Source organism: Oncorhynchus mykiss, chromosome 5, assembly GCF_013265735.2.
Source record: "Oncorhynchus mykiss isolate Arlee chromosome 5, USDA_OmykA_1.1, whole genome shotgun sequence".
NCBI classification, from domain to species: Eukaryota; Metazoa; Chordata; class Actinopteri; order Salmoniformes; family Salmonidae; genus Oncorhynchus; species Oncorhynchus mykiss.
The window spans coordinates 9855114-10108031 of NC_048569.1; the positions used below are offsets into that span (position 1 = coordinate 9855114).

The 252918-nt window shown below is 43.0% G+C and overlaps 5 protein-coding genes across 26 annotated transcripts; 1 reads left to right on the forward strand and 4 right to left on the reverse strand.

Moving 5' to 3' along the window:
* Positions 1 to 2453: 2453 nt before the first annotated feature.
* On the reverse strand, positions 2454 to 14098 carry zgc:114200 (Aph-1 domain-containing protein). Its single transcript, XM_021601607.2, has 7 exons — positions 13560 to 14098; positions 13095 to 13265; positions 10704 to 10777; positions 8461 to 8583; positions 6653 to 6780; positions 4912 to 5035; positions 2454 to 3965 (listed from the first exon to the last, which is right to left on the reverse strand). The coding sequence occupies exons 1-7, from the start codon at positions 13670 to 13672 to the stop codon at positions 3934 to 3936; spliced, it is 765 nt and encodes a 254-aa protein (XP_021457282.1). The 5' UTR covers positions 13673 to 14098; the 3' UTR covers positions 2454 to 3933.
* A 1415-nt stretch (positions 14099 to 15513) lies between these two features.
* Positions 15514 to 19116, forward strand: LOC110523166 (tripartite motif-containing protein 35). 3 transcript variants are annotated; one of them, XM_036976730.1, is made up of 8 exons: positions 15514 to 15653; positions 16658 to 17100; positions 17377 to 17472; positions 17717 to 17971; positions 18087 to 18109; positions 18194 to 18312; positions 18428 to 18465; positions 18941 to 19116. In XM_036976730.1, the coding sequence occupies exons 1-8, from the start codon at positions 15611 to 15613 to the stop codon at positions 18953 to 18955; spliced, it is 1032 nt and encodes a 343-aa protein (XP_036832625.1). In that variant the 5' UTR covers positions 15514 to 15610; the 3' UTR covers positions 18956 to 19116. The 3 variants fall into 3 exon arrangements, with proteins under 3 accessions (XP_036832625.1, XP_036832624.1, XP_021457283.2); XM_036976729.1 differs by having other exon boundaries at positions 15515 to 15653; positions 18428 to 19116; XM_021601608.2 differs by having other exon boundaries at positions 15518 to 15653; positions 17741 to 17971; positions 18428 to 19116.
* A 5019-nt stretch (positions 19117 to 24135) lies between these two features.
* Positions 24136 to 56107, reverse strand: tpm2 (tropomyosin 2 (beta)). 10 transcript variants are annotated; one of them, XM_021601612.2, is made up of 9 exons: positions 55735 to 56107; positions 51649 to 51774; positions 40587 to 40720; positions 39931 to 40048; positions 37538 to 37608; positions 35195 to 35270; positions 34261 to 34323; positions 34002 to 34071; positions 24136 to 26083 (listed from the first exon to the last, which is right to left on the reverse strand). In XM_021601612.2, the coding sequence occupies exons 1-9, from the start codon at positions 55846 to 55848 to the stop codon at positions 26001 to 26003; spliced, it is 855 nt and encodes a 284-aa protein (XP_021457287.1). In that variant the 5' UTR covers positions 55849 to 56107; the 3' UTR covers positions 24136 to 26000. The 10 variants fall into 10 exon arrangements, with proteins under 10 accessions (XP_021457287.1, XP_021457290.1, XP_036832627.1 ...); XM_021601615.2 differs by lacking the exon at positions 35195 to 35270 and adding an exon at positions 35907 to 35982; XM_021601611.2 differs by lacking the exon at positions 24136 to 26083 and adding an exon at positions 30202 to 30849.
* A 791-nt stretch (positions 56108 to 56898) lies between these two features.
* On the reverse strand, positions 56899 to 204036 carry tln1 (talin 1). Of its 6 annotated transcripts, none has more exons than XM_036976734.1 (59): positions 203730 to 204036; positions 171369 to 171438; positions 158523 to 158685; positions 151471 to 151568; positions 150230 to 150359; positions 149238 to 149393; positions 148654 to 148796; positions 147296 to 147423; positions 146946 to 147006; positions 146382 to 146486; positions 145612 to 145767; positions 144085 to 144186; positions 143376 to 143452; positions 140728 to 140908; positions 140286 to 140399; positions 139921 to 140029; positions 135780 to 135988; positions 135364 to 135462; positions 134934 to 134996; positions 131277 to 131444; positions 126727 to 127021; positions 125780 to 125946; positions 123005 to 123133; positions 119341 to 119454; positions 118702 to 118815; positions 118324 to 118458; positions 117836 to 117964; positions 115005 to 115107; positions 113968 to 114176; positions 113669 to 113788; positions 113332 to 113529; positions 112868 to 113007; positions 106679 to 106772; positions 103374 to 103463; positions 102832 to 102954; positions 99324 to 99467; positions 98634 to 98795; positions 98303 to 98443; positions 97863 to 98044; positions 97298 to 97430; positions 94451 to 94552; positions 93739 to 93909; positions 92909 to 93157; positions 92403 to 92522; positions 91863 to 92009; positions 91190 to 91356; positions 90167 to 90350; positions 87401 to 87526; positions 79214 to 79330; positions 78571 to 78756; positions 78048 to 78155; positions 76361 to 76363; positions 71118 to 71223; positions 67937 to 68061; positions 65605 to 65730; positions 65066 to 65128; positions 63370 to 63552; positions 59969 to 60094; positions 56899 to 58762 (listed from the first exon to the last, which is right to left on the reverse strand). In XM_036976734.1, exons 3-59 carry the CDS (start codon positions 158650 to 158652, stop codon positions 58628 to 58630), a joined length of 7695 nt encoding a protein of 2564 aa, XP_036832629.1. In that variant the 5' UTR covers positions 158653 to 158685; positions 171369 to 171438; positions 203730 to 204036; the 3' UTR covers positions 56899 to 58627. The 6 variants fall into 6 exon arrangements, with proteins under 6 accessions (XP_036832629.1, XP_036832631.1, XP_036832630.1 ...); XM_036976736.1 differs by having other exon boundaries at positions 203713 to 203921; XM_036976735.1 differs by lacking the exon at positions 203730 to 204036 and adding an exon at positions 177165 to 177238.
* Positions 204037 to 213763: 9727 nt separating this feature from the next.
* On the reverse strand, positions 213764 to 228268 carry hmgcs1 (3-hydroxy-3-methylglutaryl-CoA synthase 1 (soluble)). Of its 6 annotated transcripts, none has more exons than XM_036976744.1 (11): positions 228059 to 228182; positions 225766 to 225831; positions 224413 to 224870; positions 223977 to 224102; positions 222600 to 222764; positions 221342 to 221510; positions 218285 to 218455; positions 217804 to 217910; positions 217361 to 217486; positions 216744 to 216901; positions 213764 to 216435 (listed from the first exon to the last, which is right to left on the reverse strand). In XM_036976744.1, the coding sequence occupies exons 3-11, from the start codon at positions 224858 to 224860 to the stop codon at positions 216343 to 216345; spliced, it is 1563 nt and encodes a 520-aa protein (XP_036832639.1). In that variant the 5' UTR covers positions 224861 to 224870; positions 225766 to 225831; positions 228059 to 228182; the 3' UTR covers positions 213764 to 216342. The 6 variants fall into 6 exon arrangements, with proteins under 6 accessions (XP_036832639.1, XP_036832636.1, XP_036832635.1 ...); XM_036976741.1 differs by lacking the exon at positions 228059 to 228182 and adding an exon at positions 227363 to 227491 and having other exon boundaries at positions 213764 to 216432; XM_036976740.1 differs by lacking the exon at positions 228059 to 228182 and adding an exon at positions 227363 to 227490.
* Positions 228269 to 252918: the final 24650 nt, after the last annotated feature.

Sequence of the window (252918 nt, forward strand, 5' to 3'; positions counted from 1 at the left end):
CCGCTCGGTGTGACTTAGCAATTGTTGGGGACCCATGGTCCACTAACACTCCTACACAGACGTGAGTAAGACCACCGTATACAACACAAATAAAACATACATGGAAACATCATTGGAAAGATTGTGGCGGCGTATGCCACGTGTCAGGGATTTTAAAAACCGTTGTAGATGTGCACAATCTTAGGAGTGCTGGATCGCCCAGTGGGATTTGTCCACAATGTGAGTGCTGGTGTGTGTGTGGTCACTTCAGTGTGACTTCACAACGAGGTAGCGCTGCCATCTCTCAGCGTAGTCAGGAACACGGTTCTTGATTTACACTACGTCCCAAACGTCACCCTATTCCCTTTGTAGTGCACTACTTATGACCAGGGCCCATAAGGATCTAGCCATAAGTAGTGCACTACCTGGGAACAGGGTGATGTTTGGGGCACAAACTGTATTGCAGGCTTGTTTGAGCTGGTGCCTGGCGGTTGGCAATGGTTTCTGGCTGAACAATGGTTCACCAACCAAACTACGCAAAGAAAATAAAAAAGACCTTGGCACCTCTCCATTGCTCGACTGATAAACAAGTCTACCAAACCATTAACCTTTTGCCCCCCCCCCCTCCCCCCAGTATTAAGAGAGCACCCGTCAATCACACTTACAACACGGGTACATATGCAGAAAGCAAGCCATCAAAAAATACATTTTAAAAAAAGAAGAAAACTACAATAATGAAATCAATGGAGGACCTGCATTGACGTGGCTGTATATGTCAGAAAACCCTGCCGTCCATCAATAGTTCTTGAAATGATATATTAGAAAACCCTGTCGTCCATCAACTGTGGAGACTTTAATGTATTGGGGTGAGCCGAGCCCATCTCAACTCTTTCATTAGGAAAGCTGGTGAAATTATGGGTTTAAATGGAGTAACTGGCCAATTGGGGATCCTAACTAACTCGAGCCATTCAAAATGGCAACATCGAGACTAATTCCCTTTGGAACCGTGCTTGAAAAGACAGTTAGTGTGAAAAGAAAATACCAGAGCGAAGGCTTTTTTTTAGTACAATTTTTTATTTTATTTTTTTACCCCTTTTTCTCCCCAATTTCGTGGTATCCAATTGTTTAGTAGCTACTATCTTGTCTCATCACTACAACTCCCGTGCGGGCTCGGGAGAGACGAAGGTTGAAAGTCATGCGTCCTCCGATACACAACCCAACCACTGCTTAACACAGCGCAATCCAACCCGGAAGCCAGCCGCACCAATGTGTCGGAAGAAACACAGTGCACCTGGCAACCTTGGTTTAGCGCGCACTGCGCCCAGCCCGCCACAGGAGTCGCTGGTGCGCGATGAGACAAGGATTTCCTTACCGGCCAAACCCTCCCTAACCCGGGCGACGCTAGGCCAATTGTGCGTCGCCCCACGGACCTCCCGGTCGCGGCCGGTTACGACAGAGCCTGGGCGCGAACCCAGAGTCTCTGGTGGCACATTTGGTATCTGTACTGCAGCGCAATTAACCACTGCGCCACCCGGGAGGCCCTGAAAGGCTATTTTTAAGCAAAAAGGCACAAGGGGGGTGTGGTATATGGCCAATATATGGTATATGGCCAATATATGGTGTATGGCCAATATATGGTATATGGCCAATATACCACAGCTAAGGGGTGTTCTTAGGCACCACGCAAAGCAGAGCCCATATACCACAAACCCCCGAGGTGCTTTATTGCTATTATAAACTGGTAATCAAAGTAATTAGAGGAGTAAAAATACATGTTTTGTCATACCCGTGGCTGTCGGCCAATCAGCATTCATGCCTCGAACCACCCAGTTTATAAAACGCTGTATGCAACAAGCTGTCGTCTTAACAAGTATTGTCCAAGACACTTGGCCAAGCAGCTTTTGTGGTAAAATACAAAAAAAGGTCAATTTACAAGGGTCAATCAAATCGCAGGTTTTAGACAACTCAGCTTTTAAAGGCAACGTTCCCGCTGTTCGCAGAGATCGCATTCATGGTAAACACTGCATGTTGGCTCAAACAGAAATTGCCTTTAAAAGCCACCAGGGCCTATATGGTGCTGATCTGAGATCAGGTCTTCCCTGTCCATATAATCCTATTCATTATGATCCAAAAGACAAAACTGATCCTAGATCAGCAGAAGTCCTACTCTGAGACACTTTGTGATGACCCAGAGGTTTAAAAAAAAAAAGAAGATACAAAACTCTATGGTATTGCTGCCGATGGTAGTAATAATTATTTTTACTCTATAACCACTCAGTTGTAGAGTAAAAAAGGCCACCGTTTAGTGACTGACCATAACACTATTAGAGTACGGTCATATTCATTAGTGCACACCGTAGAAAAACGTTTTGCAACAAAAACGAGTTTCTTATTGGTTCAGGTAGTCCCGCATCGTTTAGTGTCTAGTGAATATGATTCCGTCGTCTTTTTCACCTGTATTTGGTGGATCAAGGTCAAGAACATTAGCATTTTATTTGCATAATAAAAACATAAAAATACCTTACATAATATGTACCAGTGGGGGCTGCTGAGGGGAGGATGGCTCATATTGTCTGGAATGGAGCTAAATGGAACGGCATCAAACATTTAGTTTGATGTATCTGAAAACATTCCACTGATTCAGCGTTAGCCATTACCACTAGCCCGTCCTCCCCAAATAAGGTGCCACCAACCTCCTGTGATGTGTACATGTGTCCTACACATGGCAGTGTCTGCCAGGGCAGATAATGCATAATATAGTGATGTTGCATACCGTTGTATGTGTGTATAATAGGGTTTTCCAAACTAGGGGATTTGAAAATGGGAGTCACGATCGATAATTGGTGATTGGTTCATAGAACCTGGCTTAAAATCAGTTTTCTTCCAAGGTTCTTTTCTACACAGATCATCATACATTATTGCCTGATGATCTTCTGCATTTCCTAATACATTTCAGTCAATTCAAACCATATGGTTTTCAGATTAAAATACAGTCAAAAATACTGTCAGACTGATTTGTAAGACTGTCATTGACCAAATAAAAAAAGTTAACATTGTCCATTGATTACATAATTATATATATATATATATATATATATATATATATATATATAAAAAAAAAAGTAATTTAAATGGTGGCTCGTAATTTTAATTTAAAAAAAACAAAACATTGAAATGAGGTTGAGGGTACAAAAAAAGTCCTGGTGAAGAATCTTCATTTGACCAGAGCCAACAGTCTGTTGCACTTTAACTCTACCTACCTGTACAGATTACCTTGACTAACCGGTGCCCCAGCACATTGACTCTGTAACGGTACCCCCTGTATATAGCCTTGCGACTGTTATTTTTACTGCTGATCTTTTATTATTTGTTACTTTTATTTCTTATTGTTTTACTTAGCTATTTTTTTTTTAAACTTATTTTTCTTCAAACTGGATTGTTGGTTAAGGGCTTGTAAGTCAGCATTTCACTGTTGTATTCGGCACATGACAAATAACATTCGATTTGTGCAGCTCTGCCCTTCACATTACATTAACTAACAAATGATCATTCTTTAAAAAATTATTATAATAATTCAGTAAACCAAAGATCAATAATTGACGCAAGGGAGTGGATTGATTAAAAGTCCATACAAAAGCCAAATCTGCGAAGAGACAAAGAACGAAAAAAAAAAAGGTTGTTTCCTTGCATTGAAAAAAAGCTTACACATGCCTAAGTGTGTGTAAACTAGTGTCATTCAGGCTATATACAGTATGAAGGATTTCCCTTGGTCAGCTCTATTGGTCAGTGAAGTGCTGATTTCTGGGCTCTGATTCAGCCCATCCATATTATGTGGAGATTGGTTGATGTGGAGACTGTGTCGTCTCTTGATTGGCTGCTTTGGTTTGTACACAGCACTGCAGCGACAGAAGCTCCTATTGCCCTTCGACCTCAGAGATCAACATGGAATGTGAATTATGACGACGTCTCCGTATTACTTTTCCTACCTGCAAAACAGACAAGACAAAAATAACTTCAGTATGGTAGGGGTCAAGAAGTACTTTCTAATTAAGATGACATTGACCTGATACAGTTATGCTGTTTAGGTAGTAAGTCACAAGCTTGGCATGTTTGATGACTGATTAACATGTGGTCTTAACGCCACCTGAATATACAACTTGTGACCAACCACGACCAAATTGAACTGGGTTTGATTTGCTACAGACCAGTTGAGAGGATCCACCACACTATGCTGTGTCGGTGCCACTTTATAGCTCTACTTAATAAAAAGGTTTCAGCTGCTGTGGACTTATATGGTTCATATACTGCACCAATCACCTATCTGTCAAATATTACCATGGTGATAGTGGACATTCAATTCAGTAGAAAGGGCATTTTAATGACGTTATGTTGAGGTCAGAAGACCTCTTTTACAAGGGAGACCTGCGTGTATTATGCACATATAAAAGTGGTGTCATCAGGCACACTCTTACGGACCAATAGAGGTACATTCTAAATTACAAGAAGAGTGCCAGTCCACATGAACATAACCTCAATGGTTTCATTGTTTATTTCAGCCAAGTGGCTCATTTATATTTGAATGAATCCTTATTTTACAAAGGCAAGTTGACTGAGAACAATGACTTGGGGAGGAGCAGCAGCAGAGAGGAGATGGAACTAATCTGTTTAACGACAGATCCTCTACCAATGCTCCAATGGAGTGACATTCAGCAAACAAAGTGGGCCTTTAGACCGATAACCACAGAGCCGTGTTCATTGGGGAACACCGCTACAAAACATATTGCAATCAAAAACGAGGGGTTTCTTAACAGACAACTAAAAAAAGGTAGTTGCCTCCCTGTTTCAGGAAGTTGTCTTCAGTTTGGTGCCTAATGAACAGGACCCAGGGCTTAGTACAGCTGCTGTATCAGATAGGCTTGAGGCGGGTCTTACACGTCCAGAGAAGAGTGATGTTGTGCAGGGAGCCACCGGAGGAGAAGAAGGCCCAGACGGCCATCAGCAGCATGATGGCGTAGACCGGGAGAATGCTGCCCACGTAGAACGGGTTCAACAGAGACTGGCACCGAGAGAGAGAGAGATACCATGAGAGATTGAAAACCAGATTCAAGAAAAATCAGGGCTGTGTTCACTTACGGCACCACGTAGCAAAACATTTTGCAATGGAAAATGAAAACAAATTCGTAATTGAGAGTTCACTCGGTTTAAAAAAAACATTTATCCTCTACTGAACATGAAAGATTATTAGCTAAACACCAAATGCATGTCTACTACGAACAGAGACTTCAAACATATTCTGGGAAATTATTCATAAAAGCAATACAAATATACTGCTTTTTTATTTTAATGAATGCAGATGCCACTCAGGATGATCAAACAGAGAATCATAAGTCACAATTTATTCAGAAGTTATTCATTAACCATTTTTCTCAGTCTTTGACAAAAAAAAAAGTATCCTAAGCATAACATGAGAACACTTTTGATTGGAGCCCCAGACCACACATCACATTGGTAGTAGTAGCAGCATTAATATAATGAGCTCTGTAACCCTTGGTAAACGAGAGCCTTCGGTGCCTGCAGTAGAATCAGTGTAGGGTGAAGTTGCCCCTAGGACACTGATCTTCAGGATTTCCCCCCACTAAGGTTAGGATTGGGGGAGGGGAAGCGCATCCTAAAACTTCCCCCTGAATGAGTACAATCCCTTATAGAGGGAGAACAGAACATTCCTGTGCAGTGTTCTAGAAAGATGTCCAGGCTCAGGTTCTCTGGTCAAGCCCCCCCCATTGCCCAACACACAGTGTCTACGTTCCAAATGGCACGCTGTTCCCCACCTATATAGTATACTACTTTTCATCAGGGCCCCCTTGTAAAAAGTAGTGCACTATATAGGGAATAGGGTGTCATTTGAAACTCTACAAAATCATTAGCATGTATATAATGAATTACTATATTTCTGTGACACCGTGGTCTGAATACAGTGCTGTTTTTTTTTGTGAGACTGGAGGAGATGGTTCATCTACAACATGGTCCTCTAAAATGGTGTGTCAATCTCTAGAAAAATTAATTGCCAGTCTCATTTATGCATGACTTATCATATAAAAGATTTAATACAAACATAATTAGGATTTGAGGAATCCATTCAACAAATTCTGAAATTAATAAGACAAACTTTAACTCATTCAGTCTTTAGCTGGATTTTTTTGTCAAATTGCTTCAAAAAAAGGGACAATACAGTCAGGTATAGAGTTGTTAAACACAAGCTAACAACCCCCTCCTGTGACTGATTCATGCTAGTGCAACTCATGATGGCATGGGTGACAGACAGGTTGGTTGACAACGTCACGATTCTGAGCGGTCAGACAGCTAGCAATAACGACAAGCTACCGCAATGTGGGGAATCGTAAGGGGCTCGTTTCAGCTAGTTGTATCTTGCTATTGATACCCATGTCTTGTTTTGATGTGTTTTCACTGATTTCATGTGAAATGTTAATATGGATAAAATTAGCCAGCTAGCTAACCAACAACTGTAACAATGTATTTGAGAGAACAAGTGCAAATGCATTTATGTTTGGAGACGAAATATAATTGACATGTTGTCAACAATCTAAGCCAACAGTTGCGCACGCGTCGTTTTCGCTAAACAACCAACCCTGTGTGTGTCTGTGTGTACACTCACCAGGCTGAAGACCATCAGGTGGACACAGAGCACCACAGCGATCACCCACCATCTCTTCCTCTCACAGCCCTCAAAGAACACCACCCCCCAGAAGGTGTGGAGCATCGTCAGCGCCAGGGTCATCAGGGCTACAGGGGGGCAAAGGTCAAAGAGGTCATCGGTCACAGAAGTGGCGCACTTCATTTGTTTTGTTGCTAGTGCACAAAGTGTGTACTCAAGTCCTTTTCCTTTCTCATAAGTCCTGTGCTAAAGAAGTTAGGTGTGCAAAAGCTATTCTATACTTGTCTATTCATGACAAGCACACAATGATTGCAAAGTAATACAAGGCTCGGGTGTAGACAGTATACAACAAGTACAGATTATGAGGAACTTCCACAGGAATATAAAGGCTGCCAGATCGTACAGACAGTAGTGGCAAGTCAAATTAATGGACTTAAGTACTTTTTCAAGCACTAATATTTATTTTCCAGGACTATCAATTTCTAATAGTTCCTATTATGCAATTGTTTCTAGTAACACAACCTCATGAAAAAAAAGGTAACCTTGTAAGTTCTACTTAATAATACGTGTTTCACTATATACATGAGTAGTAAGTCAGTACTGATGGCGTAATGATGAGCACAGTTTTGGCTACCCAGACTATTTGCATTGCTGCACCCCCGCACCTACGTGTTTCCTCAATTACCTCGACACCGGTGCTCTCGCACATTGACTCTGTACCAGTACCCCCTGTATTTTTTATTTTTTTTAAAAAAACTTTATTTAACTAGGCAAGTCAGTTAAGAACAAATTCTTATTTTCAATGAAAATTGATTCAGTGGGTTAACTCGGGGGTTTGAACTCGCAACCTTCCGGTTACTAGTCCAACGCTCTAACCACTAGGCTACCTTGCCACCCCAGTATATAGACTCACTATTGTTATTTTCCAGCTGCTCTCTCTTATTTTTCTCTCTTACTTTTTTTGAAGGTATTTTCTTAAAACTGCATTGTTGGTTTAGGGCTTTGTAAAGTAAGCATTTCACTGTCTACACCTGTAGACAGTCGGCGCATGTGACATAACATTTGATTTGCCTACTGGTAAAAACACTTATTCACATTAACACACAATTACAGCTTCATGACTATTGTATTTTTAAAAATCAGGCAGTCGGGAATTTACTACTTAAGAGCTACGAAAAAACATCTTGCTTCCGACTGGCAGCTTTAGTGGTGTCGCCGGACGGGAGAAGGGCGGGTGAGCTGTGAGGAAAAGTGGATGTGAATGTCTACCAGAACGGCAGGATCAAGGCTGCCGCTTGATAAAGCGCAATATCGCGGGCACAGTGATGTAGCAGTAAAAATGGTAGGTTAACCAGACTGAACAAAAATATAAAAAAAACACCATGTTAAAGTGTTGGTGCCGTGTTTCATGAGCTGACAAATCATCCCGAGAAACTTTCCACACGCACAAAAGGCAAGGTTGAATCTATATTTGCCTGGCATTTTAGCAGTCAGTACCTAATTAGTCAGTTCTGTACCTGCCTGGCTGAGTGGCAGTCTGAGTGGAATGAGCATGCTTGCCTGACAAGCAGAATGCAAAACACGTGAGGAAATAAAACTCGGTAGAAATGAATTCGTACGACCAATACATTTTTTTTTTAGATTACCATATTTGATCATTTTCTGTTCGCCTCACATTTTAATTCAAGTACTTTTCAAGTACCAACTTGAGAAAATGTCTGATTTATAAGTTATTCCAGTACTTTTTCAGAGTGCCAAATTCAAGTACTTTAAGCACCTTGTGCAAACCCTGACAGACAGACACATACCTGAGGTGATGAAGTAGTACTGGGAGTCTCCAAACATGCCCACTGTCCCTGGGCCCAGAGAGTCAGAGAGAGTGTTGATCATGGAGAAGGCTCCGCTCATGATGCCAAAGCCCAGTCCAGCCACTTTAGAGATAGACAAACAGTCAACTGCTAGATCTACATAGTCAACATCAGCACAGTCAACTGCTAGGCCTACATAGTCAACATCAGCACAGTCAACTGCTAGGCCTACATAGTCAACATCACAGTCAACTGCTAGACCTACATAGTCAACATCACAGTCAACTGCTAGGCCTACATAGTCAACATCACAGTCAACTGCTAGGCCTACATAGTCAACATCACAGTCAATGACTAGACATGTAGCATATAATTAACATTATTTGAGTATTTTTTGTGACATTTTGATCAAGTTGTCAATGTGGAGCTTTTAGAGAGTTTCTTGTAGCATTAAATCTTATCAATAAATAGATTCTCAATGTTGATTACAAAAATAATTAAAATCATATCAAAAACCGACAATAATGTTCACTACAGTGAGCTTCCACTTACATTTTACCTCTGCGGTGTGTTATTTAGACAAGCAGGTCTCAAGAGTGTTTGCACATCAACGGAGAATTATGCAGGGTTGGGTACATTTTATTGTGCTAACAACACAAAGATCTGATTAGAGAAGAGACATTTGAAATCTTGCTCCGACTCACTTTATGCCTCAATGCCAAGGTACATGATCATAAATACTGACCTTTGCCATTTCTTTAGAAAGACTTGCCCTAGAAGTAATCATATTAGCTGTCCAGATCAAAAGAACCATACAGATAGATACACATGGGTGTATGAAATGACAAATACTTAATATTGAGGTTTAACTTCTTTGGGGTAGGGGGCAGTATTGGGTAGCTTGGATGTAAAGCGTGCCCAAATTAAGTTGCCTGCTACTCAGCCGTAAAAGCTAGAATATGCATATAATTAGTAAATTTGGATAGAAAACAAAAAAAAGTTTCTAAAAACTGTTTGAATGATGTCTGTGAGTATAACATAACTCATATGGCAGGCAAAAACATTAGAAAATAATCCAACCAGGAAGTGGGAAATCTGATGTTTGTAGTTTTTCAACTAAGCCCCCATTGAAGATACAGTGGGATATTAGCTGTTTCACTTCCCAAGGCTTCCACTAGATGTCAACAGTATTTATAACCTGTTTTGAGGATTCTACTCTAAAAGGGGGGGCTCATAAGAGCTCATTGAATGAGTGTGTGCCACAGCCTAGGTCTGGCGCACTCACGTGAAAGGTAGCTACGTTCTACTTCATTTGTACAGACAAAGGAATTGTCCGGGTTGGAACATTAATGAAGTGTTATGTTAAAAACATCCTAAAGATTGATTCCATACTTAGTTTGGCATGTTTCTACGGGCTGTAACGGAACTTTTTGAACTTTTCGTACGAGGTTTGGCGCGACCTGAACTCGCTTTTGGATTTGTTTACCAAACGCCCTAACAAAAGAAGATATTTGGACATAATCTAACAAATCAAACATTTATGGTGGAACTGGGATTCCTGGGAGCGCATTCTGATGAAGATCAAAGGTAAGTGAATATTTAAAATGCTATTTCTGAGTAATGTTGACTACCCAATATTGCGGGTATCTTTTTTGCTGCTTTGTTGTCTAAAGGCTGCACTCAGATTATTGCATGGTTTGCTTTCTCCGTAAAGTTTTTTTGAAATCTGACACAGCGGCTGGATTAACGAGAAATGTATCTTTAAAATGGTGTGAAATACTTGTATGCTTGAGGAATTCTAATTATGAGATTTCTGTTGCTTTGAATTTGGCGCCCTGCACTTTCACTGGCTGTTGCGGGGGGGTTACAGTCCTAGACAGGTTAATGGGAGTTTAGTACGGTCATGAATCTTTGCCTGGGTTCACCTGTCAACAATCACAGCGGTAGAGGGTAAGATTAGTTCAGTGTTGAGCACCAGCCAGCGGATTAGTCAAACTCATATCACCTAGCATTCCGCTGACAATGATAGGCTACATGCACTTCCAAAATCATACACGATTGGCCCACAGTGGTAATACCAAGCTGAATGGTCAACATAAAGAGGTGTCCTTAAAGCCAAGTAAGATGATAGTTGTCTGTCATGTGACTATATACACACACACAAACGGTCACATATTTAAATCAGTTAATTAAGTATTTAATTAATATGTTAAAGTAAATCAAACGTAAAGATAATGGTATACCATAGGCCATTTCCCGGACTGAAAGGGGGGGGCCGTCTTCTTCACTGATGGCTGCCAGACCTTCATTTGCCTTCCTGATGATACAGTGGAAAGAAGATGTTAATAGCAGTAACACAGTGGAAACGTTATCACAAAAATATCCGTGTTTTTGTGTTCTGAAAAAAGTAACAATGTAGCCCACAGACCACAAATAGTACTGATGAGTATTTACTTTGTAGTCAGATATAGCTAAGAATGGCGCCGGCAGATGGTGACCCGCCTTGGGCTCCGATAAAACATTGCAGATTTTCAAGCACAAGATTTTCACTGTATCCTGCAATCACACCTGCAACCCTGTACGTGTGACTATTAAAACACTTGAGTCTGAGAATTCTCCATTTAGAAGTCACACTAACAGGATTTATGACAACCCCATAACTTTGGACACTGTAAAACGGCTAAGATGTTGTATATGTATACTATGTTGTATATGTATACTATGTTGTATATGTATACTATACGACAGCTTCCTCATCCCTGGTCATTCAAAGTGTAGGAAAACCAATTTGCAAAGAAATCAAAACAAAAATAAGTGTTTCTTATTGGACAAATTCAGGTAAGTCCCTCACCTATTGAGCCTGTTTACTTCCTAGTGAATACTCCCCTGGTTGTACATTGATGCCTGGGCAGGCCTGTTAAGTCATAGTGAAGGGGGGGAAAAAATCTATACTGTTACACATTGCAATATTATTATTTTTATTTTGGGGGAGGGGTGATATATATCAATATTTGACTTCCAGTAGCTAACGCTGCTGTAGGTAGCATTAGTTAGCACTAGTCAGTTGCACCGGCACCACAATGTCAGTATTTTTCATCCTATAGCTTGTTCTCCATCTTTTTAAATAACTAGCCAACATGTTCAACACTTATTTCCATGAGAAATCAAAACTAATTTGCTCAAGCTCTTTCGTCTCTCTGCAGCAGACATAGTGAGCAGCTGAATGACAGAGGGACTTATTGTTGGAGCCAAAGCACAGGGAGAATCTGGGAGCATATTTTCATTCATGGGCAATAATGACAAAACACCAGGTAAAAAACAAGCTGTTATTTTAGATTCTGAACTCAATTTTGAATCACACATTAGGAATGTGAACAAAATAGCTTTTTAACTAACTGAGGGACATAGAGAGACTCATCCGTGCTTTTATTACAAGCAGGCTTGACTACTGCAATGCTCTCCTGTCTGGTCTACCCAAGAAAGCCATTGGTCAACTGCAAAACAGGTACTGACCAAGACCAGACGACGAGCACACATTACACCGGTTTTAAGGTCTCTGCACTGGCTGCCTCTGAGTTTTAGAATACATGTTTAAGATTTTTTAAGATTCCACGATTGTGCAGCCCAATACATGTCAGACATGCTTTTAAGTTATGTACCCAGTAGATTCCTCAGGCACTGGCCTTTTAACCATCCCAAAGCCTAGGACCAAGAGGCATGGAGAAGCAGCCTTTAGTTACTATGCCTCCAGCCTCTGGAACAGCCTGCCAGAGAACCTGGGGGGGGGGGGGACAAAACTGTAGACATATCTAAAATAAATTTGCTTTTTAGTCTTTCATTTTTTATTATTATTTTGTTTTTTTGTCCTCTTACGTTTGTTGTGTAGTAAATATTTCAGTATTTATTTTTCATTGTTTTTATTCGTTTTTTTTCCTGTGAAGAACATTATGCATTATGCATTCCATGTTTGAAATGTGCTGTATAAAGAAATCACATTTTATTTGTCACATGCACCAAATACAACAGGTGAAAAGCCCTTAACCAACAATGCAGCTAAGAAAAATAAGTGTTAAGAAAGTATTTACTAAAATAAACTGAAGTAAGTGAGGCTGTATACAGGGGGTACCGGTTACAGAGTCAATGTGCGGTGGCACAGGTTAGTCGAGGCAATATGTACAGGTTGATTTGAGGTGGTTTATAATGGATTTAACAGACTAGGACTCACATTCACACAGAGTATGGATCAGGGCCATCCTGTTTATGTAATCTTATTTACTATAATCTAAAAGGCAAAACTGATCCTAGATGTGCTTCTATGACTTCAGTAAGCAAGACACACAGACAAAGACACACAGACAGAGACAATGAGAGACATGGCAAGAAAGAGACACAGCAAGACAGACAAGACATAAAGCCCTCAAACCCAACTCTGGACCAGTTCCAGTGCTCGTCTTCATTGTTCCCCTCTAATCAGGGACTGATTTAGACCTGGCACACCAGGTGGGTGCAATTAATGATCAGGTAGAACATAAAACCAGCAGGCTCCACACCTCTTAGGGTAAGAGTTGAGGACCCCTGCCAGAGTGAGATAGCATGATAAAGACAGCAAGAGAATGAGATGTGTGTATGCTGACCTGAGCAGCCTGTAGTATGCAAAGCGGAACACCTCCTGCAGTATGACTGAGAAAATACTGCCAAATATGAGCAGGTTTTTCTGCAGGGTCAGGTCCTGGGCATTGGTGGCCTTCGTGGCTATGAACCACACCAGAGAGGACAGCAGTAAGGACACCAGCCAGAAGAAGGCCCTGAAGAGAGAGAGAAACAGTTGTCATTGTTGATGCAATGAAGCACACCAGTGAACATTTCACTATCTTACTAGCTTCCAAAAACGTATCATGGCATATTTAACATACATAAACTCTTTTGAAAAATGTACTTATGGATGTAATTATAGGGTTAATAATTAATAATTAATCCACTACAACTTAAAATTAAAAAAAAAGATAAGTTAGGAACCACTGATCTAGGTCTATTATCATTTGTCAAACCAACTTGAAATAACAAATCCACAAGTTACCAACAATAACATAATAGCTTACCCTGCAATTAGAATGATGACTCGCAATGGGTCTTTGGCGATAGTGAAAATAAATAGGGAAAACGCTGGCCCAAATGCAATGAACGCACACCCAAAAAACACTGCAGCAGTCATTGCCACTATCTAAACTTGTTCTTCTTGGCTAGCCCGTTAAAAAAAAAAAAAAATCAGCACGCTAACGTTAGAGGATTAATAACGAGGTGAAATGATAATTATCATAAGATAAACGCCCACTGGTTTGCTAGTTAGTCTCTAGAAATTGAAAAAGCAAGTCTGTTTCAAAATAGCGGGCTATGTTTCTCTAGCTAAAATTAACGTTAGCTATCAGTGCAGAAGATAAACTTCATACCGATATCCATTGCTATCTAGCAATACATTTACAATAATTTAATTATTTTCTTTAGCATAAATCTTTAAGTAGCTATATTTCCTTTTCGTTCAGCGATTTTATTGATCGATATTTTAATATTTAGATCCCTCCATGCTCTCATTTCCTAGCTAAGCTTTTTGTTTGTCGAATTTTGTACTTCCGTGTTTGACAATTTGCAACCACGTGACCTTTTTGGCCAGTGCGCGCGTTGAATACGAAAAATAAAATATATTTTTTATTTTCTTTTAACTGTTCTTCGACGAGGCATTGTAGAAGTGGCAGCAACAAGTTGAAATGGGAGTTCAACTTACATTTTAAATGTAAAATTTGGAACACTAACTAAATCATAATAACAAAACACAGTCAATAAAATACATAAATACAATACATGTTCATCATCAGCTAATCAGCAGGCTGGGATGGTGCTGAAAAGGAAACGCGCAGTCCTGCAGTGATCAGGTCCAATTTAGGTGAGTGGGTCTGGCGTAGACTAACATACGATAATTGAGGCGGGAGCATATGGCAGTAGGGGTCAGTTTGTAGTTAGAGAACTTGTAAAGGACCTTGTGAGACATTCCCTGTTTAGAGTGATAAGAGATCCATGGATCTAAGGAGGTGTAGTCCGTGCCCACGATGGTGTCTGATTGAATGATGGTTAGTGCCGCATACCACACTGCGAAAGAGGTGGAACTAGGCATTGGTTGGCCTTTTCATATTTCTCTATCTGTGTTGAACATCTTAGATTTCCCTAGATGTATATTCCTAGGATCTTGGTAGCCTGTAGGATACCTTCTGGAGTTATGTATTGTTATTTGACATGCGTCGTAGTACACGTGGAGTACTTTAGACTTCCTTACCCCTCCTATTATGGTGCGGGTCAATTTGACCAATTTCCACTTTTGAGTTGTCTAAAAATACTAGTTAACCTCTTTTTTTCTCGTTGAAATTAAATAAATTTTCCTCATTTAGGGTCATGAACATAACTTCAAAATGTGGACACACTGATGTGTTGTGTAATGTCTGTGTAGATTTTGTATAGAAACATGATGTTGTGGGTCATTTTGACCTGGAGGCTTTCATGCGTATAGATATTTGCAGGGTCAGATTGACCCTCACACTTTAAACACACTCTAGACAGTCAAAGAACCAAGTAAAAACAGCCAAAACTTGATTTTGTCTTGTCAGACCTTTCAGAAAGAAAAAATACAAAAACATTTGATTTCAAAAACTCTATATTTAAGAACTATTTGTTTAAAATATTTCCATTCTCACAAACAAGCATTTTCTGTTTGGAGCTCATTATGAGTGTCTGTGTCAGAGATCTGCTGCTCTCACACTGAGAAAGGGAAGTTTGGGAAAGCTCCTTTTCACCCAAACATAATGTGCAAGTTGCACATTTATAATTATGTTTGGGTGAAAAGGAGCTTTCCCAAACTTCCCCTTCTCAGTGTGAGAGCAGCAGATCTCTGACACAGACACTCATAATGAACTCATAATCAGATCTCATTAGTCAGCGGGTCGGTTGACAAATGACCAATAAACTTATAAGGAGGGGGAGGAAAGAAATCAGTGGCAGCTAGTAGACCGGCGACGACAACCGCCGAGCGCCACCCGAACGGGAAGGGGAGCCACCTTTGGTCGGACTCGTGACAATAGGGAAAGTGGGAAAGTCAACACTGACCATGATCCACTCGAAATTCATCACCAAACCGGGAGGTGGCAGAGGTAAGCATTGCGTTTTGGGACGGATTCTCTGAATCAATGGACGACCAGCCCCAGCATAACAGCGAATGGCCGTTTTATCTCAAAACCACTGTTTGTATAACGATACCATCCACTCAGTAATGAGTGGTGAGAAATACATTTGACACCCACAGAAACGGAAACTCTCCTCTCAACAGTTACAACAGTAATTGCATTAAAAACATTGTATTTCTGGTCGGTTGTATTTTGGAAATGTTGCACAACCGTGTGCTTGAGTTTCAGAACGCATCCATGCTTGGCCTATATCTCGAAGAAAACTAACTACAAAGGTCAAGGTGATGGTGGAAGCGGAACCACTGAGTTGGATGGTGCGTTGAGGAAAGTTAAGGGAAATTAGTGGAAAACTAACATGGGAGAATGGATCAAAACGGGCTAAGGGTGTTAATGAAGATATGCCTCGATCTTGTAATGCCTTGCTCCGGTGTTGGAGTATGTTTCATGGATAAGGATGTGTTTTGGGGGAGATCCATTTGTGGCCAAGGAGATGTTGGAGGACGCACTGGGAAAAGTGTCAATCAAAGTGACCAGAGCCCGGTTTCCCAAAAGTATCTTCAGGTTAAATTCATCTTAAGAACCTTTGTAGTTGCATCGCTAAATCTCCAAGCTGTTTCCCTGCATGTTTTCTGCATTAAATGCCTGTTTTCACCCCACACAGTAGGTGGCAGTATGCACCTCTAACGTATGTTCTGTGGACCGCCATAATATCATAGAAGAACAACTGCAAATGTTCTCCCATCATACACGTGATACAGGAAGTAAAAGTCAGTGAAGCCATTTAAAATGTAGCTAATGTTCAGCTCTCTGCTGTTCAAACAGGACAACGTACACGACAGGATCTATTTCTCATTACTAGATTAATGTCAACATTTCAGAGCAGACACTGAAGGAGATAAGGAAAGCACACCAAATGTCTTTAGTGTGTCATTAATAAGGGGTTAAGTACATTGCTTCTTATGCTATTACAGACCATTATAGAGAAACAAGTTTGACGGATTCAGATAAAATGGCTTGCGAATCGACTCTCCCAGAGGAGGATCTATCCTGTCCTGTGTGCTGTGACATCTTCAAGGATCCTGTTCTCCTGTCTTGTAGCCACAGCTTCTGTAAAGCCTGTCTGCAGGAATTCTGGAAAGAGAAGGAATGGCAGGAGTGTCCAGTTTGCAGGAGAAGATCGTCAAGGTCTGAGCCTCCCAATAACCGGGCTCTTAAGAACCTATGTGAGGCCTTCTTACAGGAGAGGCGTCAGAGAGCTTCAGCAGGGTCTGCGGTGCTCTGCAGTCTGCATGGAGAGAAACTCAAGCTCTTCTGTCTGGAGCATAAACAGCCTATCTGTGTGGTGTGTCGTGATTCAAGGAAACATAAAAAGCATGACTGCATTCCCATAGATGAAGCTGTACAGGATCTTAAGGTAGAGTAAACCAATGATTTTGTTAAGTCAGGGCGTTATGCAGAAAGTTAACAATAATTTCAACTTCACTGTGAAAGTGAAAAACACAATAGGCCTACAAGTAAATTTTTTTGCTGACAATATGCATTTATGAACTTCCTTTTCGTGAGCGTAGGTATGTGATCTGGAGTTTTAATTTTTGTAACAAAGTGACTATCCCTCAGCATTTTTTATTCCGTCTTAACTGGAATAAGTGTGTGGTATGGTATTGGACAACAACCTAGTGTTTAATTCCAGGAGGAACTCGAGCCTACCCTGAAGTCCTTACAGGAGAAATTGGAAGTCTTTAAGAAAGTCAAACTCACTTGTGATAAAACAGCACAGCATATCAAGGTAAGAATGCTGAGTGATGTGACACAAACAGCACAGCATATCAAGGTAAGAATGCTGAGTGATGTGACACAAACAGCACTGCATATCAAGGTAAGAATGCTGAGTGATGTGACACAAACAGCACCGCATATCAAGGTAAGAATGCTGAGTGATGTGACACAAACAGCACAGCATATCAAGGTAAGAATGCTGAGTGATGTAACAACTGTACAGAGTTGACTGTTCATCCTTGTTACCAAGGTAGAGTTCAAGTGCTCTCTGTCTCCAGAGCCAGGCTAAGGACACAGAGAAAACGATTAAGGAGGACTTTGAGCGGGTTCACCAGTTTCTACGAGAGGAGGAGGAGGCCAAGATAGCTGCCCTGAGGGAGGAAGAGGAGCAGAAGAGTCAGACAATGAAGGTGAAGATTGAAGAGATGAGTGGACAGATATCATCACTTTCAGACAAAATCAAAGCCATAGAGAAAGAGCTGGAAGCTGAAGACATCTCATTCCTGCAGGTACAGATGTCTGTCCCCATAATCATTCAATAATATTAAAGATGGATGCCACAATGAATACTGATTGATCATTAATAACATTGATAGCTAAGCTGCTCTTTTTGTTACTTTGCAGAACTACAATGCCACAATGAAAAGGTAAGTGATCTGCCTCCTGCCTCTCTCTACTCTGTGGTTCTGAACCTAACCCCACAGCAGCAATGACTCCTAAATGTTCTCCAGAACCCAATGCCCACTGCCTGATCCTGTGAGGGTTTCAGGAGCGCTGATAGATGTGGCAAAACACCTGGGCAACCTCATGTTCAGAATCTGGGAGAAAATGAAGGAGATTGTTCAATACAGTGAGTCATTTATTCCAAATAGATTTAATGATCGCTTGACATGTAGGCCGAACGGATGGTTTATTTTGTTCTGTGTTTAGTTTTAACGTGGCGTGTCTCTGTTCTCTCTGTTCAGCGCCGGTGGTTCTGGACCCTAATACTGTGCACTCAAAGGTACTCTGCTCCATGACCTGGATGGGGTATGATGATTGCTTTGTATGGGGTGGTGAGTTCCAGGAGCGTCCTGACAACCCAGAGAGGTTAGCCCAGGGATGGGCCATGGGCTCTGAGGGCTTTACCTCAGGGACACACAGTTGGGACATTGAGATTGATGACGAGTATTGGTTTGCAGGTGTGGCCACTGAGTCTGTCAATAGGTCTGATCCTAGAGATGAAGTCTGGGGTGTTAGCCATGTTGATAGTTTTAATACAGATTATAAGGAAGACTTTGATTATGTATATAAAGTAAGTTGCCCAAATACTGAAACCATTTACCTCCCTGTGAGACACAACTCCAGAGTTAAGGACAGGATCAGAGTTCAGCTGGACAGGGACAGAGGAGAGCTATCATTCTACGACATTGATAATGACACACATATACACACACGCACACACGCATTCACTGGGAGAATATTTCCATTTTTTTCAGTGCGTGACGGTCTGAGGATTTTACCAGCGAGGGCCTCTATAACAGTGGAACAGCACATTTAGGGCTGCTGGAAAACGTGTGGTGAGCTGGCATTTACCCCAGTCAGTTTCATCGGGTTTTGCAACACCCTACTACTGTTAATTTGAAATAATAAAAATATTGACAAAGTGTGGAAACTACTGTTTTTTTGGGGGGGGCAGATTTGTCTTGTGATTAGTCATCTTGCACACTGTTCATCTGTGCTGCGGTTGTGTGCATCTTAACCAATCACATTCAAGCTCTACTCTTTCTTCTTAAATTTGAAAACATATCACTCCCAATAGAAATAAGTAACTCAAATGCAATGTAAATGTAATAAGTCATTTAGCAGGCGCTCTTATCCGGAGAGACTTAAATGAGCAAGGCACTTAAGCTCATTTGAGGGCACAGACAGATTTTGAAAGTCATGAAAACTAAACCAACTGACGTCAGGAAAATGTGAACGTGTTCAAATTTGATTCAAGATTCAGCTTGACTACTTAATCTTTAATACTTTTCTATCCAAATGATTTACTGAAATGAACCTCTGAACACTGATAATACAATGCCTTCAGAAAGTATTCAGACCCCTTGACTGTTTCCAAATTTTCTTACCTTAGTCTTATTCTAAAAGTGATTAAATTGTTTTTTTCCCCCCCATTCTTCAATCTACACACAATACCCCATAATGACATCACAGGTTTAGACATTTTTGCAAATGTGTTAAAAATAGAAAATAAAAAAACCTTTATTTACATAAGTATTCAGACCCTTTGCTATGAGACTTGAAATTTAGCTCAGGTGCATCCTGTTTCCATTTATCATTCTTAATATTTCTACAACTTGATTGAAGTCCACTCGTGGTAAATTCAATTGATTGGACATTACTTGGAAAGGTACACACCTGTCTATATAAGGTCCCACAGTTGTCAGAGCAAAAACCAAGCAATCCCAACAGCATGGGGATTGTCCGTAGAGCCCCGAGACAGGAATGTGTCAAGACACAGATCTGGGGAATGTTCCAAAACATTTCGGTAGCATTGAAGGTCCCGATGAACACAGCGGCCTTCATTCTTAATTGGAAGAAGTTTGGAAACACCAAGACTTCCTTGAGCTGGCCGCCCGGCCAAATTGAGCAATCAGGGGAGAAGGGCTTTGGTCAGGGAGGTGACCAAGAACCTGCTGGTCACTCTGACAGAGCTCCAGAGTTCTTCTGTGGAAATGGGAGAACCTTCCAGAAGGACAACCATCTCTGCAGCACTCCAAGGTCTTTATGGTAGAGTGGCCAGACGGAAGCCACTCCTCAGTAAAAGGCACATGACAGCCCGCTTGGAGTTTGCCAAAAGGCACCTAAAGGAATCAGACCATGGGAAACAAGATTCTCTGGTCTGATGTAACCAAGATTGAACTCAGCCTGAATGCCTAGCGTCACGTCTGGAGGAAACCTGGCACCAACCCTACTGTGAAGGATGGTGGTGGCAGAATCATGCTGTGGGGATGTTTTTCAGCGGTAGCGACTGGGAGACTAGTCCGAATCAAGGGAAAGATGAATTGAGCAAAGTAGAAAGCGATGCTTGATGAAACCTGCTCAATACCTCAGACTGGGGTGAAGGTTCACCTTCTAACAACCCGAGGCGTACATCCAAGACGATGCAGGACTGGCCTCAGGACAAGTCACTGAATATCCTTGAGCGGCCCAGCCAGAGCCCGGACTTGAACCCGATCAAACATATCTTGAGAGAGCTGAAAATAGCTGTGCAGAGACGCTCCCCATCCAACCTGACAGAGCTTGAGAGGATCTGCAGAGAAGAATGGCAGAAACTCCCCAAATACAGGTGAGCCAAGCTTGCAGCGTCATACCCAAGAAGACCTGTGGCTGTAATCACTGCCAAAGGTGCTTCAACAAAGTACTGAGTAAAGGGTCTGAATACTTATGTAAATGTGATATTTCGTTTTTTATAATTAGCAAAAATGTCAACCTGTTTTTGCCTTCTCATTATGGGGTATGGGGTTCAACAATTTACAGCCTTATTCTAAAATGTATTAAAGTGACAATGTGGAAAAAGTCAAGGGGTCTGAATACTTTCCAAATGCACTGTATAGATATATTGAACACTATTATATATATTGAACACAATATTATATAGATATTTAACAATGTATGTATATAGAAATATTGAACACAATATTATATACAGTGGGGAGAACAAGTATTTGATAACCTGCAAAATCGTCAGTGTTTCCTACTCACAAAGCATGTAGAGGTCTGTCATTTTTTTTAATCATAGGTACACTTCAACTGTGAGAGACGGAACCTAAAACAAAAATCCAGAAAATGATTTTTAAGTAATTCATTTGCATTTTATTGCATGACATAAAAAATTACAGACCTCTCTCTACATGCTTTGTAAGTAGGAAACACTGCCGATTTCGCAGGTTATCAAGTTGTTCTCCCCACTGTATACACACTACCGGTCAAAAGTTGACACACCTACTAGGGTTTCTTTATTTTTACTATTTTCTACATTGTATAATAATAGTGAAGACATCAAAACTATGAAATAACACATGGAATCATGTAGCAACCAAAAAAAGTGTTACACAACTTCTTCAAAGTAGCCACCCTTTGCCTTGATGACAGCTTTGCACACTCTTGGCATTCTCTCAACCAGCTTCATGAGGTAGTCACCTGGAATGCATTTCAAATAACAGGTGTGCTTTGTTAAAAGTTAATTTGTGGAATTTCTTTCCTTCTTAATGCATTTGAGTCAATCAGTTGTGTTGTGACAAGGTAGGGGTGGTATACAGAAGACAGCCCTATTTGGTAAAAGACCAAGTCCATATTATGGCAAGAACAGCTCAAATAAGAAAGGAAAACGACAGTTCATCATTACTTAGACCTGAAAGTCTGTCAATACGGAAAATGTCTAGAACTTTGAAAGTTTCTTCAAGTGCAGTCGCAAAAACCATCAAGTGCTGAAGAAACTTGTTCTCATGAGGAACGTCACAAAAAAGAAAGACCCAGAGTTACCTCTGCTGCAGAGGATAAGTTCATTAGAGTTACCAGCCTCAGAAATTGCATCACAAATGAATGCTTTACAGAGTTCATGTAACAGACATCTCAACATCAACTGTTCAGAGGAGACTGCGTGAATCAGGCCTTCATGGTCGAACTGCTGCAAAGAAACCACTACTAAAGGGCAACAATAAGAAGAAGATACTTGCTTGGGCCTAGAAACATGAGCGATGGACATTAGACTGGTGGAAATCTGTCGTTTGGTCTGATGAGTCCAACTTTGAGATTTTTGGTTCCAACCGCTGTGTCTTTGTGAGACACAGAGTAGGTGAACAGATGATCTCTGCATGTGTGGTTCTCACCGTGATGCATGGAGGAGGAGGGGGGCTTTGCTGGTGACGATTTATTTAGAATTCAAGGCACACGTAACCAGCATGGCTACCAAAGCATTCTGCAGCAATATGCCATCCCATCTGGTTTGTGTTTTGTGGGACTATAATTTGATTTTCAACAGAACAATGACCCAGAACACACCTCCAGGCTGTGTAAGGGCTATTTGATCAAGGAGAGTGATGGAGTGCTGCATAAGATGACCTGGCTTCCACAATCACCCAACCTCAACCCAATTGATATGGTTTGGGGTGAGTTGGACCACAGAGTGAAGGAAAAGGAGCCAACAAGTACTCAGCATATGTGGGAAGTCCTTCAAGACTGTTGGAAAAGCACTCCAGGTGAAGCTGGTTGAGAGAATGCCAAGGGTGTGCAAAGCTGTCATTTAGGCAAATGGTGGCTACTTTGAAGAATCTAAAATGTTTTGATTTGTTTAACACTTTTTTGGTTACTACATGATTCCATGTGTTATTCCATAATTCTGATGTCTTCACTATTATTCTACAATGTAAAAATAAAGAAAAACCCTTGAATGGTACTGTAAGTCAATGGGGCGACATGTCAATGATTTAAGAGGGTTTTGATGATTTAAATTGTTTTACTGTCCAGATCCGTCTACACTTGTAATAATATCCAGACACCGTGTGGGCATGGTCAGGAAGATCTGATCACAATGAGTGTTTTAATCATCTTAAAAATGTGGGCACAATCAGAATGTGGACAAGATCAGAACAAAGGACGCATTTTAGCACCAGGTATAAACGGGGCTTATGTCATACCATATGGGCAACTGGCAACCCTCTGAAGTCGGTTACAATGCAAAACCGCAGTCAGGTCAAGATGACGCGTACGCAGATTAGTTTCCCGGAGATGGTTTCTAACAGTTTGTGCAGAAATTCTTCGGTTGTGCAAACCCACAGTTTCATCAGCTGTGGCTGGTCTCAGACAATCCCGCAGGTGAAGGAGCCGGATGTGGAGGTCCTGGGCTGGCATGCTTACACGTGGTCTGCGGTTGTGAGGCCAGATGGACGTACTGCCAAATTCTCTAAAATGACATTGGAGGTGGCTTATGGTAGAGAAATTAACATTACATTCTCTGGTGGATATTCCTGCATGCCAATTGCACACTACCTCAAAACATCTGTGGCATTGTGTTGTGTAACAAAACTGAACATTTTAGAGTGGCCTTTTGTCCCCAGCACAAGGTGCACCTGTGTAATGACCATGCTGTTTAATCAGCTTCTTGTCAGGTGGATGGATTGTTTTGGCAACGGAGAAATGCTCACAAACAGGGATGTAAACACATTTGTGAAGTAAGTCTTTTGTGAGAACGCATTTTTTTTTTTTGGGGGGGGGGGGGGGGGGGGGGATTTTTTATTTCAGCTCATGAAACATGGGACCAACACTTTACATGTTGCATTTAGTTCAGCGTCGATGTGACAAAGGTTAAATGTACAACCTTGTTAGACATTTCTGCCATGATTGTTTGCGCATCATGCTTTGGCAATATCATGGGTCAAACTTGATCTGAAGCTGCCATCCTGTTGCTGCGGAAACATGACACAAAAGCAGTTACACCAGAATTGTTAGGACAAAACGTCAATGGGTCACTTCTACTAAATGGTAAAGTGGTAGCCAGCATCATTCAAAGAAACCCAAAAAAGTTGTCTTGATCAGTTCACCATACCATTGTAAACAAACTAAAGTGTAAGCATTATGAGACTTTGTTGCACTGTAAATCTGGTTTAAGGAAATACTAGAAGAAATGTACAAAACAACCATTTATTTTGCTGGCCATTTTTAATCATCTTAAGAGCTTATACAGTTGATTCATTGCATAGGATACATACATGAGTAATAAACCTTAATACAATTATTTTAATACCTCCAGAATATTGAATAATTCCATCCAATTAAAACCTTCAGACCGATAAGCATTCTGACTAGACTGAAGTATTGACACAGGTGCATTAAGATATTACATGAGCTTGAAATCAACCAAACAAGTTAACAGCTGTAGGGTAGTTCCACAAAATGAGTCCCTTTGATATTTGAAGTAGAAATGTTGCACCAATATTGGATTTTAAAAGCCTGCCATATTAAATGAAGTGCCATTTAATATAGACATGGACAATTCAATACATGATATTTTTTTTTAAATATATCAATAAAAGAGTTAGTGCCAACATTCAGCATTTTGACATGTCCCTCTGCAATCAGACTTCTCAGATTTGAACTCACTTAACCTCAAAAGTAAATTTGGCTGTTTTGACAATGTCAATTTGGAAGATTATCTATTTCATGTGATTTGTGAGTCATTGCAAGGTAACACTTAAACATGTCCCTCATTTTAAGGTCAATCCTGTAACCTGAACTGAACTTTTGTTTTAATATGGCAAATATTTAATATCCCCCACCCAAAAAAGAAAAATTTAACATCTAATAATCAAATCAGTGTAAAAAGCAAGTGAGCTGGTTCTACTCTTTCTGGCCATTTTGTGGTGTTTTGTGGGGGGAAACATTGGGTTGAGCACAGGGCCAGCCCTGGTTGAGCAAGTAGTTACACTACTCAAAAAGAGACTCGTTTCGTGGAACAACCATGTAACAGTTAAACCCGGACAATTATTGAGAGGGTGTTTCAAAAAATTAAGAGATGTTTCAGATTCTAACAACTATGGGCATTCTCAAATCTTTGTCAAGGAAAAAAAAAAAGGCAAGTGATTAGAATACATGAGGTACCACATCATCATGATTAGAATACATGAGGTACCACATCATCATGATTAGAATACATGAGGTACCACATCATCATGATTAGAATACCAAAATCTCTAATATTAAAGACTACTTTCCAAACCCCCAAAAGGTCACTACAACAATTTAGAAAATTCAAAAACTTTGTCAAAAGAATCCTGTGGCGAAATTAAATGTCCCTATTGTATTTAGTTTGTATTACATTATTTGATACCTTTGCTAGTCATTTTGAACCATAGAAAACTAACCTAGACGTAGATTTAACAAACTGCTATCCTAAATAGTCCAAATATTAAAATGTGAACGCTAGTCTTTTTCCCTGTTTGGGTCAGTTCTACTCAAATACTATACTCTATTAATTAAAACAATGAGTGGCACATCTTACCAAACAGTACGTAAAGAATATGTTTACCATTTATTTGTTTTGAAGGTTTACAAAAACTTTATATTTTGGATTAAAAAAAATAAGAGTTTGAGGTAACAGAGCTTAAAGAGTAAAGCAAATGCAATTTCACTTCAAGGAGGCCTCAGAGGTCAGATTAGAAAAGAGATGTCAACTTTAAGACTTGAATCACATGCTAAATACAAACAGCAACCTCGATAGCATTCAACTCTATGCTGTTCTGCTGTTATACTGAACCATGTTAACTTCTGTAGCCAGCATGCGTTTGCCATTAACTAGCATGTGTGCAAGAGACCCTCATTAACTAAACGGAATGCCTTGTTCGTAAGCCTTTACTACTATTAAAGCCAAGTGAAGACTGTCCTGTTCCCAAAGGGGCAAGTCAACTAAAGGATTTGGTCAAGTGTGTATCAATGAGCATTATGAAAGCTTTGTGTTTTAGGCCTCTTGTTCATGGGCCACGACAGACAGAGCTCTCTTTATAGATTGTTGAGCTCCAGGAGGGTTTGGTCCAGCGTTTGGTGCATGTCTAGGTTCTCTTCTTTAGCCGTAGCCAGTTTCTCTGAAGACGGGAAAACACAAAGAACAGGTGAGCACCCCAACAAGCTCTGTTGGCTCAGGAATAGGACAAATGATATCAAAAAATAAAAATAAACAGTACTATCTAACAACGTGATTCAAAAGCATACTGTATTTTACACATTTATATACCAAGTGTGTTCGCGTAAAATTGCAGTAATATGTTTGTGCCAGTTAAAACAGCGAAAGTGGTCACTAAGAATCACAGGTGGACAATACAAACAGAGCTAGGCTGTTAAAGATCCATGTTATATATAATTGAAGCAAGAATTAAAAACTTTCCTGGACAGCCAATCTAGATGAAAACTAAAAAAATATGAACTTTTGTTTTTAATTCTTCGTTCAGACGTCTTCTACATGTTGGTGAGCTACCATAGCAAGTGCCTTCCCAGACCCATGTCAGGTGAGGTTTCAATTTCAGTGTGTACAAAGGAGCGTTTCCAGAGGACAGCAGATGCTTTCTGCTTGTCACACCACTCAATGGGCCAGGTGGTGAGGGAAGCTAAAACGTGAAGATAATTGGTGCAATGAAAGTAATGCTAGTCAATACAAGGAGGCTAAAGATTTTATATTTAGCCCAGCTAACTTGTGGAAAGTCATGAGGTAAATGTAGCACAACTTGGAATTAGCCAAGATCACTATAGCACACCATGCAAAATAGTGAAGTTACTTAGGGAATCTTAACAGGGGAAACACCCAAAGAAATCCATGTAAACGAATGGGTGTGGATATAATATGGGGTAACCTTTAGCAAAGCCAAGTGTAGAGAGATTTTAAACCCAGAAATGTAATAGTGCACCAAGAGTGTATACTTAGTATGTATAAGTACTATAATACTTCATGATAAAACAAAATATGTTTCATCACACTAAACTACAAACTCTACATTCAAAGAAATATGTGAGCCTGTGTAGTTTCAAGCCCGTGTGTAATGCTTAACAAAGTTTACATATCGTTGACTTTGGATAGATACATGTAAGAGAGTCTGAGCAATAGCAAAACATTTGTGAAATCAAAAAATGTATAACATTCACCAGATACGAGGCAGATTTCATGGCATATATATATATATTTTTTTTGTGGCTATACCATTAATCTATAGATGTCAGTCTACAGGCTTTAGAGTATATAGGCAGGACGGCATACAAACGATCTGAAGTTTTACAGCAAACTGTCCTATATGCAAACTTGGGTATTTCTTTTGAATAAATAATCCTGAAAACCATTATTCCAGATAAATGCTAATTATTCCACATTCTGTGAAAGCTTTGAAAACTTCAGGTGTGGGATGGTGTCCAGTCTAAAGTGCTCCATTAAACTCCCTCGTGTCTTAGCAGTGGAACTCTACAATCAAGTTTGTGGAAAACTAACTTTCCTAATTCTGAAAAACTTAGAACCAAATTTCATACAAAAAAGGTTACATTATTTTGTTGTTGTTTGTTTGTTTGTTTGTTTGTTTGTGTGTGTGTGTGGGGGGGGGGGGATTACTGTACCTGTACCCTACCAGTACCCAAATTACACACACAACATTCCAAGTTTGGGGCAAATTCATTCACACTCAATTCCCTTGATGAATTTTAACCGATTTTCAATGTATTAAATGTAAATGTTTTATATGATTGGTCAATTACCTGAATGTCATGTTTACAAATTACTTCAATGTTATGACTTGAATTTTCATGAATTGACTCTACCTTAATGACAGCATACTGAACAATGTACAACCAGTGCCTTCTAGAAGGGGGTATGAGAAATCAGTTCCAAGTTTACTCAGAGACAAGTGCATATTGGAAGAGTGGGATAGTGGAAGGAAGTTTGCCGAAGCTTCCGTCTCAGACTCAGCTGTTAAATTGGTTCAGAACAACCCTCAGTTCGTTACTGAGGATACGGTTGTTCTCCACCTCCTTGTGATAACGTTCTGTGGTGCCAGAAGAGTCAATGAAAGCCAGTGTGAAGATACAGAGAGAGAAAGAGGGAGAGAAAGAGGGAAGGGTTAAAAGGTCACAGGTTAGTGCAATAAAGGTCACAGGGCAATGAAAGAAGAAAAAATAACTTCCGAAAGTTACTTTTTTCATCTGACAGAGGTAAAATCAGCACCTATAGCAATTACAGCTCACTTGACAATGCTTGAAATGTCTTGAATTGAACACAATCATTGCAAGACATTAAAAGGAAAGTTTGTTTCATTAGTCCATTGTTGACAAAGTCCCAAAATGTTTTGCTTGTCAGCAATTATCAAAATACAATGCAAAACGCAGCATAATACAGGGATGACTTCTGTACTTAGTCATTTTTTCTATGAATTGTTGTTGAAAGTTATATATCTTAACTTGATTGCTGACAAGCAAAACATGTTGGGACTCAATAATGGACTAATGAAACAAATACCAAAATGTTTTTTGGGGTGTAATTTTCCTTTAAGCAACTATAGCAGGAAGCAATACATATTCATATTGCTGGGGTCAGGGGTCAGGGGATAAGAAAGATAGGTAAAAGAGACACAGCAAATCCCTTTAAGATTCTCCAAAGTACTGAGCCGCAGGTTTCTTTAGACAGGATAATTCTCACTTTAAACTAAATATCCTGTTCCCTTAATCATTAAAGAGATTGGTTCAACTGGGAGTGGTTGGAAATCAGAGGGATTGTTCAGAACTGCACCTCTTTTGGTCAGATTTATTTTGATGCCTTGTGTCAGGGTTGGTCAGATTTATTTTGATGCCTTGTGTCAGGGTTGGTCAGATTTATTTTGATGCCTTGTCAGGGTTGGTCAGATTTATTTTGATGCCTTGTGTCAGGGTTGGTCAGATTTATTTTGATGCCTTGTGTCAGGGTTGGTCAGATTTATTTTGATGCCTTGTGTCAGGGTTGGTCAGATTTATTTTGATGCCTTGTGTCAGGGTTGGTCAGATTTATTTTGATGCCTTGTGTCAGGGTTGGTCAGATTTATTTTGATGCCTTGTGTCAGGGTTGGTCAGATTTATTTTGATGCCTTGTGTCAGGGTTGGTCAGATTTATTTTGATGCCTTGTGTCAGGGTTGGTCAGATTTATTATGATGCCTTGTGTCAGGGTTGGTCAGATTTATTTTGATGCCTTGTGTCAGGGTTGGTCAGATTTATTTTGATGCCTTGTGTCAGGGTTGGTCAGATTTATGTTGATGCCTTGTGTCAGGGTTGGTCAGATTTATGTTGATGCCTTGTGTCAGGGTTGGTCAGATTTATTTTGATGCCTTGTGTCAGGGTTGGTCAGATTTATTTTGATGCCTTGTGTCAGGGTTGGTCAGATTTATTTTGATGCCTTGTGTCAGGGTTGGTCAGATTTATTTTGATGCCTTGTGTCAGGGTTGGTCAGATTTATTTTGATGCCTTGTGTCAGGGTTGGTCAGATTTATTTTGATGCCTTGTGTCAGGGTTGGTCAGATTTATTTTGATGCCTTGTGTCAGGGTTGGTCAGATTTATTTTGATGCCTTGTGTCAGGGTTGGTCAGATTTATTTTGATGCCTTGTGTCAGGGTTGGTCAGATTTATTTTGATGCCTTGTGTCAGGGTTGGTCAGATTTATTTTGATGCCTTGTGTCAGGGTTGGTCAGATTTATTTTGATGCCTTGTGTCAGGGTTGGTCAGATTTATTTTGATGCCTTGTGTCAGGGTTGGTCAGATTTATTTTGATGCCTTGTGTCAGGGTTGGTCAGATTTATTTTGATGCCTTGTGTCAGGGTTGGTCAGATAATTACAGAAATGTTAAAAACTGTTAATACAGTGTGATGGGAACAGTACTGAATTGAGATTCACTCACACCGATTCCCTTGTATCGTAAAATAAGTAATTCACCGAATGACTTGTGTATCTCCATCATAACATTTTATGATTCAATTGAATATGAATCCTGAATATTAAAAATTGTCAATAAAAACGGTAAAGGTAGTCGGTAAAGGTAAATGTAGGCTATATTAAATGTAGTTAATAAACACCATGTACCCCGAGTATATTCAAGTATATTGGTATGGCAAATTGTGGATTCTAATCGTCGGCACCAACCTCCTAAACTTTATTAGGTGATTATGATGAGAAACCAAATGCTGATAATGACAGTAGAAAACAGGAGCGGTTTCAGGACATTTATTACAGAGAAAGGGAAAACAGGGGACAAGTATATATCTCAATACAGAAGACCAAACCTAACCCAGATCTTTGGAGAGGTATGGACACTGTGCCAGACAACACGACTGGGTGTGGGTTTTCCTATATACATCTATAGAAATGTAAGAGGATCACTGAACAATGCTGACACCTGACACAACAGTAGGGAGCGGAACTAAAAGGGGGAATGGGTTTGACGGGGGTGGGGGGGGGGCAATCTGCCTGGGGCCACATTTATATCCCTTGGTATTTTGAATCGGCAAGTCTTGTAAACTTAGATACGACCACATTTTTTTTCAAATTCGCCATACAAATTTCGGAACCAAGGGTATTGAGAGATAGATCACAGTTCTGTCTGAAAAGTTGTGGAATGAAAAAAAGGACAGAAAGGAAGTGAAGGAAGTCTGAACCCCAGGGGTGCCAGATGAAGGTGGAGTGTCAGAGGAGGAGGAGGATGTCTGAACCCCAGGGGTGCCAGATGAAGGTGGAGAGTGTCAGAGGAGGAGGAGGAGGAAGAGTGAGGGAGTGTCTAGAGAGTAGTCATGTCGTTGAGAGCCAGGTCAAGCTCCTCACTGAGGGCTTTACCCTTCAGCTTCTGAGCGTACACCTCGTCTGGAGGGAGGGATGGACACAGAGGACAGAAAGATGGACAGACACACAAGATGGAAACAGAACAAGAAAAAAAGTTGAAGAAAAGAAAAGTCAGATAACTGAAATCTTAACTTCAAAAAGGATTATGCAAATCTAAAGAAATTATAATAAAATGTAAAATCCAAAATAACTTCTCCACCAAATTCCTTCAGCAGTAGCAATCTGACAATCAAATACTTTACAAAAATTCTAGATTTGTAAAAAATGAACCAAAATCCAAAAATGTTAGAATATTAATAAAGCTGCGTATCTTTAACACAGAATCAAAGTTAACACAACGCACTCTAGTTTAAAAATCAACTAAAACTCATCCTTCAGGAAAAGACAAATCCACTCAAGGTTATCAGGGTCATGCAGCATCAAAAGCCATGTTCCAATTCAAATTCCTCAAACAAAACACCAGATAACACCAACTGAACAGCCATGCTCCACTTCAAACTAGGGATGTGACAAATTGATTTAATTTTTTAAATCTTAACTTTTAAACTGCTATTTATTTTAAAGTAAGTTTTACGTTAAAACAATATGAAAAAATGTCTAAAATTCCAGGTGAGTTTACAATGCAGCAACGGGTCTCACGGCGGTGTGTCTCTTTCCGATGGTGAAGCACCTGTACCACCATTACTGAGCCTCAATTCCACCTGGCAAAGTTCGCATTTCCTTCTCATTTAACTTCTAAAATTATTGCCATACAGGACTTCACTGCTGTCACTTGCCTTTCTCTGATTGTTCCAACTGTTAACGACGATGACGTAGTGTTGGAGAGTCGACTCCAAAATAATTGATTCCTCGACTCCTTGCAAGTCGAGTGTCAAGGTTAGATTCCAATAGGAATCAACTCCTAAGATTCAGTATTCTTGGAACGGACGAGATTGCTTAGTTGCCGTACTTCTGAGAACACAAAAACACATCTTTCATAGCGCGCTAAGGAGGAACGTAGGGCCACAGTAGCGGCCAGTCGGCCACCAGGCAGGTCGGCCACCAGGCAGTCAGAACTGTGCACTAGGCCAGGGTTTCCCGCACTGTGTTCTGGGGCCACACCCACCTGGGTGCACCTTTTGTTTTTTGACCTAGCACTACACAGCAAATAAAAATAACCATCATCATCATCATCAAGACTTGATTATTTGAATCAGCTGTGTAGTGCTAGGGAAAAACCAAAACGTGCACTCGGGGGGCCCCAGGACCGAGTTGGGGAAACCATGCACTAGGCTTATCTATCGGCAATCAGAAGATGTCTCGCAATGGAATAATGCAAATCGTAATTTCTTGGCTTGCAATGTCTCGCAACTTCCAAGCAGGGCCTATCATCAAAGAATAGGCTAGGATATGCTACACGCAACAGACCGAAGACTGAACACACACTGGCATCATTAGCGACGAGATAGAGCAGGGGTGTAATCACTAGTCCAAACAGTAACTAAAACCAGAGTTTCTACTGGACAAGTAGGTCCATCACTATTTTGTTTGCTTCCATTTAAGAAACATTTTGCAACATAAATGGGTGTAATGAATACGCCCCAGGCAGGCCAGCTCGAGGGAGAGAGAGCTGAGGGGGAAGGCACAAGAAGACAATCCATGGTGAGGATATCTCTTGGTAACTTGTCGTGCATGCCTCGCAAATTCACCAAAGTAGCCTAAAGTTCACTTCTTCCTCTGGTTCTCTTTAAATTCCACAACTTCCCCCAGGCTGAGATTCTAACGTTGGGGGGGGGGTCCTCTTAAAGTTAAGGATCCCAATTTTGTTTAAAAGTTAAGTCACATCAATAATTCAAACTCCTTGAACAACATACCAGATTACACCTATTCACACATGACATTTCCAAAGTCTGCCAAAACGCAACAAGACATTAAGCTCTCCACAACAAGCCCATTCTCATTGCTAAATAACCACCAATTTGATTGAGTAACTGTGGATGATTCGACAACACCCTTACGTAAATAAGAAATAAGGCAAAGCCTCGGAAGAAACCAACTTAGTCCAAGTACTACAACTGAAATCTAACCTTTCTTATAGGATCTAATCAATCACTCAAACTGATCAATATGAGATAAGGCAACACCAAGGGCTCCCGAGTGGCGCAGCGGTCTAAAACATTGCATCTCAGTGCTAGAGGCGTCACTACAGACCCTGGTTCAATTCCAGGCTGTATCACAACTGGCCGTGATTGGGAGTCCCATAGGGCGGCGCACAATTGGCCCAGCGTGAGGCCGTCATTGTAAATAAGAATTTGTTCTTAACCTACTTGTCTAGTTAAATAAAGGTTAAATAATTATAATAATAACCAGACAGGATAAACAATCAAAAGTGAAGCTGTGGCTCCACAGTTCGGCTGCAATCAAACAGGCAGCCAAACTCTGATCCCAATTATTGGCAAAGGAGCTGATCTGATTGGTCAAAAGACCGGCTACTGGAAAAAGTTCCGAATTATAGGCTGCCTGTGTAAACGCAGCCTTACAACAGGCAGACTATTATTCTTCAGAGCTAAAGACTCAGAATCTACACATTTGTCTATCTGGCACAATCATACGGAATGCCCATCGTTGATTTCAACTGCAATCTGTTCTAATCAGATCCCTGGACAACAGAGCCAGGTTAATGGGGGTTAATCTACCAATTCATTGGTTAATCTATTAAACCCATATTAAAAAAATCCATTCACGTCGGCGCTCCTCTGTTTCTAACGGTACTCAAAGTTGGAAGGTAAATTGTAAATGACTATCTACAATGCTGCTCAACTATTAAGAGTCTTTATTAATGATTGAAACATACAGGTATGTTACCTAATGCTATAATACACTACTAACAAGTCATGCGAGGGTACCCAACAGGCTTCAGTGTTACAACTCATGGTTATAGGGGCAAACCTTTCTGTTAGTGAAACGTCTGTGACGCTATCACAAAGGAAACATAAGAGTGAGTCCAAATGGCACAGGGCATAGGGCGCTGGTCAAACGAAGTGCACTATACAGGGATTAGGGTGCCAAATTAGGGTGCCATTTGGGATTCAGGTAAAGTGAATGGGTCACTGAAAATGCAGTTAGTGACGTCAGCTCCTGGGAACTCCAAGAGGTGTTAATGGTTGTGAATGAAAGGAGCGTTGAAAACGTACCTTCCAAATCATCAATGGTTTTCTCCAGCTTAGCCACAGACCTCTCTGCAAACTCAGCACGGGTCTCAGCCTGGGGGTGGGGGAAGCATCTGAGCACAATGCTTTTCAAATAAATTTTTTCCAAGCACCAAATGACATACGTAATATCTTGGTTAACATTAGGTTGCATAAGAGTGGGAGGAAGATAAGAGGCTTTAAGATACCATTTGAACAACCATTCATACTAAAATATTAGATATGGTGACCCTACAGTACCCACCTCTTTAAGCTTGTCGGTAAGAACTTTGATTTCCTCTTCATATTTGTCCTCCTTTTGTGAGTACTAGAAGTGAAATAATGGGGATTCATATTAGCACAAGAGCTATGACGAGAGCTTCTCCTTAAACATTCACAACTTAAAATATATGGCAGTATTCTAGTTGAAATATAGACAGTCAATATACATTTATGTATTTATTCTATGACAACGTCTACAGTGTAGCATTCAATTAATAGCCTACTGTTCACATCCACTAAAGTAAACGCTATTGGATAAAGATTCCATTAATGAAAATGAGGAGGGCTACAACAAGAGCTGAGCTGACAGGTTGGCTAGGGAAAGAAGACTAACGACACAAGAGCTGAAAGGTTGGCTAGGGAGAAGAGGAGACTACGACACAAGAGCTGAAAGGTTGGCTAGGGAGGAGAGGAGACTGCAACACGAGAGCTGAAAGGTTGGCTAGGGAGAGGAGGGCTAAAACGCAAGAGCTGAAAGGTTGGCTAGGAAAACAAAGCTAAGAGGGCTAGCTAAAGTCTCAGCGTAGGCTTGTCATAATGCAAGCGGGTCCTAAGAACAAACCATCAAACTCTCCTCAATCATAATCTTCTGCTTTCGAATGTATTTTACACCCATCTAACGTAATGCCTGGACTACAGTTCAATTCCTACACTTTTTAAAATCAATGTTATGGATTTAAAAAAGTATATAGATAACTTTATAGATGCTGCACTGCTTGAGAGGATGGCTTGTGTGTAACTATTTAATTTGACACTATGCTGTATTCTGTGCATATGACAAATAAACATGGATTATAGCTAGATATCCTACACTAAGACTGTGTGTTGAGGGGCATCTGTGTGTGTTTTATCCAGCTGGACTATCCTGCATCGTATCTGACCTTCGGGCCCAGCTTACTTCCCCTCTCCTACAGTACCTTCTCAGCCTGGGCCTCCAGAGACTTCAAGTTGTTGGTGACATTTTTCAACTCTTCCTCAAGATCACCAGATTTACTGTGCAACAGCAGGAGGGAGGGAGGAAAATGAGGGAAAAGAAAGGAGAGAGAGAGCGTTTTGAGAGGGAGGAGAGGACACGACCAAGGAGACCCTGGTCTGGATACTCCAACCCAGTGCCTATTAGGGAGAGTGCGTTGGCTGGATAATAAAACCTACCTGAAGGGGTTAATGACACACTTACCTGAAGGGGTTAATGTCACCTACCCATCAGATGGGAGGGTTAAATCAGGATCCTTGATGGATAATATCTGATAGATAAAATCATATACTCTAAGTATAGGAAATATACAAACACATGTATAAAATCCATACTTGTATAATCTGTATGCCTCAATCTCAAGTATCACATCAAGGATCCCATTGGCTTCAGGTTGAAGATATGGCAAGGGACAGTATGGCTTGTAGGACATTGGTCCTTTTGTACCACAGCAATACTGTCACGTCAACCACCAGGGGAGGCCTCCATGGAGCACAGCTGCTAGGCAGAGAGGCTTGGAGGGACGAGTCAAGGGCATAAGCCAGAGGAGCGGAGGAGAGGAGCGGAGGAGAGGAGAAAGGAAGCAGGTAGTAAAGCAGTTTGGAACCGGGACGTTTGTCCTGGTATGGGGGGGGGGGGGGGGGGGCAGACAGTACCTCATCCTCTCCGCACATCATGGACTTCAAATTCTGGTCCATGAGTCTAAGCTCTTCCTCCAGCTCCCTGACTCGACTGGGTTAGTCCACAGTCAGGTAGGTAGAGCGGGGTGTAGGAAGTGGGGGCAGGAGGGGTCAGGGAACCCACACACACAAGGTGATCCCAGGTGGAGGGGTGTTGGTGGTGTTGGATTCAGGCATGCATTACATAAAACACAGGGGAGAGAACACACACATCCAGGTGCCTGTTGTGGTTAGTGTATCCCATCGTCTCGTCTCCCACGTGGGTTAGTTTCCCACATATTCTTTTTTTTATTTTTATTTTTTCTCCCCAATTGTTAGTAGCTACTATCTTGTCTCATCGCTACAACTCCCGTACGGGCTCGGGAGAGACGAAGGTTGAAAGTTGTGCGTCCTCCAATACACAACCCAACCAAGCCGCACTGCTCCTTAACACAGCGCGCATCCAATCCGGAAGCCAGCCGCACCAATGTGTCGGAGGAAACACCGTGCACCTGGCAACCTTGGTTAGCGTGCACTGCGCCCGGCCTGCCACAGGAGTTGCTGGTGCGCGATGAGACAAGGATATCCCTATGGACATAGATCAGCCAACTAAAACCAGAGTAAAAAAACAACAAAGAATCCACTTCTGCCATAGACATCCAGTCAAGTCCCGTTCTGAGGCGCTGTGAGAACAGACGACAGAAAGAGAGACTGCTGGTGGACGAGGTTAGGACATTAGTGTCATGGTGTACAATGGGACTACCTGGGAATAAATATATGTTTTGTTGTCAGCTAAAGGGACGGCCACTGGTTAAAGGGACGGCCACTGGTTAAAGGGACGGCCACTGGTTAAAGGGACGGCCACTGGTTAAAGGGACGGCCACTGGTTAAAGGGACGGCCACTGGTTAAAGGGACGGCCACTGGTTAAAGGGACGGCCACTGGTTAAAGGGACGGCCATCAATACACCCACGGGAGGTCATTAGCTTGTTTCAGTTGCCATCCAATCATGGGTAATTTTATTAACAGGAAGGTGGGTCCATGCAACAAGTCAAATTAATATTAACCATTTTTCAGGAGAGGCCTCATCATCAATGTATATTTCAAAATGCATTAGATGGTTAGGTGCGAAACGCCTTGATAAAAATTAATGCATGAATTCCCAAATGTGCTCAAGTAAATAAGTGATGGGGCTAGTAAAGTCTACTGATGAACCATCAACATGTCATTCACATTAAAACACCACATTTCAATGGAACTGAAATACGAGGAATTTGTTGGTTTTAACAAAGTTTTTAAGTGCGATGTCCAGCACTGCGTTTTGATTCGCCACCCTTCTCCCTAGGCGTACACTTGATTGGATGAACTTTAAAATGGTGAAAACTCACTCCAGCCAATGCTTACATCAATCATTTGCTGTTAAATCCCTGACGGGAAGGAAGTGTGCAAGTTCACACTTCTAGAAAAGGGTGGCGAATAGGGACTAAAAGACATGGATACTGGCACCCTATTCCCTATATAGTGCACTACTTTTGACCAGAGCCCTATGGGACTGGGTCAAAAGTAGTGCACTATAAAAAGGGAATATCGTGCCATTTGTGTGTCAGCAATGAAGGAGGGTAAACTTACGCCTCAGCCACCTCAGCACGCTCCTCAGAGCGCTCAAGGTCACCCTCAAGGATCACCAGCTTACGGGCCACCTGTAGTCATACAAAACACACATTAAAGTACTCAGGCCAAACACTTCCAATAACTTCCAACACACACAAAACTATTCCCATGCAACATCTGAACAGAGATGGTGGCACGAAGAACGTGCAGAAACAGACCTTCAAGCTGACACAAGCATCAAAACACATCAAACTAAATTCTGTATTGACCAGTACACTCAATAGTCAAAAACAAAATGAAGAGGGAGGGGAAAAAACCCAAGAGATTTCATTTAAGAATTTAAGAGAAATCATTAAATAAAAATTTAATAAAAAGATCTTACGATGAGGGGCGGTAGCGGTGGGTTTAAAAAAAGAGCAAAAAAAATAAAATCAGATATAAAATGCCTATAACCCCCATAGGATGAACCAACATACCGTAGGCCTATAACCCCCATAAGATGAACCAACATACCGTAGTCCTATAACCCCCATCAGTCCTATAACCCCCATAGGATGAACCAACATACCGTAGTCCGATAACCCCCATAGGATGAACCAACATACCGTAGCCCTTATAACCCCCATAGGATGAACCAACATACCGTAGTCCTATAACCCCCATAGGATGAACCAACATACCGTAGTCCTATAACCCCCATAGGATGAACCAACATACCGTAGTCCGATAACCCCCATAGGATGAACCAACATACCGTAGTCCTATAACCCCCATAGGATGAACCAACATACCGTAGCCCTTATAACCCCCATAGGATGAGCCAACATACCGTAGCCCTTATAACCCCCATAGGATGAACCAACATACCGTAGCCCTTATAACCCCCATAGGATGAACCAACATACCGTAGTCCTATAACCCCCATAGGATGAACCAACATACCGTAGCCCTTATAACCCCCATAGGATGAACCAACATACCGTAGCCCTTATAACCCCCATAGGATGAGCCAACATACCGTAATCCTATAACCCCCATAGGATGAACCAACATACCGTAGCCCTTATAACCCCCATAGGATGAACCAACATACCGTAGTCCTATAACCCCCATCAGTCCTATAACCCCCATAGGATGAACCAACATACCGTAATCCTATAACCCCCATAGGATGAACCAACATACCGTAATCCTATAACCCCCATAGGATGAACCAACATACCGTAGGCCTATATACTGTGTACCAGAAGTGGCAGGTCTACAACCCCCATGATCAAATGTGTAGCCAGCTCCCAGGGTGCAGCTGGTGCCCTCAGTGGGGAAGTGCACTAGACTGGCCGAGTGTTAGTGAGAGAGATCGAGGGAGAGCGGTCAATGACAGGTCTCATTCTGTATAAATCCATTAGACAGCTACTTTGTCTGTCAATGTAATCCTCTGGGATGTGGGCTCATGTGACCTCCAGGTCTAAGCCACAGGCCATGAGCAATCAACATATGCTACAGGCTAAACTGCTAATCGGTTCCCCCTAGGTACAGATTTAGGATCAGCTTCCCCTTCCCCAATCCTAACATTAACCATTAGTGAGGAAAATGCTGAACTGGCCCAGGATCAGCATCTAGGGTAAACATCACCCTATACCACGGTACCTGTGTATGACCTTAGCTAAGCAAGCTAAATTTAGCTCTACACTACGTGGCCGGATTCCAGGAGCCAGATTAAGCCTAATCCTGGACAAAAATCACATTCAACAGAGATCGATCTTGCTTTTTAGTTAAAGAGCCTGGGAAACAGCCAAAGAGCGTGGGGTTATGCTGAAATCTACAAATTTACTGTAGAAATGATGAGTTTTCCACAGAACACATACAGGCATTGAAAATAAAATATATTGGGGGGAAACAAAAGACCAAACGGTTTGTTCAAGACCTGATAGAATACTTAGAAAAGCATCTTGTCATGTTAGGATAATGAAGCCTAGGCAGAGGTACGGATGGGGGGCTTCCACAGAGAGGCCTCCTTTGATCTGACATGTTGCAGGCTAAACTGATGCTACAGAGGAGAAAGGGGTATGCAGTGTGGGTGTATGTCTGTACTGTTATAGAGAAACACCACAGGTCTCAACGCTACCATCAAGGGAACACAACAGCTTCCATTTTCCAAACAATCTTAAATCAAATCAAGTGTTGATATGCTTGTTAAAGGGGCTACAAAATTATGAAAAGTGGTGGATTCCAGCGTATGACATGGCTCTACAGTAGTCTGGCTTTAGTCAATGGGCACGTTCCAGATCGCACTGTGTGTCAAAGGTAACGTCTCAGAAACTATAGTAAACATGATATGGCAACCTTTAAAAAAAATATTTAAAAAAGACGACCTGGAACGCAACGATACTTTAGGGCAGAAGGACACCCACCTCCTCGTACTTCCTGTCGGCCTCCTCAGCAATGTGCTTGGCCTCCTTTAGCTGCATCTCCTGGATCTCCATCTTCTCCTCGTCCTTTGACGCCCTGTTCTCTATCACCTTCATTCCTCTGGAAAAACACCACAGGGTTAGCTACAGTATGGACCTTCATATCCAACCCTGTTCTCCATCACCATTCCTCTGGGGGACACCACAGGCAACAGGACAGAGAGAAGTCATGGGTGATTGGGGGGGGGGTTGGAACATACTTTCGATGTGTACTTTCTTTAATATCAAAAATACTTTGACCTGTCCACTCTGTTATGTTTCAATGCTAATAGTAACTGCTGAAGGAAATTCTGAAAAACTATTGGGGCTTGTTGAATGTCTTGGCTAGCGTTTCTTCCTACTTCCTTCCATAATTCCTATTCTGAAAGAACTGGGGAACCCTGCTCTAGAGCAGAATGGCTGAACTATGGTGGTGCTCCCCTGCTCAGACGTTGCATGCATCAACCAATGGTGGCATGCCACTTCATTAACTGTGCAGTCGGGCATCAGATTGCTAAAACATATGATGTGGTTAGCGGACACGTAAAATACCTATCCAGGTGTTGTAACATTTGGCATGCATCGGATACACAACCTAAAACAGGAGACGGAAATCCCACCTCTCGCTCTCGTCTGCAGCCTTCTCGGCCTCCTCCAGCTTCTGCAGCGCAGTGGCCAGTCTCTCCTGGGCCCTGTCCAACTCCTCCTCTACCAGCTGGATACGTCTGTTTAGGGAAGCCACCTCTGCCTCTGCCTGGTGGGGGAGAGAAAACACTCAGTCAGCCACAATAAATGTGCTGGGTTGCCAACTGCCCCGATTTATTCCACATTGGATAATTTTCTTAGCCTGGTTGGTGTATCACCCAAACTGAGCTGCCAGGGAGGAAGGAAACTCATCTGGGATATGGTTACTAGGTTACATGTGGTAGGCTTACAGATTTCTCAAATCATTGCAGTGCAAGCAACCATATCCAAGTTCCATACCATAAAGAATAACCACCTTCAATATGCCCTTGGGTTCATCCATCTAGCATACACTTTTCTCAGGTGTCCCTAGTTTTCACCATTGAAATACCATGGATACCGATCAACACCTTTGTTGAATGTCTATACATATTTTTTTCTTTAGAACCTTCTTTTCAAAACATTGAAAGCATTTAGAAAAGAACCTTCTTGACACAGAATGACCATGGTTCATTGGATTAGCAGAGGCCTTCTCATTGCTCTATGGGGAAGTGAAGTGGCATCATACCACAGTTAATGACAAACGCAAACAATCCCAGCATTGAGGCAGTGGGAGGAGGAATGTGTTCCCTTATGTCACAAGGGACAGTAATGACAGTGCCAAAGGTTTATTTGTCCAGTTAGGGGCCCTTTGAGCTTCTATTTACCCCTGAACCAACGTTTGTTGGTACTGTCACATTGGCCTTCCTGAGAATTTTTTTTTGCACCTTTTGATACATCAAGTGGGTCCTTTTGGGCTCTACCTTTTGTCTTGTGGTAAAAAATGTGTAACACTAAGATTGTAGGCTTTCTAATAACAGACTGTTGGCCTAACAAAGGGTAGCTGTAAACGTAGAAAACAAGCAGCTGCATGTGAACTACATTAGACTCGTGGATATCAGTAGAACAGTCCATTTCCACAAGGCAGCAACTCTCCATAGACTTGCTGAAGCAGGTGGGGGGCTGATCAAGCAGTGAGTCCATGAGTAGATGATGATGACAGATGATTGGATGGAGAGAGCACCGCATTCCAGCATTCTTAAAGTTCCCGCTGGGGGATACAGGCGGAGTTAACGGCAAAACAAAAGAGCCATTGTCTGTCGTCGTCCCTCCCCAGCAGCAGAAGACAGCTAATTAGACCCCCCCCCCCCCCCTCTCAGCCAAATCCCAGAAATCTGTTCCCATTCTGCCGGGCCTTCGTCAGGGAAGCTGTGGAATGCCATCTGTGACATTGAAAACATTCCAGAGCCTTTCACTTAGACCGGTTAATACCACACTTCTTTTGGCTCGGTTTAGTCAAATAATTGATATGTGGCACTCGTGCCAGGCAAATTGTTAAGGGATTACCATTTCAGAGAGAACCAACACGTTCTCAGTGTAGATTGTTTGGCAATGGGACAGAACAGGAACAATAAGCTTGCTCTTTTGTTGGGCAATTTTTATATTTCTGGCCTGGGCCCAAAGCCATATTGTAGTATGATTGACAGTCAGTGTTCCTCCCCTTGGGTGAACCTGGCCCCTTACTGAAATATTTCCTAAATTCCCGGTGTGTATGATTGCACTTCAAAGCTGTTTACATTAATGATAGTCATATTCCCATCATGGCAAGCAGAAAGGTTGAGGTCCAGTTGCTCTGTTAAAGGAGTAGTTTACTATTTTAAAACATGACTACTTTCAAGGTAAGGAACTAATATATATATATATATATATTTTTAAGTTAGCTGAAAACTGTAATGGCCGTTTAAAGATAACCGAACTTTGGATTACTCATAGCCTACTTTCAGGGTGAGGCACCACCAAACAAGATATTGTAAAATAGTGAACTGCTCCTTTAATGGTAGAGTGACTTTGGGCTGACTGAATGGACCCAAGGCCATTCTCTCTCAGCTAAAACTCTGGTCAGAAAATGATTAACCTGCTCAACTGCCAGAGATGAGACAGCGAGAAATACAGACAGCGACTCTGGCTAGACAGGGAGTGGAGTCAGGAAGAGAGAGAGACCTGCTCAATAAAAGCTGCCCTCATCCCTTCTGCTCCCTACGGTACACTGGCTCATTTGATTTGTACAATTTAACAACCAGTCATCAATTAGTGTTTAAGTGAGGTTTATATCTAATTATGTGGAAACAGTTGAATGAACACTGGATGTCTTTCATGTACAAACTAGAAAGAGAAAATAATACATTGAGGACTACGCTATTTTGTTAAGGGCTCATTACAGCCAAACATTATCAGCTAACGTGCAGCCACTTCTCTGTATGTATGCATGCTCTGCACAACTTAATTCCCTTGACAGCCCAATACCCTTGTGAAAGGTGGGCGATAAACAAATTAGCCTACTGAGGTGCGCTCATGCAAGGGCAGCAAGCTCAACAGCCAGCTTATGCTCTAGTGTAGGCATTACAATGCATGTCCATTAGCATCATGGCTCACCAGAAACTAACTCTGTACAGCATCTGATGGAATAAAGACCATATCAAGGTCAAGCCTGTTTGCTATGGGAAAACAGCACATCAATAATTCTGCTTGGTAGGCCATCAAGAGAGCAACTTCCATGCATACATAATGGCCAACACCCACCCTCCATTTTGAGGGACTGCCACTGTCCACATCCAAACTGAATAGAAGATGAATAATAGAGTATGATAAGTAGTAACTTAAGTCAGCAGGCTATACAGGGACAGATCTATCAAGTTACATTCTCCTTTATAGGGCATCTTTAAATTCAATGTAATGTGTTTAAATCCAGTTTTAGTGAAGTATTGAGTTCATATGGGAGTCTACTCTGGCATATCAAACGTTTTGAAGTAACAATTTGCCAAGAGCCAGTCTGCTTTAACTGGTATTAACCTTACGTGGCTCTCTCCGGGACTGTGACCATGAGTAAGCTAAAACATGGAGTAATTTACTAGAGTATGCTGACCGGGCTGCACCTACGGCTGTAAGCTTGCCAAATGCACAAACCGTAAAACACTCCACATTTTCAGCTCCCTCTGTACCAGCAAAGAGAGACTTTGCGATATTAGGTAATTATATTCCGTGTGTAAGCAATTACTTTGTGGACTGCATCCATGCTCCCCTATAAATGGTGATCATAGGCTCCAACTCGGATTAATCGGTTTATTCTAGGCGTCTCTTACCCGCTCTCTGGCCTGTCTCTCCGCATCAACCTCTCTCTGGAGCGTTTCGGCACGGTCCTCCGCATCATCAGCTTGTTGCTGCAATGTCTGAATTTTCCTTTTCACGGCTTCAATAGATGTTATTCCAGCCATTGCAACTATCTATGTAACACTTATATTCAATAGACAGAGCTGCTATAAACACGACGTTGCCTAGAGTGCTACAGGGCACCTTGATTGATGAGTCACGCAGCTTGTAGTAGCGACGGCCAAGTGATAGTCTACAATATAGTTATTTTGTGCCACTTGTATCCATATGCAAGCCTAAACGATCTTGTTAATTCAGCGACATGCTTGCAGTCTCCTGCCTGCTAATTCGTTATCACAATTCAGTAGCTAGGGTACAAAGTTACTACATTATTTTCTCCGCCTCCTCTCTTATCTTTCAGATGATGTCACAGGTCCGCGGCAGTTTAAAGGAATAGCAGCATAAAAATAAACAGTTTTGAAGAGCAGCATTTTATTTTGCTGTGCATCTCTTTGTGTTCTATTGAAATAAAGCACGTGTGTCTCAATGCTGTATGTCAATGCATATGTCATTTAGGCCATATGTCATTTAGACCAACGGCTTGTAAGTAAGAATGTCACGGTAAGGTTTACACCTGTTGTATTCGGCGCATGCGACAAATACGATTTGATTTGGTTCCCAACCTTTTTCGGTTACTGTACCACCAACTGAATTTTGCTCTGCCTGGAGTAACCCTGAAGAACCCCCTAATGTACCCTGATCTCATAGACTAGACGTAATATAGTAAACCCAGGACACTCAAATTAGTATGATACGTTACATTTGGTATGGTTACAGACAGTTACTTAAGTCAAAAACGAAGGTATAACGCAAACGTCTTGCAACCCAATGGTTGCGAGTTCAAATCAGCTAATTAGCAACTTTTCACCTACTTATGTAATAACATATTAAAACATGTAATGAACTAATCATTAACACTTACTACTTTTTATCTACTTTGTAACTACTTAGCATGCTAGCTAGCCCTTCCCCAAACCATTACCTTAAGACTTTTAGCTAACCCTTCCCCTAGCCCTAACCTTAACCCTTTTAGCTAACCCTAACCTTAACCATTTAACCTACCTCCTAAACTTAACCCTAACCGTAACTCTAACCCCTAGCCTAGCTAACGTTAGCCAGCTAAGCCTGGTCAATAAGGGTAAAAAGATAACGTCTCAAACAGATACTCAACTTTGTGAGAGATCTGTGTGTAGAGCTGAGCATACGGTGTAGGACGCACAGGAGAAAACAGGTGTAGCAAGTAAACTTGCTGAAGAGAGACGTTGATGAATGAGCTTCTACTTATTTATTGTAACCTAGGTGGCATGGCATACACATATACATTTCTAATCAGCTGGCTCAATGCACTTAAAAAAAATAATAAAGCTAAATAATAACATTAAGATTATATTATTCAAAATAAAGAAAAGGTTTGCCAATCCTACATCAATATTATTGGCGCTCACATTTCTGAGCTTCTGTAAATCTATTCACTGTATGAATATATACAAAAAAGTTATTTTTTAACATGTTTCATTTAACTAGGCAAGTCAGTTAAGAACAAATTCTTATTCACAATGACGGCCTACCCCCGGCCAAACCCGGGGCAATTGTACACCACTCTATAGGACTCCCAATCATGGCCGGTTGTGATACAGCCTGGAATCGAACCAGGGTGTCTAGTGACACCTTTAGATGCAGTGCCTTAGGCCACTCGGGAGCAGTGGGCTTTAGATTTACTTGTGACTGGGGGTCAGTTAATATTCTTAAAAAGTGCTTAACTGTAGCCTACTAACCATTATTTAAACATATTAATCTAGAATAACAGTATATGAATGAACAGGATTTATTTGTTTCACGGTTTGAGACCTAAACTGTGTACTTTAGTAGCTACCTACTGTTTTGTCTTCAAGTATTTTCAGATTATGTATCTGTTTTTCCTCCATGAAAGGGCTTTAATAGGACAAGCTACTTAATGGTGATCTTGTAATTATTTACTTGTGTGTGGTAGACTATTGCATAATTATCCTAATTCAAAGCAATACTGCTGTTGATGGTAGCCTCAGAAAAGTACATATGGTCTTTAGTTTTATGCATTTATCATGAGTTGAATCTGTAATTTATCATGTTATAAGTTATTTGAGTGTAACCATTGTGTGTTTATGTAATACCATTTAGTTGACAAGAGGTCTGACTCTTTAAACTTGTCCAGACAGACAGAGAGAGAGAGAGAGAGAGAGAGAGAGAGAGAGAGAGAGAGAGAGAGAGAGAGAGAGAGAGAGAGAGAGAGAGAGAGATAAAGAGAGAGAGAGACAGAGAGAGAGACAGAGAGAAAGAGAGGGAGACAGAGACAGAGAGAGAGAGAGAGAGAGAGAGAGAGAGAGAGAGAGATATAAAGAGAGAGAGACAGAGAGAGAGACAGAGAGAAAGAGAGGGAGACAGAGACAGAGAGAGAGAGAGAGAGAGAAAGAGAGAGAGAGAGGCAGAGGGAGGGAGAGAGAGAGAGCGAGAGGGAGCTTTGTCCAAACACAGTCTGAAAAATAGACTAATTGTGAAGCTGTGAGCATGAACTGGAAAGCATGACTTCACTTCACTATAAACAAGACTGCATTCTTTCAATTCTTTTCCTTCTTTGGTAACATTATAATGTTACAAGTTAAAGGTTTTGAATATGAGATGTCTAATGTCACGCATGCTTAAGATTTTCACGAGTATCATAATTACTAAGTTGTAATTTCTGTGTGTTTAAATATGTGGCATAATCAGCGGGATATACCAATAGGCTACATGCGTCATTGGGTTTGCCATTGAAAAAACGTCCCGACTCAATTATTGAAAATAATTATGTATAAATAACTAAACTTAACATATTTAAAACCGGTAGTGTCTATCAGGTTTCTATCATGAGTAAGCCTGACAATTAACTAATCATCTCTCTCATCAGGTATAGCCACAGTCTTTAAATAGATCAGTGTGACAACTATTGGTGACTGTCCTCTATTGGCACGGTTACAACTCTGGTGACATCATCACGGTGGCGTGATGATGGAGCGGGAAGACGCGGCGGTCGGGAGGGGTGGAACATCAGCGGGAGGAGGAGGTGGTCAGGAGGGGTGGAACATCAGTGGGAAGAGGAGGTGGTCAGGAGGGGTGGAACATCAGCGGGAGGAGGTGGTCAGGAGGGGCTGAACATCAGCGGGAGGAGGAGGTGGTCAGGAGGGGTGGAACATCAGCGGGAGGAGGAGGTGGTCAGGAGGGGTGGAACATCAGTGGGAAGAGGAGGTGGTCAGGAGGGGTGGAACATCAGTGGGAAGAGGAGGTGGTCAGGAGGGGTGGAACATCAGTGGGAAGAGGAGGTGGTCAGGCGGGGTGGAACATCAGCGGGAGGAGGAGGTGGTCAGGAGGGGTGGAACATCAGTGGGAAGAGGAGGTGGTCAGGAGGGGTGGAACATCAGTGGGAAGAGGAGGTGGTCAGGAGGGGTGGAACATCAGCGGGAGGAGGTGGTCAGGAGGGGTGGAACATCAGCGGGAAGAGGAGGTGGTCAGGCGGGGTGGAACATCAGCGGGAGGAGGTGGTCAGGAGGGGTGGAACATCAGTGGGAAGAGGAGGTGGTCAGGAGGGGTGGAACATCAGCGGGAGGAGGAGGTGGTCAGGAGGGGTGGAACATCAGTGGGAAGAGGAGGTGGTCAGGAGGGGTGGAACATCAGCGGGAAGAGGAGGTGGTCAGGAGGGGCTGAACATCAGCGGGAGGAGGAGGTGGTCAGGAGGGGTGGAACATCAGCGGGAGGAGGAGGTGGTCAGGAGGGGTGGAACATCAGGAAATTATAAACTGTGTTTTTAGGAAGGATTTTGAGAACAGGTAGTCTAGAATGCTGACAGCCACAGTCCTTATATGGACATGGTGAAACGGAATTGGAACTCTGAAGCATAACTGTACAGAGTTGAAATTAGCCTGGTCCCAGCTATTGCTTAGACGCCACTCTCTCAATTGAGTATCTTACCTAGTTATTTTTTAGATGATCTCATTTGCTATTTTGTAGCTTTAGCAACTATGTGTGTGTTTGTCTATCCCATTTCGTTCCTCTCCCATAGGCTCTACAGATGCTCCCCACCCCTTGGCTGCAACCATTCTAAAAGCAGTTTACCCTGCACGCACAACCCACGTGGAATTCCTGGTCTCTTTTTGGCCCTTCCGGAAACATGGATCACCCCAGAGAACACTGCTACCCCAGCTGCTGTCTCTTCATCTGATAAAATTTTCTCTCATACTCCGAGAGGATTTGGTCGTCGCGGTGGTGGCATAGGGCTGGCTGCTCATTTCTCCTAAATGGAGATAATCTCTTTTCTCCCTCACACACCTGTCCATCTCCTCATTTGAACTCACTGCTGTCACTGTCACTGTCACTTGTTCACTGAAGCTCAACATTGTTGTCATCTATAGCTCACCAGGTGCCCTTAGAGAGTTCCTTAATGAGCTTGACACATGCTGGGTGTACTAGGTGACTTCAACCTCCCGACATCTGCCTTTGATTCATTTCTTTCCAACTCTTTCTTTCCCCTCCTTGCCTCTTTTGACCTCTTCCTTTCCCAGTTCCCTCCCACTCACAAGGCAGGCAATACGCTTGACCTAATCTTTACTAGAGGCTGTTTGTCTACTAATCTCACGGCAACCCACCTCCAGGTCTCTGATCACTACTTTGTTTCCTTTTCTGTCCCTTTCCTCCAACCCTAACCACTCAGGCCCTACCCAGATGGTAATGCGCCATCACAATCGTTGCTCTCTCCCACTACTCTCTCCTCCTCTATCCTATCATCTCTAAATCCTTCTCCCTCCCGTCTACTGATTCCTCTTTGACCCTACTATCCTCCATTTCCGCATCCTATGACTCGCACTGTCCTCTTTCCTTCCGACCTGCTCAGCCTGCTTCTTCCCTCTTTCCAATCGAAGCTCGCATCCGCTACAAGACCATGGTACTTGCCTACGGAGCAGCAAGAGGAATTGCCCCTACTTTCAGGCTCTGCTCAAACTCTACACCCCAACCCAACCCAAGTACTCCGTTCTTCCACCTCTGGTCTCTTGAGCTCCCGCTCAACCCAGTCCAAGCTCTTCTCTGTCCTGGCACCCCAATGGTGGAACCGAGTCCCTGCCCATCTTCCGAAAACCCTACTCTTCAAAGATGATAAAATATATATATATATTTAACTTGGCAAGTCAGTTAAGAACAAATTCTTATTTACAATGACAGCCTACCCCGGCCAAACTCAGATGAGTGGGACTCCCCCACGGGGCTCCCAATCACAGCCGGTTGTGATGCAGCCTGGATACGAACCAGGGACTGCAGTGACACTCCTTGCACTGAAATGCAGTGCCTTAGACCGTTGCGCCACTTGGGAGCCCATAGTCTTAAATAATTCCAAAGCGCACCCCCTCCTCATGAGATTATTTGACTGTGTTTACACAGGCAGCCTAATTCAGATCTTTTGACAATTATTTGGCGTATCCGATACCCATCTGATCTTTTCCCTAATGTGTAAACAGCAATAACAAAAAAACATGGAATCTGATCTTTTGAGTTCCAATTTACACCATTTCCATATGTTCATCTCAATCCTGATACAATTCAGTCTGGATGCTCAGATCTGATTATTTTGCTCTGAAATGTTTTATTTTTGCACATGCCATGCCGTTACCATGTCAACTACCCCAAAATGTAAAGGATCAGTGACAAGAAATGAGCATCGCATCTGTGTATCTACTACTACTAGATGCTACATCAATGTGAATACACACATCTGATATGGGTCACATATAAAACTGAGTGTGGACAGTCAGAAAAAAAGATTGGATATGAATAAAACAAATTTGGAATTGGGTTGTTAGGGTGGCTGCCTTTTCTGGGTTACAGGTTGTCTTGCTACACTCTTAGGATAACCTTTGGAAGAACCCTATTTGGTTCCAGGTAGAATCATTTTGGTTCCATGTAGAACCCTTTCCACAGGGTTCTACCTGGAACCAAAAATGGTTCTACGTGGAGCCAAAAATGATACTCCTATGGGGACAGCCAAAGAACCCTTTTGGATCCCTTTTTTCCCCTACTCAATGGGGAAAGGCCTATGATGACATATAAAACAACAATATATAAGGTAACTTGAATGCGTATACCAGATCATATAATCATAAGAAAGGCTATGAGACATCATTTAGAAAAAACATTGTCCTGTCTTAAGGTACAGTACGAATGATGACAAAAAAGTTATACCAGCAACTGAAGGTTTACTTATAGTTTTACTACCACTGCTAGTCCGGCCTAAAGGTGTAGCGTACTGTATTATACGGTCTCTGTGAACCGTTCTGACAACATGTTGACCTGTATTTGACCGGAGTCAGACAAAGTGCAGACCAGAGACCACGACAATCAAAGAAAGTCAAACCAAATCATTCCCTGCATTCACTCCAAGGTGCTGACAAGCTTTATGCTGTGTTTGCAAAATGTGATACAGGTCGAGGTTCGGCACTTACTCCACCGCAGCTGTCAACAAGCAAGGTCGCTTGATCAGTGGGGTTCCAACTGGCCCATATCAGATGTGTGCATTCACATTGATGTAGCATTTGAAGTAGTACACAGATACAATGCTCATTTCCTGTCACTGTTCCCTTAAATTTTGGGGTAGTTGACATGGTAACGGCATGGCATGTGCAAAAATAAAACATTTCAGAGCAAAATAAATCAGATCTGAGCATCCAGACTGAATTGTATCAGGATTGAGATCCACATATGGAGGTGGTGTAAATTGGAAGTCAAAAGATCAGATTCCATGTTTTTTCGTTATTGCTGTTTACACATTAGGGAAAAGATCAGATGGGTATCATATACGCCAAATATTTGTCAAATGATCTGAATTGGACTGCGTACACCAGCCAAATATTCTCGTGAGGAGGGAGGGGGGCGCTGTGGGATTATGTAAGATTCTCTTTGAACAGTAGGGTTTTCAGATGATGATGGGCATGGCCGGAGAGGATGGAACTTGAGGTGCGTCCCAAAAATATTTCCTCTGGTGGAGGCATGTGGGCTGGTAGGAGTTTACACCGTATTTCTCATATTAGTCATTTCCATTCAAATCGGCAAGGGCAAGTGAACAAGCGCTCACATTGGGAGGAAGGTGAGATAATTGGGACAAAACCTGGGAGGTTTGACAGAAGCATACTGCCCACACTGTGCAGTGCAGGTTTGTCCCACCAGGGGGAGACAACGGGACCTGGAGCCTGACAGCCTGCTTAATTGATGACCTGACGACACATTTAGCTGTGTATACTTTTACATAGTATAACATTACAAGTGTGCTTTAATGACAGGCAGCAATGGTGAAATTGTGAAAACTATATGGCTGGAGGATCTTGGCATCCTTGATGAAATACAATCCTAAATGAAATTTAATCCCAATTAAGTGTTTGATTTTATAGGTGAATTTATGACAATAACTTAGTAGGGGAAATGCATTAGCCATAACATATTCTGACATATTATTATCTAAATGACCAGTGAAAATCAACAAAGAGGAGGGAATTATGCAGTAGTCTCTGGAGTCAGTTGCTCGTCTGTGTACTGCAGTGATACATTGCCTAAAAGCACGACCATGTCACCCATACCTGTAACTGGGGTGTGTGTATGTACATGCCTCAATGGGGTGTGTCTGTGTGCGCGTGTGTGTGTGCCGTGCTTTGGCGTCACCATGGTCATAGTGACCCCCTAGTGGTACCCAGTATCACTCACGTCTGTGGCCTTCTTCTCAGCCTGCTCCAGCTTCTCCTGGGCATCCTTCAGTGACTCTGAGTATTTATCCAACTCATCCTCCACTCCCTTCAGCTTCTTCTGCAGGGCCAGCAACTCTTCTTCCAGCTAGAAGACACACACACACACACACACACACACACACACACACACTAATGTCAGGGGACCAATCCATTTTGTTTGTTTGTTAGAGTCATATACAATAAGATACATAACCGATTCAATAAGATACATAACCGATTCAATAAGATACATAACCGATTCAATAAGATACATAACCGATTCAATAAGATACATAACCGATTCAATAAGATACATAACTGATTCATATCAAACCTACTCTAAAGAGCATTCACAAAGTCTCCATAAGCACTATATAGATGCTTCACAAATCATTCATAAGCAAAGTCCTAAAGAGTGATATAACAGCTCCTTATATATATGACGCTTAATATGGCGTGGTCCTTGATGCCGCCTTTACCATATCATTTACTTGTGAAGGGCTTATGTAGGGTTTATGAAGGGCTTATGTAGGTTTTATTAAGGGTTTATGAAGGATTTACATAGGGTTTAGAAGGGTTTGTGAACGGTTTATAAAGAGTTTATAAAGGGTTTATGAAGGGTTTATGAAGGCGTCAGTATGCCTTAAAAGCTAAATCCTTTTAAGTTTGAAGTGGGACCCATACTGCATATAGATTGAGTTAGCGGTACAAGAACTGTCCTGTTGAAGGTTATACTCTATCCTCTAGTCGATGTGTCTGGGTATAACAGAGCACTGCCCGAGGCTGACTGTCAGGGCAGGTTGGGCCAGGCATGAGGACAGACTTATAAAGGGAAAGCTGTCATAGTGTCCCTCCAGAGTCATAGGTTGTTTTCCAAATGCCACCATTTTCCCTACATAGTGCACTTCCTTTCACCAGTGCCCGCCAAAAGTAGTGCACTATGTAGGGAATAGGGTGGAATTTGTGACCAGACAGTCTCAGAGTGACTGGGGCTGCAGCTGGTGATGTTCCCTCAGTCTCCCCTTTCAACGGGCATCAAATAAACCCCTGTGCATTATCCACAAGCCTGGCAGCCGGGACATAGCTCCCTCCGCAGCCTCGTAAAAGCAGACACCTATTAATTGTATTCTTGTGACGATAGCAACTCTCTGCTACTACTGTTTATGGTAAAGGTCATGTAAAGTAAATAGAGAGGAATGGTGCCCTGGTCATAGACTGAAGCTGTTGAGAGATGAATATATCTGTAGGAGGGTTGCTTGTTTTGGCAGGTCCCTGTTCACCGCATCATATCAAAGTTCTTGCTATCTTTCCCAATGCAATTAAAAAAAAAATCTTCCTGACGAGTGTTAAAAATGTCTAGGCTACAACCAAAGAAGCGTCATGTCGTTAGGATCGTCGCAAGAAAAGATCCCCTCTAACCGAGAAAAGCCCATTGTGAATGTGAATGACAGCGGCAGCGTGTGAACCGTGAACACTATGTCCTTGTGATGAATGTCATTCTTTTATTACATCTGACAGATTACAGCGGTCTTTTGGGCTCCAGCTATGTGAGGGGGGGCATTCTGATCCCAGGCCTGCTGCTCTTTCATGTTATTTTGGGTCCAGCCTTGATCCTCTTTTTCTTTGTCGAACAACAATTCCAATAGACATGCCACCGTCAAGGCTGCTCCAGAGAGAAATGTGGGCGCTGGAATCAGAATAGCCCAAGGTGTGGTCTTCTGCGATCACATACTTGTGAGGGAAGACTACTCCTATTTATAGAGAGGCTCCATTTGGTTCTAGCTGACCACGTCAATTAAACATGACAGATGAGTAGAATGGAAAATTTAGACGCCAACAAAAGCTGAAGCGATTAGACCATTAGTTATTATTCACCGCCACGGAAGCAAATGTTCTCCATGGTATCACAAATACACACTGGGGGGGGGGGGGGGGGGGGGGGGTAGACAAATGTTCAAGGACAAATGGGGGGGTTCCATTTTCCATTCCAAGCCACTGGTGGCTTTCATTACTTGGGAACTGAAAGAGAGGACTCACATAACATAATGAGTAATATTAGTCAAGTCTAAAGTGACCAGAAGCAATTTGGTTCAGTACTGTACATGTCCATATAAGCTCAAGCTATTTTCTGTTCAGGAAGAGGATCCATTCCAAATCTCCATCATAAATCTGGGTTCTTGAGGCAGCTAAGGTAGGAAGTAGCTTCATAACAGTAAAAATGAGGTACACTAGAATGAGATGGTGCATCGTCTGTTGTCCAGATCCAGGTACAGCTACACATTGTTGTTGCCAAATCTGACAAGTTGTGAAGGTAGGGATGATTTTTTTTAAATGCCGTGGCTCTGAAGGTGCATATGCGTTCGATAATTTACTTCCAAATGCTCAAAGCAAAGCAGAAAGATGGTTTTCTTGTTCCCATGGGGGATGGTAGGGAGTAGCCTACGTCCAAAGGCAGAAAATAGAATGAAACTGGGAGAAGGGCTAAGCTGCTATGGAGCCATAATGTCAACATTATGAGAAGTGGTCATCATAGACAGACTGAGAGGGAGACCATGAAAAGCTCGGGCCATGATGTAACTGATTCTCAGATGGGGTTGGATCCAAAATGACGACTGGAGAGTCTTGTCTTCTGTCATTCCATCCCGGTCTTGATTTTCCAACAGAAAAGTGGCAGAAGTGGATTGCAGGATGTGAGAGGGTTAAAACTCAAAACGCCTCAAATTGTGTCTATTTGTTGAAGGTCTAGCTAACACTTGTATAATACAGAATCTGACCATTTTCAATGGTTAAATTATAACAAATGAGAGATGACACTGGACATATGATCATTGGGAAGACTGGTATTCTCAAGCTCCCTGATTGGGTCAATACTGACTATTTGGGTTTGATACTTAAGCAATAAGGCCTGAGGGGGTGTGGTATATGGCCAATATACCACGGCTAAGGGCTGTTCTTATGTATGACGCAATTTGTAGTGCTAGGACACAGCCCTTAGCCGTGGTATATTGGCCATATACCACAAACCCCCGAAGTGCCTTATTGCTATTTTAAACTGGTTACCAACGTAATTAGAGCAGTAAAAATAAATGTTTTGTCATACCTGTAGTATACGGTCTGTTTGGCTGACAGCCGTGTAATATCAGACCGTATACTACAGGTATGACAAAACATTTATTTTTACTGCTCTAATTACGTTGGTAACCAGTTTAAAATAGCAATGAGGCACTTTGGGGGTTTGTGGTATATGGCCACTATACCACGGCTAAGGGCTGTATCCTAGCACTACGAATTGCGTCATACATAAGAACAGCCCTTAGCCGTGGTATATTGGCCATATACCACACACCCCCTCGGGCCTTATTGCTTAAATATACCACGGCTGTCAGCTAATCAGCATTCATGGCTCGAACCACCCAGTTTATACTTAAAAATGAAACACTAATTCACACTGTACTCCTTAAGTCAGCTTGTGCCCCCTTCATCAATGTGCTTTGACTCAGGGAATTTAACACTGCCCATAATAACCTCAAACTGGCTGGGCCGTTCGGTGGGATCTGTTCATCTATCTAATCAACTTCACTCCGATCGGCCTGCTGTACCCATGAAACACCATTGAAGAGACTATAAGGACATTTATTATTTGTAGTTGCAAAAGTCTGTAGTAGCTTCATGGAAAACTTCACAAGAGGATAATTAGAACAAACACTTACCTATCTTCCACATAGACATTGGACATCTGTCTTACCATGTGTTGCAGGGTAGAAACTTAATATTTGAAATATAGTAAATATTTGATGTGCTCACCCAAGTAATAAAATCACTGACTGAGTTTTTACATTATGTTTATTGTATATTGTAGAATAGATTGTACATGGATTACCATATGTGGATGACATAAGACCAAACCACTTCATGGTTGACAGCTAGAGGGGATCAGTATAATCATTCAATTGAATAAATGAGTGTAAAATCTATTTCTATTGGCATTAGATACAGTTGCCCCTCTCCCTTCAAGCAATGAAAAGGCAGGAAATGCCCTCTTGTTCAGTTAGTTATATTCCCATACCTGTTTGCATTTGTCCTCTGCCCCCTTTTTGTCTCCTTCTGCTTGCTCTGCCCGATCAATAGCATTCTCCTTATCCAGTTTCAACATTTGCATTTTCTTCTTGATGGCTTCCATGGTTACTGTTGTTTTCTCTCTCCTAATAACAGGCGAAAAGGGTTCAGAGTTGGTTCTCTCGACGGACGCGCACGAGCCACACAGAGGACAGAGGACTGAAGTTCACAGAAGCAGCACCTCGAGCCGAGTGATGAGACAAAGCTAGTCTGGATTAGGTAAGGGAGGATGGGAGGATGTAATTCTGTCCAGAGCCCAATACTTTTTTTGGAAAGTTCAGATAAATCACGCCCGAGCTAGAGTGACGTCGCGCGCCTGTGATTCGTTCAAAGCGTTGGGTAGGAATTAAGCGCACAGATTTTGTCCATTTTTGGGAGGCTCCGATTTCATATAATGTTCGAATGTCTGTGGTATGATATTGGACCTAAATATATCTGTAGACACAGGGATATAGGTGCCCACACCATGAAATGAAAAGGTTGGCCATATTTAATAGGTATACTTGGATGTTTTTAGTTTCCCCTGTATTTGCCGTTTTCTAACCGAGCGCACTGGGGGAAGCAATTAGGCATGGTTTTAACCAGCTCATGTAAAAGTTATAGCCTTCATGCGCTCTTCCTCTTCATGGGTTCATTTATGTCCACATTTAATACAATTTGCACCCTTGACGACACTACAGCCAGTGTCGTCTTAGTTTGGTCTCCTGAACTAGGCTTGTTCATTGATAAAAGTCTGCCAGGGCATGGGTTGTTTCTAATGGTATTTCAAAGAGGGGGAAATAACAATAACAAGTTGTAACAACAGTCAAAAGTTATGTTTCCAAGACTGAGGGTAGTCGGTGCCGGTTAGCAGCAGCCACCTGGGGACGAAGTTGGTCTTTGGTGAAGAATGACCGGTCACACACGACAAGGTACAGTATGGAACCAAGGGGAAATGTATTTGTGACTGACTAGGCTACTGTAGACTTGATGCGACTAGAATTCGTTCACAATGGCGAGTCTATTTTACTCATGTTAATTTGTCTGAATATCAGCATAGCAGGTCATATTATGATATGAATCATTGATAAAGTAGTGACTTCAACATTTTAAGGTTTAATAAAGAGAAATAAAATAACTTCTCAGGGAAAACCAGCTTTATTGACCATAAATCTCTTTTACAATACTATTGAGATGGTGATCCCATAGCACTGTTAATACATGTATATAGTATCAAAATCAGAAAGGTCAACAAAACAATTAGAAAATGAAAAGAAAAAAAAAAACACTCAAGTTAGGCTTTCCCTATGTTTGTCATCAACACATAGGCAACTTAACAGTTGTTTTCTATCCAACTATTTTGATTAAGAGAAAAGAGAAAACAAATGTTTGTATAAGAGTGGATTTATATGATGTGTTAAGTTAAACAAATGGATAAGTGCACTTGAAGATGGGAAAATGTTAACAGTTAAATACAATTATTTGTAAAATACATATAGCAGGCACTTTTTGACTCAATGATATGTTGAAAGAACGTTAGGTTACAAGGAGGCCTCTGACAATGTGAAATAGGCTGGCAATTCAGGGTACATGGTGGTTAATAACAACATTGGACACATTATCCTTTGCATACAATGGCCATCATAGGATTGTACTGCGACAAGAGAAATTACCCCAAAAATACATATCTAAATTTGTTTCTAAAGATCTACTGGTTACAGTTGGCTATTAGATGCATATTACACAGTCAACATCTGATAAAGATTTTAACCACTCAATAGCATCCGAAGGAACAGCCATTCATGATTCAAAACAATGTCCTGAAGAAAGCAAAGTATGGCTTTATGAGCTTCAAACACAGTTAATATCAGGTCCAAAAGTTCATATGATGACACAAACAAATACTCACATATACTTTATTAACATATAAATGTAATAGAAGATACCATTTGTAACACATTTCATAGCATTATTTCTCTTAAAAAAAAAAGAAAAAAAAAAAAGATATGTTTTCTCTCTATGAATTGTTTAATCGCAAAGTAAATCATTGCACCTCTGGTTCCAAATTGCAACAAAATACAGATACATTTCATTGGTTGAAATAAAAAGACAACACACATTCTTGTTAAACGATGTCTTCTTTGGGATCTGACCAAAGCCACAGTTGTTTATGGTAAACACCTAGCCGAGCTCTGTGTTGTACGGTGACCGACCGACCGTCTCTTACCATTCACCCTGGCCAGTTAAAATCATTGGTCAGTCAAGTAAGGTCTCAACATTTACCCGCTGTAAGCCCACCTTTTGGTGACTGCATTTTTCTAATCCCCCCCCCCCCCAAAAAACAGAAAAACGGACACCGCCTAACAGATGGTTATTGTGCTCACTAAAATAATAGCATGCTAGCGTTAAAGGCAAATATCAGTTATTGGCAGGAGGATGTGAATTTAATCAAAACGGTGAAGCGGCAGTGAACACATGCAATCTAGGACCTAAACGCTCAATTAAATCACAAACTATCATGGACTACCTCAAAGACTTGGATGCATATATATATATATTTTTTTAGCATGATCCAAAAAACAAAACCAGTGGCACTGTAACGCTCTTGAAGGTGAGAAATAAATCTAAGAAAAGAAATACACTTAAAATAAACATCCTAATACAGCTTTCACTTTTTACCCCTTTAATTATCTCACCCTAATATTGCTCCTCTTCAAGCATAACACCTCTTAGTTTTCCTCTTTTCTCTAATATAGCCTGGGGATGTAGCCCCTGAACATCGGATTTGTCTTCGCTGTATATATATATGTGTGTGTGTGTGTGTGTGTGTGTGTGTGTGTGTGTGTGTGTGTGTACACGTTTCATCACTGCTCCTGCCCGTCCTCCCTGAGCTCGGAGGGCAGGAACTTGTACTGCTGCTGTCGGATGGTGGCCAGCTTCTTTCTGGCCTCGTCCAACTCCCTCTCCTTCCTCAGCATTTCCTCCTGGGCAGCAATGATCTAACAGACAGAACACCACTGGTTAACACCCTGATCTAACAGGCAGAACACGACTGGTTAACACCCTGATCTAACAGGCAGAACACGACTGGTTAACACCCTGATCTAATAGACAGAACACGACTGGTTAACACCCTGATCTAACAGGCAGAACACGACTGGTTAACACCCTGATCTAATAGACAGAACACCACTGGTTAACACCCTGATCTAACAGGCAGAACACGACTGGTTAACACCCTGATCTAATAGACAGAACACCACTGGTTAACACCCTGATCTAATAGACAGAACACCACTGGTTAACACCCTGATCTAACAGGCAGAACACGACTGGTTAACACCCTGATCTAACAGGCAGAACACGACTGGTTAACACCCTGATCTAATAGACAGAACACCACTGGTTAACACCCTGATCTAACAGGCAGAACACCACTGGTTAACACCCTGATCTAATAGACAGAACACCACTGGTTAACACCCTGATCTAACAGGCAGAATACGACTGGTTAACACCCTGATCTAATAGACAGAACACCACTGGTTAACACCCTGATCTAACAGGCAGAACACCACTGGTTAACACCCTGATCTAACAGGCAGAACACCACTGGTTAACACCCTGATCTAACAGGCAGAACACAACTGGTTAACACCCTGATCTAACAGGCAGAACACAACTGGTTAACACCCTGATCTAATAGACAGAACACCACTGGTTAACACCCTGATCTAATAGACAGAACACCACTGGTTAACACCCTGATCTAACAGGCAGAACACAACTGGTTAACACCCTGATCTAACAGGCAGAACACAACTGGTTAACACCCTGATCTAACAGGCAGAACACCACTGGTTAACACCCTGATCTAATAGACAGAACACCTCTGGTTAACACCCTGCTCTAACAGGCAGAACACGACTGGTTAACACCCTGATCTAATTGACAGAACACAACTGGTTAACACCCAGAACACACCTCCTCTCATACATAGATGAACAGAACAGGCATATGGAAACACAGGTACACACATCAACAGAAATACAAAACATACCTCGTGATCTTTAAGAAAATAATTCTGAATGTGAATTTGGGTGTCATAGAATGACACTGTCTTCCTCTATTGCACTGAAATAATCCTTACATCGATAGGAAGTTTGTGTGAAAATTCAAGCAGGCTCTCATGGCCCTCTGCTTACCTGAGCAATGCCGCCCACCATCCTGCTCTTAACAACCACGGCCTGCTCGTCTTGGGCGTCAAAGGCTGCTTTCTGTGCCGCCTTTACCAGGCTATCGGAGGCCCTCTTAACAGCATTTCCGGCAGCCTGTGGAAGTTCAGAATGGACAGTAGGGACAAGGTGACACAATCTCTAAGCCAAAACCCAAAGCATTGTCACTTTAAGATGCTTACAGACACATACTTTTCTGTGATATTCAGCACATTGTGTGCAGGCCTTTAAAGACGAGTGTAATCACATTTCAATACTGTAGCTCTGTAAGTAAAAAACAAAATTCCAGACAGGATTTTAAAAATGAATTGGGTTCCCAAAAGGGGTGTGGAACACTGGCGACTGACTGACACATAGCTTTCGGTTAAGACCATTACTTCTCCACTTCTACTGTTCATAAACAGTGCCCCTGGAAAGGGAATGTCTGCCTCCGCCAGAGCTAATGCCTCTCTCTTCACGCTTGGGGATTGCTTTAAAAGGCAATAAGGAGCTGTTCGCCGTAGTTCACTTGAAGCAAAACATACTTGTTACCGAGACTCACTTGGCAGCCCATTACAAACAAGGAGACGCGTTTTTTTTTTCTCCTTTTGAGGCTTCGCTGAGAGAAAATAGGTACCGTGCTGGCAAGGCTAGAGCTGCTTTCCTGTCCAATTCTCCCTCCCCTTATACTATCTCTATGGTCGGAATGTCACTGTTAGCTTAGACCTGACATAAAACACAATGCTAGACAACCCCGTCGGATCCCCAACAGCTGCTAGTCAGTAATAGACGCCAGGTTTGTTTTCCTGGTACTGACCAAAATAGGGTACAGGTGGGGGAGGTTGAAATGGATAAAACCAACTGTCAAATTTAAAAACTCCTTTCACACTATTGTGCAAATCTGAACCATCTTGTGCTGGCTTGGTTATTCTTCTTTCAGTCATTTTCAGCACCCTTCCAGCAACTATGGAGGGATCGTCACCAGGCAGGGGCAGCACAGTTTGGTTTGGCTTGGCTCGGTAGTGGGAAGTGGGTTCATTGTTTTATTTTTTATGCCCAAGGCAAAATATCTCGTACAAACCCCAAGTGGTTTTGTTTCATACATTTGATATACACAGTTGTAAAAATAGATTGCTATCCTTTCCTGAGGTGTATTTCCATACCACTTTGATCCGACAGCATTTGTCGAGTATGTCAGGGATGTGCAGTATATGGCTTCATTTAGCAATTTGCCTCATGGCTATCACCACAAACATGTCATAACATTATTGATTTTATACAAAGGGTTAACAGCATTAAAAACCCAGATGATTTCCAAACCATACATTTTTCAAAAAAACGTGATACTACATTCACCAACACTGGTTGTCAAGTGTTATTCATTGCCGTGTAAAGCAAAACTACCCAAGCACTGGTCGATTGTTCTAGAACTTTGCAGGTTGCTATGGCAAACAAAAATGGTTGCTATGGAGTCTATACCTCCCTTGCTAGCTAGCCAACTACACAGCTAACAATTCACTTCAAACTGGAGCTGTTAAGACTGGAAACTAGCTGCATTTTGTTTCTTTTTTTCGTGTTTATCAATTGTCGAGGCTTTTTACAATGGAAATCAGATGTATAAGTTGCATGGCTGGGCAGACGAGACAGTGGATCTGTAGTTGTAGTAGTAGCAGTGCGTTGCTAAGCAACAACGTAACCTATGGCACTTTTTTATGAATGTGGCCATGTGTATGTTGTCTAGTATATCATAGGCCGGATAGACCAACAATGGCAATTCCAATCCAACCATTGTATAATGACTATTTAACCCCCTCTGGTCTGATACCCCCTGTTGCCTTCACTTCATGTCAGGGCCAGTCAGAATACCCATACACCCTGCGGCCACTTACCTACCACACAAGCCTTACACATAGCACTACAATCGACTCTTAATCTTAACAGGTTTAATAACCAGGCAACGTTGACTAACTACATGGCCTTTCCAAAGGGATTGGAAACAAACGTGGAGTCGTCAACTTCTCCAGTGTGGCAGTAATCAAAGGCCGCAGCTAGGGTTACGACATTTTCAAAGGCAATGTATGTTGTTTTGAGAGACACTGTATACACAACTATATGGGAATGACCCAGCAGCAGCTGCAAGCCCGGAACAGCAGGAGATAAGCCGCTGCTGATTGGGATGAGAGAATATGAGCCGGTTGGCTGGTAGGTGTGCATAGAGCTGGGGGGAGATCCTGTAACTACACAGGATCGACTATTTCCAGAGAGCGGACTGACTGTGGATGGCCCACGTCAGTAATGGTGGGACAGTTTTGATAGGCTGGACTTCTGATTTTCACACACAGTTCTGAAACAGAATACCCTCCATATATGGATTCTGGAAATTATGAGTTTCCATGACGACACACCTCTAAAAGATAGTTTGCTAAACAGGAAGTTAAATTTATCTTCTGCTGTGTCACCAGAGAATACTGACAGATACGTTTCTACTGAGGTCTGAATGAGTTGGCACCTCGCAGTACTTATCATATGGAGAAAAAGATTGGGGCCTTTGGAGACAATAGACAAGAGGGGGGGGGGGGGGGGGGGGGGGTCTCCTCACCCGTCCTTTTCTTTATGGAACAGACACTTCTAGAAATACTGTAGCAATGGGATGTTAATAGATAGAGCCATTGATTTAGACCGTGACACGTCTCCCTCCCTTGGAAACCATTTCTCAGCTCCGGCCTCCTTCAAATGAGCCCCAAATGTGGTCTTTGACAAAAAAAAATGTTTCTAAGAAATAAAAACTGCAGAACCCCAGAAGGACTGGTCTAAGCTGGTCTAAACGTTATTGTTGAAGAGGCAGTAGAGAGAAAAGCCACAATTAAAATCAAATGGCAGGGACGTAGTTTAGGCAAGAAAAGGTACAGTGGGTATTGACAGTGTCTGTAGCCATTAAAGACTAATAGCATACAAAACGGAAATCACTGTGACCAAATCAGGAATTGCTTCACTGCGAGGGTTAAGGCTGTGCTAAAAACAACAAAGACACACGTCACCCACCCTATGGGATACTCAGTCTTTATGACACTATGGGATACTCAGTCTTAATGACACTATGGGATACTCAGTCTTTATGACACTATGGGATACTCAGTCTTAATGACACTATGGGATACTCAGTCTTTATGACACTATGGGATACTCAGTCTTAATGACAGAGTCATAGCAAGTTTACTACTGTTTCACCATCGAAAAACCTTTTGACTGACTGTTTATCATCAACTGACCCCCCCCCCCCCCCCCCCCGTCACATTAGTTTTTATGTACAGACTGAGCAGACAGAGCAGCTGCCGGGCGGTGGGGGGGGGGGACACAATGGGAGAAGTTCTATAAGTACATAGCACTCTGACCTGTAGCCTCTTCATGGTCTGGGAGTCCTGGTCAGCCTTGACCTTGCAGGCCACCAGGAGCTGGGCAGTGGAGGCAGACACCTGCTTGGCTGAGCTGACAAGCTTCTCCTCACTGGCGTGGCCCTGCACCGCCGAGTTGGCCGCCTCGCACAGGTTGCTGGTCGCTGCAGCAACCATTCGGGCCTAGTGGAATAGAGAGTTGGAGAAGAGGGTTGTGAATGTATTCGGTTTGTCATCAAATCGGTGAGATACATGAATGCCTCTATTGTTAATTCACATGTGTAGACAAGAAATGATGCCACCATAAATATGAATAAGTTATATTCCTTAGTAATGGTGCTACTTTAGGTAGATTTTGATCATCTATTGGTTAAGGAATATTCAAATACCTCATCTACTGCTTAAGGAATATTCAAATACCTCATCTACTGGTTAAGGAATGTTCTAATACCTCATCTACTGGTTAAGGAATATTCAAATACCTCATCTACTGGTTAAGGAACGCTCTAATACCTCATCTACTGGTTAAGGAATGCTCTAATACCTCATCTACTGGTTAAGGAACGCTCTAATACCTCATCTACTGGTTAAGGAATATTCAAATACCTCATCTACTGGTTAAGGAATATTCAAATACCTCATCTACTGGTTAAGGAATATTCAAATGCCTCATCTACTGGTTAAGGAATATTCAAATGCCTCATCTACTGGTTAAGGAATATTCAAATGCCTCATCTACTGGTTAAGGAATATTCAAATGCCTCATCTACTGGTTAAGGAATATTCAAATGTATCATCTACTGGTTAAGGAATATTCAAATGCCTCATCTACTGGTTAAGGAATGCGCTAATACCTCATCTACTGGTTAAGGAATGCTCTAATACCTCATCTACTGGTTAAGGAATGCTCTAATACCTCATCTACTGGTTAAGGAATGCTCTAATACCTCATCTACTGGTTAAGGAATGCTCTAATACCTCATCTACTGGTTAAGGAATGCTCTAATACCTCATCTACTGGTTAAGGAATGCTCTAATACCTCATCTACTGGTTAAGGAATGCTCTAATACCTCATCTACTGGTTAAGGAATGTTCTAATACCTCATCTACTGGTTAAGGAATGCTCTAATACCTCATCTACTGGTTAAGGAATGCTCTAATACCTCATCTACTGGTTAAGGAACGCTCTAATACCTCATCTACTGGTTAAGGAATATTCAAATACCTCATCTACTGGTTAAGGAATATTCAAATGCCTCATCTATTGGTTAAGGAATATTCAAATGCCTCATCTACTGGTTAAGGAATATTCAAATGCCTCATCTACTGGTTAAGGAATATTCAAATGCCTCATCTACTGGTTAAGGAATATTCAAATGTATCATCTACTGGTTAAGGAATATTCAAATGCCTCATCTACTGGTTAAGGAATGCTCTAATACCTCATCTACTGGTTAAGGAATGCTCTAATACCTCATCTACTGGTTAAGGAATGCTCTAATACCTCATCTACTGGTTAAGGAATGCTCTAATACCTCATCTACTGGTTAAGGAATGCTCTAATACCTCATCTACTGGTTAAGGAATGTTCTAATACCTCATCTACTGGTTAAGGAATGTTCAAATACCTCATCTACTGGTTAAGGAACGCTCTAATACCTCATCTACTGGTTAAGGAATTACAGTGACACTTACGGCTGAAATGAGACCTTGAGACCACTGTCCATCATCCACTGCATTCGCTGGGCAGGCACCGACCTGAGAGAGCACAACAAAAGAGAGAGGGAGAGTTAGTCTGAGCACACAGGTCTGGGGAGAGAGTTAGTCTGGTCTGTGGAGAGAGTTAGTCTGGGCACACGGGCCCGGGGAGAGTGTAAATCAGGCCCGGGGAGAGTGTAAATCAGGCCCGGAGAGAGTGTAAATCAGGCCCGGGGAGAGTGTAAAGCCGGCCCGGGGAGAGTGTAAATCAGGCCCGGAGAGAGTGTAAATCAGGCCCGGAGAGAGTGTAAATCAGGCCCGGAGAGAATGTAAATCAGGCCCGGAGAGAGTGTAAATCCGGCCTGGGCCACTCAGACGGTGTTGAATGACTACAGCATGAGTTAAGTTAGACGTTAATTCCCAGCAGACACAGCTGGGCAAAACTGGTTGAAAAGACGTCAAAATTACATTATTTCAATCAGTGAATTGCCCCCTGGGTAGGCCCCATACCGTACTGATAACTCTGGTGCGCTTACCTTCCCTTGGGCCACCAGTTCCCTCTGGGCGGCTGAGGCAGCTTTGACCAGAGCACTGGTGGCGGCTGCGATCGATTTGGCCGCCTCCAGGATCTGCTCCTCGAAGTTCAGGCTCTCGTCCGCTTCCTGTTAACAAAACACAGAGAATGTTGGAGTCACGAAACACGTTAAACACGCCATAACCTACTTTATGGCGCGACAAGTTGAGGACGCGTTTACAATACACATCCTGAGTGGTGTTAATAGGCCTGTTCTACTCTACACCACTATGATGAGTACAGAGGGTGTCAACTACAGTATGTAACTCAAGCCCCCAACTCAAACATGAACATCTAAATGGATATCTAGTAGAGGTCGACCGATTTATCGGAATGGCCGATTAATTGGGTCCGATTTCAAGTTATAACAATCGGAAACCGATTTTTTAAAATTTGTATTATTATAATATGTATTTTTTACACCTTTATTTAATCTTTATTTAACTAGGCAAGTCAGTTAAGAACACATTCTTATTTACAATGACGGCCTAGGAACGGTGGGTTAACTTCCTTGTTCAGGGGCAGAACGACAGATTTTCACCTTGTCAGCTTGGGGGATCCAATCTTGCAACCTTACAGTTAACTAGTCCAACGCTCTAACCACCTGCCTCATTGCACTCCACGAGGAGCCTGCCTGTTACGCAAATGCAGTAAGCCAAGGTAAGTTGCTAGCTAGCATTAAACTTATCTTGTAAAAAACAAATCAATCTTATCATAATCACTAGTTAACTACACATGGTTGATGATATTACTAGTTTATCTAGCGTGTTGCATATTAACGATGCAGTGCGTATTCGCAAAAAAAGACTGTCCTTATTCCAATGTGTACCTAACCATAAACATCAATGCCTATCTTAAAATCAATACACAGAAGTATATATTTTTAAACCTGAATATTTAGCTAAAAGAAATCCAGGTTAGCAGGAAATATTAACCAGGTGAAATTGTGTGACTTCTCTTGCGTTCATTGCACGCAGAGTCAGTGTATATGCAACAGTTTGGGCAGCCTAATTTGCCAGAATATTACATAATTATGACATAACATTGAAGGTTGTGCAATGTAACAGCAATATTTAGACTTATGGATGCCACCCATTAAATAAAATACGGAACGGTTCCGTATTTTACTGAAAGAATAAACGTCTTATTTTCGAGATCATAGTTTCCGGGTTCGGCCATATTAATGACCTAAGGCTCGTATTTCTGTGTGTTATCAAGTTATAACTAAGTCTATGATTTGATAGAGCAGTCTGACTGAGCGGTGGTAGGCACCAGCAGGCTTGTAAGCATTGATTCAAACAGCACTTTCGTGCATTTGCCAGCAGCTGTTTATGACTTCAAGCCTATCAACTCCCGAGATTAAGCTGGTGTAACCAATGTGAAATGGCTAGCTAGTTAGTGGGGTGCACGCTAATAGCGTTTCAAACATCACTCGCTCTGAGCCTTGGAGTGGTTGTTTCCCTTGCTCTGCATGGGTAACACTGCTTCGAGGGTGGCTGTTGTCGTTGTGTTCCTGGTTCGAGCCCAGGGAGGAGCGAGGAGAGGGACGGCAGCTATACTGTTACACTGGCAATACTAAAGTGCCTATAAGAACATCCAATAGTCAAAGGTTAATGAAATACAAATGGTATAGAGCGAAATAGTCCTATAATTCCTATAATAACTACAACCTAAAACTTCTTACCGGGAAATATTGAAGACTCATGTTAAAAGGAACCACCAGCTTTCATATGTTCTAATGTTCTGAGCAAGGAACTTAAATGTTAGCTTTCTTACATGGCACATATTGCACTTTTACTTTCTTCTCCAACACTTTGTTTTTGCATCATTTAAACCAAATTGAACATGTTTCATTATTTATTTGGGCTAAATTGATTTTATTGATGTATTATATTAAGTTAAAATAAGTGTTCATTCAGTATTGTTGTAATTGTCATTATTACAAAAAAATAAATAATAATTGGCCGATTAATCGGTATCAGCTTTTTTGGTCCTCCAATAATCGGTATCGAAAAATCATAAATTAGTCAACCTCTAATATCTAGACATTTTAAGTGGACGGTATCATTACTCTAGGGGTGTTCAAAGTGGACAGCGGACAGCTAACTAGTCTAGGAGGCCTCTATCCTTGAGGTCAAGGCTGCGTAACCCTTTGAACGAGGAGTGGAGCACCAATACATGGTCTCTTATCCATAGGTGGAGGGTTAGTGTGTGACTTTGTCCCCTGCAGAGAGGCTTAGCTGGCTGGGCGAGGCATGGGGACCTCCTGACGCGGGCAGAAAAAGCCTCCTCACCTTGGGTTTGGTGCGGGGCCTCAGCAGCTCCAGTTTCCTGGCGGCTGCTTCAATGGCAGCAGCAGCTCCCAGAAGCTCGTTCTCAGCGATGACCGTGGGGTCCTCGGGGTCCACCCATTCCGTTCCTGTTGACACACACAAACGACATGTTAGTGCTAAACAACAGTACTCTTATTTATGGTCACTATGAGGCATTACTGAATGCTCCTGTACAGTACATCACATGGTTATCTTCATAACAGTTTTTGTCACACAGAACAATATGCCTCAAAGTTGTACTCTCAAAATGGAATGGTAATAAACATTAATTTTGCAGGTATATACAGTGTGTTGGTAGCCCATTGGTCCAGTGCATCACATTCAACATCACATGGTTACCATATACACACTGTTATAGTTCTCTTCCAAAGGAATATAGATTTCCTTTCCACCAGTGAAAAAAGTGAATATTTAAGTTATCCTTTTTAGATAAAACGAATAAATCTATTCACACCACCAAATAACTGATTAAAACACACTGTTTTGCAATGAAGGTCTACAGTAGCCTCAACAGCACTCTGTAGGGTAGCACCATGGTGTAGCCGGAGGACAGCTATTTTCCATCCTCCTCTGGGTATATTTACTTCAATACAAAACCTAGGAGGCCCATTGTTCTCACCCCTTCCATAGACTTACACAGTAATGATGACAACTTCTGGAGGACATCCTCCAACCTATCAGAGCTCTTGCAGTATGAACTGATATGTTGTCCACCCAATCAATGGATAAGAGTATTAATCTAGTACTGAAAGAATAAGCTACAGCTAGCTAGCACTGCAGTGCATAAAATGTGGTGAGTGGTTGACTCAAAGAGAAAGACAATAGTTGAACAGTTTAGAACAAATTAGCTATATATATTTGATTGTATTTTTTTTCCACTTTCACTTAGCTAATGCAGCTAGCTAATTTAGCCTACTCAAACACTTGGTTCAAACAGAAAATAATTACATTTATGTTAGCTAGCTGGCTAAGGCTAAGTGATGATGCGGTTTGTATGTGGCAGATACAAAAGTGAACTGTTTGTGCGGGTGATCAGGGGTGTATTTATTCCGCAGATTCTGTTGAAAAACGTTTCTTAAACTAAAGCAAATGGAACGAAATCGGGCTAAACCTACCTGAGTTTGTACTAATGATTACACCTTAGATCAGCTTAGATGCAGGCAAGAGTGTGCAAGGCGGTATTGAATGTGTCACTGTCTGTCACCTTGATTACTCAAACTTGTCTCTTGACCTGTGCACCTATGTTATAAACTTTCATTCGTAGCCTAGGTTGTAGCAACCTCATGATGGGTATGGGGAAAATTTGAGTATCGTGTAGTAGCCTAAACCTATTGACGTTACATTGAGCTGGGTGAATGGATTATGAATGAGAGTCATCCAATATGCTGTAACACAAATAAGGACATGGTCATAAATCTCACTGATTTTAAACAGCACTGACCGCCACTGCTTTCCACATCCTCTGTCCTACTCATGTCTTTAGGTTGGTAATGTATTCATACTGCCGATATGATGGACAGCCTTTCAGTGGGCTGTTACCACGTACTGCTCACCACATCAATCTCTACGTCTTTTACCAGAGAGCAGATATAGACGTTCCTGTCTCATCGTCTGTTAAATCAAGACGTGGCATTATCACCAAGCCAGCGGCGAGGATTCCCTTTCAGGCTAAAGCATCTCTATCGGGGACTGCAGAAGATTGCTCTTTGGGGGGGCTCTAGTATTTCCCCTCTAAATCGGTGGGCGATGTGCTCATGGTGCTGGCTTGAGGACGACGCGCGGCTTGTTCTTGACACCTCCAGGATGGGGACTGGAGACGGCCGTGTGAAAGAGAAGGGCCTGTCGGGGCAGCAGCTGGGGGGGGGGGGGGGGGCTGTAAATTGAGTAAACGTTATGCGGGGCCCCCCTCTCTCTGACAGACTTGGGCTGAGTCTCATTCCAGAGAGGTGCTACCCTTCCTTTCTTTCTGCCCTCGTTCGATGTGCTTAACAAATCTGACATGACTAGGTATAGGTGTAAGCAATATCTCCGCCGGGTTTCAGTCATGCTGCTAACACCTATCCTGCCCTATTAGATCTGTGACGTAATAGCAAGCTAGGCCGGAGGGGGAGGGGACAACTTTCAGAAATAAACTACAACCATGGGAAGCTGCCATACTGCCTACTAAATCAACTACAGCCATGGAAAGCTGCCATGGGAAGCTGCCATACTGCCTACTAAATCAACTACAGCCATGGAAAGCTGCCATGGGAAGCTGCCACGCTTCCTCCTAAATAAACGACAGCCATGGGAAGCTGCCATGCTTCCTCCTAAATAAACAACAGCCATGGGAAGCTGCCATACTGCCTACTAAATAAACGACAGCCATGGGAAGCTGCCATACTGCCTACTAAATCAACTACAGCCATGAAAAGCTGCCATGGGAAGCTGCCACGCTTCCTCCTAAATAAACTACAGCCATGGAAAGCTGCCACGCTGCCTACTAAATCAACTACAGCCATGGAAAGCTGCCATGCTGCCTTTTGGATAAAGGCGTCCTCATGCTTCCCAGCCAAAACAGTTCGGAAGAGTTCATGCATATATTATGACAACATTTTGTGATGTTTTTGTTGGTTTTTGGTCATCGGTAAGGGTTTTTCAGCTGTTCAGGCGCACAACATAGTTTCTAGAGGCAAGCCGAAGTTCGGAGCCGAAAGTCTACGCCCCTTCGTCGGTGATTGGTTAACAGTAGAGATTCTTCAATAAAGTCTACACCCCTTCGTCGGTGATTGGTTAACAGTAGAGATTCTTCAATAAAGTCTCTCGTCACGCAACGAGAGACTAATCGTTTTCATGCACATTTTTTAAATTGAGAAATACTGCACCAAACAACTTAGTTAGATGTAGTTTGCTGAAAATATATGACAGATTTCTTGAGTTATCTTAGATTAATTCAGACTATTTTGAGGAAGTGAATACTCGCTATGGCTATGCCGCTTCTTTCTTGTTTTTCAAGCAAAGGTATTTTAAGGGAGTTCATTTCGTCTAGCTGAATTCAGCTAGGCGCCAGCCAAACGGAAGCCTGCTGACGCCTTAAGGAGGGGAGAGGTGGAAGAGCGATACGTGGGGAATGTAGTTCTGTAATAATAAGAGGTCAAGGTACCCTTCATGGCCTCGGCGGCCTGGATGAGCTCGGTGACGGAGCCTGCCACGCGCTTGGAGTAGTTAGCCAACTGCTGCTTGAGCTCGTGGCTGGGCTTCTGGATGATCTGTGGGAAGGGGACAAAGGAGAGACAACAACAGTTAGTTAGTCTCTCTCTCTCTCTCTACTAGGGTCTTTGTAAAACTAACACTGCAGCCAAAGACAGGGGATCTTTCGCAATGAATCTTTCCTCGAATCCTCTCTCCTCAAAAGACATTGGACCTTCTCCTCTAATACAGTTAAGGAGGAGGAGATAGGAGGAATCTTAGAAAGACTACTTGAGAGAGTGAGCCACAGCCTCCATTGACGTCTTCAAGACATTGCAATTCAATCTGGGCTTCTGGATGTCACCTGCTATACCTACTAACACAATGGAGTCTTCCATTTGGGAACATGAAAATGTAACACTGCTGGGTCTTCCATTTAGGACCATGAAAATGTAACACTGCTGGGTCTTCCATTTAGGACCATGAAAATGTAACACTGCTGGGTCTTCCATTTAGGACCATGAAAATGTAACACTGCTGGGTCTTCCATTTAGGACCATGAAAATGTAACACTGCTGGGTCTTCCATTTAGGACCATGAAAATGTAACACTGCTGGGTCTTCCATTTAGGACCATGAGACTATTTTGAACTCACAGTTAAAGGTCTTTAAAAAGAATTGGGTGACAAATTTAAGATAAAGATATCAGGCTATTTACATTAAGCAATAAATAAAAGGTGCTACAAAGACACCTTGTTAACAAACATAAACCATTCAGCCTCCACATGCCAAAGCACATTAGCAGTTTAGTCCAATTGGATATGGACATGGGTGATCATGTGGGAAGAGCTTGCTAGTTGGTAGTGGCAGGGTGGTAGTGGGAGAGGGTGGGTTATCCCAGAGCCATAGGCAGTGTCTGAATATGTTACCAGACATCAAATCTTTGCTTACCCCTGTACTGGTTTCTGCAATTCCTCTCAAAGCTCATTGGATGAGAGGATCCAAAGTACCTCCCTCGGTCCTCCTGCAATGAGCTTTGACAGGAATTCAGGAAACAAGATTTGACAGCTAGTAATGCTTTCAGACTCAGCCATAGATAGAGTTCAGCTAACTAGTTCAGAGTTCAGCCATTACAATGCATTCTCACCAGAAAGGACCAGCCTTGGAACATTTGGTGCCAACATGGCATGGTCTATAGACGTCTAGCCTCAAACAGTCAAACTCAGTATAACATATACAGTACATGGCTCCAACCAGCCCCAGGCAGTGCCCCACTCATTATGTGTGTGTGTGTCAGTGTCCTCAGAGTGTCCTCCAGTGAGATGGACCTGGCCAGTTGGGCCTGGCAGATGACAGGTGCAGGGCATTAACAGTGCTCTGTGCCTGTGGGACACACTGCGCCGAGGCACGCTGCGCTCCAGTTCATTCAGATGCGCTACTAGGAAAAGACAAGAGGAGCAGCGTGGCTGCACAGGAATGGGTGGCATGGCCGCTAGCTACACGCAAATACATACTGTACGTAGGTCTACACAGGGACGTAACACACACAGGAAAGTCACATTTACACACGGGAGTAACACACACACACACGTAATGAGTTGACCTGAGCCCCAAGGTCATGGAGAACTAGAATAAGGAACTTACACTTTTGAAACAATACAGGGCATGGGAAAGTAATGAGTTGTGTGTATTGTGCACTCAGGCAAAGAACTCCAACACACTCGGGCACAAACACATTATGTACATATACCTTGTACACACATTATGACAAACGCAAATCTCCATGCAGCGAGATAACATTAGTTGCATATGTGTTGTTAAGAACAATCTCTGTATTTCTCGATGCATTGATGTGTCAACTTGCTAAAAATCTAACATTATTTATAGTATTAGGATACTACCGCTTCTAGAATTAGGATACTACCATATTAGGATACTACCATATTAGGATACTACCATATTAGGATACTACCATATTAGGATACTACCATATTAGGATACTACCATATTAGGATACTACCATATTAGGATACTACCGCTTCCAGTATTAGGATACTACCATATTAGGACACTACCTCTTCTAGAATTAGGATACTACCGCTTCTAGTATTGGGATACTACCACTTCTAGTATTGGGATACTATCGCTTCTAGTATTGGGATACTACCATATTAGGATAATACCGCTTCTAGAATTAGGATACTACCGCTTCTAGAAATGGGATACTACCATATTAGGATACTACCGCTTCTAGAATTAGGATACTACCACTTCTAGAATTGGGATAATACCATATTAGGATACTACCACTTCTAGTATTAGGATGCTACCATATTAGGATACTACCGCTTCTAGAAATGGGATACTACCATATTAGGATACTACCGCTTCTAGAATTAGGATACTACCACTTCTAGAATTGGGATAATACCATATTAGGATACTACCACTTCTAGTATTAGGATGCTACCATATTAGGATACTACCGCTTCTAGTATTGGGATACTACCACTTCTAGTATTAGGATACTACCGCTTCTCGTATTAGGATACTACCGCTTCTATTATTAGGATACTACCGCTTCTATTATTAGGATACTACCATATTAGGATACTACCATATTAGGACACTACCGCTTCTAGAATTAGGGTACTATCGCTTCAGAGTATTAGGATACTACCATATTAGGATACTACCACTTTGAGTATTAGGATACTACCATATTAGGATACTACCATATTAGGATACTACCACTTCTAGTATTAGGATACTACCATATTAGGATACTACCGCTTCTAGTATTAGGATACTACCATATTAGGATACTACCGCTTCTGGTATTGGGATACTACCACTTCTAGAATTAGGATACTACCATATTAGGATAATACCACTTCTAGTATTGGGATACTACCATATTAGGATACTACCGCCTCTAGTATTAGGATACTACCGCTTCTAGAATTAGGATACTACCGCTTCTATTATTAGGATACTACCATATTAGGATACTACCATATTAGGATACTACCGCTTCTCGTATTAGGATACTACCATATTAGGAAACTACCGCTTCTAGTATTAGGATACTACCGCTTCTAGTATTAGGATACTACCGCTTCTAGTATTAGGATACTACCATATTAGGATACTACCGCTTCGATTATTAGGATACTACCACTTCTAATATTAGGATACTACCGCTTCTCGTATTAGGATACTACCGCTTCTATTATTAGGATACTACCGCTTCTAGAAATGGGATACTACCATATTAGGATACTACCATATTAGGATACTACCGCTTCTAGAATTAGGATACTACCGCTTCGAGTATTAGGATACTACCATATTAGGATACTACCACTTCTAGTATTAGGATACTATCGCTTCTAGTATTGGGATACTACCATATTAGGATACTACCGCTTCTAGAATTAGGATACTACCATATTAGGATACTACCGCTTCTAGTATTAGGATACTCCCACTTCTAGTATTAGGATACTATCGCTTCTAGTATTAGGATACTACCATATTAGGATACTACCGCTTCTAGAATTAGGATACTACCGCTTCTAGTATTGGGATACTACCATATTAGGATCCTACCGCTTCTAGTATTAGGATACTACCGCTTCTAGAATTAGGATACTACCGCTTCTATTATTAGGATACTACCATATTAGGATACTACCGCTTCTCGTATTAGGATACTACCGCTTCTAGTATTAGGATACTACCATATTAGGATACTACCGCTTCTAGTATTAGGATACTACCATATTAGGATACTACCGCTTCTAGTATTAGGATACTACCATATTAGGATACTACCGCTTCTAGAATTAGGATACTATCGCTTCTAGTATTGTGATACAACCATATTAGGATAATACCGCTTCTAGTATTGGGATACTACCATATTAGGATACCTCCGCTTCTAGTATTGGGATACTACCATATTAGGATACTACCATATTAGGATACTACCGCTTCTAGAATTAGGATACTACCGCTTCTAGAATTAGGATACTATCGCTTCTAGTATTGGGATACTACCATATTAGGATACTACCGCTTCTAGTATTAGGATACTATCGCTTCTAGTATTGGGATACTACCATATTAGGATACTATCGCTTCTAGTATTGGGATACTACCATATTAGGATACTACCGCTTCTAGTATTAGGATACTACCGCTTCTAGAATTAGGATACTACCGCTTCTAGTATTGGGATACTACCATATTAGGATACTACCGCTTCTAGTATTGGGATACTACCATATTAGGATACTACCGCTTCTAGTATTGGGATACTACCGCTTCTAGTATTAGGATACTACCATATTAGGATACTATCGCTTCTAGTATTGGGATACTACCATATTAGGATACTACCGCTTCTAGTATTGGGATACTACCATATTAGGATACTACCGCTTCTAGTATTGGGATACTACCGCTTCTAGTATTAGGATACTACCATATTAGGATACTACCGCTTCTAGTATTGGGATACTACCGCTTCTAGTATTAGGATACTACCATATTAGGATACTACCGCTTCTAGTATTGGGATACTAGCATATTAGGATACTACCATATTAGGATACTACCACTTTTAGTATTGGGATCCTACCGCTTCTAGAATTGGGATACTACCGCTTCTAGTATTAGGATACTACCACTTCTAGTATTAGGATACTACCACTTCTAGTATTAGGATACTACCACTTCTAGTATTAGGATACTACCACTTCTAGTAGCTATTATATTACATTTTGTGTGAAATTATCTTGCGGATAAAGTTCGGAACGACACAATTTTATGTTTACAACTTTTAAAGACCCACATCACTATGCTGAGAGTGTTTCCGTTTGAAAGAATACATATGTGTTTTTTGAGCTTCCATACTACACAATGAGGATGAGGAAGTGAATCTCTGGTTTCTCAAAAACAAGTGAAACGAAAACATTTTACATTTTATAAAAGCTAACCTTTTCTTTAAAACCAGCTTGAGAGCCAGGTAAGTGTAGATCTGAGGTAATATAATTGTATTAACAATTTTAGAGCCAGATAAGGAGAGATGTGTGGATCTGATCTAGGATCTGCTGAGGACAGTGTTTTCAGGGCGGTGAAAGTATGTCCCCAGAACTGAGTCAATGTAGCTCCACACTCGTGCAGTCAATCACATAGCCTTACTAATACTCACCGGCTACATCATCACAGTCAACAGTGAGACCCAGAACATTCACAGGAAATTGGGGGGAAATTGGGGGGAGGGTGGAGAGAAAATTCATCAGGACCTTTCGGTTACATTTTAATGGACATTTCATTTCACGGTGGAGAAAGTATAAGAAAATACCAGGTGAGAAAATGTGCATGGAAATGGTTCGTAATGTGATATCATCTTAACATCGTTTGATTTTCATGTAAATCTACAGTAATGAATAACTTAATCATGGCAGAATTATATCTTGAGATCTGTGCATGTGACAAAAAAATGTCTGAAATCTCCCATTGACATCAATGCATGATTTATGTGAAAGTCTGAGTCAGTCAACGTCCAAGTAAGCACACAGATTTCAAGTTACGATTTGTCCCTTTTGATTTATCTTTTTGCAACCAAACAAGCAATTTAACAGCTCCCAAATATAGTTCCAATATCCCTGCACCCTGAGGAAGTCCCTTGCTGATTAGTTCCTGAGTGGAATCCAAGAGCTCTAGTGGTCCCCATGTTAACCGATATCCCTTCCTTCTTAGAGGAGTGAGATTGCTACACACCATCTCTATAATAGACATGACTGTGGCTTAACACATTGCGCTCCCCGCCCACCAATTAGACCCGTCTTAGACAGGGGGTGTTGAGGAGGAAAAAGGACGTTGACATTATATGTGACCTCTGACATTGGGAGTGGGGGCGGGGCAATGGGTTGGTTTTAATGATAGATAAGGCTTTTTATGTCCCATGGCAACAGATATGTCATAAATCACATGGTAAATTAATCTCTTTGTGTGGTGGTGGGGGGAGGGTTTGGTGGTTGTGTGTCTTGGCAACACCTCTTGGGACAATATTGACACGCTTTGCTCAGTTATGGGGGCAGAGGGGCAGGTCTAGTATTTTGGGAGCTATAGGAATTGCTGTTTGAAACGGTCTCATATCCAGAGCCCTCTGAAAGATGTGGGGTGAAGGAACGGAGGGAGGGGGTGAAGGGAGGGAGATGATTTATTTTTATTTTAACCTTTATTTAACTAGGCAGGTCAGTTAAGAACAAAGTCTTATTTATAATGACGACCTACGCCGGCCAAACCTGGACGACACTGGGCCAATTGTGCTATAGGACTCCCAATCATAGCCAGTTGTGATACAGTCTGGATTCGAACCAGGGTGTCTGTAGTGACGCCTCATGCACTGAGATGCAGTGCCTTAGACCGCTGCACCACTCGGGAGGAGGGGGATGTGGGGTGAAGGTTGGGAGAGGGTGTGTGGGGTGGAGGGGGATGTGGGGTATGTGGGAGGTGTTGGTCTTGAGATGAACTCCCATGTAAGAATATACCCTCCCTAGTCCCCACAACCCTGACAGCAGTGGTGGTCACCACTAACTCTGGTCTTGGACATCTACTGTGTGTGGAGCCTGTTGTTCCAGCTCAGCACTAATGCACCTGATTCAACTAATCATGATCCAGTGATTCATGTTGTTCCAGCTCAGCACTAATGCACCTGATTCAACTAATCATCACCTTGATTCAGTGATTCATGTTGTTTAGTGCTAGTGGGCTTGAACCAACACCTACACATCAAAACATCCCCAGCAAAAAAATCAGCACTTTGACAAACAGCGGCATTTCTTACCGCTTAAATAAAATAATATTAAAATAAGAGATACATGTAATCTTACCACTAGCACATGCTCCAGCAGACCCAGGTAGCCCAAGGCACACTCGTTGCCATAGCGCAGGGCCCGGTTCTGAACTTCCTTGCTGACCTCTGGGTGGTAGGCGGCTTGCTGTGGAGACCACACAGACACACACATTAGTATGGGACATGTATGACTGGTGCACGAATAGATAACATTGGGTTTTTCTTTGCTGTATTCATAAATATTCACTTCGATAATTACAAAAAGGTATTAGAGAGCTCGTCATTCCAACTGGCATGCTAGCTGCTCCCATAGACTTCCAGTCATTGCGCTAATGCTAGTTATCAATGGCTCCAGAAACCACCTTCAACTTCCTTCAAACAGAGACATACAAATGGCATCCATGAGTTCATCGGACTCCGGGTAAGTAGAAAAAAATGCCTTAATTGCCAAAATCTTGAAGTATCCCTTTAAGGTTGTCGAGGGCGATTAGCTCCAAGGAGTTAGAGAAGATAAAGGTTATCTGAAAGTTATCTAAGGGTTGTCTTGACCCCTTTCTGACCTTGCACGAGTGCAGCATGTCGGCGATGGCCCTCCTGCTCAGGTTGGCCGTAGCGATTACGTCCTCCTGGCGACACGAGTTCCCAGCAGCCACTGCTTTGGCTGTTGCCTGGGTGATGCCTTTGGTCATGCGGATGAAATCCTCTGGAGTGGACGTCTTGGGGGGAGGATCGCCATTGCTGAACACCTGAGAGAGAACAAAACAGTAACTATTTACTTAGCCTGTTGGTAGCTATAATACTTGACTTTTTGTTATAATAGGACATTATATAAAAGGCCCATATGTGTATATAGGATTATAATATGTAATATCTTTCTTCAAAATAATTTTTCAACTTAACAATATAGCTTACTGTGATGATAAATACACTATTGTGTATTTGATGTACAGAATTTTCGAATACGGTATTACAGCATTGTATGACGTGTGTATGATGAGTGATTATGTTAAATTTCCATCTCAAACTGGACACGTGTCTTCTATTCTCAAATGAAAGCTGGTTGATTTTGAGTTGAAACTTCTGCTCTCCAGTGACACTTCAAGACAACTGTCCTCTGGTGTGACAGCATATAAATAGAATGACAGAACAGTCACTTGAATGGGAATTCTAGTTATTCTATTTCTGTGTGCCAGTGCCACTCACAGCCAGTTCCTGTTTGATGTGTTCAATGGTGGCCTCCAGTCCCCGTGTGCCCTTGGTGGCCTCGTCCTCCACTGCCTTCACTGTCTTCAGGAGTGACGTCACGTTGGTCACCATCACCTGGGGGGGACAAGGGGACAGACATACAGTAGAGGTGTTATTATTATGTGAAAGAGTTGGGGGACAGACATAGGGGAACTGGTATATTCTCAGTCAGGTATGGTAGAGAGAAGGGAACTGGTGTATTCTCAGTCAGGTATGGTAGAGAGAAGGGAACTGGTATATTCTCAGGTATGGTAGAAAGAAGGGAACTGGTGTATTCTCAGTCAGGTATGGTAGAAAGAAGGGAACTGGTATATTCTCAGGTATGGTAGAGAGAAGGGAACTGGTGCATTCTCAGTCAGGTATGGTAGAAAGAAGGGAACTGGTATATTCTCAGTCAGGTATGGTAGAAAGAAGGGAACTGGTGTATTCTCAGTCAGGTATGGTAGAGAGAAGGGAACTGGTGTATTCTCAGGTATGGTAGAAAGAAGGGAACTGGTGTATTCTCAGGTATGGTAGAGAGAAGGGAACTGGTGTATTCTCAGGTATGGTAGAGAGAAGGGAACTGGTGTATTCTCAGGTATGGTAGAAAGAAGGGAACTGGTGTATTCTCAGTCAGGTATGGTAGAGAGAAGGGAACTGGTGTATTCTCGGTCAGGTATGGTAGAGAGAAGGGAACTGGTGTATTCTCAGTCAGGTATGGTAGAGAGAAGGGAACTGGTGTATTCTCAGGTATGGTAGAGGGAAGGGAACTGGTGTATTCTCAGGTATGGTAGAGAGAAGGGAACTGGTGTATTCTCAGGTATGGTAGAGAGAAGGGTTGTGAAAAGTGAGAGGAAAAGAGATCAAAATGAGAAAGAAAAGGGTGAAACAGAGACAGACGAGAGAGAGAGAGAGAGAGAGACAGACGAGAGAGAGAGAGAGAGAGAGAGAGAGAGAGACAGACAAGAGAGAGAGAGAGAGAGAGAGAGAGAGAGAGACAGACAAGAGAGAGAGAGAGAGAGAGAGAGAGAGAGAGAGACAGACAAGAGAGAGAGAGAGAGACAGAGACAGAGAGAGAGAGAGAGAGAGAGAGAGAATGGGAGTGACTGGGAAGAGAGAGAGAGAGAAAGGGAGAAACTACTGTGACTTTGGTTCCATTTAAAGCACTGTATAAAACCCATGTATTATTATTATTATGAAGAGAAAATGGAGTGGAGGGACAGGGGAGAGTTCTAAGGTTGCCAGGGAGGCTGGCCACACACTTCTCCCAGCGAGTGGCAATGTACTGTCAGACTGCCACAGTGTGATGGCCTTGCCCTATGCTCCATTCCGGGTCAGCAGGGGGAGGAGGGGGAGATCAGTGCAGAGTTACACCCTCAGCTGTCAACAGACACTTCAGTTCTGAATCAGATGATTTATGACTGAGGGACTTAAAGAAGGGATAAAGTACAGGGTGTGGTTGAGGTCAGTGTTTTGGCTATAAAGTACCTTAGGAAAACTTTACTGACAGCTGTGTGTGTGTGTGTGTGAGAGAGAGGGAGGGATACCTGCCCCCCCGACTCATAAAAAAGTACTACACTGAACAAAAGTATAAACGCAACAAGAAAAATGAGACCAACACTTTACATGAGCTGAAATAAAAGACTGCAGAAATGTTCCACACGCTCAAAAAAAGCTTATTTCTCTCAGATGTTGTGCACAAATTTGTTTACATCCCTGTTAGTGAGCATTTCTCCTTTGCCAAGATAATCCATCCATCTGACAGGTGTGGCATATCAGGAAGCTGATTAAACAGCATGATCATTACACAGGTGCAACTTGTGCTGGGGACAATAAAAGGCCACTTTAAAATGTGCAGTTTTGTCACAATGCCACAGATGTAATTTCTCTATCATAAGCTGCCTCCAACGTTGTTCTAGAGAATTTGGGGGTGCTGAAGAGTATTGCTGTCTGTATTAAAGCCCTTTTGCGGGGAAAAATGTATTCTGATTGGCTGGGCCTGGCTCCCAAGTGGGTAGGCCTATGCCTTCCCAGGCGCCCCTGCCCAATCATGTGTAATCCATTGATAAGGGCAAAAACTATTTTTTTTCAATTTACTTTCTTATATGATTTTCTTATATGAACTGTAACTCAGTAAAATCTCTGAAATTGTTGCATGCTGTGTTTATATTTTTGTTCTATACAGTGCCTTGCGAAAGTAGCCCCCTTGAACTTTGCGACCTTTTGCCACATTTCAGGCTTCAAACATAAAGATATAAAACTGTATTTTTTTGTGAAGAATCAACAACAAGTGGGACACAATCATGAAGTGGAACGACATTTATTGGATATTTCAAACTTTTTTAACAAATCAAAAACTGAAAAATTGGGCGTGCAAAATTATTCAGCCCCTTTACTTTCAGTGCAGCAAACTCTCTCCAGAAGTTCAGTGAGGATCTCTGAATGATCCAATGTTGACCTAAATTACTAATGATGATAAATACAATCCACCTGTGTGTAATCAAGTCTCCGTATAAATGCACCTGCACTGTGATAGTCTCAGAGGTCCGTTAAAAGCGCAGAGAGCATCATGAAGAACAAGGAACACACCAGGCAGGTCCGATATACTGTTGTGAAGAAGTTTAAAGCCGGATTTGGATACAAAAATATTTCCCAAGCTTTAAACATCCCAAGGAGCACTGTGCAAGCGATAATATTGAAATGGAAGGAGTATCAGACCACTGCAAATCTACCAAGACCTGGCCGTCCCTCTAAACTTTCAGCTCATACAAGGAGAAGACTGATCAGAGATGCAGCCAAGAGGCCCATGATCACTCTGGATGAACTGCAGAGATCTACAGCTGAGGTGGGAGACTCTGTCCATAGGACAACAATCAGTCGTATATTGCACAAATCTGGCCTTTATGGAAGAGTGGCAAGAAGAAAGCCATTTCTTAAAGATATCCATAAAAAGTGTTGTTTAAAGTTTGCCACAAGCCACCTGAGAGACACACCAAACATGTGGAAGAAGGTGCTCTGGTCAGATGAAACCAAAATGTAACTTTTTGGCAACAATGCAAAACGTTATGCTTGGCGTAAAAGCAACACAGCTCATCACCCTGAACACACCATCCCCACTGTCAAACATGGTGGTGGCAGCATCATGGTTTGGGCCTGCTTTTCTTCAGCAGGGACAGGGAAGATGGTTAAAATTGATGGGAAGATGGATGGAGCCAAATACAGGACCATTCTGGAAGAAAACCTGATGGAGTCTGCAAAAGACCTGAGACTGGGACGGAGATTTGTCTTCCAACAAGACAATGATCCAAAACATAAAGCAAAATCTACAATGGAATGGTTCAAAAATAAACATATCCAGGTGTTAGAATGGCCAAGTCAAAGTCCAGACCTGAATCCAATCGAGAATCTGTGGAAAGAACTGAAAACTGCTGTTCACAAATGCTCTCCATCCAACCTCACTGAGCTCGAGCTGTTTTGCAAGGAGGAATGGGAAAAAATGTCAGTCTCTCGATGTGCAAAACTGATAGAGACATACCCCAAGCGACTTACAGCTGTAATCGCAGCAAAAGGTGGCGCTACAAAGTATTAACTTAAGGGGGCTGAATAATTTTGCACGCCCAATTTTTAAGTTTTTGATTTGTTAAAAAAGTTTGAAATATCCAATAAATGTCGTTCCACTTCATGATTGTGTCCCACTTGTTGTTGATTCTTCACAAAAAAATACAGTTTTATATCTTTATGTTTGAAGCCTGAAATGTGGCAAAAGGTCGCAAAGTTCAAGGGGGCCGAATACTTTCGCAAGGCACTGTATATAAAGTACCAGTCAAACGTTTGGACACACCTACTCATTCAAGGGTTTTTCATTATTTTTTATTATTTTCTACATAGTAGAATAATAGTGAAGACATCCAAACTATGAAATAACACACGGAATCATGTAGTAACCAAAAAAAAAGTGTTACAAAAATCAAAATAAGTATAATATTTGAGATTCCTCAAATAGCCACCCTTTGCCTTGATGACAGCTTTGCACACTCTTGGCATTCTCTCAACCAGCCTCATGAGGAGTACACCACATCAGTCACTAGCTTCATCAATAAGTGCATCGATGACGTCGTCCCCACTGTGACCGTACGTACATACCCCAACCAGAAGCCATGAATTACAGGCAACATCCGCAATGAGCTAAAGGGTAGAGCTGCCGCTCTCAACCCGGGAGCTTATAAGAATTCCCGCTATTCCCTCCGAAGAACCATTAAAAAGGCAAAGCGTCAATACAGGACTAAGATTGAATCGTGTAACACCGGCTCTGACGCTCATCGGATGTAGCAGGGCTTGCAAACTATTACAGACTACAAACGGGAAGCACAGCCGCGAGCTGCCCAGTGACATGAGCCTACCAGATGAGCTTAATTATTTTATGCTCGCTTTGAGGCAAGTAACACTGAAGCATGCATGAGAGCACAGTTGTTCTGGACGACTGTGTGATCACACTCTCCGTAGCCGATGTGAGTAAGACCTTTAAACAGCTCAACATTCACAAGGTCGCCTGGCCAGACGGATTACCAGGACGTGTACTCAGAGAATGCGCTGACCAACTGGCAAGTGTCTTCACTGACATTTTCAATCTGTCTGTAATACCAAACAAAATACCAAACATGTTTCAAACAGACCATAGTCCCCCTACCTTGACTTGGTTGTCCTTAAGCCATTTTGCCACAACTTTGGAAGTATGATTGGGGTCATTGTCCATTTGGAAGACCCATTTGCAACCAAGACTGATGTCTTGAGATGTTGCTTCAATATATCCACATCATTTTCCTACCTCATGATGCCATCTATTTCGTGAAGTGCACCAGTCTCTCCTGCAGCAAAGCACCCCACAACATGATGCTGCCACCCCCGTGCTTCACGGTTGGGATGGTGTTCTTCGGCTTGCAAGCCTTTGATACAGTGAATGATAAGTGAAATAATCTGTCTGTAAACAATTGTTGGAAAAATTACTTGTGTTATGCACAAAGTAGATGTCCTAACCAACTTGCCAAAACTATAGTCTGTTAACAAGAAATTTGTGAAGTGGTTGAAAAATGAGTTTTAATGACACCAACCTAAGTGTATGTAAACTTCTGACTTCAACTGTATGTACAGTCGTGGCCAAAAGTTTTGAGAATGACAAATATGAATTTCCACAAAGTCTGCTGCTTCAGTGTCTTTAGATATTTTTGTCAGATGTTACTATGGAATACTGAAGTATAATTACAAGCATTTCATAAGTGTCAAAGGCTTTTATTGACGTTGATGCATAGAGTCAATATTTGCAGTGTTGACCCTTGTTTTTCAAGACCTCTGCAATCCGCCCTGGCATGTTGTCAATTAACTTCTGGGCCACATCCTGACTGAGGGCAGCCCATTCTTGCATAATCAATGCTTGGAGTTTGTCAGAATTTGTGGGGTTTTGTTTGTCCACCCGCCTCTTGAGGATTGATCACAAGTTCTCAATGGGATTAAGGTCTGGGGAGTTTCCTGGCCATGGACCCAAAATATCAATGTTTTGTTCCCCGAGCCACTTAGTTATCACTTTTGCCTTATGGCAAGGTGCTCCATCATGCTGGATAAGGCATTGTTTGTCACCAAACTGTTCCTGGATGTTTGGGAGAAGTTGCTCTCGGAGGATGTGTTTGTACCATTCTTTATTCATGGCTGTGTTCTTAGGCAAAATTGTGAGTGAGCCCACTCCCTTGGCTGAGAAGCAACCACACACATGAATGGTCTCAGGATGCTTTACTGTTGGCATGACCTTGGACTGATTGGTAGCGCTCACCTTGTCTTCTCTGGCCAAGCTTTTTTCCGGATGCCCCAAACGAAAGGGGATTCATCAGAGAAAATGACTTTACCCCAGTCCTCAGCAGTCCAATCCCTGTACCTTTTGTAGAATATCAGTCGGTCCCTGATGTTTTTCCTGGAGAAAAGTGGCTTCTTTGCTACCCTTGTTGACACCAGGCCATCCTCCAAAAGTCTTCACCTCACTGTGCGTGTAGATGCACTCACACCTGCCTGCTGCCATTCCTGAGCAAGCTCTGTACTGGTGGTTCCCCGATCCCGCAGCTGAATCGACTTTAGGAGACGGTCCTGGTGCTTGCTGGACTTTCTCGGGCACCCTGAAGCCTTCTTCACAACAATTGAACTGCTCTCCTTGAAGTTCTTGATGATCCGATAAATGGTTGATTTAGGTGCAATCTTTCTGGCTGAAATATCATTGCCTGTGAAGCCCTTTTTGTGCAAAGCAATGATGACGGCAGGTGTTTCCTTGCAGGTAACCATGTTTGACAGAGGAAGAACAATGATTCCAAGCACCACCCTCCCTTTGAAGCTTCCAGTCTGTTATTTGAACTCAATCAGCATGACAGAGTGATCTCCAGCCTTGTCCTCATCAACACTCACACCTGTGTTAACAAGAGAATCACTGACATGATGTCAGCTGGTCCTTTTGAGGCAGGGCTGAAATGCAGTGGAAATGTTTTCTGGGGATTCAGTTCATTTGCATGGCAAAGAGGGACTTTGCAATTCATCTGATCACTCTTCATAACATTCTGGAGTATATGCAAATTGCCATCATACAAACTGAGGCAGCAGACTTTGTGAAAATTAATATTTGTGTCATTCTCAAAAAATTTGACCACGACTGCATGTATGTATGCATGTATGTATGTATGTATGTATGTATGTATGTATGTATGTATGTATGTATGTATGTATGTATGTATGTACAGGCGCACACACACACACACACTAGTTCAAACGTTTGTGGTCACTTAGAACTGTCAATTTTTGTCCATTAAAATAACATCAAATTTAGTGACATCACAGCCTTAGCAGCAGTCCTCAACTGGCAGCTTCATTAAATAGTACCCACAAAACACCAGTCTCAACATCAATAGTGAAGAGGCAACTCCGGGATGCTGGCCTTCTAGGCAGAGTTGCAAAGAAAACGGCATATCTCAGACTGACCCCCCCCCCCCCCCAAAAAAGATTAAGATAGACAAAAGAACAGACACTGGACAGAGGACCTCTGCCTCGAAGGACAGCATCCCGGAGACGCCTCTTCGCTGTTGACGTTGAGACTGGTGTTTTGCGGGTACTATTTAATGACGCTGCCAGTTGAGGACTTGGTGAGAAGTCAGTTTCTCAAACTAGACACACTAATGTACTTGTCCTCTTGCTCAGTTGTGCACCAGGGCCTCCCACTCCTCTTTCTATTCTGGTTAGAGCCAGTTTGTGCTTTTCTGTGAAGGGAGTAGCACACAGTGTTGTACCAGATCAATTTCTCACATGAAATAGCCTTCATTTCACAGAACAAGAATAGACGACTTTCAGAAGAAAGTTCTTTGTTTCTGGCCATTTTGAGCCTGTAATCAAACCCACAAATGCTGATGCTCCAGATACTCAACTAGTCTAAAGAAGGCCAGTTTTATTGCTTCTTTAATCAGAACAGTTTTCGGCTGTGCTAACATAATTGCAAAAGGGTTTTCTAATGATCAATTAGCCTTTTAAAATGATACACTTAGATTAGCTAACACAATGTGCCATTGGAACACAGGAGTAATGGTTGCTGATAATGGGCCTCTGTACACCTATGTAGATATTCCATAATATATATATATTTTTTTAATCTGCCGTTTCCAGCTACAATAGTCATTTACAACATTAACAATGTCTACACTGTATTTCTGATCAATTTGATGTTATTTGTATGGACACAAAATGTGCTTTTCTTTCAAAAACAAGGACATTTCTTAGTGACCCCAAACTTTTGAACAGTAGTGTATATATAAATAAATAAATATATATAAAAGTGCAATTAATTTACTGTATATAAGAGGGAGACTGGTGTTAGAGGCCCAACACGTGTTAGTGACATCACAACCTTAGCAGCAGTCCAGAGCTACAGAGAAACTGGGGACTGTTTCATAAATATATTTGAAAGTATTTTTCCAGTTTTATTGAAAGGGATAGAGAGAAATGAAGACGAGACAGAAAGCTGGAACATAGTGTGAAGACCGGTACATGTCAGGATTCGATCCCACGCAGGCAAAGGATGGCATATGTGCCGAGGGCAGCAGGCTTATCCCCTGGATCAACCTCAGGCCCAGAAGAGGACTATTTTACCTTGGCAGAGTTCTTCAGCTGCAGCATGGCAGGGTCGTCGTGAGGCTTGCCTGCAGCGGCCTTGGTAGCGCTGATGAGGTCACTCAGAGCCTTGGCAACGTCTTTGACAGCGTTGATCAGGACCACCTATAGAGGGCCCACCAGAGAAGGAAACAAGTGACTGGAGGTTTACAATGGTAAAACAATGACATCTACTGGCTGGTAACAAACGCACACACACACACAGTGGGAACGTCCTCGTGAAGTATGATGGAATGGGATGGTAAGAGACTCACAGGTAATAGAGAATCTGACCAAAAACCTCAGTGTCTAATCGTACCAATAACAGTGTCTCATCATACCAATAACAGTGTCTCATCATTCCAATAACAGTGTCTCATCATACCAATAACAGTGTCTCATCATACCAATAACAGTGTTTCATCATACCAATAACAGTGTCTCATCATACCAATAACAGTGTCTCATCATTCCAATAACAGTGTCTCATCATACCAATAACAGTTATTCCTACCCATAACAGACTTGATGAGACAGCAGATAAAAGCAGTTAGGTTTTGGATGACTAAAGTCATAAAGGTGGGACCACTAGACTCGACAATGTATTGAAAGAACTCAGTAGAGCCATTCTTCCTAAATTTCCACTTTCCATTTCTGACATTGTAAATCAAAAGTACTCCAGACAAAGTAGTAATTACTGGGAATAAGCAGGTTGAACAAAAACAGCCTGTTGTTCAAATTAGCGCATTCACCAATGCATTGTGGGGCATGATTACCAATAGGATGGTTAGGGAGGAGCCAAGCAGAGTGGGGAGCAGCAGCTAGAAGAAAATGGAATACCATTGGACAGATCGGAAAATGGACCAATCAATGAGCCAAATCCAACCCATCAAATATGAGACAATCAAACCCAATCGAATCGAAGCTGTACAAAGTGAGGGTGGCTAGTTTGTCAGAGCCCGGCAGCAAATAAACATTAAAAACGTTAAAAAAACGTTTCAAATCAACCCGTATGCCGTAAGTATGAGAGATGAGAACACACCCTTGAAAACCATCAGAATGAATAAAGACCGCACAAATGCCTTGCCTTTTTTTGGGGGGGGGGGTTGTCTGACTAGCCGACCTTGTAAACAGGAAGCTTGTATATGCTGATGCTTTTGGAAACTTTAATGCACATTGGTGGTTTCTTAAGGCTATTTGTGCTTAAGCATAGAAACCATGTCAGCAATTCAGTAGAGAACCTTTAAATTACATTAGCTGAAGAATGAACGTCCACCACAGTTAAAAACTCAATACGTCTGTAGCAGGTTTGAGGCATGTGGTTGGCTAATGTAGCTATTGAAGGGAGGGGCAACTCAAAACATCTGGCTACACTTGGCTCCTCCTGTAGCTCTCTTAACTCTAGTCATGAAGAATTACTGTATCTGCAGGCTTTTAATACAGCCCTGAAGATGATGATTGGTTGATTATTTAAATCTTGGCCCGTATCCACAAAGTCTCTCAGTGTAAGAGTGCTGATCTAGGATCGGTTTTGCCTCATAATAAATACGATTTTATGGACAGATGGGACCTGATCCTAGATCATAATGGACAGATTCTAGATCAGCACTCCAACTCTGAGACACTTTGTGGATACAGGCCCAGGTGTGTTCGAAATGGTCTGGAATAAAACCCTGAACACCCAGTAACTCTCCAGGACCGAAGTTGGATAACAGAATGAACGGACATCAGTGGGTCACCCAGTGTGTCTTTGTTCATCCTAATCTCAACCACAGAGACTAAAGTCTTTATAGTCTGTGGTAGTATATCACTATAACTGATGGCCACTCCAAAGAGCACAGACAAAGGACATTTTGAGTCAGTTCATATTCAGACAAAAGGGAAGAGAGTACCCACATTTGTACAGAGATCTGTCCCATGCGAAGAAAAAAGAGCCTTTTGAAGTGAAGAGAGGAAGAGTGAAGAGAGGAAGAGTGAAGAGAGGAAGGCAAGCACAGAGAGAGAGCATTCGATTAAACACTAGTATAAGAAACATTGCAAGGTCCTACTACTGCTACTATAAAACGACTACTACTACTGCTACTATAAAACGACTACTTACTACTGCTACTATAAAACGACTACTTACTACTGCTACTATAAAACAACTACTTACTACTGCTACTATAAAACAACATCTTACTACTACTAGTACCACAAAACAACGACTTACTACTACTACAAAACCACTACTTACTACTACTACAAAACCACTACTTACTACTACTAGTACTACAAAACTACTACTGCTACTATAAAACGATTACTTACTACTACTACAAAACCACTACTTACTACTACTACAAAACCACTACTTACTACTACTACAAAACTACTTACTACTACTACAAAACTACTTACTACTGCTACTATAAAACGACTACTTACCTCTACTGTTACTACAACAACAAAACAACTACTTACTACTACTACTACAAAATTACTACTTACTATAAAACTAGCCGATTATTACTACTACTCACATATCTGCTTTGACAAAAGTGGATAGACCCAGATATTGGCTTTTGAAATGAAAAGGTAAAAGTTTCAAAGCAAGAATAGTGTAGGGAAATGCTTTCTTTTGAATCAAATTTTAAACTCCAATGTATGTGAGAGTCTCCTTTTTTTTTAAGTGACACTAACATTAACTAGAGATAATACTGGCACCCTGAATACAAATGTCAGTGCTTTTTGGGTGGGAACAATATGGGGACGAACATGTCGTACCTGTGTCTCGGGGTCCTCGGCGCCCAGGCTGGCGGCGCCCAGTTTTACCACGTCGGCCAGTTTGGTGATGGTGATGACGGAGGACTGGGCAGCCTGGGCCAGTCTCTCCTGGCTGGCCCCTGCACCAGAGACCAGCAGCTTGGTGTCCTCCACCAGCGCCTTGGCTGTCTTTAGGATGTGCTCTCTGGGAGGGGCACCATGAGACATACGCATTCACAGTTATTTATGTAATATCAATCACTGTTTATGTACAGTGATGTGCATGATAGGTGTGGGACGACACCAGTATCACCATACTCCTTAGTATCGTGGCAAGGAAACAAAACACGAAGCGGATGCAACTTCTTTAGGAAAACAGTCCTGACGTTGGAAACAAACATCATTGTGTTGTCATCCTGAGTCACATGTATTTATTTTCCAAGCTATAACACACAATATTTTACATACAGCAGGTTAAAGGACCAAAAGAGCTGGATCTGTTTCATGTTAAAAAAAAAATGATATGGAAAAAATATTGCGATGCTGGTATCGTCCCGGCCCTGGAGTTAATATTGTGTTCTGGATAATGATGACGCATTCTATGGGTGAGTACGCAAATAACTGAAATAAAGTTCCATCAAATATTGTATAAAATAAGTATCTACTTTCTACTCTGTATATTCACACATATAATGAAAAGACAGACCTTTAAAAATGACGATTAACCCCCTTTACCCTCCCAAGCCCAACAGTTAATAACCCCAGCATCAAATATTACACCAGGCTACCATAGTTAATAACCCCAGCATCAAATATTACACCAGGCTACCATAGTTAATAACCCCAGCATCAAATATTACACCAGGCTACCATAGTTAATAACCCCAGCATCAAATATTACACCAGGCTACCATAGTTAATAACCCCAGCATCAAATATTACACCAGACTACCATAGTTAATAACCCCAGCATCAAATATTACACCAGACTACCATAGTTAATAACCCCAGCATCAAATATTACACCAGACTACTGGACAGTACCTGTGGTCGGCGAAGGTTTCCGAGTTCTCACGGTTTAGCGTGCCGGCGGTGGCGAACATGATGGTGGTGTCCAGGTCGGCGATGATGCCCGACACGGTACTGGCTGCTGTGATGCAGGCCTGGGTGCCACGGTTACCAGCCTGAAGGGCCGCCAGCACATGAGACACCTGACAGAGAGAAGAGATGTTATGAATATGTTATGAATATGGTGACCTATGGTGGCCATATGGCTGCATCAACCAAGGTTTAATGTCTGCAACTCTGACATGGTCCAACTGTGATTTATTAAGATACAGAACCAAACAGACAACATTTCAATCCCAATCTGAGTATTGTCAATCCCGGGAACCGGGAACCAGTCTATTTCAAAATTTGTCCTGACAAGGTCACGATGTAACGTTGTTGAAGGCATCACCAGTCAAAACAGACAGATACCCAGGCTTCCTTTGGGTTCTCAGGGGCTACAACGGTCTCTCCTATGTTAACTCAAATTCACATTCAAATAACTTTATTGTTCCTGTGAGGGAAATTCTTATCTGAAGGGGTTTATAAAACATAAAACACAGTAGGCTTAAATAACAAACAGAGGACAGGACAGATATAAAATGTTTTAAAAAACAGGGGCTAGCTGCATGTCGGCAGGAAGAAATACAGATAGGTCATTATGGCTCACCTTCTCGGAGACCTTGCGTGCGCTGTCGATCAGCTCCTTCTTGGTGAAGGAGTCGTTGGGACTACACTGCAGAGCTCCGGCCTTAGTCACCAGCCCAGTACAGTTGAAGCCGAGCTCCCCAACCTGCTTCTTGATGTGGGAACCAATCTGGACAAGGACAGAGGAGTTGGGACTCTTTAGAAAGCCCTTTTAGAAAGCCCTTTTAGAAAGCCCTTGATACTCTGGAGTATCATTCAGTACTGTACTTTTGAAAAAGAAAAAAGGGTCATTAAGCAGACCCTCTTATCCAACTGTCAGTCAGCGCATTTTCAACAAAGGTAGGCGAGACGACCACATATCAGTCACTACAAGTAAAACACTTTCCTCCATAAAGCATCAGCCAAACCAATGCTCTTGTATTTGTACATAGAACTACATATTGAATCTCCTTCTGTTTCCCCAAGCCAAGGACTGGGAGGAGAATTATCATGCTAATAAAACTGCATTTTTTCCACTGCATTATCACACTGGCATTGAGAATATGTATTAGTCATCAGATACCTCGTCGTTCTCTGCAGTGATGGCAGCGTATTTGGCCTCGGTGGCTAGCTCTCCAAACTCATTAGTAAGCTCGCTGGCCAGACCTCCCAAGTCATCTGGGTTGGTGTTGGACTTAGTCACCTGAAAACAAGACACAGCCTTTTATCTAATGATCTTTCATTATATTTTATCCTGAGGGAAGAGAATGTCCTGTATGGAAAACAAGATTTCCCTACCAGACATATAACCATTACACAACTATCATTCCACAGGAAGTGTATGTCATTCATGGTTTGATGATGACATCCAACTACTACAACCCCCGCAGTTCTACACACAACTTACTACCCCCCCACATAACCACATCCAACTACTACAACCCCCGCAGTTCTACACACAACTTACTACCCCCCCACATAACCACATCCAACTACTACAACCCCCGCAGTTCTACACACAAACTTACTACCCCCCCACAACCACTCACCCACATACAAACTCACGACCCCCCCTCCACCCTTCCTCACCATCTCCTGCACGGTGACGGCGATGGCTTTGGCAGTCTTCACCATGGTAGTCTGGTAATCCACAAAGGAGCCATCGGGCTCGCCGGCAGGGCTCTCCTCCATCTTGTTGATGGCAGCGGTGATGGAGTCCACCATGCCGCCCAGGGCGCCCGCAGCGCTGGCTGTCTCCGACAGGGTGGCGCCTAAGTCGTCTACCGCCTCCTTCATCATCTGAACGGACTCCTCCAGAGCCTCCTGGGTGTGGGCCGCCTGGACAGACAGACACAGACAGAGAGAGACAAGATCAGTGGACGGTCGTACGCATCAAACCATAGCTGGGCCGCTGGTAGATACATTTCTATTGAGTGTTAGTTACCATGTCGTGTTTTCGACTCAGTGCCACTTACATTAGGAATAGACCTAGACAGTACTATGTCACGGCATTAATAACCATAATACTGCCATTAACATTGATGATATGGACGCTGCACTGCTGTCCCTGGTTAGACCGGAGTTAAATGTATAGGATATGTCATTTAGAAGATGCTTTAATCCAAAGCGACTCATTGTCATGCGTGCATACATTATTATTTTTAACGTACGGGTGGTCCCAGGAATCGAACCCACTATCCTGCCGTTGAAAGCGCCATGCTCTACCAACTGAGCTACAGAGGACCACATAACACACAACGTCAAATATTTTCAAATACATTAAAGCTGGAATAGATGATTTTACCATGAGTGTCATATAGCAGACCTCCGGCCTCCTTGGCCGTGTAGAGCATCTGCAGGGCTGACTCGTTCAGTATAGCATATAGTATAGTAAAATACAGTTTTGTGAGAAATCAGACCTTGGGGTTTCCTCCGGCCTCCTTGGCCGTGTAGAGCATCTGCAGGGCTGACTCTGTCAGCGTCTTGGTCTGGTCCAACACCGCCATCTGCTGTTGGCTGCTCTGAATCTTACTGGCCGTGCCGATGGCTGCCATGATGAGGGGCTCGAAATAGCTCACCATCTGAGACACCTGAAGAAGAAGAAAAAGAAAGAAAGAGAGAAAGAAAGAAAGAGAGAAAGAAAGAAAGAGAGAAAGAAAGAAAGAGAGAAAGAAAGAAAGAGAGAAAGAAAGAGACAGAGAGAGAGACAGAGAGACAGAGACAGAGACAGAGAGAGAGAGAGAGAGAGAGAGAGACAGAGAGAGATACAGAGAGAGAGACAGAGAGAGAGACAGAGACAGAGAGAGAGAGAGAGAGAACCAAATTGTTGTTGAGATATGTTCTATTTTATCACATTGCTGTATGTTTTTGTCAGACTTCAGCCAGCTGCATCAAGTCTTTGAACCAAAGTAAAGTAGTTAAATTCACTAGATACGACGGTATAAATACAACCTTTGAAGGCTTTTAATGATAGAAAAAAAGCTTAGCACGTTGGGATACTAAATATGTAATTTCCTTAATATTAGTATTAATTTCCTTACTACTAAATATGTAATTTCCTATTAGACTGTAAGGTATAAAGCCAGACAGATGTGGATAATGTAAATAGGCCAAGAGGATGGGGTCTCTTACCTTGTGTCCCAGATGGGAAGCCTCAGAGCGAGCTGCGATGGCCACCGGCTCTATCAGATTGCTGATCTCCTGGACCGAAGCTGCCAGCTGCTCATGCAGAGCCTGAAACACACACACACACACCATGGTAGAAGCAAATACACAAACACAGATGTACTGGAAAAAGCTACATATGGTATAGTATATTATAAATCGGGTGGTTCGAGCCCTGAATGCTGATTGGCTGACAGCAGTGGTATATCAGACTGTATACCACACCTCCCCGGGTCTTATTGCTTAATGGTATAGTATGGTATGTCAAAGTATACTATAGTATGGTATAGTATAGTATGGTATAGTGTAGTATGGTATGGTATAGTATGGTATAGTGTAGTATGGTATGGTATAGTATGGTATAGTAGAGTACAGTATAGTGTAGTATAGCACAGTATGGTATAGTGTGGTACGGTATGGGATAGTATGGTATAGTATGGAATAGAATGGTATAGTATGGTACGGTATAGTACAGTATAGTCTAGTATGGTATAGTACAGTATGCTATAGTAAGGTAGTAGTGTAGTATGGAATGGTACGGTATAGTATAGTATGGTATAGTATGGAATAGAATGGTATGGTATAGTATGGTACGGTATAGTACAGTATAGTGTAGTACAGTATGCTATAGTATGGTATAGTACGGTAGAGTACAGTATAGTATGGTATAGTACAGTATGCTATAGTATGGTACAGTATAGCATGGTATAGTATAGTATAGTACAGTATGGAATGGTACGGTATAGTATAGTGTAGTATGGTATAGTTTAGTATGGTATAGTACAGTATGCTATAGTATGGTATAGTAAGGTAGAGTACAGTATAGTATGGAATGGTACGGTATAGTATAGTGTAGTATGGTATAGTTTAGTCATGTACACATCTACAGTGCCTTTGGAAAGTATTCAGAGCCCTTTCCACATTTTGTTAGGTTACAGCCTTACTCTAAAATGTATTACATAGTCGTCGTCCCCCATCAAGCTACACACAATACCGCATAATGACAAAGCAAAGGCAGGTTTTTAGAAATTTTAGCAAATTCCTAAAAAATTACAACATAAAATATGACATTTACATTCAGTATTCAGACCCTTTACTCAGTACTTTGTTGAAGCACCTTTGGCAGCGATTACAGCCTCAAGTCTTATTGGGTATGACGCTACAAGCTTGGCACACCTGTATTCGGGGAGTTTCTCCCATTCTTCTCTGCAGATCCTCTCAAGCTCTGTCAGGTTGGATGGGGAGTGTTGCTGCACAGCTATTTTCAGCTCTCTCCAGAGATGTTCGATCGGGTTTAAGTCCGGGCTCTGGCTGAGCCACTCAAGGACATTAAGAGACTTGTCCCAAAGCCATTGCTGGGTTGTCTTGGCTGTGTGCTTAGGGTCGTTGTCCTGTTGGAAGGTGAACCTTCACCCCAGTCTGAGGTCCTGAGTGCTCTGGAGCAGGTTTTCATCAAGGATCTCTCTGTACTTTGATCTGTTCATATTTGCCTGACTAGTCTCCCAGTCCCTGCCACTGAAAAACATCACCACAGCATGAAGCTGCCACCACCATGCTTCACCGTAAGGATGGTGCCAGGTTTCCTCCAGATGTGAAACTTGGCATTCAGGCCAAAGATGGTCTGAGAGTCTTTAGGTGCTTTTTGGAAAACTCCAAGCTGGCTGTCATGTGCCTTTACCAAGGAGTGGTTACCATCTGGCCACTCCACCATAAAGGCCTGATTGGTGGAGTGCTGCAGAGATGGATGTTCTTCTGGAAGGTTCTCCCATCTCCACAGAAGAAGTCTAGAACTCTGTCAGCATGACCATCGGGATCTTGGTCACCTCCCTGACCAAGTCCTTTCTCCACCGATTGCTCAGTTTGGCTGGGCGGCCATCTCTAGGAAGAGTCTTGGTGGTTCAAAACTTATTCCATTGAAGAACGAGGGAGGCCACTGTGTTCTTGGGGACTGTCAATGCTGCAGAAATGTTTTGGTACCCTTCCCCAGATCTGTGCCTCAACACAATCCTGTCTTGGCGCTCTTTACAGGCAATTCCTTTGACCTCATGGCTTGGTTTTTGCTCTGACATGCACTGTCAACTGTGGGACCTTATATAGACAAGTGTGTGCCTTTCCAAATCATCCAAGAAACATCTCAAGGACGATCAATGGAAACAGGATGCACCTGAGCTCAATTTCGTGTCTCATGGCAAAGAGTCTGAATAGTTACACTACCAGTCAAAAGTTTGGACACTCCTAGTCATTCAAGGGTTTTTCTTTATTTGTATTATTTTCTACATTGTAGAATAATAGTGAAGACAACTTATGGAATAACACATATGGAATCATGTAGTAACCAGAAAAGTGTTAAACAAATCAAAAAACAAATCAAAATCATTTTCTATTTGAGATTCTTCAAAGTAGTCATCCTTTGTCTTGATGACAGCTTGCAGAAAATAGTAAAAATAAAGAAAAACCCTTGAATGAGTGGGTGTGTCCAAACTTTTGACTGGTACTGTATGTAAATAAGCTATCAGTTTTTAAAAAACCTGTCTTTATGGGATATTGTGTGTAGATCGCTGAGTATTTTTTTTAATATACATTTTTGAATAAGGCTGTAACGTAACAAAAGGTGGAAAAAGTCAAGGGGTCTGAATACTTTCCGAATGCACTGTAAATGCTCTTGGTCTTATGACCAGCCAGCCAGCCAGCCAGCCAGCCAGCCAGAGGGACAGCCAGAGGGACAGCCAGAGGGACAACCAGAGGGACAGCCAGAGGGACAGCCAGAGGGACAGCCAGAGGGACAGCCAGAGGGACACAGACAGAAACACACACCTCCTGGGAGATGTCCTCTCTTGGGGTGAGCTGCTGGCTGATGGCTGCCAGGGAGGCCTGGTCCACCTCCCGAATACAGTTGTTCAGCACCTCGATGGCCTCGTCACACTCCCTCTGGCCTGGGGCTTTGTCTCTGTACACACGCATAGACACACAGTACTTGAGAAACGGTTTTGGAGAAGCCGAAATGACCAGACTTCCTAACGATTTGTGTTTTTAACCTTGATAACTTGGAATGAAGATACTTTTTTTCCTCTCTCACAGAGATATGTCTCAATGGCTGGCTGCATGAATATATCTAACAATTAAACACCAACCCAGTGAGGAGCTTTACGGAAGTACATTTTTCAAAAGTTTCCGTAATTTCGCTGATGTGGCAACTGACCATGTTAGCGGTTACATGTTGACACAGTATTTATCTCTGCTGTGGTAACTGACCATGTTAGCAGTTACCTCATGTTGACACAGTATTTATCTCTGCTGTGGTAACTGACCATGTTAGCGGTTACCTCATGTTGACACAGTATTTATCTCTGCTGTGGTAACTGACCATGTTAGCGGTTACCTCATGTTGGTGATAAGTTTCTTGATGGAGTCGGAAACGGTCCTGGAGTGTCCGGCCAGCACTGACCACTTGGGGGGGTCTTTGGGGTTGACGGCCAGGGAGCGAGCGGTCTGGATCAGACCTGTGGAGCTCTCCAGCATGGTCTTAGCTGCAACCACGATGGGCTCCATCGCTGCCAGGCCCTGGGAGTTGAAACAATAATACAACATTCTGGTTGACTGTGTAACATCTGACGTATCCGTTGTCTCCACAGAGACGGTAGGGAAGGGACAGCGTAACCACAGAGACGGTAGGGAAGGGACAGCGTAACCACAGAGACAGTAGGGAAGGGACAACGTAACCACAGAGACAATATGGAAGGGACAGCGCAACCACAGAGACAGTAGGGAAGGGACAGCGTAACCACAGAGACGGTAGGGAAGGCCAGTGTACTGTATTACCTCAGCGCTGATCTGAGCGGGCACGCTGGCGAATTCTGGGTTGGAGGCGAAGGCGGTGAGGTTATCCACAGCTTCTATCAGGGGCCCTGTGGCGACCCTACACTTCTCTCTGTTCTGCTGGTTAAACGCTCCATCCAGAGCCTACACACACAACGCACAAACAGGGTTACATTCATTAGTGATGGAATGCCATTCTAAAATGTATTTCTTATTGCATATGGGTTGTTGTTAGATAATTGTCAATGAACTTGGGGCATGGAGTCACCCTGCAAGTGTCTGTCCCTAACCTGTACTGTACATATGAATTCAAAAAGTAGTGACTATTACTCACTTTGATGGACTTGACCAGATTGGCTGTGCTGTTGGCCACCTCCTTAGCAGACTGGACAAACTGTCGCTTGGCAACAGGGTTGGCTGTTTTGGAGGAGGCCAGGCGACAGGCGTTGCACAGCGCCGACGTGTGCTTGGCCACGATGGTGGCGGCAGAGAGGACCTTGGGAAACAAGAGGAGGTGTCTGAAGTAGGCAGCTAAAAGATGGAAAACACGGCTTCTGTTCAGAAATACTGATCATCTTTATTCACCTTGATTCTGTATACAGGGGACATTTAGAAAACAGTACGCAGAGCAAGTTTAGGTTGGTTACATGTTGGGTCTGTGTGGTATGACGTGTGAGTGAGGGAGTCAGTGAATGTATGAGAGTTTGTATGTGTTTATTTGTGTGTGTGCATGCGTGTGTTTATCCATGGACCTTGAGTAAGCGGGTGAGTGTATGAATGCATGAGTGTTCATTCGTACGATCATATATATGTGTGTGTGTGTGTGTGTGTGTGTGTGTGTGTGTGTGTGTGTGTGTGTTGCTCGTTTATATTGGAACACACAAAGCCTAACCAAAGTCATCCTTGACTGCGAGAGAACGCTGACGACGTGTGTGTTTGTGCGCAGGCACCTGTGTGTGTGTGTGTGTGTGTGTGTGTGTGTGTGTGTGTGTGTGTGTGTGTGTGTGTGTGTGTGTGTGTCTACCTGGGACTGGGTGCAGGCCGGGTCCACCAGGTTCTGGCATGCCATCTGGATGGACTGGTTGGCACGGGCAAACTGGCCAGGGTCCACCAACCCCTTCTGGCCCGCGTGGCTTTTAGGGTCTGACACTCCAACCAGGTAGGCACCCTGTAACATTTTTCAGACAAATTAAATGTTGTATGGATGGTTTTGATGAACTAAACAAGATAAATGTAACTAGTGCTGACAGGAGTTAGATTTTTTTTACAACGAAAAAAAAAAACTACAGCTAAAAATCTACGATGATCGCTGCTTTTATTAGACGATCGCTAACGATCGCTAACGTAGCAGTTCTGTCTATGACAACGTTAACATCGGCAGCACCACACGTGTAATTGTCTATGACAACGTTAACATCGGCAGCACTACACGTGTAATTGTTTATGACAACGTTAACATCGGCAGCACTACACGTGTAATTGTTTATGACAACGTTAACATCGGCAGCACTACACGTGTTATTGTCTATGACAACGTTAACATCGGCAGCACTACACGTGTAATTGTCTATGACAACGTTAACATCGGCAGCACTACACGTGTAATTGTTTATGACAACGTTAACATCGGCAGCACTACACGTGTTATTGTCTATGACAACGTTAACATCGGCAGCACTACACGTGTTATTGTCTATGACAACGTTAACATCGGCAGCACTACAGGTGTTATTGTCTATGACAACGTTAACATCGGCAGCACTACACGTGTAATTGTTTATGACAACGTTAACATCGGCAGCACTACACGTGTTATTGTCTATGACAACGTTAACATCGGCAGCACTACACGTGTTATTGTCTATGACAACGTTAACATCGGCAGCACCACACGTGGGTAGAGCCACCGTAGAGAGTTGATCAAACGGTGTTCCAACAAAACATGTTACATGTCAACTGACAAAGGTTTTCCAAGATCTTCCACATCTCTCACGTTACGCTTGTCTTGCCAATCTTTGCCATGGCAACATGCATTCACACACAGAAACAGAAGAAAACATTCAGACACAGATGCACTCAAATGCACACAGATGCACTCAAATGCACACAGATGCACTCAAACAAACACAGTCAACTCTTCAATGGGCAGTAGCGCAGAGCCATTGTGAATGTGACAACATAATGTACTGTAATGTACTGTAATGTACTGAACTGTAATGAACTGAACTGAACTGAACTGTACTGTAATGAACTGAACTGAACTGTACTGTAATGAACTGAACTGAACTGTAATGAACTGAACTTTACTGTAATGAACTGAACTGTACTGTAATGAACTGAACTGTACTGTAATGAACTGAACTGAACTGAACTGTACTGAACTGTACTGTAATGAACTGAACTGAACTGTACTGTAATGAACTGAACTGTAATGAACGAAACTGTACTGTACTGTAATGAACGAAACTGTAATGTAATGAACTGAACTGTACTGTAATGAACTGAACTGTAATGAACTGAACTGAACTGTAATGAACTGAACTGTAATGAACTGTACTGTAATGAACGAAACTGTACTGTACTGTACTGAACGAAACTGTAATGTAATGAACTGAACTGTACTGTAATGAACTGAACTGAACTGTAATGAACTGAACTGAACTGTAATGAACTGAACTGTAATGAACTGTACTGTAATGAACGAAACTGTACTGTACTGTAATGAACTGAACTGAACTGTAATGAACTGAACTGAACTGTAATGAACTGAACTGTAATGAACTGTACTGTAATGAACGAAACTGTACTGTACTGTACTGTAATGAACGAAACTGTACTGTAATGAACTAAACTGTAATGAACTGTACTGTAATGTACTGAACTGAACTGAACTGTAATGAACTGTAATGAACTGAACTGTAATGAACTGAACTGAACTGAACTGTAATGAACGAAACTGTAATGTACTGTACTGTAATGAACGAAACTGTAATGTAATGTACTGTAATGAACTGAACTGTAATGTCCTATAATGCACTGTAATGTACTGAACTGTAATGTACTGAACTGTAATGAGCAGATGGAGCATTCAGAGACACACATACTGACAGACCCACATGACCAGGCCTTACTCACAGTCATTAGGCGCCTGTGTGTGTACACGCGCGCGAGCACGTGCGGGCATTTGTTTGTGTGGTTATATGAGAGTATTGAATTGAGAGAGGAACTGACTATTGACAGTGGCTACCACTCCTTCCCTCCATTTGAGAGAGGAACTGACTGTTGACAGTGACTACCACTCCTTCCCTCCATTAGAGAGAGGAACTGACTGTTGAAAGTGACTACCACTCCTTCCCTCCATTTGAGAGAGGAACTGACTGTTGACAGTGACTACCACTCCACTCCCAGGTCCAGATGTTCCTAAGCTAGCATCGAATTGCCTCATTGGCTGAGAGAATAATTAGGCCGATGTATTAGAGCATGGGACCATTCAACTATGCAAGGCAACGCATCCCTGTGGGCGTTATGCTGCTTGCTTGCATCCCAAATAGCACTCTATTCTCCATGTAGTACACAACTTTGGACCAGGACCCATAGGGTATACTGGGCCCATAGGGTATACAGGGCACATAGGGTATACAGAAAATGGGGTACACAGGGCCCATAGGGTATACAGGGTATTGGGTATACAGGGCCAATAGGGTATTGGGTATACAGGGCCAATAGGGTACTGGGTATACAGGGCCAATAGGGTACTGGGTATACAGGGCCAATAGGGTATTGGGTACACAGGGCCCATAGGGTATACAGGGCACATAGGGTATACAGGGCACATAGGGTATACAGGGCACATAGGGTATACAGGGCACATAGGGTATACAGGGCACATAGGGTATACAGGGCACATAGGGTATACAGGGCACATAGGGTATACAGGGCACATAGGGTATACAGGGCACATAGGGTATACAGGGCACATAGGGTATACAGGGCACATAGGGTATACAGGGCACATAGGGTATGCAGGGCACATAGGGTATGCAGGGCACATAGGGTATGCAGGGCACATAGGGTATGCAGGGCACATAGGGTATGCAGGGCACATAGGGTATGCAGGGCACATAGGGTATGCAGGGCACATAGGGTATGCAGGGCACATAGGGTATGCAGGGCACATAGGGTATGCAGGGCACATAGGGTATGCAGGGCACATAGGGTATGCAGGGCACATAGGGTATGCAGGGCACATAGGGTATGCAGGGCACATAGGGTATGCAGGGCACATAGGGTATGCAGGGCACATAGGGTATGCAGGGCACATAGGGTATGCAGGGCACATAGGGTATGCAGGGCACATAGGGTATGCAGGGCACATAGGCTATGCAGGGCCCATAGGGTATGCAGGGCCCATAGGGTATGCAGGGCCCATAGGGTATGCAGGGCCCATAGGGTATACAGGGCCCATAGGGTATACAGGGAATAGAGGGCCATTTGGGACACCCCTTGGTCTGCTGGACTGGAAGGTGGTTTACCTGGGCAGCTGCTTCAGTAAGGCCACACAGGGCTTTAGAGCCAGAGCTGACAGAGTCCCCAAACTCAGGCAGATTGCTGTTCTTAGCGTTGTGGGAGATTCCAGCCATGGCTTCCCCCAGGACCTGCAGGACACAAGGCAAATAGATTTAAAATACTTATATTTCTTAATATCTCTATATATTTAAACATATATTTATTTCACAAAATACCTATACAACATTATAAGGTATAAAGGTGATCGAAAATCTTATTTTAAAAACAAAACACCATTTCCCTGGATATATTCTAGGACATAGTAGGGAGGAAGTATGTGGGAAGTAGGGAGGAAGTATGTGGGAGGTAGGGAGGAAGTATGTGGGAGGTAGGGAGGAAGTATGTGGGAAGTAGGGAGGAAGTATGTGGGAAGTAGGGAGGAAGTATGTGGGAAGTAGGGGGGAAGTATAGAAGGAAAGGATGAGAAAGGGAGAGAGGAAAAGAAAGAAATGAAATGTAGAAGGAATGAAAATATATTTATCAAGGAGGTGTCTAGTTTGTTGTTTACCTTGGAGTTCTCCATGACACTGTCGATGCAGTCAAAGTAGGAGAGGTCACTGACCGCCTCGGTGGGGTTCTCAAGCATACCCCGAACAGTCTGGAGAGACATGGTACACATGTTAGGAACATAATCACCCACACAGTCACAACCACAGAGAGAACACAGACTACTATACATGGACACACCCCACATATACATATGTCCACGCACAAGGCACACGCACAAACGAGCTGTCAATTATGCACCCTTCAGGTGACATGTTAATGAACCAGACAAAAAAGACAACTTGAAACTGTGTAACTAGACTCTGGAGCACAACAACTTGAAGCTGTGTAACTAGACTCTGGAGCACAACAACTTGAAGCTGTGTAACTAGACCCTGGAGCACAACAACTTGAAGCTGTGTAACTAGACTCTGGAGCACAACAACTTGAAGCTGTGTAACTAGACTGGAGCACAACAACTTGAAGCTGTGTAACTAGACCCTGGAGCACAACAACTTGAAGCTGTGTAACTAGACCCTGGAGCACAACAACTTGAAGCTGTGTAACTAGACCCTGGAGCACAACAACTTGAAGCTGTGTAACTAGACCCTGGAGCACAACAACTTGAAGCTGTGTAACTAGACCCTGGAGCACAACAACTTGAAGCTGTGTAACTAGACCCTGGAGCACAACAACTTGAAGCTGTGTAACTAGACTGGAGCACAACAACTTGAAGCTGTGTAACTAGACTCTGGAGCACAACAACTTGAAGCTGTGTAACTAGACTGGAGCACAACAACTTGAAGCTGTGTAACTAGACTGGAGCACAACAACTTGAAGCTGTGTAACTAGACTGGAGCACAACAACTTGAAGCTGTGTAACTAGACTGGAGCACAACAACTTGAAGCTGTGTAACTAGACTAGAGCACAACAACTTGAAGCTGTGTAACTAGACTGGAGCACAACAACTTGAAGCTGTGTAACTAGACTGGAGCACAACAACTTGAAGCTGTGTAACTAGACTGGAGCACAACAACGTGAAGCTGTGTAACTAGACTGGAGCACAACAATGTGAAGCTGTGTAACTAGACCCTGGAGCACAACAACGTGAAGCTGTGTAACTAGACTGGAGCACAACAACTTGAAGCTGTGTAACTAGACTAGAGCACAACAACTTGAAGCTGTGTAACTAGACCCTGGAGCACAACAACTTGAAGCTGTGTAACTAGACCCTGGAGCACAACAACTTGAAGCTGTGTAACTAGACTCTGGAGCACAACAACTTGAAGCTGTGTATCTAGACTCTGGAGCACAACAACTTGAAGCTGTGTAACTAGACCCTGGAGCACAACAACTTGAAGCTGTGTAACTAGACCCTGGAGCACAACACCTTGAAGCTGTGTAACTAGACTGGAGCACAACAACTTGAAGCTGTGTAACTAGACTCTGGAGCACAACAACTTGAAGCTGTGTAACTAGACTGGAGCACAACAACAAATGTTGATCTCACACTCAAATCATACCTTCACTGTGTAATAGAAGAAATCATTAGGTAGCAAAACATTATTTTCCAAGGATAAACCATGCCAATATTCAGATTATTTCCAAGGATAAACCATGCCAATATTCAGATTATTTCCAAGGATAAACCATGCCAATATTCAGATTATTTCCAAGGATAAACCATGCCAATATTCAGATTATTTCCAAGGATAAACCATGCCAATATTCAGATTATTTTCAAGGATAAACCATGCCAATATTCAGATTATTTCCAAGGATAAACCATGCCAATATTCAGATTATTTCCAAGGATAAACCATGCCAATATTCAGATTATTTCCAAGGATAAACCATGTCAATATTCAGATTATTTCCAAGGATAAACCATGCCAATATTCAGATTATTTCCAAGGATAAACCATGCCAATATTCAGATTATTTCCAAGGATAAACCATGCCAATATTCAGATTATTTCCAAGGATAAACCATGCCAATATTCAGATTATTTCCAAGGATAAACCATGCCAATATTCAGATTATTTCCAAGGATAAACCATGCCAATATTCAGATTATTTCCAAGGATAAACCATGCCAATATTCAGATTACTTCCAAGGATAAACCATGCCAAAATTCAGATTATTTCCAAGGATAAACCATGCCAATATTCAGATTATTTCCAAGGATAAACCATGCCAATATTCAGAATATTTCAAGTCTACGAACCAAAAAATATATCAGAAATGCATAAAGATATTGATATTCACACATCAATGTTTATATATGAATGACATAATTCTAATACTAATAATATAATATATAATAGTAGAAAACTGTAGAAAAAATAGTAACATGTTCTTGACCAATCACCACTAAGTACATTGAAGGGGTGGTTCAGCGATATTACATATTCATATATTTGTTTCCTTACTTTGAAAACAGTCTATGGACAAGGAGGGAGTACAATCCACATGTTGGTTTGTTAATCTAGCCACAAGACAATATTAGCTTGTTCAAACACAAACCTATCCAAGTCAATGTCCTCCATTTGGAGAGTTTCAGATTCCATGACCAAATCGTTTAAAAATGCATTCAAATCACTGAGCAACAAAATATTTTGATGAGATAACTTGGAGGAGGAAGAGGGACAGGAGCGAGAGAGTGAAGGAGGAGGGAGAAGAAGAGGGACAGGAGCGAGAGAGTGAAGGAGGAGGAAGAAGAAGAGGGACAGGAGCGAGAGAGTGAAGGAGGAGGAAGAAGAGGGACAGGAGCGAGAGAGTGAAGGAGGAGGAAGAAGAAGAGGGACAGGAGCGAGAGAGTGAAGGAGGAGGAAGAGGGACAGGAGCGAGAGAATGAAGGAGGGAGTGGAAGAAGAGGAGCCAGACGGAATGAAATTTAAAACATGATAAACTAACATAAAAATACTAATATTAGTGGTTGGTGGCAGTGGATTTTTAAAAATTTTAAACAAAGTGTGGACTGCAGTCTCTCCCTTGTCCATACATTACTGTTTTTATGATAATTCATATATATATATATATATATATATATATATACACAATTTTATATGTACATTTAAATATGTAAATGTTCCTGAACTATCCCTTTAATATCCACATAAAGAATACATCATGCAGTAAGATAGTACACAGTGTACCTATACCACAAGTCCCAGAAGAACAATAACACACTCTTTCCCAGCCTTAGCAACACTCCACAGCATTCACATACACCAACAACTGAATGAGTCATCCAACAAACTGTTCAGAGATTGAAAGACAAAACAAATGACAACAAATAGAAAGAGGGAAGAACGGGTGTACCTCGAGCTCCCGGAGAGCATTGTCACACTCCTTCTGGCCCGGGGCCTGCTGGGTACACATGGTGATGAGCTGGTTGATACTGTCAGTGACGGCACTGTGGACAGAGAGAGAGAGAGAGAGAGAGAAAGAGAGAGAGAGAGAGAGAGAGAAAGGGAGGTAGCATGTGAGAAAACATGAGGGAGTGTGTTAGTGACAGAGTAACAGAAAGAGTGTGTGTGTATGTGTGTGTCTGTGTGTGTGTTTGTGTGAGTGAGAGAGAATGAGGGATGGAGAGCACCAGTCTCTCGCTGTAAATTGCCGTTCGCCCACACAAGCTTCAGAGCTTTGGTGTGTAGAATCTCTACAGAGAACTGGTGAGCTGTTTTCTCATCAGAAACTGAAAGGCAGAGTGAAAAAGAAAAGATAGACATTGAAAGCAGGAGAGAGAGAGACACAGAGAGAGCGCGAGAGCGAGAGAGAGAGAGAGACAGAGAGAGCGAGAGAGCGAGAGAGAGACACAGACAGACAGACAGAGACAAAGACAGAGACAGACAGAGAGACATAGACAGACAGATACATAGACAGACAGAGAGACATAGAGAGACAGACAGAGAGACATAGAGAGACATAGACAGACAGAGAGACAGACAGAGAGAGACATAGACAGAGAGAGACATAGACATAGACAGACAGACATAGAGAGACATACAGAGAGACAGAGAGAGACAGACAGAGAGACAGAGAGAGACAGACAGAGAGACAGAGACATAGAGAGACATAGACAGACAGAGAGACAGACAGAGAGACACAGAGAGAGAGAGAGCGAGAGAGAGATATAGAGACACAGACAGACAGACAGAGACAAAGACAGAGACAGACAGAGAGACAGACAGAGACATAGACAGACAGACATAGACAGACAGATACATAGACAGACAGAGAGACATAGAGAGACAGACAGAGAGACATAGAGAGACAGACAGAGACATAGACAGACAGAGACATAGACAGACAGAGACATAGACAGACAGAGACATAGACAGACAGAGACATAGACAGACAGAGACGTAGACAGACAGAGAGACAGAGAGACAGACAGAGAGACAGAGAGACATAGACAGACAGAGACATAGACAGACAGAGACATAGACAGACAGAGACATAGACAGACAGAGACATAGACAGACAGAGACGTAGACAGACAGAGACATAGACAGACAGAGACATAGACAGACAGAGACGTAGACAGACAGAGAGACAGAGAGACAGACAGAGACATAGACAGACAGAGACATAGACAGACAGAGACGTAGACAGACAGAGAGACAGAGAGACAGACAGAGAGACAGAGAGACATAGACAGACAGAGAGACATAGAGAGACAAAGACAGACAGACAAACAGACAGACAGAGACACAGACAGACAGACACAGAGACACAGACAGACAGGAGAGACAGAGACAGAGAGAGACACAGACAGACAGACACAGAGACATTGACAGACAGACAGACACAGAGACATTGACAGACAGACAGGAGAGAGGGAGAGAGAGACACAGACAGAGAAAGTGGAAGTAAGTTGGACAGTGTAAATAAAAAGTATGAAAGAGGGGGAGTGAGAACATTAGATGAAGAACAGGAGCGAGAGAGAACGTGAGGGTGAAAAGAAGGCAGACTAAAGAGCGGCGCAGCCCACACTAAAGAGCGTAGCAGCCCACACTAAAGAGCGGAGCAGGCCACACTAAAGAGCGGAGCAGGCCACACTAAAGAACGGAGCAGGCCACACTAAAGAGCGGAGCAGGCCACACTAGAGAACGGCGCAGCCCACTCTAAGGAACGGAGCAGCCCACTCTAAGGAACGGAGCAGCCCACACTAAAGAGCGGAGCAGCCCACACTAAAGAGCGGAGCAGCCCACACTAAAGAGCGGCGCAGCCCACACTAAAGAGCGGAGCAGCCCACGCTAAAGAGCGGAGCAGGCCACGCTAAAGAGCGGAGCAGGCCACACTAAAGAACGGAGCAGGCTACACTAAAGAGCGGCGCAGCCCACACTAAAGAGCGGAGCAGCCCACACTAAAGAGCGGAGCAGCCCACACTAAAGAGCGGAGCAGGCCACACTAAAGAGCGGAGCAGGCCACACTAAAGAACGGAGCAGGCCACACTAAAGAGCGGAGCAGGCCACACTAGAGAACGGCGCAGCCCACTCTAAGGAACGGAGCAGCCCACTCTAAGGAACGGAGCAGCCCACACTAAAGAGCGGAGCAGCCCACACTAAAGAGCGGAGCAGCCCACACTAAAGAGCAGCGCAGCCCACACTAAAGAGCGGAGCAGCCCACACTAAAGAGCGGAGCAGCCCACGCTAAAGAGCGGAGCAGGCCACGCTAAAGAGCGGAGCAGGCCACACTAAAGAACGGAGCAGGCTACACTAAAGAACGGAGCAGCCCACACTAAAGAGCGGAGCAGCCCACACTAAAGAGCGGAGCAGGCCACACTAGAGAACGGCGCAGGCCACACTAGAGAACGGCGCAGCCCACTAAGGAACGGAGCAGCCCACTCTAAGGAACGGAGCAGCCCACACTAAAGAGCGGAGCAGCCCACACTAAAGAGCGGCGCAGCCCACACTAAAGAGCGGAGCAGCCCACACTAAAGAGCGGAGCAGCCCACACTAAAGAGCGGAGCAGGCCACACTAAAGAACGGAGCAGGCCACACTAAAGAGCGGAGCAGGCCACACTAAAGAACGGAGCAGGCTACACTAAAGAACGGAGCAGCCCACACTAAAGAGCGGAGCAGCCCACACTAAAGAGCGGAGCAGGCCACACTAGAGAACGGCGCAGGCCACACTAGAGAACGGCGCAGCCCACTCTAAGGAACGGAGCAGCCCACTAAGGAACGGAGCAGCCCACACTAAAGAGCGGAGCAGCCCACACTAAAGAGCGGAGCAGCCCACACTAAAGAGCGGAGCAGCCCACACTAAAGAGCGGAGCAGCCCACACTAAAGAGCGGAGCAGCCCACACTAAAGAGCGGAGCAGCCCACGCTAAAGAGCGGTGCAGGCCACACTAAAGAGCGGAGCAGGCCACACTAAAGAACGGAGCAGGCTACACTAAAGAACGGAGCAGCCCACACTAAAGAGCGGAGCAGGCCACACTAAAGAGCGGAGCAGGCCACACTAGAGAACGGCGCAGGCCACACTAGAGAACGGCGCAGCCCACTAAGGAACGGAGCAGCCCACTCTAAGGAACGGAGCAGCCCACACTAAAGAGCGGAGCAGCCCACACTAAAGAGCGGCGCAGCCCACACTAAAGAGCGGAGCAGCCCACACTAAAGAGCGGAGCAGCCCACACTAAAGAGCGGAGCAGGCCACACTAAAGAGCGGAGCAGGCCACACTAAAGAACGGAGCAGGCCACACTAAAGAACGGAGCAGCCCACTCTAAGGAACGGAGCAGGCCACACTAAAGAACGGAGCAGGCCACACTAAAGAACGGAGCAGGCCACACTAAAGAACGGAGCAGGCCACACTAAAGAACGGAGCAGCCCACTCTAAGGAACGGAGCAGCCCACACTAAAGAACGGAGCAGCCCACTCTAAGGAACGGAGCAGCCCACACTAAAGAACGGAGCAGCCCACACTAAAGAACGGAGCAGCCCACACTAAAGAACGGAGCAGCCCACACTAAAGAACGGAGCAGCCCACACTAGAGAGCGGAGCAGGCCACACTAGAGAATGGCGCAGCCCACTCTAAGGAACGGAGCAGCCCACACTAAAGAGCGGAGCAGCCCACACTAAAGAGCGGAGCAGCCCACACTAAAGAGCGGAGCAGCCCACACTAAAGAGCGGAGCAGGCTACACTAGAGAACGGCGCAGCCCACTCTAAGGAACGGAGCAGCCCACACTAAAGAGTGGAGCAGCCCACACTAAAAAACGGAGCAGGCCACACTAGAGAACGGCGCAGGCCACACTAGAGAACGGCGCAGGCCACACTAGAGAGCGGAGCAGGCCACACTAGAGAGCGGAGCAGGCCACACTAAAGAGCGGAGGAGGCCACACTAAAGAACGGAGCAGGCCACACTAAAGAACGGAGCAGGCCACACTAAAGAACGGAGCAGCCCACTCTAAGGAACGGAGCAGCCCACACTAAAGAGCGGAGCAGCCCACACTAGAGAGCGGAGCAGGCCACACTAGAGAATGGCGCAGCCCACTCTAAGGAACGGAGCAGCCCACACTAAAGAGCGGAGCAGCCCACACTAAAGAGCGGAGCAGGCAACACTAGAGAACGGCGCAGCCCACTAAGGAACGGAGCAGCCCACACTAAAGAGCGGAGCAGCCCACACTAAAAAACGGAGCAGGCCACACTAGAGAACGGCGCAGGCCACACTAGAGAACGGCGCAGGCCACACTAGAGAACGGCGCAGGCCACACTAGAGAACGGTGCAGGCCACACTAGAGAACGGCGCAGGCCACACTAGAGAACGGAGCAGGCCACATTAAAGAACGGCGCAGCCCACACTAGAGAGCGGAGCAGCCCACACTAGAGAGCGGAGCAGCCCACACTAGAGAACGGAGCAGCCCACACTAGAGAACGGAGCAGCCCACACTAGAGAACGGAGCAGCCCACACTAGAAGTGTTCAATCAAAGCCTGTCACATCCCTTCTCCTTCAGTCTCATAGCGGAGTAGGGTGAAGTTGTCCCCTAGATGCTGATCTTGGGTCAGCCTTTAATTTTCCCCATTAAGGGTTAAGGTAAGAATTGGGGGAGGGGAAGCTCATCCTACATCTGTAGATAGGGGAAACTTCACACCAGAGCTCTTGTCACCCGTCATCATGACTGGGAGAGGTGTGTCCTGTTGAAGTTTTCATTCAATATAAATCCCTACTGACAGTGTGTTATGTAACCCTTTCTACACACGTCGCACGCACGTTTGAAGACGTCTATACAAGAACGTGACTATTGTAACGTGTGTGTGTGTGTGTGTGTGTGTGTAAGACAGGGAGTTAGAGATTGCTCAGAGCTGCATCTACTGTATATGAGAGCGTGTGTGTGTTAACAATAAGAATTTGAGTAATGTGGAAAGGAGCACGTTAACAATTAGCATGGATCATCATGAGAGGGTAACAAATATTCAAATAGAAACGATCCCCAGTGAAAATGACAGCATGTTTCCAGGACAAAACTGGAATTTCAATGAATGTCTAAATAGATTTCATTAGAATAGTGTTGAAAGTAGAAGTGAACCCAAGCCTGCTATCTGTAGCTAACTGAATTGTGGATGCTGGGAGGGGTCTGTGGACAGGCTCTAATGCCATTCTTACCGAGCGGAGGCTGCTAGTTGGTTCTTGAGGTTGGGGGAGCTGGGGTCTGTGGACAGGACCTAATGCCATTCTTACCGAGCGGAGGCTGCCAGTTGATTATTGAGGTTGGGGGAGTTGGGGTCAGTGGACAAGACCTAATGCCATTCTTACCGAGCGGAGGCTGCTAGTTGGTTCTTGAGGTTGGGGGAGTTGGGGTCTGTGGACAGGACCTAATGCCATTCTTACCGAGCGGAGGCTGCTAGTTGGTTCTTGAGGTTGGGGGAGTTGGGGTCTGTGGACAGGACCTAATGTCATTCTTACCGAGCGGAGGCTGCTAGTTGGTTGTTGAGGTTGGGGGAGTTGGGGTCTGTGGACAGGACCTAATGCCACTCTTACCGAGCGGAGGCTGCTAGTTGGTTCTTGAGGTTGGGGGAGTTGGGGTCTGTGGACAGGACCTAATGCCATTCTTACCGAGAGGAGGCTGCTAGTTGGTTCTTGAGGTTGGGGGAGTTGGGGTCGGTGGACAGGACCTAATGCCATTCTTACCGAGCAGCGGCTGCTAGTTGGTTCTTGAGGTTGGGGGAGTTGGGGTCGGTGGACAGGACCTAATGCCATTCTTACCGAGCGGCGGCTGCTAGTTGGTTCTTGAGGTTGGGGGAGTTGGGGTCTGTGGACAGGACCTAATGCCATTCTTACCGAGCAGCGGCTGCTAGTTGGTTCTTGAGGTTGGGGGAGTTGGGGTCTGTGGACAGGACCTAATTCCATTCTTACCGAGCGGCGGCTGCTAGTTGGTTCTTGAGGTTGGGGGAGTTGGGGTCTGTGGACAGGACCTAATTGCCATTCTTACTGAGCGGCGGCTGCTAGTTGGTTCTTGAGGTTGGGGGAGTTGGGGTCTGTGGACAGGACCTAATGCCATTCTTACCGAGCGGCGGCTGCTAGTTGGTTCTTGAGGTTGGGGGAGTTGGGGTCTGTGGACAGGACCTTGGCGGCGAGCAGCAGCTTACTGGACGACATGGAGATGGTCTTGAGGTTGGACACCACCTGCGTCTGGTTCTCCTTGTTCTGAACGGAGAGCAGAGAGGAAAAGGTTCAAATCAGGTCATGAAGGTTCTCTCAGTCATTCACGCACATTTGAAGTTAGTAACATATGACACACACATGCATGGAAACATCTGATAAGAGTGAATTGCCTGCATACATCTCAAGACACGTCCCGTCCTGCTCTCTCCTAAACATACACTTAACAAAACATATGACCGCTGCATTGTACACAGTATGAAATTAGCTACACAACATCACTCAACCTGAACAATACATCACAACGCAATAGATATCATTTCACCCCAGTCGCATGACACTGGCGTTTCATCCGTGTCCTTCTCTGACCTGTGACTGGCCGGCCATGTCCACGCCGGCATCCAGGAACTCTCCGAAGTCATGGCCGAACTTGCCAGTGGCCTTGGCCAAGTCCTGGGTGGTGCCCCTGGACGACTGGACCAGCTCATTGGCTGACTGGTTGAGACCGGCTGCAGCCTGGTTCAGGTTGACCTGCGCCTCCTGGAAACTCTTCCCACTGGGTGGGAACTAGAGAAGAGAGGGGGAGGAGGGGATAAATGAAGAGGAAAATAAGTAATGAAAGGGAGAAAAGAGAAGTAATAGTTGAAAACAAAAAAAAGGTCCTAAAAAGGCAGAATATTTTAGTTTGGTGCGATTTTCTACTCACAGAATTGGCCAGTAGTTTCTTACTGGCCTCTCCGACTGTTCTTATAGCGTTGTCCACATCTCTCTGTCCAGGTAGGCAGTTCACACTCCTGTTCAGGGCCTGGGATACAGCCTTGGCCACCTGTACACAACCAAACACATTCAAATAGAAGCATTCAAATAGAAGGATATGATGTTTCCTAAGGTCTTTCATAGAAGCACAGTCTTGACTGTTGAGGGGTTTACATTCTAATAGTGAGCTCTTTGTGTATTGGCAACAAATATCCAAAAGTATAGAACCTGACAGACTGTCTGACTGACCTGTGCCAGTCTCTGCTGGCTGTCAGGATCTCCCGGCTTGGCAATGGCTCTCTTGGTCTCTTCGATCAGATTGGCCGACTTGTCCATAACGTCACTAGCGCAGTCCAGCATTGCGTTGCGGGCCTGAGGGTCGGCGGTCGTCGCAGCAACCCCACGGGCGGCCGAGGCCAGAGCGCGCAATGCCTGAGCCACGTCTCTGGCTGCCATACCTGAGAGAGAGGGGACAAAGCATGAGTACCATCTGTCTCCACTAGAGGGTGCTCCTGAGACTTCTTCCTTACTCCCACCAGATACATTTTTAGGCTGTCAGACACATTATATACTATACTCAGTGCACATGGCTGAGGGCTTCATGATCCTTTTATTTTCTGAGCTACATTCTTTATTTTTTTTTTACATACTTCAGTAAGTTACCTCTAGGCCAGGGCTCTCTAACCCTGTTCCTGGAGAGCTACCGTCCTGTAGGTGTTCAATCCAACCCCAGTTGGAACTAACCCGATTAATTTTATCAACCAGCTAATTATTAGAATCAGGTGTGCTAGATGATGGTTGGAGTGAAAACCTACAGAACGATAGATAGCTCTCCAGGAACAGGGTTGGAGTGAAAACCTACAGGACAGTAGCTCTCCAGGAACAGGGTTGGAGAGCCTTTCTGTAGGCCAGGGTTCTCCAACTCTAGTCCCGGAGACCTTCATAGTTTAAATGTCTTCACTATTATTCTACAATGTAGAAAAAAGTAAAAATAAAGAAAAAACCCTTGAATGAGTAGGTGTGTCCAAACTTTTGACTCATTGCCCTGGGTGACCAGTTTGTACACTACTGTAGCTACCTGTGTAGTTCTCGTTGCCCTGGGTGACCAGTTTGTACACTACTGTAGTTACCCGTGTAGTTCTCGTTGTCCTGGGTGACCAGTTTGGACACTACTGTAGCTACCCGTGTAGTTCTCATTGCCCTGGGTGACCAGTTTGTATACTACCGTAGCTACCTGTGTAGTTCTTGTTGCCCTGGGTGACCGGTTTGTATACTACTGTAGTTACCTGTGTAGTTCTCGTTGCCCTGGGTGGCCTCACTCAGCAGCTGGGCGATGGCAGAGCTCACAGCCTTAGTGCTGTTGCCCACGTCCTGAGAGCACTTCTCCAGCTGCAAAAACACATACAATAAGACACAATGCACATACTTCGACTTGTATAATTCTTATCTTCACACACAATCTAATTAAATAAAGTAACATGAGTAGGAGTGAGTGGTCAAGAATCCTAATTATGCCTACTGTACGGTACAACAGTTTTCATTTTACTGACTGCTCTCACATACGAAGCATTGAGGGCCAGTTAAGTGCGTGTGTTTTTCGTAAGTGTCTGCACTGTGGTTGGAATTCTCAATGTCAAGTGCTTGTAATCATCATATAGGTACAGACCCATAGATGGGTGCTGAGGCATGATTCTGTGGTGGGTGTTGAAATCAGCCTACCAACCTGATTCTGTGGTGGGTGTTGAAATCAGCCTACCAACCTGATTCTGTGGTGGGTGTTGAAATCAGCCTACCAACCTGATTCTGTGGTGGGTGTTGAAATCAGCCTACCAACCTGATTCTGTGGTGGGTGTTGAAATCAGCCTACCTACCGCTGTGCATACTAAACAAGTTTAGTTTAGTGTATTAGGATCCCTATTAGTTACTGCAAATGTGCCAGCTAGTCTCCCTGGGGTCCACACAAAATATACAAATACATGAAAGTACAGAACAGTAATAGACAACTAATTACAATAAATTCAAACTAGAAATAAAACAAGAGTTTTTATATATATATATATATATATATATATATATATATATATATATATATATATATATATATATATATATATATATATATATATATATTAGTACAGTTCAATCAGATTTTTAGAAATAGGAGAGGCGCTGTGATATTTTATATCTGTTTTTTAAGCTAAACTTGCTTTTTGCCTGAGTAACTTCTAGTAGCAGATCATTCCACCATGACTCTATACATAACTGAGTAACTTCTAGTAGCAGATCATTCCACCATGACTCTATAGATAACTGAGTAACTTCTAGTAGCAGATCATTCCACCATGACTATATAGATAACTGAGTAACCTCTGGTAGCAGATCATTCCACCATGACTCTATAGATAACTGAGTAACCTCTGGTAGCAGATCATTCCACCATGACTCTATAGATAACTGAGTAACCTCTGGTAGCAGATCATTCCACCATGACTATATAGATAACTGAGTAACCTCTGGTAGCAGATCATTCCACCATGACATGACTCTATAGATAACTGAGTAACCTCTGGTAGCAGATCATTCCACCATGACATGACTCTATAGATAACTGAGTAACCTCTGGTAACAGATCATTCCACCATGACTCTATAGATAACTGAGTAACCTCTGGTAGCAGATCATTCCACCATGACTCTATACATAACTGAGTAACCTCTGGTAGCAGATCATTCCACCACGATATGACTATAGATAACTGAGTAACCTCTAGTACCAGATCATTCCACCATGACTCTATAGATAACTGAGTAACCTCTGGTACCAGATCATTCCACCATGACTCTATAGATAACAGAGTAACCTCTGGTAGCAGATCATTCCACCATGACTCTATAGATAACGGAGTAACCTCTGGTAGCAGATCATTCCACCATGACATGACTCTATAGATAACTGAGTAACCTCTGGTAGCAGATCATTCCACAATGACGCTATAGATAACTGAGTAACCATTCCACCATGACATGACTCTATAGATAACTGAGTAACCTCTGGTAGCAGATCATTCCACCATGACTCTATAGATAACTGAGTAACCTTTGGTAGCAGATCATTCCACCATGACTCTATAGATAACTGAGAAACCTCTGGTAGCAGATCATTCCACCATGACATGACTCTATAGATAACTGAGTAACCTCTGGTAGCAGATCATTCCACCATGACTCTATAGATAACTGAGTAACCTCTGGTAGCAGATCATTCCACCATGACTCTATAGATAACTGAGTAACCTCTGGTAGCAGATCATTCCACCATGACATGACTCTATAGATAACCAAGAGAAAATCTGTTTATGGTTTGGGTACCATTAAGGAACCCATAGTGTTGTGTCTGGTGAGGTATGTAGGTATGTGTGTTGTGTCTGTTTAAAACAGATTATACAAGTGGTGAGGCATTTTCAACACACAAATGTTTCTTAAAAAGACTAGACTATCGTGTTATTATCAATTTTATTATCAATTTATTTTAGCCAGTCATCTAATTATCCATTTCTTTTAGCCAGTCATCTGTGTCAGTGCAGTACAAGTTCAGGGCCCTTCCCTATATGCATGCTGAAAGTCAGTAGTTCACTTGTCACAAGTTATTCCTGTCACAAGTCATGTGACAGGAAGATCGTGGGAGAGATGGGTTGTGTGTGTACACTTGGTGCTGTATAATATGCATACTGTTGAAAAAGTTGTGGTTAGCTTGTATGTACAGTACTGTGTGTTTGTGAAAATGTGTGTATTTGGGCATGTGCTTGCCATCTACCAGGGCAGGAGTGTGTGTGTGTGGTGTGTGGTGTGTCAAACTTCCTGCTAGCCTATAAGCACAGTACGCATACGGCATATGCAAGGTGTATTGTGTGTGTGTGTGTGTGTGTGTGTGTCAAACTTCCTGCTAGGCTACAAGCACAGTACGCATACGCATATGCAAGGTGTATTGTGTGTGTGTGTGTGTGTGTGTGTGTGTCAAACTTCCTGCTAGGCTGCAAGCACAGTACGTATACGGCATATGCAAGGTGTATTGTGTGTGTGTGTGTGTGTGTGTGTGTGTGTGTGAGAGAGACTCTCACCGTCTCTCCGGGCAGGGGTTTGAGTTTGCCATCACCAGCTGAAGCCTTGGCCTCCACCATGTCTTTCTCCAGGCCTCGGACCACCGTCAGAGCATTGTCGATCTCCAGAGGACCACATGCTTCCTGTGCCTGGATCACATGACAGGAAGTCAACACAGGAAGTGGGGAAAGGGAAGACAGAACAGAATAGGGACCCCATATTGGGCAAGACCGGGCCTGCTAAACCTCTAACTCTAGTGCTATATTACCGTGGTGTTACTCAAGTTAGCTATGGAGTGAGCTAGCTAATTCCAACTAGCTAAACTGCTAACACAGTGTTTCAGCTAGTTACGGAGCAAGCTACTGTAGCTAGCTAATTCCACAAACTAAACTGCTAATACAGTGTTTCAGCTAAATGGAGGAAGCTAGCGAGCTAATTCCACGAGCAAAAGCACTAACAAGGTCAAACAACAGGTTCTTGTTGAGTGCGTTTGGGGGGTGTTTGGTACCTTCTGTGCGGCCGTGCGGAGCTCGGCAAGGGCAGTAGCCAGGTTCTTGGCACACTGGCTGAGTTGCATGGCAGAGGCCTGGTCGCCAATGGTAGGTACTGTGGCCTTGGCAGCCGTCACCATCTTGGCACCAGGCTGAGGGCATAGGAGTGGATGGAGGAAGGAAAGGGTTAACTTGTTTATTTCTACAAAAGGTGCATGCTACTAAAACATTGTTCCGGTGAAGTTTGTAATAAATCAAATTGGCTCCAGTAGATTTCAGAGGACAAGCTTCCTTGTTTTGTGTCATATTCCTTTTAGGCGGGCATCCTTCTTTGCGTAAGTATATCAGAATCAGGGGAAAAAAACATGAGTGCAGGGCAGAGATGAGGGTCTCACCAGGAGGAAGTTCTGGCCGGCCCCGATGAGGGTGAGCTGGGCACTGGGGCTGTCGGGCTGGGACTGGCTTCCACGCACTCCCTGGACCAGCTGAGGAATCTGGTCTGCCACCACCTGACACACACCAACAGATCGGACACTTAATGACACTATCAACCAACCAATCAAATGGAAAATGTGTAGTTCGGTCAGGGTAAAAACAATAACGTACACACACACTATCAAAATCACAATGCTCTATTCTCATTCTTACAGTGCAATGAAGCAATCACTGCTCACATGACTGCATACATGACAAATCACAAGCTCAGTGTATAGAAAGGGGATATTTACACACTCATGTTCAGAGTACAATGAAGGACACCTGAAATACAATCTAACTCAGAATGGCAAAGTCAAAAATATTTTCTTTGAGATTTACTACAGTAATTGTACCCCTGAGAGAGAGAAAGAAAAATAGAAAGAGAGAGCGAGAGAGAGAGAAAAAGAGAGCGAGAGAGAGAAAAAGAGAGCGAATGAAAATTAGAGAAAGAGAGCAAAGACATGACACTCATACTCATTGACCTATGCCTGACCCCACAGGATCAGAAACCAGGAAGAGTGTGATGGTTGGGGTTGTCATGGCAGCGGAGCTCTCACCTTGCAGCTCTGGACAAGCTGCTGCTGGGCTGCTGGGTTCTTATTGGACGAGGCGGCGTGCTGGGCGGCGGCTATAGTCTGAGTGGCTGCTGCGGCGGCCTGCTTGGCTGCGTTCTGGCAGGAAACGCAGTGTGGAAAATAAAAGACTGTCAGTTTCAACTTAGGTTTCCAAACCGATGTGCTTGCTAACTAAACACCAGGGTTGGTTCATTTCAGCAACGCATACATTAAGGTTAAGTTTTTAATCAAATTTGTCAAATGCAAGCAACAAAACAAATCAATCTTAGAAATCAAGATCCTGCGCACAAATAATCAAGGCTACTTTGGCACTGACATCAATAAAAACAACTCTGTCTTGAATCCATCAATATTGAGCTGTGTACACAGACGCACATATTGTAGGCTACAACCTGAGGAGGAAATGATGATCCTAAAAATGCTTTCCAGTTTCACTGACTCAGCCAATGATGCACCGGTCACTCGTCGGTGATGGCTGATGTGTTCGTACCAAAAGCCTGTCTCTCTTGTTTTACTTTGTAAACAATATGTGGAAGTTGATCTAATATTTTGTTAGCCTACAGCATACTGATTTAGCCTCTTCTCTTTTCAGCAGTAGACATTTGCTTTCCAACCTGTGATTTCCCACAATTGTAATATTCTGGATGGCTTGTTTTGCTGTTCACTGACAGAATCACTGCCAGTCATAAGTTCTGCTTAGGCAAGTCAGACAGTCATAAGTTCTGTTTAGTTCTGCATCTTGCCTATGTCGTTCGGCCATCGCTCATTCATATATATATATCTTTATGTACCTATTCTTATTCATCCCTTTACACTTGTGTGTGTATAAGGTAGTCATTGTGAATTTGTTAGATTACTTGTTAGATATTACTGCACGGTCGGAACTAGAAGCACAAGCATTTTGCTACATTCGCATTAACATCTGCTAACCATGTGTATGTGACAAATAAAATGTGATTTGATTTAGAGAAGTCAGACAGTCATAAGTTCTGCTTAGACAAGTCAGACAGTCATAAGTTCTGCTTAGACAAGTAATGGCCATTCATAAGTTCTGCAAACCTCCCTCGCAGTTACAAAGCTCTTTTGTGGGCCTACGATATCACTTAACACTAGGGCAGCATCCCAAATAGCACCCTGTTTCCTTACATATGGCTCTGGTGAAAAGTAGCGCACTATGGGCCCTGTGGGCTTTGGTCAAAAGAAGTGCACTATACAGGGAATAGGGTGCTATTTGGGACGCATCCTGGCACCAGCAGAGGTGGTTGTATGGCAGAGAGAGGTGGTTGTATGGCAGAGAGAGGTGGTTGTATGGCAGAGAGAGGTGGTTGGTTGTATGGCAGAGAGAGGTGGTTGGTTGTATGGCAGAGAGAGGTGGTTGTATGGCAGAGAGAGGTGGTTGTATGGCAGAGAGAGGTGGTTGTATAGCAGAGAGAGGTGGTTGTATGGAAGAGAGAGGTGGTTGTATGGAAGAGAGAGGTGGTTGTATGGAAGAGAGAGATGGTTGTATGGCAGAGAGAGGTGGTTGTATGGCAGAGAGAGGTGGTTGTATGGCAGAGAGAGGTGGTTGTATGGCAGAGAGAGGTGGTTGTATGGCAGAGAGAGGTGGTTGTATGGCAGAGAGAGGTGGTTGTATGGAAGAGAGAGGTGGTTGTATGGCAGAGAGAGGTGGTTGTATGGCAGAGAGAGGTGGTTGTATGGAAGAGAGAGGTGGTTGTATAGCAGAGAGAGGTGGTTGTATGGAAGAGAGAGGTGGTTGTATGGCAGAGAGAGGTGGTTGTATGGCAGAGAGAGGTGGTTGTATGGCAGAGAGAGGTGGTTGTATGGAAGAGAGAGGTGGTTGTATGGAAGAGAGAGGTGGTTGTATGGCAGAGAGAGGTGGTTGTATGGCAGAGAGAGGTGGTTGTATGGCAGAGAGAGGTGGTTGTATGGCAGAGAGAGGTGGTTGTATGGCAGAGAGAGGTGGTTGTATGGCAGAGAGAGGTGGTTGTATGGCAGAGAGAGGTGGTTGTATGGCAGAGAGAGGTGGTTGTATGGCAGAGAGAGGTGGTTGTATAGCAGAGAGAGGTGGTTGTATGGCAGAGAGAGGTGGTTGTATGGCAGAGAGAGGTGGTTGTATGGCAGAGAGAGGTGGTTGTATGGCAGAGAGAGGTGGTTGTATGGCAGAGAGGTGGTTGTATGGCAGAGAGGTGGTTGTATGGCAGAGAGAGGTGGTTGTATGGTAGAGAGAGGTGGTTGTATGGAAGAGAGAGGTGGTTGTATGGCAGAGAGAGGTGGTTGTATGGCAGAGAGAGGTGGTTGTATGGCAGAGAGAGGTGGTTGTATGGCAGAGAGAGGTGGTTGTATGGCAGAGAGAGGTGGTTGTATGGCAGAGAGAGGTGGTTGTATGGCAGAGAGGTGGTTGTATGGCAGAGAGAGGTGGTTGTATGGCAGAGAGAGGTGGTTGTATGGCAGAGAGAGGTGGTTGTATGGCAGAGAGAGGTGGTTGTATGGAAGAGAGAGGTGGTTGTATGGAAGAGAGAGGTGGTTGTATGGATGAGAGAGGTGGTTGTATGGCAGAGAGAGGTGGTTGTATGGAAGAGAGAGGTGGTTGTATGGAAGAGAGAGGTGGTTGTATGGAAGAGAGAGGTGGTTGTATGGAAGAGAGAGGTGGTTGTATGGAAGAGAGAGGTGGTTGTATGGAAGAGAGAGGTGGTTGTATGGAAGAGAGAGGTGGTTGTATGGAAGAGAGAGGTGGTTGTATGGAAGAGAGAGGTGGTTGTATGGCAGAGAGAGGTGGTTGTATGGCAGAGAGAGGTGGTTGTATGGAAGAGAGAGGTGGTTGTATGGAAGAGAGAGGTGATTGAACATGCATCTGATATGTATTTTTATGTAGCCTTTATTTAACTAGGCAAGTCATTTAGAACTAATTCTGATTTACAATGACGGCCTACCCCAGCGACGCTGGGCCAATTGTGTGCCGCCCTATGGGACTCCCAATCACGGTCGGTTGTGATACAGCCTGGAATCAAACCAGGGTCTGTAGTGACGCCTCTAGCACTGAGATGCAGTGCCTTAGACCGCTGCACCACTGAAGGGCTTCTTACTTATTTGTCTGTTATGGGAAGCCACTTGTGTGGTTGCTATGAGAAGCAGAGATTATGTTTTTTTTTACTTCCATAAAAACCAGACTAACACCGAGAGACTAAGATACCCAAGAGCTCTAGAGTGAAAACGTAAGAGGCTTGAATCGGGAGTATATCCGCCTGTTTAAATGCCAAGACCCACCTCTTCTCCTAAAATTGACTCAAACTTTTTACATCATAAACGGTTTTATATTCATGATACTGTCTTATTGATATTGCTGGCCTTAATAAAAAATGAATTTTCACTCTAAAGTGCCCTTTAACTAGAGCCTGTTTGTCGTGGTCAGGTCATGTGGTCTTGAAAAACCCCTGGCCCTAGTAGTAATGTTAAAAGAGCTAAATGGCCATACAGTTTGAAAGTCAGCATAGTTTAATTTCCAGGCGGAAAGTACCAGTCTCTTTTAAGCAGAGGGGTGTAACAAAGTTAGGAGGGGGGCCCACCCAACCCAATCTTTATAACGACGGGAGAAACACTGGTTGAGATCCAGTAATATCAGAAGAAGGATGTCTGACTGTGTCCTCACCTCCAGCTTGTTGACCAGCCTCTTCTTGATGGCATTCTGGGCAGCCGCGTTGGTGGCCATGCGTAGGCCCTCTGCTGCCTCCCTCAGTCTCTGCTGCTGCTCCTCACTGTCCGGGTTGGCGGCTGCGCCCTGCACACACATCAGCACATTAATGTCACGAGTGGGATCTGAACCCCGGTCTCCCGCTGGGGAAACCAGCATCATAACCAAGAGGATATTCCACCCGCATGCGAGCGCACTGAGGAAGTTGCTAACTAAATCCTCAAAACAGCAGACTTAAACTTAAATAAGACTAAACAACAATAAAAAATACAAAAACACACACACAGCTCCTAAACTGAGGCCTCGCCATTCCTCCAGCCTCGCTCATAAATCCTCAACGATGGAATGGGGGACCGGATGGCAACAGTAGGTCATGTGGAACAGACCATGGTGGAATGGGGGACAGGATGGGAACAGTAACTCATGTGGAACAGACCATGGTGGAATGGGGGACAGGATGGGAATAGTAGGTCATGTGGAACAGACCTTGGTGGAATGGGGGACAGGATGGGAATAGTAGGTCATGTGGAACAGACCTTGGTGGAATGGGGGACAGGATGGGAACAGTGGCTCAGATGGAACAGACCATGGTGGAATGGGGGACAGGATGGGAATAGTAAGGTCATGTGGAACAGACCATGGTGGAATGGGGGACAGGATGGGAATAGTAAGGTCATGTGGAACAGACCATGGTGGAATGGGGGACAGGATGGGAACAGTAACTCATGTGGAACAGACCTTGGTGGAATGGTGGACAGGATGGAAACAGTAACTCATGTGGAACAGACCTTGGTGGAATGGGGACAGGATGGGAACAGTAGGTCATATAGAACATACCATGGTGGAATGGGGGACAGGATGGGAACAGTGGCTCAGATGGAACAGACCATGGTGGAATGGGGGACAGGATGGGAACAGTAGGTCATGTGGAATAGACCTTGGTGGAATGGGGGACAGGATGGGAACAGTAGGTCATGTGGAACAGACCATGGTGGAATGGGGGACAGGATGGAAACAGTGGCTCAGATGGAACAGACCATGGTGGAATGGGGGACAGGATGGAAACAGTGGCTCAGATGGAACAGACCTTGGTGGAATGGGGGACAGGATGGGAACAGTGGCTCAGATGGAACAGACCTTGGTGGAATGGGGGACAGGATGGGAACAGTGGCTCAGATGGAACAGACCTTGGTGGAATGGGGGACAGGATGGGAACAGTGGCTCATATAGAACAGACCTTGGTGGAATGGGGGACAGGAAGGGAACAGTAAGTCATGTGGAATAGACCATGGTGGAATGGGGACAGGATGGGAATAGTAGGTTATGTGGAACAGACCATGGTGGAATGGGGGACAGGATGGGAATAGTAGGTTATGTGGAACAGACCTTGGTGGAATGGGGGACAGGATGGGAACAGTAGGTCATGTGGAACAGACCATGGTGGAATGGGGGACAGGATGGGAACAGTAACTCATGTGGAATAGACCTTGGTGGAATGGGGACAGGATGGGAATAGTAGGTTATGTGGAACAGACCATGGTGGAATGGGGGACAGGATGGGAATAGTAGGTTATGTGGAACAGACCTTGGTGGAATGGGGGACAGGATGGGAACAGTAGGTCATGTGGAACAGACCATGGTGGAATGGGGGACAGGATGGGAACAGTAACTCATGTGGAACAGACCATGGTGGAATGGGGGACAGGATGGGAACAGTAGGTCATGTGGAACAGACCATGGTGGAATGGGGGACAGGATGAGAACAGTAACTCATGTGGAATAGACCATGGTGGAATGGGGGACAGGATGGAAACAGTAGGTCATGTGGAATAGACCATGGTGGAATGGGGACAGGATGGGAACAGTAGGTCATATAGAATAGACCTTGGTGGAATGGGGGACAGGATGGGAACAGTAGGTTATGTGGAACAGACCATGGTGGAATGGGGGACAGGATGGAAACAGTAACTCATATAGAACAGACCCTGGTGGAATGGGGGACAGGATGGGAACAGTAGGTTATGTGGAACAGACCTTGGTGGAATGGGGGACAGGATGGAAACAGTAGGTTATGTGGAACAGACCATGGTGGAATGGGGGACAGGATGGAAACAGTAGGTTATGTGGAACAGACCTTGGTGGAATGGGGGACAGGATGGAAACAGTAGGTTATGTGGAACAGACCTTGGTGGAATGGGGGACAGGATGGAAACAGTAACTCATGTGGAACAGACCATGGTGGAATGGGGGACAGGATGGAAACAGTAGGTTATGTGGAACAGACCATGGTGGAATGGGGGACAGGATGGGAACAGTAACTCATGTGGAACAGACCTTGGTGGAATGGGGGACAGGATGGAAACAGTAACTCATGTGGAACAGACCTTGGTGGAATGGGGGACAGGATGGAAACAGTAGGTTATGTGGAACAGACCATGGTGGAATGGGGGACAGGATGGGAACAGTAACTCATGTGGAACAGACCTTGGTGGAATGGGGGACAGGATGGCAACAGTAGGTCATGTGGAACAGACCTTGGTGGAACGGGGGACAGGATGGGAACAGTAACTCATGTGGAACAGACCATGGTGGAATGGGGGACAGGATGGGAACAGTAACTCATGTGGAACAGACCTTGGTGGAATGGGGACAGGATGGGAACAGTAGGTCATATAGAACATACCATGGTGGAATGGGGGACAGGATGGGAACAGTAACTCATGTGGAACAGACCTTGGCAGCCTCCACCATTTTGGCCGTGGCGTCTGCCAGGAGCTTGGCGGCTGACAGCAGCTTGCGGGAATTCTCCAGGTCCGACTCGCCCTCTGCGTCCATCTTGATGGCGTTGACCAGGTCCGAGGTGGCCTGGGCAAGGATGCGGGCCTGACGCACCATCTCACCTGGAGAGAAGGGAGAGAAACAGCAGTCAATACAGTTTAAATCCTCATTTATTAATCTAGTTTTTACTGAAGTTTAAATACTGATTTATTCATCTAACCTCTATTGATTCTGGCCCTAGAAAAAGGGCAACGGTAGGAGAGGCAGCATTTAGATCTTTCCTTTAATAAACCTCTTAAAACTTCAAAGTCAGGGAGTATTTTACCAACAAATAGTTATACAGGTTACCTGCCTAGTGGTTAGAGTGTTGGCCTAGTAACCTAAAGGTTGCAAGTTCGAATCCCAGAGCTGACAAGGTACAAATCTGTCGTTCTGCCCACTGTTCCTAGGCCATCATTGAAAATAAGAATTTGTTCTTAACTGACTTGCCTGGTTAAATAAAGGTTCAATAAAATCCACTTCCACATCATATTTTCATATTAAAACATGTCAAATTAGACTTTTTTTGTACTGCTTTTTGGAAATAAGACAAACATTTGAAATTGCTTTTTGCAAATAGGATGCCATTGTGAGATGCAGACTCCAGAGACATCTCACTCCTTTTTTCAGGTTCATATACAGTCAATAAACTAAGCAGACCAGACCCAGCTGCTACCGCATTGCTGCCTATGGGAGAGCCACCCCCTTAAGCAGACCTGAACTGTGACCATTTTCTTCAATGGTAAAAGGCATGAGTGGGGCATCTTTAATCCACCATCTATGCTATCTCACTCCAATATGACTGCTGACCCTTGACCCCTTTTAGCCCTGCCCCGCCCCTCCCATCCCATCCCCCAGCCTACCGGCATCTCCCATGGAGCTGAAGATGTTCTCGGTGACGTCCAGGATGCGGTCGGTGGCCTCTCCGTGGCGCCCTATGGGCTGGCCTCCGTGGGCGTACTGCTTGATGTGCTGCAGGAGCTCGTTGAGGGCGTGGGTGACGCCTGTGGCGGCGGCGCCCACCTGCTTGAGGAGCCCCTCGTCGCTGGTGGCGCCCTGCGACGCATCCACGCAGCCGTCCACCGATTTGGCAACCAGCTTGCCTGCCTCAATCAGCTGCTCCTGGCACACCGGAGAGCTGATGGTGGGAGCGACCACCTGGACAGAGAGGGAGAGGGGTAAGATAAAAAGGGATAAGGGGAGAAAGAAGAGAAAAAGCAAAGGCAAAGATAGGGGTAAAAAAAAGGGGAGGAGAGAGGGGTAAAAAAAAGGGGAGGGAGAGATGGGGTTAAGAAAAGGGGAGGGAGAGATGGGGTTAAGAAAAGGGGAGGGAGAGATGGGGTTAAGAAAAGGGGAGGGAGAGATGGGGTTAAGAAAAGGGGAGGGAGAGATGGGGTTAAGAAAAGGGGAGGGAGAGATGGGGGTAAGAAAAGGGGAGGGAGAGATGGGGTTAAGAAAAGGGGAGGGAGAGATGGGGTTAAGAAAAGGGGAGGGAGAGATGGGGTTAAGAAAAGGGGAGGGAGAGATGGGGTTAGAAAAGGGGAGGGAGAGATGGGGTTAGAAAAGGGGAGGGAGAGATGGGGTTAGAAAAGGGGAGGGAGAGATGGGGTTAAGAAAAGGGCAGGGAGAGATGGGGTTAAGAAAAGGGGAGGGAGAGATGGGGTTAGAAAAGGGGAGGGAGAGATGGGGGTAAGAAAAGGGGAGGGAGAGATGGGGTTAGAAAAGGGGAGGGAGAGATGGGGGTAAGAAAAGGGGAGGGAGAGATGGGGTTAGAAAAGAGGAGGGAGAGATGGGGTTAAGAAAAGGGGAGGGAGAGATGGGGTTAAGAAAAGGGGAGGGAGAGATGGGGTTAAGAAAAGGGGAGGGAGAGATGGGGTTAAGAAAAGGGGAGGGAGAGATGGGGTTAGAAAAGGGGAGGGAGAGATGGGGTTAGAAAAGGGGAGGGAGAGATGGGGTTAAGAAAAGGGGAGGGAGAGATGGGGTTAAGAAAAGGGGAGGGAGAGATGGGGTTAAGAAAAGGGGAGGGAGAGATGGGGTTAAGAAAAGGGGAGGGAGAGATGGGGTTAAGAAAAGGGGAGGGAGAGATGGGGTTAAGAAAAGGGGAGGGAGAGATGGGGTTAGAAAAGGGGAGGGAGAGATGGGGTTAAGAAAAGGGGAGGGAGAGATGGGGGTAAGAAAAGGGGAGGTAGAAATGGGGGTAAGAAAAGGGGAGGGAGAGATGGGGGTAAGAAAAGGGGAGGTAGAAATGGGGTTAAGAAAAGGGGAGGGAGAGATGGGGTTAAGAAAAGGGGAGGGAGAGATGGGGGTAAGAAAAGGGGAGGTAGAAATGGGGTTAAGAAAAGGGGAGGGAGAGATGGGGTTAGAAAAGGGGAGGGAGAGATGGGGTTAAGAAAAGGGGAGGGAGAGATGGGGGTAAGAAAAGGGGAGGTAGAAATGGGGGTAAGAAAAGGGGAGGTAGAAATGGGGTTAAGAAAAGGGGAGGGAGAGATGGGGTTAAGACAAGGGGAGGGAGAGATGGGGTTAGAAAAGGGGAGGGAGAGATGGGGTTAAGAAAAGGGGAGGGAGAGATGGGGTTAAGAAAAGGGGAGGTAGAAATGGGGTTAAGAAAAGGGGAGGGAGAGATGGGGTTAAGAAAAGGGGAGGTAGAAATGGGGGTAAGAAAAGGGGAGGTAGAAATGGGGTTAAGAAAAGGGGAGGGAGAGATGGGGTTAAGACAAGGGGAGGTAGAAATGGGGTTAAGAAAAGGGGAGGGAGAGATGGGGTTAAGAAAAGGGGAGGGAGAGATGGGGTTAAGAAAAGGGGAGGGAGAGATGGGGTTAAGAAAAGGGGAGGGAGAGATGGGGTTAAGACAAGGGGAGGTAGAAATGGGGTTAAGAAAAGGGGAGGGAGAGATGGGGTTAAGAAAAGGGGAGGGAGAGATGGGGTTAAGAAAAGGGGAGGGAGAGATGGGGTTAAGAAAAGGGGAGGGAGAGATGGGGTTAAGAAAAGGGGAGGGAGAGATGGGGTTAAGAAAAGGGGAGGGAGAGATGGGGTTAGAAAAGGGGAGGGAGAGATGGGGTTAAGAAAAGGGGAGGGAGAGATGGGGGTAAGAAAAGGGGAGGTAGAAATGGGGGTAAGAAAAGGGGAGGGAGAGATGGGGGTAAGAAAAGGGGAGGTAGAAATGGGGTTAAGAAAAGGGGAGGGAGAGATGGGGTTAAGAAAAGGGGAGGGAGAGATGGGGGTAAGAAAAGGGGAGGTAGAAATGGGGTTAAGAAAAGGGGAGGGAGAGATGGGGTTAGAAAAGGGGAGGGAGAGATGGGGTTAAGAAAAGGGGAGGGAGAGATGGGGGTAAGAAAAGGGGAGGTAGAAATGGGGGTAAGAAAAGGGGAGGTAGAAATGGGGTTAAGAAAAGGGGAGGGAGAGATGGGGTTAAGACAAGGGGAGGGAGAGATGGGGTTAGAAAAGGGGAGGGAGAGATGGGGTTAAGAAAAGGGGAGGGAGAGATGGGGTTAAGAAAAGGGGAGGTAGAAATGGGGTTAAGAAAAGGGGAGGGAGAGATGGGGTTAAGAAAAGGGGAGGTAGAAATGGGGGTAAGAAAAGGGGAGGTAGAAATGGGGTTAAGACAAGGGGAGGGAGAGATGGGGTTAAGACAAGGGGAGGTAGAAATGGGGTTAAGAAAAGGGGAGGGAGAGATGGGGTTAAGAAAAGGGGAGGGAGAGATGGGGTTAAGAAAAGGGGAGGGAGAGATGGGGTTAAGAAAAGGGGAGGGAGAGATGGGGTTAAGAAAAGGGGAGGGAGAGATGGGGTTAAGAAAAGGGGAGGGAGAGATGGGGTTAAGAAAAGGGGAGGGAGAGATGGGGTTAAGAAAAGGGGAGGGAGAGATGGGGTTAAGAAAAGGGGAGGGAGAGATGGGGTTAAGAAAAGGGGAGGGAGAGATGGGGTTAGAAAAGGGGAGGGAGAGATGGGGTTAAAAAAGGGGAGGGAGAGATGGGGTTAAGACAAGGGGAGGGAGAGATGGGGTTAAGACAAGGGGAGGGAGAGATGGGGTTAAGAAAAGGGGAGGGAGAGATGGGGTTAGAAAAGGGGAGGGAGAGATGGGGTTAAGAAAAGGGGAGGGAGAGATGGGGTTAAGAAAAGGGGAGGGAGAGATGGGGTTAAGAAAAGGGGAGGGAGAGATGGGGTTAAGAAAAGGGGAGGGAGAGATGGGGTTAAGAAAAGGGGAGGGAGAGATGGGGTTAAGAAAAGGGGAGGTAGAAATGGGGGTAAGAAAAGGGGAGGGAGAGATGGGGTTAAGAAAAGGGGAGGGAGAGATGGGGTTAAGAAAAGGGGAGGGAGAGATGGGGTTAGAAAAGGGGAGGGAGAGATGGGGTTAAAAAAGGGGAGGGAGAGATGGGGTTAAGAAAAGGGGAGGGAGAGATGGGGTTAGAAAAGGGGAGGGAGAGATGGGGTTAGAAAAGGGGAGGGAGAGATGGGGTTAGAAAAGGGGAGGGAGAGATGGGGTTAAGAAAAGGGGAGGGAGAGATGGGGTTAGAAAAGGGGAGGGAGAGATGGGGGTAAGAAAAGGGGAGGGAGAGATGGGGTTAGAAAAGGGGAGGGAGAGATGGGGTTAAGAAAAGGGGAGGTAGAAATGGGGGTAAGAAAAGGGGAGGGAGAGATGGGGTTAAGAAAAGGGGAGGGAGAGATGGGGTTAAGAAAAGGGGAGGTAGAAATGGGGGTTAGAAAAGGGGAGGGAGAGATGGGGTTAAGAAAAGGGGAGGGAGAGATGGGGTTAAGACAAGGGGAGGGAGAGATGGGGTTAAGAAAAGGGGAGGGAGAGATGGGTTTAAGAAAACAGAGAAACAGAGAAGTTGGAAGGACTACGCGTGATCTAAATCAAGCCGTCTGAACCACTTCTTGGTGTCAACACTAAACTAGAGAGGGGAAAAACCAATTATCTCTTCTTATGTAAACTTAATTTACAAATTCACAAATGGAAAAACACAATTAATTTGTATGCAGATTTTCATACCGTTCCTGTACAATACCGGGGTATATTGTATTACCGGCAGTGCACACCAGGGGCACTATTTCTTTCCAAATGTTTGTATTTTGAAGCATAAAACAAATTTAGCAGGGATCTTGATCCAGGTGGGGATTGATTATCTCTGCTGGAACCAAGAAGCTTGATCTTGCCGGCTTAGATAGCTAGTTAGCAAACCAAATGCATAGCTGAGCCCCGAGCTGGATATCATTTATCTGACACATCTTAGATAGTTAACTTAACAGTTATAACAGCTCCCGTGACGCGGAGTTGCACCCGAGCTTTATGGGGCCCCCAATTTACAGTATTGAAAAAAATACCCCTGTAAACGGTATACCGTCCAAGTCTAAATGACAAACATGGGACAATAGATGGTTAGTGTGTGGTAAAGATGTTGGGGTTCTCTTCTCTTACCCGGGTGCAAGCCACCAGTTGGGAGGTGGATAGGGCACATTGGGTCGCTGCGGCGATGACTCGGTTCTGGAGTGCAGAGTCCTCTGTCTTCTGGGCCACGTTCTTTGCTTTGAGCACCAGAGCGGCGGCGGCGTTAGCCACGGCTTTAGCCAGCTGCATAAGCATGTCCTGAGAACGGCAGGGATGACACAGGCTAGTTAGCATGCTTGTTAGCATGTAGCATAAAGTAAATTAAAAGGCATGCTTAAGTGGAAGGTTCCATACCAGATTCCATACCAGGCCCATAAACGAGGCTCTGTTTTGATTGGTACTGTGGTTCTTTGTGAGTGTCTTTAGCCTGAGTACCAGACTGTTTCTGCTTTAGTTAACTTGTTGTTGTTGTCGTAGCAAAGAAGACGACAGTGTAGCATTGTTGAGAACAGAAACAGTGTGACACTGAGGTTATATAGGGTGAAAAGATTGTGGGTCAACTATGTAACAATTATTTTGGTAAGAATTAGGATCAATTTAATTATTCTGAAAATAATTGTCCTCTTCAGGAAGAGTACTCAAATGTTAAAAGGTCCATTTTGGCAAATTAAATTAAGTAAAGAGATTAGAGAAATAGCCTCTACTAAAGGCGAAAATTAGAGACTTTTCCAGTTTTAAAATCTGTCCTGCCAAACACACCACAGCTTACAGTCTGACCTGAATTCAGTGGTAGCCAGTTTTAGCACAACGGTGAATAGAAGGCCCTATTGATGACATTACTATCTATAATGGCCTCTGAGGATTCTTTTTTAAAATATATTTTTCACACCCCTTTTTCTCCCGAATTTCATGGTATCCAATTGGTAGTTACAGTCTTACGGTCTACAGTCTAATCGCTGCAACTCCCGTACGGACCCGGGAGAGGCGAAGGTCGAGTGCCGTGCGTCCTCTGAAACACAACCCAACCAAGCAGCACTGCTTCTAGACATAATGCAGGCTTAACCTGGAAGCCAGCCGCACCAATGTGTCGGAGGAAACACCGTACACCTAGCGACCGTGTTAGCATGCATGCACCTGGCCCGCCACAGGAGTCGCTAGAGTGCGATGGGACAAGAACATCCCTTCCAACCAAACCCTCCCCAAACGATGCAGGGCCAATTGTGCGCTGCCCCATGGGTATCCCGGTCGCGGCCGGCTGTGACAGAGCCTGGACTTGAACCAGGATCTCTAGTGGCACAGCTTAGACCACTGCGCCACTCGGGAAGTGGCCTCCAAGGATTCTTTCCATAGAAGCCAAGCTAAGTCTACATCCCAAATATTCCCTACATAGAGCACTACTTTTGACCAGAGCCTTAGTACACTATGTAGGGAATATGGTGCCATTTGTGACAGAGTGCATCATATTCATTGGCTTAAACCTAAATATACTATAGTATAACCCATCCAGGCTGGGGAGGAGGGGAGACTCAAGCCTGGTGGCTCCAAAGACAATCATCAACTCTATCCTGCCTTTAGCTGTTGGTCTTTTTGTCTTCTCCACAAGTCGGGACTTTAGGAACATACCAGCATTCTCTACCCTCCAAAGGTAATATAAGGACATTCTACAAGGTTATGTGGTGGGCTAACTAATGCAGCTACAGTACAGAATGTCTAACAATGGCATATTAATGTATATTTTGTCAACTAGCTGACTTAGAAACTGGGTTTGACATTGATACTGGTTTGGGTCTGGGATATTTCAAAAACATGTGCAACTGTTTAAATTGTGACTCGTGATAGATATATTTAAACTAAAGAATGTGCGTTTTTGTGCTTCCAAAACCTGTTACTTCACGTTTGGAAGCGCAAAAACAGAGTGACTAAGGGGGGTGGGGGAGTAACTAGGAGGGAGAAAGGTGACTGGGGGGGGGGGGGGTGAGAAAAGTATCTGAGGGGGGAGAAGAGACTAGGGTGGAGAGAGGGGGGGAGAAAAGTGACTGGGGGAGGTAGGGAGAAGTGACTGGGGGGGAGAAGAGACTGGGGGGGGGAGAAGAGACTGGGGGGGGAGAAGAGACTAGGGTGGAGAGAATAGGGAGTAGGGGGAGAGAAAAGTGACTAAGGGCTCTCTAGGTGTGTCAAACGCACGCACGGTCGGTGGACAAACGCACGCACGGTTGGTGGACAAACGCACGCACGGTCGGTGGACAAACGCACGCACGGTCGGTGGACAAACGCACGCACGGTCGGTGGGCTGACGCAAGGTCGGTGGGCTAACTCACGGGGTCTAACGCATGGTAGGCTAACGCACGGTGGGCTAACACACGGTAGGCTAACACACGGTAGGCTAACACACGGTAGGCTAACACACGGTAGGCTCACACACGGTTGTCATTGAGGAGAGGCAGGATATCAGCAACAGGGGTCTCTGCAAAAGCTAATCTAGCAAACACTCATCAGCCTCCGCACTACTCCAGAGATTATTTTTATGCAGTTTAGAAGGTGTTTGAGTGGGATTATCGACATCACAACAGAGGAGTTGGGCAGCTCTCCCTACATGTTGTTTCGTGAAGGAGTAGGGGGAGGAGGAGGCAGAAAAAGGGAGGGGGAGGGGAAAAAAAAAAACAGAGGACTTTGTGGGAGCTGCGGTCAGGCTGCATTCCACAAGCATTTATGAACAGGCATTAGCCGGCCTACTTATTTCTCCACAATATGTTCTCTGCGCTCGCTCAGTCATTGTATGGTAGGCTATATCATCACTTAGGTGTAACATTACAGCTACTTCGTCACATTTTCAGTCGAAGTGCTTCCCTCAATACATGTATAGGCTATTATAAATAACTCCACATTAAAACAACAACTCCAACACCTTCACCAAAGGTCACTGTCGTTTTGTCCCAAAAGGCTAAATACTGTATTCAAAACTTGTTACCAATAGGTCTTAGTTCAGTCATGAGGAATTCAGAAATTCTCTTAGAGAAAACAATTGGTAACAGGCTTCCCACCACTTATCGAAACAGATCCCCTACTACTACTATTGTTAAACCCTTAATTTAATATTGGAAACAATTGTTAAAACAGACATTCCCTGTATATCTTCAGGTACAGCAGTATTCTCCTAGACCTCAATGCAACCACATTAAGAGTTAATAATCAACCCAGTACCCTACAAATGGAAACTACTCTGATTGGACAGGGCAGAAGTCTCGTTTGGACAGGGCAGAAGTCTCGTTTGGACAGGGCAGAAGTCTCGTTTGGACAGGGCAGAAGTCTTGTTTGGACAGGGCAGAAGTCTCATTTGGACAGGGCAGAATACGATCATGTAAATACAGTTCACCTTTTAATCCCTGGGTTGACTTTTCTCATCTGAAACTCAAAGTTTCTCTCAGTGCGTTGGGCTATTCAGCTGTTGCATACTTTCATAATCAAATGCTTTTGAGAGCTACTTGCTCTTTCTGCGTGTCAATAATCCAAACCTATAAGAAAACCGAGAGCATTTTGAGTACCTGAAGATATGCAAGAGAAACTGAACAAAACTGCTGTCAAATGCTTATTATATAGTTAGAAATGACAAGAATACACTACTAGAGGATGTTACACCAGTGTGGTCCATATCAATTACAGTGAAAGATCCAAGAACGATTAGTTTGATTGGCCATTGGGAGTGACAGTGATTCGGATAGGCTCATCTTTCGAGGACACGTTTGTTACCAGCATGTGACTATAAGTGGAGACGCTCCGCCTTGCACCCCTGAAAGATCCTTTACCTAGAAACTGACCAATGCAGGTGTAAAAAAAAGAGGGGGTTATAGTAAAATCACACAGTACTGCACAAATTATGTCAACAAACTCTACATAGGGAACTGATCAGGACCGTGTTCTGACCTAAGATCCTAAGACAACTTAAACGTTGTGCAAATCAGAGTGTTGAAAGCAATGGACGAAGGGCTGAATCCTAACTTCCAGGAATTTTCACTTAGCCATGTATTGATGTCAATGGGAGACTAAATGAACGTTTGACTTAAGTGGAAGTTAGAATTTGCCCCAAGTCTGAAAACGGTTTAACCTGTTTTCTTGTGGCGTAGTCCCACTTTCAAGGTGTCAGTTTAGTTCACTCTGGACTGGGTCACGGTTGGCCTACCTGAAAGCGGGGGTCGGCGTCCGTCTCTCCGATGTGAGACAGCAGCTCGCCACTGGCCTGGCCCACGTTGCCTGCAGCCTGCAGAAGGTTCTGACGGGGCTGATGGGTAAAAAAAAAAAAATGCCCAAAAAGCACAGGTCACATGACTGAAGAAAAGCCATCATGAAGGGATTCTTTAACATCTTATGCATGAAGATGGTTTCACGTTAACTTACAGGTGACATTGGTCATGTCCAGTAAGCACAAAATGGGAGAAAACATTTTAGTAAGAACACAGATTTTCAATTTTAGCTGCAAAATCTTTTTACACCATGCGCTTTTCTGAACATTATGCGACACAGAAACAGGAAGTACACAAAAATGGCTAAGCCTTCGGTGTGTTACTTCAGTATTCAGTGTGTGCTCGTGCGTGTTACCTCAGTGTTGGCTGGCTGGGCGGTCTTCAGCATGTCGGACACGGCACACGCCAGGTTCTTGGCAGCCCCCAACAACTGGTTTCCGTTGCCTCCCTCATCCTCCATGAGGGCGGCGAGCAGCTTGACCCCCTTGGACATCTCCGTTAGGTTGGAGGAGATGGTGGTCACGGCACAGCCCACCGCAGTGTAGTCTGTCTCTGCTGGGTCGCCTATTGTTGAGGGGGACAGACAGACATGTTTAGGTTTCAATACTTTGTGGGCAGTCCTTTAAGCACTACACCTATGGTGAAGGTGACAGACAGATGTTGAGGGGAACTTCATGAGCAGCCCTCACGTGGTCTATGAGGGGAACATCATGAGCAGTCCTCACGTGGTCTATGAGGGGAACTTCATGAGCAGCCCTCACGTGGTCTATGAGGGGAACATCATGAGCAGTCCTCACGTGGTCTATGAGGGGAACGTCATGAGCAGTCCTCACGTGGTCTATGAGGGGAACTTCATGAGCAGTCCTCACGTGGTCTATGAGGGGAACGTCATGAGCAGTCCTCACGTGGTCTATGAGGGGAACGTCATGAGCAGTCCTCACGTGGTCTATGAGGGGAACTTCATGAGCAGTCCTCACGTGGTCTATGAGGGGAACGTCATGAGCAGTCCTCACGTGGTCTATGAGGGGAACGTCATGAGCAGTCCTCACGTGGTCTATGAGGGGAACGTCATGAGCAGTCCTCACGTGGTCTATGAGGGGAACTTCATGAGCAGTCCTCACGTGGTCTATGAGGGGAACATCATGAGCAGTCCTCACGTGGTCTATGAGGGGAACGTCATGAGCAGTCCTCACGTGGTCTATGAGGGGAACTTCATGAGCAGTCCTCACGTGGTCTATGAGGGGAACGTCATGAGCAGTCCTCACGTGGTCTATGAGGGGAACGTCATGAGGAGTCCTCACGTGGTCTATGAGGGGAACGTCATGAGCAGTCCTCACGTGGTCTATGAGGGGAACTTCATGAGCAATCCTCACATGGTCTATGAGGGGAACTTCATGAGCAGTCCTCACGTGGTCTATGAGGGGAACGTCATGAGCAGTCCTCACGTGGTCTATGAGGGGAACGTCATGAGCAGTCCTCACGTGGTCTATGAGGGGAACGTCATGAGCAGTCCTCACGTGGTCTATGAGGGGAACGTCATGAGCAGTCCTCACGTGGTCTATGAGGGGAACTTCATGAGCAGTCCTCACGTGGTCTATGAGGGGAACGTCATGAGCAGTCCTCACGTGGTCTATGAGGGGAACGTCATGAGCAGTCCTCACGTGGTCTATGAGGGGAACTTCATGAGCAGTCCTCACGTGGTCTATGAGGGGAACTTCATGAGCAGTCCTCACGTGGTCTATGAGGGGAACTTCATGAGCAGTCCTCACGTGGTCTATGAGGGCAACTTCATGAGCAGTCCTCACGTGGTCTATGAGGGCAACTTCATGAGCAGTCCTCACGTGGTCTATGAGGGGAACGTCATGAGCAGTCCTCACGTGGTCTATGAGGGGAACGTCATGAGCAGTCCTCACGTGGTCTATGAGGGGAACGTCATGAGCAGTCCTCACGTGGTCTATGAGGGGAACGTCATGAGCAGTCCTCACGTGGTCTATGAGGGGAACGTCATGAGCAGTCCTCACGTGGTCTATGAGGGGAACGTCATGAGCAGTCCTCACGTGGTCTATGAGGGGAACGTCATGAGCAGTCCTCACGTGGTCTATGAGGGGAACGTCATGAGCAGTCCTCACGTGGTCTATGAGGGGAACGTCATGAGCAGTCCTCACGTGGTCTATGAGGGGAACGTCATGAGCAGTCCTCACGTGGTCTATGAGGGGAACGTCATGAGCAGTCCTCACGTGGTCTATGAGGGGAACGTCATGAGCAGTCCTCACGTGGTCTATGAGGGGAACTTCATGAGCAGTCCTCACGTGGTCTATGAGGGGAACGTCATGAGCAGTCCTCACGTGGTCTATGAGGGGAACTTCATGAGCAGTCCTCACGTGGTCTATGAGGGGAACGTCATGAGCAGTCCTCACGTGGTCTATGAGGGGAACTTCATGAGCAGTCCTCATGTGGTCTATGAGGGGAACTTCATGAGCAGTCCTCATGTGGTCTATGAGGGGAACTTCATGAGCAGTCCTCACGTGGTCTATGAGGGGAACGTCATGAGCAGTCCTCACGTGGTCAATGCTGCTGCTTTGTTTTATATATTCCACCCACAGAGTCAATATTTAAGCTGAAAAAGCCTTTACATATCTATTTAAAGGACATTACAATGCAGAATCTAAATACCTTTTTATATAAAAAAAAATTCATTTAAGCTGTATTTCTACATGTAATTGTCATTGAGATAAAATCTATTTCACAAGAGAGACCTGTATTGAATTAAGCACCCCTGTGAAAAAGGCAATCCCATATCTACTGGTTCTTCGAGACAGACATAAGCAGTGGTGTAAAGTAATTAAGTAAAAATACTTTTAAGTACTACTTAAGTCGTTTTTTGGGGTATCTGTACTTTACTATTTATATTTTTGACTACTTTTACTTCACTATATTCCTTAAGAAAATATTGTACTTTTTACTCCATACATTTCACTTGACAACCAAAAGTATTCGTTATATGTTGAATGCTTAGCATCGGAGGAAAATAGTCAAATTCACGCACTTATCAACAGAACATCTCTGGTCATCCCTACTGCCTCTGATCTGGAGGACTCACTAAACAGAGAACATCTCTGGTCATCCCTACTGCCTCTGATCTGGAGGACTCACTAAACAGAGAACATCTCTGGTCATCCCTACTGCCTCTGATCTGGAGGACTCACTAAACAGAGAACATCTCTGGTCTTCCATACTGCCTCTGATCTGGTGGACTCACTAAACAGAGAACATCTCTGGTCATCCCTACTGCCTCTGATCTGAAGGATTCACTAAACAGAGAACATCCCTGGTTATCCCTACTGCCTCTGATCTGGTGGACTCACTAAACAGAGAACATCCCTGGTCATCCATACTGCCTCTGATCTGGTGGACTCACTAAACAGAGAACATCTCTGGTCATCCCTACTGCCTCTGATCTGAAGGATTCACTAAACAGAGAACATCCCTGGTCATCCCTACTGCCTCTAATCTGGAGGACTCACTAAACAGAGAACATCCCTGGTCATCCCTACTGCCTCTAATCTGGAGGATTCACTAAACAGAGAACATCCCTGGTCATCCCTACTGCCTCTGGTTTGGTGGATTCACTAAACAGAGAACATCCCTGGTTATCCCTACTGCCTCTGAGCTGGAGCACTCATTAAACAGAGAACATCCCTGGTCATCCCTACTGCCTCTGATCTGGAGGATTCACTAAACAGAGAACATCCCTGGTCATCCCTACTGCCTCTGATCTGGAGGATTCACTAAACAGAGAACATCTCTGGTCATCCCTACTGCCTCTGATCTGGAGGACTCACTAAACAGAGAACATCTCTGGTCATCCCTACTGCCTCTGAGCTGGAGGACTCACTAAACAGAGGACATCCCTGGTTATCCCTACTGCCTCTAATCTGGAGGACTCACTAAACAGAGGACATCCCTGGTCATCCCTACTGCCTCTGATCTGGAGGACTCACTAAACAGAGGACATCCCTGGTTATCCCTACTGCCTCTAATCTGGAGGACTCACTAAACAGAGGACATCCCTGGTTATCCCTACTGCCCCTGATCTGGAGGACTCACTAAACAGAGAACATCCCTGGTTATCCCTACTGCCTCTAATCTGGAGGACTCACTAAACAGACATGCTTTGTTTGTAAATTATGTCTGAATGTTGGAGTGTGCCCGTGGCTTTCCGTACGTTTTAAAAATAAGAAAATGGTGCCTTCTGGTTTCCTTAATATAAGGAATTTGAAATGATTTATACTTTTGATACTTAAGTATATTTTAAACCAAATACTTTTAGACTTCCTCAATTAGTATTTTACTGGGTGACTTTCACTTTTACTTGAGTCATTTTCTATTAAGGTATCTTTACTTTTACTCAAGTATGACAGTTGGGTACTTTTTCCACCACTGGATAGAAATGACCACAACATCCATTGTTGGTATCCACAGTGAAGAGACGATACCTGCGGTGAGATTGACCATAGAGGCCGTCCCGGCGGTGATGGCGTCAACCTGGGAGTGGATCTCGTGTTTGGACTCGTCCATCTTGTTCTTACGCCAGGCTTGGGAGGCCTTGATCATGGGAAGACACAGATCACATTAAAACTATTTTCTACACAACTTACATGAAAAATACACCAACTCACTGTATTACACTACTCTCTCTTTAATTGGTACAACTAGGCTTTAAAATGGTATACATTTGAAATAATTCACTTAAAACAGAGGAAAAAAAAATGATAGACGAGATCATCAAGAATTTTGTTATAGCCGCAGGTTGGAAGTTGTACGGGTGACGAGGGGGTCAGTTTAAATCCAGGTGTCTCACCGCGTCTGTCCCGAGGGGAGGCAGGGTGTCAAACTCCTCCAGCGAGGCCTGGGCAGCCTGCAACGCCTGCATGCTGGAGTTGATGGTGCCAGTCAGGGCCTGCTGGGCAGATGTCTGCACACAGGGGAACATATCGAAATACACTCTTAGTTTTCATTCTGTACAGTTAATTAAATAGGGCCAATATCACTGCATGTTTGTAATTATTTTCCACTGAGAATGTTATGGTGTATTAGCCTCTAAAAGGCTTTCTTCAGATATAGAGATCGTATCGGGATCTGTTCAGTTATTTCAATTAACAGTCAATTGAGGAAGTGAATTAACTACTATTTCCTATTTGGGCTTTTTTCCGAATCTTGAATTGAACTGAATTTCACTTCCTGAATTGAAAACTGAACTGACCCCAACCCTGCTAGAGTTCAATGTGGCCCTCCAGTCTTACCAGCGGGGGCATGTGGCCCCTGTGCATCTGTCCGCTGGTGATGTGCTGCTTGGCCTGAGGCATGGAGCCCATCTGGAAGCTCTCGGGGCCCCCGGCCCCTGAACGCATGATGGCTGGCAGGGCCACAGAGCCAGTCTCCACCTTCCCCACCTTGTTGAACTGCTGCTGCAGCACTGTAGACCTGGGGGGGTGGAGGGACAGATAGAGGGAGTGAGAGGAGAAATGGAGGGAGGGGAGAGATGGCGGGAGGGAGGGGAGAGATGGAGGGGAGGGTGGGGAGAGATGGCGGGGAGGGAGGGGAGAGATGGCGGGGAGGGAGGGGAGAGATGGCGGGAGAGAGGGATGAATAGAGATGTCAGAAGACATACTATATTGCAGTGTTGTAAGGCTCTTCATCCTCATCAGAATCAGAAAGATGCCCCCATAGGCTAGATGGACCCACGACACAAGACCCATTGGCTAGATGGACCCACTACACAGGACCCATTGGCTAGATGGACCCACTACACAGGACCCATAGGCTATATGGAACCACAGGCTAGATGGACTCACTACACTGGACCCATAGGCTAGATGGAACCACAGGATAGATGGACCCACTACACAAGACCCATTGGCTAGATGGACCCACTACACAGGACCCATAGGCTATATGGAACCACAGGCTAGATGGACTCACTACACTGGACCCATAGGCTAGATGGGCCCACTAAATAGGACCCATAGGCTAGTTGGACCCACTACACAGGACCCATAGGCTAGATGGACCCACTACATTGGACTCATAGGCTAGATGGACTCACAGGCTAGATGGACCCACTACACAGGACCCATAGGCTAGATGGACCCACTACACAGGACCCACAGGCTAGATGGACCCACTACACAGGACCCACAGGCTAGATGGACCCACTACACAGGACCCACAGGCAAGATGGACCCACTACACAGAACCCACTATACAAGACACATAGGCTAGATGGACCCACTACACAAGACCCAAGGCTAGATGGAACCACAGGATAGATGGACCCACTACACTGGACCCATAGGCTAGATGGACCCACTACACAGGACCCACAGGCTAGATGGACCCACTACACAGGATCCACTACACAGGACCCACAGGCTAGATGGACCCACTACACAGGACCCACAGGCAAGATGGACCCACTACACAGGACTCATAGGCTAGATGGACCCACTACACAGGACCCACAGGCTAGATGGACCCACTACACAGGACCCACAGGCTAGATGGACCCACTACACAGGACCCACTGGCTAGATGGACCCACTACACAGAACCCACTATACAAGACCCATAGGCTAGATGGACCCACTACACAGGACCCACAGGCTAGATGGACCCACTACACAGGACCCACAGGCTAGATGGACCCACTACACAGGACCCAAAGGCTAGATGGACCCACTACACAGGACCCACAGGCAAGATGGACCCACTACACAGAACCCACTATACAAGACCCATAGGCTAGATGGACCCACTACACAAGACCCAAGGCTAGATGGAACCACAGGATAGATGGACCCACTACACTGGACCCATAGGCTAGATGGACCCACTACACAGGACCCACAGGCTAGATGGACCCACTACACAGGATCCACTACACAGGACCCACAGGCTAGATGGACCCACTACACAGGACCCACAGGCAAGATGGACCCACTACACAGGACTCATAGGCTAGATGGACCCACTACACAGGACCCACAGGCTAGATGGACCCACTACACAGGACCCACAGGCTAGATGGACCCACTACACAGGACCCACTGGCTAGATGGACCCACTACACAGAACCCACTATACAAGACCCATAGGCTAGATGGACCCACTACACAGGACCCACAGGCTAGATGGACCCACTACACAGGACCCACAGGCTAGATGGACCCACTACACAGGACCCACTGGCTAGATGGACCCACTACACAGGACCCACTGGCTAGATGGACCCACTACACAGGACCCACTGGCTAGATGGACCCACTACACAGGATCCACAGGCTAGATGGACCCACTACACAGGACCCACTGGCTAGATGGACCCACTACACAGGATCCACAGGCTAGATGGAACCACTACACAGGACCCACTGGCTAGATGGACCCACTACACAGGACCCACTGGCTAGATGGACCCACTACACAGGATCCACAGGCTAGATGGACCCACTACACAGGACCCACAGGCTAGATGGACCCACTACACAGGACCCACAGGCTAGATGGACCCACTACACAGGACCCACAGGCTAGATGGACCCACTACACAGGACCCATAGGCTAGATGGACCCACTACACAGGACCCATAGGCTAGATGGACCCACTACACAGGACCCATAGGCTAGATGGACCCACTACACAGGACCCATAGGCTAGATGGACCCACTACACAGGACCCACTGGCTAGATGGACCCACTACACAGGAATACATACATACACAATGATGCTGAAAATCTGTAGGGGAGTTATGGATAAAGACTGAGGGAAAGTTAGTACAGTATAGAATCTACTGACGTCAAAACACACACACACACACACGAAGTGAGCAGTCACCAACATGCTGTGACATCACTGGCACACACGGCAGGAAACCACTGCACTGGACTCACTTTTTGGGTGACACAGAATCCTCCAACATGGTGGACTCCTCATCTCCCTCTAAGCCAAAGTGGTCCTTGCTCTTTTTCTGTTGGAAGGAGACAAGACAGGTTATCGGGGTGATTGATACAGCTCTCTGCATTGAATTAAAAAAAGGGGCAATCTGGGATTTGTACATCCATTTTCTGGCACTTTTAATGTAATGATATATGACCATTGATTCTTGACGTATAGAACTCTTAAATGTATCATGAGCTTAGTTCAACTGTCAGAAACCATATTATAAGATTGTTTTTACTCTATTGTCTGTAAACAATTGTAATCTCACCATTACTGGGTTATGTGCTATGGTGTGGAATCTCTAAACGCTAAAATGGCAGTACTCTATGCATACTGTAATGCAGTGCACAGACACATTGAAGAGGCAACTCTAGCGTACCCTGAGGTTTTTTGTCAATATGATTTCCATGGTGACCTGGTCTTACAGAACTCTTGATTTGCTATCTTGACTGATTACAATCTCTGGCTACAACCAGGATTTTGTGTTGGTGCATTTGCTCCGCGGTGAAGTTTCCCCTGGGTATAGATCAAGGATCAGCTTTCCCATCCCTCAATCCTAACCTTAAACATTAAATGGGGAAACTGACCCAAGATCAGTGTCTAAGGGCAACTTCACCATACTCCAATGCATCTATATACTGTGAGACACCTGTGAGGTACCTTTTTCAGAATGATGTCAATGTAACCAGCGATCAGTTGGGCGATCTGCTCTCCCTCAGTCGTCTGGACAGAGTAGTAACCGTCTTGATAATCGCCAAAGTCCTGGAATACAATTATTATATCTACTGTAACAGGGTGCTCCCTCAATGCATCTCTATGTTTTTGTTTGAAATGGCAGTGGTCCTATATTACATGTGAGTAATTCCTTTACAACTAATCCCATAGAGACGCCTAGAGGGAACACAGCCGTTAAACCACTGTAAGAGACAAAATGACAACTTAATTGTATATACTGTATGCACATTGTAAATCACCAACGCCTGCCAAATACCTCCTCCGAGGTACTTACATAAAAATCTCCAAAGATTGGGTAGCACAGGGCCGTTTGAATAGTTATTACTCCCCTGAAATATAACACTGACGTCATACAATGCATTACCTGTCATTTTGTTGGCATTATAAGCTGCAGAAATGTTCTTTCCAAACCGTAAAAAGTCGTCATGGAGCTAGATGTTATTTATCTGATGAACTGCCTGGAAATACTCTCCAGAAAATAAAATAATAACAAGACGGACAAAACGACCAGTCCCTTTTCTGTACTGGTTTATAACCGACAAAATAACTGACAAAGAAAATGGAGCCTTGTGGTATGTTAATATTTGAAAAATCCTTCAGGGCCTTTTGTTCACTTGTGGGCAAATAAGCAGCGCTAGATGAAAACATGCAATGTGCACCTGCATTCTCCAGCACATGACCAGAATGCAACACTGTTGAATGTTGCTGATCTAGACTCATAAGGTGATGGGTATGTATGACTATACATCTCCATTTGAGTCATTTAGCAGAGCCACTTATAGTGCATACCAATTTTGGAACTTTTTCACCCCCCCCCCCCCATGGGAATCGAACCCACAACCCTGGACGTTGCAAGCGCCATGTTCTACCAACTGAGCCACACATGCTCAAATGTGCATGAACTTCCTTTCAATGTTCTTTAAGTGCAAAAAAACATATTTTCTATGTTCTATAACAACTTATTTTACATGCACATCACCATCTTTGCAGTGTGTATTCTTCTAAAGTGGTTGTATACATTTTTTTGTGCTTTTGGTACAAGATGCCTCAAATACTTCTATGAGGTAGCATAGTAATAGCAAAAGACAACCCTGTGTTCATATTCTAGTCTAGACAAACTCAAGACAATGAACATTGTGGTTTAGTAAAAAGACAAAAAAAAACTATGACTGAACATAAAACAACCTAATTCAAACAGCCAGACAATATGTTCCCCTTGATATCAGCTCTAGTTGAGCACTGGGTTGTGTTTATTAGGGCATACAACATAAAATGTTTTAAAAATGGTCAATTAACATTTCTTATAAGTCCAGGTAGTCCCTCCCTGTTTCAGTCAGGTTTTCTTCAGTTTGGCTTCTAATGAACATGACCCTGAATGTCACCCTGTTCCAATGCTGACCAGGCAACCAAAAGGTCAAAGATGACCAGGAGGTCAGAGGTCATGGGACTCACCAGGGTGAAGCTCTTGGGCGAGGCAGCCCAGCGTTTGATGTTGGTGAGGTTCCACTCTTGGATCACCTCCTTGGTCTTCTCGTCTACCCGCATGACACACTCCTTGGTGATTCCCAGCAGACGAGGGACCAGCTTGTTCTTACCCTTCATTTTCTCCTGCAAGGACACACACACACACACACACACACACACACACAAAAACACACGGTTAAAAGTACTCCCGTACTATGATACCTTAACATTTGAAAAGCTATTGCACATTCCATTCAACCGTCAAAGGTAGTGAGTAGAACTTCAAAAGCTTTGAAAATGTTAAGAGCTTTGATTGGTTAGAAAGATATTCACTGGAGTTGTTTAAGGAGTTGTTTAAGGAGTTGTTTAAGGAGTTGTTTAAGGAGTTGTTTAAGGAGTTGTTTAAGGAGTTGGTTAAGGAGTTGGTTAAGGAGTTGGTTAAGGAGTTGGTTAAGGAGTTGGTTAAGGAGTTGGTTAAGGAGTTGGTTAAGGAGTTGGTTAAGGAGTTGTTTAAGGAGTTGTTTAAGGAGTTGTTTAAGGAGTTGTTTAAGGAGTTGGTTAAGGAGTTGGTTAAGGAGTTGGTTAAGGAGTTGGTTAAGGAGTTGGTTAAGGAGTTGGTTAAGGAGTTGGTTAAGGAGTTGGTTAAGGAGTTGGTTAAGGAGTTGGTTAAGGAGTTGGTTAAGGAGTTGTTTAAGGAGTTGGTTAAGGAGTTGGTTAAGGAGTTGTGGTTGAATGTTATTTTGTCAGTGCCATTGTACCTTTACTAGGAAGAATGACACTCCGTAGGTTTTCAGAGACCTAGCCAGTTTGACGTAGCTGACTTTGGCCTCGATTTCAGTCATGTTTTGGTAGTTTTTGTGTGCCTGTGTGGGAAACAAAAATAAGACTTATTGAACATCTCAGCCAGTGATACTATAGTGTCACAGTAGAAGTAATTAGAACAGAGCAAGTCGGGACACGTTTAAATCAATACGACCAGTTACAGCCGTAGCAACAATGAATCTAGTTGGCATACAATGAACTCGACACAGATGGAGACAATGACTATTACTACAAACCAGACGGGGAAACTATTTTTTTCAGGTCATGTGTTCTCAGTCTGTGAGAAAAATAATGTCCCCACCGCAAGGAGCAAGCAGCCCAAATATGACTGGCCTTAAAACGACTCCCCCCATCACACTCACACCCACGCATGTACCCACGTATGCACCCACACTCACATGTATGCACCCACACACAAGCGAACACACACATGCACCCACACACAAGCAAACACACACACACACACACACACACACACACACACACGCTCGGGTTCTTACCTGGAAGATTCTTTTCTCCCCTTTGTTCTTGATGTACTCTTTAGGGAGGAACTCTTTCAAACTACAGAAAATAAATAATACATACATTTAAACACACTTTATTCAAGAAAACTGCAAAATCACTAAGGCGGGCAATATAATTCAGTAGTTCTGACTCAAGTTGGGATTCAAGTGATACTACATCAAAAATGCTCTGTATGTACTACATCAAAAATGCTCTGTATGTATGCACACAGTGCTGTGAACCGCTTTTGCTAAAAAAGGCAAATACATCTTTGTTATATATCGAAAATATTTCAGTCATTCGTGTTAAAGTATATACATAGCATTATGCAATAAACAGTGCTCACTCTAGAAAGCCTGGTTTGTGCTTGGTCTCGTTGTGGTCACCAAACTGGATCTGACACTGGTATCCGGCAAAGTCGCAGGCCTTCTCGAAGGAGACGGGATGGGAGCCGTTCAAAATGTCATCACGGGCCTGCACAGGGAGAGGAACATCCCAAAGACATTATCCACAAAGACGTTCATTAAGGAAGATCCCAAACAGAGCCAGGAAAATAGATTAAACACAGAATACTTTGCTGTTTTGCATTTTTCCGTAGGCTGGTCCAAGTGACCAGTCTAGGGATCTCCTGCGATCAATGGTCTTAACTCTGTGGTGGGGCACAAACAGGTCTGGGACCAGGCTTATACTTCCCTGAAAAACATCCAAGGCTAACATCATCAAATATCATCTTTCTGAGACAATCTAATGCCGTTCTAGCATCAAAATGAATGACGAGAAAATGTACCCATAAATTAACTTTAATGTTGGTCCAAATGTTTCATTGTTTTCATATTATCAGGAGCATGAACTATTGGGAACATTTTGTGATGTACTCTGGCAAAAACTGGTAGAGGCAGGCAGGCAGGCAGGCAGGCCACATGGGCAGTGCTTGCATTGGCCTGGGCTCCCGTGTCCAGCTGTGTTTCAACAGGGAAAGAAGAGCTCCAAGAACTACTGTCTTTGGCAGGAACACAAAGACTAGAAGTCTTAAGAAAAAATAAGATGAAGCAAGCTTCTGTGAGTGAAAGACCGCAAAAAGTCTCAAAGACAAAAAGGTTCACTCCTTCACTGTGTGTCTATATGAGACAATCACACACTGAACAACATTTTCTCCTCAAACTTTGGGAGGCCATCTTGGGAGAAGACACCCTACCACCACTATGACATCTGCCACCTCAGGACATAAAACATGGCTGACACGTCAATGGGCACCTTGAGCCTGCTGGCCTCCAGCTGTGACTCTCAGCGGTTCTTCCTGACACTGTGCATTCTCACACCAATGGAAATGGATGTTGGTACAGTAACTAAGGGCATGAATAGGAACGTATAATGCAAAGTGTTTCTGACATACTGCATCTTCCATTGACATCAAAGCATGAGTGAAATGGAAGGTTTGAGGTAAATACAATAATCTCAGGTTAGGTCATCTCAGGTTAAGTGTTGGAATGTGATCAATCATTAACACCGACAGGTCTACATTGAACCCCTACAAGGAGAACCTTGTTCCCAAAACACTGAACACCCAAACCTCATTTCTGCCTTGCGTTTCTTTCCCAACTCCCAGCAGGATTTGTCCAACAGAGGTCATTCTGGGGTTGGGTCTAAAATAAACCCAGATTATTTCTATATAGGAAACTGCCTTCGAAGAGTATCGGTTAGTACCTGGACGTAGAGCAGGTTGAGCTGGACCGGGTCTCGTGAGTCCACGTTCTGGTCTGAGTAGAAGAACTTCCTCCTGAGGAGCAGCATCTCGGTCTCCTCCACACCCTGCTCCCTCAGCGTCCGCCCATGGTCCAGCCAGTTCACTGACAATCACAATCAATACAACTCAATGGGAATCAATACAACTCAATGGGAATCAATACAACTCAATGGGAATCAATACAACTCAATGGGAATATATGTTCATCTGTGCAAATCATGTCAATAAAACGCAGTCAATACCAAAAAATTACAACTTTTATGCAACTAAATGTAAATTATGTGAGAAAACAACTTGATGCCAGTCAATCAAAGCCCCAAAAATAGAAATGAATCAGAGGTGTCCTAATGGACATTCAAAATGAAGGACAAGCCCATACATCAACAGAGATACTGGTGTCACGTCAAAATGTTCCCCGTGTGAAATACATTTTTACATGACAACTGGCACCATATTGTTCTTGAATGTGACAAGAGACACTGGTCATAGACACTTTTGCGTGTGTGTGTATCTGTGTGTGTATCTGTGTGTCTTTGTGTCTTACACTCGTCATCTGTGTGGAGTTTCTGCTTAAGTTTCTCCATCTTCTTGTCGTCTCTCATCAGAGTCTTGTCCCGTCTTGTCAGAGTCCCCGTCATCTCCTCCTTCTTCTCCTCAACCATGTCGTGCACCAACGAGTACTCGTCATAGTTTGTGATACCTGCCCAAAGAGTGTTGAAAGAAAAATGTACTTTTTGGCTCTAACTCATATTGTCTTTCCTATACATTCATTGGAGGAGAAAGTCAGAAGCGAGGGGCCTTGGATGTGATTGGGGACGTCGCCCTGTTTAAGGTACAGTCTATCGAATGGGATGTTAAAAAAGGATGTCCTGACTCTCTGTGGTCACTAAAGATCCCATGGCACTTATCGTAAGAGTAGAGGTGTTTAGCCCAGTGTCCTGGTTAAATTCCCAAACTGCCCCTCATACCATCATGGACACTAAATCATCCCCAGCTTCCAATTGACCCATTCACCCCCCGGTAACTATTCTCCAGGTCGTTGCTGTAAATGAGATTGTGTTGTTCTCAGTCAACTTATCCCCTAAAATAAGGATTACATATAAAATAAAATTATCCTCCAATATGTTTTGAGGTGGTGGCAAGGAGAGAGGATGTGAGGAATCAAGGAGAGAGGATGTGAGGAATCAAGGAGAGAGGATGTGAGGAATCAAGGAGAGAGGATGTGAGGAATCAAGGAGAGAGGATGTGAGGAATCAAGTAGAGAGCCTTTGTTTTAGCTGGAAATCTGACTAGTTGAACCAGTGGCAAATCATCAAGCAGTAACATTAGACTTCTATGAGTTGACCCTTTACTCATGACAACTCGATAACACTACCATTATAATGACATGAGAGATAAGTTATGAACTGTAATTGCATGTTTCCGTCAACTGACTTTTCAGCCCAATTCACCAATTACCGCTAGTCAACTAACTTACGTTACATTTTGTGCCATGACCTATAATGAACGTGCCCATCTCTAATTCATTAAACTGACCTATCCTGGCACAGATGGTCATAAGCATGTCGCTGACGATCTTGGAGTCGTCCACCATGACGGTTTTCACTGTCCCGTCCAGCATGCGGATCTTCAAGGGCCTCTGCTTCTTCTTGTACTCCAGAGTGTCCTGATAAAACCACCCAGTGAGAACAATATGGTTTAAAATACATATTTTTTAAGTGTTTCGCTCAGAGGGCACATTAATATGTATTAGACGTCATGTGTTAATTATAAACCCCATTCACAACCATTAGACGACACTTCAGATAGTTAGCTAGCTACATCCCTCGTAGAACTGTTAGCATCATAATATTACATTTAGCAGATGCTTTTATCCAGAGCCACCTACAGTCATGCATGTATGAATTGTTCACGCTTGGCTGCTTTTGGGAATCGAACCCAATATTATGGAGTTGCAAGTGCCATGCCCTACCAACTGAGGACAACCATGTGGACATTATCATTAGTATCATCGTACCAATGTTCAGACTGACTGACTATACAGTATGTCCCAACTTATCTTAAAAAAAGATCTGGGTATTTTTTGTGATTGATATGCATTGTAGTGCCTAATACAGCATGTTCGGACAAGTTTAGGTTTCAGGCTTTCTAACCCAGTCGTCACTGGTGCAGCTTTACCACGGAGTCTACAACAAATAGGTAACAGAAACAAAGACGATTTTTATCGCTGACAACAGATGTTGTCGACGTCTCCGTAAGATGTTGTGGAAGATACTGCCGATAATTCTCAACAGATCCCTATAGCTCTTTCCTGAGCACCTCAACTTCATGAGCACAGATCCCTATAGCTCTTTCCTGAGCACCTCAACTTCATGAGCACAGATCCCTATAGCTCTTTCCTGAGCACCTCAACTTCATGAGCACAGATCCCTATAGCTCTTTCCTGACCACCTCAACTTCATGAGCACAGATCCCTATAGCTCTTTCCTGAGCACCTCAACTTCATGAGCACAGATCCCTATAACTCTTTCCTGAGCACCTCAACTTCATGAGCACAGATCCCTATAACTATTTCCTGAGCACCTCAACTTCATGATCACAGATCCCTATAACTCTTTCCTGAGCACCTCAACTTCATGATCACAGATCCCTATAACTCTTTCCTGAGCACCTCAACTTCATGAGCACAGATCCCTATAACTCTTTCCTGAGCACCTCAACTTCATGAGCACAGATCTAAAAAGCACTTGAACAAGGAGACCAACTGACTCACTCACCCCATTCCTCAGCATGTAGTAGTCCAGGGCCTTGCCTGCCTCCAGCCAGATGCCTTTCTTGGGGTCCTCATCGGACAGGAACAGACCATAGTCATTGGCTGGAAGAGAAATTAGAGAAAGGGTATTAGAGATTGAGGAGGCAGTTTGAGAGGGATTTGAGGAGGGGGTTTGGGGGGATTTTCTGGTTGTGTGTGTAAGTGATACGATCTGAAGGCGTTTCTTTCCCTGGATTGCGTGAGTCAAAGGGTCTCATCTTGGATTAGTTGACGTAATTCCAACATATAGAACAAATACTGTGTGGATTAAAAGCGTTCTTATCGGTGCATTAAGTCAGCTGGAAACAAACTAGAAGGTAACACGTCAACAAGTGACAGGAAACTGTGCCACCACACGGAAATCAGCTGGACTGTTTCTACTGGATCTATGGTTTAGTTTTTTAAAGAACGTTGGTTCAATTATCTGAATTACATTTTGTTCGTTTTTTTCTTCTGTGAACTCAATGCGCAGTTTCCCCAGAGCTATAGAGTACATTTGCTGCGCGATGTAAATACGTGATCAATATACACTGCATTTGGAAAGTATAACAAAGTGAAAAAAGGTTTTTTAGAAATGTACATATAAAAATGAAATACCTTATTTACATTACTATTCAGATCCTTTGCTATGACACCCGAAATTGAGCTTAGCTGCATCCTGTTTCCATTGATCATCCTTGAGAAGTTTCTACAACTTTGAGTCCACCTGTGGTAAATTCAATTGATTGGACATGATGTGGAATGGCACACACCTGTTTATATAAGTTCCCACAGTTGACAGTGCATGTCAGAGCAAAAACCAAGCCATGAGGCCGAAGGAATTGTCTGTAGAGCTCAGAGACAGGATTGTGTAGAGGCACAGATCTGTGTAAAGGTACCAAAAACCTGTTTTTGTTTTGTCATTATGGGGTATTGTGTGTAGATTGATGAGAAAAAACAATTTATTACATTTTAGAATAAGGCTGTCACGTAACTAAATGTGGAAAAAGTTGAGGGGTCTGAATAATTTCAGAATGCACTGTATACAGTAATGGTCAAAAGTTTGGACACCTACTGATTCAAGGGTTATTCTTTATTTGTATTATTTTCTACATTGTAGAATAACAGTGAAGACATCAAAACTATGAAATAACACATATCGAATCATGTAGTAACCAAAAAAAGTGTTAAAAAAAGAATAGATTTATATTTGAGATTCTTCAAAGTAACCATCCTTTGCCTGTATGACAGCTTTGTGCACTTGGCATTCTCTCAACCAGCTTCAACTGGAATGCTTTTCCAACAGTCTTGAAGGAGTTCCCACATATCCTGAGCACTTGTTGGCTGCTTTTCCTTCACTCTGCGGTCCAACTCAAACCATCTCAATTTGGTTGAGGTCGGGTGATTGTGGAGGCCAGGTCATCTGACGCAGCACTCCATCCCTCTCCTTCTTGGTCAAATAGCCCTTACACAGCCTGGAGGTGTGTTCTGGGTCATTGTTCTGTTGAAAAACAAATGATAGCACAAACCAGATGGGATGGCGTATCGCTGCAGTATGCTGTAGTAGCCATGCTGGTTAAGCGTGCCTTGAATTCTAAATAAATCACAGACAGTGTCACCAGCAAAGCACACCCACACCTCCTCCTCCATGCTTCACGGTGGGAACTACACGAGGAGATCCGCTCACCTACACTGCGTCTCACAAAGACACAGCGGTTGGAACCAAAAATCTCAAATTTGGACTCCAGACCAAAGGACAGATTTCTACCGGTCTAATGTCCATTGCTTGTGTTTCTTGGCCCAAGCATGTATCTTCTTCTTATTGTTGCCCTTTAGTAGTGGTTTATTGCAGCAATTCGACCATGAAGGCCTGATTCACACAGTCTCCTCTGAACAGTTGATGCTGAAATGTGTCTGTTACTTGAACCCTGTGTGAAGCATTTATTTGGGCTGCAATCTGAGGTGCAGTTAACTCTAATGAATCCTCTGCAGCACAGGTAACTCCTGGTCTTCCTTTCCTGTGGCGGTCCTCATGAGAGCCAGCTTCATCATAGCGCTTGATGGTTTTTGCCTCTGCACTTGAAGAAATTTTCCCTATTGACTGACCTTCATGTCTTAAAGTAATGATGGACTGTCGTTTCTCTTTGCTTATTTGAGCTGTTCTTGCCATAATAGGGCTCTCTTTGTATACCACCCCTACCTTATCACAACACAACTTATTGGTTCAAACGCATTAAGAAGGAAAGCAACTGCACAAATTAACAACGCACACCTGTTAATTGAAATGCATTCCAGGTGACTACCTCATAAAGTAGGGTTGAGAGAATGCGAAGAGTGTGCAAAGCTGTCATTGGCAAAGGGTGGCTACTGTGAAGAAACTGAAATATAAAATATATTTTGATTTGTTTAACACTTTTTTGGTTTCTTCATGATGTCAAATGTGTTATTTCATAGTTTTGATGTCTTCACTATTATGTAGATAACAGTAAAAATAAAGAAAAACACTGGAATGAGTGGGAGCGTGTTCAAACCTTTGATTGGTACTGTAAATATGTAAATACATGATCTAAGTGATTGATAGTTGGTATTCAGCAGTCAACAACTGAAATATTTTAATAAAGTAAAGTAATGTGAATAAATGATGGTTAATAAGTGATAAGCAGTAATGGACAGTCACTACCATCATGGGACTTTTATTCTGTGTTGTTACAGCATTCAACCCACATAATGGGGAATTTTGGAGAAGAATGAGGGGAATCTTGAAATAGAGGGAGGGGGACTCTTGGAGAATAATTTAATTATTTATTTTTTTGTCTTAATTATGGAAACCAAAAACAGCGATTCCTTTTCAATAAATCGAACCAAAACCGAACCAACCTCAAAAAGGAACAGCACTAACTGGATTATAGCCAAGTTTCAAAACGGTACTTCCTGTCCTCTAGTGCCTGAAAGGTGCCTAGCTAGCACAGCTTGCCAGGGCTAAAGGAATCTGGCCATTTAAGACACTGAACATTCCATATTAGCTGTTGATGTTGGCCAAGACATGTCTCTCCCTCTTTTTCTCTCTCTCTCTCTCGCTCCCAAAGTGGAAAATTACTCACAGGTTGAGACAGGGAAGCGAGTCTGTCCACTGCAGTCAGAGAGAATCACTTACGTAACAGCACACAGCTTCGTACGTAACCCCTAACCGAGGCACATTGGAAAGCAGAGAAGGAGAGGTTCCTTTCAATAAGGGACGCAGTTGTCTTTGTTACACTCAATTTGAGACATTTCTGAACTTCCTGAAGATATTTTTCACTAAACCAAAAGGTATTTTTGGCCTGAAACTGATGTCAACAAAGAAGTCTAAAAACCGACAGTGATAATATTTTTGAATTCCAACCAGTCTGCATCATTAAGCTGTTATGGCAATAAGATGATGAGATGGGGATTAAGGAATTTTGAAAGAGGAAGGGGGAATTTTGGAGAAGAATGAGGGGAATCTTGAAATAGAGGGAGGGGGACTCTTAGAGAAGAATGACACAATCTTGGACCATTAAAGATGCAAAAGGGAGAATTCTCCAGTCTCCAGATCCTTGGATCACTGAAATATCCTCCTTCTCATATCAACACTGCATCTGCTCAGCAGTCATACATGGAAATATTAACATGGAACGGTTAACAGGCCATAATGACACTCAGTAAAAGTCATCAACCCTTCAAGACCTCAGAGAAATCAACTTCATGGCAAGTATTCAATGAGAAGACGTCGAAGGGCTGGAATGGACACAGAAATGTTAGTATGAGGAAAGATGGGAGTGGAGGCATGAAATCGTTTGCTTTCACAACGTTTGCTGCAATTGCTTAGTTGCATCCCAAATGACACGATTCCCTATGTAGTGCACTACTTTTGACCAGAGCTCATAGGGCTCCCATAGGACTCTAGTCAAAATGTAGTGCACTACATAGGGAATAGGGTGTAATTTAGAATGTGTACCATTTGGATTACTGCAGAGTTTCAAGAGATGGGGGATGAAATCGACAAATTTACATGTCAGAATATTTTTTTTGACGATATATCGTATCGCTTTTGGCAATATTGCAATATTATTTTTGCACTCGTTTTCTGTACCTGTATCAAAATTCCAGTATTTTTCCTTTACAGCTTGTTCTCTATCTTCTTTTTAATAGGGAACACTATTTCCATGACTGATGAACTGGTTCTCTCATGGCTCTCTCGTCTCTCTGACATACAGTTGAAGTCGGAAGTTTACATACACTTAGGTTGGAGTCATTAAAACTTGTTTTTCAACTCCTCCACAAATTTCTTGTTAACAAACTATAGTTTTGGCAAGTCGGTTAGGACATCTACTTTGTGCATGACACAAGTAATTATTCCAACAATTGTTTACAGACAGATTATTTCACTTAAAATTAATTTTATCGCAATTCCAGTGGGTCAGAAGTTTACATACACTAACTTGACTGTGCCTTTAAACAGCCAGGAAAATTCCAGAAAATGATGTCATCGCTTTAGAAGCTTCTGATAGGCTAATTGGCATAATTCGAGTCATTTGCAGGTGTACCTGTGGATGTATTTCAAGGCTGACCTTCAAACTCAGTGCCTCTTTGACATCATGAGAAAATCAAAAGAAATCAGCCAAGACCTCAGAAAAAAATTGCAGACCTCCACAAGTCTGGTTCATCCTTGGGAGAAATTTCCAAATGCCAGAAGGTACCACGTTCATCTGTACAAACAATATTACGCAAATATAAACACCATGGGATCACGCAGCCGCCATACCGCTCAGGAAGGAGACACGTTCTGTCTCCTAGAGATGAACCTTCTCTGGTGCGAAAAGTGCAATTCAAATCCAGAACAACAGCAAAGGATCTTGTGAAGATGCTGGAGGAAACAGGTACAAAAGTATCTATAGCCACAGTAAAATGAGTCCTATATCGACATAACCTGAAAGGCCGCTCAGCAAGGAAGAAGCCACTGCTCCAAAATCGCCATAAAAAAGCCAGACAACGGTTTGCAACTGCACATGGGAACAAATATGTACTTTTTGAAGAAATGTCCTCTGGTCTGATGAAACAAAAATAGCATCATGTTGTGGGGGTGCTTTGCTGCAGGAGGGACTGGTGCACTTCACAAAATAGATGGCATCATGAGGTAGGAAAGTTATGTGGATATATTGAAGCAATATCTCAAGACATCAGTCAGGAAGTTAAAGCTTGGTTGCAAATGGGTCTTCCAAATGGACAATGACCCCAAGCATACTTCCAAAGTTGTGGCAAAATGGCTTAAGGACAACCAAGTCAAGGTATTGGAGTGGCCATCACAAAGCCCTGACCTCAATCCTATAGAACATTTGTGGGCAGAACTGAAAAAGTGTGTGCAAGCAAGGAGGCCTACATACCTGACTCAGTTACACCAGCTCTGTCAGGAAGAATGGGCAAAAAATTTGCCCAACTTATTGTGGGAAGCTTGTGGAAGGCTACCCGAAATGTCTGACCCAAATTAAAACATTTAAAGGCAATGCTACCAAATACTAATTGAGTGTATGTAAACTTCTGACCCACTGGGAATGTGATGAAATAAATCAAATATTAAATAAATCGTTCTCTCTACTATTATTCTGACATTTCACATTCTTAAAATAAAGTGGTAATCCTAACTGACCTAAAACAGGGAATTTGTACTTGGATTAAATGTCAGGAAGTGTGAAAAACTGAGTTTAAATGTATTTGGCTAAGGTATATTTAAACTGTATGTCGAGCGATATGTTTGGTTATAAGAAATCAAAAGCAATATGTTTGGTTATAAAAAACAACTTTGAATCGTAAAATACAAATCTCAGCATCAAAACGCAATACATATAGACTCATAAGAATCGCAAAACATATTGTACATGGTGAGGACCCTGGCAATTCCTTGCCCTACAAAAGACACAGTTATCATCTCTTCGAATTTCCTGTTGTCATATTGGGTGTTATTAAAGACAGCTGCTCAAGTCTGTAATAGATAGTTCCCTGTCAGTATTGGTTTAGTGAGAAGTGCTGGTCTGTTGGCCTGTGCTACAGCAGATTGCTTGTTTCTGGATCCCTTCTGCATACATCATTCCTATCTAATCTCCTGTTGTCAAATGAGTGATTTTGAAAGACAGAGGCTCTAGTTTGTCAACATCCCAGGAAGCTGCACTGGACTGATAAACTGAATAGCTTAACAGCTACGCATTGTTATACACTATTGGCCCATTTCAGACTGGTGATGCCTACGCCTGCACTCATTTGCATTTGACAGTGACGATAATGTTTTAGACAAGAGTGAAATTATTCCTGGATTTTAATTAAACTTCAATTTAAGTTTGGGTCACACATAATGGCCATGTAATCACAATTTAAATCGATATTAGTTAAACAAAATATTTAGTTCTTCACAGACAAAATTATTCTTGGTGAACTCTAAATGACCTGTAAGAAAAACAACAACAACTAGAATGTGGTGTAGGCATAGACATGACTAAAATTACAGCCACTATATGTGTGTAAGAGTGTGTATCGGCATGGTGTGTGTGTGTGTGTGTGTGTGTGTGTGTGTGTGTGTGTGTGTGTTTGTGTGTGTATCGGCATGGTGTGTGTGTGTATATCGGCATGGTGTGTGTGTGTATATCGGCATGGTGTGTGTGTGTGTGTGTGTGTGTATCGGCATGGTGTGTGTGTGTGTGTGTGTGTGTGTATCGGCATGGTGTGTGTGTGTATCGGCATGGTGTGTATGTGTATCGGCATGGTGTGTGTGTGTGTGTGTGTGTGTGTGTGTATCGGCATGGTGTGTGTGTGTGTGTGTGTGTGTATCGGCATGGTGTGTCTGTGTGTATCGGCATGGTGTGTGTGTGTGTGTGTGTGTGTGTGTGTGTGTGTGTGTGTGTGTGTGTGTGTGTGTATATATCGGCATGGTGTGTGTGTGTGTATCGGCATGGTGTGTGTGTATCGGCGTGTGTGTATCGGCATGGTGTGTGTGTATCGGCGTGTGTGTGTGTGTGCGTGTGTACTCACGCTGGCCCAGCTGTGCCTCGGGGACTCTTTCCCTGATCATTCGACAGGCGTCGTACACCATGGTGGAGGGCTCAAACTGCATGGTCTTCACCACGTTCCCCACGCCAATCTTCAGTGACAGGGCCACCATGACTGCCGCTCTCCGTTTCCACCACCGTTACACCTGCAGGGACAGCAGGGGACACACAGTACAGAGGGTTAAAGGTTAAAAGACAACACCATACATGAAGCATTACATAATTATGTTTATAACTTTGGGAAACAAAAGACGGAGCTCTCATTTCACCATTGACCATCCTCCTGTTAACTAGGAAGAGAGTGGGAGACTGGTGTTTCACTATTAACCCTCCTCCTGTTCACTAGGAAGAGTGGGAGACTGGTGCTTCACTAATAACCCTCCTTCCGGCATGTAGTTCCTCCTCTCTGAGGGGACTTTACACGAGTTGCAGTTTCAGTCTAAACGGGGCCTTAGTAGAAAAGAAGAACTGTCTCAGGGACAGATAACAGTATATGGAAATATCTAGTGGACACTGAATTGGGAACCTCTGAAAATAGCATCAACAGAACATCTGTGGCTTGACCGATTATTACGTCAATTGAGGAATCAAAAGCAGTACCATACTAAATGAAAGAAGACATTTAATACCAATAGGGAAAAACAACTCCATTTGCTGTGAAAAATATCCCTCAAAACAATCTCAGAATTTAGGGGAAGGTGTGGAAAGTTTAAGTTCCGAGAGTAAATCTATTTGGGTTGCCTAGCAATGTGCAGTGATGTGAGGGCGCCTGTAGCTAAAGAGGGATTTCAAATCAGCCTTTCCTAATACACAGGGAGGAGGAGTATGTGATCAGACTTCTCCAGTCCTATTTACACCATCACTAGTATCACTTCTCTACACCACATTACAATCAGCTCAACAATGTTTCTGTACAGCACTTTGAGATATCAGCTGATGTAAGAAGGGCTATATAAAAACATTTGATTTGATCAGCAACGTCCTTCTCTAGACAAACAGGAGAGAACAAACAAACATACATACTGAAAAAGAGCAACACCAAGTGGTGGTCTCTGAAAGAGGTGCCAGTTCAGGTACAGACACATCTGTACCTGAAATAACCAGTAGAAGACCAGTAATACAATTCACACACACACGGTTATGGTCAAAGACACACCAGTCAGGGAGTACAGCAGAATGAAATGGTCCAGATGTGAGTTGAGGTAGACAGGAGTTTCTAGAAGTTGTCTCCAACATGACATCTTGGGAGACAACTAAAGAGTTCAGTGACCGATTGGGGTCTCCAACACCAGGCTAAGCCCTGTTAACCTGGTCCCTAGGGGCGTCCGTATGCTTCCCGGCCAGTCTGAGGCCACCCCTCAGAGCCTAGGTTTCTTCCTAGGTTCCTGCCTTCCTAGGGAGGTTTTCCTTAGCCACCATGCTTCATCTGTTTTGCTTGCTGTTTGGGGTTTTAGGCTGGGTTTCTGTATACTACTTTGTGACATTACCTGATGTAAAAAGGGATTTATAAATACATTTGATTGATTGATTTGATTGAAACAGTTCGGAAGAGTTCATGCATATATTATGACAACATTTTGAGATGTTTTTGGTCTCTGGTGAGAGTTTTTCAGCTGTTCAGGCACACAACATTGTTTCTAGAGGCAAGCCGAAGTTTGGAGCCGAAAGTCTATGCCCCTTCGTCGGTGATTGGTTAACAGTAGAGATTCTTCAATAAAGTCTATGCCCCTTCGTATGTGATTGGTTAACAGTAGAGATTCTTCAATAAAGTCTGTTGTCATTCAACGAGAGACGACACGTTTTCATGCACATTTTTTAAATTGAAAAATACTACACTAAACATCTTAGTTAGATATAAAATTGCGCCACGAAGATCTCCTCGGCGAAACCGTCAAAATTAATTACATATTTCTTGAGTTGTATTATTTTAAAAGGAAGTATATACTGGCTACAGCATCTCAAAATGGACAAACGATACTATTGCCGCAGGACAATAGACTCTGAGGTCGGGTGTTGGTAGCCTACCTCATCTGTAAAACGTCACAAAGTTTGCCTAGAAAGGCTCCGACACCAATAGCGTCTGCTGGCCAAGAGTACCAAGCCCCTCTCAGCGTAATTAGAGAACCGCGCGCAATTTTACATGTAGAATCGTGCGAAAAATGTTGGTAGTCACACATCTTACAGTGGGTGGTTCCTAAAACAGGGCAGACGAATGCAACATCCATATTCGGAGCGATGTGGCGAGCCATTAGTCCCAGGGCCAGAGAGAGGGTTTGAGAAAGGGCTCGGAGTTGTACTCATGGGCCACTGTAAGAGTTTTCTTCACAGATAGAAAAAGACAGAGACAGACAAAGAAATAGAGACAGCTACAGACACAGAGACAGACAGAGATACAGATATTTAAATGGACACAGACAGAGACACAGACAGAGACACAGACAGAGACACTTCGCATCCGCATGTGTCTCGCATTTGACCAGTGAATCAACTTACAAAGCATTTCCGAGAACACCTCAGCTGAACAATTATATAAAAATAATTCTGTGTAGCAAGAGTGATTTGACCCTCGGCCTAGACTCTGGACTGAGCTCGAGCCACTTATTTATAGCCGGTCAGTGATGACAGCACAGATACGAACAGTAGCTAGTTTCACAGTCACGACACCGACAGAAAGAGAAACAGCACGTAGGTCATAACATGTTTCCTGTTGGCGTGGGTGAGGAGCAACCATTTTAACAATGACTGTCTGACTGTCAGGGGCGGCAGATAGCCTAGTGGTTAGGAACGTTGGGCCAGTAATCGAACTGTTGCTGTTTCGAATCTTTGAGCCAACTAAATGAAAAAAACCTGTCAATGTGCCCTTGAGCAAAGCACACAACCCTAATTGCTCTTGTTAGTGGCTCTGGATAACAGCATCTGCTAAATGATTAAAATGTAAAACGCCAATAGCAACACACATGAGTTAAATCACATGAAATGGGCCTATCAAAAGTAGTGAACTACAAAGGGACTGTGGTGACGTTTGGGACTCAGTTATTCATGAAAACTCATGTCGTTAGATAGATCAATACTCATGTCCGTGTTCAAATCGTGTGATAAGAATGTCAAGTCCCAGTAGGTTAACATATTGATAATCAAAATATGATTAATAATGACTGATGATATCCGGCTCTGGTAGAATGCAGAGAATGTTGAACTGAACATCACGATCCAATTAATGTTGTTTCACAAGCACAAAGCTGGAAGCAATTCACACCTCACACTCCCATCCCCCACCACAGCCCCCACTGTGAGCTGAGGCGAATTCCACGTAGTTTTATCAAAATGGAATCCAAACTGTGAAGATTGAGGTTATCCTCTGAGTAAGTACTTTAAATCCCTAAAACACACACAGGTACAATTTTCACACTACTGAGCAGAGGAGAGTCTAACTGCGCTGTAACCGTGATGGAAATGACGATGTCCAAAGAAGATATCCAAGCCAGCACAGTACGGTTGGGGTCGGCACTATTGTGTGAATCTAGCAATAGTAGATACGGTATTAAATAGTAGACACGGTATTATCAGGGGCGGCAGGTAGCCTAGTGGTTAGAGCGTTGGGCCAGTAACCGAAAGGTTGCTAGATCGAATCTCCGAGCTGACAAGGTAAAAATCTGTCGTTCTGCCTTAACCCGCTGTTCCTAGGCCGTCATTGTAATTAAGAATTTGTTCTGAACTGACTTGCCTAGTTAAATTAAGGTTAAATATATATATTTTTAAAAATCAAATCAGACCCCCATGAGCTCATTTGCCAATCAGAAGCTGAACATGTCGAGTTTTGTCCCCGGTCTCCCAGTGTGGTCCGTCTCGGTCTATTGACACTGGCACGGCTGTGTGTGGTGGGGAGACAGACAGACTGGCTGGCAGCCTTCCAGGGGCTCAATCCCCACTCTATATTAAGGGGAGAGGGTGGTTTACGGCAGGATTCTGACACCCGCTTCACAGCTGCAGTGTTGAAGAGGCTCCTATGGCAAGAGGCCTACTCATCATGTCAAATTACTTGTTGTAGATAGACAGGACACTGAAGTGATTACTGCACTGAGTTCACTTGATTTCTGAAGAACAAGAACTGTTAGAATCTACAAAATATATTTTTGATATATTGTGTATATACACTATACTGTACATATGTATATACAGGTATCTTTTGGTTATTACTATGGCAACAGCCTACAGGAACAATAAAAAACAGAATATTACAGTTCAATTAGAAAATTAGGAAAATGAATAAAAACAGTATGTATGTATGTATGTATGTATGTATGTATGTATGTATGTATGTATGTATGTATGTATGTACAGTTGAAGTCGGAAGTTTACATAAACTAGTTTTAAATGACTCCAACATAAGTGTTTCAACCATTCCACAAACGTCTTGTTAACAAACTATAGTTTTGGCAAGTCGGTTAGGACATCTACTTTGTGCATGAGAAGTAATTTTTCCAACAATTGGTTCATCCTTGGGAGTAATTTCTAAACGCCTTAAGGTACCACGTTCATCTGTACAAACAATAGTACGCAAGTATAAACCCCATGGGACCTCGCAGCCGTCATACCGCTCAGGAAGGAGACGCCTTCTGTCCCCTAGAGATGAACGTACTCTGGTGCGAAGAGTGCAAATCAATCCCAGAACAACAGCAAAGGATCTTGTGAAGATGCTGGAGGAAACAGGTACAAAAGTATCTATAGCCACAGTAAAACGAGTCCTATATCGACATAACCTGAAAGGCCGCTCAGCAAGGAAAAAGCCACTGCTCCAAAATCGCCATAAAAAAAGCCACACTACGGTCTGCAACTGCACATGGGGAAAAAGATCGTACTTTTTGAAGAAATGTCCTCTGGTCTGATGAAACAAAAATAGAACTGTTTGGCCATAATGACCATCGTTATGTTTGGAGGAGAAAGGGGGAGGCCTGCAAGCCGAAGAACACTATCCCAACCGTGAAGCACAGGGGTGGCAGCGCTTTGCTGCAGGAGGGACTGGTGCACTTCACAAAATAGATGGCATCATGAGGTAGGAAAGTTATGTGCATATATTGAAGCAATATCTCAAGACATCAGTCAGGAAGTTAAAGCTTGGTCGCAAATGGGTCTTCCAAATGGACAATGACCCCAAGCATACTTCCAAAGTTGTGGCAAAATGACTTAAGGACAACAAAGTCAAGGTATTGGAGTGGCCATCACAAAGCCCTGACCTCAATCCTATAGAAAATTTGTGGGCAGAACTGAAAAAGTGTGTGCGAGCAAGGAGGCCTAAAAACCTGAATCAGTTACACCAAGTTTGTTAGGTGGAATGGGCCAAAATTCAAACAAACTTATTGTGGGAAGCTTGTGGAAGGCTACCTGAAATGTTTGACCCAAGTTAAACAATTTAAAAGGTAATGCTACCAAATACAAATTGAGTGTATGTAAACTTCTGACCCACTGGGAATGTGATGAAAGAAATAAAAGCTGAAATAAAATCACTCTCTCCACTATTATTCTGACATTTCACATTCTTAAAATAAAGTGGTGATCCTCACTGAGCCGGTGAATTTTTACTAGGATTAAATGTCAGGAATTGTGAAAAACAGAGTTTAAATGTATTTGGCTAAGGTGTATGTAAACTTCCGACTTCCAACTGTATGTATGTATGTAAGTAAATGTACAGAACCAGTCAAAAGTTTGGACACACCTACTCTTTCAAGGGTTTTTCTTTATTTTTTACTATTTTCTACATTGTGTAATAAAAGTGAAGATATCAAAACTATGAAATAACACATATGTCGTAACCATGTCGTAACCAAAAAAAAAAAAGTGTTAAAACAAATGAAAATCTGGTTTTATATATTTGAGATTCTTCAAAGTAGCCACTCTTTGCTTTGATAACAGGTTTGCACACTCTTGGCCTTCTCTCAGTAGGTGTGCCCAAACTTTTGACTGGTACTGTAGATATCAATGAGTATGTATGTATTCCCACACATGGTTTTGTAACCTAGCTCCTGCAGCAACATGCCCTATACCGGGCATTATGTTCCTTTAGGAATGCACCAATACCAAACCTCGGCACAACGACATCCATCAGATTCCAATAGCTAAGCACTTCAGATGGATCAATGAAAAACATTATATATGTGGTCATTTAAAATGTTGGTGAGATGGTTTTGATGATCCCTGCTGGTGTCTCTGCTGCCTTACAATAAGAACACCTGCTGAGAGTTTGGGGTTACTACTTCGGTCAAACTGACTGGCTTTCAGTATCATGCCGAGTTCCCTGAACAACTGCCAAAAACACATTTACAGCATTAGGATTTGAATAGCATGTTCATTTCTTGATTTGATTTTTATGGGAAATCGGAGATTATGCTTCAAAATATATGGTTCTCCATTTACTTTTTCATCATGTCTAAAAGTGACTCAAGAAATTACCATTCTGCACAATCAATTGGGACTTTGGATTATAAGATTAGTAATGATATGAATATTCAAAGTCTTAATTAGAACGTCACTCTGGCCTTTGAGTGTGTGAGATGCTCAGACCGTAAACCCATTGTATGAAATGCAGAGGTTTATAGCAGTGTTCAACTTTCATTAAATAGGAGGTTACAAGATGTGTATGAAGTTTGGCTGTATTATTTTATTACTACTCGAAGCAGTGATTTACACCAGTATAAATAAGTGACTGTGTCCAATACAATAAAGGACAAGCTGTGTGTGTGTGTGTGTGTGTGTGTGTGTGTGTGTGTGTGTGTGTGTGTTCTCTGGTTTTCAGTCAAAATTCCTGAGAAGAATCCGTCTTTAAGAGTTGGCTGTAACTGTGTTTTTACTGGACATACCAAATGCATCCCAGATTTACACGAGATATAAAAATGACATGAAATACCAGTAATTTAGCTGTCGCCCCCCCCCCCCCCTCCTTAAACCTCCGTTTTGACAGCTCCACTGCAAAAATGCACTGTATACTGAGCGATTGTATTTGCATTCTCAGTAGCACTTGACATTTCGTTTTTTATTAAGGAGTGGAACAGTCCCCCCTATTGGGTTGGATAGAGATAGAGAGAAAAGGCAGAAGAGATGCTGCTGAAATAGCAGCAGGCCGGATTCGAACCCATGCTGCAGCAGTATGTGTGTTCCAGACTCCAGAGGCAGTTTCTTTTGGTACAGACACTGAGAAATCGGACTTCCGACAGGCATTTATAACAGTAGGAGGTCGTTCCTTCTCTTGCAAGAACAAAATACGTCCCTGCTGTGTACCGACGGTGTACTGACGAACCTGCTGTTTCTACTTTTAGAATCGCAATGCTTGTCAGTGGGCGAGAAATTGACTTTGAGCCAATTAGAGAGCACGAACCTCCGACAGAAGTGACAAGAAGAATACGGCACTAAGTGCTAAGTAAGTACCTATTGGCACTCAGATTTTTCGATGCGTCTGATCCTTTAGACCAGCCCAGGCCAACTCACTAGCTCTTCTACGGTCTAGTGGCAAGGTGCAACTGCTGGGTGAGATTCTGTAGGATATAGGTTATCTAATGCTATTGAGTTTGAGGAAGGCATTGAGGAAGGCAGCACTACTTTCAGTCCACATTTCTCACGGGCATAGTACATGCCTCCTACAAGGAACATAGATAGATAGTGTATGCACTAAGTGTATGCACTGCAAGTTGTTCCTTAAACACGGGAAACTTTTTTTTTTGTTGAAGCAAGCGATGTACCACACCATTATGATGGGAACTTTTAAGAGTTCACAAAGTTCAAAGACTAGCCCACACAACCAGCCTTTGTTCACCGATTAAGTTCAGAGAACATCTAAGAAGATTGGGGATTGACAATGGAAGCTATTTGAACAATGACATTTTTACAGGAAAAAAGCAGAATTAAGAGGGAGCGTGTCTTCACAGTTCCACATGCTAACCAAATCATCTGGAGCCGTGTTAATTTGTAGACATTTACTACAGTGGCAGTCCTTCTCTCTGACTACTGTTTGGACAAGGTCCAGAATGGAGGCAGAGACTAAGGCTAAGAACTTGGTCAAAAATAGACTACATTCCGGCCCGGAAAAAATATAAAATTCTTGAGACAGTGACCTCAACCCCACTCAAAGAATGTAGCTGTCCCTCTCATGAAAACCCATCACTGAAAATAGATGCACAAAAAGACGCTTGAGAGCTGACAAGCGACGAGAATATAGCAGAGGACGCTCTGTGGTGATATGTATTTCAGTTTCACTTCTTGTTTTTGTTCTGCATTGTCATGTGCAGAATATTTTGAACGTGGTGGTCAGGGTAGGGCAGGGGACATAAAATGTGATTTGTTAAATGTTATTATGATGGTTTGACGCATTATATGCTTCATCTTCGGTTTGGTACATTCCCCAGTTCAAATAAGGCATGAAAATCAATCCCAAAATGCCTTGCTACAGTTTTTGCATTCTAGGTCAGGATGTTATATAAAGGGTACATTTACTTTAAAAAGTGCCACTCATTTACAACAGCGACCTGACCAAGATAAAGCAAAGCAGTGTGACAAAAACAACAGAGTTACACATAAACAAACGTAAAACAAAAAAAAAGAAAAAAGCTTTACGGGCTTTATAGTAAAGACATGTAATTTAACTGTAAAAAAAAATGACCTTTTAATGTGTCATGAACACAACCAGTCATGATGTTTTCAGATTTTTTTGTCAAACAAATCACTTCAAAAAGTAGGTTAAGTAAGTTACCCTAACAAGTTCCTCTACTCCTAATCAAGTCCAGCTTCTGAACAGTGCACTTTGCACCTGCCATTTGAATGATAAGGGACATTATCACAAACACCATCATGGTAATGACATTCTACCTACACAGTGACATGTATATATGGTTGCCAAGGGCAGCCAGGCATTCCAAAACTGTTTAACAATATAGATGCTTTTTAAAATGTTATTAGTCACATGCTTCATAAACAACAGGCGTAGACTAACAGTGAAACGCTTACGGGCTTGCTCGTACTCCCTTTATTCCCATGGTAACGTTAAGCCACGCCCCCGGGTAGGGTACTTTACTATACCCAGGTTACATTAACCTCGTGGTTTCACTCTATACCCAAGGACCAGGTTACATTAACCTCGTGGTTTCACTCTATACCCAAGGACCAGGTTACATTAACCTCGTGGTTTCACTCTATACCCAAGGACCAGGTTACATTAACCTTGTGGTTTCACTCTATACCCAAGGACCAGGTTACATTAACCTTGTGGTTTCACTCTATACCCAAGGACCAGGTTACATTAACCTCGTGGTTTCACTCTATACCCAAGGACCAGGTTACATTAACCTCGTGGTTTCACTCTATACCCAAGGACCAGGTTACATTAACCTCGTGGTTTCACTCTATACCCAAGGACCAGGTTACATTAACCTCGTGGTTTCACTCTATACCCAAGGACCAGGTTACATTAACCTCGTGGTTTCACTCTATACCCAAGGACCAGGTTACATTAACCTCGTGGTTTCACTCTATACCCAAGGACCAGGTTACATTAACCTCGTGGTTTCACTCTATACCCAAGGACCAGGTTACATTAACCTCGTGGTTTCACTCTATACCCAAGGACCAGGTTACATTAACCTCGTGGTTTCACTCTATACCCAAGGACCAGGTTACATTAACCTCGTGGTTTCACTCTATACCCAAGGACCAGGTTAAATTAACCTCGTGGTTTCACTCTGTACCCTAGGACCAGGTTACATTAACCTCGTGGTTTCACTCTATACCCTAGGACCAGGTTAGACGCTGCGATGATGATGGAAAGCTGTGGGCTCCGGTTCCTCCATACATGTGTGTTCGAAGCACTTCATTCACCGTAAGTCTTAAGCTAACACTTGTTTGTATCTAACTAGCCATGTGTAATGCCTGTGTAAACCTGGATATTCCCCCCAAGTCAGTGTAGATATCACCATAGGCTAATTTGGGCCATTTGGTAGGGTTGTCTGCCCAGCTGGTCTCCGGCAAGTTGAAAGGACATATAGGCAAGGCTAAAATAATCAACTTTTCTAAATACCTAGACCGTTCAATGGCAGGGCAAAGTTACGCAGTATATCTAAAACTAGCGACTTAGATTCAGAGTAACTTCTCTTGCTTGCCAGCCAGCAAACGTCAGTTAACTGGTGAAAAAGCTAGGGGTAAACAAACAGTGACGTCAGTATAACGCAGATTTACGAGCTTCACTGTCAGTGTTAGCAGGTCGGGTAACACAGAGTGGCAGAATAAGTATCATGCAAGTCATTTATTGTTGTGACAGCCAAGTACAGTATGTTAATAACGACACTGCTGTAAATAATTATTGAAACGAGAGGAAAAAAATAAAGTCTCAGAATTTCCAATCAGATTTTTAGAGAGGGCCGTGGCCACCCTGGGCCACGCCACTGTCGTCATGTGCTTCACACAGTGGGGGATGTTTCCCTGATGCAGCATAAAGCTTCAAGAGAGCAAAATGGGGGATACTTTCACAACATGACCGGCAACATTCAATTGTGTCACTTCACTGAATACACTCAAAGTTACCAAATCCCCAAAACATTTTTGGTATGCTTTCAGATTTTATACCAAAGAAACTACTAAATAGTCAAAATCTTATACTGCAATTTTCTAGGCCTTTGTTTAATTTGAACATTATATTTTAAATATGCTCCATTTAAAAAAATTAAAAAAACATTTGAATGCTCTTCAGGGACAATAACATATTGAGATGTGATATTCTTCCTGCCTTTTTCAAACCGAAGGCTATTCAGGAAACATCAAGTTATTTGTGTGGAGCTCTTTCACTCTACAGATGCTCCGAGATGAGGTCGTAGAGGTCAAGGAACAACATTCAAATAGAAAATGGCATTTTTACACAAAAGGAGGAACTCCGTGGACTAGAATCAAGATGCCTCTCCTTCAATTATAGCTCTACGTTGGAATCTCTTTTTCTGGGTAAAACACAGTGGTGAAAGCAGAATTAGTTCTCCAGTGATGCACTTGTGGCCACTGATAAGAAGGTATAAACAATACACCAAGTCAGCTTCATAACAACTTAAATACAGTTATGGCTCCGAGAAGTTAAGTCTTCACCTCACCATTAGTTTATTTTAGTAACACAATAAAATAACAAAGTCATTTTTTTAAAAAATGTAAATATTTTCATAACTCTATTTTCTTTAAAATGGTTGGTATAGGGCTTGTAAGCAAGCATTTCACAGTAAGGGCTGCTACACCTGTTGTATTCGGCGAATGTGACAAATACAAATTGGATTTGAGCATCGGTAGAACAATTGGTTAACTGCACCTGATAGGTTGATATTACAATTCACTTGACTGTCTTGCAACGTTTGAAGCCAAACAAACTTGTGCCGGCAGCCACACAGAGAGGTCAGTCAGAGCTGCACAACTCGGTGAAGGTGTCAGAAAAACAACGTTTTTAACACCTGTAGCTTTAGGTTGTGGTCCTTTGTATCATGTCCCCTACAAGACAGACAGACCTATTTCAGTCCTGTTCAGTAGAATATCTGGGTAAGACAAATGATTCCTTGACAAACACACAAACTGCACTTTCCTTCAAGACCTTGTGATAAGCCAACCCCATCAGTCAGCCATTGACACATTCGGAACAGGGTCAATCACGGAGTTGTTTAGACACAACTTTAGTTGGGTCAGGTCAGGGTCAAACACAATGTTTTTTTTAGATCAACCTTCAGTCCGGTCAGGTCTGGTTTTACGTTTCCCCTCAGACTAAACAAAGGTTTAAAACCACAAAGCCACCATTGATTGTAAGGCCTGGTTTTGAATATTGGTGGGCTTGGTCAAAGTCTGAGGTGACTACTACGGACTGTCTATTACTGAGAAGTTTCTGAGTCTGTTTGACAGTCTGTGGGTGGGAGATGTCCCCCCATAGCACACAACCCACTTTGTCTAAATGGTGGATGCATTATTAAAAGAGTGAGTGACATACTCACTTTAAAAGTGAACAAAAATATCAGCTCCTAAGTGAGACTTTACTCATCTTGCCTCAAGAAGGCACACGACTTCTTCTTGTCTGGTAAGTTTAACTTAAATGTATATGTCCAATTTAAGCAGAGCAATGCTATTAGAGACTAATCCAATATGGTTTAAATAGTTTGAAGAATTACATTATCCAAGCTAAAAGAGACCTACTAACCAGGATACCATTGTAAGTAGTGGTCTCTGGGTAAGGTATTCTCCACACAGCTGTTTGCTCCTCAGCTTGTTAAAATGGGCCCGACGGTGCCAATTATGCCTTCAGTCTTTTAGTCCAAATGACACACCAGTGAGCTCTTTGGGGAAAAACAAGTTGTCACAAGACGGGATTGACATTCAACACTTCTAAACATCACCAACCGTGTGATAAGATACCCAGTTCTGAATCTGAGCCTCCTGTGTTGACAGAAGCCCCAGTCTTCCTTTAATTAAAAAGCTACAACTCAGCCTGGACAAATTAATGCACTCCCATCCAGATCCACTCTGGTACAGCCAATGGCAAAGATCAATGGAATGAGTAATTACATTAACTTGATGACAAACGATGCCGGGATGATATCACATCAACTCAATATTAGGAAGGTGTTCTTAATGTTTTATACACAGTGTAGAGTGGTAATTTATAGGATCTCTGTGCATGAGAGGAAAATGTGTATTGATTTTCTTGCTGGCGTTGACAAATCAATTTCCAAAAGGGGATTAATAAAGTAATATCCATCCATGTAAAATACTTCTTTACAACATGTGAGTAGAGCTGATGGTAGATGACAGTAGAGCACAAGGTTACAGACAGTACCTGATAGAAACTGGTCTTAATGGGAGATGTCCTCCCAGTCGGTTATGGCGCTGTAGGGTTCTTGGCCCGGCTGCAGAGAAACAGAAGAGAGGAGTTTAGTGTAACCAAGATCAATATTTTCATTAAACTGGAACAAATTATTGAGATTGCTGCTTAAATGACAATGTCAACAAGTCCAAATTAGATTGATATCCAACGGTGAATATGGAATCTTCTGTGCTAATTATCGTTAACAATCTCTTAAATAATCTCATTTTTATCATCTTAAAACTTTCCATACTTAAAATGGTTGTATGCTTTGTTTCCTTGAAAGACTGACCTGAGGTATAGATGCAAATACAAAACTGGCAAAAACACAAGACATTTATGCAGTACTGCTGCTGGACTACACTGGCTGCTTAGAAGTGACGGTCCTGTCGATAGCTTCTCAGAAACACTGTCATACAAAAAGCCAAAGTGTGTCAGGGTCAGAGATGAGCGGTGAAGGTTTGACAAACTGTGGTTATGTCCCAAATGGCACCCCATTGCCTACAAAGTGCATTTCTTTTGACCAGAGCCCCATTGGCCCTGGTTAAATGTAGTGCACTATATGGGGAATTGGGTTACATTTGGGACGAGCCATGTAACTTAAAACAGCCCTGTGATGGATAGTGATGTTGAAACATGACTGGACACATCCATTATGAGTCATTTAAAAAGGCAATAGGCAGCGTGAAGAACAGATAGTGTTTTCTCTAGTGGTCACATTCATATTTGTCACATGAATTACAAATAATGAGAACGGGGTCATACACAGGGTTCACCAGATAAGAAAGCATTACAACACACACACACACACACACACACACACACACACACCCTTTATCTTTGGGTCATCATACTGTAAAGCTGTGTGTATTTCCTTTCTCCACAGTTCCTTTATTTACACTAGTATTTCAGGTTAATATATTGCTTTTAAATAATATTACTACTTTAATATCACATCCTTGGAATATTCAGATACACAGGGAATTACACTATTAGATATAAATATGACAATGATTAATGCATTTGTCAGGACTTTCATAACTAATACTGCCCCCCCCCCCCACACACACACACAACCATCCTTTATCTTTGGGTCATCATACTGTAAAGCTGTGTGTATTTCCTTTCTCCACAGTTCCTTTATTTACACTAGTATTTCAGGTTAATATATTGCTTTTAAATAATATTACTACTTTAATATCACATCCTTGGAATATTCAGATACACAGGGAATTACACTATTAGATATAAATATGACAATGATTAATACATTTGTCAGGACTTTCATAACTAATACTGCCCCACACACACACACACACACACAGTATTCAGATCCCTTGACTTCTTCCACATTTTGTTACAGCCTTATTCTAAAATGGATTAAATTGTTCGTTTTTTCCCCCTCAATCTACACACAATACCCCATAATGACAACGCGGTAAAAAGTTTGCAAATGTATTAAAAACTTTTTTTTTTAAACAAACTTTGTTACATAAGTATTCAGACCCTCGAAATTGAGCTCAGGTGCATCTGTTTCCATTGATTTCTACAACTTGACTGGAGTCCACCTGTGGTACAGTCAATTGATTGATTTGGAAAGACACACACCTGTCTATATAAGGCCACACAGTTCACAGTGCGTGTCAGAGAAAAAACCAAGCCATGAGGTCGAAGGAATTGTCTGGGGAAGGGTACTAAAACATTTCTGTTTGGAACCACCAAGACTCTTTCCTAGAGCTGGCCGCCCGGCCAAAGTGAGCACTCGGGGGGGAAAAGAGCCTTGGTCAGGGAGGTGACCAAGAACCTGATGGTCACTGACAGCGCCAGAGTTCCTCTGTGGAGATGGAAGAACCTTCCAGAAGGATAAACATCTCTGCAGCACTCCACCAATCAGGCCTTTACGGTAGAGTGGCCAGAAGGAAGCCTCTCCTCAGTAAAAGGAACATGACAGCCCGCTTGGAGTTTGCCAAAAGGCACTTAAAGACCCTCAGACCATGAGAAACAAGATTCTCTGGTCTGATGAAACCAATTTTGAACTCTTTGGCCTGAATGCCAAGCGTCACGTCTGGAGGAAATCTGGCACCATCCTTACGGTGAAGTATGGTGGTGGCAGCTTCATGCTGTGGGGATGTTTTTCAGCGGCAGGGACTGGGAGACTAGTTATGATCGAGGCAAAGATGAACGGAGCAAAGTACAGTGAAATCCTTGATGAAAACCTGCTCCAGAGCGCTCAAGACCTCAGATTGGGGCAAAAATTCACCTTCCGACAGGACAACAACCCTAAGCACACAGTCAAGACAATGCAGGAGTGTATTTGGGACAAGCCTCAATGTTCTTGAGTGGCCCAGCCAGAGCCCGGACTTGAACCTGGTCGAACATTTCTGGAGAGACCTGAAAACAGCTGTGTAGCGAAGCTGCCTGTCCAACCGGAAAGAACTTGAGAAGAGAAGAATGGGAGAAACTCCACAAATACAGGTGTGCCAAAATTGTCGCATCATACCCAATAAGACTTGAGGCTGTAATCGCTGTAATTAATAAATTACTGAGTAAAGGGTCTGAATACTCATGGGAATGTAATATTTCAGTTTTTTATTTCTAATAAATTTGCATAAATGTCTTAGATCCTGTTTTTACTTTGTCATTATGGGGTAGTAAAAAGTATTTAGTCAGCCACCAATTGTGCAAGTTCTCCCACTTAAAAAGATGAGAGCGGCCTGTAATTTTCATCATAGGTACACTTCAACTATGACAGACAAAATGAGAAAAAAAATCCAAAAAATTACATTGTAGGATTTTTTATTGATTTATTTGCAAATTATGGTGGAAAATAAGTATTTGGCCACCTACAAACAAGCAAGATTTCTGGCTCTCACAGACCTGTAACTTCTTCTTTAAGAGGCTCCTCTGTCCTCCACTCGTTACCTGTATTAATGGCACCCGTTTGAACTTGTTATCAGTATAAAAGACACCTGTCCACAACCTCAAACAGTCACACTCCAAACTCCACTATGGCCAAGACCAAAGAGCTGTCAAAGGACACCAGAAACAAAATTGTAGACCTGCACCAGGCTGGGAAGACTGAATCTGCAATAGGTAAGCAGCTTGGTTTGAAGAAATCAACTGTGGGAGCAATTATTAGGAAATGGAAGACATACAAGACCACTGATAATCTCCCTCGATCTGGGGCTCCACGCAAGATCTCACCCCGTAGGGTCAAAATGATCACAAGAACGGTGAGCAAAAATCCCAGAACCACACGGGGGGACCTAGTGAATGACCTGCAGAGAGCTGAGACCAAAGTAACAAAGCCTACCATCAGTAACACACTACGCCGCCAGAGACTCAAATCCTGCAGTGCCAGACGTGTCCCCCTGCTTAAGCCAGTACATGTCCAGGCCCGTCTGAAGTTTGCTAGAGAGCATTTGGATGATCCAGAAGAAGATTGGGAGAATGTCATATGGTCAGATGAAACCAAAATACAACATTTTGGTAAAAACTCAACTCGTCGTGTTTGGAGGACAAAGAATGCTGAGTTGCATCCAAAGAACACCATACCTACTGTGAAGCATGGGGGTGGAAACATCATGCTTTGAGGCTGTTTTTCTGCAAAGGGACCAGGACGACTGATCTGTGTAAAGGAAATAATGAATGGGGCCATGTATTGTGAGATTTTGAGTGAAAACCTCCTTCCATCAGCAAGGGCATTTAAGATGAAACGTGGCTGGGTCTTTCAACATGACAATGATCCCAAACACACCGCCCGGGCAACGAAGGAGTGGCTTCATAAGAAGCATTGGCCTAGCCAGTCTCCAGATCTCAACCCCATAGAAAATCTTTGGAGGGAGTTGAAAGTCCATGTTGCCCAGCAACAGCCCCAAAACATAACTGCTCTAGAGGAGATCTGCATGGAGGAATGTGCCAAAATACCAGCAACAGTGTGTGAAAACCTTGTGAAGACTTACAGAAAATGTTTGACCTCTGTCATTGCCAACAAAGGGTATATAACAAAGTATTGAGATAAGTATTTGGTCAATAACAAAAGTTTATTTTCCACCATAATTTGCAAATAAATTCATAAAAAATCCTACAATGTGATTTTCTGGATTTTTTTCCTCATTTTGTCTGTCATAGTTGAAGTGTACCTATGATGAAAATTACAGGCCTCTCATCTTTTTAAGTGGGAGAACTTGCACAATTGGTGGCTGACTAAATACTTTTTTGCCCCACTGTATGTATGTATATATGTGTACACACACACACACACACACATACATATCTCTATTCCGGACTTTGACATTGCTCGTTATGATATTTCTTAATTTAAATTTTGGGGGAATTATTCGTTTTGTTTTGTATTGTTAGATATTACTGCACCATTGGAGCTAGAAACATAAGCATTTTCACTGCACCTGCAATAACATCTGCAAAATATGTGTATGCGACCAATTAAATTTGATTAGAAAACTAGCAGTGTCAAGGCTCTTCGTCGACATGATTTTGAAATAAAGAATGAAATGAACACTCCACACTGCTCTATAAATACAGGTGGCTAGCCCCATAGAAAGAAAACCATCGTCATCCAAGGTCCGACTCCTGATAATCCCCATTATGAGTAATCTGTTACAGTTGCTGTGTGAAGAGGCCTTAGAAGGCTATTGGAACACTGTGAGCCTTCTTTCGCTCCTGCTCTCTCTCTCTGGACTGGCTGCAGCTCCTCCTACTTCTAGAGTGAGTGGCCGGGCTGCACTCCTCCTACTTCTAGAGGGAGTGGCCGTGTGTGTTGCACGTCAGCAGTCCCAGACCAGACCGACCGAGCCCCTCCCAGGGAATGAGACATACATGGTACGCCCGCTGACTATTCAGTTAACTGTTCTCTCTCTCTCCCTCTCTGTGTTTCTCTCTTTCTTTAGTCTCGTTCTCTCTGATAAACACTAGTTTGAATTCCTTTCAAGGCCTGGAACTTTACTCAAACCACAAATATTTTTGTCATCATCACTCAACACAAGCCCCTGATACAATAACACTGCAACGCACCATTCATTATTTTGGTTTGCTGCTATCATCTACCATAGATGAAATAACATCTCAATTGAAAAGTTGTCCATCCCGGTCTATTTTGTGCGTCTAGGTGATTCGAGTGTCAGTCATGCCTGGGGTTCATTTCCAGGCAAGCTGCGACTCACCCTCTTTGGAATGCCACGGAGTTGTAGCTAGCTCCCTACTCACTACCTCAGAGCGTGATGTCATTTCCTGTTTCAAAAGCCCTCCAACGCCATAAAAGGGAATTTTAGCCATCTGTAGGCTCAGAGAGAGAGCGAGAGAGACTTTTCCCCAACCGGGATCTCTGTATCCTGTGCAATTAGCTAGTAGTAAAGGAAGGAAGGGTTTGTTTTGCTTATGAGAAAGACGCAGAATTACTACACCAAAGCAAACAAAGTTGTGTTTAGGCACAAGTTGTCACAAAGGAGACGGAAGTTATTTCTAATGATGGGCAAAATGTTAGACCTTCCATGTGTTTACTTTTACACTAGCCTAGGCGAGGACACATCCCTCAGAGAAAGTACATGGTGATGTGTAAGGTATCAGTCTTCTCATCATCTACAGAACATACTGTATAAACATTGTGTCTAGTAGTATCATTGACACCAAATATCTAAATCATTCCCAGCTTATGCTACAGTTAGTTCAATATCTCTTACTTTTTATACATTGATATATTTATTTTGGGTACAACTGAAGTCGGGTCCATAGTGGCTCAATAGGTCTTACCCAGGTCTTCAGAGTGTTGGTGTCCTGTTTTAGGTCTGAGCCAGTTGACGTATGAAGCAACTAGCTGCAGCTAGCCCACTATTGACGGGAGTGGAGCGCTTCCCCACCCTGTCTGAGAAAAGGAAGTCACCGGCCAGAGCTGCGATTATTGCAGCGTTTCCGCTGCCGAGTAACACAGAGCAAATAATACAGTCACAGTGCATCGCTTTGACACTACAGGGCCTATCACAAAGTATTCATACCCCTTGACTTATTCTACATTTTGTTATGTTACAGCCTGAATTTAAAATGGATTAAATTGATTTTTGTTCTCACCCAGTCTACACACAATATCCCATAATGACAGTGAAAACATTTTTAGAAATGTTTGCAAATTTATTGCAAATAAAATACATAAATATCTCATTTAAATAAGTATTCACACTCCTGAGTCAATACATATTAGAATCACCTTTGGCAGCGATTACAGCTGTGCGTCTTTCTGGGTAAGTCTCTAAGGCCTTTCCACACCTGGATTGTGTAACATTTACTCATTGTTCTTCAAGCTTTGTCAAATTGGTTGTTGATCATTGCTAGACAACCATTTTCAGGTCTTGCCATAGATTTTCAAGTAGATTTAAGTTAAAATTGTAACTCGGCCACTCAGGAACATTCAGTGTCATCTTGCAGTGTAGATTTGACCTTGTGTTTTAGGTTATTGTCCTGCTGAAAGGTGAAGTTGTCTCCCAGTGTCTGGTGGAAAGCAGACTGAACCAGGTTCATCTCCAGGATTTTGCGTGTGCTTAGCTCCATTCCGTTTCATTTTTATCCTGAAAAACGCCCGTCCTAACGATTACAAGCATACCCATAACATGATGCAGCCACTACTATGCTTGCAAATATGGAGAGTAGCTGCGATACAGTGCCCTAGACCACTGCGCCACCCGAGAAGCTCCATTAAGCACATTTTAACTCCTGAACTTATTTAGGTTTGCCATAACAAAGGGGTTGAATAGTTATTGAATCAATACATTTCATTTTTAATTATATAAAACATGGGACATAATTCCACTGACATTATGGGGTATTGTGTGAGAATTGTTGTTTTGTGACTAATTCCAAGCATTTGTATATACAACTAGGGCAGGGGACATCAAATTTGCAATACATATAGAATTGGAATACATATCGTATCGGCACCTCAGTATGGGGACAACATCGGTCCCCAAGGTCCCTCAGTATGGGGACAACATCAGTCCCCAAGGTCCCTCAGTATGGGGACAACATCGTACCCTAAGGTCCCTCAGTATGGGGACAACATCGTACCCTAAGGTCCCTCAGTATGGGGACAACATCGTACCCTAAGGTCCCTCAGTATGGGGACAACATCGTACCCTAAGGTCCCTCAGTATGGGGACAACATCGTACCCTAAGGTCCCTCAGTATGGGGACAACATCGTACCCTAAGGTCCCTCAGTATGGTGATAATATGGTGAGGTCACTGAAACATTCTGAAACAAATCAATATAACTACACACATTATATAGTTTGTATCTTCGCTGTCTTATATCGAATTTTCCAAGCCTGGAAGAGATTACTACTATCAGAGGCTGTGCAGACTGCAGAACAATCATGACAGGGAATCGTAGAGGCTATTTGTGATGCATTTTAACCTGCTGACACATACTGTACTGCTGTCAAACAAATGTTTTTGCATAACAACATACTCCCAAACACCTCCTGTTTTTCACAAAACAACTCCGTAATGTCACATCACCCACTTACCATTATGTAAGTACAAATATATTTGCATTTTCTAGAGATAGAATGTGGAAATAAGCTAATAGGATTTAGAAGTTTGATTTACACTAGTATGTGGAGCTAGGCCTAAATACCAGTAACACAAAACAGATGCAGTCTGCCTTTAAAACCCTAGAACAAGATGTACAATAACTGAACCGAGATATACCTCAAAATATTTAATATCATTATCAAACGATCCGTATGTACGGTTAATAACTATACTGTTGTAGAATTTTCTAGATCTTAAAATGGTACACTATTGAAGTTTATTTGCTAATCGTCTATGGCATCTCCTTGGTTTCACGCAAACAACATACTTGCTCATGAGTGGAAAGAGGTGTGTCTCTTTCTATCCAATGTGATAATATTGACAATATTTCTGTCCATTGGGGGGGGGGGGGGGGGGGGGGGCAATACTTTAGAGCCAATACTTTTCTCACCACTCGACTTCAATCAGCCAATCAACTACAGAGAAACTTGGGGGGCATCGGAGGGCACTCCATAACAAGGTGACACCATGGTGGTAGTTTTATTTTGGAGGGCCTCGTGTCACCACTGATATGAAAATATAGCTGTGTGACATGAGGATATGCTCCCTCGCACTTGCCAGCGTAACTGAACCCCGTAGCAACTCCAACAGGCGCCAGAGAGGGGGAATGGAGCCGACTAGATCATTCACAGTGTGAGAACTGCTAATTGGGAAAGAAGGAGTGATATACACTCAACATGCAAAGCAAGTAGGGAACTGTGGAAATGTTACCATGGCCCCCCTCGCATCAATTAGGCTAGCTAGTCCAACACTGTGTCTCTCTCTAGGGCCCTGCCTTACCTTGGACCACACGTGAAGATCTGAAAGAATTGGATAGGTACAATATTAGTACTGCGATGAAAAATCCATCTGGCACTAGCCTATCAGAGGGCAAGGTGGAGCTATGACCATAATGCCTGGATACAGTGCATTCGGTATTCAGACCCCTTGACTTGTTCCACATTCTGTGTACTTTCCGAACGCACTGTATCCAGAACTTTCAGATCTACCTGAGGTGTCTAGGACAAGAGGTTGTTTCTGGACTCGGTCCAGGTCTCTCAATCCCAATGTCAAAAACCCCTTTAGCCCTACCGAATCAATGAGGCACCATTCACTTTTCAGGAATAAATCAACCTTGCAAAAGGCTCTTGCAAGGAATAAAGATTAAGACAACCAAGGCTCTGGAGGCCACATGAAATTCTTCCCAAGCAGACGGGAGACACCAAAACAAGAAAAAGGATGAACTATAATAGACTAACCCTCATCATTACCCATCCTGCCCTGGCCACCATCAACACCCAATCAGAGATATGGACCAAAGAAGGTAACCCTAATCCCTACCGGTTACCCTTCCTGCCCTGTCCACCATCAACACCCAATCAGAGATATGAACCAATGAAGGTAACACTCTCTCTAATCTAATCTAATCCAAACCTCCAACCCCACAATCAATTTAGTCAGTGGAAAATCCATCTTGGAGAAGTTGGACTGGATCTTTTGTAGTGCTTGCCTGGCTACCCAAACTCCTTTGCTCCGGCCAAATGCTACGCCTACGGACGTTAGATCCAGACTCATTACCTCCCCAACGATTTCTAGTTGGGTCCCAGAAACTGATGGGTTGGGCAAGAGCCAGAACACACACGGGTAAAGCAGCGTTCTTGAAAATTCGTCATTGGCTTTGATACTCTGATTGGTTAGAGGTGATCCAACTTTGATTTTTACAATACCCTCATTTTGACCACAAACGACTGAAGTATGGATCTAACGATAGAGCAGTTTGAGTTGTCAAGCAAGTGTAGACCTAGATCCAGATACTGGTAGGAATATAGGGTGACTAACTTTCTTGATTGTGCGGAACAGTCCTGCTTTTGGCCCTTTGTTTGTGCAACCAAACAATTTTGTCCCGCATTTTTATCAACAAATGAAAACAACACTTATTTACAAAAAATATTTCAGTCAGACTTCCCATTTATTTGATGAGAATTGACATTCCAACCAGTCTCTATTGCGGTCACGTTGTGCTCAATGACAAGATCATAAGGATGTTGAACACTTCTCCAATCATTGTGACATCTGATAATCTGTGCAGTGCAAGAAAGAGGCCAAAGTCATTATCGTCTAGTACTCCCACTTGTCCAAGATCCAACAGCATAACGGCTTCTGACATGTGTCGAGGCGAAACCGTGCAATATTCCATCTGTTCACTCCATGTCTCACAATATCTACAACCACACAGAACAGCAGCCTGCCTAGAACAGCAGCCTGCCTAGAACAGCCGGGCATAATTTATGACTACCATCTAGTTGAGAAAAATCTATATTTTTCTATAAATGGACAACAAACACCTAGGATTTCAAGGTTTCCTCAGAATTTCACATTGAAAAGGAGCCACAGTGAGTGTAGATAAATGAACGAGGTGTTCAGTGAAGTAAGTCCTTGAATGCGTTCTGAGCTGAACTCCTCACCATCCTTCTCTGTAAGATCAATGAGAGGTTATGGTACAGTACTGGAAAATAACACAATAAACCTGAGGCTCTTACAGAAGTAGTACTGTACCTCCAATGAGTTACAATTAAGGCACTAAAGTTCTTAAAGCAGGTAACATCAGGTGAGTTATATGGGAGCCAGGCTAAGAATTAGCTCAGTCAAGTGAATTTGATAATCCATTTAGCACCAGGGCTTCAAGTTCATTGTGACTCTTTGGTCTATGATGTTCATGCTTTGGGGTGTGGCTGTCAAGTCTATGATACACCTTGAAAGGAGATGTATCATAGAATGATCCCGCAGGTGAAGAAGCCGGATGTGGACATCCTAGGCTGGTGGTCTGCGATTGTGAGGCCGGTTGGACTTAGCCAAATTCTCTTAAATTAAGTTGGAGGCGGCTTATGATAGAGAAATTAACATTACATTTTCTGGCAACAGCTCTGGTGGACATTCCTGCAGTCAGAATTCCAATTTCACACTCCCTCAAAACTTGATACATCTGTGGCATTGTGCTGTGTGACAAAACTGCACATTTTAGAGAGTGTGGCCTTTTATTGTCCCCAGCACAAGGTGTTGTTTAATCAGCTTCTTGATATGCCACACCTGTCAGGTGGATGAATTATCTTGGTAAAGGAGAAATGCTCACAAACAGGGACTTAAACAAATTTGTGCACAACATTTTTGAGAAATAAGCATTTTGTGCGTATGGAAAATTTCTGGGGTATTTTATTTCATCTCATGAAACCAACACTTTACATGTTGTGTTTATATTTTTTGTTCAGTATAAATACAAGTTAATTCATCTTCAATCTTTGGTCTAGAACCTTCAGCTTTTGGTTGAAGAGGTTTTGCTGATGAATGGATCTCTGAAATGCGTCATGGCATCGTTTTTGAAATGTAAACAATGACTGATTAGAAAGGCTGAGCATGATAAATAAAATGAAGAAAAAGTCAATATCGTCAAGGTTATTGCAAAGAAAACATGAACACAAAACCCTTTTCTCTGTAACTCTGGTGTTCTGCAGCAGACAGGTCACTCATTGTGTTGGGACCCTCCATGTTCCAGTGCATCCCGTAGACTTTTAGTACAGATCACTGCACAGGTCAGGGGCCTTTATCAGCACCAGACACAATACAGCTGTTGCAGCCTACTGTAATTATTACACAATTAGGACACAAGGGAGGACACATTAGTTCCTAGTTTTGGTCCCTCAAAAAGGACAGAGCAGTCTTGAGACAACAGCTTTACTTCAACAAATATATACACCCTTCCCCAAATAATGTGTTTATTGTCACAGTCTAAGACCGTTTGAGATAAATAAATCCAATAGGGGTACACAAACCTAAAGCTTGGGATGTAACAAGTAAACAATAACTCATATTATAAGAGATGTCTTCATTCACATGATAGAGACATGGAAAGTGAGTCATTGGTGAAATTATTGAGACCTAAAAACATCTTATGGGCAGTGGTGATCTGGACATATTTTCTCAAGATGCATTATGCCAACGCCTGCCACACCCAGAGTGGACACATCATAGACTGCATAGGGACACACACACCACTATTATGACAACGGCCATCCCCAACCGGCAGCCTGACATAACCTCAATGCTCAAGCCCCTGTGTGTGTGTCCACACGAGCTCCTCCCCAAACACTGCCTGCATTCCCAGCTCAGTCAAGGCCAAAAATACACCCTTTCTCCTCCCCCACCCTGTCAAAAAAGGGAGAAAATGAAGACGCTTCAAACTAAATACACAAGTATGCACAAAGAGCAACCACAGTGAATATAAATAATCAAATCATAACAGGAACATTGTTTTGGTGAGGGTGAAATAGGATAACAAAAGTTGTACTGTATATCGATCATTACATTTTCCCAGAACCCATTGTGTTAGTTCTGCTGTATTGAAATCTAATAATGGCTAACTGTACTTCAAAGCAATAGCATGCTAGCTGTTCCCATAGACTACCAGTCATTGTGCTAACGCTAGCTGGCAACTTCCTTCAAACTGCACACAGAGACATAAAAATGGTATCAGAGTTCATCTGACTCTGGGGAGGTAGATAATCTCCATGTATCCCTTTAATAGAAATGGAATTCTAAGTCCTTTAAAAAAAAAAACCATGTATAACCGTGAACAACTTCTGACATTATTTATTTCAATGATCAGAATCACTAGAAAGTAGAACCAAAATCAGTAACCCTATGAATGTGAAATTCAAGGTCGTAGCAGTATGACAGGCACCGGGACCCACTTGTAATGCACAGCTCCCCTTCTAGGGCTTGCGGGTATGATTAAGCTATGCCTTATGCCTATAATTGTTTGATCTCTACATCTGAGCGGCCGGAACGTGTCTGCACTTTCAGGAAGAGATTAGCTCAAATCCTCACACACACACACACACACACACACACACACACACACACACACACACAGCTTATCATCATGCCGAAAACTAGCAGCTTATCTTTCCCGACAGGCTAGCCTTTGAAGTAGGAATGGGCATTTGACATTTTCTTTACTGTTCGAGTACTCGCATGATTTCTTCTCACCCCAAGTACTCAAATAAAAAATAATTAATATTTACCTACCTACCTACCTACCTACCTACCTACCTACCTACCTACCTACCTACCTACCTACCTACCTACCTACCTACCTACCTACCTACCTACCTACCTACCTACCTACCTACCTACCTACCTACATCCGTTCAAAAGTTTGGGGTCACTTGGAAATGCCCTTGTTTTTTGTCCATTAAAATAACATAAAATTGATCAGAAATACAGTGTAGACATTGTTAATGTTGTAAATGACTATTGTAGCTGGAAACAGCAGATTTATCTGGAATATCTACAAAGGCGTACAGAGGCCCATTATCAGCAACCATCACTCCTGTGTTCCAATGGCACGTTGTGTTAGCTAATCCAAGTTTATCATTTTAAAAAGGTTAATTGATCATTAGAAAACCCTTTTGCAATTATGTTAGCACAGCTGAAAACTGTTGTTCTGATTAAAGAAGCAATAAAACTGGCCTTCTTTAGACTAGTTGAGTATCTGGAGCATCAGCATTTGTGGGTTTCGATTACAGGCTCAAAATGGCCAAAAGCAAAAAACTTTCTTCTGAAACTCGTCTATTCTTGTTCTGTGAAATGAAGGCTATTTCATGTGAGAAATTGCCAAGAAACTGAGGATCTGGTACAACGCTGTGTGCTACTCCCTTCACAGAACAGCACAAACTGGCTCTAACCAGAATAGAAAGAGGAGTGTGAGGCCCTGGTGCACAACTGAGCAAGAGGACAAGTACATTAGAGTGTCTATTTTGAGAAACAGATGCCTCACATGTCCTCAACTGGCAGCTTCATTAAATAGTACAACAAAACACCAGTCTCAACGTCTACAGTGAAGAGGTGACTCCAGATCATAACAATGCCTAATGTATCCTAACCATTACTGATAACAAATCCTAATCCATTTCGTTACATAGGGCATTTATAGGCATTTAATTTTGTAGGCCTAAACAGAGCTTGTGTGAACACAATTGAGTGAAAGAGACACGGAGGGGAAAGGGAATTTAGGGCGAAGAACGGCTTGGTTTCTTTTTTGTTGTACCCCGCAAAAGCACATGTACAAATGAACACTAGAGTTTAATCAAATTAACGTAATCTTCAAGAGAAAATGTTACTTGCCTGTTCGGGCAGTCACAAAGCACATTCCACCAAATAGTTTTGCGGTATTTGAAAAAAACAAACATGTAATCAATCTCTGGTTAAAGATTGAGCTTTGACGTCCGTTCGACTACTCACACCCATCCTTACTTTGAAGGGATACAAATAAAACAAACGGTAGTGTTAGAAAAACCCAAACAAGTGCAGTTGGATTCATATTGCATTGGGGTGATTGTGTCAAGACATCGTTCTATTACTTCAGTATTTGGTGAAGGCTCTGCCAAATATGCCCAGCTCCATTTAAAAGCTTTAGTAGCACAAATGGTTTCCTCCAACTTGGCATAAACAGTTCCATACGTACAGCCCACTTATGGTGAGAGAGGGAGCATGATCTGACAGGATCCAGAAAAAGACCTAACACCCTTCCCATCGCCCTCCAATGTCAGCATGTAGTGTCAGATCACTTCCTGGGCCACTGGTATGAATGACAGCCACATACGAGAATGACTTCCCTGACCCCCGTATCCAACGCCATCTCCACCACCCGGCTGTGTCCGTTTCTCTCTAGTTCGCATAGTTGGGACGACTGTATCTGCCCCCATGCCTATCTAGTGACTGGGACACCAAGTTAACAACCCCAAAACAACAATATGAGTATTAATATGAACTATCTTTTCATGTCAGAGGGAGGAGGAGAGGCTTTGAGATCAGTCATAATCAGCGTTGTGCCGCCCCATCCCATCCCATTCCAAGGACTAGAGCACATGCCCAAATCAGTGGGCGAATTGCCACATATTTACAATACACACAACGTCTCTGGTCTGTTTGGAAATGCCTGGCCTCTTATTGTAACAATTGTACCCAGAAAAAAATATGAGAGAGAAGAATGTTTGTGTCCTTTCTGCTACTGAGTGTGTTGATGGAGAGTTATATTTGTCCTGTTGAGCGAGTCTATAGCAGGAATAAATACCAAAAGGGCAACATTCCTGTGGTGCTCACCGAGATAGACATTCTGATGAATCATCCTGTGGTGCGGCAGGGACTGGGAGACTAGTCAGGATTAGTGATGTACAAATATGACAATTTTGGCCGATACCGATATTTTCCTTGCCAAAAAAACTGATACCGATAACCGAGATTTAAAATTTTAGCCGCTTTTTAAGCACAGTTAAATAGTTAACACACACACATGGACGCGGTGGTCTAAGGCACTGCATCTGCATCTCAGTGCAAGAGGCGTCACTACAGTCCCACTATAGTCGAATCCAGGCTGTATCACATCCGGACGTGATTGGGAGACCCACAGGGCGGCGCACAATTAGCCCAGCATCGTCTGGGTTTGGCCGGGATAGGCTGTCATTATAATAAAGAATTTGTTCTTAAGTTCTTAACTGACTTGTCTAGTTAAATAAAGGTTACACACACACACACACACACACACACACACACCATCATCAAAACCTATTTATTTCACTTACTTGCTGTGCTGTTTCGTTCATTTGTTCAGTTGTTTCATTCTCAACCAGAATTTCTATGGATCACTGTCTGGATCTCTGCTATGGAACACTGTTTGTGTCTTTGCGTGTCAAATAAGCTTGTTGACCAATCAGGACCTGAATATGACTGCACGTCACTTAATAATTTAACGCGTTCAGACATTTTTCTATGTAGTCATTACACATTGATTACACTATTCTCGTATTTCATATGTCACAACGATTCGTCGATACGTGTGCTATGATGCTGGTAAAGTAGTCTCGCGCGCACCTACAGTACTGGTCATAAAATAAAACTAGCTAGCTCATGGATGCAAACAATGTTCTTCCCCAAAAACATGGCAAAACAAAATATTCTGTTTCTGTAGCTATAGTTAGCTAGCTAGGCCTTCAAAATATAAGTATGGCATAAACCGCAAATTCCACTATTGTGCCTTATTGTGGCTAGCTTCACAACACATAGCTCGGTCCGGTCAAGCCTCACTAGACAGATGAAGCTAGCTGGCTGCTTATAACGTTAGCTTTGGGCAACAGGGTTAAGTAGCTGGCTAGCTATTAATTTTCATAAACTGAAATTCAATTTCAATAGGTGAACAACAAGTGGCAACCTAGCTAATACTTACTCACAAGGATTCCTAAGTCATTGCTAAGAATATTGAAAATGACTGCAGTTTCTACTGGTCATTGTTTTCAGACTGGTTGTATTGGTACTAGCTAGGTACCAAGCTAAAGCTGGCTACCCAAGACGTTGCGGTCGAACAAATGATGCTTTATTACCAAAGCAGTATTGTAAACACATCGTTCATGGCCGGTGTTTGCAGACTTTTTGTACAGCTTTGACAGTGCTACTGTATCTTTTTTGACATGCAATGACCCAAAATGGCGGTCCATAGTATGCATGTCCTGAAGCTAATAGCAGTGACGCCATTACTGTGTGACTCCGGTAGGGCAACATCTGAAAAATAGAGCACTTGGTAGTGTGTACCGGTGCTCGACCACTCAGTGAAAGCCAACATCATCCACAACAGAGAACGGTTGATTGTCAAGGGCAATCTCGGCTTTAATGGATTTCGCCTTTGAGTTGTCTCGAAGAAATGTTCTTACACTTTCAAAATGACTGCTAGACTTGTTGACTGCGAGATCCACACAGCAGACATTGTGGGCTAGGTTAGGAATGTTGTGTAGCACAACATTTTACGTGGCGTCATTACGTCATGTACCTACATTACACGTCAGCTTTGACATCGGTTTGCACATCGGCATTAAACTAGACAACGCGCCGATACCGATGTTGGCATTTTTAGCTAATATCGGCCGATTCCGATATGTTCACCAATATATCGTGCATCCCATAGTCAGGATCGAGGGAAAGATGAACGGAGAAAAGTACAGGGAGATGCTTGATGAAAACCTGCGCCAGAGTGCTCAAGACCTCAGACTGGGGCAAAGGTTCACATTCCAACAGGACAACGACCCTAAGCACACAGCCAAGACAACGCAGGAGTGGCTACGCAGGAGTGGCTTTGAATGTCCTTGAGTGGCCCAGCTAGAGCCGGACTTGAACCCGATCAAACATCTCTGGAGAGACCTGAAAATAGCTGTGCAGCGATGCTCCCCATCCAACCTGAAAGAGCTTGAGAGGATCTGCAGAGAGGAATGGGAGAAACTCCCCAAATACAGGTGTGCCAAGCTTGTAGCGTCATACCCAAGAATACTTGAGGCTGTAATCGCTGCCAAAAGGTGCTTAAACAAAGTACTGAGTAAAGGGTCTGAATACTTATGTAAAAACCTGTTTTTGCTTTGTCATTACGGGGTATTGTGTGTGGATTGATGAGAAAAAAAAACTATTGAATCCATTTTTTAGAATAAGGCAGTAACGTAACAAAATGTGTAAAAAGTGAAGGGGCCTGAAACATTTTCGAATGCACTGTACATTCTGATGAATCATCCGGGAGTGCTAACAGAGATATACATGTATATTCTGGTGAATCATCCGGGAGTGTACATTCTGATGAATCATCCGGGAGTGCTAACAGAGATATACATGTATATTCTGGTGAATCATCCGGGAGTGTACATTCTGATGAATCATCCGGGAGTGCTAACAGAGATATACATGTATATTCTGGTGAATCACTCATGTCTGTGTAGTCAATGGAAAACAATCCTACATGGGAAAAAATGTAACATGTAACACATATTGTGTTCCGCACATAGGATACTATGTTTTTACATTAGGTTCATGAACTACATATTCATTCATCCCTACATCGTGAAAAAACTAGCGTTCCAACTTCCGGATGTGCTTTAACATGGATGTAACATAACAACCTCATGATGCGTCTCAGGTAGACCCTGCTGTTACAGCATATGGTTAAAATTATACCTGTGGTGAGGGGTTTGTCAGAATGGGTGCTCACAAAACACACAAACTCTCCCAGAGGGAGTGCAGTTAAACTGTGAATTCTGGCGCACTGATGTGAACTTCACCACTGTGGCTCCATGTTTTTCTGCTGGCTGGCAGGCTCTAAGATGCTTTGATGGCTTAACCAATGGGGAAATGTAAGCAATAGCCCAGGAACATCTGTTGGGAGTATAATCTGCAGGGCAAATCCATTGGCTTTAAATCTCTCTGCAGAGACACTCACATGGGACGCCTTCACACATTCTAGAATGAATGGAGTACGAGTGGTAAAGAGGAAAGCCTCTTCTTAGTGATGAGAAACAAGTGGCTAGCCATGGCAACCAGGAAGAACTGAACTTTGCCCAGTGCTTTGTGCCAGTTTGAAAAGGGACTCCGTTCCCCTGTGGTCAAGCTCTTTGTAACTCCATGTTGGCTTAATTTGTTTGACAAGTGACAACTCTCATCATTTTCACAATGTTACAGAAAACGTGACATTAAAGTGTTTGTTTTCTGACTTTTTACACCAATCTTAAAATTGTGATACACTTTTTTGCATTGCAATTTCAGAAAATGTCAATAGAAGAATGATAGCGTTTCACAATATTACTTACCCACCAGTGTTGTGATTGGCTGTGATACTCCCCTATTGATTTCTCCCGCAGGAGCGGCCTCTGTTGTCAAAATGGTAAAGCTGTTCTGACTTTGTGGCTGTGTTACGTAGTGGAAATCGCTCTGTCATTTCCTGTCTGCTAAAATTCTACACTGTTCGCTCAATTTCAGTTTATGCGAGAAAACAAGCACGGAATAGTATAGGGAATCATTGTACCATCTAAAATCGATGTGAAATATATTTTGTAACACCTTTATTAATCAGTTTCTTACTTCGAGAGATGTTCCGAGTGCGGTCAGACTCAGCAATCAACTGTTTCGTAAAGAACTTGCGAAACCAGTTCAGAAGAACTTCCGACTAAGAAACAAATGAAAGATTGGGGTTAAAAAGTCAGAACTATCCCTTTCAAATGCTAGCTCCCAACTATCGACATCGGTCAAACAAAATCCCACAATGTTAAACCATCCCCTGAAGTAATACAGTGTCAACAGGTTGCTACCACAGAGACTAATAGCATCCTTAAATAAGGCAGTGGTAGATTTAGAACAGCAACATGAGCTAGGCTAGAGACAGCATGGCTACTCTGGCCCGCCAGCTCCATATCTGAATTCCATCCCACATTCCATTGGAATTCCGCTACGATTCTCTGCAGAGTCCAGGAGAGGGAGAGAGGGAGGGCTCTTTTTTGGGCCCCTTGTCACTGGCAAAAGGGAGAGGAACACACTAATTTTATTTATTCCCGAAGGCTTGCAAGAATGTAAGGGAACCGATTGAGAATCTTGGTTGGCATGTTGACGGAAAATAGCGGGCAATCTACACAACCAAGCAGAAACAAGGTAGCAGAGGAGGAATGTCGAGCAGTTGAAAATGACAGCTATATACTTCCCTCTGGGGTAGAAACCCTAAAAATGTAACTTGTAGACAAATAAGTCTGGTGCAGTTGAATCTTCTGGTGTCTCCTTCAAGCCCTTCAGCATCTTTTGGAGTAGACTACTACAGAGATATGCAAGCATGGCTGTTCCAAAGTCATGTTGCTCTTTTGTGACTCTTACAACAAACTGATAGGAAGTCAGCCAAACAATGTTTGGAATAAAAAATAAATTAGAAAAACACATTCCACTTTTCATCAGGGATGCTTTGGAGAAAACAAGACTGAATTTTTGTTGGCTTTCAGTGGGGGAGGTCTGAAAAGGAAGTCTTCAACCAAGTGCATTCTTCACCCTCTGCCCACAGCTTAGTTGGATCAGAATCATATCCAGATAGAGATATGACACTGTTGATTCTAAAAGTTGTGCCAAACAGGTGTTGCACTACAACTAAATGACCTTGGCTAAGATTATGTTTACGAGATCAAAGTAACTGGGTTGGTTCACACCATCTTAACAAAGCCATGGTCAGCTCAGGCGATACAACATCCTCCCTGTATGCTTGCTGAGAAAATGCCAGTGAGTTAGTGGAATACCTCCTTTGTGGAGTGAATGGAGTTAGCCACTTAGTTTTTAATCCAATTAGACTGTGAAACCACGGCATTCTTGGGAGTTGTGTGCTCTCAGAAAATGCCTGTGTCAAACTAATTGTGGTAACATTTGTGACCTGCACTCGCGACAAGGCCGCCGGGCCAGGCAGGCAGCCTGGTGGAGCTGAAGTCATCAAAGGAGAGTTAACCAGGATACTTTTTTAATATAATATTTATTTAACTAGGCAAGTCAGTTAAGAACAAATTCTTATTTACAATGACAGCTTACACCGGCCAAACCGTGACGACGCTTGGCCAATTGTGTGCCGCCCTATGGGACTCCCAATCACAGCATGTTTGTGATACAGCCTGGATTTGAACCAGGGTGTCGTGATGCCTCTAGCACTGAGATGCAGTGCCTTAGACCAGTTGTGTGACTCGGGAGCCTGGTTTAGCCGTATGATAAAAGAGAAAGGCCCTGTTACAATCGGAACGGATACAAGGGACAACCCCCAAGTCACAAAGAACTTTTGCAAAGATCTCGTCAATTCTGGATTAATTTTCAAATGATCACGTTCAGTCAAATTTGTGGAGTTTGACTGATCTAGAAAGCACTAAAGAAAACTCAGGCCTGAATTGCATGTGTGAACTGTGAACATGACAGGTCTGTGTGTGTCAAAGCGCATCAGGAAGTCAAAGTTGCCTGGTTTTGATAGCACGGTTGTGATGAGGAATTGAGGAAAATTCCAACGGCTAGCATAATGCTGGAGAGCTTGTTCCCAGATGTGTGTGTAAACTGGGTGGTAGCTTGTAAACCAGTGGAGGCTCTTCAAAGAAGGAAGGGGAGGACCTTCCTCAGTAAATTTTATTTAAAAAAAAAAAAAATTAAACATAATTGCTATATAATAAATATATATATATAATACAATGTGGTGAGTAGTTGACTCAGAAAGACAATAGTTGAACAGTTTTGAATTAATTAATTCAAAACTGTGTGTAGTGGTTATGATATGTTTCGGGAAAGTTTTTTCGCCTGGTCACATACAGCTGATGTGTTGTGCATTGAAGTCCACAAGCGAAGAGAAAAGGTGAGAAGAGAGCGCATAGATGCGTGAAGGAATACAACATGGCTGCTATGAAAGTTCATTGTGATCAGGGGTGTATTCATTCTGCCGATTCCGTTCAAAAGTTGATTAAATGGAAGCAAACGGAACGAGGATAAATGTACATTAATTTGTATTAAAAAAGAAAACTAGTTTGCAACTGTTGGACTAATTATTACACCCTAGATCAGCTAGATACAGGCAAGTGTGCAAGGCGGTATTGAATGTGTCACACTACCTGTGTGCACCTACGTTGTAAACTTTCATTCATAGGCTAGGTTGTAGCAACCTCATGACGGGTATAGGGAAAATTATATAATGTAGTAACCTAAACCTATCGCTGTTACATTGAACTGGGTGAATGGAATATGAATGACAGTCATATAATATGCTGTAAATAAGGCCATGCTCATGAAAAAAAAAAGATGTTTTTGTCCTCCCTCATCTTAAAACAGTACCGACCTCCACTGTTGTCAACACATAGGTGTTGGGGACAGGCCCTCTAATAGGTATTGTACACCGCACTGAATGTCTGTGTCACAAAAAAACTAAATGCCTCCAAGCCTGGCTATCTGGCCACTGTAGCTAGTAACGTTATAATTAAATGACAAAGGATGTTTCCATGAAGCAACCTGTTGGGAGTCAATGCAGTCATTAACTAGCTAGCACAACAGCTAGCTAGTTAGCATATCATGCTAACTGTTTCGATAATGTTAGCCAGCTAGCTAAAACTCTATCCATCTATAGGCTGTATGTGATAATAGAGTGAATTCAAATTGTTCCTTGGTCATCTTGCTAGCTAGTTCTCTAGCTGTGGCCATCTGGCTAGTATCAACATTAGCATTCTACAACAATAGCAGCATTAGCGCGGCTAGCTAGCTAGCCAACATTGGTTATAAACCATAAAGCAACACACAGGGACATGCATTGCGAAACAATGCTACTACCACCTTCTGGTTTGGAGTGTTTTAACAAGGTTGGGCAGCTGACGACCTTAAGGTCTTGACTGACGAAACTCTGTTCAGGAGGTGCCAAGTACTGTGAGCAAGCAAACTTTAGACAATCCTACCAGTAAGTTATTTTTTACAGCCTTGTTTGCCAGAGCACTACAACACTGCAGATGGTAAGACCTGGGGCAAGCTAAATGCTAAAATGGCATCTAACAGTCAGCAGAGCATCTGGTGGGAAAGTTGACACTTTACCATCTTTAGAGTGAGTAAGTATTGTCTATGTGCAAGAGATTGCTACAGAACAAACCCATTTGGTTGATCAACAGTTTAAACAAGGCCTTATAACTTGGCTCCCATGTAGTGATCCTTCCTCAATTCAAACCAAGTATGATGTAACTGAAGTGGACGATTAGAGATGTCAATAAGCTGTCCGGTTATGGCATTTATGGGAGGAGAAAATGTTACAGGGCTGCTTCAGGAACCAGCGAACCTGAGGCACGCAGCCATGGGACCATGATATGAGCAGTGATGGGAGTTCCACATTCTTGCGCTTTCATTCCCACAGTGAAACAGGAAGTTGATATGCACGTCCTCCATGTTCACGTCGACTGATGTCTGCAAAGACGCAAAGTTCAGCCTCGAGCAAACTATTTTCAACTATATTCTATAACAAAGTAGTTAAGATACTTTGAGAGGGTAAAGTATGGCCTTGATATTGACAGACAAGAACATAAAATTGTATTTCTTTCATGGAAAAAGGCGCTTCATTCCAGACTAGAAATAAAAGTAGGTTTGTATATTCAATTACAGATGGTTACAGACTTAATTCAATATTCTAGTCAACAAATGTAGGCTATTCATGTAGATATTCTGAGAACTACCGTAAAAGCGGAGTGTGTGTTTATATGACATGGCAGCTGATTCTCAGCTGAATCCTGAAAAATGTTTGTGAAATAAATGTCTTAATCTTGAAAGATGATTTCTAAAGCACAGGAAAACATAATGAGATGCCAATATCTTCAGTTTTCCAATCCTGTTATTAAATAATACTCCAGTTAGTCAAGACAATACCTTGTAAGGGGAAGACAAGGTAGGGCTACCAGTGGTATGGAGGGGGGCCACTCTTACATTCCCAGTCAACTAAACAGTAGTAAACAGAGAGATTCCTTTATACACATCCACTCGAGAGTTCGATCAGATCAGCATGCTAACAACATACTCTCTGTCAAACACAAGCTAACATTATAGTGGTGAGAATGACAATCTTTCCATCTGTCAGGTCTAGACAGAAGACAACACAGTCACTTGACAGATCACAGAGGCCAGTGGAAGGCAGATCTCCTAATGTAAGCAATGACACAGCTAGCGAGCTATGCCAAATATCTGCTAGTGTGTATGTACTGTACGCCTTGCTAGACACTGAAGGGGAACCCGACCGACCGTACACCTAGGCTGAGTGACTTGGTGTAAAAGAGAGATCTCGTAGGTGTTCCCCTCCAGTGGCTCCTATGTAGACCATGAGGAGGGTCAAGTTTATCCACCACCACATGATTGACAGCGTGTTGTTCAACATGTCATGTAGGCTTTCTGCCGGTAAGGTAAAACATCATTCTTGGAAGCCAGGGGGTAATGAAAAATAATGATGATGAACAAAAACTTACATATGAGAATACAGTAGTTAGTCTGAGGGCAATTCTGACACTACCAGGAAACAATGTATCCAGTCCTAATCCACCTCATTCTTTATTTTAATTTAACTAGACAAGTCAGTTAAGAACAATTTTTTTATCTACAATGATGGCCTACCCCGGCCAAACCCTAACGACGCTGGGCCAATTGTGCGCCACCCTATGGGACTCCCAATCAAGGCCGGTTGTGATACAGCCTGGAATCGAACCAGGGTCTGTAGTGACGCCTCTAGCACTGAGATGCAGTGCTTTAGACCGCTGCGCCACTCGGGAGCCCCATTCTACTCAACTTTTTGTCAGAAACATTACAAAAACGGTACAATTGTGGCCTTTATAACTATCTACTTGTTTGTGTAGCTCAACAAGCAAATGATGTAGACAAAGTGCACAAGCCCCCACAAAGCTAATGCACGAAGTAACTTTAAAATGAGAAGCGCTGACGCTGGTTGCTGAAGCTTAATCAAATACATTGTGTAAAAGTGCACTAGAGCTTGCAGGAGGTGAACAGCAAACTCAAATCTGGGGGGGATGATCAGCATCATAAACGATGATCTTGGACTGACTGAACTCGCTGGCATTTGAACACACAGTGAGCCCATTAGCAGAGTCGGGAATGCAAAACAAATGACTTATTTAGCTGGAGAAATAACAGTGCATGTTGCCTTGACCAAATTTGGCTGGCTGAAAACACTGACATGGAGCAGCCTGCGAAACACACACACACACACACACACACACACACACACACACACACACATCTTCTAAATATGAGTCAGAGTGAGCAAGGACACATACTGTACTGACATCTGTTAAATCTAGGGTTTCTTTACTTATACTGTGCAAAAAAAATCTTCAAATGCAACATGCAACAATTAACAATTTTATTGAGTTACAGTTCATAGAAGGAAAAATAAATAAATAAATAAATTCATTAGGCCCTAATCTATGGATTTCACATGACTGGGGAGCCAGGCCCAGCCAATCATAATTAGTTTTTCCCCACCAAAGGGCTTTATTACAGACAGAAATACTCCTCAGCACCCCCCCTCCCCCAAATCAGACGATCCCGCAGGTGAAGGCGGCGGATGTGGAGGTCCTGGGCTGGCATGGTTACATGTGGCCTGCGGTTGGAGGCCAGTTGGATATACTTTTAAAATTCTCTAAAACAACGTTGGAGGCGGCTTATGGTAGAAAATGTACTTTAAAATCTCTGGCAACAGCTCTGTTGGACATTCCTGCAGTCAGCATGCCAAATGCACGCTCCATCAAAACTTGGCATTGTGTTGTGTAACAAAACTCCACATATTAGAGTGGTCTTTTATTGTTTCCAGCATAAGGTGCACCTGTGTAATGATCATGCTGTTTAATCTTGATATGCCATGCCATGCTTATCTTGGCAAAGGAGAAATGCTCACTAACAGGGATGTAAAACAAATTTGTGCACAAAATTTGAGAGAAATAAGCTTTTTGTGAGTATGGAAGATTTCTGGGATCTTTTATTTCAGCTCATGAAACAAACACTTTACATGTTGCGTTTATATTTTTGTTCAGTATAGCTTGCCAATCTGTTACTATACAGTAGAACCAGGGATACATTTTTTTAACACTATTTATTAATAAAAAAAATGTGCAATAAGCAGAAATCGCTCCCCCATTTCCTGGTTGCTAAAATTCTAATAGTTTGTCTTATTTCAGTTTGTGACAAAACAAGCAATATATAATGTAGAGAATCTTTGTACCATCTAAACCGCTGTGAAATATATTTAACAACCAAAAATATTGAATTTTTAGCTGGTTTCCAAACCCGAATGTAAAAGACACAAAAATCGGTACTTAAGAATGGGAAACATAGAAATAGCGCACATAGAACGCATCTACATCTTCTTAGACTTGCTTTCAAGTCTTTTGAAAGATCTATAAGTCTATAAGTCACATTTCTATGTTATTTTGGTGAGCTAGCCCAAAAAGTGACATATTGCAGCTTCAAAGCTATTTATTAAGGCTATGTTTTACAAGGCCATGGTTCAGCCAAAACTGCCACAATGTGCTCTTCCTAATGTGAGCATGCCTCAAAAAGGTGGGGCCAAATTCAGAGGAGCCAATAGTGGCAGTTATGGCACATTTGAATTCTGTTGTTGATGTCTGTAAACAGGAAGTTGCCTCACTGTGTACAATGATGTCATAGTGCTTAGTCCACCTTTTAACAAAGTGACCTGTAAATGTAGGTGGTACAGAGTGGATATCAAAAGATGGATGGGAGCAGTCCTAATACTCTTTTATTGGCTGTAAAGGTTCCACATGACTTTCCTGTTGACGTTGCCAGTCTCCCGCCCATGGGGCTTCCTCAGGGGAAGCTCTGAATGGCTGTCCAGGGAGAACATCCTGAGGCCATGTGGTCACTGTGCCAGGGGTCACTGTGGATCTGACTTCAGAAAAGGCCTAATGGCAGAGACCAGCTGGGACAATGCAACAGCATGAACATCACTTTGCAATGTTCCCCTTCCATTATTGAAATGAGCTACTGAGCTAACTCGGTCTTGCTCTTACATCTTACAAAATATTTGGCTTCAATCGATTTCAAATTGCTTATAAATGGAATATTCTAGTTTGTGAGGATGTTGCATCAGAGAAACATGACAGTGATACATAGTTGCATTGTCTTGCAAAACCTACCTTTTCTCTGACTCACGCACTCAGTTGGTTGACGTCACATATACAGTAATTCCCCGGGAGGATATGTATAATTGTGCTATCCAGGAAGACATCCACCAGCCTAGACGGTGCTTTAGGAAATTACCAATATGTTATCTTTCACCTGCTTTGAATAGCCATAAGTGATCATGGTAGGTGTAATGCAAATACAAAAATCACTGGATATGAGTAGCAGTACAACTCACAGTCAGCACAGTTCAACCACTGACTTACAGTCCATTGTTGATGAAAGCTCTTGGAGTAAACCCTTAGAAAAAAAAAAAATGTTGTAAACAGACATTCATTCACTCTGCACAAATGGGGAGTTTGGCAAACACTATGGAACACCACTGTTTTAGACCATTCAAATTAAGATCAGCTATGGAATATACAAAGTGCAATTTTGGCCCACAATGCAATAGTCCTGTACTTCCACATTGCTATTTTCATAAATAGATCTTCACTGTTGAATTTGATTAGATATTCAGGTTCTCAAAAAGGTCATGCTCACTTCCATCATTTTGAGCAGCCAGCGTTTGAAATACACATTTCCTGTTCTGGTATATTTCACAGTGGATTCAAATGGCCGTTGTGAGTGAGATCATAATTTTTTGCCTTGAGTCAATCTTTTTTCCCTCCAAAGTTATACACAATCTGAACTTGCAAAGCAACAGCCAGGGCCAGCATCGACTGTGCCTTTTAATGTTGAGATATGGCCGGATAGATTTCATACATTTTCTTTAAGTCTGCAAACTGTCCAAATTATATGTTTGGGTATTCTGCAAAAGATGAGTGGGAGTAACATTGTCTCAGTGGAGTCTTTTGCCAAAACAGAAGGTGAGACTTAAATGATGAAAATGGGAAATTAATCACAAAACATAGCAGATCAGATCTTGTTCCCTAGCCCATACCGGTTCTCTCTTTCTGTTCCTCCGTATTACCCTCATCTATTCATCTCTCAGGTTTTCTTATTTGGTCTCTGAGATTACCAAGAACCCTTCCTTAAGGTGTGGGCTAACATGGCAACTTCAAAAAGATTCCTGGCCTAAATATAACATTTAACTGCAAGACCCATGCTGCTTAGGAGTCTAGACATCTACCGTGATATCGACGCTCAGCGGTAACACGCCTATTTAAACCAAGGGAGCCTGTCCATTTGTATGTGGAGGGAAAAAACATGATTGTTGATTTTATAGTGATGATGAAAAGATTGATACAGTTGCATATTGCAATATTATATTGATATTTGACTTCAATTATAAAAAATAAAATAAAAATTGTAAATGTTTTGCTACGGTAGGTATCGTTGGCAAGCGCTAGTCGGCTGTACCGGCACCAAAACTCCAATATTTTTCATCCTATAGCTTGTTCTCAATCTTCTTTTTAAGTATTGAGCCAGCCTGTTTTTAGGACTAATTTCCCTGACTGACCAAAACTAGTTCTCATGCTGTCTCTTATCTCTCTGCAGCAGACATATAGTGAGCAATTAGTTTGGAACATCAGAATCGCAATAAAATCCCAGGATCAAATCACAATACATATAGAATCGTGACAATAGCAATACATATCGTATCGGCACCTAAGTATCATGATAATATCGTATTGTGAGGTCCCTGGCAATTCCCAGCCATATTATTTTACGGAGTAAATATGTTTATATTTAACTAGGCACGTCAGTTAAGAACAAATTCTTAATTACAATGACAGCCTACCGGGGGGAACAGTGGGTTAACTGCCTTGTTCAGGGGCAGAACGACAAATTTTTACCTTGTCAGCTCAGGGATTCAGTTCATCAACCTTTCGGTTACTGGCCCAACGCTCTAACCGCTAGGCTACCTGCCTCTAACCACTAGGCTACCTGCCTCTAACCACTAGGCTACCTGCCTCTAACCACTAGGCTACCTGCCTCTAACCACTAGGCTACCTGCCTCTAACCACTAGGCTACCTGCCTCTAACCACTAGGCTACCTGCCGTAGTGTTCAAGATATCAAATATGGTTAAAAAAAAAAAAGTGCAGAAAATAAATAAAAAAAATTTAAAAAACAGTTCTCCATTGCAATATTTCTCTCCTGCTTGTATTTACCACTTGAGAGAATGAAGCCCTTCAGTTTGTTTGGAGAATGTCAAAACGTTTAGAGAGAAAACATTCTTGAGAACATGCATACTTGCCATGGTCAACGGGATTACTCACCTGTACAAACGCCTGTCAAACAACCATTCAGTCACATGCTGCCGTGTCAAATGGGTGCTTCGAGCACATCTTGGAGGCAAAACCTATGTGACCTTAGCAGTTTTAACTTAAGACACAACAGTTAGAAATGTTGTACCAACAGGAATAGAAGTATGTTGCACCACCACAAGGGCGGTTCTACCATTTTAAACTGCCATTTCTACAGGAAAAGAAATACCACAATATTTTAGCTGGCAAGCACCCTTACGCATTATCTTGCAGCAGTGGAACCCTTGAGTGATTCCAACAGCTCGGCCTAGTCTAGAGCCATGTCTCTCCCTTGGGAAGTTAGTTATGTTTCCTGTCCATAGGATTAAAGATATTTCTGCAGTAGGAGCTCATTGCTATAAATGCCCTAAAAATTAACTACATTACACATCCATAAGTTTAACATAAAACATGTAGTTATGTGATGGAGTGAATGCGGGGCATTGGGTTTGATGCCTCTTAAAGATGCTGCAGTGGACAGGAGAATCATAAATGACTATTAACTGCTGAAGAATGTGTTGTTAGGCCAGTATATAGGTCCTTGGAGATGCTCAGAGACATTTGTTGTTTGTATGAGTAGGTCCCTGTATAGGAGTAGGTCCCTGCCAACATGACAGGGTCTAGGCAAGATGGGAGCCATGAGATGAGAATAGTCAGACCCCAGATATGTTGAGAGACCAGTGTAGTTTGGTCTCAGATGTTAATGCCGTATAGCAAACATCTATGGTCACATGTTTATAAACCGATCTGGGACCAGGCTAGATCCAGAGGTGGAGCAGGGGCGCCTCCCACAGTGCACCTTTCTTGTGTAGTGTGAAGGTGCCCCTAGACACTGATCTTGGGTTTAGGCTAGGATTCATGAAACTGATCCTAGATCTGTACCTAGGAGAAACATCAGCCCGTACCCACCTCTCTGCTGCTGAGGAATCAGCAGGATCCTCCTGCAGCACCCACACACCCCTGAGGACAAAGGAGGCCTTCATTCCCCCAGAGCCAAGTACAATACCACACAGTTGTGGCCCTCAATAGCAACCTTGTTACCCAGGGGAGAGTCTGTGGCACATGCTGCTCCTAGCCTTGCCTTTGTCTGAGGCAGAGCTGGCTACGGTCATCGGCAGTGTAACGCATTGCCATTCACACTTTAATGGAGTGGCAATGGTGGCCATTGAGTAGCTTTCACTTTCAAAGCCTATATCGAAGTTGAAAAGAAACAGTGTAGCTGTTTTCCAATTTCTGGGCAGAAAGTACAGGGCACATTTAGGACACAGCCCATTTCCAGGTTCTGTAACACCTGGGTCAAAATGCACTGACAGACACTTGCAACAGGGGCTCTATAATACAAAAAGATATATGTACAATACATTGCTTCATGTGTGATCTCTTATGAATACCTTCAGACAAAACTAAGCCATGTAAAGAATCAGACCAGTAACGGATCAGCAGACACCAGTGATGTAATTCATGATGAACATACACAGTACACGCCATAGAAATAGAATGACTAGTAAGTGCACTTCTAGATGGCCTTGAGGCTCCATGACAGAGGAGCAAGGTGATAGTTTAAAATGCATCCAGACTAACTTCTGATACTGACAATAGCTTTACAGGATTAAAATAGGCATGGAAATAAAGCCAACATGCTGTTGGGCTGAATCACTCAACTCCTCATTGACGATGCACCGACTCATCTATTGAGCCTCTCAGTGTTCAATAGATACATGAAGTCCAGTTTGGCAGCTTGTATTTAATAAAGGCTTCTGTTGGCTTCTGGGCCACAGAAAAAAAAAGAAGAAAAAAAAAAGTGGGCCCTTTGTTGGCTTTTTGATTTTTCTATCATAGAAACATAAAAATGTTGAACATGAGTGTTATGGATGGACCATTTTCAGCAATGATGGTTAGACTACAACATCCACTTGTTTTATGTTATAAACACTTTCTTGTGAACGTTATGAAATAACCAGATAAGTACAAACATGGCAACTGACATTTTGTGAAAAACACCTTTACCCTCCCTGTTTGTTTGTACATGACAACTGACATTTTGTGAAAACACTTTTACCCTCCCTGTTGCTCAACAATGACTGTTTCTTTCAATAACCTAAACGAGGCACACATTCAAAACAGAATTGAATTCACAAGACAAGCACAGAGACATGATTGAACTGAATGCGCTCTCAACCACCGATTAAAGAGTAACAGACAGTGAAACAGTCGAGAGCCTCAGGCAAAACCAAGCTTCTGACACTATCAGAGTCACACAAGACCGACTACTGGCCTAGGCTAGCCTCAAATAAATTATAATTATTGCTGTGTCATGAGCAATTTCTCAATGGCACCCGTCCCCCTCCCCACCAACTGTCACACGGCCTCGATGAGTGACTGTGTGCTGCTCAAGGACAGTGGTTGTTGGCTTTAATAATTAGGGTCTGTGTACACTTCCCACAGTTAACTATTTAATCCAATTTATTTACTAGTTAACAATTTATAGAACTCGGCATTGCACGTGTCCTAACAGTAAGACACATTGTAATAAAATCAGGTTAAGGTGTCAACACACACTGCAGAAAGAAAAAAACACAGAAAACGGTATAAAAGAGTAGACTGTACAAAACCATAAAACTAAATGCCAGAAAATTCTAGAAGCAAATCACATCAATAACACCCCCCCCCCCCCCACCCCCATGTAGCAAGAATGTAGAAGTGCTGTTCTGTTCTGAAGTCCACTGTGTGCCTTACTGCCTTCCCAAAGAACATTTACATGTAGCAACAGGAAACATGCCCTGCCGCGTTACCTGAAAACTGCGGAGTCTAGCTAGGCCCTATCAAATCCCTCACCTGCAAGCATATATCAATCACATTGCTAGCTATTCATTGGCTCCATTTCTCCTGAGCCACATGTGTCCCCACAGCTACATAGTTTGTTCTGTCACACGGAAATGGTGACGCCACACCCCATCTTGGTGTTGGAATTCACACCCAGAGGCTGCATATTTTCTCTAGCTTGTTTGACAACTGCAGAACACACACACACACACACACACGGCCTTGAAACATTATTGAAGAAGTTAAGGCAATCCAAACTACAACAATGGAAAAATATGAATCAACCAAAACTAGACCATGGAACACTTATTTGAAATGTGAATCTGTGTTAGGTAGGCTTCTCTATAGACAAAGCAAGGGTGCAAAAGGCATTGGGTTACACAATGACTGCTGTTAACTACATATACAGTAGCTTGTTATTTGAATCCAAATAGACACATTTTCATACAGGTTGGATGCCATATTCTGGCTTCATGTAAAGTTTTAATAACGACCAGTCAAATGAGGTAACTGTTTACAGACAGCTACCCAAGTCAGGCTGGCTGCCCAGAATATGAACATAGGTAGTGGTGATGACAGTGACTGAGCCAACCAACAGTGCGAATGATACAAAGTAACACACCTTAATGTAGTCTAGAGATTTAGGACGTGACACGGATACATTTGGCTAGGATTGTAGGCTGACCTAGTTGTATGGTTGTAGGGCAAATTCACTGCATACCAAAATGTACAGCGTGCCATGTGTTTAATGAATACAAATTCATTTTTTCCTTCTTTATTTACGAGCAATAGGCCAAGAACTGATATGTAATGCATGTATTCATGCCTTGAGGCACTGTTTCGCTTCCGTATTTAAAACACTTCTCTAGCTACAAAGTTCCAGGAAATCGAAGTAAAGATACAATGTTCAGTTTACGTATTGTTACATTTTCGTTTCAAAAGCCTTTTTCTTTTCTTCTTCGATATGAGCTACGACTAGGCTACTGCTCTGAAATATTTGTCAAGAGGTAGCCTATTCGGCCCTCAAACTATTCGAAGTGCATAACTCGGTGAAGTGTAGAGAATGGAGGAGTTGAAAACTTCAAAATCGGACTTGACGTCACGCGCAGTCAGGCATAGTTCTGAACTAAAACACGTACATTGTATCTCGACTCACCTCTTAGTTCCTCTTCCGAAGATTTCCCGCTTTCAAATGTGAAATATCGCAATTAAATCCCTTTCCCCAGCAGAAATGGTGTTCTAAATGCTGGTAAATGTCAGATAGTGATTTTTCAACTCCCTCCCTAGTCCCGTTCTTTAGAGGCGGTGGTACAAACTCCACCCTTCAGCGACTCAAAACCACAGCACACTATGATGCAGGCATGGGGCGGTGTATCAGGGGGACTCAGAACTTGTGGATTTCGTGTAAATCAACGTCAACTTTTCTATTAAACCGCAACGTCACTGAATTATTTGTGAATGACACATCTAGCCTAACAAGCCCCATTTTAAAAAGTCGACTAGTTACCAAATGCAGAGATTTGGTTACATCCGTCACCTCCCCCCCAAATAGATCAACTTCAAAGTAGTTTACTGTATAATGATAGTAAAGCCACCAATTAATATAACCTATTAGACATCATTTGAAAGGAAATCGTAACAATAGGCCATTGACCAAAGGTCCTCCACATCAGGTCTAAAACATAACAGGTCAGCTAGGAATGTCATTTTGCGTCTGCTCTAGAAAACCGCAGAAATGCTGCCACCATTTGGTATAACAGTGCGTCTACAGGTGTATAAGTCTGTAAAATGGTGGAAAAGTTGTGCAACAAATCAAATCAAATTTTATTTGTCACATGCTTCGTAAACAACAGGTGGAGACTAACAGTGAAACGCTTGCTTTACGGGTCCCTTTCCAACAATGGAGAGTTAATATAAAGATGCAAAAATAAAAATAGAAAATATTGACATGGGGAATAAATACACAGTGAATAATAAGGAGTAAAAAGTAACATAGCTATATACAGGGAATACCCCATTTCCATACATACTTGAGTAAAAGTAAAGATACCATATTAGAAAATCACCCAAGTGAGTCACCCTGTAGAATACTACTTGAGTACAAGTCTAAAAATATTTGGTTTTAAATATACTTAACTATCGAAAGTAAATGTAATTGCGCAAATATACTTCAAAATAAAAAGTAAAACTAATTTAAAATTCCTTATATTAGGCAAACCAGAATGGCACAATTTCTTGTTTTTTTTATTTACAGATAGCCAGAGGCACACTCCAACACTCAGACATAATTTACAAACTAAGCATTTGTGTTAGGTGAGTCCACCAGATCCGAGGCATTTAGGGATGACCTTGGATGTTCTCTTGATAAATGTGTGAATTTGACAATTGTCCTGTTCTGCTAAACATTCAGAATGTAGCAAGTACTTTTGGGTGTCAGAGAAAATGCATGGAGTAAACATTACTTTACGTGGTGTAAAAAATGCTTATGGCATGGGGGTCAATGCTGCTCAGGGTCCTGTTGGTTCCAGACTTGGTGCACTGGTACCGCTTGCCATGCGGTAGCAGAGAGAACAGTCTATGGCTTAGGTTAACACCTTGCAGTCCTGCATTATTTCAACCAAGTGCAGAGGTGACAACACCTCAGAAATCAGGATGCTTGACTTACAAATCAACCTTTGAGTAGGGTGAAAGTGTAACACCTTTTTACCTATTGGATACAGGTATTAGCATTGATGGCATTCACTGTACAGATAGGCAGATGTAGCCTGTAGTGGCATAGTTATATTTATAGACTTATGGATTGGGCCATATTACTGATAGTTTATTGTTCAGTGTGATACTGAACCTCATCAGGTGCTATCCAACAGCAACAGGCCTTGGTCCACCCTGTTGCATGTGTGGTTTGTGTGTTGTTGGATCAGATCCCATATCTTTTATGAAGTCACAGAGACAGCCATCACTTCATCTCCTCACCATTCTAGGTCATTAGAAGACGAGGGGATCCACATACTACCACCCGAAGGAGTAATTAAAAAACGCTAAATTGTAATATCAATATTGAATAAAGAAAAAAGCAATCAGCAAGAGGGCATTCTAAAAATGTAATAGCCACTCCCTTCTCAAATCCCCACCAAGCCAAAACACAGGCTACACCCTCCCCAAAAGACTAGTATGAATTAAATTAGGAGGTATGGTGCACTTTTCATTTTTTCCCAACCCCCTTACTGACAGTGGCCTGACAAATTAGAAATGTTTGTTGAGGGATCTTGTGAGTGAATCTAAACATGCGTGAGCCTAGGGTTTGTGAGTTTGTTATTATGACATAAAATGTATAGCAGAACACATGTACTTGCACACGCACACACGGATGGACACACACACAGAATGGTGTGAAGATTTACAATCGTCAGTTTTTATTTCAGTGTAAAGGTATTAAGCTTTCCCACTATCTGGTTTTTGTTTGCTTGTGTCTTTACCTTTGAACCTTTGCACTGGAGGTCCTGTGTAATTTCCCTCCCTTGATTCTCTATACAAAACTGTACCAATTTGACCCCTATCCCCAAATTACACCAACCTTCTAACAACACTTTTGGCCCAATAAGTGATTAAGCCTTACTGGTAGTGTGGGATGAATAACACCCACCAGGTGAGAACCAAGAAGGCCATCATTCAGCATCCCAGATGGAAGACTGGCTCAGGACCCAACCAGGACCTGCTCAACCAGGAAACTGACCATCCAGGTGGACATCATCCATGTGCTGGGTAATTTGATCCAAAAAATGACAGCCAACTGACCACAGCAATAATCACCACCACCACGAGAGAACGAGGGAGCCCCTGGAAGAAAACGGAACAATAGTGACACAGCAATGCTTCCCCACCAACAAACCCCTCTGGCCAAGGAACCACTTTGAGAAAACACCTCTGGGCCCAGGTGGAAGGCAGTGGGTGGAAGGCTTGGAGTGACTCTGCTCAGACCCTTGAAGAGATCTCCTGCCTCCTGGGAGCCTCAAGAGACCTCTACAGGTATGTTGTAGCAATATGAAAGAGCACTGTGGGCTAAGGATATTTTCAGAACGACAAATAATAATTGCATTAGCATCACTTTAATAACATACATGTGTATTTAACAGAGGCATTTTCTATCAAATTGAAGCCTAACTTTATATTAATACCTGGTTTCCTCTTAGACTGTCAAGAAAGCAGAGTTTGGCAAAGGAGAGGACAAAGCACGGTGTAAGTCAAAGACTGCTCTGAAGATCAGAATGTCTGATCAGAAATCTTGATATAGGCAGCTGGCTGTCGAAACGTTTAATTCATTAAATGTATTATATTGGAGCAATAGATTGTTCTGTTTATTTCCTTCAAAGGTCATTCATATATTAACATTAAAAAAAAGACATGTAATCTAAACTGAACAAAAATAAAAATGTAAATTGTTGGTCCCATGTTTCATAAGCTGAAATAAAAGATCCCAGAACATTTCCATACGTATTTCTCCTTTGCCAAGATAATCCATCCACATGACAGGTGTAGCATATCCAGAAGCTGATTAAACAGCATGATCATTACACAGGTGCACCTTGTGCTGGGGACAATAAAAGGCCACTCTAAAATGTGCAGTTTTGTCACACAACACACTGCCACAGATGTCTTAAGTTTTGAGGGAGTGTGCAATTGGCATGCTGACTGCAAGAATGTCCACCAGAGCTGTTGCCAGAGATTTTAAGGTTAATTTCTCAACCATATGCCGCCTCCACTGTCGTTTGAGAGAACTTGGCAGTACGTCCAACCGGCCTCACAACAGCAGACCACGTGTAACCATGTCAGCCCAGGACCTCCACATTCGGTTTCTTCACCTGCTGGATTGTCTGAGACCAGCCACCCGGACAGCTGATGAAACTGTGGGTTTGCACATCTGAAGAATTTCTGCACAAACTGTCAAACATCGTTTCAGGGAAGCTCATCTGGGTGTTTGTTGTCCTCACCAGGGTCTTGACCTAACTGCTGTTTGGCGTCGTAACCGACATCAGTGGGGAAATGCTCACCTTCGATGGAGAAGTTTGCTCTTCACGGATGAATTCTGGTTTCAACTGAAACTGAAAAGATTTGACATGGGTCCTCAAATACTCAAAAGGTTCTACAGCTGCACCATCGAGAGCACTGGTTGCATCACTGCCTGTTATGGCAACTGCTCGGCCTCCGACCGCAAGGCACTACAGAGGGTAGTGCGTACAGCTGAGTACATCACTGGGGCCAAGCTTCCCGCCATCCAGGACCTCTATACCAGACAGTGTCAGAGGAAGGCCCTAAAAATTGTCAAAGACTCCAGCCACCCTAGTCATAGACTGTTCTCTCTTCTACCGCACGGCAAAGGGTACCGGAGCACCAAGTCTAGGTCCAAAAGGCTTCTTAATAGCTTCTATCCCCAAGCCATAAGACTCCTGAACAGTTAATCAAAGTGCTACCCAGGCCCCTCTTTTACGCTGCTGCAAATCTGTTTATTATTTATGCATAGTCACTTTAACTCTACCTACATGTACATGTTACCTAAATTACCTCGACTAACCGGTGCCCCCGCACATTGACTGTACCGGTACACCCTGTATATAGCCTCCACATTAACTCTGTACTGGTACACCCTGTATATAGTCTCCACATTGACTGTACTGGTACACCCTGTATATAGCCTCCACATTGACTGTACTGGTACACCCTGTATATAGCCTCCACATTGACTGTACCGGTACACCCTGTATATAGTCTCCACATTGACTGTACTGGTACACCCTGTATATAGCCTCCACATTGACTGTACCGGTACACCCTGTATATAGCCTCCACATTACCTCTGTACTGGTACACCCTGTATATAGCCTCCACATTGACTGTACCGGTACACCCTGTATATAGTCTCCACATTGACTGTACCGGTACACCCTGTATATAGCCTCCACATTGACTGTACCGGTACACCCTGTATATAGCCTCCACATTGACTCTGTACCGGTACACCCTGTATATAGCCTCCACATTGACTCTGTACCGGTACACCCTGTATATAGCCTCCACATTGACTCTGTACTGGTACCCCCTGTATATAGCCTCCACATTGACTCTGTACCGGTACCCCCTGTATATAGCCTCCACACTGACTGTACCGGTACCCCCTGTATATAGCCTCCACATTGACTCTGTACCGGTACCCCCTGTATATAGCCTCCACACTGACTGTACCGGTACCCCCTGTATATAGCCTCCACATTAACTCTGTACTGGTACACCCTGTATATAGCCTCCACATTGACTGTACCGGTACACCCTGTATATAGTCTCCACATTGACTGTACCGGTACACCCTGTATATAGCCTCCACATTGACTGTACCGGTACACCCTGTATATAGCCTCCACATTGACTCTGTACCGGTACACCCTGTATATAGCCTCCACATTGACTCTGTACCGGTACACCCTGTATATAGCCTCCACATTGACTCTGTACTGGTACCCCCTGTATATAGCCTCCACATTGACTCTGTACCGGTACCCCCTGTATATAGCCTCCACACTGACTGTACCGGTACCCCCTGTATATAGCCTCCACATTGACTCTGTACCGGTACCCCCTGTATATAGCCTCCACACTGACTGTACCGGTACCCCCTGTATATAGCCTCCACATTGACTCTGTACCGGTACCCCCTGTATATAGCCTCCACATTGACTCTGTACCGGTACCCCTGTATATAGCCTCCACATTGACTCTGTACCGGTACCCCTGTATATAGCCTCCACATTGACTGTACCGGTACACCCTGTATATAGCCTCCACATTGACTCTGTACCGGTACCCCCTGTATATAGCCTCCACATTGACTCTGTACCGGTACCCCTGTATATAGCCTCCACATTGACTCTGTACCGGTACCCCTGTATATAGCCTCCACATTGACTCTGTACTGGTACACCCTGTATATAGCCTCCACATTGACTCTGTACCAGTACCCCCTGTATATAGTCTCCACATTGACTCTGTACCGGTACCCCTGTATATAGCCTCCACATTGACTCTGTACTGGTACCCCCTGTATATAGCCTCCACATTGACTCTGTACCGGTACCCCTGTATATAGCCTCCACATTGACTCTGTACCGGTACCCCTGTATATAGCCTCCACATTGACTCTGTACCGGTACACCCTGTATATAGCCTCCACATTGACTCTGTACCAGTACCCCCTGTATATAGTCTCCACATTGACTCTGTACCGGTACCCCTGTATATAGCCTCCACATTAACTCTGTACCAGTACCCCCTGTATATAGCCTCCACATTGACTCTGTACCGGTACACCCTGTATATAGCCTCCACATTGACTGTACCGGTACACCCTGTATATAGTCTCCACATTGACTGTACTGGTACACCCTGTATATAGCCTCCACATTGACTGTACCGGTACACCCTGTATATAGCCTCCACATTAACTCTGTACTGGTACACCCTGTATATAGCCTCCACATTGACTGTACCGGTACACCCTGTATATAGTCTCCACATTGACTCTGTACCGGTACCCCTGTATATAGCCTCCACATTGACTCTGTACTGGTACCCCCTGTATATAGCCTCCACATTGACTCTGTACCGGTACCCCTGTATATAGCCTCCACATTGACTCTGTACCGGTACCCCTGTATATAGCCTCCACATTGACTCTGTACCGGTACACCCTGTATATAGCCTCCACATTGACTCTGTACCGGTACCCCTGTATATAGCCTCCACATTGACTCTGTACCGGTACCCCTGTATATAGCCTCCACATTGACTCTGTACCGGTACACCCTGTATATAGCCTCCACATTGACTCTGTACCAGTACCCCCTGTATATAGTCTCCACATTGACTCTGTACCGGTACCCCTGTATATAGCCTCCACATTAACTCTGTACCAGTACCCCCTGTATATAGCCTCCACATTGACTCTGTACCGGTACACCCTGTATATAGCCTCCACATTGACTGTACCGGTACACCCTGTATATAGTCTCCACATTGACTGTACTGGTACACCCTGTATATAGCCTCCACATTGACTGTACCGGTACACCCTGTATATAGCCTCCACATTAACTCTGTACTGGTACACCCTGTATATAGCCTCCACATTGACTGTACCGGTACACCCTGTATATAGTCTCCACATTGACTGTACCGGTATACCCTGTATATAGCCTCCACATTGACTGTACCGGTACACCCTGTATATAGCCTCCACATTGACTCTGTACCGGTACACCCTGTATATAGCCTCCACATTGACTCTGTACCGGTACACCCTGTATATAGCCTCCACATTGACTGTACCGGTACACCCTGTATATAGCCTCCACATTGACTCTGTACCGGTACCCCCTGTATATAGCCTCCACACTGACTGTACCGGTACACCCTGTATATAGCCTCCACATTGACTCTGTACCGGTACACCCTGTATATAGCCTCCACATTGACTCTGTACCGGTACACCCTGTATATAGCCTCCACATTGACTCTGTACTGGTACCCCCTGTATATAGCCTCCACATTGACTCTGTACCGGTACCCCTGTATATAGCCTCCACATTGACTCTGTACCAGTACCCCCTGTATATAGCCTCCACATTGACTGTACCGGTACACCCTGTATATAGCCTCGCTATTGTTACTCTACTTACATTTTTTACTTATGTTTTTTTACTTAACACTTATTTATCTTAACTTCTTAAAGCATTGTTGGTCAAGGGCTTGTAAGTAAGCATTTCACTGTAAGGTCTACACATGTTGTTTTCGGCGCATGTGACAAATAACATTTGATTTGATTTCAACTGTGCCGGGCAGATGGCAGACAGCGTGTATGGCATCGTGTGGGCGAGTAGTTTGCTGATGTCAACGTTGTGAACAGAGTGCTCCATGGTGGCGCTGGGGTTATGGTATGGGCAGGCATAAGCTACGGACAGCCAACACAATTGCATTTTATCGATGGCAATTTGAATGCAGAGATACCTTGATGAGATCCCGAGGCCCATTATCGTGCCATTCATCCACCACCATCTCCTCATGTTTCAGCATGATAATGCACGGCTCCATGTCGCAAGGATCTGTATACAATTCCTGAAAGCTGAAAATGTCCCAGTTCTTTCATGTTCTGCATACTCACCAGACATGTAACATATTGATCATGTTTGGGATGCTCTGGATCGACATGTGCGACAGTGTGTTCCATTTCCCGCCAATATCCAGTAACTTCGCACAGCCATTGAAGAGTAGTGGGACAACACTACACAGGCCACAATCAACAGCCTGATCAACTCAATGTGAAAGAGATGTGTCGCGCTGCATCACGCTGCATGAGGCAAATGTTTAGTCATTTAGCAGGTGCTCTTGTCCAGAGTAGTGAGTGCATACTTAAGTGATAATTCCCAAGCCGGTGTTTGGAGGATATATTGACACGGGCAGACCGTGCCACTTTTATACAAAGGGTTACCAACATATTCAAATAATGATTAACATATATTTTTTTGAAATTTTATTTTGCTTAATTTATTTCTACCATTTAACCATTCCACAAGATATAGTCCCAACACAAATCTAGGGATGCTACCCAGGCCAGCTGGTCGTTCGTTCTATCGGTTCGGTTGCCAGAGACGCGACCCAGTCGTTCAGTCTTTTTGTTCTGTATCTATGGACAGAACAACCCAGTCGTTCATTCTTAGTGTTCCATTGCCATACTGGCTGGCAACTTTTGTATCCCTTGCTTGCTAGATAGCCAGCCAGCCAACTACGGCTAATTTACAGTCACGTCAAACAGTTCAGCCAGAATAACAGCAAAGTAGCAGCAATTGCATTTGTTTAACTGTTTTCTTGAGACATTTATTTGGATACATCCATAACAATGAGCTAATGAGGCACGATTTCACCTGGCATAGAAAATGTGCTCTCTCGTCCGACTAGTTCATTACTATGGGTCAGCTGGAGATGAAATGTGAATATTGAAACAATGTTGCAAATGTCAGTGAGACAGACAGCAAGGTTTATGCAAATCTCCGTTGTTGAAAACTAAATGTTAGTCTAAAAGAAATGTGAGATAATGTCTAGATGCTTTTTATAGTGGATATCAGGTTTATAAAATGCCTTGCTGGGCTGATGATTGCGCAATCAGATGGAACAGGGTAAATAGGCATTTTATCATAGCCGGTGGTAACTTTTGGATTATAAACTGGTTGGTTAGAGCCCTGAATGCTGATTGGCTGACAGCCGTGGTATATCAGACTGTATGGGTATGACTAAATATTTATTTATAGTGCTCTAGTTACGTTGGTAACCAGTTTATAATAGCAATAAGGCACCTCTGGGGTTTGTGGTATATTGGCCATATACCACACCCCTCAGGCCTTATTGCTTAAATAGACAGACACCTGCTGGAATGCGGTTTTAACCAATCAGCATTCAGGATTAGAACCACCCATTGTATAAACTGATAAAATACCATATATGTGGTAGGACATTGGGAAGGTAGAGATGCGCAATGGAACGGAGACCATGGGGGATAGAAGGATGCTGGATTGGTGCACAAACAACAATCTAATCTAGCAAAGTGGATGGATATTCATCAAATAAGTCATGATTGGTGTATTTTAACAGGCCCACAATGAAGTTACTAAAGTCAGATTTGGATATATCTGGCTGTTTTAGCTGCATAACATTTAGAAGTTGTCCGTTTTCAGGTTTAGAAGAAGTGACTGCTAAATGCTAACTCCCGTTCGTATAATTTAAACTGGTAGCATAGCTAGCATACAGAAATCTGTGGTGATAGTCAAAGTTGTTTTTAACTGTAATGGTTTGGTGACTATGACGTGAACATGTATTGGGTTTAACATCCATACAAGCATTATACTCTGATTTTACCTCAACATAGTGTGAAATACACACACACACACACACAAAATGTTTTTAACATTAGCCTAAATGTAGGCTTATTTTGCTGTGGGACAATAACGAGATTCAGGATCTTTCCTCCCACGTGTTTCCATGGCATTTCCATTGTTTTGGTTGAGTTCCATTGTCCTTTTTACCTCATCTATAAAGGTATGGAAGTCTGGATACCCCCACCCTACAGCCATATAATAAGCAGGAAACAGCCACTTTAAATGAACATATATTTATTATTCAGTTCATCTCTTAATACATCTCTACATTGTTATTACATCATCTCTATACAGATCGTTGCTATAAAAGAGACACTTGATCAGACGCCAATTTATTTATATCTACAAATATAAATAATCTTAGTTAGTACTATACATTACCCACCAATTTTTTTTATTTTTATTATCTGATCTCAGAGAAACAATGTAAACATCAGCCATACACAGATATAAACAGAGGCAACTTATCTTGGCTGTTAAAAAATCTGTACATTATCATGGGTATAGCTATTTTCTACATTTAGTACATGCTTATTGTAAGGCTTCTCAAACTTGAGAGATTGGAAATGGACTACAACTCTGTCGCCCAACGCTGCAGAGGAAATGCAAAACAGTTAATGTGAAAGAAAAAATAAGTATGCCCCCAACTCTGTTCGCTTTAAGGCTGATGTTTGCAGGTATTTCTGCCTGAGCATTTTCTGCCTGTGTCAAGATTTGGTTTCTTTACAGTCTATAACTAGTCCTATCCCTGTCAGTGTTAAGAAAAATAATAAAAAATAACAAATAAAAATCGTTTGAGACCTCGGAGAAAACACAACCCTTTCAGGCCAGCATCTAGTCCCTTAAGTCTAGTAAGGAAAGACATGTTGTAGAGACACAGAATTTGACTTTCTTCAACACACTACATTAAAACAATAACTTGTTGGACATATGTCTTTTAAAACTGATTTAAAAGTTTCTGCACGGAGACTAAATTGACCATGTCAATTGACGTAATTCCAGGAAATAGATTTATCTGCTGAAATGTTTTCCCCAAAAAAATATTTAAGGACAAACAAGAACTCAAACAAAATGTTATTTTACATATTGTATAGATTATCAGAGCCTGGTGAGAATTAAAGCTCTGATAAAACGGCATGCTCAATTGAGGCATTTCACCGTTTTAGTCTGTAGTGCAATCACCGCCGCGGGAAACATTGATCACATGATTTAAACATGTTGAATTGTTGCTCAGTTGGTAGGGCAAAGAGCTTGCAACGCCAGGGTTGTGGGTTTCGATTCCCACAGGGGACTTGTACAAAACAATATGAACATGTATGCACTCACTACTGTAAGTGTCTCTGGATAAGAGCATCTGCTAAATTACTTAAATGTAACTCAGACCGTTCAGTCCCTCTTCCCTGATATTTGTCCATGGTGGTATAACAAAGAGTCCTAAGAGAAAACTAATTCTGACTATTAGTAGTGTAGCGGTTAAGAATATTGGGCAAGTAACTGAAAGGTCGCTGGTTCGAATTCCCCAGCCGAGTAGGTGAAACATCTGTTGATGTGCCCTTGAGCAAGGTACTTAACCCTAATTGCTCCAGGGTTGCAGTCAATAACGCCTGATCCCTGGACGTGACCCCACTCTCCGAGGGTATCTCAAGGGGGAGTTGGGATATGCAAAAAACTCATTTCCAATTCACACGTGTGAAATAAGATAAATATAAGCGCCCACATAATTATTATGTTTCCCCTACATAGCAAACAGAAGTATTCTGAAATCGGTCAAACTTAAGGTATAGTAGGGGTGTAGCTGCTTTGTACAGCTCAAGTCAGGGTAGCCTAGTGGTTAGAGTGTTGGACTAGTAACCGGAAGGTTGCAAGTTCATAACCCCGAGCTGTCGTTCTGCCCTTGAACAGGCAGTTAACCCACTGTTCCTAGGCCGTCATTGAAAATAAGAATTTGCTCTTAACTGACTTGCCTGGTTAAATAAAGGTTAAATAAAGGTTAAAAAAAAAGGTCATTACAGCAAGTTGCAACAGTAGCAGCAGCATTTGATAAACAAACAGAGTTAAGAGGCCTCACTTCCCTTTTTATCCCCAAAGGCCTGCAGGCAGTCTTGTTCCTCAAGCGTCCATTTCCTCTTGATGCTACGAGTGAAGATAATAGTTGACTTAAGATGGAGCTTCTATTTTTCATCCCTTCTACTTTTCTTCTCCAACATTTAGTTTCAATACCCGGATTAAATAAATGTACTATGATTTTTTTCTTCTTCCACTGTTAAGTTTGCGTCATGATAAGTAAAGATAAAAAATATTTTTAACAAAGAATTGGTCCAAAATTAAATAAAAAAAGAACTTGTTGAATTTGTTCGGCTATAAATACTTTATTTTATTATTTTTGAAAAAGGGAAATGCAAATTTATGCAAAACATAATCTTAATAGCCGAAATCTGATCAATTTTTTCACCCTGGCTCAGGAATTATGTGGAATCTTGAGGATTTTAGTTTCAGGAATGTCTGCTACCTTGACAAACACTTTTCCTTTCCATACATCCAATGGAACACACACATTTCATATAATATTACTCCCTGTTACATATTTGAGAGCAATGATGGTTGAAGATAAATTCTACGATGTGATAGTTAAATAGCTTGGTTTTACGCAGCATTCAGCAATATGTTAGAAAACATATCTCTGAGGAGAAGGTGCACGGGGGGGGGGTCCTCTCTGCTAGCATTATAATTGTGTTTCCAATGTCCTTTGTTGATCGTCCTCCATGTCTACCTGTACCTCACAGAGGTAAGCTTAGCTTAATGATCCCCATTGCTAACGGTGACCGCCTCAGGACCAGCTGTGGAGGCGGGGAGGCGGGGCATCTTCTTCACTGGGCTTGGGATGTGCTGCTGGGAATAAGAAAGCAACACGTAAAAACCACTTCCTGTTTTCTAATGTCACTTTTTATGTAGCTAATATAATTATTTAATATGGAACAATGGAGCTTGTTTTTCTTCTTTCTCTGTGTGCATTGTTATTTTTATGTGTGCTGCCTGCATGCAAACTAAATGTCTCTCAGTGACCTAGCCTCCATACAATGTGCTGCTTCCAGCCACTAGTGTATGTGTATGAGTAGTGTCTGCGAGGTTGGGAATATTATTTCATTTATAAATGATTTGATTTCCGATTTACGTTGAACAATACAATTGTATTGTACCTCAGTGGCTGTGGTGGAGTTGACCAGGCCAGCCTCCAGGGGCAAGTCGTCGTTCAGGGAGCGTCTGGAGTACTCCCGACGGTGCTTTTCGTCCACCCGGGTCAGATACCACGTCCCAGGGAACAGCTCCTCCACAGCGCCCTGGGGCACGTACGGTGCTGGATGGGAAAGGGACGGGCATGGCTTCAAATGAAACATGAGTTCAATAAAGGCTCAGGCCTTTCTGTGTGTGTGAGTAATGTGAGTGTGTGTGCGTGTGTGTGTGTGAGTGTGTGTGAGTGAGTAGAATGTGAGTGTGTGTGTGTGTGTGTGTGTGTGTGAGTAGTGTGTGTGTGTGTGTGTGTGAGTAGTGTGTGTGTGTGTGTAGTGTGTGTGTGTGTGTGTGTGTGTGTGTGTGTAGTGTGTGTGTAGAATGTGAGTGTGTGTGTGTGTGTGTGTGAGTAGTGTGTGTGTGTGTGTGTGTGTGCGTGTGTGTGTGTGTAGGTGTGTGTGTGTAGAATGTGAGTGTGTGTGTGTGTAGTGTGTGTGTGTGTGTGTGTGTGTGTGTGTGTGTGTGTGTGTGTAGAATGTGAGTGTGTGTGTGTGTGTGTGAGTAGTGTGTGTGTGTGTGGACATACCTAGGTGGTGGGTCTCTTCCCTCAGCTGCATGTTTTCAGCAAACATGGCAGGTGACACCTTCCTCCTGGAGTCCAGTCTGGCCTTGAGGTCACACAGGCTGGCACAGAGCTTATCCAATCCAGAGCCTGGGGGAGGGAGACGGCCAACCAACAGACAATAAATACAGACCCCGGGAAAGACCCAATTCCTACTCATTCATATTTCAACTTAATAACCAATGCTCAGTCCAAAAACAACCAGCTCAGTTCATAACCCCTAGCACGAGACAATTCTCTTTCCTCTCTTTTGCCTCATTTGCCCAGCCATCTAATCCAGAAGTGTCAAGACTAGATGGGTTCATTTCTAGTTCCTTGGAGCGTAAATATCAGTGGAACCCATCTCTATTGACAAGATGTTTCCCCCATCCCATACAGGTGACGACCCCAGTGTGAGGTGAACCTACCAGGCGTGGCGTCCTGGGAGACTCGGAGAGAGTAGAGTGTGGCGGCAAACCCTGAGCCGTAGGAGAACAGGCCGATTCTCTGGCCCGCCAGGTGCTGAGGTGTGTGTCTGTCCAGGAACAAACGTGTTACACACACACACAAACACTCCTATGTGTGCCTCTCCATAACTATCATTTCAGCAACACTTAATTACAGTGTCCTTATTGCTACAGTACTGAGATATATCTAAGTACTGTATAACTATTGTAATAACACAGTTATACTGTATTTACACTGTGCTTAGGTCAGTAAGGACAATGTAACACAGAGTGATTACAAATGTTGTCACACTGTACTTTCAGACATAATTACACAGTAATAATGACACTGTTATGTGCATTTCTTCTTACTAATGACTAATTCAAGTAGTAAGTTCATGTAATAATTAAAGTAGCACCTTTTATGTAAAAATGAGTTTACTCTGATTCATACGAGACTTACTGTGCGATGACAGAAGCAAGGCAGCCGTAGACAGAGGGGGTGTACATGTTGCCGTTCTGGTTGGAGACGAGGAGGGAAGCCTTGGTCTTCTGATCAAACATCTCTGTGCTGGCCTTCATGAAGGCCTTCTCCACATCCCTGTTGAAGTAGGTCTCTTCTGGCTTCACCTCCCTGCTCAGCACATAGAGGGAAGGATAGAGCCAGTTAGAGTCATATATACAGTGCCTTCGGAAAGTATTCAGAACCTGTGACTTTTTCCACATTTTGTTACGTTACAGTCTTATTCTAAAATCGATGAAATCATTTTTTCCCCAGCAATCGATACACAAGACTCCATAATGACAAAGCAAAAACAGGTTTTTAGAATTTTTTTGCAAATTTATAAAAAATAAAAAAACGGAAATATCACATTTACATAAGTATTCAGACCATTTACTCCATACTTTGTTGAAGCACCTACAGCCTCGAGTCTTGGGTATGATGCTACAAGTTTGCACACCTGTATTTGGGGAGTTTCTCCCATTCTTCTCTGCAGATCCTCTCATGCTCGGTCAGGGTTGATGGGGAGTGTTGCTACACAGCTATTTGCAGGTCTCTCCAGAGATGTTCGATCGGGTTCAAGTCCGGACTCTGGCTGGGCCACTCAAGGACATTCAGAGACTTGTTCTGAAGCCACTCCTGCGTTGTCTTGGCTGTGTGCTTAGGGTCGTTGTCCTGTTGGAAGGTGAACCTTCACCCCAGTCTGAGGTCCTGAGCACTTTCATCAAGCATCTCTCTGTACTTTGCTCCGTTCATCTTTGCCTTGATCCTGACTAGTCTCCCAGTCCCTGCTGCTGAAAAACATCCCCACACCATGATGCTGCCACCTCCATGCTTCACCGTAGGGATGGTGCCAGGTTTCCTCCTACAATTTTGGTTTCATCAGACCAGATAATCTTGTTTCTCATGGCCTGAGAGTCTTTAGGTGCTTTTTGACAAACTCAAAGCGGGCTGTCATGTGCCTTTTACTGAGGAGTGGCTACCGTCTGGCCACTCTACCATAAAAGTCCTGATTGGTGGAGTGCTGCAGAGATGGTTGTCCTTCTGGAAGGTTCTCCCATCTACACATAGGAACTCTAGAGCTCTATCAGAGTGACCATCGGGTTCTTGGTCACCTCCCTGACCAAGGCCCATCTCCCTCAATTGCTCAGTTTGACCGGGCAGCCAGCTCTAGGAAGAGTCTTGGTGGTTCCAAACTTCTTACATTTAAGAATGATGGAGGCCACCGTGTTCTTGGGGACCTTCAATGTTGCGGACATTTTTTGGTACCCATCCCCAGATCTGTGCCTTGACACAATCCTGTCTCGGTGCTCGACGGACAATTCCTTCAACCTCACGGCTTAGTTTTTGCTCTGTCGTGCACTGTTAACGGTGGGAACTTTATATAAACAGGTGTGTGCCTTTCCAAATCATGTCCAATCAATTGAATTTACCACACGTGGACTCCAATCAAGTTGTTGAAACATCTCAAAGATAACCAATGAAAACAGGATGCACCTGAGCTCAATTTTGAGTCTCATAGCAAAGGGTCTGAATACTTATGTAAATAAGGTATTTTTGTTTTTATACATTTGCAAAAAATTCTTAAAACCTGTTTTCCATTGTCATTATGGGGTATTTTGTGTAGATTGCTGAGGATTTTTAATTTAAAAAAATCTATTTTAGATTAAGGCTTTAACGTAACACAATGTGGAAAAAGTCAGGGATCTGAATACTTTCCAAAGGCTCTGTATTATAGAGTCGTTTACATGCTATTCTGGGGACAAACTGGAACAGCACCGCATTTGAGATTTTTTGAATTTATCATGCTCTCACCTTTGTTGTTGTAATTGTAACGTCCTTATTATGTAATTGGTCTTTTTTTGCTTTGTTTTTGTGAAGCAGTGCTCTCTGGGACTTCCCTATGTAAATAAACGTTCAATAATATTTAATATTTGTATTCCAACCAGGAGTTATGGTAATCTTGGTTGGATTATGTTTGGAGGATCGTAATTACTTGAATAAATGTGCCATTTTGGCTTCCGAGTGGCGCAGTAGTCTAAGGCACTTCATCACAGTGCTAGAGGCATCACTACAGACCCTGGTTCGATTCCAGGCTGTATCACAACCGGCCGTGATTGTGAATCCCATAGGGCGGCGCACCATTGGCCCAGCTGGGGTAGGCCGTCATTATAAAATATGAATTTGTTCTAAACCTCATAAGGATCGGACCCTTTTTTTCAATTTCCACCTAAAATGACATACCCAAATCTAACTGCCTGTAGCTCTCGACCTGCAGCAAGGATATGCATATTCTTGATACCGTTTGAAAGGAAACACTTTGAAGTTTGTGGAAATGTGAAATTAACGTAGGAGAATATAACACATTAGATCTGGTAAAAGATAATACAAACAAAAAATGTGTTTTTTCCCCCCCATCATCTTTGAAATGCAAGAGAAAGGTCACAATGTACTATTCCAGGTTGGGCACAATTTCAATTTTGGCCACTAGATGGCAGTGTATGTGCAAAGTTTTAGACTGAGTCAATGAACCATTGTATTTCTGTTCAAAATGTTGTATCAAGACTGCCCAAATGTGCCTAATTGGTTTATTAATACATTTTCAAGTTCATAACTGTGCACTCTCCTCAAACAGTAGCATGGCATTCTTTCACTGTAATAGCTACTGTAAATTGGACAGTGCAGTTAGATTAAAAATAATGTAAGCTTTCTGCCCATTTCAGATATGTCTATGTCCTGGGAAATGTTCTTGTTACTTACAACCTCATGCTAATCGCATTAGCCTACATTAGCTCAACCGTCCCGCGGGGGACACACACACACACATATACACACACACCCACACCGATCCTGTAGTTTTTTTTTAACTGACTTACCTAGTTAAATAAAGGTTAAATATGTATTTATTTTAAATTGTAGATGTGTGTGGGAATAATATATCTATGGTAATTTATGACCAATCAAAAGGTAGTGCACTACGTAGCTAATAAGGTGCAAGCCTAACGGTGGAGTTCTAACCTGAAAGCCTCCAGGCCACTGAATGGTCCAGTCTCTGTGTTGGACCTGGGGTGGCTGAGGAAGTCACTGAGCACCAGACGGGCTAAGGACTTCTGCACCAGCTTGCAGTAGGGAGAGTGGAACACCATGTAGCCAAAGTCCTCCAGGCTGAAACGCTTGTCCACACCCTCTGTGTAGAACATAGGACATGTTTTGAGCCAAACTGACCGGTGTCGCAGGAAAGCCAAGACCATCATCATAGAGCTCAGCAACACGAGCCACTGTCTGTTCTCCCCGCTTCTACCACCAGACCATCATCATAGAGCTCAGCTACCCGAGCCACTGTCTGTTCCCCCCGCTTCTACCACCAGACCATCATCATAGAGCTCAGCTACCCGAGCCACTGTCTGTTCTCTCCGCTTCAATCACTCAGACGCGGGCAGTATTTGAGCATCGTGGCAAAAACTGTAAGACTGGCCAATAGCTTCTACCACCAGACCATCAGGCTGCTGAATAGCCACCACTAGTCAGCTTGCTGCTCCCCCTGTCCCCCGCAACCCTGTGCATGTAACTAATAAACTAATCTAATTTAAAACCAAAATACACCGCTTTACCCAGATGGTCAATGATAAAACCGAGTAGACTGGGGTCATATACAACCGCATCAAATACTTTTAAAATACCCAAGCTATCTCAGGAACAACAGAAACATTGGACTAGTCCCAAACTATAAACTAAGTCAAGCACACCTGAAATACACATAATGGAAGTATTTGAAAGTATTTGGCATAATGTATTTGACCCAGGTCTGCTAGAAAGGCCGTACCAAGAATTCAATCAAGCTCATGGTCGGATAAGTTCCATATTGATATTGACAGTGGGAAAAAAGACAAGCTTTGGTCAAAATGGTCTCTGATACTACAGAGGTGGGTGACACAAGGACAAACTATTCAGGATCACTGTCCAATCTCGTACCTAACCTAAATACCCTCTGCGATGACATTAGCAACACGCTACTTTCACTAAACCAATTTCAGGCCTCAGTGGAAAGGAACCTTAGTTAACTACTTAAGACTATAAAGGGAACTATAGGCCTGGCCTAAACTCACTTTACCTATTTAGGATTTAGCCTAAAGTGTTTGAATTAACCTGAGTGTTTGAATTGACCAAGGCCTGTTGAAAAGGTATGGTGGATGCATTGAAATGAACAATGTTGTTATCAAATTTTTAAACAAGCAATGTGCATCTTACAAAATGTACAAATGCTAATTTCTCTCACCTCTTTGCCACTGTGCATGGATCTTGTTGCGGTAGACAGAGTAACAGCGATCTAACGCGCTGAGGTAGCACTCGATAGACAGCTTTCCGTCCACCACAGGGTATTCTGACGCCATGTCTGGCTTGTAGAAGTCGTAGGCGTGCTGCATGTGTGTACCTCGCAGACCTGCAAGGTCAAACATGACGCACCATTTTATTCCATGTGTAACTCTGTTGTTGTTGTTGTTGTTGTTGCACTGCTTTGCTTTATCTTGGCCAGGTCACAGTTGTAAATGAGAACTTGTTCTCAACTAGCCTACCTGGTTAAATAAAGGTGACATTTAAAAAAATATATAAAAAATAACAAAAATCGCCCATTGTAGAGCAGGGTTGGGGTCAATTCCATTTTTAATTCTAGTCAATTCAGAAAGTAAACCAAATTCCAATTCCACATTTTCCTCATTGAAAAGCATTGAAGGGAATTGGAATTTCAGAGGCATTGTAAAGTACTTTTAAGTACTGCTTACGTAGTGTTTTGGGGTATCTGTACTTTACTTGTTATATTTTTCACAACTTTTACTTCACTACATTCCTAAAGAAAATAATGTACTTTTTACTCCATACATTTTCTCTGACACCCAAAAGTGCTCATTACATTTAGAATGCTTAGCAAGACAGGAAACGTGTCTAATTCACGCACTTATCAAGTGAACATCCCTGGTCATCTCTACTGCCTCTGATCTGGCAGACTAACTAAACACACATGCTTAGTTTGTAAATGATGTCTTGAGTTTTGAACTGTGCCCCTGGCTATCTGTAAATTAATATAAGACATTTTAAATGATTTATACTTTTACTTTTTATACGTAAGTACATTAAAACCAAACACTTTTTAAAAAACTTTTACTCAAGTAGTATTTTACTGGGTGACTTTCACTTTTACTTAAAAAAAGGTATCTTTATTTTTACCTAAGTATCAAAATGTGGTACTTTTTCCACCACTGAATTTCAGTGTACTTCCCAAATTGACCGGAAGTGTTTTGGAATTGACCCCAACCCGGTTGTACAGCATCACATGTATTCAGACAGAAACTGGATGAATGGCTGGCTATCTATGAGATGGAAACGTACTGCCGGTGTCTTTGACGCATGGCTTGTTGAAATGTAAACAAAGCTGTGTATTCGTCAGTAAGATGAGCAGTGAGTGATATTGTGTGTATGTATACATGTGTGTGTCAATACAATAGGTCTGAGGTGTACTGTTGAACTGGTATTGACCTGAATGACTTAAACAAACAACAACAGAGAAACTGTGTCTATAATAAACAGGCTGGGGGGAGTCATGCTTCAGTCAGCGTGTCAACATCAACTATTTACACACAGTAGGATATTGACCTACCTCTGTCAAAAGCCAGTGGGGCGTTGGGTCCTACCAACATGGCTATCGCACCGGCGCCCCCTGTCGGCCGGGCACTTCCTGTGGCGTAAACTGCAATGTCTCCTGCCACCGCCAGGGCATAACGACCTGCAGGGGGCAGAAAGAGACGGCAGTAAGCAGACAAATACTGAATATTCTTTATGAATAACAGATGATTTCTTCTCTCATTATGGACTGATACATTTGATTTATGGTTATTCTATTGTCAGCATACTAAGTCAAAGGTAGATCCATTTAGAGGCAGTGTGTGTCAGACTTAAGAAATACGTCTTGTGTGTTCTTCAGTCAAATATTTGACTAAAATAGACAGTCACACACAGTCAAACACATCACACTTGAGAAGGTCAACAAAACGTTGACACAATGTCAACACAACGTTAAAAGCAACGCCTCTCACCGTCCCAGGAGCTAGACTCCACCCAGTTGACGGCGTTGAAGAGGGCGGCGGTGCCCCCATAGCAAGCGTTGGTCGTGTCAATCCCCTCCACGTCCGTGTTGCCCGATTCCTCGAACAGCTGCATCACCACCGTCTTCACCGACTTGGACTTGTCGATGATGGTCTCAGTGCCCACCTCCAAACGGCCCACCTGGTCGTAGGAGAGGCCGTTCCTTTCCATCAGCCGCTGGACCACAGTCAGGCAGAGGGAGTTGATGTCCTCGCGGTCCGAGCAGAAGCCCATACGCGCCTGGCCTAGGCCCACCGTGTACTTGCCGGCCGACACGCCGTCAAACTGCTCCAGCTCGGCCTGGTCCACGTACTGTGAGGGGAAGTAGATCTCCAGGGCGATGACGCCCACATCTTTGGGCCACGTGGCCTCGCCGTTGGCTGGGGCTGATCCAGGCATTCTGTATGAGCTGGTTGGGACAGAGAGAAGACAAGGATGAAGAGAGGTTTTAGAGATGTTAATATGGGGAGATTTTTATTCATGGTGGAATGTGAGGTCAGTAGGTTAATAAGGGCTGAGAATTAAGTGCAACAGAGTAGTTCACGTCGTTATCCAGACCAGGGGGCGCGAACCAGGGACCTTCTGCACAAAGACACTTAGCAGTCTAATCATTCTGAAGCTGTTAAGAATGGGGCGGCAGGTAGCCTAGTGGTTAGAGCGTTGGACTAACTGAAAGGTTGCAAGATCGAATCCCGGAGCTGACAAGGTAAAAATCTGTCGTTCCGCCCCTGAACAAGGCAGTTAACCCACTGTTCCTAAATAAGAATTTGTTCTTAACTGACTTGCCTAGTTAAATAAAGGTAAAATAAATAAAGAATGACTGGATGATGATAATAATGATAATAAACAACAATGGAGCTAAAATAGCACAAGTTGGAAATGAACAGCAGTTTCTGGTTGGATTATGTTTCATGAATAAGGATGTTTATTTGGGAGACCCGTTCGCGGTTACTAAGATGGTGACAGACGAAGTGGGAAAGGTGGAGTCGGGTCAGATTGACCAGGAGTGGTATCATAGTGATTACATGTGTATTGAAAGAGCAAGAGGAAAAAGCTTTGTGGCTCTTTAAACTTTCAACGTGGAAAATTACGATTTTCAGAGTCGGGCTCGCTGGATATCGAGGCTTCATGGTTTAGGGACAACATGCTGGGGAATGTCAATTAACCTGTACTATGAGCTTATGTAAAAAAACTATTTCAACGTTATAAAATGTAAAACCTTTCGCCACCGGTCAAGTATTTGCAGAGAGTTTATCAGTGTTGAAGAGTCTGAGGATGCAGAATGCTGCAATTCCAGAATTCACCTGTTAGGGTGAAGGAGGTCAATGTAGCGAGGATCAGGGCTGTCGAGCAGGTCTTCTATGCGGAGGCTGTGAAATTTGTTGAGAGAGTAGAGATTATGAAGCTATGGCAGCGGATAACCAGCAGTCTATTGATGTCGTTCATCAGATAAAAGATTCTGAAATACTAATGGTGAAGGTGGATTTTGTTGGGTTAGTTGTACAGGACACACTACATTTTCAAAAGTATCTAAGAGACTGGATATCATCGTGAAAGCTGCAAAAATATGATTGGATCTTCAGTACTTCACGGCAGAAACATTGCAGGGAATACTGTCGGAAAATCAGTGGTGTAAAGTACTACTTAAAGTTTTTTTTGGTATCTGTAAATTACTGTTTATATTTTTGACAACCTTTACTTTACTTAATTCCTAAAAAAAAATGTACTTTTTACTCCATGCATTTTCCCTGACACCCAAAAGTACTTGTTACATTTTGAATGCTTTAGCAGGACAGGAAAATGGTCCCATTCAAACATTTAGCAAGAAAATATCCCTGGTCATCCCTACTTCCTCTGATCTGGTGGACACACTAAACACAAATGCCTCATGTGTAAATGATGTCTGAGTGTTGGAGTGTGTCCCTGGCTATCTGTAAATAAAAAATGTAAATATATATTTTGTATAATCTTTTTTATTTAACCTTTATTTTACTAGGCAAGTCAGTTAAGTCAAGTAATTTTGCTTAATATAAGGAATTTGAAAGGATTTATACTTTTGATACTTAATTATATATTTCAGAAATTACATTTACTTTTGATACTTAAGTATATTTAAAACCAAATACTTTTAGAATTTTACTCAAGTAGTATTTCACCGGGTGACTTTTACTTGAGTAATTTTCTATTAAGGTATCTTTACTTTTACTCAAGTATGACAATTGGGTATTTTTTCCACCACTGTGGAAGATACTCCCCCTTCTCAGGTTAGAGCCTGTGTAGGAATCTGAGTAGACATTTTAGGATTACATTGGTTTGTGGGGGAAGTCTGAAAAGCATACCAGCCTTCTTCCTATTATAATTTTTATTTTTGGACTACATCCCAAAAGGTGCATTGACGCCACCTACTGGGTGGGGTGAAAACTGAGCGACTTTAACGCAGAAAAAAAGGAATAGGGGAAGTGTTGATCATCAGGGAAGCAAACAATGTGATCAGCAGATGTCTTGCAGTAGTGAGTAATTGCGCTAGCGTGTTTTACGCGTTACTATTTCCTCTATCGTCTCCTTTTTCGTGATTTTTTTTAGCTAGTTAACGTTAACTGGCTAATAAAAATCCAAGAAAGAGAGTTGGATTGGCTAATGTTAGCTTGCTAATGTTAGCTCTGCAAGTCCATGGTTGGTCTGCCATCAAGTGTGTCAGAACGACAATATAGTGGAAGAGGATAGCCATAACAGGGCTAACTACAGCTACAATCTCTACAAGCCATGTAATCCAATTCTAGTTGATGACAGCTAGCTAGCTACGTAGGAAATTCGATTACTAGCTATGGCAAAAATATGTCTGTTCACATAATCAGTCATCGAGAACATTCACAAAACCATCGACGATAGGTATCATCTTACCTTACAATCATAGGGTAATGACAAGATGTCTGTTTGCTGTCCTTAGAGGCTAGCTAACCAGATCATAAGGTCAGAACTCGATGTGACCACAGTCGGACGAAAGAGCGGACGGACCAGCTTCCGTTTCGAATTCTCTGAACCGTTCGACGTAGAATGTTACAATGTAGCACGCTAGTTCCTCTCGTGTACCACGTTTGTTACTTTGTAATAACAGTGGTACTTTGTAAAATGGCAACACCTGACAGCACGATATGCGTCCAAGATTAGATTTAGGATCTATTCTACTAATACCATAAAATAATTTGCAATTTAATTCAGCACCCCTTAGCAATCTAATTTGGAGCTAAATTGATATGCACCTAAATGAATAGTCGTCTAGGCTACTAATTTGGAGCAACGTTTCTTAGGCTATATCAATTTAGATTACCTTATCAATTTTGACTACAAAGTAGATAACAGAACACTGATGATTTATCCATCACAGACAGAACACTCCGTTGACCATCTTGACCCTTGTGTACAGAAGCCTAACTTGTATCGTCACCTAGTTTAAAATAAGATGTTCCATAAAACCAACAATTGGTGTAGCCTATTTAATAGGTATAATTACTTTTACAGTAGCCTGTACCGCAATAGCCCAGTATACCATCGTGTGGATTGGAGAAAGGCAATCCCGTAATCAATCCGTGTACTCACCTTGAAAAAGTAAGTGGTCTATCACTTAAATTATATAACCAGCCAAACTTTAGTCCCTTAACACTTTCTTGGTAGTAACGAATGACTTCAACATGCAAAACAGCAATCCATTTATATATGACGAGTGTACTGTACCTGTGAACGACACCCCGTTTTCCAAGTGCCGAATACATGTCCAATCATAACAGAGATCCAAAGTTCTGAAGTTTCGGCATTGCCCACCCCGTTACGTATCCGACCAATCAACGAGAGGTAAAGAGAGACCATGCGCCGCAGCAGTCGAAGCGGTTCAATGGGGTGAGTGAATGACGGTGTATGGTGAGAGAGTACGGACCAATCAGGGAGCACGTCTGACTGCTGGCGAGGTAGTCAGAGACCTCCAGGCTCGAATCCGCGAGGAAGCTGAAGTGTCTCCTTGACGACCAGGGGCTGGGTGTTCACGTGAATGGTATTGGTGGATCTCCTCATCCTGCCATTGATCATGAACTTTCCTCTTTTCTCTCTTGATTTAAAAGGAACATTTATACAACCGATTCTTGTTTGGCCGGGGTATGCCGTCATTGTAAATAAGAATTTGTTCTTAACGGACTTGCCTAGTTAAATAAAAGGTAAATAATATATTTGGGGAAAATGAAGTAAAAATATACACCATGTGCTTGGTGGCTAGGCTACTGAGATTGTTTCTACAATAAACCCAACAGTCAGAATAAAATATAATCATGATATTCTAAAATAATAATAATATTTTATTCAATATATGTTGGAAGAATAGGCTAACTTAGGGGACTTTGGCATATCTGGGAGATTTTGTTGGTAAAAATTGCTTCCATATTCAGTCAAAACTGAGTCCTTATTTAGGCCTTGGTCAAAGAGCAATATATATTTATTACAGTTTAGAATGCATGTCTTGGAAAAGTATTCTATAGTATGGCTTGCTTGCTGTGGGGTTGCCATTGCTCTCACAATGGGAAATAGTAACATACTGTAATACTGTAAGTGAACCCAGTGTACTTGATCATCATTTTCTCTGAAACCAAACCAGTGACAGTTTACCAGGTGGTGTCACTCATATGCTTTACCGCAATGCGAGAGCTAGGTTTTTGTAGATAAAGAAAAGCTCTGATTGTGGGCTTTTAGTAGCCTATTGATCATGTTAAAACTAAAACCACTAAAGCTTGACAGCTTTCAGTAAATGTTGGTTGAACATAACAATAAGTCTTAGGTTTTTAGATGTTAGTGAGTTAAATTGTAGTTACATCTTTGTTTTTATGTTTGTCTGATTGGATCTTTTCCTACTTTTTCAAGGATGCGTATTTGTCCTCTTTAATGTTTACAAATTTATCAAAGAATAACCAACGAGTAACAACCCTCCCTTTAATGTTCATATTGTTTAAGTATCTATATGTAACAGGGTTAGAAAATGTCCCCATTCAGTGGCTTTCACACAAAATGTATTGTTTTTCATATTTTTCATGTGGCTAGAGTGACCTCAATTGGTATAATGTGATACTGCAGTTCTGTGGTGACATCCTGGTTTTTGCAATCTCCAGGGCCCGTTTTTCCAAAGGTACCTGCAGGATTTCCCCAATAGGATAGGATTAAATGTTAGAATTGGGATAAGGATTTGGATTTGGTAGGGATAAGGATTTGGTCATCCAATCTCACCTTTAAATCAGGATTAAATGTTGTTTTTGCTTTTTTCAAAACTCAAAAAAAGGTAGTGATTAGGATAGTTTTGATCCCAAAAATCGGGATTATCTCGATCCCACAGGAAGGGTGGATTCAGGGTGGCACTACAACCTAGACATTTCTATGTAACGAAAGTGAGCAACTGAAAACCAAAGGCTCATTATATTAAATTGACTGTTGTATAGGTATGTGGTAAATTGTTATTGAAAAGTGTCAAATACGTATAAGTGATATGCAGGCTCTTATTTTCAATCAAGGTATTTCTTTATTCATGTACAGTAGTTTACTCATCTGTTTCCCTTTGACAGTGTAGCAGTAGTACCACAGCCTGTCCAGTAGATGGCAAGCCTGTTCAAAGCACTGAAAATCCGGACCCTGTGATATCTGGATCAGAATGATACTAACCGATTATTTTCTTAAAACCCGTCTCAAACACAGCCAGACTGGTCTGATCCTGGATAGCAAAGAAGAGGATTACAGAATCCGCATCATTCTGATCCAGATACAAAGTTTTGAAAAACGAAATGTTGTAACGTACACTGCTCAAAAAAATAAAGGGAACACTTAAACAACACAATGTAACTCCAAGTCAATCACACTTCTGTGAAATCAAACTGTCCACTTAGGAAGCAACACTGATTGACAATACATTTCACATGCTGTTGTGCAAATGGAATAGACAACAGGTGGAAATTATAGGCATTTAGCAAGACACCCCCAATAAAGGAGTGGTGACCACAGACCACTTCTCAGTTCCTATGCTTCCTGGCTGATGTTTTGGTCACTTTTGAATGCTGGCGGTGCTTTCACTCTAGTGGTAGCATGAGACGGAGTCTACAACCCACACAACTGGCTCAGGTAGTGCAGCTCATCCAGGATGGCACATCAATGCGAGATGTGGCAAGAAGGTTTGCTGTATCTGTCAGCGTAGTGTCCAGAGCATGGAGGCGATACCAGGAGACAGGCCAGTACATCAGGAGACGTGGAGGAGGCCGTAGGAGGGCAACAACCCAGCAGCAGGACAGCTACTGTCGCCTTTGTGCAAGGAGGAGCAGGAGGAGCACTGCCAGAGCCCTGCAAAATGACCTCCAGCAGGTCACAAATGTGCATGTGTCTGCTCGAACGGTCAGAAACAGACTCCATGAGGGTGGTATGAGGGCCCGACGTCCACAGGTGGGGGTTGTGCTGACAGGCCAACACCGTGCAGAACGTTTGGCATTTGCCAGAGAACACCAAGATTGGCAAATTCGCCACTGGCGCCCTGTGCTCTTCACAGATGAAAGCAGGTTCACACTGAGCACATGTGACAGACATGACAGTCTGGAGATGCCATGGAGAGCGTTCTGCTGCCTGCAACATCCTCCAGCTGGCCCGCCCATTCCCAAGCCCTGAATCCAATTGAGCACTTCTGGGACATCATGTCTCGCTCCATCCACCAACGCCACGTTGCACCACAGACTGTCCAGGAGTTGGCGGATGCTTTAGTCCAGGTCTGGGAGGAGATCCCTCAGGAGACCATCCGCCACCTCATCAGGAGCATGCCCAGGCGTTGTAGGGAGGTCATACAGGCACGTGGAGGCCACACACACACTACTGAGCCTCATTTTGACTTGTTTTAAGGACATTACATCAAAGTTGGATCAGCCTGCAGTGTGGTTTTCCACTTTAATTTTGAGTGTGACTCCAAATCCAGACCTCCATGTGTTGATAAATTTGATTTCCATTGATAATTTGTTTGATTTTGTTGTCAGCACATTCAACTATGTAAAGAAAAAAGTATTTAATAAGAATATTTCATTCATTCAGATCTAGGATGTGTTATTTTAGTGTTCCCTTTATTTTTTTTGAGCAGTGTATATAACTGGGTGGGTTATTTAGAGACCTATCCAAATATGGATTGTCAAATTTCATGCAATTCTGGACTTTGACCCCAGGGCCCAGTTTTTCAATTTTGAAATTTGGTTGTGCATCAGCTATTTTTTTATTGTTATGTCAGTCACTGACAGGACACTCAATTAGCCCATGTCAGCAAACCATTTTTAGAGAGATTGGTAAATTAGTCTAGCTAGCTATCATGATTGAATTACCAACTGGGGGGGGGGGGGGGCCCTCTGATTTTGTTAGTCACTCTCATTCAGTGTACAAACGACTAGCTGGAGCATGTCTGACCGGTTGGCTGTGAATGCCCTCACCCACTACTCAATGCTGATAGTTAAAATTATGACTCATTATAGCCTGTACCCAATGATGATAGTGAGTCAGAATATTAACTACACACTATCTGGCAAGAACAAGACAGATGTGTCCATATCCAGAATTTCATTGGCTCTTTGTCACCACCACACATGACCAAACACACACACACACACACACACACAAATCTCAGTTCCATTACATTACACATAAGAGTCATTGGATGTCTTCAGTATGGGGGAGTTTTGTTAAGAACCCTGATGCTCAATCTGAATATTAACAATTTCAGTTTGGTTTTGGAAGCTTAAAAAGGTGAAAAGGTCTTTCATATCAGCGAGAAATAATCATAAATAAAGGTTCAATTGTGACATGTTTATAAGGTTAGTTTTAGTGTTCCCATAAGGACATGTCTCCATGTCACTGTGTGTTTTTACAGAAGACAGGGTACAGTAAGTGTATATTTAGCATTCGTGAAGTTATTTTGATGTGACATTAAAATAAAAGGACTTTATGTTTCTAGAACCTTATCGTAATTGAGAATCTTTTCACGTTTAGATGGAGTATTTTATTTTTTTTGGCTGCGATTGCCAGTCTAACTCTGAAAATAACAAAAGATCCTTGGAGCTTATTAAAACCTCTACGGGATCGGTGTCCCTATACTGGGACAGTTGTTGCTCAACATGCGATAATGTGACTAGAATTACGTTGTAAACAACAGCCAACTTTACGGGACATAGGCGGCGGCAGGGTAGCCTCGTGGTTAGAGCGTTGGACTAGTAATCGAAAGGTTGCAAGTTTTAATCCCCAAGCTGACAAGGTACAAATCTCTCGTTCTGCCCCTGAACAACCCACTGTTCTTAGACCGTCATTGAAAATACGAATTTGTTCTTAACTGACCTGCCTAGTTAAATAAATAAAGGTAATAGGTCTTATTTGGGCAGAATGCTTAAATTATTGTTACTCTTAATTGCAGTGTCCAATTTACAGTAGATATTACAGCGAAAAAAATACCATGCTATTGTTTGAGGATAGTGCACAACAACACATTTTTATCACAGCAACTAGTTTGATACATTCACCTCTGAAGGTAAAGAATGTACTTACATTCAGTAATCTTGCTCTAATTTGTCATCCTGAGGGTCCCAGAGAAACTGTAGCATAGTTTTGTTTGATAAAATAAATATTTATATTCAAATGTAGGAACTGGGTTCCACAGTTTGCTGTCTCTGGCATCACACCCAACCCACCCTGCCATCTAGATGTGTGAAGGTTAGTGTCTTTTCTGTAGGGAAGCTAATGGTCCATCATGTATGACATTCCTGGGAGTGTGTAAACTTAAATTTGTATTACCATTGCATTTGTGTATGTTCTCTATAGTTATGTACTTGAAAATGTATAAATTGACCAATTCGGCACATTTGGGCAAACTCCTGGCAGGCTTAATAGAAAATATTGTGGAGTCACTGGATCAGTCTGAAACTTTGCACATTCACTGCCATCTTGTGGACATCATTAAATTACAACTATAATACTAATCAGTATCTGTCCTTTCTTATGCGTTTCAAAGATGAAAAAAATAATCAAAACACGTTTTTTTGTTTGTATTATCTTTTCCCAGATTGAATGTGTTGTATTCTCCTACATTAATTTCACATTTCCACAAACTTCAAAGTGTTTCCTTTCAATTGGTATCAATAATATGTATATCCTTGCTTCAGGTCCTGAGCTACAGGCAGTTAGATTTGGGTATGTCATTTTAGGTGGAAATTGAAAAAAAGAGTCCGATCCTTAAGAGGAGTAAGAGTACATCTTGCACTAGCCAACAGATAAATAATTAGACCAGCTAACAGAACAAATAAGTTACAGATGTAACAAGATAACTATCTCTAGCAAATTCTCAGAAGCAAGCAGTAATTATAGTAAACAATCCCATAAAATATAAGCCCCCAATTTAGATTGCAGATGCACTTCTAGAATACACACTGTATTGGTCGACAGCCAAATTGACATCTTAATCTAATATGGTGTGATTGCAGACTGAATATGGTGTAATTGTAGACTGAATATGGTGTGATTGCAGACCGAACCCCGTGCGTTTCTTCTTCTGCTAAACTAATGGTGAAGAGGGAGAGAGGCCAGTGGAGATGCCAGCGGACATGCATAAATTGCGCAAGAATGGAAAGTTGAACACATATGTGTAAATTAGAAGTGAATTAAATCACTGGGCTATTAAGCCACCATTTTATGCTAGCCTACTACAGTGAATTTTGGCGAAACATTTTTTGTCTATCGCATGTTTTGTGTCAATGAATTAAAGTTGAACGTCGCCAAATGTTTCAGTTTAATTAAATGTGCAATAAAGAAGTAAAGTGCCTAAGTCTATTTAATGAAACCCTGGCTGTTGACGTAAACAACAGATCGCAACACAGGGAATCCCCATTCCCCACTGAGGTCATTTTTGGAAATGGCAAATTCACTTTCTCATCCATAAATGCATATCAAGTGTAGTAAGCACGCTGTTCAGCAGTTCATATCAACAGGATGGGGGGGCTTTCCATTAGGAGGAACGTCTAACGTGGATCACTAAAATAATTCCTCAATAGGGCATTTAACAAACATGATGCTGTTGTTCATTTTTATGGTGTCTACCCTTGGCTTTTACAATGTTGGCGATACATTTAGAACCCGTTGCACTGTGAATGAGGAAATATATGATTGTTTCTCCCTCGAGTATTGTGAGAGACCCCACGCTTGCTCCGGAAATGCACATGAGAACTATGCACATTTCTGCTGAACAATATGAGAGAAATCGGACTCTTGCGTTTCCATGTCAGGACTGTTCTCTTGGTACGTAACCATATCTCTGGACTTTACACATCTCCTGAAATATGTGGCGTTAAAGACTCTGGTGACTATGGATTATCGTTCAACAGCTGTTTGTAACTCCTAATGTTGTAACCCTCGATCTAGACTTGCCATTATCTTGCTGCTTTTTAGGTCTGGAAATGTCCAGTTTTATCCAGGTCCTGACATTCTTACCCCTGCCGAATTAAGTAGTCAGAGTGGCCTGAAGTTTTTGCATATGAATGTAAGAAGTCTTCTGCCGAAGCTTGATTTTGTGAATATATGGATAAAAACTGCCGACCGGGATGTATTTATGCTTTCTGAAACCTGGCTTAAAAAATCTATTTACAGACAACAAAAAATATTGGCATAAAAGGTTACAATGTTTTTCGTACAGATCGTAAATCTAAGGGTGGTGGTGTTGCTGTACGTAGACAAGTTCTCGGTGGTCGTTCTGACTTCTGTTACGAAACCTAAGCAATTTGAATATCTGTCTTTAAACCTAAACCATGGCTCATCTTTAAATATTGTTGTATCTTGCTGTTATAGACCTCCATGTGCTACTGTTGGCTCTTTGGATTGTATTTTCAAATTGTTATCACAGAATGTCATTTCAGAGTTTGTCCTGATGGGTGATCTGAATCAGGACTGGCTAACATCTAGCTCTGATCAATTTAAAATTGAAATTTAAAATCTCACTCAGATTGTCAACAGTGTAACTAGGTTGAATATAAAATATCCTCTGAAATCCTCTTTGATTGATTTGATCAATACTCATCGTTTTAATGCTCCTGGTATTTTTGTAAATGGCATAGGTGATCACTGTGCTATTGCCTGTGTGAGAGATGGTACAATTCCTAGGAAATCTCCACGTGTTATTACGAAAATAAACTGGAAGCGTTTTTTTTACACGATGTATCTAACATTGAATGGAATAGAATGGAATTAATCCCTGATGTTGAACTAGCCTTTTCTTACTTCCACAACACATTCCAGGAGGTATACAATAGGCCCCTTTAAAAAAATTTATCAGGATTAAGGGCAGAGAGAACCCTTGGTTTACTAAGGAATTTACAAAAATCATAAGGGAACGAAATGCTATGTGGGCTAAACCAAGAGGGACTGGTTTGGCAGATGATTGGATGGCTTTTAAACGTCTTCGAAATATGGGTGTGGCTATGATCCGTAAATTGAAAGCAGACCACTACCTGAAATCTACTTCACAAAATTTAAATAATCCATCCAAATTTTGGTAAGTAGTGAAAGGTTTGGAGTGCAGAAAATATACACAGCTTCCTAAACAATTGTTGGTGGACACACAGATTGTAACTGAGAGAACCTCCATTCTGAAAGCCTTGAACCAGCATTTTTTAGATGCAGGCAGTTTATTTGAAAAGGTATAATTGAGACCTCTATGAATTTACCTGACACCCCTGTGCACTCCTTCACCAGGTTCTCCTTTTCATCCTTCTCGGTTTCAGAAGTGTGTAAAGCCCTGAAAGAAATTAATTTTTTAAAATCCCCTGGCCCTGATGAACTATACCCCCGCCTCCTACACCTAGCCGCAGACATCATTGCTCCCCTTAACATGTATTTTTAACCTCACGCTTTATGTTAAGGAAATCCCCAAGTTATGGAAATCTGCTTTTGTACTGCCTCTCCTGAAAGGTGGAGATCCCTCGCTACTTGACAACTATCGACCCATATCAAAATTGTCTGTACTGTCAAAGGTACTGGAGTCCTTAGTTAGTAGGCAGCTAAAGACCTACTTCCAAGAAAACAACATCTTAAATGGAATGCATTCAGGTTTTAGGTCTGGCCACAGCACTGTTTCAGCAACATTGAAGGTTTTAAATGACATCCACTGTGCTCTTGATAAGAAGTTACATTGTGTGTCTGTTTTTATTGATTTGTCGAAGGCTTTTGACACCGTGGACCATGCTGTGTTAGTGCAAAGGTTAAAATGTTGTGAAATTACTGGTCATGCTCTAGATTGGTTTATAAATTACCTATCAAATCACAATGTGTAATGGCGGATGGTTGTAGAGTCCATAGAGGTGTGCTCAGGTGTTCCGCAAGGTTCTATTCCGGGCCAACTGTTGTTCATTTTGTATAACAACAACATTGGGGATCTTATTGAAACAGCGGATGTTCATTTTTATGCAGATGATACTGTTCTTTTATTCAAGTGGTAGTAGTTTATCTTTAGCCTTTGAAAATGCCTAAAGAGCATTTAACATCATACAACATAATCTGTATGATTTAAAGCTGATTCTGAATTTGTGTAAAACCAAATGCATGGTATATTCAAATGCTAGGCATGTTACTAATCATGTCCTTGCTACATTGGCTGGGCATACTATAGAGCAAGTTAAAGTGTACAAATGTGTGGGTTGATGATAAGCTGAGCTTCACTGTGCATGTAGAGAACTTGATAAGGAAGCTCAAGCTGAAAATAGGATTTTATTACCGGCATAAGGCTTGTTTTTCTCTGGAGGCCAGGAAGGAGCTGGTACGATGTACATTACTGTCGGTTTTAGATTTTAGTGATGTTATATATATATATATATATATATATATATATATATATATATATATATATATACACATGCAAGCCTCAGCCACTAACTACCCTGAGAGCACTTGATTCAGTGTATTTTACCTTTATTTAACTAGGGAAGTCAGTTAAGAACAAATTCTTATTTTCAATGATGGCCTAGGAACAGTGGGCTAACTGCCTTGTATCATGCAGCCCTCAGGTTCATTACAATTACAGAAACTTCTAACACATCATTGTGATTTCTACAGCGCTGTTGGCTGGTCGTTATTGACCATGCATAGGCTTAAACACTGGTATACACTGATTTATAAGGCCATATTGTAGGCTTAAACACTGGTATACACTGATTTATAAGGCCATATTGTAGGCTTAAACACTGGTATACACTGATTTATAAGGCCATATTGTAGGCTTAAACACTGGTATACACTGATTTATTAGGCCATATTGGGTAAAATGCCATTTTCTCTCTGTTCTTTTTTAGTCAGGTCAGTAAATAAATATCAATTACAGTCCCATTCTGATTTGATTCTAACAGTACCAAAAATTAGAACAGGTCATAGTAGAAAATGGTTAAAAAAATATAAATATTAGACCAATGGGGACACCTATACATTTGGCAGCCAAGCAGGAGTGATCAATGTAGCTTTTTATCGAATAGCCATGTTGAAATATCTTCGCCTAAAATAAATAATCACCAGCTTTATAAGAGTCAACGAATGACATTTTTTTATTAGGCCTACAGGGGGCTGTTTAGACAAATAGGGCACCTGCTTGGATACTAATTACATAACCAACATCTAGTAAGCTGAGGGGAGCTGTCTCTCCCCCATCAAACTTTCCTTGTCAATGAATTTGATAGGCAACATTATTTCAGCATTTTGCTATAATGTAGCCTAGGCCTACTTTCCGATAGACTACAGGCCAGATTTGAAGCTGAGCCTGTAGGTTTTGAATACGTGTTTAAGGAGAAATGTGACTAAAGTGCACAGGTGGCTTTGATTGATGGGTCTGTGAGGGAACATTTGACATTTGTGTGTATCAGATTGTACACAGATCGTATGTTTTGCATAAATGCTGCTTTTCTAATAACCAATTCGACTGGGTTCATGCAAGTGATTGATTGATTGTGCATGGGAGGAATCCTCACTATCAGTATAAGCAATCTGGCAGTACGCCCATAAAATGGCTTTGAAAACGAAAGGGGGGTATCTCAGTTACAAGGTCTCAGCTTGGAGAGAAGAAGCCTCAGGAGGTATTGGTCAGTCACGTGCAGGAACCAAAGTTAATGATGAATAGAATAGTGTAAATCATGCTTCTATTACTGTTTTTTAAATAGCCGTATATCAGAGAACTAACAGGACTGTCCCCAGAGAGCTCCCGACAGACCTGTACTACTTGGTGCATTAAGTTTGTTGGAACTTGCTGATAATAAATAATTATTTATTTAATATTGACTTCAGGTATCCCTGGTACACATTTCTACAACATGTCCTTTTAGGGTGGGTGTGTGTGTGAGCACTAAATCAGAAAGTAGCCTGTCTGGACTCCATTACTTAATAAGAGAGGATGGACAAATTACATATGCTCATTTCAGTTTGGCCTAACAAATTGTGAAAATGTAAGCAAGTCATGATGATCAGCATACTGTATGTGCGAGGAATTACGACAGGTGCCAGTTTTGCATTTCTTTCAACTCATTAATGGGATGCAACTTAAGTAAACGTAGCTCGATTGAATCTTGCAGGCTAATATTTTCTGTATCAGTATTTCTCTCTCATTATGGAGTCCTCTCTAGCCACTTTGAACAACATGATCTTGAATTGACACGGTCTTCTCACAAGGGAATTACCACAGTATGTTGTAACGGTATTGTTTGTTGTTCTAAATTGTTCATCTAAATTGTGCTAAATTTTTTGTGTTACATAACGTTGTCATGTAAAAATATGAATGTTGCTTCCAACTACCAATCAGCAATTGCGTCATAAACCCGGCTGCATATTGAAAGTTGTGATTGATGGAGTGGAATGTTAGCTAAAGAGTCTGGTACTCAGGGGAGATGGAGTGGAATGTTAGCTAAAGAGTCTGGTACTCAGGGGAGATGGAGTGGAATGTTAGCTAAAGAGTCTGGTACTCAGGGGAGATGGAGTGGAATGTTAGCTAAAGAGTCTGGTACTCAGGGGAGATGGAGTGGAATGTTAGCTAAAGAGTCTGGTACTCAGGGCAGATGGAGTGGAATGTTAGCTAAAGAGTCTGGTACTCAGGGGAGATGGAGTGGAATGTTAGCTAAAGAGTCTGGTACTCAGGGGAGATGGAGTGGAATGTTAGCTAAAGAGTCTGGTACTCAGGGGAGATGGAGTGGAATGTTAGCTAAAGAGTCTGGTACTCAGGGGAGATGGAGTGGAATGTTAGCTAAAGAGTCTGGTACTCAGGGGAGATGGAGTGGAATGTTAGCTAAAGAGTCTGGTACTCAGGGGAGATGGAGTGGAATGTTAGCTAAAGAGTCTGGTACTCAGGGGAGATGGAGTGGAATGTTAGCTAAAGAGTCTGGTACTCAGGGGAGATGGAGTGGAATGTTAGCTAAAGAGTCTGGTACTCAGGGGAGATGGAGTGGGTTTCCTCACTCCATCCATCATGCAGGTCAGTCGGTGTGATATCAGGAAACGCCCATTGATACCTGCCATCGGTCAGTTCCGGTTTTATCAGACTAATGGTTTCTCGACACAGGGGATTTGTTTACAAAACAGGTTAAGATAATTAACGTGGCAGGTTATGTGAATTAGCGTGGTAGGTTAGCAAAAGGGTTAGGCTTAGTTACACTGCTACAGTTGTAAACAACGGTTGTACCCCACACACAAGAAACGGCTAAGGACCAAATCAAATCAAAGATGGCGAGCATCAATGGGTATAATTTGATAGAGTGGAAGGGGTCACAGTCCAAATGTGCATTCTGGCATGCTGATTGGTGGAAACCAGGAGGCAATGAGGGGTTTGATTAGTCTTGCCCCTGTAGGTGGGTTTTGCACCAGCTGAAATTCGATTGGGTTTGTTTAGGACCCGGGCTGCCTCCCGGGCGTGAGCCAGGTGCCCGTTCAACCCCACGGCGAAGTCATCTCAAAACAAAAATGAAGTAATTAAGCACGTGGTGTAATGAGAAGGAATCTGTTATTTTCACAGTTTTTCATTTATCTGACTTCCCAATTGTCATGATGGAGACCCGGCAGTGAATTATCCGGCTTAGTTATGTTTAATAACTCTTAAATCAGACAATTAACATGGAGTCCACAAGCTACTATCTGCTAGTCCTCATTGCTAGGTTAGTCATATCCGGTTATGACGATGACACACATAACCAATCAATTACGGAGAAATCTTTCAGACTTTCACTACCTCTCCCCTTTTCTGAGAGAAATAAACGAACATCCTCTGTACCTAATACAAATATTCATCCTGGCAATACACATAACTGCGTCAAGTAGGACATGGGGGTAGACAGCCCTTTGTCCACAGCAACATAAGGATTATTCTGCCCTGAAACGGTTGCTGTTTATACACCTCTTTCTTTCTTTCTTTTTTCTCAGGTGTCTCTGAACCTCAGTGGTAGTTTTACCTCTCGACCTCTGGAGGTCATTCTCACCAGTTGTGGTGAGGCTGGCTGAGGTGGTGGACTGAGTGAGGGGATGAGAGTTGGCTGGCTCACAGGCGGGGCCTGTGTGCTGTCCTCACGGGTAGACTGGATGGCTCTTTCGTTGATCTGCTGCTGTCTCTCTGGAGTAGGTGACTCTAAAAAAGCCTGAAGGTGTGGCCCGTTTCTCCGAGCGATGGTGCCGTGTTCAGTTTCCACAACGTAGGATCTCTGCTCTGGAGATTTGCTGATGACAACTGCTGGTGTTTTCCATCCTGTCTCTCAGTCCAGCTTGACTGACACTCTGTTCAAGGTGTAATAACGGTAGGGGGCGCACTGAATGCCTCCTGGTATAGAAGAACTGGTAAGCTTGTTTGGCTTTCTGGTCCTTCTGTTTAACACTGTTGTGGCTGATAAGTTTTGGATGTATATTCCCATCCAGCACGGGGACCGACGTCCGGATCTGACGTCCAGTCATGAGTGGTGCTGTGTTTGCTCCTGTTGCACTGATGGGGGCGTGGCTCGGTTGTTTAAGAATTCGCATTAGCTGTCTGTACAGCTCTCTCCGCTGCTCCATTTGCCTGCGGGCAATGGGGACCGCAGGTGGTATGAGCCAAACCATACTATCGTAACTCCTTGAACTCAATGCAGACAAACTGAGTAGCATTGTCGCTAACAAGCTCGGTAGGTATCCCCCATCTTACAAACATACCATTGAGGCGGGTGATGACCTGCTGGCTAGTGGGCAGGTGAGCTATTTCTATGTCCCTACAACAGTAGTCCACCACTAGGAGGTATTTCTTGCCCTCTAGCTCACACAGGTCAGCTGTGATCTTCTGCCACGGACCCTTAGGTGAAGGTGTCATGACAAGGGGTTCTCTCTTCTGAGTTGGTTTGTTCTCTGTACAGAACCTGCATCACGTTTCTTGCGATGTGTGTGCTGATGCCCGGCTACCACACCGACATCTCGGCTCTTTCTTTGCCCTTTGTCAGCCTCATGTGACCTTTGTGTATCTGTTGTAGAACTTCTCTCTGTGAAGTTGGGATGACAATCCTGTCTTGATATAGCACAAGTCCGTCCCGCTCTGATAGATGTGTGTAGCGAGTAGGGTAGCTGCGTCATTCTCTGAGACCAGCCTTTTCAGATGTAGCCCATGACCATTTGGAGTTGGGCATCGTTACGTGTCACCTCTCTGATGTCATCCAGCCTGTGTGCAGACACTAGTCTGCTCTCCCCCACAGCTTCCACATATGCTTTGACTTCTTCTTCTGTGTCTGACGGGTTTTCTTTCAGTGGGTTTCTTGACAGTGTGTCAGCCACCACTAACTGCTTCCCAAGAAACACTGCTTTCACATTGAAACGTCTGAGGCGCATGAGCAGTCGTTGACACGAGCGGTGCTTTGTCCAGGTCGTACGTGTTGATCAATGGAACGAGTGGTTTATGGTCTGACTAAGACAAAGCTGCCCGTGCCCTGCAGGTAGCAGTCAAACCGTTCACATGACCATATACCTGCCAGGCACTCTTTTTCAATTTGCACGTATCTGTTAGTGAACGTGAACAAAATGCAACTGGACGGAGCTCGCCACCCTCTTGTTCCTGTAGGAGGGTAGCTCTGAGGCCACAGCTGCTTACGTCCGCACTGACCACAGTTGGTTTGCCGGCGTCGTAGTATGCTACTACATTTGTTGACACTAACATAGCCTTGACCTTGTGGAAGGCCTGGTCCTGTGGGTTTCCCCACATCCACTCTCTCTTTTTTCAACAGCTCAGTGATGGGGTGTACACTGATGACAGGCCTGGAAAGAATTTCCCCAAGTAGTTCACCAGTCCCAGCAGTTGGCGAAGCTCAGTTATGTTTGTGGACTGGGCATCTCGGAGATGGCTTTCACAATGCTGTCATCCGGATTTATCTCATCCAAGTACAGGATCGCCGACTTCCCAAAGTGGCACTTGTCTCTGTTCAGCTTTGGTCCTGACTCTTTGATGGTCTGTAGCACTTTGCTCAGACTCCTGTCACGTTCTTCCTTATTTGCACCGTAGACCAGCATGTCATCCATCACGACGACTGTGCCCTCGTGTCCTCTCAGGAGCTTGCTCATCTCCCTGGGAAAGATCTCTGGCGCGCTGTTTATTCCAAAAGGAAGGCACTTTTTTGAGAAAAAAGTTTTGCCCATGCTGCAGAGGGCTATATTAGTCCACTAATACAGGACTATTAAAGGCCCAGTGCACAACTTTTGTGATATATTTTTTTATATTGTGATTTTTCAGGCAGTGCTGCCGCACCCTCAGCACCCCAGTTTCCCGTGGCTATGTCTTTGTCTGAGGAAGCGACCAGATGAGTCTCACACTTAGGTGAACAATAGGTGAAACTGGTTAGACAGGTGTTGTCACATTCCTAACCACCCACTTGCTCATGAGATTGGCCACCAAAGTAACTCTATTTGGTGGAGGGTGTGATTTTATTGGGGGCTAGTCTGTGATTTTAAATGTCAGTTGGTTGATCGTTGCCGAGTCGTGTCACTGCAGCAAGCTGATGGCAACAGTTAGACCACAGGCCAGCTCCCTGGCACACAGTGGCCACGTTCCAGGACAATTTATTGCAGTCAAGCTGCACACGGCAACCAAGGGCTGCGTGCTACATCATCATCTGTGCAGTCGGCATCAGATTAGGCGTGTTCCATAGCTAATGCGAGGCGATGCAACAACCAATGGTCGCATGCCAAGTCATCAACTGTGTCATCAACTGACAAATTGCTATAACATATGACGTGATTAGCTGATACATAAAATACCTATCCAGGCATTGTAAGATCTGTCAGGCGACAGCCATGTCTAAGCATGTCTAAGCATAGGAACTTGCCAATTGCTACATCATTATGGTGTGGTTAACTGATACGTGAAACACCTATCACATATATATATATATAAAAATATCTTTTTTTTTTAGATATCAAAATGTACCTTTACCAGTTGAATGTATTTTTTTTTGTTGTATTACTATCTTTCTGAAATATTGTAACAAAATATGCAATTTAGACAATATACGTGCACATCAATATCCATTATACATCGAAATCCACGATACATCAATATCCATTATCCATGATACATCAATATCCATTATCCATGATGCATCAATATCCATTATCCACGATACATCAATATCCATTATCCATGATACATCAATATCCATTATCCATGATACATCAATATCCATTATCCACGATACATCAATATCCATTATCCATGATACATCAATATCCATTATTCACGATACATCAATATCCATTATCCACGATACATCAATATCCATTATCCATGATACATCAATATCCATGATACATCAATATCCATGATACATCAATATCCATTATCCATGATACATCAATATCCATTATCCATGATACATCATTATCCATGATACATCAATATCCATTATCCATGATACATCAATATTCATTATCCATGATACATCAATATCCATGATACATCAATATCCATGATACATCAATATCCATTATACATCAATATCCATTATACATCAATATCCATTATCCATGAAACATCAATATCCATTATCCATGATACATCAATATTCATTATCCATGATACATCAATATCCATGATACATCAATATCCATTATCCATGATACATCAATATCCATTATCCATGATACATCAATATCCATTATCCATGATACATCAATATCCATTATCCATCAATATCCATTATCCATGATACATCAATATCCATGATACATCAATATCCATTATCCATGAAACAAAAATATCCATTATACATCAATATCCATTATCCATTATTCATCAATATCCATTATCCATGATACATCAATATCCATTATCCATGATACAAAAATATCCATTATACATCAATAGCTATTATCCATGATACATCAATATCCATGATCCATCAATATCCATTTTCCACGATACATCAATATCCATTATCCACGATACATCAATATCCATTATCCGTGATACAAAAATATCCATCACATCACTGTTCCTAAGGCCGTCATTGAAAATAAGAATTTGTTCTTAACTGACTTGCCTAGTTAAATAAAGGTAAAATAAAATCTATTATCCATGATACAAAAATATCCATGATCCATCAATATCCAACGACGAGACGGCCTACAGGGAGGAGGTGAGGGCCCTCGGAGTGTGGTGTCAGGAAAATAACCTCACACTCAATGTCAACAAAACAAAGGAGATGATTGTGGACTTCAGGAAACAGCAGACCCCCCTATCCACATCGACGGGACAGTAGTGGAGAGGGTAGTAAGTTTTAAGTTCCTCGGCTGACACATCACAGACAAACTGAATTGGTCCACCCACACAGACAGCGTTGTGAAGAAGGCGCAGCAGCGCCTCTTCAACCTCAGGAGGCTGAAGAAATTCGGCTTGTCACCAAAAACACTCAAACTTCTACAGATACACAATAGAGAGCATCCTGTCGGGCTGTATCGCCGCCTGGTACGGCAACTGCTCCGCTTACAACCTCCGCTTACAACCGTAAGGCTTTCCAGAGGGTAGTGAGGTCTGCACAACGCTTCACCGAGGGCAAACTACCTGCCCTCCAGGACACCTACACCACCCGATGTCACAGGAAGGCCATAAAGATCATCAAGGACAACAACCACCCGAGCCACTGCCTGTTCACCCCGCTATCATCCAGAAGGCAAGGTCAGCACAGGTGCATCAAAGCTGGGACCGAGAGACTGAAAAACAGCTTCTATCTCAAGGCCATATCAGACTGTTAAACAGCCACCACTAACATACTGACTCAACTCCAACCACTTTAATAATTGAAATTGATGTACAAAAATGTATCACTAGCCACTATATCATCTACTGCATCTTGCCATCTTTATGTAATATGTATCACTAACCACTTTAAACTATGCCACTTTTATGTTTACATACCCTACATTACTCATCTCATATGTATATGTATATACTGTACTCGATACCATCTACTGCATCTTACCTATGCCGTTCTGTACCATCACTCATTCATATATCTTTATGTACATATTATTTATCCCTTTACACTTGTGTGTATAAGGTAGTAGTTGTGGAATTGTTAGGTTAGATTACTCGTTGGTTATTACTGCATTGTTGGAACTAGAAGCACAAGCATTTCGCTACACTCGCATTAACATCTGCTAACCGTGTGTATGTGACAAATAAAAATTGATTTGATGTTGCAATTGAAAGGTCATCGCCTCAGTGTTGCCAACTTAGCGACTTTGTCTCTATATTTAGCGAGTATTCAGACCCCTCTAGCGAAACATTTTCAAAAAAGCGACTAGCGACAAATCAAGCGACTCTTTCTGGTGTTATTGGAGACTGACGTGAAAGCGCGTATCGTTCTTACTCTTCTCAACAAGTAGCGGGTGCTGCCGTGGGCCCCACCCCCGTCCCAAAGCACTCACAGGCGGCCTAGTCCTCAAGCAGCAGTCCCTCCCAGCTGCAGTCAGAGCAGGAGATGTTCACCCCTCCGCTTCCAGACTGCAAATGAATTGCGCATGCGGGAAGCCGCCGCTGGCTGATCCCGCCCTGGCTTACATTAAAAAAACTATTAACCTGAATTAGTTACCATAATTTTCTCACATTGCCATTGACAGTTTTTTTCTATTGTCTCTTTTTGGTCCATTTAAATTCTTAATGTAGATTGTATACAAAAAAAAGTGTAAAAAATACGTTATGGTTAAAAATGTTCATGTTTTACTGTGACTTGTTGTAGGCTCCTAAGGCTCCTTAAGGTCAAAAACCAAACCAAATTAAGAAAACTAAAGTAAAAAAAAAAAATTTTTAAACACCAAAAACTGAGTAACTCCGCCAGAGTGTCTCTTTTGTCGGTCCCAAGCCACAATATAGGAGGAGGGTTGGAATTGTGACATTAAAAAAAGCAAGAATCGACAGAAGAAAGTTTGTTTGTAGTTAACATATTTATGGTGTTTTTTTACTCATTTTTTGTCTCTCCCACGACGTTATTCCCCTCTCCTACAGCATCCATCACAATTACATGGCTGATTATGCAAATTAGGTGATGACGCCATTTAGCGACTTTTAGGACAGCCAATAGCTACTTTCCTTCCTTACTAAATCAGTATGAATGAGAAGGACATCACCGCCAGACAGGAGCAGCAGACCAGAGTTATTCATGAGACAGAAGAGATCTTTCAGACCAGTTCACCGTGTCAACAGCTATTGAAGGGGAGTCAAAGACCAACAGTAAATATCAAATCAGTAAATCATTTTTTTACATGTAGATTTTTTTCATTTTACTCTAGATAGATTAAAGGGTTTTTTCAAGAGATTCCTATAAGACATATTTACCAAGTTTTACACAGATCTTGGCTGTAGTCATACAGTACCAGTCCCTCTTGCAATAGCCCCTCCTGCAGCAAATCACCCCCACAACATGATTGCTGCCACCCCCGGGCTTCACGGTTGGGATGATGTTCTTCAGCTTGCAAGCCTCCTCCTTTTTCCTCCAAACATAACGATGGTCATTATGGCCAAACAGTTCTATTTTTGTTTCATCAGACCAGAGGACATTTCTCCCAAAAGTACGATATTTGTCCCCATGTGCAGTTGAAAACCAAGGCTTCTTCCTTGCTGAGCAGCCTTTCAGGTTATGTTGATATAGGACTCATTGTACTGTGGATATAGATGCTTTTGTACCGGTTTCCTCCAGCATCTTCGCAAGGTCCTCTGCTGTTGTTCTGGGATTGATTTGCACTTTTTGCACCAAAGTACGTTCATCGCCAGGAGACAGAAAGTGTCTCCTTCCTGAGCGGTGTGACGGCTGCGTGGTCCCATGGTGTTTATACTTGCGTACTATTGTTTGTACAGATGAACGTGGTACCTTCAGCCGTTTGGAAAATGCTCCCAAGGATGAACCAGACTTATGGAGGTCTAAAAAAAAAAATCCTGAGGTCTTGGCTGATTTCTTTTGATGTCAAGCAAAGGTAGGCCTTGAAATATATCCACAGGAAAACCTCCAATTGACTCAAATGATGTCAATTAGTCTATCAGAAGCTTCTAAAGCCATGACAGTGGTTGAGTGGTTGAAAAACGAGCTTTAATGACTCCAACCTAAGTGTATGTAAACTTCTGACTTCAACTGTATGAAATTATTTGATATTGTAAGCCATGAAATGTAGATTAAATATTTGTGCAATGAAAACTGTAAAAAAATACAGTGTATGTATATATATATATATATATATATATATATATATAAACAGAATGTAGTGGAGTACTTTAAATACATTTTTGTTAAGTAATTTACACCACTGGACTTGAAAGGAACACCTCAATTACCTTGACTAACCGGTGCCCCGCACATTGACTCTGTACCGGTACCCCCTGTATATAGCCTCGCTATTGTTATTTTACTGCTGCTCTTTAATTATTTGTTACTTTTATTTCTTTTTTTTAAACTTAATAACACGTATTTTTCTTAAAACGAAATTGTTGGTTAATGGCTTGTAAGTCAGCATTTCACTGTAATGTCTACACATGTAGTATTTGGCGCATGTGACAAATATACAATTTGATTTGTTACACATAAAAAAACATGTTGTGAACCTGGTGTGACATTGAAACTGTGCTGACACCTAGTGGAAATCAAGAGGAATTACACCACACACACTATAAATCAGATGCTTTACCTACATTGCTCTTTTTTATTAGACACTAATATATACATCCAATAAACAGACATTAAAAAGTCAGAATGTAAAGCACAAACAACTGGAAAGTTCTTCAAAAGCAGCTGTAGTGGGTCAAGCATCTTGAGGTTACCTGAAATAGATTAAAGCATATTTTCTCATTTATTTAATCTTTATTTAACTAGGCAAGTTGAACTCAACATCATCGACAACATCATTATATCCTTCCTGTTTGGCCCTGTCCGGGGATATCATCGGATGGGGCCACAGTGTCTCCTGAACCCTCCTGTCTCAGCCTCCAGTATTTATGCTGCAGTAGTTTATGTGTTGGGGGGCTAGGGTCAGTTTGTTATATCTGGAGTACTTCTCCTGTCTTATCTGGTGTCCTGTGTGAATTTAAGTGTGCTCTCTCTAATTCTCTCTCTCTCTCTCTCTCTGAGGACCTGAGCCCTAGGACCATGCCTCAGGACTACTGTTATGGGTGTAAGATGGCACAGTGAATGTTCATTACTGCAACTCGTGTTTTACCGGTGTGCTTGAGATACCCGGATGGATTGTGATGTACTGAACAAGACTGGTTACTCGCATCAATGCCTCTGTCTCGTCATTTAACGTTCAAACATGGTGTCAGAGTCGGATAACTAACCATGCTTTCCGCAAATTAGAGTCACCTGTTCTGGTTTACCAAACAAATGCTTGTTTGAGTAAAATTTTGCCGGAATTGGCCTTAGCTAGAGTGAGTTTGCTAGTTAGCTTCAGTGTTGTTAGCACCGGATAGACATGGCAGCGAACATTCCCCCACCCGCTGTTATGAAGCTCAGCGGGGATTGGAGCACAAACTGGGATACGTTTAGAGGTGAATGGGAGGACTATGCGCTAGCAACGGGACTTCTGGAAAAGGAAGATGAGGTAGTGGCTGCCACTTTGAGGACTATAATGGGAACTGAATGCCGACACGTATACAAACACAACCTGAACCTAACAGCAGCTCAGCAAGGTAACGCTATAGCTATTCTTGATGCTCTTGAACATTACTTTACGCCAGCAAAGAACGTCATCTACGAGCGTTATGTTTTCGGGTGTTGCAAACAGGAGGATGGGGAGTCCATTGACAGCTTTGTCACTAGGTTAAGGGAAAAGGCAGTTACATGTGACTATGGTGCTTGAAAGAGATGAACTGATCAGAGATAAGATTGTGCTTGGCATAACTGATGAGGGCACCCGCAGACATTTGCTGAGAGAACGTGACCTGACGCTGGTCTCGGCAGTGCAGACATGCCGTGCAGCAGAGCTTACTGATATACGGATAAGGTCCATGGAGCTAGAAAGGCAACATATGGACAATGTCAATGCTACATTCAGGCAGCCAGTAAAGAAATTCCCCTTTGCCACAGCTAATGCTAAAGCCAACTCTGCAGTAGACAACCCCAATACATGCCGATATTGTGGCATTTCTCATGGACGAGGAAAAGAACACTGCCTAGCCTATGGAAAAATATGCAAATCCTGTGGTACAACTAATCACTTCACAAGGGTCTGCATGAAAAGCAAGAGAAAGGAGGGTAAAGTGCACTCCATGGAAACAAACACAGATGAAGGGAACGACAGCACAGATGATGTATATGCTAGCGAGTGCATAGGGCCCGTGAGGGCAAAAGGACAAAAGTGGTTTGTCACTCTGCTACTTAATAATAAACCACAGCAATGTCAGCTAGAGTCAGGGGCCACATGCAACGTTATGAGCCTTAAAGACAAAAGGAGTCGCACCAAGCTGAAACTGTATTCAGGCCAGCTCATGACCTCTTTAGGCCTGTTTGTGACAGAGTGTGTTTTACGTGGCCAGAAACACACCCTTGAGTTTGAAATAGTTGAGGCTAGTCAACAGCCATTACTGTCAGGTTCTACATGCGAGCGCCTTGGGCTTATTAACTTCACCATCCCAGCTGATCTTAACATTATAGACAAAGTCCAGGCTGGGCCCCTGAGCAAGGCGACGCTCCTAAGCAAGTACCATGATGTCTTCAACGCACCGGTCGAGTCAGTTCCCGACGAAGTCCACTTTGAGTTGGACGCAGCAATCCAGCCTGTCCAGTGTGCAATGTACCAGTGGCCATGAAAGCAGCTACGAAGGCTCAGCTTGACAAATACGAAGCAGATGGCCACATCATATCCGTCACCGAGCCTACAGACTGGATAAGTAATATGGTTATCGTCAAGAAACCAGACAAGCTACAGATATGCATTGATCCCAAACACCTCAACCGGGCTCTGCGACGTTCACATTACATTATGCCCACGTTGGAGGATGTTCTTTACAAGCTCCCAAAGGCCAGAGTCTTCACGCTCGTGGATGCCAGAGATGCCTTCCTGCAGTACAAGCTCGATGAGCCCAGCAGCTACATGACCACCTTTTGGACACCCTGGGGCAGGAAGAGGTAGTTGAAGCTTCTGTTTGGTGTCTCTGTGGCTCCAGAGGTGTATCAGCGGAAACAGCATGAGCTGTTGATGGGACTCAGTGGCGTGGAACCCATAGCAGATGACATCCTCGTAGTGGGCTGTGGGGAGAGTGATGGGGCAGAATGTGACCATGACGCCAACCTGCTGGCCCTGATGGTCAGATGCAGACAGGTCAAGCTAAGGCTAAGCATAAAAAAGCTTCAGTTTAAAGTGCCAGAGGTCCGCTTTCATGGGCACATCTTGTCCGCCACCGGATTGAAGGCGAATCCTGAAAAAGTGAAGTCTGTCTTGGAAATGCCCCACCCATCTGACGTGAAGGGAATGCAGCGCTTCCTACCTACTCTCTGAAGTGTATGAGCCATTGAGGAGGCTCATGGACAAGGACACCATCTGGCATTGGCTCCCAAAACATGACGCAGCGGTGAGGGAAATAAAACAACTGGTCACCCAGACACCTGTACTGCGATACTACAATGTGTCAAAACCTGTAACGATTCAGAGAGACTCAAGCCAGTATGGACTTGGCTGTTGCCTCATGCAGGAGGGCCAGCCTGTGGCCTTCGCCTCTAGGGCACTCACCCCAACAGAGCAGAACTATGCCCAGATAGAGAAGGAGTGCCTCAGTATTGTGTTTGCATGCCAACGCTTCCACCACTACCTGTACGGGAGCGACAATATTACCGCAGAGACAGATCACAAGCCCCTTATTGTTATATTCAGAAAGCCTCTTCTGAATGCCCCAAAATGACTGCAGTACATGCTACTGGCCCTACAAAACTACAACCTCAAGGTGGTGTATAAGCCAGGGCCAGAGATGTATGTGAGTGACACGCTCAGCAGGGCTACTGCATCAGGCACTCACACACGCTTCATGCATGAACAACACGCAGTGTGCAGCTTACAAACAGAGCAAGTGGATGTTGAACACATCAACCAGGCTGACTACCTCAATGTTACGGACCAGCGCCTTATACAAACCAGACAGCACACAGACAGGGACGAGCAACTCCAGGCATTGAGGTCTGTGATTCTGATGGGCTGGCCCGACTGCAGGGAAGAAACTGCTTTAGCCGTCAGAGAATATTGGCCAGTCAAAGAGGAGCTCAGTGTTCAAAACGGAGTAATATTCAAGTGTCAGAGAGTCGTTATTCCCCGGTCTCTGCGCCCTGAGATGTTGGCGCACGTGCACTCAAGTCACATAGGAGGTGAGGCCTGTTACAGACAAGCACGTGACACACTGTATTGGCCAGGAATGCAGAGTGAAATCAAAGACTATGACAGTAAATGCACAATCTGCAATGAATATGCCATTGAGCAACACAGAGAGACGATGATGTCCCACGAGCTACCGATGCGCCCCTGGCAGATAGTAAGTTTAGATCTCTTCCAGCACAGTGGCAAAGACTTTCTGCTGGTAGTCGATCATTACTCAGACTTTTGGGAGATTGACCTCTTCCCTGACCTCTTAGCAGAGACAACGATCAAACACTGCAAGGCTCAGTTTGCCCGCTATGGCCAGCCAGATGGCACCACACTCCTACTTGGTCGAACAGGGTTGACCTTCGGATTGCTGAGCCAGCACCTACTCAGAACCCTGATGGTCAAAGGGGTCGCATGACAAAAGACGGAACCCCAGCAAGTCACATGGGGCCTGAGGCACTGGGGGAAGAGCCAGGGGATCACAGGTCGGCCGCTCCCTCGCCCATCAATACTCCCCTTAGACAGTCAGGTGACACGCCTGTGCGGGAACCCGCAGTCCTCGCAGACAAGCACCCTGTCTTTTC

Bases quoted from the DNA above. Each gene is read 5' to 3' on its own strand.
- zgc:114200 (XM_021601607.2), bottom strand. From the start codon at position 13,672: ATGACTGCTGCAGTGTTTTTTGGGTGTGCGTTCATTGCATTTGGGCCA. The intron at 10,778-13,094 runs GTCAGCATACAC...CTGTATCATCAG, and splicing joins GCATACTACAGGCTGCTCAG to GAAGGCAAATGAAGGTCTGG. The intron at 8,584-10,703 runs GTATACCATTAT...CTATCTCTAAAG, and splicing joins AGTCCGGGAAATGGCCTATG to TGGCTGGACTGGGCTTTGGC.
- LOC110523166 (XM_036976729.1), top strand. From the start codon at position 15,611: ATGATCCACTCGAAATTCATCACCAAACCGGGAGGTGGCAGAG. The intron at 15,654-16,657 runs GTAAGCATTGCG...ATGCTATTACAG, and splicing joins CAAACCGGGAGGTGGCAGAG to ACCATTATAGAGAAACAAGT. The intron at 17,473-17,716 runs GTAAGAATGCTG...TTACCAAGGTAG, and splicing joins AAACAGCACAGCATATCAAG to AGTTCAAGTGCTCTCTGTCT.
- tpm2 (XM_021601612.2), bottom strand. From the start codon at position 55,848: ATGGAAGCCATCAAGAAGAAAATGCAAATGTTGAAACTGGATAAGGAG. The intron at 40,049-40,586 runs GTGGGATTTCCG...GTGTTTTTCCAG, and splicing joins GCTGCAGACGAGAGCGAGAG to AGGAATGAAGGTGATAGAGA. The intron at 26,084-34,001 runs GTACGTTTTCAA...TCCCGTCTTCAG, and splicing joins AACCATTGATGATTTGGAAG to AGAAACTGGCTACGGCTAAA.
- tln1 (XM_036976734.1), bottom strand. From the start codon at position 158,652: ATGGTGGCCCTGTCACTGAAGATTGGCGTGGGGAACGTGGTGAAGACC. The intron at 118,816-119,340 runs GTGAGAGCTCCG...GGTGTGTGTCAG, and splicing joins AGCTTGTCCAGAGCTGCAAG to GTGGTGGCAGACCAGATTCC. The intron at 91,357-91,862 runs GTGAGCCATAAT...TCTCTCTGTCAG, and splicing joins CACGCAAGGTCTCCGAGAAG to GTGTCTCATGTGCTGGCGGC.
- hmgcs1 (XM_036976740.1), bottom strand. The intron at 224,103-224,412 runs GTGAGAGGCGTT...TGCCCCCTGCAG, and splicing joins GGAGTCTAGCTCCTGGGACG to GTCGTTATGCCCTGGCGGTG. The intron at 221,511-222,599 runs GTGAGAGAAATT...TGTTCTACACAG, and splicing joins CCATGCACAGTGGCAAAGAG to AGGGTGTGGACAAGCGTTTC.